The following is a 269,153-nucleotide window of genomic DNA, read 5'->3' as shown; positions in this document are numbered from 1 at the left end:
GTCCATCACAGGGCAGCTTTCCACTTATAGAGACTGATTTTTTTCTTTCTTCACAAAACAGCTGAAGGTCAGTCGTATCAAATTGATTGGAAACATAAATTTTAAAGCCAAATTAAACTTTGGCTAGACCATTCTAACACATGAGCATGTTTTTACGTAAACTATTTCATTGGATCTCTACCTGTATTTTTAGGGCCATTGCCTTTTTGAAAGGTGAACCTCCATTCCTGTATACAATCTTTTGCACCATCTAAGGTCGTCTTCTAGAATTGTCCTGTGTTTGTCTTCTCCCAAATTCCCATAAATTCTGACCAGCTTCCCTGTTTCTGCTGAAGAAGAACATTCCCACAGCTTGATTCTGCCACCACATTCTTTCACAAGTGAATGGAAGGCTCAGGCTTCCTTGATCTTCATGATGCTGATTATTAACTGTTTACTAGCAAACCTCAGAGGGCTTCACAGAACAATGGTAATGATAGGTTAAGTTAGACACATAGTAACTTCATCAAATAATTAATTGACTTAAAAATTTTATTTAATGTATCAGAGGAATAGGGGCTCAACAAAAAGCATGTCATCCCTTTTAGATTTGAGTTAGTATTTTTTTTATATATATATATATATATATATATATAAAACTATGCATATTTTTTCTTCCACTTCCCAGCTTTGTTCTACTTTGTGTTAATTTATTACATAAATCAGAACCACAGTTGTGGCTGTAACAAGCCAAAAACAGTTAACGTTGTGTGTAATTTTGGAAGGCGTTCTAAAAGTTTCTTTAAGTTTTAAAGTTTCTACTTCCGACAGCACACTGTGTGAAAAATAAAGGTTTATAGAAAAGCATTCACTTTAAAAGACTCTAGCTATAAAATCATCCAATGATTAAACTGATAATACATTTTGACTATTGTCAAATCTTGATAGGAACACATAATGGAAATGTTAGTTGACATATAAAAGATCGTTTTAAAATTGTAAGTGCTTCAATCACAATTATCCTTCGTTCTTGTACCTCAAGTTGTCTGACTTGGGGGATATTTCACACCAAATTAAAACAGTCTTAACAGTGAGCTATTCTGCTTCACACAAAATTGAAGAATAGAGGGATAGAGTGAAGAGGGAGAAAAAGATGCAGACAGAGGGGAGAAGAGGAGGAAGACACAGAGGGGGCTGCTGGCTAAATTAAGCCATTGTGACTCAAAATCCTCCTTTAATAAGGTTCATGCTGTCTACAACTTCATCATTTTCTCCTGAATGATAATTACTTTATTCAATCATGTTCAAGGTTTTAGTGAAAGCTAGCATTGATTGATTAACTTCAATTACCATGCTTGCATTTGCATAGATAAAAACTGCTTTTCAATTTGTGAGTGGCACACGGATGGAAACCCTGCCTTGATATTTGCATTTCAATGTGAACGGTGAAGGATAAAGGTGGGAGCAGGGTCTGATCACTGCTAAGCCCTTTCTGGTCGGCTGCGCCAGCATCTATTTTTCCATAAACACCCTTTGTTGTGATGTTGGTTTGCTCATTCCATGCAGAGAGAGCCAGCAGTGAGCTCTGTTTGCAGGCTGGCTTGATGGCTCTGTTGGGGGATTACGCGGCGTTGGGCTACAACTCAGCGGAGAGCTTAGGTGAGCTCGGGCTGTGGCAGTGCACAGCTATCGAAACAGCCGTGCGTCAAACAGATGAATAGAAGAATGTTGATAAATTTCACAGTTCAGGGGGCTGCATGCAGCTAATGAAGATGCACACATTTACTTAAAGAATGGCATGCGCCAGTAGGTGATTGCTCTCATCAAATGTCTGGATCAGTCATAACTACCCCTTACAATTTAGATTGACAATTTAGATTGAGAAACTGTAGCTTTTGTATGAAGTATGAAAATTATCTGAAACTTTTAGTCAAGCTTTCCTAATTCAGCTGAAAACTATACTTGCTCATTTTCATATAACAAGCTATCTTCCCTCATGACAAGCTGAAGTCTTTTTGCTTCTTGCCAACTTTAAGTGATAATGGAAAAACCAACAGATACTTGTAATTGCATTATTGTAACTAGAAGACCTGAACACCTACGTGTGAAAAAAGGGAGTTCATGGACATTTGATCACTGCGAGCTAAAATAAAAAATAATGAGAGTAGGTTCTTCTGTAACATATAGAATTTCCATTTGAACTGCAGTCCATGCAAGGAACTCCACAACTATACAATGAGCGAAATCACAGCTGTGCCACTTATGCACGAGTATTGGGATTACTGTCACCTTTGTCTGCATATTTTTCTTTGATTAATGTCACCCAAATGCTGTGTCTTCCAATTGAGAACCCAGTTCATTTGCATGATTTTTTGTACATGGTGCAAATTTGAGGATAAATTAGTCAGTCTCTTATCTTTGTTGAAATGGAGTGGGGTTTTTTTCTACCAAAGGAGTTCCAATGCAATATTCCCAGAGAATTACACCTGTGAGATATGCTAATCATTAGCACAGCTATAACGACCTTATTTACCTTCAAATAAAAGAGGGAAATTAGCATTAGGTGCCCTAAATGAACAGGAAGTTGATAATCAAGACATTTGCTTTTATTCCCCAGTTTTTTAGCTGGAAAGGAGAAACAGCAGCTTTTACGTTTTTACAATGTGTATCAACATACAACATGTTAATGCTGCTTTGGGAGGAAAATCCCAGATGTTGCAGGTTCTAGGTTGTTATGCTGCAAGGTAACCTCATAACCAAGTCTCTGACGAACTCTAACAGGTTTTCCTTAAGGATTGCCTTTATCTAGATCCATCTATCTTCCCTTCAAGTCTTGCAAGTGCCCCTTTTTGTGATGAAATATCAACACAGCATGCTGCTGCCAACACCATGCTTCAATGTAAGGATTCTGTGTTCAGTTTGATCTGCAGTATATCTTTTTTTTTTAAATCAAAGAAGCTTTTTGCAGATTGACAAAAATATATGCGTTTTGGTTTTACCCAAGGAGAATAAATTTCTCCGCATGCTGTGTAGCCTCCCGTTAAACAGGGATTGCAATTGCTCTCCTTTGTGCATAATACAGTCAAAACAACCTTTTCTACTTTCATATGAAAGAGAGAAATTAAAAGAAGGTGCAGAAAAAAGAACAGGGAGTTTATAATCAAAGCACTCACTTTTATCCCCCACTTATTTGCTGGAGGGAGTAAATAGCCGCCACAGTGTGTTTAGCAGCAGACAGTGATCAGTTGATGCCTTTTTAAGGTATATGGCAGCGCTATCTCCTATTGCTGCCTTGGAGGGGAATTCCCAGATGGCACATGATGATTAGGTAGTTCACTTAGCTGTTTTGAAATGAGCATCTGGAATCACAGGTTGAATTAACACCACTGGGTCCCTCATTTTCTCTAAATGAGTGTCATTCAATTAATCTAATTATTAGGCATGCAAAAACTGAAGGACTAATAGATTTGTATTATATCATCATTATCATCTCACAAGTGCTTGCATTTTCTTAAAAGGCACTTATGTGTATAGAACAAAGAGAAACACCCTACAGCCTTGGTTAATAGTAACAGTTTACAAGTTCAAAAAAATTAAAAAGTGTGGCTATTTTTTTTTTAGGCATCATTTGCATTTTTGCTTTCTGCTGTGCAGCAACTTGCAGTTATTCTCATATCTGGTCCTATCCAACATAGAGCCCTGCTGGGTTTCACTTTTGTCGTGTAATCAGCGTCTGATTTAGACACAGAACACCAGCTGAATGAAATTAAGATTCCAGTTTAACAGAAAGTAGTCAGCCCTGTGAAGGACACTTAATTACAGCAGTGGATCTGCCACAAAATAAAATACACCTTGGAGGAATTAGTTTGCAGCAAATACACAGATGTACAATTCAGACAATTCACTAATGTAAATTGCATGGCATAAAATAAGCTTGAAAGAAAGTAGAACTGAAGAAAACTGCTAATTTCTTCACATGAAACTGATTTTAGCCAACAACAAAAAAATATATCTTTTGGAGCTCCTATGGTCTATTTCAGCTACATTTACTGAGAACAAAAGGTTGAGTTGGTGATTTTTGTCTCTCTTTTTCACTATCTGACACAATGGACAGGCAGAGCTCATGATCAGTGTCAACTCCCCATCAACTGCCTCCTTTCACATCCATCGTCTGATGCATGCTTAAAGTGACCCCTCTCATGCCTGTCTCTCAGTACCCCCATCGCCTCCCTTCGCTCATCTCTGGAACTCCTGCTGTCCGGAAGGACCCTCTCCCTAGGATGGAGTGGCTTCCTGCTGGGACTGTTGAGCCCAGGAGAGAGGGAGGCGATGCTGGGGAGGGAGCGTTGCATAAACCCAGAGAACATTATCAGCAGCCCACAACCTCATCCAGCACCCTCCAGTCACTGATCTTCCTTCCCTGTTACCCCTCCCCCACACACAGACAGACACCCCTTCCTGCTGTTTGTGTGTGTATATGCATCTGTGCACTTGTCTCCATATGGGCTTCACTGGTTGATGGAGAAAAATAGCACATCAGTACATCTTGTGCATCTCTGTATAAATGGCTTTTAGTGGGTATTATACATATGTGTGGTCATTAAGTAAAAATGCCTCAATACAGGCAAAAATATAATTTCTGAGGAAGAAAAACTGAATTAAAGCAAATAAATGGGAAAAAAAAACTCCTGTGTTGTTTCTTCAGGAGAGCTAAGAAGAGATTAGAAGGAGCTTGAAACCTCCATTTTGACTGATGGATAAATGGATGGCAGCCATAATGTTAGACTTCAAAGCATGCTGGGGTTGAAAACCTAAATCGGTTATATGTGCTGGACCCCTAACTGTCCACTGATGAATGACCATTATTGGCCATGATCAATGATCGTCTAGTCAAAACCTCAAAAATTAAGATTTTACTCAACTGGTGAATGCACCATGTGCAAGACATTGAGCAGAGAGGATCTAAATTCAGATATTTCTATTAATGAGATGTTTGAAATTTGATTAAATGGACCCACAGACAATGTAAAATATATATTTTAAAGTAAACTGGGTATGATGAGACAAGTGTGTACTTTATTCAGAGGGCAAGTGAGCACAATCTTCAGAAGATAACAGGAAGAATGTAAATAGCACAACAAAGATAATTTGTTTTATTCTTTTTAGCATCATTATTACTCAACATCTTGGATAAGGGGATCTTGACAACAGTTTAGAAATGCTGCCATTTTAATTGCTAATATTCAATACATTTTAAAAGAGTAAAAGAAATAAATAATGCAGTCTGTTTCTGAGTGACATTTCCGTTTCTGCCTATTGGCCTAATCATACTCCAACAGTTCTTGAACAGCCCTCCATAAGCTACACTTCAGGCTGGTCTATAATGCAAACACCGTGGCACCTTAATTCACAAAGAAGAGATACCAATTTTGTCTCAGCAAGAGATATATCAAGGATGTCAAACAAAGCAAACAACTGCATCGAATTCTGATAGCACAAAGCTAAGCCTTCAATTTGAGCTCTCCATCGGAAGAAAGCAGAAGTTAGCTTTAAATATATTCCTAGTAGAAGAGAGAGCATATTGTGTTATCATAAGAGTCTGTTTACCTAGTGAATCTACATATGGCTATCTAATATCTTTGTGCCATAGAGCAGGTTGGAAGCTGGAGTCCCAGGGGTTTCAAGGCAAGGATTATGCATGGCCAGGGGTTGAACTATTGCCCCTGAGTGATTGAAAGACCTCTACCAGCTTAGGCCCTGTTTATTGTACATTTGCATTGCTCAGTTCCACAAGGCTGTCGGGAACTATCAGCGGTCAAGCAGCTCATATCTGAACCACTACTATTCTGTTTCCTCTCCACTCTCATGCCTTCCAGCGAGCGGCAGAAGCTTGAGGCTTATGGGCAATGATTTAGTCTGATTGACCAGGATATTGTCTGATCAATATCTTGCACCAAGCCCCATACGGTGAGAGAAAACAAATCAAGTGTTTGTGTATTTAAAGCCAGTATTTACACTGGCATTTGAGATTCAATACCGAAGCTCTTCTTTCTTAATTTGGATTAACGAGAAGCTAGCTGATTTGGGTCTGCATCATGCTCTTCTTTACTTTTCCCATGAAGTTTCAGGTAAGTGACTTCATGACACAATTATGAAATGTGTTTTGTGTCAATCAGTTGCTTCCTGAACCATCTCCTACAACTGAGGACCACATCTATTAATAAAGATAATTGCATTTGGATCCATGCCCTGAAGTGGTCAACTACGCAATTTCACTAATTCATCCTGGTGAAAGGTTGACCTTAAGAAATGTAATTACACACACACACCTCAGTTACACAAGAGCCCATAAGGTCCCCAAAACGTTTACTGGTGAAGAAGGTATAATTACCAGAAAACAATTAGGCTATTCTTGTCACAGTTGTCAAGAGAGTTTTTCAAGTGCTACTTCTGGCTTTTGAACAAACAACTGATTATGAAACTCTTTTACTCAAGCACATGCTGGCAAAATAAATAAAGCTTGCCCAATTTCTTAGTTCGTTTTTATTTAGACAGGCCTTTTTGAAAGCTTGAGAAGAGAAAATCAAGTTATTAAATTTTGTTCGGAAACATGGAACACCTGTGACTTTTTTAAGGCATATAGCCATGATCTGCTCTGGTTCTACATGGCCAAGTGGAATTAAGTGGTTTCTCAGTATAAACACAAACCATTTATGAATTTTAATAGGTCCTCCCCATGCCTCATAACTATGCATGACTTCATACTTTCATAATTGACAGGAAATATGAACTAGGCCAAGGGTCGCCCATTAGAATGACTTTTCATTTAATTTTTTGACAGCCCAATACACAAATGTGTTGCGGATTTCTTGAGTATATTCATGTAGCACACAAGAGCCTTTCTGGTGAAGTCTAGCAGTAATCCCCCGAAGGCCAGGATCACCTCTCATATAATTACACAGTACTACATATAGCTGCAGTAAAGTAGATCAGAAATCTGTTTTTTCATAGCTCATGACACTATTGTTCTGCTTCATTGTAATGGCAAATACTGAAGCACACAAAGAAACAAAGAGTTCCTATGATATCTGGAAAAGTATGGACATTATTTAGGCCATTTTAGGACTGAATGTATGTGGAAAAATGTACAGTATGGAAACACGTTTGCATTGCCTGATTTTATTCATTCTAAAATTGTCTGGATTTAGTATCCATACATCCATCCATCCAAACATCCATCCATCCTTTTTAAAATCTTTTTTGTTGTCTAATAATTTATAGGTTTCATATTTAAAGTCTGATCACTGTATAAACATAATCACAAATTTGTGTAAAACATTTGATTTTTAAACCTGAGTATGTAAAAGGGTGGAACTTTGAAAACTGAAGTCACCTTTTTTATAGAGATGCATTAGTCATTATAAAGCTTTCAAGTGAGGTCACCCATGCAAATGTAAAATAAACAAACAGACAGTGTTGCCTTTTCCTCAAGTTCAGCTGTAGGGCAGGATGACCCCCCACCTCTCCCACTTTTCTACACCTACCCTGTCCGACTGGGGCTGCCCGGTAGCACAGAGGTGCTCAGCACAATAGAACAATAAAATGTGGGAGGATGGAAAGAATGTGGGCTTTATCACCCTCCTTTTAGCACAAGCTGCGACTCATTGTATCCCTACACCTCTGGGCTATAAAAGTGTGACACAAAGAGGCTTCTTGACTGAGTAAATTAACATTCATCCCACTCGCAATTAAGCAGACAGACTGACATTGTCGCTCCTACGTCGCAGCAACACTGGGGGCTTTGTTGACATGGCGTCTGGACAGAGGGAAAAACTAGAGGAAAATATGTTCAACTGAGTCATTTTCTGGACATTGGTATCTGGAAACGTGTGTATGCGAGCAAAACAAGATGCTTGAATTAGACTTGCATTTTGTTTTGCAACACTTTTCTACCAGATATAAAATTTTCATTGCAGGAATAAAAGCTTATCTATAAACGTCTGTGCATTTTGCCTGGATTTTATGTTATAGAACAACATAACATAATCTGATAACCCTAAATAGAATCTAGTGCAACAAAATAAACCTATTTAGATGGCTGTTGCATGAGACATTATTCTGTAATGCACCAGTTTCAGAAAAGGGAAAGGTATTGATATTATGGATATGAGGTTCCCACAATGATTTAACGTAAAAGTTATTCAGTTACAGCAGCTGTTCGCTGTCAAAAAGATCTTTTTCATCATGGTGAGCCAGAATCAGATCAGGTAGTAAGCTGCTCTACTGAAAGACATTTTATCTATAAAAGGCTTCAATTTGACAGTGTTTGTGCACAAAACTGGTGATTTGTACTAACTTTTCAATAAAATGCACTAAAACACAATACTTGTTCATTAATGAAAAAAATTACATGAAAAAAAATGAAGAGATACCACACTCTCGAGAGAAAAAGCCGCTGTAAACAAATCATCTTATATATAGACACATACAACTCATATCTAGTTAACGCGGGATATAAGAATGCATTACTGAAAGCATGAATACATTACCATCTGCTGCTTTTAATCCCAGACAGTTACAGTAGTGGCATGTTTTGGTAAAAGGATATCATTAATCATGGGTATAATCAGATGACATCAGGTCATGCCCCACTAAGTGTGTTTTCCTCATTATGGTAATATGGAGGAGAGGGCTGTGTTTCCGCTCCTTTTTTCTACTTTGACACCTCTTTTCATGTCACCCTACTCCTCACAGAGGAGGAAGAAAAAGATTAAGAGAGCAGACACAACTATAGCCTCTTAAATTCAATTAAAACCCTGAAATATTTCTAGAATTAAGCAGACAATACAGAAAAGAAACAGTCAGTTTATCTAAAATATGAGAAGAGAGCTTCATATAAATTGGTATAACTTTAACTTATGACCAGAATAAAAGTATTTCTGAAGCAGTACTCTAAGGCTATTTACTGTCTCCTTGATCTATGAAGTTTGTGGTTTTGATTGTGTGTGATTATGTTCAGGAGAATGACCTTTAGTGGCAAAGCGTATTGTAATGTAATGAGGATGTGTCAGTCGGTAGGAGTACAGTGATGAGACAAGGCCAGGCAACTTGTGGTTAGAGCATCGATCTGCCTGCACAGTGAGCATAGGGGAGAATCTGAAATATTTCACTTCCTTCTCCGAATGCACACAGAGATGAGGGATCTGAAGACGCTGGTCTGAGGCAAACTCAAATAACAACACTAAGAATCAAAAGTATAAGAACCCATTATATAAACAGCAACATATCAGAATGTGTATTGTAAACCTTTTGTGCTAATATAAACTTACTATATATGAAGTAAACTTCTTAAGTAAACCTTAAGAAGCCCAATAAGCTTTCTTAAGGATGGAATATGACAGTTTTATACCATATTATTACTTATTAAAGAAGAAAAGATGAAAACAGTTGGAGTGGAGGTGAAAGTAGAGGTGTTGCAGATTGATATGGTGATGGATTCTCTTACCTCCGCCTTCTCATTAACTCTGGCTGAGGTAATATGACCTGGGAGAGATTTTCACCTCCTCCTTCAGCACTAACACCAGGTCTCTAAGCCCTGCTCGGTAAGCCCCTATCTCATAAAGCACAATTAACTGGACCAATCAGACAGGCTTAAAGTCACTCCTCTAGTGCCTTAACTCCTAATTAACCAAAATACATCATCAGCGATGAATCAGCCCCGTGGATTTCAATCATAATCATAGTCGCTTATAATGTAGTAATTTGCTGTGACTTTTCCTCAAGGACTACTTGGTGTAATTTGGGTAATAGGAATTAAAATCTATATTTTTTGTCTGTTTTTTCCTGCAAGTAAGAAAGTACATACGGCAAGGAAAATAAGTATCAAGCATGGCAACCTTTTTGAAGTAAGTATTTCTAATGAGGCATGTGACATAAAATTCATACCAGATGTCAGTAACAACCAAGTAATCTGCTCAAAATTTTATTTTAAAAAAGTCCATAAATTAAGGTAATTGTAATAGAGAGAAATGGCACAGGGAATAAGTACTGAACCCACAGACTGAGCTTCCTTCAGTAGTTTTTACAAGTATTTGTTGATGGTGACAGTTTGAAGATGTATCCTATATGGGGACTCTGACCAAATGGATTGCTTAGCTGTAATTCACACCCAATGGGTTCACTCACTGTCTTCAAATCTTAAAAGTTCTGTGGGTTAATTCTTTTATCATAGTATTTTTGGTTGGCTTCAGATTGAGTTGGTTGAGCCATGCTATCTTTATTTGTTAAGGGGTTTTCTTTGCTGTGTTTTTGTAATTGTTGTCTTGCAAAAAATCATCTATCTAGCCTCTTTTCATCTTTATGTTCTTGTAAAGAATGTCGATCGTACATTTCTCCATTTATCCTTTCCTCATGTGCCAGTACCACGCACTGACAAATACCCCCATGTGTGGTTGGGTGTTTAAGGGGCTGTGATGTCAGTAAAACGTTACAAAGTTACTGATGAACTTTTTTCAGTAACCACTTCTTTCAGTAAGGAGTAATCTAACACATTACTATTTCAAATCCAGTAGTCAGACTACAGTTACTTATTGAAATTACTTACTGTGTTTTACTGTTTTCTTTTCGCCGTTTCTATGCGACAGTATCAGCAGTGACAGAAATGTAAACAATGGAGAGAGATGCGCATTTTGTTGGTATAAAGGAAAAATAGGAACTATTTTGAGTTTCTGTCGCCAAGTCCGATTATTATAAGCGGCTTTGGGCTTGTTTTGTGCACTTTTTTTGGGCTTGTTTTTGAACGTGAAGTTGCTTATTTGGGCTTGGAAATAAGCAGAGACACATAATAAATCCCAGAATTTGTTTGGCATCCTGTTAGTTTTAGTCAGACTCTCCCCGTCCATCATTTCTTGGATGATCCGTCCCGCTGTGTCTTTGCTAATGTGTGAATGACGTCGGGCTACGCGTTGGGCTCCAGAAAACCGCAAACATCGAGACTAATATGCAATAAACGTGAAATGAACGAGTCCGTCAAGTTGTGCAACTAAACGCCATTATTATTAAGATAAGTATCACAAATCTGTGCAGCGGGCCATCTGAGTTGTGGAGCCGCAGGAGGAGCGCTGTGCGCTGCGCTCTGACAACAAACGCAGGGCCTTAAAGCAGAACCTGGAGGCTGGGGGCTTTGAAATCCTTCTTAGAGTTTTCCAGACAATAATGGAGCACACAAAAACACGTAAAATTACAAACTTTTTTTGTACTGTTGTAACCATTAAAAAAATCTCCTCTTCAGTTCAACCTTATAAGTGGAGACACATTGTTGATGTTACCATTATAAAATAGCTTACAATTAAGTATTGGCAAAGATCAATGTAATTTTCACAGGTGGCGGAGCGTTGTTGTTAGCAGTTGCTGAAAGTAACTAAAAAGTTACTTTTAATCTAACTAAGTTACTTTTTCAAGGAGTAATCAGTAATCCGATTAAAGTTACTTTTACAAAGTAACTATGCCATCACTGTTAAGGGGTGATATACAGTGCCAATAAAATCTGCAGGATTTTAACTCCTGTTTCATGTTGTTTTTCAGTGTTTCACTGGCTTGTTCAAATGTGTTGCATCAGACTTTAAGCAAGTTTTACAACTAATTTCTTCAGCAGTCATGTGCAGTGACTGTCAATAAAGGCCACTGTTGTTGAGTGCATTTATTGTTTTCTTGTAAAAACTATTCATTCTAATACCAAGTCATCCTAAAGCACTTTGCTAGTGTTCTTTGGTGCATCTCTAATTCTTCTTTAGACTCCGTCTGTCAGAAATCATGCTAGAAGCATCTGGTCGTGGATGGTTTATGGCGAAATGATGTTTTCACTGGAGCATTTAGAAGTTATGTCTAACAGTATGATTTGCAACACTATGGAAAAAAAATTTTATAAGCCTCCAATTAGAACTAACCCAGCTGATATTAATTTCCCTAGAAGACGATAGGATACATTTTTCAAAATACCAACAAATTCCAGCTATTCTTGGTCTTGTCAACAGAGACTTTTGCAGCTTCTTTCTTTGGGTGTTAAATATTTTTTTCCTTTATATTTCACCTATTTAACCATAATTTATTTATTTTAAATTTGTTGCATTTTAGTTGGTTGCTACAAAGCCCCTCAAAAAATTATGTCATTAGTCCAATTAGAATTGTCTTTCTATTGAGGGGTAACATTGCTGTGTTCAATACTTAATTGACGCTCTGTATAGAATTACAATTTTTGTTGAAAGTGGTTTGTGGTCGTAAGAACTAGTTTATCTCTGAGGTGTATGCCTTAACTATGGAAGCGTAGCAGTGAAACATTAATCACTAAAGTATTATGGCTGATATTCTTGGACAGCACATTAATTCAGGTGGCTATTAGGCTGCCTTGCAGCCAACCTTCAAAAAAGGTCCACATTGAAATTCAGTTGACAGTGCACAGTGTGCAAAAAGCTAACTATGGCGTTACTGCAAAACAAATTGCTGATATGAATATAACCAATGTGAGTATGCATAGTGCAGCCGGGGCTACGAAACACAGTAGACTTTGGCGGACAGTAGGTTTAGTCATTCTGGACTGGCTGGCACCATGTCTTCAGTGTATTCCTTGTCAACAAAGACAGACACTCTACCTGTAGATGGAAATAAAGAAAGGCTGAAGAAACACCAATTAGAATGGCTCGCTCTCCTGCACTCCCTCAGAAAAGCCTGGCACTGCTAAAGGTCAGCCTGAAATTTGAATGACAGGGCCAAAGTCTTTTACTCATAATTTTTGTGTTTGCAATAGATTTCAGAGCAATTCACAGCCTTAAAGGCCTTAAGTGGAACAGCAATTAATTGTAATGAATAATCTGACAAATCTGGTTGACATATGGCCGCTAATACTCCTCCTTTCTAGCGAGAGCAGTGGAGGGATTAGATTACCTCAAATGAAATCTGGGAGCGCGGTGCCATCTGCATGTACAGAGAGAGGCAGCACACGTAGAACAGGACGTGGGTGAAACCAGGGTCTGCTCCCTGTCGCACGAGTTCCCTCAGCCTCACCACCAACTGATTTGGGAATTGAGGCTTTTTTTCCTCCCCCTCTCTCATCTTATTGAGCCAGCTGCTTCTCATGAAATGAAACGCAATAATGCCGCAGCATTGCCAAAATCGAACCCAGTGAGAAAAGCAAACAAACATGACAGAAGTGATAAGTGTTATGTAAACATATAAACAACACCACCACCGTGTCGAGCCATCTGAGCACATGGAATTCTGAACTTTATTAAAAGCATTTAGAAGTGTGATGAATTGTCCAACTCACATGCATGCCTCATTATTATCATACTTAGAGTTTTTGTGGCACAAAAAGTAGATCCATTTTTTTTAAACTATCAAAAAGTTAACTATTGGTTGAATGAATAAACACAGTTAAAACTTTAAGTCACCTGTACAACATAAAGCAGCTTATTAATGTTGAGTGATTAATAGAATATTGTAATGCATGGTTTTTACAGTACTTTAAATAGCACCTATATGATAAAAATAGCCCAGACCTCAGCTCAGTGAAACAATGTATTAGAGGGAGTGTGCTGCTGTGTCAACAGAGCCAATGGGTGCAGTGGCGTCACAATGTAAACTCCTGCTAAAAGCCTGATAAAGAGGTGGCATTCTGCAGCGCGACTATTAGCAGCCAGCTGACATAAGCAAATGCATCAGCACATTCATTTACAGCAAGAAAATTCCATTTTCGCTACACACTTAGGCATTTTCCATTTTTTAGCATCCAACACTTTGTCAGAAAAATTGCATAGGGATTCAGAGCATTATTTGTGTCACACTCTTTCATACTTATTGTACTTACCTTGGAGGACCTAAGTAAGTAATATAGTTTCCTGTATTTCTTTGCAAATTCATTTCTCATAGCAGCTCAGAGGTTTATTCCTATGTGGAAGCATTTTTTTGTCCATGTTGGAAGGACTTTTCCTTCAGAAATACATCCATTTTATACCTAGAATTTGTCAAACAAGGACAATTTCAGATTCCCTCACAGCCCCTGCATCGATTAATGAATACATTTTTTTTTATTATTAAAACTCAACTGAATTAACTTTATATCATAAAAAAGAGATTTATCACAGGAGTGACTTTGCATTAGCATGCTACATCAGCAAACTCCTCTGTATGTAAAGATGTTAAGCCTTACTATTCATGACTTTATGTGCAAAGGCAAATATGAGGTTATTCTACCAAACGGGTTCCAGTAGCAAACTATAGTACTATTTTTGCAGTACTATAGTACTTCTGCTTGTTTTGCATCAGTTCTTTCTCTTTCCTTCACCACATGCTCTGACTCCACAAAGGCCCCATTAAATTGGTATTTTTTGTGAAGTTTTGTTGAATTGAACAGCTATTTTAAAAATTGAATACATTTTGACCATATTTTAGTTTGCATTTCCAAATTTACTGAGTAATCAATATAAATATGATTGTATTATCAACAAGAATATTACAGTTTTTTTTTTCATAATTCAAAATACATTCATTTCTAGATCCAAGAAAAACATGCTAATTTTCTGCCTCTGTACTAATTTCAGACTATGAAACCAAGTTTCTACAAACAGATATAAAAAGTGGAGATAATTCAACCCTTTGTCCCTCTTTCATTGTAGAAACTTCCAGTTAAAATTAACATCCCTGCAACAAACCTCCCCAGACTCATTTTAAATGTGTTTTTTTGTGATCCCAGACACTTTTTAGAGGTGGTAACTTGGACCTGAGAAAAAGAGCCAAATTTTAGGCACGTCACAGAAACATACTGTACACGTGTAGGCATGAGGTGTGAGAATTCACAGAGAGTAGCTGATGAGTGGAGGTGGCACTCGAAGACAGTGCTTCTGCTCACATCTGCTTAACCATCATCAGTGTGACACAAACTCACCTAGAAAACACGCACTAATCACCTAATCCCAAGTCAGCGGGTGTCAGCTTGCATTATCAGTCAACCACTGCTTGCCTTATGATCATCACTTTAGCCTCATTGTAACTCTGATACAGAACACTGGATTGGCTCCATTAAACTCTACCTGACAGAAGGGGGAAAAAACAACAATGTGTAATCACCCTTTTCTTCCCATAAAATACATTCTGAGCGGATAGTTCAGGAGCCAGGTCCCATATTTAATTGCGGGAATAAATAGGAATAAGGAGCCTTTTCCAAGTGGGGCTGCTGTGTGGCTAGCATAATTGCCAGGGAACAGGTCTTAATTTAAACAGGGGGTAATTATCATGCAGAGCATACCCACCCAGAATGTTTGCATAACTATCACAAGCGTTTTCATAAATGATGCTTTAATTAGTCTTAATTAGAATTTGTTTAAGTCAGCAGGGAATGCAGGGCCCGTGAAATGATGTATGTAATAAGCATCAGGGCCTGCTCTGTTTTTTTCCTTACTTGGGGAATAGAGCTGACAAAATCACATCACATTAAATTGATTCAGTCAGAATTAAAATTCTTATGGTATTAATTAAATGTGGGAAGATCTCATTAGCAGGCTGTGTGGTGAGGGAGAGACCCTCTCTGCCAGCAGATGTGACGGTGTCAGAGCTGCTGTACATGCTCGCCATTAGGGCCCCCAGACAAGGAGAAAGTGACGATGGAGAGAGGAAGGAAGGAAGGAGGTGAGGAAGAAGGAGGGGAGAATGACAGTAGACAAATGAATGGAAATGGATGGAGGACAATGGCAGGGAAGGAGAAATGGATGGAGAAGAGGAAAGATAAGGGAGATAAAATGAGAATAAAAGTGAGAGAAAGAGAGAAAGAAAGCAAGAGCAAGTCTGTGCCTCTGAGTGCAGAAGAAGGAACGCAAGAAGGCAGCATATTAATAGGCTGTAGACTCTTGGCCATCTATAGCTTTATTTAGCTTCATTTGGTCTATTTGGTTCGAGGAATTCAATAAGAGGAGAGCTAATGACTTGACCAGATACCCTGTTATCAGCACTGATGAGACACCCTCTCTGCTTGACTCTTTTTACAGCTACAGTAGTCTAATAGGCCTCGGGAAGATTGCTACCCAGAGAGCAAGCCTTCCCTGTGGAAATATAGAACATGATTGTGCCACAGGGAGAGCTGCTTGGCTCTAACAGAGCTCACCTGATCCCCCTGAATCATTATTGACAGTCTTTTTAAAGAGCTGAATAGTAGGCCTCAACTACACAACTCTGGTTATTTTTCAAAGATGATTTTACCTCCATTTGAAAAAATAAATAATGCATAAAAGGGATATAACTAAATAAATTTAAAAAAAAAACTAAGAATTTTTGGCAAAATATACATACCTTTGCTTGGTTAGTCAATTTTAATAAGATTCAAAATTATAAGGAAGGAATCATTTCTAGACATTTCTTCTTGTGAGTTTTCCAAATTGATCTTTGCTTGTTTGCTTGATTGCTGATGATAACCCCTTTGTCATTGTGTTTTCTTGTAGCTTTGGCCATTTCATAGCTCGTATTTTCCTAATGTTTTGTACTGATAATGCATACAATCATACTGTCCAGGAGGATGTTGCAAATCTTTTCAACCATAATAATCAAGGAATTATGTTACCTTCAGTTGTTATGAAAATGCTGTATTTACCAAATAAAATTTTAAAAAGTAATAAACTAAAGAAACTTCTGACACCTTCAAACTGGGCCTCTGTCTCTTTAAGAACCTCTTACCCTTTCCTACACTCCACCTTCAGCAAGTCATGGGAGTAATGTTTCTTCATGATGCCATTTACAACAGTTTGTAGGAGACTTATAGCTGGTATGATCAGCAGATGTGCAGCTCCTTCAGTTGTTTACTAATTTCTGCTGCCGCTAGTCTGGTTGAGCTGTGTGGGGCGAAAACTCGTAAAAGGACCGCACCTCCAAGGCATAACTGTGTGGAAATAGGCAGCACACAGTATGACCAGGAGTTAAGGCATCCCTAAATGGGTGCCACGGAAGATTCAAGGATTTCTCAAACATGCATGTATGAGTCAAAGCAACACTCATTGGGAATGTGTTTGATGAACTATGACATCATAACATAATATAAAGCTCAAAAAAGTAGTTTTGCACGAAACCTTTAATTTGTTCAGATGCTGGCTGAAGTTGGTAAAGGAACTTTATTATTCTTACTTAAACAGACTCTTTACTGCGATGAGCTTAAAGGCCACTCGGACAGGAAGAATCAAATTTCCTGAAAACAAAATGAAGTGACAGATTACAGAAGAGAGCATTTCTATATGTATGTCCAACCCATTCTCACTCCCAACTCGTCATATATTGACGCATGGGACGGTCCGTCCTCGTCACATGTTGACGCGCAGGGTACCCTTTCACATCAATATGTGACGCGAGGTGTTTTACACTATGCCTTACCATAATTTTTGCCTTAAACCTAACCAAATCGTTGGGTTTTGAAGGTTCGGCAGCAGTTACGAGAACCCTTCGCGTCACAAATCCATGTAAAACATGTGACATTCCCAAATCGTCAACATGTGACGCTGAAGGATCCTGCCCAAGTCGGCAACATATTGACGCGAAGGGAGTACCCTTCGCGTCAATATGTGACGCATGGTCAGAAAACGTCCCAACTCGTCAATATATGACGAGTCAGGAGTGAGAATGTGTTGGTATGTCTTGTAGTTTTATGTTACTAAAAGTCAAGTGTTTGGCCATATGGAGCATTATTACATTTGGATGAAGAAAATCTTGCAAGCCTGAGTCCACCATACCAACTGTGAGGTTCAAGGGTGTCAGTGTCATGTATTGGGGTGTTTTGCTGTGGGAGGAATTGGTGCATTTTACAAACTAAATGGCATAGGTAGAAAAAATATCTAGAAATATTGAAAGAGTATCTCAGAACATCAGTCAGGAATTAAAGCTTTGGTACTTTGGGGAGCATTTTAACCAGCTATCCTGCTTGAACCTTGACATAAATTTTATAGTATCATATGGTAAGCAGAAGATGTTAAGCTTTGTGGGAGGCCTGTAGAGTTAGAATTAGAAGTAGAATGAAATAAAAATAAATCATTTTAATGATTATACACATGTAAATTGCAGATATTTTTTATAGTGTTAGTAATTATGGGTCAGAAAACAGCCTTGCTGAAATGTCAAAGAGACTAAATAACACAAACCTGTGCACTTTTTATTGTCAATAAAAATCTACATTCCTGAAAGAAATGTCTTTATATCCAAACTGGCTCTGAAAAAAACACCTAAGGCCTACAGTATATGAGCCAAGCATTGTAAACACCGACAACCCTGCCCCAAATAGAATCCAATGAAAATGATAATGGAGGAAACAATGGCTTCGGGCAATGTAGCAGCAACCCTGCACTCCCAGTGTTACAAGGCATCACTTTCCCTTTATTAGAAGTAAGCATGACTGTTAGTAGGTCCTGCATAAATATTTGGGGTAAATACACAATATATCATTTTTCTTCACACTTGAATTGCATTATGATTTCCATGCAGACTCAGGTGAACAGGGGTCAGGGGACTAAATTAAGTGGGTCGTGGAAGCAGCTGCATTGGTTTCTCTCTTTAACCATGCTTGGCTGGTTAAGCTATCAAAAGCCGCTTGTACGTGCATCATAAAAAACTGTGTGTGTGTTTAAAGTGGTATTAAAATGCTGTTGACCCTTAAAATTAGAAAGGGAAACGCGCAACTCTTTGCATGGCAATTATTTCATGTCCGTCCAAAGCACAGTGGAGTGGGAACGTATGACAGAGGCCTCTTGGAAATTTATTGACAGGCACAGAAGTGAGTTGTTTCGGTTATGACAATGGAGCGTGATGACATCACGCCATAAAAGCCCTCCACAGGGTCAGTCAGTGTGTGCCATGCATGTTTGTTATGCATGAATATATAAAAGATGGAGTGGTTTAGGGCTTGACATTGCTTTCCTGTGATGTATTGGATTCACTGCTATGCAAAGGGTCTTTTTTCTTTCTTTTCCTTGGTGTGTGTCTCACAGTGCTTCTAATGGGTGTTCCAAAATTTAAAGTATTGATTGAGCATGTTCTTAAGGAGAAATAACATATTGTCAATGGTCCTTGTGACAATTAGCCTATTTGACTAAAAGCCCCTCGTCATTGCCGAATTCTGTAAGAAAAATTACTGTAACAATTACTGTTACAGAGCATATTTTTTTTAAGCACGTCGTGATTTCACTATTGTTCAAATCTAGATACATGTCAAAGAACAAAAATAGTTATTCTGCCTTTCACTTATTCGTAGTCAGATTTTATTCAAAACTACTTCTATTTCTTACCCACAAGCAAAGCATTTTGTTCGTATGTACTTAACCATCGCAGTCTACTTATATTCATAGTTAAGTACTTTTGATGTGTTACAGAGATGAATAATCATAAAAATGATAAAGTTTTACTTATATTTTAATAGAATTCTATGTTGTGATGAAAGATTTTACAAATCACCCAATTTCCATTAATTGTGGTTCTACTCTCCATTTGAGCCTGTTAAAGGACATGTAATGTATTCAATATTAATGATTATGATGACTAACCACACTACATGAATTCAAGCAGTTGTCCAGTAGAAGACAACTATTTTTGCAGTAGACTATCAGAAGACAGAAAGTCTTTGGTTGTCGCAGCTATGAATAGTGGAGGTTGCAAATTGACAAAACATTGTTAGAAAAAGTCCCATTGCAGATGGTTCCTTTCTATGCCTGAGAAAGTAATACAAAAAAAATTAGCAAAATGGCAAAGGTACAAAATGATCAGGATGCATTTACTCTTTGCAAAAATCTAATTTCATTTCTCATTGTGTTCTAGTTTCTGACTTAAGTCATAAAAAACTAAGTTGAGTTTTTGTTCCAGTTTACATGACATGAATTCAGAAATGAAAGCAAGCTGTTATATAAGCTACAGATCATAGCTTTTACAATTTGTCTGTGTAGCTATTGCTTCATATTGACCACATTAATGTCTCTTCAACTGAATGATGTGTTAAATTCCACGCGGTCGTTTTAATCAGAATAGAATTAACTAGCTTCTGACATCATCTCTTGTAAAGTATACTGTTGACTAACAAGGAACTTCACAGGAATATTTATGTATTTGTGAGATATGCCATCCTACCTGTCCTCGAGATTGGTCCAGTCTAATGATAACTTGCTTTTTGTTGTTTCAATATCTAGACTTGTTTATAGAACTGATTGGAGCTTTGCAGCTATCGCCCCTAAATTGTGTTGATAACTGCCTCTGCATATTATGCAGTCTCTAACACTTGTTTTCTTTAAATCTACTCTAATTTGGTGTGAAATTTCATAATTAATTTTACTTACTTTAAACCCTATAAAGGTGTATAAAATTCTGATGAGCACAGTTTTGTTTATTCCAGTGTGCTTTAAAATTCATAACACCACACCTGTCATACTTTTCTGTAAATATGTCATTTATTTCATTAGCGGTGTGTGTATCAGTTGCTCTACTCTATATGTCTACAGTCAATCATTAAACTTAGCACAGGCCATTATGATAATTTACCTTGCTTAAAATAATTAGCCGTTGTATATTCATTAGCCTTTTAATTGGTTAACTCTGGGGACTGCAAGTAATTTCAGTCAGTTAAATACACTAATCACACACACACACTCACACCCCAGTTCCCCACACAGAAATCCAAGTAACCTCCCCCCTGTGAACTTTTATAGAGCACTCTTCCACCAATCTTACTGCAGCTTTCAATACAGCTGTCAGTTTTGGCCAGAACAGCCAGCTTTAACTCAGAATTTGTAGCTTTGTCCTTAGCGAGAGGAAGTACCTGTGACATCTGCACTGACATGCTGGAGATAATCCTCCATGTGATTGTCAGACAAATTGGGGGTCAGCAGCGTTTCAGATGGGGGAACGAGGCGAGGGACACGGAGGAAATGTTCAATCATGGGCCAACCCATTCGGGAGCCTCCCTTTTCAGCCACTCCAGCCTTACGGTTCATCTCTCCTTTCACACTCTCGCTCTCTCTTTCCCTGCCCACAGCTGCCGGGCTTCCACAGGGAGGAAGCTGTATTATGGCTAGGTTAATTTACTGATTAATATCCAGCCACTAGATCCAGCTTTCCCCAGATGGCCAATTAAAAACTACAACTGGCAGAACGCAGAAGCCTGGCAGCAGGTTGCCATTGGGCCCAGGGCCGGAGGCTGTGACAGAAGGTGTGGGTCCTGTGTAGGCCGGAAAAAGAGTCATTGACTGTCTTCCTCTTTGACTCTTCACATCATGATACTGAGTTGAAAAAAGTAAAAACTGTAGGGATGTTGAGAAAACACCAGACTCTTCACTAAAACTACATCAAAACTTAATGTTTTGTTTACTGCAATTGTGATTTACAGTAAGTTATATTAAAATGTAAATATTTATATAATATTTATTGGTATCATTACATGTATGACACATTGTCTAAAGAAAGTAGTTACATCTCTAAGCTGTTACCCTCTTACTTCTCCTACGTTTGTACAATAGGCTGGCCTGTTATTAAATTATTCCTTAGAACCAACATCTTCTTCACGGTTTGTTGTTTGAATTTAGTTTTGTTTTAATTTTTGTCCTGGCCAAAGTCAAATATATGTGACTTATCACATGCAGCTAAAGGTGCATAGAGCTACATTTGGCGCTTGCTAATGATGTTCACTGTTGCCATGATCTCAGTAGGAACTGAATTTCCCAAAAGTTGTAAGAATTACTTCCTCATGGTTAGCCATCAGTGCGTAAGTGTAATAGATGATGTTACTGGAAGGAATGGCTTCATGACAATTATGGGCTAACTATGGGTGACATGACATGAATGAGATGCCAGTTGACCAACAGTGGGTTGCCTTAAAGCCGAGATTCCCCCATCAAGCATTTTATAATCCATGAAACCAAAGCTTGGGATCACCTCAAGTTATTTTATGTCAGCTGTTTATTTTCTATATAGTAGCTACTTTAATCGTGTGGTAGTTTGAAGTGTTTTATAAATCAAACTGAATAGAATTGTACAATTAACACTCATCATAGTGTGAGAGATCAAATGCATCTTGAATTGAATTACCTGCCAAAAATGGTTGATTTTAAAATTATGATTAAGGTTTGAGTACTGAATCTACATGTCCTTTTGCAAAATGCTGCCGTGTCTTGGTGTCAATTGTCAATTGTTTTTGACTAGTTTGTTTAATGTTGTTTGATTCAATTTGATGTTTTTAATGTTGCACTTCCATGCTGTTGTCTAAGCCAGGACTCCCCTATAAAAGAGATTCATACATTTTAGGGATTACAGCTGGTAATTCCAAAAATTGCATTGCATTACAGATAAAACCGTATGGGAATAATTCAGAAATTCACAAAAAGCTTGCACTAAAGACATTTTTATCAGTATTACAGGGATAAATTATTGATGATTGATGCTTTATATCCTCTTAATGTACATGAAAAAATTTAATCAAATTGAAACATATTGCTTCTTGACAGTGAATATTATCTGTTACCTAAGGTAATTATAAATAAATTGAAAAATAATATTTTTAATAACCCCATACTTTTCTCTAATAAGAATATACAGAATCAACTCATCTGCTTACCTCATTAACCAAACACATATAATTACCACTTACTGTTATTATCTTTGTTTAATATATAGTTACAGTTGTGTGAATATATGGCGCATATAGGTTGACACATAATATAATTTAGTTTTAATTTACAGAGTTTAATATGCTGTATAAATATGACAAAAGCTGTAACAGTGATATCTAATAAAAGATTTGAAATGTAGTTTTTGCAAATCATCGTTAGTGCAATTCAGACACATATTTAGCTGCTCGAGATTAGAGGTAATATGCAGACCAAAATTAAACAGTGCTAATTTCGCTTTAATATCCTCCACAGTATGAAACAGAGCTGCATGTAGGTGGAGACCATCTGAATACAGGTCTTAGTTTTTCATAGATACAATCCATGGAAACACTGCAAATACAAAAGCCACTGTTCTCCTCTCAGAGGAAGGGTAATTAATAACTGAATTACAGAATGAGATAGACAGAGGCATGCAGCTTGTTAGTGCCTTTGATAAAGGAGACTTTAATACAAACAATTGTACTTCTACTGGGTCAGCTAAACCAGAGGATATCTGGGCCATCTCTGTTCAAAGAGAAAAAGGCCACGAACAGAATTGATGGCCCGTTTCATTATGTAATTGCCTCTTTAACTTCCTTGTTCTGAGCAATCGCTCTTTAAACTCAAGCTCAAGGTAATATATGCAAAGATATGAGGGTAGTCTCGCAGACAGATAATTTAGTAAATAGCTGTAATCTTTGCATCACCTTTAACCACCCCGGAGCCGGCTAATATGTCATCTTAAAACTGTGGAGCGCCAGAAATGAGGTGTGGTAAGTAAAAAAAGCTGATCTGCTACAGAAAAGAGGATGTACATCAGCACAGGATCATCTGCTATTGCACACACCAGAGACAATGGGTTTTTTGATGCTGCTGTGGGTGGCGAAAATGTAGTGAAGAGGTTGTACAGGACTTGAGACAGCCTTTAAGCTGCCACCCTCAGTGTCGGGGTACAAGGAGCATAAAGCTGGATATGATTACCTACAAGGTAGTGATGCTTCCTGCCCTCCAACCCTTGAACTTGAGGTGTACCCTACATAGAATCAAAGTAAACACCAAGCTACTGCTCAGGGTCTCTGAAGTGGGATAGATGTGAGAACACAACACGAGTGACCTGTTTCCTTTCATTTCCCTCTTCATAAAGGATCCCACAAATAAAAAAATGCAAGGCAACACACAAAGCAGTGGTGAAGATGAATGCGCTCTTATTGAAGGGTCAGTAGTAGGATCACTTGGAGAAGGTCACCAAAGAGCCCAAATTCACACCCCATAATTGAGTAACAGGGGTCGCTTACAAGGGAAAGAGCGCAGAGGAGCGTTGGATGCTGGTTGTAGGTGTTTGGCACATACTGAACAGGAAGACAAAACAGGCCGCCGAAAGAGAGCTTGACAAAGACAGGATATTGGGCGATCTTTCCTGGTCCACCACTGCGATAAAGAATGGAGAATTAATTAACTGAACAGCCGGATCTAACAGGAGCCTGTAAATCAGAGAGACAGAGAGTGAGAATTCCTTTATGTAATTAGATCAATTGGGCATGAAGTGAAGAGGCTCCATGTAAGTGCAGTGTGTACTTCTGAAGTGGAGTCCGTGACTGAGGTTTGATTACCTTCTGATTGTTAATGCAAAATTAGATTGAGCCACAATGGTATAAATCCTTTATTTTGTGTTTATGAGTCTGGAGGATGGGTTTGTGCTTATTTTTCAAGGACCAATATGTGGGAGAAGCTTAGTTTAGAAAAACTCCTTTCTTTATGTGCATAATAAATGTTTATATAGCAAAAGTGTGCGTTGTGTTATAATCATGAGAGGTAATTATATGCCTCTCTGATCATTCACCTGAATAATGCCTTTTTGCTTGTTAAGTGTATACATTCCCCTTGAAAAGATTTGCAATTTTTAAAAACACTTTGACAATTCAGTCTAGAAGATGCAACATAATTGCAGCCAGATAAAGATTCTGGTGGTTGCAAATTGTTCATTTTTTTGGGAGAGAGAGTATGGACCATCTCGGTTAGGGACTCAGAAATAGAGGGTTGTCCCAACATGAGTGTCCCTCTGGGAAAAGATAGTGTGGCCCAGTGGAGCAGTTGAGTGCCATTGTCTTTGTCGGTCTTTGTGCACCTCCAGTTTAAGACGGAGGACATTCGTGAGGGATGGGTCTCATCGTTCGGGGGAAACGGCTTGTGTCGGCCGCCCACACCGCGCCTCCTCTGTGTGAAATTGGCTGAGAGGATGTAGACATATTCCATGCACTGATCCATGGCTGAGTATAAACAAGAGAGGATCTCGCGTTCACTCCCAGAAGGTCAGGAAGCTTCCCCGTGAAACAGTAAGTGACACTGCCTCTGCCACGCTGGCTAACAGTCTGACCGGTGGAACTTGACCCTTCCTTCCCCCCTTTTTCTCTGCTGACAATGTCTGGTGTGCCAATTCATTCCCTTTCAGTGAGGTGCACTGATATTTAGTGGCTGTGTATGCCAGCTTAATCAACAAATCCATAGATTCAAAAACTCTCCCCACCTGACATCCACCTTTTCATGAAACATGGTGGCTGCTTACTGCTCTGGGAATATTTTTTCCTCTAGGGATGGGGAAGCTGGTCAGAACAGATCAAAAGATGGCTGGATCTAAATAATACAATTGTTTAAGAAAACTTGCAACAGACTGCAAAACACTAAAGCCTGGTGTAGGGGCTAATGTTCTTGGAGGGTGACACTAAGCATACAGTCCGGACTATAACCCAACAATTCATTTGTGTTAAAATGGCCTCGAGGTATGAAGACTTTTCCCAGCCAGTGTAACTCGGGACACTTGTAACTTCTAATATCTAAATACCAGTCAGACTTATGTGTCATCATTTCTTCAGTTTGGAGGCTAAAAAAAAAGCAAGAAAATTTAAATCTTTTTAGATTCTCATTCCCCCACTAACACTGTTCAGCGGGTTGAGACCGAGGCATAAGAAATCTGATTGCAGCAGAAATAAAATGGACTGAGGATGACATGAATGTAATTAAAGTGGCTGACACTTTTATGCTGGGTAATGGGAGTCCAGGGGCCCTGGCTATTCCCCAACGAGCTTCCCTCCACAGCATGGAGTACATTTTAATTCCATCCAGCACAATGACTTAAATGCAGGGCCTTCGCAGAGACGTAATCCTGATGTGTAAATAGGATAAATGTCAACATCCGGGTCTTTTAAGGTCCACAAGAAATAAATGCTAGAAAAATCGCAAAACCCATAAAACCACTCAAGCATTGTAAAACTGTGTAAAACAAGAGATGAATAATCCAACAGAGGTACAGGGTTCTGTGTGCAGCTTGAGAAGACTTAAACATTAAAGAGATTAAAATCTGGAACACTGTCTTTCATTTCAGTTGCAAAATCCTAATTTTTTGCAACAAAAGCAAGTAAAAGTTTTAGCATAAAAAGATGCTAGAATAGAACATACAGTAGATTTGTATTGAAATTCTGCTCAGTGATTACGCAGTCTGTACTAAGTATGAGCAAAACAGAAAAGCCGTTTTCTTCATGACGACTCTAATCCACGGAGTAGAAAAGCTGTTAGGCATTGTCCAATCTATGTATTTGTTAACACAGGTATGAAAGGGAAGAGCTTTTAGATCACAGCATGGCAGATAATGAAGAAGTTAATAAGAAGAATTGTACTTTGAAATGTTCCTCAACCACCCAGGTCCCACAATTTAATCTGTAATAAATAATCTGGCATCATTGCAAGATGGCATCTCATAATGGCAAATGAAATATGCTGGTATGATAGGTACAATAAATCTGGATTTTCCTATGGTTCCCTCAGGCTAGGACAATATGCAACTATAGTGCTCTCTGTCAGGAAGAGCAGATCTCGGAGCCGTCATAAAATCTAAATGGGCACTAATTAGGCAAGCCTTCCCTCTCACACTTACTATTTCTATTGACATTTTCGGCGCGCCCGTTCCTCCCCTCCTCTCTCCTCTTCCCCCTTGCTCTCCTATAAGTCACTGAGGAAAGAACTCCCAGGATTGCAGAGCACCAGGCTGTTAAAAGGAAGTTCAACTTAGTGGTAATGAATAAATTTGCCCTCCCATGCGGTACTGTTTCTTTTGTGCTGGACCCAAGCATATTCATGCATCTAAATGGTAATTTGCTTTGAACAACCAGTGACACCGCATCTTACATTATAGCTATAAATATACATTATAATTGCCTCTGATTGGTAAGAAACTACTATAAAATAGGATATAGAAAATGTTTAATTACAATGAAATACCTAACCCTTTCTCCTACTTTTATGCAATGCGGCAGTAGAATTGTGGCAACTATAAAAGCCAAAGTGATAGAAATGATAATATTTCTTGCTGCACGCACCTGCAGAGTTCAGTTAACTTCTCTATAGAGAGCCGGTTGGCTGAGAAGTGGCGAGGAGGGGTGGGATCAGGTAAATATATACGTATGCATTCCTGGCTGCCTCAAATTAATAAAAACCTAATGCGCGCTTGGCACAGGACTGCTTGTTGAACATATGCTGCAAGCACGGCTAAGCCATCTGGCTCAGAGTCAAGTATTCCCACCAACTGTAGTCTTATGCTACCTGACAGAGGAAAAGCTTTATTCCCCCGGCATTGAGGGCACAAATGGAGAAATATTATTGAAATGATTATCTGCATCAAGACTCAGATTTGGGCTGACATTTTGCTGGCTCTGTGTAATCCGAGGGGTTGTCTAGGAGAGGGCGGAGAGGGGGTTTGCCGGTAAGCCTTGGCGGGATGATTAATGAAGCAAGGATACTGGGTGGACCCAGCCCACCTCCACTCAGACCCAGGGGCCGAGCCCCGCATATGAAATTGGCCCTCTCCTGCTCATCTCCCTAGGAGAGAGCCACCGATGATCCCCCCCAACACCACTGCACCTCCAGTCAGAAAACAGCACTCCAAAGCCATGCCAGATCCAGGCTTAGGGGATGCTTTCCTTGGTCTCTGTGACTGCATGGGAGGGAGATTCAATGGGCAGCATCATCTATACACCTGCTCTACTGTCAGTCGTTTTTCACTTTAACTCATCAAAAATTCAAACTTATCCCTGGTGCTTTTAATTGGCATCACATTTAAATTTTCTACAAAATCTTTTACATTGGAAAGTTTTTTTTAATGTTGTGAAACAGTATTATCCACGTGTGACTGGAAATAGTTCTGAGTCTTGTAGTTGAACAAAACATTTAGTTATGTCAAGTGAACTTTACTCTCAGCACATTTAATAGAAAGCAAAAAACAAGCATGGATAAGCAAAAACAAGCAAAAACAAGAATTGCAGACATCACAACTGGAATGAAAGAAGTAAATAAAAATTTTGAAAAACACATACAATTACATCCATGAAATTTATCTAGGACTGACTTCAGTGTGATTTTTATGACCGGGATAAAAAGGATAAAGGAGCTTTGTTTATTATTTATCTACTATTTTATATTGAGTCACTATTTGAGTGTACCAGAAAGTTTTACTTTTTGTGATACACTGAAAAAAGTTTCTGTTTTATTCCATTATATTTTATATAAAATCAGGGAGACCATAAAAGGGAGGAAAGTTTGGGAAAACACACATTTTAAGATTGCTTTTAAAGCAAGACAATTTGGTAACTTATGAATGTTCCTGTTTTAGACAGGATCATTAGCACTTTAAGAACCAAGGGCTGATTTTTTTTTCTAGATTCTAGACTATAAGACTTTAACCTGAAAATTTTACAGATCTTCCTGGAATGCATTTATTGAATCATACAGAAACCTCAGAAGGAGCTAGGACATTTAAAGCTTTAAAAACTATGCCTGCATTTTGAAATCAGTATTTTAAAATAATATATATATGTATAGTCAGATGGGATGTAAAATGAGAGTTATGTTCTGAAAGATTTTGGTTTTGGTTAAAAGCCTAATAGAAGCATATTGCATCAGCTGATGTCTCAGTGAGGAAAAAATGTGTTAAAGAAAGATGTTTTAACTTGAATGACACGGTCACAAGGACTTATTTGTGACAACTTAATGTCACAAAAAAGGTGTCACATCTTATTTGCGGCATGGTCGCAAATTAGATGTTTCATATTATGTGAACCTCTGAGGAGAAATTCAGTTTTATTCTTAATATTAACTAAAGCCAGTGGGAGCTTTAGGTTCATTGACTAAAGCTAGTTTTGGTTCCATACACACATAAGTTTTCTAATGTCTTATAATTACAGGAGCAAGTATAGAACACATCAAATTTGAAAATTATTTGTTTAAAAAAACTGCCCTTGCAAGTTTTTACTAAACTCTAAGCTCAGCATAAAAATGGTCAGATAAATTGTACAATATCAGTCACGCTGAAGCATAAAAACCTTAAAAAAAAAAAAAAAAAAGAGGCCTGAGAATTCATCCTTTTGGAACTACGTCAGCATTGAAAACTTTATCCCATTCATACTCACTAATAGAAAAGAAAAACATTTCACCAGTCAGATATGAAAACAGCCAGGTAAAAATCAAATGTTTTAAGCTAAACAATGTTCAAAAAACAACTCAATAAGCATCAGTATCACTGGTGTAAGTTTCTTTATGGAAAATAACTCATGATTATAGTAGTTTCTTCTAAAGCCAGATGGGTAATTATTAAATAAACTGTTTTGAAATAAATAAATATGTAGTTGATGATATAAAACATTTTCAAGTATTTTGTTAAAAAATAACAGATTAGTGACTGGTAAGAACAATGTGTCAACATAAAACAGCACACACTTTTTAATAACCATTTATCCCTCTGTGCTTTACATCACTGCAGCAGCACTGCTGAAGCTCTCCCTCAAGCCTGTAGCCTTGATTGATGGCCTAGTGAAAACCTCTCAGGATGCTGGATAATCGCATAACACCAAAACCAAAATCTTTAACACAAAAGGGGGGAGAAAAGCCTCTAACAGGCAGTTCATGAGCAAACAAACGCAGACCAAGGAGAAGCAAATGAGTCCGAAAACTGAGAACCATCTTTAATCACTCTATGTCGATGATTAGTCATAGACAATGTAGCTTTGTTAGAAGTGCGCTGTAATTAATAACGGAGCCTGGGGCCGAACAATTGAGGGAGCAAGCGTCACAATTCCTACAATACCAGAGAGGTGATTTCTAAATAGTGTAAATTAGGTGTTTACCTATTGTGATCCAGCTTTTGACACTGCAGCCTCTTTGCGCTTTGAGAACCAGACTAAAGGAAAATGATTAATTGCAAGCTCACTGGTTTTACAGCTTCAAGACTAAATCAACTTCTGAGAAGTGCTAACTTGCTAAAACATAAACTAATTTTAGGCCCCAGATATTAAAATATAATCCATCTTCTTCCTCCACAGGGAAAGCTAATTAGAAAATGTGACTGGCATAAGAGAGGAGAGGTGGAGGAATGGTGGGATTAGGCTCGGGGAGCAGGAAAATCACACCCCTTTGCTAAAATCTGAGGATTTCTAAAACTTTTGAATAAACTATTTCATTTAAAAAAAAAAAACAGAAATGGGGATTTTTTTTTTTTGTTAGATAAACTCTATATCTCACTAAAAATCTAATTGAAAAAGAAAATACATAAAATGGCATTTGCACTTTTCCTTTGTTTGAAGCTACAAGTATTTGCTATACCTTCCCTGTAGGTTTTATATGAACGTCTGCCTGGGATACGGTCACTTTAATGTAATAGCCAATAATAAACTACTGCCAGGAGCAAAGACGCTATCTGACAGAGGTTCAACTAGCACTCAGCTCCTGTGTTTTTCATATTTGTTGACCTTATACACCGAAACATCCGCATGCTATTCTGTGCTGCAATTTTTTTGGGTTACAAAACAAACAAACCAGCGATATTTAAAATAAATGCAAATAACTTGATTCTGAACATAACATTTTTAAGCCAATTTGCACAGTTCTGATTTTCTTATTTGCAAGTTGTCATTGCAGGTGTTTCAGGGGATAAAACCAATCAACAAAATAAGCAATATAATATTGCAGCACAAGCTGCATGACACAGTGCAACAGATCCGAATAGCCAAAGCCAGTCGGCCTCTCTCGACTCCCAGAGGACGATCCCCTGAGAGACGAAACACTCTGAGTGGTGACAGCTTAAAGGCAATAAGCCAATAATAAAGAGCAGCAAAGTGGCCATGAGAGACAGAGCTCTCGTCCTACCGCATTCAAAACAACAGAGCAAACAACTGTCGCTAAGTAGGATAAAACAAGGTGTGCAAAGTTTTTTACTTGCTTTATTCTTGTTTGTTTTTTTCACTTTTGAATTAATGGAAGTCTTGTGAAAATTCAGTTTTTAAATCCCTAAATGTATGAGGGAGATGTAATTTCGAGGAGATTGACACACGGATAATTTATTTTCAGCCGACCAGTCGGTTAACCCCTTGAGCATATGACATAATTTCATAACCCATTTGCAGAGGCACATATTTTAGGACTATAATAGCTGTACAATTGCTGTCCTGCTGAGAGTCTATTTGGCTGCAACCAAATGCTTTGAAATGCCTTCCCACTGTCTGTAACTACTGAGAAACACTCAAAAGAAAATCTTCAAGATGCAAATTGCACTTCATCTAGCTAAACTTTATTTCATAATGTATGGACCTGCCACAGGAGGTGATGGTTCCTTTTTTTTCTTTTAAAGCAAGCACCATAAAGGATAAAATAGAGTCTCTAATGGGAGCTATGTAAAAGGATTTATATGTCAGAAAAAAATCTGAAGAAATAATTACAATAGTATATAACGTTTTAGGGAAAACATTTCAAACTATTAAAGTGTTCCTTCTATAAAGAAAAGTTAAAAAAAGGTAAAGTTATTCAAGATATAAAACATATTATAAGAGAAAGGAGTCACTTTGATGTATTATGGTCCTGTTCTCCTTCACCTGTCACACAGAACTTTGTCTTCTGCCTGTCTGCAAACGAAATCAGCTTGTCTTCTAGAACTTTAGCGGTTACTCCTGTACTCTGTTGCAGATGCACCCAGAGCAGCATGTGTGGATGGATTTCTGGGTAAGGTTTGAGAGGAAGAATGCTGCAGAGGAGGGCAGTGACCACTCTGTAATCGGGGGCTAGCTGGAAGAAAAGCTCATTTGGAATTCAGCACTGCAACATTGCCATCTTTTGGCCAGATAGTATAATCTGAAATCTCTAAGCTGCAGCCATCTCCAGACACATGCTGAGGTATTAAAGCAGCTTGATACAAAGGTGGGTAATAAATGAATTCCTTTGTTGCAATGAAAGAGTGCATTTTATTAAAGATAATGAAAAACAGGTTTGTTTCTGGATTGTCAGAAGTAAATGTGATTTTTTTGTATAAATGCGTTTAAGATTCTCGTAGTACGATAGGCTTGAGTTTTATACTCTCTCGGCATTTACATTAAAAAATTAATTAAAATGTAACTTAACAATTATTCCTATTGATACTAAAATGACATAACTCAGCAATTGCTACAGCAAGCATAAGCTTTGGCTTCAGCCTACTCCTTTATTTTGGTAAATTATGGGTTTGTAAAGTAGTATTTTGTTTTTGTATTCTAATGTTGTTAATTTACCAAAAGAAAATTGAAAGTGTAGTGAATGTTAAATCCAACTTTTATCCATCATTTTGATTTTGAGTCATGGATTAGAGCAAAAATATCAAATGAACAACAGCTAAATTTAGCTGAAATCTTTCTTTTGCCATTCTGGCCTTTTCTACAATAGTTTTATAAACATACATAAACTATTTCAGACCACTTTAAACCAGCTGACTCGCAGTGCACAGCAACAGGTTATACTATGTGCATCAAACATCTAAAACAAACACGGTCACTCCAGCATCTTCATTTTTATAGCTGACCTATGCATGTTGCTCTAAAATTAACTTTGTTATTTTAGAAATGACTGGCAGCCTGTTCTGGGTGTATGGCGACTCTCACCCATTGACTGATGCTGATAGGCACCAGATACCTCCAGACCATGCAAGGATAAGTGGGTATAGACAATGGATTCATGAATGGATTTTAGAAATGCCTGTGTAGTCCCCATAATTGAAATGAAATTGTTTTTTGAAGCCAAAGATGATCTTTTAGTAATTTTCGAGAAATGTTTATTGTTTAGCAATTCAAATATATTTTAGGTTCCGTGATAGCTTTCATATTCTCACCCAAACTCTTAGGCTCTTTCTCCATCACCTAGTGTGCTTTATGACAGCAAATTTACAAACACAAGGTGCACAAGAACACTTGAGTGGGCATGCTTATCCCCTACCTGAATAAATATTTGTCTGACGTGGCTGCGCCGTCCCTGTTTTCCCACGGTGGTGTATGGGACATCATGGATAAGAGAGAGGATGGGCTCTGACAGAGAGTGACAATTCATCCCTTCATCCACCCCCCCTCTCTGCTCTAACTGACATGTCACATTCTCTGATGACTTTATTGTGCTCCCTGTCACTGCACTTAATCTGTGTGTCAGTCAAACCGGAGCAGTCCACACCAGCACCTCTAGACGGTGGAGCTAATACCCACCCTTTTTAATGACATTAGATTTGGAGTAATGCCATTCAGCGCAGCACTGATATTATCTTCTATTTGCATCGTTCAGCCAGCGACACAGCCGCAGCCCAGCCGATAGAGAGCTGGTCATTTCCCCATCCATTTCCACTCGGATGACAGATGTCAAGATGGAAACTGACTATTATTTACTCTAGCCATGTTTTTATCACTCGCAGACATGATGTCTCACTTTACTCTGGGCTGTCAGCCAATGCATCAGAGCCTGTCTTTCTGTGATGTTTGGAGCACAGTGGCACAAAGTATATATATGTTGTTTTTTTGTTTTTTGGGGGCGGGAGGAGGTTGCTCAAACTGTTCAATTAGTGAAGACTGCTAAAGGTTGTCACATTACAACCACAAACTTGAAAGTAATTTATTGGAATTTTTTTCTTTGCAAAACAGCTCCAGATTAGTTTGATTGCTGTGAAGAGCATATAAAGTTTTGCCACAGACTCTGTGGGAGATTTTGACAGTAAAATGTGAATCACTTGACTCCATTCCCTGTAGGTCTGCATGTCAGATTACGGTTGTTGTTCTGCTGGAAGGTGAATTCCAAAGTTGCTGTTACAATTGCCCTGTACCTGCTTGAGAAAAGCATCCCCATAGTATGATGCCACCACCACTATGCTTCATGTTGGTATGTTGTGTTTAGGATTATGTGCATTGTTAGTCTTCCACACTAGTGTTTTACAGCTAGATGAGAAAGTTTTGTTTGGGTCTCCTCCAGCCACAGCATGTTCTGGTACATGCTTGCGGTGTCTCCCACATTTCCTATGAACTTTAGAGTTACCATGGGCTGCTTGGTTGCTTCTTTGATAAATGATCTGAGCATAGTTGTGCCATTCTAAATAAAGTCACATTTATATAGACATTAAATTACATAGAGGTGAACTGGCTGCATTGATTTAATTTAGAGGCACAACAATAAAGGGGGCTGAATACAAATGCATTATACACTTTTTAAGTATATATATTTGAGAAGCATTTTTAAAGAAGGTGCAACATTGTTCTTCTACCTCACAATAATGCACCACTTGATGTTAGTATAGCACATGTAATCTTAATAAATTAACCACTGAAGTGTTTTTATGTGACAAAATGTGAAAATATTGAAGCGGTTTGAATACTTTTCAAGGCATTGTATAGAAGAAGTATGTTACTGCAGTGAGTAGAACTAATAGGACTTACTGCATGATGTATAGGTCTAATTTCTTATAATAAACCTTTGGTGCGATGAAAATTGATTGTTAATTTTGCATCTTCCCTGCAGTGTCAGCATCAGTGAATTAATAATACCTGTTTATGCTTGTGAAAACATTCTTCTTTTCTGCAAGCATATGTACCATCCTATTTGAGGTGCTGTGATGGCAGCGTAATGAACATGCCACAAATGATAATTCAAGTTCCCCTCCATGGTGTAGTTATTTCTCCCATCATTGAGACTGAGCATGAAGCTTTAACAGCCTACCACCATTAGAGGTAACAAAATCTTTTTTCTTCTTCTCACTGTCAGTACACTCTCTCTCCCATCAGAACTCGTGGTGCCTAATTAAATGTATTTAGCATCATAAATATTCCAGGGGGACAGGTTGACACAGTGAATTAATGTCTCGCCTCAATGCCACAGCCACTCTGTGGACTGTGGGGGGGGGGGGGGGGGGGGGGGGGGGGTAGTTAGCCTGATGCCAGGTAAATGCTGTGGCTTTCATGTCTTGTTATAAATCTGTGTTGCTTTCAAGTACAGCGCAACAGAAGCTACACTGATACTGATTAAGTCACAGAGCAGGCCAAGAGTTACCTCTGAAGAAATTGCAGGACCTACAAGATAACGTTTAATTTTAGGCAAATATGGAATACTTCAAATCATGTTAAGCTTTCTTTATTACTTTTCCTTTTTTATTGCCATCATCAAAAACTCTAGGTTTACACAAATTCAAACAGCAGATTGATATGCAGCATGAATAAACATAAGAGTGTCTTTTAAAAATTGTTAAATATTATAGTAATGTAAAAATTATACTCAAAGTACAAGTTTTATAATTAGTAGTTCACTAATAAACACATTGCAATCTGGTATTATAAGATGTAAAAAACACCTACAAAGTTTGTATGTTCATCCTTTCACGTCTAATTAAGTTTAATATTTAGTGCCAATTGACAAAAAATGCCACCTGAAGGACCTTTACAAGGCCACTAAACCTAGTTGGAATCAAAATATGTTGAAAGAAATAAATTCCTATACAATCAGGGTATAAGATGCAGTTACTCTCCGATTTATTTCGTTCTCTAAGCCAATGTCATTGAGCCATTGACTTGGCATTAATTTCTCATCCAGAACAAGCATGTGGCAAGAGTGGCCAGGAATAACTCTCGTATGAGAAAGAAACACGGTCATTAGCTGGAGAACTTTCAATGGGCAGAAAAGCACAGACAGTAAATACCATTGGTGGTCATAATAACTGCATCTCTACCGGATAAGAAATACAGCTAAACAGAGACTGTCTGGGTCAAGATAACCTTTTAAGGAAAAAAATACAGAAGAAGCACACAAAAGCTACCTTCACACAGCTGGTCTTGATCCTAAATTCTGAGTTTAAACCAAAATACGTTATTTTTATGTGGTCATTTTGGCTAATTAAATGTAACTGCAATTAGACTTCTGTATGGAAGGATGTAATAATCGATGCTGTCGTCTATGGGTCAATTTTAAAGTTGTCTTTTTATGATCTTATTGTCACAAGGTCATAAAAAGACAGAGCAAGCTAAAGGCGTAAAAAACATAACGAATAGCAAAGCCATTGTTTATGTCTGAATTTACCATTTATCTTCTTCTGGGGCAGAATTATGACACATGTCTCATGTCAATGAAGCAAAAGTCGGATAAAATGTGACATGACTGTTCTGACTGCAGATACTTTGACAACTCCTGGATATGTATCCAATTTTGTACCACATATGAAAGTGGCCCAAATCAGATTTTTCGGGGACAGGGCAATAAAAAGAATGAATAGGACTGTTCAGACTGCAAAGAGAAAGACGGATATGGGCAAAAGAAATGGGATTTGAATAACATTTGCCTGCTGTTTGAACATAGCCAAAGGTAATTGCAATATTGACACTCACAATGGCTTTGTCTATCAAAGTTACACAGTTAAATACAAAACCAGTGGTACACAAAAGTATACAGTTAATTGCAACAAAGGCAAATATGGTAGCTTTGTCTAGGTGAGCACAATGGCAGCAAAAGAGCACTAGGCCACTGTAGAGAGAAAAAAACAAAGAGCAAACAAATGTAATGTCAGCAACTATAGGAGTTGTGTCAATGACAGAGACACAAATATGTAAATGACTTTACAATGAGTACCAGAAAGAAATACAAAGGGTTACACAGAGTAAATGATAATAGTACTAATGACTCCATTAAGGCTTTTTCCAAGAGAGCTATAGCTAAACACTAAACCATTGACCTATGAGTACTTTCTATGAAAAAGAAAAACAGAGAACACAATGTTGACAGCAATAGTTCTGTCTATACTATGTATGACCTCCAATTTTATGTGATAGAAAGTGGTGACCTAAGAGCCTCAGCCATGAATTAATAGGATTTTAAGATGGTGTATCCCCACCTCATATTGCTGGGAATTGTGCCAGTGTCATCTTCTCTACAATACCTTCCACAAATCCCCATAGCAGACAGGAGGGAATTCTGAATGGTTTTGATGAGGCATCCCAAGACTTCACCCTTGCCTTGCAAAATGAAATATTTTATAGTTTATTTGTGGACCTTTTTTAATGTGAGAAACAAGGAAAAGTGTTTGTGTCTGCCAAGCCACAATTTTCCAAACTGAGCTGAGGGGGGCTGGAGAGCACAGCGTTATTTGTTATTATGTTCATTTTTAAATCTAGGTGTTTTTGTCCCATTTTCTCTTGCCTGTGAACATGCACATAGCTCGCTTTTCTCCTCAACACGTGTAATTGCAATATGCAAGAGCTAAACTAATTTTACGACACTGGAACACCTGTATTCATCTCCATATTAATAGAAAACAGGAAGTATAAATCCCAATTTTCCAGCAGCCACTGTCAGTGAAGATGTTCCTTGAGGGAGAAGGCTGTCTCTTCTCCATTAAAATATTGGTGTTCTCCTCTCGTTTTCCCTTTAGAGCGTTCATTTTGAGCCTAAATCAGATATCGTAATTATGAATGGCACCCAGTCTACATCACAGGGCTTGACACTTCTAATATCCGTATGTGCCAATGTGCTTTTAAGTTTCCAATGCTGGGGTGCTCTCTGTGTTGAGTTATAGTGCTTTGTGGCGCTGCTGTAGAATACAGCCCCCTGTGAGTCTCATTTGGCTATGGAAATGGGAGATTTGACAGATAGGCTCATTTGGATTTAACACAAGTGCACTGCCCTGAGACGTCTTGCAGGAAAGTAGGGAAACTTTTGTGGAAATCTAGAAACTGGGAAAATCTGTATTTTACACTCCATCCAAAAAGGATTTTACCCTTCAATGACCATTTAAAGATCACTGAATCCTTAAACGGTCACTGAGATTATTTGAGATCATTACTCAGGATTAATTTTGTAATCATTCCAAATAATTACTAGATAATATTTTGGCATACATATTTAGACATAAATCTAATCCTATCAAATCAATTGTACTTACATGTTTAAAACAGCAGTGTAAAGGAATAAAAATAGCTGAAAAGAACAGATGACCTAAGACCTCTAGCAGTAGATAAACAGCAAAGTCGCTCAGAAACACATTACACTCAGGATTAGAGCACTGTGAGATGTGGTGGAACTCGAAATTAAGATCCTGGACAACTGATTAATTCCACCAATTGGATCAATGTGGATCAAAATCTCGTAAATTTTTCTGACATCTTGGTGAACCTACGTCACAAAGAATTAAGGTGTTTCTGGAGGGAAAGGGGAATCAGCATGTAAATCTATGTGCTATCTGTACAATGATGAAAAGAAATGAAGAATTGACCCATTAAAGTATGTGGCACCAAAATGGATCCTTGAGGAACACCATAACTTAAAGCAGCAGCAGGGAAAAATTTTCCTGGTTGAACTGAACAAATAAATATGAAATTATCCACTGACTACAATAAATTTCAATCTCATTTGTCTGTTTGTAAGAGTATGATCCACCAAATCAATTGTTGCAGTTGAATCCTAAAAGAGTTAAATAAAACGTAACCAATTTAAGTAATACTTACTCTCTTACACAATGTATCCTGAAACCTAACTGGATTTTGTCCATTATTGTTGTTGCTATACAAAAACAGTGGTTGACGTGTAAGTCCCACCTCCCTCAGTAGCAATGTAAGTCATTACACTGTGGACAGAAATGCACATAACACCTATGTCAGGTCAGGCTCTACAAAGGTATGGGGTATGTAGGTGGTCTAACTTGCCTCATTAGTAACAACACAAGCTGTGGTCTAATGAACTTAAGACAATGCTAATTAATGGAAGAGAACAAAGGCTTAACATTTCTAGAAAGTGTGAAGTGCCGAATCTGCTTGTAAGACAGCATTTAAGCCACCTTAATCCGCTCCTGACGCATTGCGTGGCGCCTCGACCACACGTCAGGTGGCAGGTCAGAGGGGGCAGCGCCATACCTCAGCAGATATAGTCACCTGTGACAATCCTTTATGGGCTGATAAAGTAAAGGAAGTCTCTCCAGGAGCACTGCAGTGACTTGGCGGATGGTGTCCCTGGGGAGCAGGTGTCAGGGTTGTCTATCAGGAGCCTGAAAGGAGAAAAGGGACGTGTTACGGGGCTCTATTGTATCCCAGTTGTCATTGACTGATCGGGTCCATTTAGCTGGCTTTCACAGTGAATGAAACCACCTGAATAGATGAAAGCGAGACAGCCTTCCTGACAAACAAGGAGCCCTGGAATATTCATGGAGGATCTGCGAGGAAAAGATTAATGTATTAGAAATTAAAATGGGGCCTGGACGTATGATCTTGCTCTAACACTTGGCCAGACCTGTGTCACCCGCCGCTAGCGCCTGAAGTCGGCACATGCCGCTGCCAAGGTGGAGAGGAATCATTAAGCACCCTGCCATTGTGTGAGCAGAATAATCAAACTTCACCCCCTCCATTGCCACCCCCACACACACACACCTCCACAGCCCCTTCCTCATTCTTTACCACAGCACTGACAATGAATAATTCTGGACCCATTTGCAATGTTAACGGCACCTATCTGGGCCATCCATGCCTTTATGATAAGAGTTCCAAATATGCATTTCAACAGTCTGAACAGAAGCTGCTTCACCGGCATTTCAAAGGACACCTGTCAGTCATCTGAAAGAGCTGTCAGTCTCTGTCACGCAACGGTGCCAGTGAAATGGCCCAAAAGATAATCTTTACTCTCCCTCTTTCTGTCTCTCCACCTCTCTCTTTCAGATCACAGCAGTTACATTTGCAATAGAGTGACAAGTGATTTACACTGGAAAATGGATTGTGTTTAAACTGAAAAAAGAGGGCAGGTGGAAGGGGTTGGGGGGTATTCTTTTAGGCTGTGTTATTCTTCACTAGAGTACAGCTGTATCAAATATGCTATCATAAATGTGATCTGTGCTACACTGAATGTCATTATCCGTGATACTATGAGCAGTAGATGGGCGACTGAGCTCAAAGGTGACTTTGATGAATCCTATCTCACTAAACAGAGCTGTGTGTGTGCGTGAAGAGTTGCGGTAAGAAGCGCTGGATCAAACAGGTTTCCAAAAAGTTTGACCTTCTTTTGCTTTTTTGGTGGGAATTTATCTTCAAAGATAAATTGCTTGTATGTGATTAAGTACCTACATGGCAATAGATTTTTTTTTCTTAGTAATCCCTTTTCTTTGACTTGACATGCTGATGTAATTTCTCAGATTGTCGCTACAGTATATGGGTGCTTTGTTGAAAGGAAAGCAAAAGAAGCCCTTTCCTTCTCCACATGTATGCCAGGAATTTGTTTAAGCATGACCAGCTTGTGTGCCACCAGCTGTTGGTGATATTTACAGCTGAGTGCAGAGGATGTGTTTGGACCGGGGCTCGCAGGGCCGCAGCGGCGCTGGGCTTGGTCCCACTCCCCTCTTGGCCACTCCGAGGGCAAAGGCAGCCTGCATTTGCGGCACAGACTGTGTGGCAACATGAAATCACAACGCAGAGGTGCACAGAATGACACATAACTCGGTTTTGCATACATGACAAGCTGCTGGCTCAGCAGAGTTGGGAGCAAATTATGCACTTTGAACACACTGAATGTGAATCTAAAGAATGACCTTTCTGACAACTCCCTTCCCTATCCAGCTAAGTAAAGAATATGCTTAGCGAGTGTGGTCAAGTTGTTTCACTGTGGAAGATCTTTTTCCCTATTATTGTAAAGAGATCACAGCTAAAAATCAAGAAAAGGGACTTCAGTAGCTCATTTCAGTCATTTAGGTTCTCAAAATTGTCTGAAATAGGCATGAACTATTATAAATGATATGATAATCTTGAAGAAAAACTACTATGTTTTTAAAGTAATGTATTTACACCAAAATTTTAAATAAAGATGTAAAACATATACTATTTGCTTGTATTTAAACAGAATAGCCACAATTAATATCATTCTAATTATTATAAAACTGTTTGAATAAATTGTCAATATATGACATCTATTTGTTATTTTACCCCAGACAACAAACTTTAATGTATTACATAAAAACACAAAGTAGCCCGTGAATGTCAAATGAAAGTTATACATATAAAGTGTGTTTTTTATAGGCAATGAACCCTTTTTGCCCCTAAACCAATAAATCAAACCCAGTGCAACCTGTTGTCTTCAGAAGTTCACTTATTAGTAAGTAGAGTACACCTGTGTAACTAAATCAAGGGTGTGATTTAGTTAACACACTAACATTTTTTCTTGAATGTTAGAAATATTTTTTGAACAAACAGCATCATGAAAACAACATAACACAGCCAGTAAAAAGTTGTGGAGACATATAAAGAAAAGTTACTGTAATGATGATTCTATAAGATGCATCATAGATTACCAAATTACTAGGCTTTGATTGAGAGAAAGTATGACTGAGCTCAGGATGTACAAACAATTTAAGCATCTTAAACATTTAAATTGTTTAAGAAAGTTTCAGCTGCTTTATGTACTAAGCTTGCATTTGTGGTTACTTTGGAGGAGCTACAGAGATCCACAGCTCTGATTAATGCATCTATCAACAGGAAAAGTAGAAGGCATTCACAAATCAGGCCTACAATTAACCCGAATAAATGAACAAATAAATGTAAAGATGAATAAGGCTAAATGCAGATCAATCCTGGAAGAAAAACTGTTGCAAAATGCTGTAAAAATTATATCCAGAAAATCACTTAGGTGTGTTGCTTTAGTTTCCCCACCACTACATGTTTTTTTGTGACTGAAAATATTTCCAAACACCAGAGTCTGTCCTTTCTGCAAACAAGAGGGAAGTGTAGGAGTTTTTTTCAGCCAGCTGGCAGGCAGTTGACTGTAGCAGGATGGAAAGGGGCAGCACTGCACTACTTGATGCTTTGTACAGCTGCATGGAACTGTGATTCCTTTGGCATTGTGGTGGGCATCCCATTGGAAGGGCTTTAATTGCATGATAGATAATTTTAGTAGTTGTGTAACTTTTTTAAACCTTGCCATACCTTGATGTTGGTTACCAACCCACACGGGCTGTGAAACTGTCCTCAGTGTGTTCCTTGGATCTCTGCCCAGAGCCAGAGTCACTTAAGTTCATCCAGAGAGCGCAAAAACAGCACTCTCTGGAAATTCTTGTGCTTATCCATCCAAATTTCTTTGTTTTCCAGCAAAACATCCCCCATTTTCAGGCAGAACAAATAGCAATTTGACAAGCTATTTGAATTTTGGGCACTCCTCTTTGTCACATAGTTTCCACACCATGCCCCACTCCGCCGACAATCTTCTCATTGTGGCTCCGGGAGAATATCGTTCAAGGCGTGAGTCACCCGATGAATGTTCACGTTCATTTCGAGGCACAGTGGGCCGGCATAATCCCTGTTACTGAACCGTGACTCACTAGGTCTTCTTTGGATTGAGTGTTCTGTCCTCCTTTCATTGCAAAAAAAAGAACATACGCTTGCGCTTTTGACTAGATGAAGTGCAATGAGACTCTTGCTGACAATATTATGCATGTCAGAAAGACAACAAGGTCATTGTGAACAAAAACATTACAAGGATTCAAATAATTCATGACTGACAGAAACATTGTTAGTTAATCAAATGAAGTGGATAAAGGAACAAAAGCTGGAGTTATCTTCTCTGCAGTTTCTCCCCCCCAGTTTGAAATTCTCACAAATGATGCTTGTAAAACAGCTTTCTTACAAATTATTCAGCAGCTCTGGTTCCACAGTTGAAAAAGTCACACATAGACAGCCATTTACCTGAGTCACAAATGACTATGTAATTGAGTCCTGAGGGAAAATAACTCAGCTTAACTACTGGAAATAATGTGTAAATTCAATACATTTTCTAATGAGCTCATTTGAGTTTGCTGCAATTATCTTTGCTAGTCTAGGTGCAGATAGGATTCTGCAGCTGAGCTGAAGTGAACAAAAAACACATTTCCCCCTTGCATTCATTAAAATTAGCATATGGACCTGTCAACACTTCCTAGAGACGCGTTGTAACAATGCCATTTAGCCCTGCATCGAGCTATGCCGTTGGAATGAATGCATGCAGTGGGTAAATGCCTCCCCACCCTCAGCGACGGGGCGGAATGGGACTGGCAGTGCTGGCTCTGACGCACAAAAGAGGCTGCGTTTTAACAGCCAGGCCCTGGCCTGTGACCAGGGGCCATCCACATCAACACTGCTCACTCTCCACCATACCTCCCAGCTAGAGGCCCAGCCAACCGGTTCTTTGCGCACAGAGACTGACAGCGAGAGGGATAAAGGAGGAGGAACTGTCTGTGAGGGTGGGTGGGTGTGAGCAAAGAGGAAATGACAGATGTGAAGGCAGGTAGATCTCTCACTGTGGTGGCTGTTAGGAACTTCAAAAGGATCTCTCTCCATAAATCCTTTTAATATTCTTATCAAAATGTACCAGGATTGAAAGGCTGATGAGCAAAAACAGATCCTTTATTGTTGTTTGTCATCGTTACACTGGAGCTGCCAGTGAGGAAAGGTATTGTTGCTCAGTGGAGCGGTCAAGGCTCCTCTTGCATTGTTGTGCCAAGATTTTAAAGCAGGCGCGAGTTATCAATAGACTGCAGACTATTCGACTCACTCAGCTGTGCCACTCGATACACTTCAGAACCTCACACAATTGGCCTGTTTATTGACAAACACTTCTCTAGATGCATCCAGGTTCATGTCTATTTTTTAATATATAAACAAAGCTCTCACTTTCCCTTTTAAGCACAAAGATGACACGTTGGCAATTACAAAAATCTCATTAGCCATTTCACCATGTGAAGAAATAAACCTTGCAATTTGCTTTAGGTGGCAGATCTGGATGTAATGAATTAAAGCTCCATAAAAGTGAACGGAGGAATGAAAGGCAGAGAGGACAAGGCCTCAGCTGTGCACTGCACTGATCTGCACACTGTGATTACCTCGAGCAGGAAAACTGAATGTAAAGGCCTTGGGCTGGCTTTGATATTTCCATCCTCCTTGTGTCTGCCATGACCTGGACTACATCTAACAGACCTAGACTGGAGGTCAGTAGGAATCAGGAGGAGAAGATAGGAGATGAGATCAGAGGATAGGAGAGGAAATAAAAAGGACATAAATTATAAAATTATTGCATCTGGTTGGGTTACAACATATTTTTCTATATCTTTTCACAAAACATCCAAAATGTGTAACATGCATTTTATTCCACTTGTTTTACTTCAATAACCTTAAAAATCTATTACAACCAACTGCCTTTGGAAGTCACCAATTAGAAGTTTTGCACTAAATGGTTTGTTAACATGGATCGTACAGGGACCTAACGACCTGCATCAAGTGTGTAATTAAATGGAGAATATCTGGTCAACTAAGGTGTTGTCTTTAACAAGAATGAGAACATTTAAAAACGTGTCATTGAAAGTTAATGTAGGATTAAGCTGAATCAAATTCTAGATATGTTTAGTTGATCTGTTGAGACAAAGAAATAGTTTTTTATCTCTTTAAAAAAGAGATTCAGCTGAACAAACAACCAACCTTTTATGGTTGTGCTCCATATTAGAAAAAAAGAATATGATTTGACCAAAATAAGTGAGAAAACTTTCCAGTATAGCTCTATGGGAATTAAACTGCCTTTCCTAAATCTTCCACCTAGCTTTCCAGCAACAGCTCACAACCGTTCTCAAAACATGTTTTTGGTGTGTGGGTATGGGGGTGTGTGTGTGCATATGCGGGGGTGTGCATGTGGGGGTGAGTGAGTAGAGTAATACAGCCCAGCTCAAATTTCTCTCATCCCTTCAAGCGCAAAATACAAAAAGGCCCCGGCTGCCAGTACCTGATTCAATCAAGTGTGTTACACTGTATACCCATGGGCAACAAGGCGACTTATATTTTAATTAATAATGTAACACTGTGGTCTCAAAGGCCTGGCCTTTGGCGTTCTGCTGCTTTCCTTTCCCTTTTTCTGGCTGTAGGTAAAAACTAATAAAGTAGCAAGCAAATATTTTGGAAGCATCTTTTAGTCACACAAAATCAGATTAGCTGCTTGAAACACTATTTAAGCCACTGCATGATTCAAAGAAATACAATTTATAACATTAGGTGATAGAGAAAGATTAATCAGAACAAAATACCATCAAAATAAACATGTAGGGAATATTCAATATATTCTGATAAGGCAAAGCTAATAATGTGAATGAAAGCTAATGATAAAGGTTTTAAAGAGAGATGTGGCCTTGGGTGCTATGTTGTGAGGTATAACAAGCACAGTCAAGGATGAAAGCATGCTTCTTTGGAGACTGTGTGCTAGGAAAGAAGCCTGAGGGAGCTCAAGGGCTTTGGGTTACGGGCAGTATTCAACCTTTCTCTGCAGCCATGCACACCATAACAACAGTGGCTTTTTTACAGTAGGCCATGAGAGGAACAAAATCTTTTGTTTATATATAGCTAAGTGTTAATTAAATAAGTTTGAGTAACCCCAAACCATGTAAAATACCAGCTGATGCCTTGTTTTTGTTTGGCCACAATGGTCAAAAAAGCAACTGTTGCAAATGTAATTTAAATTTTTTTAAATAAGATCATAACTACGGTAATAAAAGATCTGGTTTAGACTACTTAATATTTGTAGCAACCCATACAATTTAATTAGTCAACATGAGCACAACCAAAAAGTAAATGTAAAATGATTATTTTTGCCCTTAGAGAAAGACTGTCTCCCTGTGCTTTGTCAAAAGGTCAATTATGGCCTCAAACCGGCATGCAGTGACAGTGACCTGGAAGCGCTACTGATGACCCCACATCCAGGGGCCCTAAAGAGTTGATCATCTAACATGCAGGCTGCCCGGAGCCATGGAAATCTGACATTTGTCCTTATTCAAATGAACACAAACAATATGCATCTCATGCCTCACCCTAAACCTGTGCCAAATCTAAGGCAGAGGGACGGACACTCTCAGCGCATTGTCCTCCAAGTATTTGCTTTTCCCTGCAAATGCAGCCCCACAGTAAACACACATAGAGCCAGCCACTAGTGCAAGTGGGCTGCAAAAGGCAACACTGTCACCAGAAGCTTTGGTCACTGTGGCTGTAATCTGTAGGGCGGAGTTCTCAAATTGTAATGTGTAGTAGGACTGTTGATCCTATGTTGCATTATGTTTCTGTGTTTGATATGATGTAAAGCACTTTGAAATGTCTGGCTGCTAAAATGTGCTATACAAATAAAATTTGATTGATTGATTGATAGTGAGAACAATTCATGTCATGTAATCTGCATGGGAAGTTTAGTATATATATTTGACACATCCTGTGCTGATTGCAATTATTTATTTATTTTCTTGTTTCTTTGGGTACAAATTTGAATCTTCAGATGTCTCCAAAATAATTTCAACAAAATTGTTTGATTGTGTTGTGTATCAGCTAATAGTGTTAAGAAGAAGTGTTCGTCCCCTTTCAGATTTCTTCCATTTTTACTTTTTTTTGACGTACTTAAAGACACAAACAGACATTCTCCTGCATAATTTTTCAGTTAGAGAGCAAAATCTGTGGTTCAACTCAGGTACAACAAGCTATTTTGGTTCTACAACAAAAAAGCAGCACCAGATCATTACACTACCACCACCATATTTGATTGTGAGCTGTATCTTCATTTGGTGAAATCATGTTTTAGTTTTACACCAGATGAAATCTACCAAAAAGGTTTCACATTTAACTGAGGCAAGTGAGGTCAGCAGTGCTTAAATATGCAAAAAATAAAATCAGTGAGGGGGCAAGTACTTCTATACAACACTATAGCAACAGCCTACATGACTTGCATGACTTACAAGTCAAATAATATTTCATAGCAATGTCCATAGGTAATCTTTAGAAGCTGTCCTTAGTGTTTGCTGACTCATCAATCTCCAATTAGAGCTGTTTATTGTAAAAAAAAAAAAAAGAGGAATAAAAATGTGGCATTTTATGCTTATTCAACAGATATTTGAGGAAAACCATTCCACTTAACATTTAAACAACCGTAATTAATTTACATCTCCAATTTGATCTATTTGAACATCAATGTAGTTTTTACTTAACTCAGAGTCACATGTTTGAAATTGTGCTTTTATTTATTTATAAATATGTAAAATTTGACATTTTCATTCTTGACCCATCTTTGCAAGATTTTTTTAGCCCCGTTATAAACCACTTGGGAGTTTAAAACTTCAAAAACACCTAAAGAAGTCTGTTTTAAGATATATAAAAATATAAGCCCTACATAATACTAATTAGCCTTAATACTCAGCAGAAATGGCTGCCACACCATCACTAGTGACCTTTCACGGTATGTTCTTTTTACCTATTTTTGGCATCGTTTATCTGACAAAAAGTATTCCACATAGACCAGTCTACAAACCAAGTATCCTTCTATCCCCACAAGCAAGATGGTAACTACACAACTTATATTAAAAAAAACTGAATTTGCTCAAACACTTACAAAGACACTAAAATCAGTAAAAATGGGGAAAAAAAAGTCTAACATTGACATCTCTTTAATACAAATATTTTTATCCACACTTGATTCACAGAAACAATGGATTTGCTTCAACCAAAATGGATGTCTGACAAGCTGGTCATCACAGGTAATTACAGGACAATTATGGCCATGTTTTCTAATGCAGGATTTGTCACCCTTTGCTGTGGCATGAATCATTTCTGTATGGCTTTTGAACAACAAGGTTTGTTGTTGCCAGTTCACTTTAAAGTCACCTTCCTATAAAAATGCAGCTGTTAACATGTCAATGAGGCTAACTTTTTTTAATGTAATAAGACACATAATGATTAGAAATAAACTCTACAGAAAATGATTGCCTTTATGTACATTGAAAAAATGCAAAACCAATTTTGATATTCTTGCGGTAAGAAACTACAAAAAATATGAGCTCAAACTAGATAGAGAACAATAAAGAAAGCCATGAAAAGGAAAAACGTTGCATTTCCCAGTGAGCTGTGAACCCACTCAGAAGCTTGCTTGTCAATTAACAACAGAAATTATTAGATGATCCATTTACATCAGAGGTTGAAACTTGAATCTGGTAGCTGCAACTTAAAACATTCCCCACATTTTGTTATGTTAAACCCTTATTCTAAATTGAATAAATTAAATCTGTTTCCTAAAATACTGTTTAAAGACACTCCTTAGAGGTCTTAGCAACATGTTTTGGGTCGCTGTTCTGCTGAAACAAGTCTGAGGTCAAGGTTGGTGTGGTGCAAGTTTCCATCCAGGGTGTCTTTGCACACTGCTGCATCCATCTTTTTCTGTATACTGACTGGTCTGCCAGTTACTGCGCCAGCAAACCATCTCTATAGCATGATGCTGCCACTACCATGCTTCGCTGGGGGGATGGTATTGACCTGCTGAGGAGCTGTGCCTGGTTTCCTCCTAGAATTCACATAAAGAGTTCAATATTTGTCACATCAGACCAGAGAATTTTACTTATCTTGGTTTGAGAGTTGAGAGAGCTTATACTGATATTGGTATTCTAATCAAAAGTTTAAAAAAATTCACTTAGAAGATTTTTTTCTACTTAAAAGGTTGAAGTACAGGAATACCAAATTCAAGCACTACATATTGTATATTTCTTGCCACTTCAACAATCTTTCAAAATTATGCATGTCTGAATTATTCTAATGTATTAGTTGGTGAAATAAAGTTAAAATATTTTCTGAGTTAAATTGAAAAAACTACATCCCATCCAGTCAATGACATGTACAACACCGAAACAAATATATTTTTTTCTTTTTACAAATTTTCTAAACAAACTGTTTTAAACTGTGTTTAATATGAACTCATTTACTGTTGTGAAGGAAAAAGGTTTGGGTAAGCACCTCTATAAGAAGGTTATTGCCGTAACACCAGTGTACACACAGTAAATTCCCCCTGAATAGAACTTGCCTGAAGCAACACCTACCGTAGTAAATGGTTATCCATGTGGACTTCCCATCTCATGCTGTTTTGTCTGTGTGTGCAGAAGGTAGCAGCAGGGCCAGGAACCGTATGACACAGAGCAAAGGCTCCATGTCTGCAGGGTGTTCCACGGAGCATGATCATGAAAAGCAGAAACATGAAGAAAACTGCAAAAGGTTGAGCCTCAGAAACGTCTTTCTCCTGCACATCAGTTAATTTCCTCGTTTTCCCTTTGGTTTCACATCACTTTTCTATTATGTTTCGAACATGGTGAAAACGTAATACAAAAAAGAAATCTAATCATTACACCCTCAAATGAAAAAAATGGATAGCTGTGAAAAATGTACGGGAATTGTTATTTTTCACATTCTAATTCCCATCACAAGGAACCGAAAACAAACACATGCTGTATAGCAGATTGGTTTGGTGCTTTTCGCCCCGAGCCATGCAGCACACACTGATATTAGTTTTAAATACAGATTGCAGGCAATAATAGAACAGAAGAGTCCATGCCTGCCACATGGGCCTGGTCTGCAGTGACTCACTCTGCCGGCTCAGCAAGACAACTTCAATCAAAAAGCACAAATAAAACTAGTTCTTTGGGCTCTGTTAACTATAAACTGTTATTGATCCCAGCAAAATGAAATATGTTCATCTTGATCGATCAAAAATATTATCTGTGTTTTCCAGTCTATTACCAGGATGTGGAAACTCAAGAGGTGTCAGTAAATACAGTTGGGTCACCCCGGGTAGATTCCTTTCAGGCTCTAACGGCTGTAAAAAAAAAAAAAAAAAAGCTGACCAAACATAAGCACTTATACTTAAAGGTAATGGACCTGCATCATGGCAAAAACCTAAGAGCCTGGGGTGTGTACTAATGTGAAAAAAACACTTCTGTTGCACCTTCAAGGTCTAGTGGCACTTTCGTTTGTACTGTATATCTCTTCAGCCCTTGCTAATACCCCCCCATTTCCATTCCCCACCCTCGCTCTCGTCTACACGCGAAAGCCTTCCAGCTGGCATGGAGTGCCTGTTCTTGGCAGGTTGGAGGGAACATGAGAATTAAACCTATATCACCCCCGTAACCAGTTCTCAAATATCAGTGGAGTCCAGCACTTCACCAGGGACCGGTGAAAGGAAAGCATGTCAGTGGAACAAAAACCGTCTTCTGGCAGAGCTCCACTCAACTATTCTGCTTGCTGCCACTACAGGAGAGAAGTTTTTCATGAAGAATTACTGAACGTGCAAATGATCGCATGGAGGAGGGATTCATGTGGAAGTTGGATAACAAAGTAAAGGATTGGTGCTTCATCTTAGACCCCACTTTTGAGGGCAAACTGCACTTGAAAAATTATAGGAGCAACAATAAAACTTGCAGACTTTATTATTTGAGGTTATTTTCTGAAATACAGTTAATCCTATCTATGGTCAAAATAAAAAGCAAGGTGCCTGACTAAAGTAAACTGTTTCCTTTAAACAAACCATCTTAGCCCAAAATCTGACCTGTCCAGCATGTACTGGACAGCAGTACCTCTCCTCCAACGACTGCTAGAGAAAGAGACCAGAACCTGGAACCCTTCAAGGATTAATACCTAGTCAGAATACTACAAGTGGGAATTGGTGATTATTGTGGGTTGTTCAATTTCTATTCAAACGTAAGAGCCACGATTAAAAAAAAATTGGCTAGAGTGGAAGATGGACGGATGGATGGATGGATGGATGGATGGATGGATGGATGGATGGATGGATGGATGGATGGATGGATGGATGGATGGATGGATGGATGGATGGATGGATGGATGGATGGATGGATGGATGGATGGATGGATGGATGGATGGATGGATGGATGGACAACAAAAAAATTAAAGGCAGAAAGAGGTTGGTTAAGTTGAATTAGCCATAAAAAATATATCTATTGATGTGGAGTCTCTTAGGCAAGATGCCTCAAATGCATTTCTAAATCAACAACAGAAACAGACAAACATCTGAATAAAATGTCAAATTACTTCATAAATTGGCGGTATTATGTAAAATCAACATTCTTGTGCTTTATATCCTACTTTCATCTTCTCATCAAAACCATACATAAAGTTTTGCTTTGATTATTTCATGCATCCCTTCCCTTCTCCACTCAGTTCCCCCAGACTAGTGGCAGCAGCAATTAGCAAACATCTGGTAGAACTGCACATTTGCTGAGCTTATCACACAAACTACTTCTCAGTCCAACATTCCTAGGAATGATGTTAAACTGCATTGATGAGAATTGTTGTAATGACGTGCTAAAGCCAGAGTGTCAAAAAGATAGAGTCTAATTTCAAGGTATCAAATAGCAAAGTCAAGTTTTGTTTGAGTTATTTTTGATATAAAAAGTATTTTTATAACAACATAGTTATTTAATTGTGCAGAATGACATAGAGAATGTGATACATTTCTTTCCACAGTTTGCTATGTAACAGCCTTATTCCAAAATAGATAAAATACATTTTTCACAGACAATACTACACAACACCCAATAGCAGAAACACTTTTGCAAATTTGGTAAAAATTAAATCCAAAACAAACCACCTACTCATAAATATTCATGGTTTTTGGCTTTGCTATGACATTCTACAACATGATGGGAGTCAACCTTTGCTAAATTCAGTGATATGAAATGATTTGGAATGGAACACATTTGTCCATATGAGGTCTCACATTCAATAATACCAAGCAGAAACCAAGCAATCAATTTTCTTTAAACCTCCAAAACCAAATACTGTCAAAGCACAAACCTGGAGGAGGGATGGAACAAAATATTCACTACCATGAACATTCTAAAGTCAACCATTTCCTCCATTGTTCTGAATGGAAGATGTTTGGAACCTGACTAAATTTGGGTAATTAAGAACCCTACATTCTCTAAGAGAGAGCCACTTTTCCCATGTAGAAATAGGAGAGCCTTCCAGAAGTTTAACTACTGTTATTGCAATAGAACAAATGGGCCGTAGTGGTAAAGGAGTCAGACACACACGGCAGCCTACTTGGATTTTTAGAAAATAAACCCTGGAGATTGTCAGACCAATTTCTGAAAAATCACAAGAATACTGAAAACAATAGAGATGTTCTTCTCCTGAACCTCAATTCTAATTTCTAATGAGAAACAGGCACTGTTCATTACCTGGCTAACACCATTCCTACTGTGAAACAAAATCGTGCAAGAACCATGCTGTAGGTTTTTGTTTTAATGCAGCAGGGATAATAACTGCAACAAATATAGAGATTCTTTAAGAAAACCTTCTCCAGAGAACTCTCAACCTCAGGTTAGAAAAACTGTTCTTCAAACATGAAAAAATGGCATGTCACTTCAGGGAGCAAGCAGTATGTGAACATTTTTGAGTTTCCTAGCCAAAGCCCTCACTTAAATCCAATTGAACATTTCTGGTTATCTATCATTTTTGTCCATCCAACCTGACTAAGTTTAAAAGGTTCCCCAAAGAACAATAGTAGGAAACACTGGAAACAAATTAAGCTGTGATTGCTATCAAAGGCATTTCAAGAATGTGTTGAGTAAAGACTTAATATTTGCATATATGATTTTTTCACTTTCCATTTTTAATACATTTACAAAAAACTCCAAATGTTTTTTGTACATTTGTCATTAGAAATCTGAGTGAAAAATATTTTTAGATAAGGTTAAATGTTACTAAATATGAAGTGATGTTCTACTGTGGTGCACTTTACATGGTGGAAAGAGGAGTTTAACCATAAAGTTAAACTCCATTTTCTATTATTCTGTTGCAGCAATTAAAATAGCAGTATTAACAGCATCAAACACCTAATAGCCTACGTATCTGTGCAGAGTATTTGTGTATAGGAAATAAAGTGTAAAAACTTATCATCTGGAGTAAGTTCTGTCTGGTTATTTATGCTGTGTGAAATTCATACCCTGAACATCACAAAAACAATTTCGGTCTGTCCTTTTACATTTCTGTAGACAAACAGGAGAGTGACAGCTTGTCCACAAACCCACAGCAGCCTCATCAGCAGCAGGAACATCCACCTCCACTGCAGTGATGGAGCAACTCTGATAGCTCCTTTATTATGGAAAATTATTTTAAACAGCAGAAAACGGCTGAGGCTCATTTTTCTCGTGTTTCTGCCACTATCACTCCAGCTATTGATAAGATGTCTAAATTTATTGCAGAATAATTCTGCGGGAAAAGAGATAAAAGGTTGCTGAATAAAATATGAGGCGAAGGCTGTAAATTGTAGCAATGCATATCATTTCATTCAAATGTAGGACGCAATTACCATCTGCTACACTCATCAGTCCCCTCCTTTATGACTTAATTATATGTTTAATGCTATCAGATCAAGGAAAGGGCAAAACAGATGAATGAGAGAGAAAGAGAAAAGATTCCGCAACAAGACAAAAGGCAGATGAAAAGTAACATAAAAGGATGGAATTGATTTCATTCACCGGGAAATAGAAAAAGTTAATTTAGATACAACGTTCCCTCATCTCCTGCGTCTTTGTAAGATAATAAACGCAGTGTGTCGCCAATAGGTCCCAAAGCAGTCAAACAAAAGAAGTCAAGTTCCTCAAAACTGAAAGTCTTCCTGCTTCCATCTAGGAAGATAGGCTCTTGGTGAATAATTCTGAGTGTTTTGTGGTCACTGCAATGTTTCAGCTCATGAAGATCTTAGTCATCCCCTCAGCTTAAGACATGAGGGGGATTTTAATGGTGAATCACAAAAGCATAAAACTACAGTTTATATCTGCATGTATCATCTTTGTAAAGTCTTGCGTTGATCTGTAAATCTGTTCGTAGTATTTCTTTATCCTAGTAATTGTGATGTGTAGTTCAGAATTTTCTGCTTCGCTTTTGTGCAACAATATATTCTTGCGTCTGCATGATTCGATTGACAAAGTGAAAATAAAACTTGACAACACTGAAACTTTTTGTTTGGATGCAAATCATGTACGTCAGTGTGCACAAAGGAAACTGGGGTTGTCCAAATGGCTGTGGGGTAAAAAACCCGCCAGTGGGCATCGCAGGTGCCAGCGGGCGCTGTCCTAACTGTGTACCTTTGGCCAGATCTCATTACAGGGTGACATTTAGGACCGTAGCCGTCCATGCCAAGTCAGCCCTCTGGATTGAGACAAATTATGTAGTTATTTTTTATGTCAGACATTAAGTCATATCCACTGGGAGCCAAATACGTATCACCTTCATGTCACCTGGAAAAAAGAAGATGAAAGGTGCGGATATACAGAGTTACATAGATGCTATGTTCAATCTGATGAAATAACTGGCTTAATGTGCAGAACTTTTTAAAGATTAAAAAACATGAATTAGCTATTTATTTTCATTCAAGATTCTTTTTTAAGACTAGAATTAGAGATGCACTGAGAGAAGTTTTTTCTATTCAATACCAATTTTAATTTGGCCGTCACATCAGAGCTGCTGTTTCCTTTTTTTGTTAGGACAATAACACTGAAAGGAGAAATAGCACTGTGTAAAGACTTTGGACGATAGTAAAAATAAGTAATAACTAAATCCTCCTCAATTATACCCCAAACTATATGTTTACAATACAACTGTTTTTAAATTAAATTAAAAGAAAATAAAAACAGCATTAATGTACATATTGTTGGTTTTTGCATTTATAAACCTGAAATCCTAGGAGTTTATAGGTTTGCTTGAATTTAAGGAATAGGGGAAAAACTATAAAATATCATTTAGTATTTGACCTGATTATCAAGGAGGAAATTAGAGATTTCAATGTCTCATTTTTTTCTTGGTTTTCCTTTCCATCAACAAACGGATTTTATTTTCCTCATAGCTCTGCCTCTAGGCTCTGTCGTGATTTCCTAAATATTGTCTTCAAATTTTAACAAATTTCGAAAGTAAGTATCTTAAATTTCTGTAATCAACAATTTATTAAACATTCAAATGAAAAATCTACAAGACTGTCCCCATATATGCATCAAAGCATACATTCTTAACTTCAGCTTTTATGAAACCCCTGCAAAGTGCATTTAATTATGCAGCATTGGTTCATGTGCTAAAAGACCAAAAATAACAAGAGTTCTTCGTTTTAATGCCTTTAATGAACAGGAGAACATAATTTGATTTTTCAATATTTAACCTGCCAAACCCCTTTCAGAGTCAATCAAGGAAAATTGGAAGATTGTAATTCCTGTATACAATTGTCATTGTTGTCAATATGTGCTTTTAGCCCTTTGTACAGTACATATAAACAGTACCTTGAACAAATTACTGTGCTGTTTCTCTATTTTCTTTCTCTGAGCATTGACAAACACTGTTTTGGTTTTATAATTATATGCCAATAGACACTATAATGATTCCTATAACAGGTCCCTGTGGGTTTAAATAAAAAAACAGAACAGAAATTAGAATGAGTGAAAATAATAATCTTAAATTTGCTAAATCCAGCAGTAAAGAACAATAAGGATTCATAAAACATCCTGGATGTAACCACAGGGGCTTCATGCAATATTATGAAACAATGCACCTGCACCCCTGTTATATAATCACAAATAGTTTGATACAAAACCTGAACCCAGATAGAAATACAACAATATCAGGTAATTGACAAATGTTGTGGAACGATTTAAATTCCACATTTTCATTTTAAATAGCATAAACGCTTTTTCAAAAAAATTGTATGATCTTTTAATCCTTCTTACTTATTCTTTCTTTAACTTAAAGATTTTCCTTTGTGTTAGATGTTATGAACAGAGATAAAGCGCCATCTTGTGGACAAACGCTACCATATCAACGCTTAGTCCAAACAGGTTTTACCTCATTACAAATCAAAGCTAAAGGGATGCATGGGATTTTAAAAAGGGTGTCAAATAAAATAATAATAATAAAAATCTACCAGAAATTAATTAGGTGAATATATCAGTGGGTAAAATAATTAAGTGGAAAAAAAATTGTGAAGCAATCAGTAAAGATTTTATAGGTCTCTTGTTTTCTGAAGAAGAGTAATAATATGAGGATGTAATTATTATATCTAATAGCTACAATTAACCAGCATCACTAAGTGGGGAAACTAGCAGAGACAGCATGCAATGAATCCAATGTGTTTGGATGTTTTCTTTTATTGGTTAAATTGCAATAATTGTTCTTTGTGTGAAGCTTTTAAACGTGCTGCATATTTTCTACCCCAACTTCAGCACATAACCCCAACTTCTCACTCCCATCAGTGAGATCTTTGCACAATGTAATTGTGCAAAGGTCTCACTGATGGGGACCATCTGTCAAAACAAGCTGCACATCCACTAATTCTAATCACAATTAATTAAACGGCTAACAAATTACATACATCACAGTTAATACAGGGTGGGCGACTAACCTCAGGAAGTGTTATGAAACAAATTAGTATTAACAATGAAAGAAAATTACATCACATAACTAAATATTACACTCATTTCCGCGAGCCATATTTCTTAATGAATTTCCTAATTAATTTAATTCGCACAATGTGCATAATTTGGTGCTGAAATGTCAGTGGGTCAGACCAAACCATATTGTTGCAGGCCGTCTGTTTCTACGTGCGCCATATTAGCACAACATGACCTCTATGTAAATTGCACCGACCGAATGATGTAATTTTAATTAGCATGTCCCAAAGATATCATGTTACTACATTCAACTCATTTTACACATCCTACTATCAACAGAATGTGTGCATGGGATTTCATTTTGAGTAATTATTTTTGATTGCAGAGCTCATGATAGTTTTTAATGTACCTTTTATTAACTTTTTTAGCCAAGATGACTCACTGATAATTGAAAGTTGAAGCTGGAAGCAGTTAGTACGGCAGAGCCTATTAGCCAAGCATTTACATGCAAACCACTACAGTATTTTAAATACAAGAAGGGATTTCCTCTGTCTAACAACCTTTTAAACACTCATGCCAAATAGTGGATCTGCTGCTCTGAGATCAACAATCACAATCAAACCTTTCAATACTAACTTAGTTGAACAATAATCACTGTCAGTAAGTTTTTAAACCTCATCTCATTGGTACCCATAGCTTGATTAATGGTGTTCAGCAGATATAAATTTTAGGTTTGTTTGAAGATGATGAAGTGATAAGTATTTTTCCCTGTATCAAAGAACTAGCAGTGGGAGAGATGGCATTTAAATTAAGATCAATGTGTAAGATTTAAGGGTTGGAAAACAAAAATAGTTTGGAAGTTTTGAACTGAGCTTCTGTTAAAAGGTTACAAAAGTTGAACATCTTACCTTAACTAGATAACTTTCCTACCAGCTTTATTCAGTTTGAATACAAGTTAGTTGGTGCCATAGGCTGAAGCTAATGTCTAGTCCAACAGGGACCAATACCAAAGGAGACTACTACTACTATCTTTAAAAATAAAGTAAAATTTCAGTCATTTTAAAAGTAGTGGGTGCCAATATTATGCAATGAGTTATTTGCTGCTTATAACTTCTTAAGAAAAACTGAACTATCTCCTTAAGATATAACAAATACATTAAATGAATTGTAAAACTTTAGCCTATTTGCAAAAACAACAATCAACTGTATGTTTTCAAAAATATAAGGCTTTTTGAAAATTTTGCAAAATGTTAGAAAAAATTTTAAGTAAGACAAGAGTTGGTATTAGAATCGTCCTTATGACTTAAATTACCAAAATAAAATGTTACCAAAAACGTTCCTCACACCCATTATTTACACCTGTTTTGCATGTATTGGTTTGTTTCACTCATTTTTCTTTTAATGCATAATCCCTATGAAAGGAGACTGGTGATCATTCTAATGTCACCTCGATATTAGTCTGTGTTTCTGACACAAACACTCCATTCAGTTTGCTGTATAAAAAAACCCAGCCAAATCTACCATATTATACCTCGAAGAGTGTGAATGCTGAAATCAGTGAATAAATGAATAAATTGACCAGGAAGCCTGTGGGTACGTTACAGGGCTTGGGGGCTATCCTGAGGCCAATCATTTAGCTAACACGCTAATGAAAGTGTGTGTAGTGTGGTTAAGGGCAGGCACCATGGGAGGTACCACTCCCCTCCCTCCTCATGTTGGGGACTATTAATAGGCTGGATGGAGCCACTGGTTCTCCCAAGAGAGGCCTGCTGATGAAGAGGAAAACCTGTCGTTGCCTCCACTAATCACTGCCTAATGGCTGCAGTAACACAGGTTTTACTAATGGGACTCTACATGGGAATCTGCACATTGCAGAACTGGTGTAGTCACAGAATTCTAATCAACCTAAATGCTTATCGAAGGAGTATATGAAGTTGATTGACCTATATTTTGCACTGGAATGTGTTTAACAAAAATGGGAACCAAGAGTTATTATTTTCCCTGACTTGAATTACTTTAAAATCACAGTATTAAAAAAAAAAGATTTACTTTCCTCTTAATTTTACATAACTAAATTGGTAAATGCCTAAAAGAAGCTTAAAAACTTTTTATTATTATTATTTTTGATAAATCTGGTAAAATATCAACTATTTACCACTTTTCTGTTGTTGCAAGCTTTTCAATAGTGTTGATTCAATACACTTTTCAATAGTGTTGTTTGAACTGATGGCAGGTCACACACTTTGTACAGACTACACCTTTAGATTCTCACGGTATTAGCAACACAACCTGAAACTGATTGAAATATCTTTCTGGAGGCACTGGATCCTTCTAGTCCAAGCCCTTTCCAGCCAGATCTGGCGTGTCTCACGGTTCCATCCTGGAGCCAATATTGCTTTTAAACTTCCTCCTTCATTTTCTTAGGTCTTAGATTTTCTGTTATAAAGACCATGCTGTTGTTGTTACACAATATACCATGCCAACATGTAATTTCATTTATTTCTTTTTGTTGAAATTTTTTCTACTTCCTTTTTATTTGATAGTTTATTTTTCTTTAGTAATATTTTTGAAGCCATTGCTTTGCTTTCACTTGGTATATTTGAGAAATCGCTGTGTGTTTAGATGCATAACTGTATTTATTACTCAAGGTCTAAACTATTTATTATTATTAAAAAATGTTTCAGATCACTTGTAAAATAATAATTGAAAATGTTATCAAATAAATGCGTTCTAGGTGTTAAACTATCAGTGAAAAGTCTGCAGTGTTTGAAGATTACATTTATTATTTTATTTATTTGTTCATACTTCACATAGTCTACCATAATATAATCCCAGTGGTTCTTCTAGTTATTCTACATTTTGAGTAGTGTACTTGTTTGAGCAGGTCCAACCTGTTCTATAGAAAAGAATAGAAACTCAACTGTCATTGTCACGTGGACAACAAAATAAAAAATAAAATAAAATCAGCCAGTACATCATGCTCACAATAAACTAAAAAATGTTTTAAACGTATTACGCACATCCACACACATTCATGCCAGGTAACGTCTACAGGCATTGTATTCTGATTAATTTAGTGACGTAGGGGAGACCTTCCCTTTGTTAATACTCCACCTAGACCAGGATGTGTTAAGCTCCATGGCCAACCTACTATAAAAATTTACACCGGTGATTTATGGCTGGTGGGTTGTTCTAAATGTGAAGGTGAGGCAAACGTTTGAAACGTCAAAGTGCTTCCGGTTAAGACTTTCAAATTAAGATAACTTTAAGTTTAAAAAAAAATCCAAATGACCATGAAAAGTGTGGTGTATAGAAAATTACTTTGTTGCAAATCAGTTAACGGTTTCTAGTAAAATAAGGTGCATCTGATTGCATTTTCTTTCTTTTTTTCCTTTTTCGTATTGTTTATATCAGTAAATATTTTTGAAAGACAGAGATGAAAGCAGGTACAAGATATAGTTAACTGGCATAATAAAATATGTTTAAGTTGTAAGTGCAGCAACAGAACATTTCTAAATGTAAAACATGCAAAATTGTATTCAAATAAAGACTTTAAATGCCTTCGATTTTAATAAATAGATTTTCTTTTCTTTTTTTGTACTTATTAGATTTCCTCCTCCATAGTGCTTAAAGGTCAAAAGTTGCAACAGAAAAAAGTATAATGAGTAACAGTAGGAGAGCAGAATAGAGCCTGTAATTGTTCACATGTGGTGTAGGACAATAGCAGATTCATGCCTGCTGTGAACACATTTACTTCCTTCTGATTCTGACAGAAAAAAAATCTATTTCTGACCAAATCAATTTAAATGTATTAAAAAATTAATTCAACATGAGCTATGTACTCTGACTGAACAATCTTACCTGTGCACTTTGACATGAAGGTTTTACAGATGTTGCTTAATTCTGACTCCTCTTCACCAGGAAGTTGTCATATTTATTCATTTTCCTGAAAAGCAGAATTGCTGTATTAGATCATTAAACATGAGCTATGTACAGTGATAGAGTAAACGAGTTAACAAAACACAACAATTTTTACAGGAAGTTCTGTGTAAAAAAAATACCAATTGTTAAAATAACAGTGGTATTAGAGCTTTTAAATTCAGGAGTGAATATGGTTTTGGAAGTGGTGGTTTGCTAAACTGAGCAGCTAAACTCTTACCTGCAGTAATCTCGGCCTCTGTTTAGTTATTTCAAGACGATGTACTTAACTGCTAGTCTATGAGGAACCAAGAAAGCTGCAATCTCAAAAACCTCAAAGTTTATGCAAACATGTTTTTATGAAACCAATGACATTTTGATACAGTTTATTTTGATTTTTACACTGTGATTTTGGTGTAACTGTCATATGAAAAGGAAAAATAATAATAATAAATCGGTTAAAGCATTTACCAGTTAAATGCTTTAACAGTCATTGTCTTTCAAGCATTTCGAAGGCCAGTTATTGGTGTGCAACCTGCATTTCCTATATAAGTAATTTTTCATTTGTTTGTAAGTAACCGCCAAATGCCAACCTGACAGCAGCAAAATAAAAACAGTGCTTTTATTTTGTTTTTGAGATTGAAGCTATTTTTAGACAGCAGAGGTCCACATTAGTCTTGATTAACCCTGGGTTAGCTATTAGCTTCAGCCTCCGGGTCAAACAAATCTGGAAGGCACCATCGACTGTAGCTAATATATTAATGCATTTCATAGAAACTCACCTCAACAATCATGAACTGTTCCTTTAAGCTAAACACGATGAGTTTTATGCTGAAGGAGCAACACCGCGCTTCCTGTATCCTTCCACCTTTCTCCGGATATTTTCCAGGATCGTGGAGGCCAGACTTCCCCGATATCCCGTCCAATCAGAGCCCTGACAAAGTAAAACTCAGTTGCTACGTCCTCATACAAAAAATATGTGTCTGTTAAAGAAGTTGTGAGTGGGCAAGACGTTGCTGCTGAAGAGGTTTTAGGTGAGTTTTTACTAACTTTGACCGATTTGTTGAATCTTTCGTCTTGGATATGACGTTTCCGGGTGGCTGGACGTGACAGGAGCGGGACGGTATGGAGGGATTAAACTCACTTTGTGTCGCCTGACTGTTGTCAGACTGCTGGATGTCTTGGCCGATAGCTATGGCTACTCCTGGTTCTCCGTGAAATACATGCCACGCAGGCACGTAACTTCCTCAAAGTTTGCAGAAGTGTTTCATTTCAAGAATGACACTTTAACACATGTAGTTTTGTTTTCAAATACACCTGAAAATGATGAAGGTTAGAAGATACCTGCGGGGCAGTGGGAGGGTGCTTGCCTTTGTGTTTGTTGCTTCAGTGATTTGGCTGCTGTTTGACATGGCAGCTCTTCGCATGTCCATAAACGACGTGAACAGCCAGTTAGTGAGAGAGAGGGTGATCCGAGAGAAGGAGATCATGATGGTGAAGAACCAGCAGCATCAACAGCAACATGTTGGGGTCACACAGGCAAAGAGGAGGGGATTCAAACACCCAGTGCAGAGGGTGACACGTCCTGGGAATATACAGCAGAGCCCCAACCTCAATCTGGGCCACATCTATAGACATAAACTGAATCCAAAGTTTGAGGTCAAGCAATCTAATCAGAGACAGGAAGGTCACGATTTCAAAGGTGACAACTCTAAATCTGCTTTATCTAACCAGAACAATAGAGAAAACTTTCCTAAGAAGAAGGCAGTGAACTTGGATTTAAACGTAGCAGTGACCAGTGTAACTCAAGTGCAACCAGCTGTTAAGACAAACAAGCCAGTTTTAAAGACAGAACTTAATAAATCTGCTCAATTTGCACACAAACCTTTAAAAGACAAGGAATTAAAGACAGATCAAAAGGTTGAGAAGGATCTTAATAAGAATGGATTAAAAGTGAGTCATCCTACGGCAGAGGAGGCACACCCTGTTAAGACAATATCTCAGCAAGCACCCATCAAGGATGTTAACAGAAAGGAGGACGTGAAGCCAAAGATCAACCTACAAGCAGGAGACAACTCCAGCGCCGTCAGGAAGCCAGGCGTCCACAAAGTGCTTTCTCTGGACGCAACCCATGCCCCCAGAGACCCCAATGCTGTTGGCCAGTTCGGCCAGCCGGTGATCCTTCCTGGTAGTAAAAACGCAGAGGTGATGAAGAGATGGAACGAGGGCCACTTCAACGTCTACCTCAGCGACCAGATCCCAGTGGACCGTGCCGTTCCCGACACCAGGCCGGAAACGTGAGTACTCTGTTCTGTTCGGTGTTTCAACTCAAAAACGGCTCTATTTGAGTCTTTTGTTATGTTTCCAGGTGTGCACAGAATCTGGTCCATAACGATTTGCCCACCACCACTGTGATTTTCTGCTTTGTGGACGAGGTATGGTCCACTCTCCTTCGCTCTGTCCACAGTGTTCTCAACAGATCTCCACCGCACCTCCTCAAGGAGATTATCCTGGTTGATGATGCCAGTACTAAAGGTAAGACCCTCACTGCTAACTATAATCTATCAAATTTACTCTCACAAATATAGGCATTTCAGCACTTCATAAAATACATTTCCTGCATTTAGTGTAATGTTCATCCTTGAATCTTACTTCACACTGACGTTTTTTAGACTATCTGAAGGAGCAGCTGGATGAGTACATGTCACAGTTTCCCAGAGTGCGAATAATTCGTCTAAAGGAGCGTCAGGGCCTGATCCGAGCGAGACTGGCTGGAGCAGCAGTTGCCAAAGGTAAGGATGCTACGTTGTTCATGAGAATATTTTTTCTAACTTTAAGGTTTAATCAAAACAGTTACATGTCATTGTCACAACTAAGGGTAGTATGAGTTTAAATTGTTCATAATCCTAGACTTTTTGTCACATTAAACCACAAACTTCAGCACATTTTACCAGCATTTTATGTGATGAACCAACACAAAATAGTGCAGAACTGTGTATAATCTGAAAAAGTGTGACATGCATCCTCCTGAGTACCGGCTTTGCATATCTAAAGGCTTAAATTTTTGTATGAACTTTGCAAAACAGCTCGGCCTAATTGAGATTGAAAAAATTGCAACATCAGATTAGACTGCATTAAGATTATTGTCCTGCAGGAAGGAGAATCTCACGTCTCAAGTCTTTCAAAGCCTGAAACAGGTTTTCTTTGTGGCTTTTCCTGTTTATTTTCATCCATCTTCCCATCAACTCTGACCAGCATCCTCCTCACCCTGCTTAAATAAAGCATCACCACAGCATCATGGTGCCACTGCTTTGTTTCACAGTCGGGAATGGTGCCTTTAGAAGGTTCTCACCCCAGTTCTCTGCCACACATTATGAATGTAGGTCACAAAGTTCAAATTTGGTCTAATTTTTGATCTCATTTAACCACATGTGGCAGACTTTCTGCCAAATGTAGGCTGTGTTCTCTACATAGCTTAGGTCGAACTGCAAGCAAAACCTCTTTTTAGCTTTCTTTCAACAATGGCTTTTTTTCCCCTTTTTTGTACCATTCTTTCATAAAGACCAGTTCTGCAACATGCACAACAAATAGTTGTCCTGTCAACTGATTCTTTTACCTGAGGTATGCATTGCTGCTGCTCCTCCAGAGTTACTATTGACTCCTTGGCTGCTGATTACTGCTCTCTTCTCATGGCTTGTTGGTTTTAGGTGAACAGTCCTGCATTGTCATGTAAGACATTTTCAAGATGATGTATCATTTTCCTTTAATTATGCACTACTTTGGGTTGATCTGTCACATAAAATCCCAATAAAATACTTTGAGGTTCTAATTGAATTGCTATCTGATCATAAATTACATGCAGTCGCACAACCATATGTTTGCAGGAAGAGAATAGCCACACATCACTCATGTGCTAAAATTGGATAGGAGCATATAAATAAATATCACAAGGTGACATGCCTTATGGCTCAAAGGCATAAGGCATGTCACCTTGTCAAAGTAGACTTGCTTATTTGTCCAAGCTACCTCTGCATAGTTGTAAGATGTGGGCATGAGTGGTAGATTCAGAAAATCGACAAGATCAATACTACAGTAAAATCTTAAAATATATGTATTGCATAGAGGTCAATATTAGCTTTAACTGACAATAAGTGTTTGTTTCCGTCTAATGCAGGTGAGGTTCTTACCTTTCTTGACTCCCATATTGAATGTAATGTGGGCTGGTTGGAGCCACTACTGGAGAGAGTCTACCTGGATCGCAAGAAGGTGCCTTGTCCAGTTATCGAAGTCATCAGCGATAAGGACATGAGGTAACTAAATTATCATAAATTGTATTCGAGATTAGCAATACTCTGCATTTAAATAAGAAATATCTTTAGTATTTGACCCAGTAAAAAGTGTGACTTTGTGTTTATTATTTGCAGTTACTTGCTCGTCGACAACTTCCAAAGAGGGATTTTTAAATGGCCTTTGGTGTTTGGCTGGAGCCCAGTACCAGAGGATGTCATTAAAAAGAACAACATGAAAGTTACAGATCCAATCAGGTATTGTCCTCAACAAACACCTTTCTGTTCTTTATATTTCCCATTTAGTTTTGGCATGTTTACATCCTGCTACCCTGAACTTTTATCAGAGAAACAGAACTCTACATCTCTTCTGCTTTTTATTGTGTGCTTCTTGATTTTCATAGAGAACCATCACCAGTAAAGTATTTCTGCTCTGAAAAGAAAAGTAACAAAATTATGAGGTGCACGACAACAGCTTTCTAGTATGTAAATCTTCAGAATTTGTGTTAGCCATAATATTCGTTGATATTTACAAACACAACCACTGGACAACTTTATTTATGGATACAAAGGAGGAAGGCATCTGAAAACAGTAAACAGCACTGTGAAACAAAATAAAGATCTCTCCGTGCTTAGATATCTATGGAGATGTACTCTGTTTTTATACTTTTATAGAGGTATTTGAAACTGAGGGGGAGTAAAGAAATACTCCCAGAAAATTCCTCTGTTTTCTTGAAAAGATTCCTGCAGGAAAACCATTTGGCCCTATCTCATCTTGCAGGTGTCCGGTTATGGCAGGTGGCCTTTTTTCCATTGACAAAAAGTATTTCTTTGAGCTCGGCGCTTATGATCCTGGTCTGGATGTGTGGGGTGGAGAGAATATGGAGATTTCATTCAAGGTGAAAATCCTTTTTGTTTTTGGCTCTCTGAACTGTGGTCACACTATTTCTGTCCACTTGACTCCAGCTGCTTGAACATGTTGCCATTTTAAACCAGATCTGGATGTGTGGAGGAGAGATCGAGATCATCCCCTGCTCTCGCGTGGGACATATTTTCCGAGGACAGAATCCCTACAAATTCCCGAAGGACAGACAGAAAACAGTGGAGCGTAACCTGGCAAGGGTGGCTGAGGTTTGGCTGGACGAGTACAAAGACCTTTTCTATGGCCACGGGTACCAGCACCTGCTGGATCGAAAGGTCATTGACATTGGCAACCTCACAGAACAGATTGAGCTGAGGAAGAAACTCAAATGCAAGAGCTTCAAGTGGTACCTGGATAACGTGTTTCCAGACATGGATACTCCCGTAGTCAAAGCTGAGGGCCTGGTATGTGGTTGAGTTCAGAGTGTGCTGTTTGTATTTTTTTATCAGATAAAGCTCATTATGCTGCTTTGCTTCATGAAGGTTCTGTTGACCTTTTCATCAAATATAATCAAAATATCTTTCCAGCACTGCAGTTTTATATCTCTAAAAGTTTGATTTTATTTACTAGGTCTTCAATCGGGGCTTGAGAAAATGCCTCGCCCTGCAGAAAGACTCTTTGTCCTTTGAGATCTGTGATCTTAGTAATCAGGTAAGAGTTGTTTTTCTTTGTTCTTTATATTATTGCAGATTTTAGAAAATGTTTTACGGTTTTTACTCATAATCTTTCTGAGGGGAAGATATTTTTGGATTAATTGCAAGTTTGTGGCCGTAGCATAACAAAAAGAGAATCCAGGCTTACACAAATGCATTCAGAGTCTGGGCTGGGACCAAAGCCATGACAAACAAGGGTGGGGTTCAAGACAGAGGCTTTCTAAATCTGATGCTTTTGGATTCAGCACACCCTCATTGAGGCATTTCTTAGTAACTAATTGTTTTCATGGTGTACAGCACTGCAATAATGGCAGTGCCTTGCAAAAGTATTCATACCCACTGAACCTTTTCACTTCATCAGCTCACAACATATGAGATAGAACAACACAAAATAGTTGCACGATTGTGAAAGATAAGAAAATTATACTTTTTTGTTATATTTCTTACACAAAAAGCTTTGTGTCATGCATTTATGTTTAGCCTTCTTCCTTTATGTGCATTAATACACACTGTGGAAACCATGTTAGCACTATCTATCCTTATTTCTGCTCTTGGGGCCACAGCCAATCAGCGCCAAAGAAAATAAATGCTGCTCCTGGATTTTCTGCTTTGCAAAAAACAGCCAATTGCTTGTGAAATAGCACCGCTATTTCAGCTACAGCGACAAGCTACATTTTCTTTCAAACATTATGGATAAGCAGCACAAAAAATAGGCTAGTAGGTGAATTTCTGTGAACAATTTGCAATTGGAAATCCACTAATAGGTGTATATCTCAATACTGAACCACAAATACTGTAATCCTGGACGAAAACTTGTTAGATGGCACAAAAAACTTAAACATGGAGTGAGAGCTGCAGTCTAATGGTTTGGATCAAATCCTTTTCATGTGTTAGAATGGCCTAGTCAAAGCACTGACCTAATCCAATTAAGAATCTGTGGCAAGATTTGAATATTAACGTTCAATGACACTCAGTCCAGTCTGAGTTTCAACCATTTCTGATGAAGAATCTGTAAAAAAGTCTGTGGTTAAAACCCAAGGAACTGTTGATTTAATCATAATAAAAGACAGTTTTACAAAGTGCTGACTCCGAGGAGCTAAATGCAATTAGATTTGTAAATCATTTAAATAATGTCTTCTCATCCAAATTACAATTATTTTTGTGACTTTGTCTTCACTTCTTACATAAAATACACTGAAGTTGTAATGTGACAAAAATTTGAGATGCTATGAAAACTTTTTCAAGGTGTTTTAAGCACTTTGATTACACACTGCAGTAACTCTTCCCTTTTTGTTCCTTGTATTTCAGAATCAGCAATTTAATTACACCTGGATGAAGAGCATTCGACACCAGGACCTCTGTGTTGCCGCCCAAAGCACAGGAAGTGGCTTCGCTTTGGTGCCATGTGACAACACCAAACGTGAATTCCGCTGGTTCTACAAAACTTCCAACTCAGCTCTTGTAAGTTCTCTATGCACACTGCTGATGTAGTGGAATTAAAGACATACTTACTGCTTTGTTTATTAATTGTGCTTCGTCTTTTGTGCTTGCAAAGACGGAACATCTCGTCTCGGAATTTGTTCCCAACCACATGTGCCTAGAAGCAGAACCTCGGGATGACTCTGTCCGTCTACGTCCATGTCAGCCCAGCAGCGTCTTCCAAAAGTGGGAGTTTACACGTTACCACCTACAATGATGACCTTAACAACACTTTATGGAAACATCCAGTGGCTTTACTGCGTAAACTGTGGTAGAGCCGCCACACCTGGACTAACTGGAAGAAGCGGTTCAGTGGAAGAAATTTGCATGACTATCCATCAGCTGGTGTGGGTTGGTTGCTACTGGATAGCAATCTTATTTAACACACTGGAAGTGTTTTTAAAAAACTGGGATTAAAATTGATATCTGTGGAATGGTTTAATAGTGCCTCAGATTTTGCTTCTTCATAGACTGAATAACAAATGAAGAATTTTAAAAAAGTGTGGGTTACAGGATGTGGTGTAATGTATGCTGTTTCTCTGGGTTTAAATGCTTTATCCTTTTGATTTGACTTAAAACTCTCAACGGTATGATTTATTTTCCTAACACTAGGGGGGAGTGTTGGTTCAGATGCCTAAATAAACCTGTGTTGTGATACAAACATTTTAACCAACTGTTGGACTCTTTTTGGCCAAACTAATGGAAAAGGCATCTTATAATGAATATAAAACAGTCATAAAAATCTTGCTAGAATTCTTTATTCTGTTTAGTCTTTAGCCATAATGATGGCTAGAACAGATTTTACTCCTAAAAAGTGTCACAATGCAACTCTTGTGCGTTATTGAAGCTGTACTTTAAAAAACTTCCAATTCATATTTTACTTTCATTCTTTATACTTACAAAATCTAAAAATTAAAACCTTAAGTTACGAGTAAATACGACATATCGGCAGAAATGTTGTACTGACCTGGGGCTTTTAACAAATTATCTGATTTTGTTTTTCTTCTAAGTATTATTATGACATGTTATTCAAGTCTCGGTAAGTCAACTGTAGTGTTGACTTACCGAGTCAACACTACAGTTGACTGTATCCGGATAGAATATCATTCTATCCGGATACTTAACTCAGATATTTGAACTGGTTGTTTGACTGCCTCGGTTGTGGCTTTTAATCACAGCTCATACCTTTCTACAAGGCCATTGCAGAAGCTAAAACTGCTTAAGATTTTTGTTTTTGTGGGATACACATCTACATCCAGATTTTAACTATCTTACCTGAACTGCTTCCTCCAGTGAAAGAAAGTTGGCTTGGACATTCACGAGCCACCATGGCTCAAACTTAAGTGTAATTGTCCAGAGTAAAGCCAGTTTAACAATAGGATGATCTGAGGCGGTGTCGATCCAGAGAGAACCGTCGGCTCCAAAATCAGCACCAAACACCTTCTGGAGAAAAGTTTTATGATCAAAGATTGAGTAATTTTTCCACAAGAGTATGTTTGGAGGAGTCGAGGTGAGTCTTTCACCTGATACTAATCCATTCACTGGCTAGCATGATGTTGGCAATATCATACCATAAGCTCGTTTTTGCACAAAGCTGATGGATAATGAAGAAGCACAGCTTCAATATCCTTAATTCCTGATCAAATCAACATATGGTTGAAACTCAAACACAACTTAATGTCCCAGAAGAACGACAATCCTAACCGCATCTGATCTGATTAAAAGAGGCTAACTCTACCATGTCTGCCAAAATGCCACACTGATGCCAAAAGTTTCTGAATGGCCACAAAAAGCATGTAGCATGTGAACTTTTATGAAATGTATATGCCGTGCATATGCATATTTGAGCATCTGCTTATAAATTTGTCCCCGAAAATCCTCAGTAAATTAAAACTTGTTTGCCCAGTATTTGCTTTTTGTTTGGTTTTTTGTAAATCATTGCAGTTTGTTGTCACATGATCATGTCTTTGGTTCAAACAAATCATTCAAATCCCCAAATTAGTATAACATACATATCCACAATAAATACCTGTAGAGTTATCAGCAAAGTTAGGCATTTCTCAAACATAATAGCATTACAATAGATTTAGGAGTGTCACAGATGTAAGTATATTGTGAATATCATCAGGGGTTTCTGAAACTACTGACATACATTTCAGAGCTGGAACATTTGTAAGCTTGTAGTCATGTGTTTGGCCCTTCATTTTTTTCTTAATAGATTTGAAAAGCAGGTTATTTTTTACTCGTCAGCAGGAACTCAAACTCCTCTATCCTCTGTCGTGTGTTGCCTCTGCGGATCCTGCGGTAGGACACGGTGCTGTATTTGGAGGAGGAGAGGTGGTTGAAGGCGCTGCAGTCAGATTTCGTTGGCCCTGGCAGGTTCAACTGACCTTGGCTGGGGTTTTGCAGGAACTCTGCTTCCACATCTCCCACAGACTGCATGTCACTTGATTTCTGGGTGTCAGCACCAGACAGTCTTTGAGAAAATTCTGCATCCCCATTCAGCTTTATATAACCGTCATCGTTGAGTAAGTCAAACAGGTGTTGATTTGAGGTGTCAGCTTCTGTCATCACTTCCTCTTTCCTAACTTGGTCCACTGAGAAAAGAAGCAAAAGTAGGCATTTGTAAATGTAAATGTTAAAACATTTGTTTTTCATAGACTTTAAGAATATCATACCATTTGTTGCTGCTTTATTTTGCTGCACAAACTCTCCAGAGGTTTTCCCAAACTTTCCAGGAGTGACATAAGACTCTGCAGATGATTCCCCAGGGTCTGAAACATGCATTCTTTTACTAGTAAATGTCTCAAGCTTCTGCTTTTCCTCTTCAGTCCAGATGATGCACTGGTTCAATTCCTTCTTCATCTCCAAGTTTCCTTTCTCTCCTGGATTAGTCTCCATGTGTTGGTTGCCTTCACCATCTGCCACACTGTTAACAGGATTTTTGCATCTTTTGCCACTGAAGCCAGTTAAGTTGGCAGATTCCTTGTCCAACTGAGCGTGCTCCTCATCGCTGTAGAACACCGAGTCATCTCCCATCTCCATTGACCAAACCTCTCTGTCCTCAGGCTCTTCTGTCATTTTTGAGGCATCAACAGTTCTCCCATTAATAATCTCCAGTATCTTTGAAGCTTGCGCATCTTCTTCTTCATCAGCTCTGAGTTTTGATTCGTTTGACAGAGCTGTATTTGTTGCCATCTTCTATGATTCTGTTTGTTGAATCTAAAACTAAACAAAAACAGTCACTTCTTCCTCCAGCATGTTGCAGTCCTTCATTGAAGAGCGAGGAAAGCGTCCAGCCCACAGTTGATTCGGGAGGGGTCTGCATGGTGCTCTCTAGCGTTTGTACCATGGAAATCTGTGTGTTTGTTGACTCACTGAAGAACAGGGGTTTTGTTGTGGCCCAACAAAGGTTCATTGTGGTGAAACCAGCTGCATATGGAGCAATTGTTCTCGTTCTTAAATCTCTGCTTTCTGTAAAACTTAAAAGTCTAACTTAGTATGTTCCCTTATGTTCTGTACATATTATTATACATCCCCAAACATGACTGTTACTTAATGTATACGTTTTTACATTGCAATGTTTCTTCAGCTTTTATTAAGGTTGGGGGCTTAAGTTTTTCAACCGCTCAGATTTTTAACTTGTCGCTCAGTAGACTCACAATCAGAATAAATTAATAATAAATAAATAATAATAATGCAGTAGAACAAGAGAAACAGGCAAAAAAAAAAAAAAAAAATCCCACATGCTATTCTACCAATACTAAAGGATTGGATTAGCTAGCAAGGCTAATTAGCAATAAGGCTAACAGGCCCATAAAACTGCATAGCAAGCTAGTAGGCCAATTAGCTAAGACTAATCGGCTCATTCAACCATACCAACAACACGGAACGGCTAAGCTAGCATGGAAGCCAACAACACGATCAATGACCCACCAATTCGGTTTCGAAGGTAAGTCCTCTCACCTCATACTGTAGGTCTTTGATAATTGCCCCTTACAATCAACATTCGACATATTAAGTTTTAAGCGCTGCCTCATAAAAATAGAGCAATGATCATTTTGTGAGCCACTGTGAGCATCTTCATTATCAAGTACAGTGTGATGTAGTCCAAAACTACTTCAATAACGAGAAACAAGTTTCTTGATTGTGGAGAGGTACAGTACATCTCTCCAGAAAACATTTTTCTACATTTCTTGGCTGATTTGCCTTTGCAAAACTTCTGCTTTTTCCACACATTTCTCTAGAACAGGTCTGAAAACAGGCAAGGTTTCAAGGTGAACTGTAGTTTTATTTATCCACTTCTTTGTTGCTTTGCTGGTATTTCACCCACAAAGCTCCAGGACCGGACAAGGTGTCAGGCCAGACACTGAAAACCTGTGCCGACCAGCTGGCAGGAGTGTTTCTGGACATTTTCAATCTGTCCCTGCAGCTCGCCACGGTTCCTGAGTGTCTCAAGTCTTCCACCATCATCCCTGTACCGAAGAAGAGGTCCATCACCAGCCTGAACGATTACCGGCCTGTCGCTCTGACCCCGGTGATCATGAAGTGCTTTGAGAGGATTCTTCTGAGGTACATCAGAGACTTCATCCCCGCAAACCTGGACAGCCTTCAGTTCGCCTACAGAGCGAACCGGTCAACAGAGGATGCTGTCTCCATCACTCTGCACACAGCCCTTACCCATCTGCAGCATCCCAACACCTACGTCAGGATGCTATTTGTAGACTTCAGCTCAGCATTTAACACCGTCATCCCAGACAAGCTAGTGCTGAAGCTACTCGAGGTGGGGCTGCCCGCTTCACTGTGCCACTGGATCAGAGACTTCCTCACCAACAGGCCTCAGGTGGTGAGAATAAGTGGCTCAACATCGTCCCCACTGGTCCTCAGCACAGGCACGCCGCAGGGCTGTGTGCTCAGCCCAGCTCTCTTCACCCTGTTTACACACGACTGCGTGGCCATCCACCCCACCAACACAGTCGTGAAGTACGCGGACGACACAACAGTAGTGGGTCTCATTTCAGACAACAACGAGACCCACTACAGAGAGGAGATTCTGCAGCTCACTCAGTGGTGTTCAGCCAACAACTTGGTGCTGAACACAGGGAAGACCAAGGAGGTCATTGTGGATTACAGAAGGTCCAGGAGGACGGCTCACACTCCCCTTCTCATAGATGGAGAAGTGGTGGAACGTGTGGACAACATCAAGTTCCTGGGCCTCCACATCACGTCTGACCTCTCCTGGAACACAAACACCTCCCACCTGGTGAAGAAAGCACAACAAAGGCTCTTCTTCCTCAGGAAACTGAGACGGGCTGGACTTTCCTCACGGCTGCTCGTGAACTTTTACAGGGCGATGATCGAGAGCATCCTCTGCCTCAACATGACTGTGTGGTATGGTAGCTGCACAGCACTGGAGAGGAAACAACTGACACGGGTGGTGAGAACAGCACAAGGCATTGTGGGATGCCCCCTCCCAGACCTGGACTCCATTTACACAGACCGGGTCAAGAAGAGAGCTGGATCCATAGCCATGGATTCCAGCCACCCGGGCCACAGACTGTTTGTGCCGCTGCCATCAGGCAAGCGGTACAGGAATATACGGACTACAACAAATAGACTGAGAAACAGTTTCTTCCCCACAGCCGTCAGAGCCATTACTCCCTGCCCCCCCCCCCAACCAAACACACACACACATATCATAACCTCGCAGTCACACATACATATCCCCCACCCCCACACAGCCACACTGTTCTGCACTTTGCACTGTCACATTATCTGTACTTTGCCATGATTGGACCTGCTGCTACTTCTTTGGTGTGGTTGAGTGCCTTTAGTTAATTTAGTTGTATATATTGTTATTATTATTATTGTGTGTTTGCTTATTTATACTGTATATATTTGACCTTTTGCACGGGAGCTGCAATGGAAATTTCGTTGAATTCTGTTCAATGACAATAAATGCTATCTATCTATCTATCTATCTATTTGTTTGATCACGGCCATGCTAGTGTTCACTTATTGTGTCTGAAGGTAGTTCTCGTACGTTTGATGGCCTGGTCTGTTGGCCACATAATGCGGTGAAATCATTGTGCACACTGATCGGAAAGTTATCCCCAAAGCATAATGCTTTCTCCTCTATGATGATTGCTCTTTTGATCAACCTCAGCATTTCTCTTCCTCCAAACATGGTGGGTCAAGTCAACGTTCAAGAGCTCTATTTTGGTTTCATTTAACCACAGAACTTCATTTCTTCCTTTCTCTGAGTGATTTTGCAAGCGCTGGTAAGCAGAAGACAATTGTATTACAGGAGCTTCAAGATTTTGAGTCATTACAGCGTTATGCATGGCCAGTGGAGTTCTTGGTTGCTGTTACTTCAGATCATTAACATCTTGTAAAGTTTCAGGCTAACCATCTTATCTTCAATATTCATCATCCTCACCATGGGAGGCAAGATCTTGCATTGAGATTAAGAATTAGGACAAGTGTAGTCAATACTATACCTTTTTTAACAATCGATTAATAAAAAAATCAATATAGCAGGCTTGTATAGATATAAGTGTTGAACCTGACATCCCTTGTTAGCTCTTTGGTGGAGAAATTTGAAAACCAGAAGATGTAGGCAGACATGCTTGGTGCACAAAAGGTATGTTCAGAAACATCTTTAGTTGACTGAATGATGAATCTGTGTGTTATACGAGCACGTAAACAATGTGTGGAACCAGAATTCTGGTTGGGTAGTGTTGGCGTCAAATGCTTCCATCACTAAATTAAATGCAAATAAATTGTATTTTATGTGTTTGTTTGTTTGTTTGTTTCCAGTATGTTTCTATTCCTTTTTTTCAGCTCTTAAGAATAAAGTGCAATGAAAAATAGGTTTTGTAAGTTTGTTTTTATCTTTGCAAACTTACAAAATCAGCAAGGGATTAGATTCTTATCTCTATTGCTGCATCATCATGAACTGTTTTCAAGAGAAAAATGACTCAGGTTGGGTTATCATGGGTTCTTGGTGCCCAGCAACAGTTAGTCTTTCTTTATCTGTTTGACTGCAGCAGGAAACAGGTAAGAAGTCTGCTCCAAATATTAAAGAACCGTTATTGGCTGCTTCTAAGTAACCAAAATGATTTGCATATTATGCTTGCACAGACGTAGTTTGTCTGCGTCTTTTCTTCCTGTTCAGTGCGTAAGCAGTAAAAATAATTGTGATACATCAAACAGTGCATAACAACACGGTTTATTGATTAAAAGCCTTTTTACATATATACAACCTTGAGTGAACAAAATAAAGCATATATCAAAACCAAAATATTTCCAGTTGCTTTCATATATATACAGTTTTTTCAGATTATGAAGAAATTAGGAAAGCAGATGCACTGTTTCTGTGGACCGAAAGTAAGTTGTATCCTTTTGAGTCTGAGAGTAATTTTGGAAATGGAAAAAAAAGCTAAGTAGTACTCTCATGCCCACATCCTGTTATGAACTTAACAGATATACATGGTTTACAGATTTGGTTTTGGTTTCAAGCACCTGAAAGTCGTGTAAGTGCTTCCTAACTGTTTATCTAATTTGTTCATTCAGGTCAAAACAGTGTCATTTTAAAATCCAAAGTAAGGATTATAACTGGAATTTAAACTGTCATTAATGCTGCTCTGTGTGAGATGCACACAGAAAGAAATATTCAAGTTAGTAGGATATATGTTCATGTATTATACATTGCAGCCTGTTACATTCACTTAACATGCATTCGTTTTTATAATGCTTTTGCACTGGAGTTTTAGTCCAAATGTTGAGCTCAGCTCACATTAAGGCTCAGAAAGCATTGGAGTAAACTTGTATCTTCACTTGAAGTGTGAGGAAACACTTCATCAGAGTGTCTATTGCTACAACCTTCAACCAGCCCTTAATATCAAGGGATCTCATGAGAAACCTTTCAAGCTGTTCCCATCTCCTCCTCTTCAACTGATCGCTGAAGTCCAGGAATTAACTTAAAGATCTGTTTGCGCACACTGGCTCTCCTGCTTTTCCTTGGCAGAGTCCCAAACAGGGATGAGATCCTTGTTTCTTCCCAGGATGGAGACAGAGAGGTGCTGCTGCCGGCCAGACTGGAGCTGCTGGAGCGGCATAAGGCCTGGTGATGAAGGCTGGGTGACGATGTCCTCCTTGGCCCTTCCTGCAGGGGGAAGTCTTTTGAGAAGAAGCAGCCATCATCCGTGGTGCTGGCTGCACTATAGGGACTGGGTGAGCTCACATCCCCAAACACACTGGCCTGGTCGCTGTCGTCTGTCATCCCACTCCTGTAGCTGCTGTCGCTGGAAAAACGCCGACCCCGGCGCCCCATGGGGGAGCTCAGAATACCCGAAGGGTCCATCAACAGGTTGAGGCTGCTGTCATTTAAATTATCTGGAAACACAAGAGTCTTTGTCACTCAAACGCCCAATTGTCAAGAAATAGTGTATGCAACAGGAAGTCTGAAAGCTGTCTGTGCATTTCTCAGGGGAACACCTTAATCTAAATTATCTGAAGTTGACACCCTGCAGTAATTCACAATAAAAAAAACAGGCCTGCTTAGGAGAAATGACAGAGGCAGTGCGAAAGGAAGTGCTGTGGTCTGACAGCTGAGCTCTCACCTCGCATCAGACCTCTTTCCTGTAATGAGAGCGCTTGAAACTCCTTCAACTTCTCACGCAAGGACTGCTGCATGGGCAGAAAAAAAATCACGGTTAATTCTTTTTAAATGTGTCACAACATTTATAAACTCAGAATGACCCATTTAATTTCAAGAGTGGCTCTCATTGAGAAGATTGATGACTACAGGTTGAGCCTCAGCCCAGCATGTAATAGAAAAATAGTGTGGATGGTTTTAGTTTGCAGGTGATTCTGGCTTCTTATAGCTCATACCCTGCATTGACAGCAAAATGGGACAGTTTATATTTTGATGGTGTAGTGCAGAGAACACTTTTGAGTTGATTTCTCACATGCATTTATCTGCTTTTACTAAGCTCCCATAAAATTGTCATTGCAGGACTTTTTAGATTCAGCAAGAAAACACTATCATCTACATAATAGTTTTCAATGTTTTTAAGTTCTCTAAGAGTTATGCTGAGAATACGTTTTATCTAAATGGCTGTCATTACATGTAAATGTTTTGTCATCTTATTTTTGCTAATTTAGAAATTTTGTAACCTTTAAAATAATACATGATTTTTTTATTGATAAGCTAACTTTAAATATTTAATGTGTTAAGTATGTGATTGTCCTTTTGTTCAGGAGTAAGATTACACTTAAAAGCTTGAGTATCAAAACCTCTCCAGTCAGGATACAGTTTAATCTACCAGGATGGATTGTTTATATTCTTGCTTTCTGTCTAGTCTAAGGAATGTAGTTTCAATCAATAAACTACATTCTTGCTGGCTTTTTAATGTGACAAAGCAAGGATCTATGCCAAAGTCAGCTTCTAATTGGCTGATCAACCTCTCATGACAACTTCTAGCCAGGAGGTTCTGGAACTCCAATGGAAACTTTAAGACAATCAGATCAAGTGACAGTTTGTTCAGCTTTGAACCCTGATCAACTTGTTTGGATTCAGTTGTGATAAAGGATTTTTGCACCATGTTTTGTGACTTTCATCAAATTAAAAAAAAAACTTCAGCAAAAAGTTTTCTTTTGTTATTTAGTCATGCTTTGGGCATTCTGAGTGTTGTTGCTATTTTCTTTTGGCTCATTTTTATTTGTGAATCCACTGAAATCATCTGCCTTTAGCGTGGCTTTCTGGCTGGAACCACAGCTGTTACGACAGGATTTCTCTGTCAGCTTTGCTGAAAATAGGTCAGCAGAGCTCGCATGAACTGAATGACAAGTCATGACTGGGCCTAAAGCCTTGCTATGGACAACAATTTCTGTTGTGCAATTCTGGTGTTTGAAGCGGATGAGTCAAAGGGAATTCTTCAACTTTAATTTCCTTCTCTCACTTTTTTCTCTTTACCTTCTGATGTTGGATATTATAACCCATAATTGTAATTGTCCCCAGTAGTGTACTGTAGTGTAGTATAACTTAATGCTACAAGGAACACACCTGGAGCTGATTGAGTTTCTTCTCAAGCTCTATCTTCTTCACAACATTACCACACACAGTCTCCAACCTGGAACCAGATGAAATTCTGTTATAAAACTGCTTCTTTACAGTGATTTATGTTTTGTTCCAGCAAAACCATGAGATCTTTACTTACTTTAGATTATTGGTTGATTGTCTTATAAGGTCAAGAATGTGTTGGTGTGATAATCCTTCTATGCTGACCGCATTGATGGTGACAATGACATCTCCTGTGACAACAACAAAATAAAAACAACTTTGAGAAGATGCATGCCACTCGAGCTTCAGTTGTCAGTGTGCATGGGCGTGCTCACGCAGACATGTGGTGAGCTAGGTTTCCATCATTTTTTAGGTAACAGTCTTGATGTGTGCTTGTGTAGGGTCTATAAGGTAGCAAGGAAGTGGGTGGACTACCTGCGGTCAAGCCAGCACTTTCAGCCACGCTGTCTTCCTTTATGTTGCACACGAAAGTGCACATCTCCACTTCAGACGTGCTCTTTAACTGCAAACCATACGTCTGCAAACGAGATGCAGGATATTGAGACAAAAGCCTGACAGAAAACAGTTTTTAACTTTAACACTTTAAATGCATCATTTATAATGTTAGCAAAAGGTGAAATGGCATACCTGAATTTCAAAACCAAATGTTTCGTTGTCTTGTTTTTCCAGCACCACTGTGGTTCTGCATTAGAACATAAATGCAACAGTGATTATTTTCAGACATGTTGTTGTTTCTTAATGGCATTTTTCAATGATTACCAGGGTTTTACATTTTGAATATTTTTTAAAAATTGCACATAAAGCCTAACTTATTTACCTTTGTGGGTCCATGTAATCAACCAGAGAGTTGGTGGGGGTAAACTTTGCCTGCAGAGGGAGAATGCACAGTTCCTCTTTAATCTGTAACTGCTTTGAACTTCTCAAAATAATTAAAATAATTCATACTGATATAACTTTAATTGCATGTTGTAAACCTCTAAACAGTAATAAAATATTACATTTATTTAGGCAGTTTATGCCACTTTGTTCTAAATACTTTTGTGACATGTCTTTTACATAAAAATCTCAGTACTGCTTCATTCAGCATACAGCATGTCACATTTTCCAGATGTTAAAATAGAAAATATTCAGCTTTTATGCTTGCAAGCTGCTCTTGAGCTGTAGTCTCACCTTGTAACTTCTGGGCAGGGTGCTGGTGTTCTGTCGGTGTCGGTCACTGTTCCCCCTCAGTGAGCGCCGGTACCACAGAGCAGCCTTTTTCTTCAAAGTGTTATCCAGATTGCAGTTCTCTTGGCTGCTTTGTCGCTGAAGTCCATTGATATTCATGGTGGACTGCATGGTGGAGTAGTTCTCAAAGCACCATAGCCTCCTCTTGCAGGAGCAGTTTAATTGTGTGGCACAGCACTGTGCGTCACACAAAAGCATAATGTGTAAAGAGGAAATCCGTGTCATGTGATGGTTGTGGTGGACCTGCATCTGCAGATCTCAGACTCGCATACCTTCTTTCCTGTTAACCCCCATTCACCTTTTTTTTCAGTTTCTTGAGAAGAGCATTGAAAAGAAAAGGAGGTAAAATGCTGAGGCTATTGTATATAATTCCCCTTCAAACAGTCCCCTCTAATTTTTGCAATCCTGGCAATTCGATTTATGGTCTGTCAGAACACAAGAAATCTGCCACCTCACTGCTTCTGCAGCACCTGCTTCTTCCCTTCTTCCTCTCTCAGTTTCTCAATGGGCTAAAGTCTCAGTCCTGTGCTCTGCCAAGCAGGGAGACGTGTCTGATGGGGACAGACAAAAGGCAGATTTTGTTCTCGGTCGATTTAACACTGCTGAGACAGACAGCATGGGTCATTGAGCTGAAGGCATCAGACACAGTTGGATCAAAAGACAAATCACACTTAGGGGCTGCTCAAAAGTCAGGAGGACAAAGACTGACAAGAAGCTGAAGCCTGGTGCATTTTGTCCCACTGCAACACTCATGTTTTCAAACATATGAATCGAACCTTGCAAAAATATTCACCCCTCAATATTTTTGTTACATTACAACAACAAACTACACCAGTGGTCCCCAAACTACGGCCCGCGGGCCAGATGCGGCCCGCCTATACATTTGGTCTTGCTGCTTTGCCTATTTGGTGAGTGCTACTCTAATTGCGTGTGAACTGTTACACAATAGGAGGATGTGTACAAATGACCAAAATGGCAGGACATTCCCCTAAAAAGTGTATAAACCATTATAAGCCATGTGTCAGATATAGTATATGCAATAAAACTGGTCTTTATAAAAGATTATCAAAAAGAAGGCAACAGTGAACCACATTTAAAGTCACTCATGAGCCAGGTAGGGAACACTGCTGTAGAAGAAGGTGGCCAGATCAGAGTGAACAGTTACTGTTTTGGCTTTTATGCGAACAACAACATCATACATATATTGACATGTGGTGGAAAGTTCATGTAGGGATACATAACAATCCTTAAGTATACTTGTTCCAGTAGGTATAATGCTCAGCAATGGGGCTGGGGCTAGTTCTCCAGCAGGTCAATAACCTTTAACAAACAGCTAAAGCTACAGTAGAAAGGTTTGCATCAAATAATATTCATTTGTTAGAACTGAATGGAAATTTGTGACATATTTTTATTTATTTTTTTTTTTTAGTAAAACATTCTTAAAACTACAGTACATATTGTCTTCAAATTCACAGTTATGCACTGCCTTCTGTTAGCTTATCATATAAAATCTAAACAAAATGATATATCAAAGTTTGTGGGTGTAAGGTGGCAAAATGTGAAAAAGTTCACATGCATTAATCTTCATGCTCCACAGTAACCAGCAAACCTTTTCACCTCAGTACAAACAGATTAAAGATTCCTCATCTGGCAGATTGTATCACAGCAATCCACTCTGCCCCACTGATCCTGAACAGCAACACAGGACAGCTACCCACGAGACTGTCTGGAGCACAGATGTCCCATTTCAGATGACACACTAAATCCCCAACCGTGTTCCAGTTACATGATTTCTTTTCTCCTGTGAGACCATGCGTTTTTCTGTTATATCAGAAAGACTTAACAGAAACATGTTTTGAAAACCTTGCAAAAGTCATTTTCAATAAATCAGAATATGCGTTGCAATAAGACTTGTTTGCATAACAACGTTTGAGTATTATTAAACGTACTTTTCGCTAAGTGCACATTTGTGTATTAAAAATCTTTTCCTTTTCTAATGGTGATGTAATATTGTTTAATAACATATAAAACAAGTTAGGTGAAAAAAACTAATTACTGTAAAAGAAATGAAGGCTTCAGTCTATCTGCAATAAATGTATATTATGTGTTGGCTTACTACAATAAATAACATAAACATTTCAGTAATGTAGCTCATGAAATGATTGTTGTAAACCGCTAACTATTTTACCAGATCTGGACAAGAAAGCAAGAGTGGCAGCAGATAAGCATGAAAATCATACCTTTACTTTATCAACTGAAAGTAAACATCACATGTTATAGATATATATTTATAGACTTGGAACCGCTCTTTGGAGAAGTATAGCTTCTTGTATTTGCATATTTATCCACCATGGTTTTCTTACATATACTGCCATTTTCAAATCCCCCAAAGGCAGTTCAGTAGTAAGCTGTTCAGTGAAGCTTTGTTCCTTCTTTCTGAGCATTTAATTGGTGGATTTATTACTGCACATATGAATGTTACCTAAATTGACAGTTGAATTTCCATTCAGCTTTAAAACAGATGGCCTTTGAATGTTTCATTGGTTATTTTTTCTCTCAGTTATTTTATGCTGCACAGTTTCACAAGCAGCAACAAACCACCCACATGTTTCATCATTTGTTGGAGGTTCTCTGTATGTAAAGTTATCTGGTCAAATAATTTGAAACTCATATCTGGTCTTTTTTCTGTATTTTCTGGATGCTTCTGAGGTTTGCTTAGGTTTTCTTTGTAGACTGCAAAGGTTTTTTTTCTTCATGCTTCAAGCTTTGAGTAATCTCTCTCATGTGTAAAAGCAGGTGCAAAGGTAGGCTATAGCTCTTGCAATTAATCTTTTGTCACCCGAACTTTTAATAAATATTTTACTTAGGAAGAATTTGCCGAGGTAGCATGTAAGGGAATGCGATATAATTCAATTCAGATTACTTTTATAGTACTAGTTTACAACAAATGTCACCTCAGTGCACCAAGAGATTCAACTCATAAACAGGGAAATACATAATCACTGTAGCCAATCATATCAAGAGAATATCACCATATCACGTTTGAATCAACATAAATTTTTGTTTTATGCAACTCACCATATGCAGCAAGATGAAAAACAATGTGACTGCAACTTATATGTGCAACATTTTATGAGTAATCAATTTTCTAAAGAAACCATTTTAATTTTGACCTAATTCTGGGTGAAGGACTAGGACAATCTTTGGGTGCAAAGCAGGAACATTTTTCAGTCATACGACAAGACAGAAAAAAAGTAAATATGCCATTCCCATTGTCCAGAAAAGGGAGACATCACTTTAAAAGATTGGAAGAAAGATTAAGTGCATGGATGCAGAATATAAAGAGATTAGGGGGAAACCAAGGATGTTGCATAGTCATGCATTTGATTTTCCTGTAGACTCAGTTTCATTGCAGTTCAATTTTATTCATCATTTGCTTTTCGTTGGATGTGCTTATGTTTCTACTATAAGCTTTCAAAAACAAATCCAACCTCATAGTTTTTAAATATAATACTTAAATGCCTCTTTAAATGTTGCCTTTACTGAATGAATACTATAATGCATCGCTCTTAAAGAGTTGAATGAAAATGACTAAAACTTCTATAATTATATCTATTTTTAGCTAGCAGTTTATAATCGCATCCCCTCAATCTCAGGCAAGTGACACCGTGTAACCTTTTCTATGTGACAACCATCACTGTAAAATCTGTTAAAGCAACACAGCACAATGTTAAAGACGTTGACTCATTTATGTAGTGCTGACAGCTTCAGGCTTACAGCTTTATTTCCTCTGCCTAACGGTCATTAACAGCTAACGCGTGGAGAGCGTCAGAAACGAAAGCAGGGATGAGTCACATGAGTTCAAGTAAAGAGAGTTGTACCAGAGATAAAAGTGACCTGTTTTAGATAAGCTGCTCTGGGAAATTTTTTGCCTCACATGCAGCAGTTTGCAAAGTTTTGCACAATCTGAGTTTTCAGAAACAACATTTGGAATATGAGAGCAACACAGTCAGAACATGAAGAACAGTTTATTTACACACATATACCATTTTATACAGAATAAATAGTGCTGGGAAAAAATTATAAAATAGAGTGTACAATGTTCACATATGAGTAACAGCCGATTAACATGAATGAAGACAGGATTGAAATGAATGAAGCTACTTGTTTGTTTTACACAGTAAACACACTAGTCAGAAATTGCACATGCTGATTAATTCTCTTTGGAATAAAAAAATACATCACATGCTTTACTTTCACCTTTTGTAATCTGATATATATTTTATATGACACAACAGGTAAAATTGGCTTAAAATCAACACAACTGAAATAAAATCAAAGCGCAAGCATATAAAAGTTCAATGTTTAATCAGCAGAGACAGAATGTCAGTGTGTTCACTTTTTATTATTCGCAAGAAAGTAAAATGATTACATGGCTAAATTGAACTATTTTGTGAAAAGTAAGGATGATAAATTCATATTTTCCGAGATTGCGAGATGCTATTGTTTGGATGCTGTTAGAGCACACTTTTCTTCATTCACACCGAGCTGCTACTGTGGGGAAAATAGATGTTTAATGTGTCAATGTTTTGTGTGTGTGTGTGTATGGGAGTGTGGAGGGGGGAGGTTAGTATATGTATTTCTAATAGTGCTATAGATATGGACTATATCAGAAACAGCCTAGTAATTCATGCAAACATGCAATAAAATCTAATCAAATAAGGCTATAAATTATGTGTGATAAGGGGGAATTAATCAGGGAATAAGTATTGAAGTTTTGAAGAAAAAGAAACATAAAAAGCTATTGCAAGTCAAGCATATAATTGAATGTTGTTAGTATTTAGAATGTGGACTTCTAAGAGCAAATTAATATAAACTTTTTGAGTCCCAGATTATGGTCTACTCACTCCAGACCATTACTACATTATTTTAGTAATGGTGGTAATTACTACAATAATTGCTACATTATTGTAGTAATGGTCTGACAACAAACATACTGACAGCATTGGTGAAAGACGAATTTTGAAACTTCTGAATACTCAATCGAGCACCATTGACCTGGTCCTCAGAATATGTACTGTATGACAGATGTGTTAAACTAAATGATGAGAAGAGTTTTTCGAGAGTCAGAACTGCTCAGAGAAAGCATCAGAAAGGTCTGGAAATAGCAGAAACAGTTTTGTTCTCTGTGAAAACACTAAGCAATGCATTCAAGCAGCATGGCCTCACTGCCCAAGCCTTCAATGCTGTATATATCTGTTTAAAATGTGCAGCAGAGCACTAGCACAAGCTAATGAAATGTTAGGAAACATATGCTAGATCAAATGAGAACAACATTTATCTTCTTGGATGTCATTACATACATTTGGTGGAGATATGGCAATAAATGTCCAACCAAAAACAACAACACTGAAGTTTGAAGAAAGGAACATCATGGTGTGGGGCTTTTTGCAGCATGTTGTACTGGCAGACTGTATCTGAAGGAAGGATTTGACTGAACATATTAGAAAGGAATCTGAAACGAGGCCAGATTTTTCAGAAAGATAGTGATCCTAACCACATAGCCAAGGAAACTCCCAGTTGTTGTCAGAGGAAGAAAATCAAGCTGAAAGATGGGCAGAATCACAAAACTTTATCTAACTAAAAATCTGTTGAAAGATCTCAAGATCAGGTGCGTGGCAGAAGATCCAAAAACCTTAAAGTTTTAAGGACATTTTGTGTGTAAGAATGAGTCAATCACGCCTGAACAATAAAAGCTGCTATCTCTCCATACAACACAGCCATTGAACCAAGTATTGAGCAAATTTTAGTAAGCACCTTCAATACTTCTCATCTACGCCACTCTCTAGACTTATATGTTTTTATTTATTTGTATTTATGGATTACATGGGTTGTTGCCAACATTTGATACAAATTTCATGTCAAACAGCCCTAAAAGAAATTTGTTCAGTTTGAAAAAAAATTCTACATGTTCAATACTTTCCCTGCTGTATAAATGTCATCCGAAACTGAGCAGACAAACAAGACCTAGACTAGAGTAAGAAATGAATCAAAAGGAAAGCATATCTTTTTTTCCCCCATAGGTGCAGTTTTATAATTTCATAATTATAGATATATTCATACAATATAAAAATATTAACAACCAGAGACTAAAACAGGCACTCTTGCGCGCACACACACATTGATTCACACAAGCACAATGGTGAACAAATCCTTGTAACTTCTCCCTTTCTGCTGGTTAGGCTTTGTAGGCAACATCAATTATCCTAATTATTCTATTAAGTCTAAGTAACCCCTGCTATGCATAATTTTGATTGGCTGTACCTTGTGTTAGACTTGTATAAAAATCCATTCATCCATCCATCCATCCATCCATTTTCTAACCCCCTTGTCCCTCGTGGGGTCGGGGGTGCTGGTGCCTATGTCCAGCTAACATTCCGGGCGAGAGGCAGGGTACATCCTGGACAGGTCGTCAGTCTATCCAGGGCAACACAGAGACAGACAGGACAAACAACTATGCACACACACTCACACCTAGGGAGAATTTAGAGCAGGGGTGTCAAACTCCAGTCCTCAAGGGCCGGTGTCCTGCAATTTTTAGATGTGCCACAGGTACAAAACACTGGAAAGAAATGGCTTAATTACCTCCTCCTTGTGTAGATCAGTTCTCCAGAGCCTTGCTAATGACCTAATTATTCTGTTCATGTGTGGTGCAGCAGAGGCACATCTAAAAGTTTCAGGACACCAGCTGGAGTTTGACACCTGTGATTTAGAGAGACCATTAACAGTCATGTTTTTGGACTGTGGAAGCAAAGCCAGAGTACCCAGAGAGAATCCACGCATGCACAGGTAAACTCCATGCAGAAAGAGCCCAGGCCAGGAATCAAACCCAGGACCTTCTTGCTGCAAGGCAACAGTGCTACCAACTGCACCACTGTGCAGCCCCATAAAAATATATAAAGTAATATAATGTTCCCCCTTTTCCATAAAACTGAATTCTTAAAACAGTCAACAAATGAATTGCTAAAATACGCATTACATACATATTTTTTGAAAGATTAAGGCCTAATTTTAGAAATTCTAGAGCACTTATTTAACACATTTTGAATAGTAGGCTACAATGACTTAATCAGACTTCACTGAACCTCATACACAGTAAAATGGGACAATTATGCTGTATAATGATTAATATCTGTGGGTTGCGTTAATGAATACAGCTCAGACAAGAGAATAACTTTGTTCACATAGCACATTAGCCTTTTACATGCTAAGTAGTTAGCGAAAATGTTACATATTGACCAAAGAACCATTCATAAAGTCAATACAGACAGGCCATGTTTTATTTATAATGTATTTATATATAGATAGGCTGAATTAAGTGAACCTTGTGAGGTTGTTGTTTTTATTTTCTACTAGTTTACCAATCCAGGTTCTTTTCAACCTGATTTTTGGTAGCCTTCATGATAGTCACTCTAACTCCTTGTTTGGGTTAAAAACATATTCCAGTATGCAGGATCAGAACTCTAATGCTTTATTTGCTCACAAACAAAAAAAAATTCCCAATGAAAAATAAATTTCCATCCTGAGCAGGCTATAATAAATACTCTTATATAGTTGACTGTTTACATTCTGAAAAGGCTTAGATACACTCATGTTATCTCTTCCAGTTGTAAATATACAGTATGACTATGTTCCCTTTCATAGAACCTTCAGCAAAATCTATCCAAGAGAGATGTTCTACCTGTGCAAAAACACTTCATATTTTCAGGGAAAATCTCTATGTGTCAGTAAACACTTAAGATGAGAAGATATTTCCGGAGATTGTCACTAAGCAATCTAACAACCCAGCAGCACTCTGATAGCAAAAAAACAAACAGAAAAAAACAACAGCACAAAAACACAACAATGTGCAACTTCAAGCTTTGGGCACTTCAAATGTTGAGGTAGCAAAAAAAATCACATTTAACATGACTTATGTCGCATGGCTCTTTCTATAAAAAGGAAAGTCAGTCGCCTAGATGTATTTGCAGAAACCTTCCACCGATGCCTCACTTTATACAAACCTTTGGCAACAAACACAAAATGTGCTTTCCTCCTGAAAAGTGAGTTCTGCCTTTTCCAGGATTATCTCATGACACCAGCGCCAGCACCAGTCATGATCTGCAGGGCAGCAAGCCAAACTAGTCTTTGATGTCTTTGATTGCAGACAGTTGAGATACAGTTTTCTTGACTCGCAGCGCAGTCAGTCGCGCAGCAGCATTGGCATACCAGCACTCTCTCATCAGTTTTCCCATCACACGCAGAGCCTGGTAAAATAACAAGACGACATTATTACAAAGGTGATCTGACATCTATCATAAAAACAGAAAGCATTACCTTCATCAACATAGACATGCCTAAATTAACTTAAAACAGTTAGCAAAAATATTCAGTAAATGATGCAACGTTGTCTCTGATTGAATTGTGAAAATTCAGTCTTAACCCATCTTTGAGCCAGCTTGTATTTTTTGACTCCAGCTGGGAATTGCAATTGAGTCCTTTCCACTTGTACCTTATGACAACTTCACCTCGCAGTAATATTAATGGACAATTCCAGAGTAAAATACTCATTCTCTGCTGTGGCAAATTACAGCCAGGCTGGGCCTGACAGAGCTCATTTAATTTTCTGGATTGGGTGCTAGTCTGTTATGTCTCAAAACTTCCTCCTCACTGGACAAATCGGCATATAAACGTTTTGCCTTCTCAGTTGAGTTTTGAGCTTGCAGGCTGTGTTACTTCTACTTTTGTCTTGAGTGACCATTGTGTTATGCACTGATCCCCAAATTTGTTGTTTACACATGATGTCATCAGCTGCACTCTAGCTTTTTTTAGAGCATTTCACATATGTCTTGTTTTTGAACAAGAAAATGATTGTAAACACCCGTATGACTACTGAGAAGAAAATGCTGCAAGAATCTCTTGATTGTCTGTTGAATTGTCGACTAGAGTGTTTTAAACATATTGATGGTCACCACTGCAATACATATTTGGTCTTACCTCACAACTCTGCCACTGATTGGGAATGTTTGGTCTGAGTTTCTGATCACATACAACTTTTTTCATGTCCTCAATGGATGGATCTGAAGGCACCATGTCATAGTAAGGCAGTTGAAAATCTTCATGAAGTCCTATGGTAATAAAAAACAAGAAAATTATGTAAATGGACAGGTACATAATCAGATAATTACATGTAATCTATAATATATTTCTGCTGCTACTCATACAAATGCCTGAGGCAAGGATAATGTGTGTGTGTGTGCGAGGAGAGTTATGTTTCAGATACCTCTTACAGAGCATCTTCTGGCTAATTCCCAGAACACCAGGCCAAGCGAATAGATGTCTGCTCTCTTAAATGACTCAAAGTTGTTCATGTTGATTGACTCATCCAGGATCTCTGGAGCCATGTACCTGCAGAGAACAAAGTCATTAGAGGCTAACAATGTGAAAAAGCAACACAAGCAGCACTAGCCTTGCACAGGTCATTTGCTTTATCACTTTGTGGATGTGGCTCCCTTTATTTAGACTAGATGAAATCAGAGCGTAAAATACTTTGGAGAATTTCTTCATATATATTTTTTAAAGAACTCATAGAAGTCAGCCCTGATTTAAGCCATTAAGCAATGTTAATGGCTTAAACATTGAGTGTGATGTTTAAGCCATTACATCAATGGTTAATGTAATGACTTAAACATATCTCTAGGTGGAGCCACAGTAGTAGTAAAATAGCCTGGGTCTGTTTTCCTACAAGAAATACTGCTGGGGGGTTTTAAAACTGTGGTTCTGCTATTCTTATCATTCTTGCCTGTCAGCTCTTTAACACTAAATACACAGGCTCTCAGAGTCTGTCTATTTAGCATTCACACTGAATAGACCTTTATTTCCACAAAATATAAAAGACTTTTTTTCTTTGATTGTTGTTTTTGTATGATGCCAGCAAACCATGCAAGCACTTTCCGATCACTTCAGTCTGATTTTAGGTCCTTGTTTTGCAGCTGTTAGCTGTTTTGCTCTAACCTCTTAGTTCCCACTCTGTGGTTAGACGGTACGTCTATGGTGTTTGTGCTGGAATCATGTTTAACAGCTAAGCCCAAATCTGCGATGACTGCCATTCCATTCCTCTTCACAAGGACATTTTTAGACTTTAGATCTCTGTGAGCGATCGCGGGTTTTCCTAGAAGCAAGACAGTAAAAATATGAGATTAGGAGAAGCTCAAATGTTTTTTTATGGACCAATGTGACATTAGAAATGATAATGTCTCTTCTTATAATAGCCTGTATTGAGTGGTAGGAGAAGTACTTATTAATGCTTACTAGCACCTTTGGGAAAAGATGTCAGTAATTGTGACCACCAGTAATTTTGCCAAAGAAATATAATAATAAAACTCAATTTTTTTCTCAATATCTGATTTCCTCCCAATGAATACATGTTCTCCAATTAAATTATAATTTTTAGTCATTTACAGAGCAAAATTATTCTACTGCAAGAAAAATGCATTTATTTTACACATCTTCACCGGTTCTGCCAAAAACATGTGGAAGGGGCAGCATGTTTCAAGAAACTAAAGCGTACATCTTCGAAGTAAATAACTGCCTTTTAAAGAAAGACAGAAAAACTCAGGAAATGAAAAAATGACTGCATCTGATGAACATTAAAGTAAATAGTTGGGTTATTTTCTATAAAAATATATTTTCACATTTAAATCAGTGGACAAAGTAGGTTCTATAACCTGCTGTGCCCACTGAGGGCTTCCTTGGACTTTTTTCATTTAATTTCTTTGAGATGAGAAAATAAATTCACATACAGAGAGTTAAGAAAAGCTGTACCTTGTGTGCCAATGATTTCCATATGAAGGTGTGCCAGTCCACTGGCTACAGACAAAGCCAAAACAACCATGCCCTCCACTGAGACTGTGTACCTGTTCAGGTAGTCATACAGGGAGCCATGCTCATGGTACTCTGACACCAACCAGAGCTGGGTCCATGAGCCATTATCTGCAGATAACAGCAAGGTACGCTGTGAAATGTCAACACACTCAGGCCACATGTATGAATTGTTCTTGTCATAAACTTGTTAATCTGATACCTTTGTTATCAGCAGCAATGAAGCCAAGAATATTTTCATGCCTGAGCATGATAGTTTGATAAATTTCTGCTTCCCGGAACCAGGACCTCTCGTCCCGGGAGGAGAAGATCTTGACAGCTACATCCTCCCCCCGCCACTTGCCACGCCAGACCTCACCAAAGCGACCTTTCCCAATGGTCTCCTGCAGAACGATGGTCCGAGCTATAGTCCTCTGGACCAGCAGTGGTAGACCTGAAACAGGAAGCTCATATGATTCAAACTGTAATATTTTGCATACCTTAGAAACCCTGAGTAAGCTTGTTGAACCCAATTACATTTTGACATGTTGCAGCTACAAAACATTTGTATATTTTAGTGGGATTTTATGTGACAGACCAACACAAAGTACTGTGTTGGTCTATGAATGATGAATGGGTAAATGATGAATGGGTTTAAAACCTGAATGTAGGCCATGAAACAGACATGTCAAGCAAAAAGTTATGAAGTTTAGAGAAGGATTCAGTTATAAAACTATATCCTGAGCTATGAACACCTTACAGAGCACTGTTCAATCCATTGCTTGCACCGGAAAGGCTACGCCATAAACACCAACCATCTGAGGTGTGGCCATCCACCTCAAGAACAGCAATTAATGAAAGAAGCAGCCAAGAAAGACACAATATGTCTGGAAGAGCTTCAGCGGTCCACAGCTAATGTGGGAGTATCTTTAAGCACAATAATTACTGGTTGCACACTTCTGGTCTTGATGGAAGAACAGCAAGAAGAAAGCCATTGGTGACAAGATAAGCATAAGAAGTTCCATCGTTGCTTTGTTACAAGTTATGATGGAGATACAAGAAGCTATGGCTACATGGCAGCATCTTGCTGAGGGGACTTTTTTCTTCAGTTAGTACAATATGCTTGACAAAGTTAATGAAAGTCAGATTAAGCTAAATATGAGAAAGAGTTGAATTGATTTTATTTGAATTGGACAGTGCATATTAATAAATGAACAATATTGTTGTAATTACATTGGATTTAGCAATATGCTAATTTCCATCCTTAGTCCCATAAAATATTTTGCTAAAAATCATAGAAGACTTAATACTGGAGTGAAGGCTTGTCTTTCAGCTGGACTGTAACACTAAACATACAGTCAGATCTAAAATGTAATAGTTTAGATCAAAGTATGCATGTCTTCAAACAGACAATATTTTCAAGTTAATGTTAATGGAGGCTCTTTATCCAATCAGACTGAACCTGGGCTTTTTTGGAATAAAAATAGCAAAATGTTTGGTCTCAAAATGGTAGATATATACACAAAAATCTGTAATTCAATATAAAGGCATGTCACATTTATAAAATTCTTTTACAGACATTTAGTTGCAAAATAATTCAAAAACCTTCTCTCCTTTTTCCACATGCTTCACAAATATACAGTAATTTGTGTTGCTCTATCATATAAAATATGCATATAATATGAAACAAAACACACTTAAATTTGTAATTGCAATATGAAAACAACAAGAAATCTCAGGCTGTATGGATACATTTGGCAAGATACTGTAAGAGCCTCATTGAGAACTAATAGGACTCCTCTCACCTGACCCTGAGCCAGATGTGCTCATGTCATAAATCAGATCTTTGAGGCATTTATCAGGAGACATAAGCATCTGATCATCCAGGGGCTCCTCGGGGTCTTGCTTATGGGCTCGGCCGTAGGCACAATGGTGTCCCTGCACGACACACACCCCCAGCAGGATCCCCACACACAGCAAGCAGGAGGGCACCAGGATCACCACTATGAGCTGCAGTCTGCTCCAGCCCGGCTCCTCTGAAGGCCTCTCTGATGGTGCACACATACGTAACAACATTCTCAGCATTATTAGCATTTTACTGCATCCTTAAAGGCTTTAGTTTCGGAAGAAAAACAACAAACAAGCTTTTAAGAGGATTTGCGTCTAAGATTCTTGTCTCTTTGCTCCCCCTGGTGGCGTTTTCTCTAAATGGCAGGCGTGTGGCACTCAACAAAGCAGCATATTATCAGCAGCTGTTGCCAACATTTGCTCCCTGATTGAAATACTAAGAGTTGAAAAGGCACGTGCTTTGCAAATTGAAGACACTGCTGCACAAATACTAACAGATGTCGCAAATTTTAAAGGTGGAAACTCATTTTGCAAATGCACCGCTCCAGATGCCAAATCCCTGTTTTCCCTGAGAACCAGAACATTTAATCAATGCCCATGAATGCTATTAATCAAAAGTAATGAAGAGGCTTTTAGCAAATATAATCTTTGCTCTGCAGAACGTAAAATATATTTTATTTCTTAAAATCAAAATATCTCTCCCAAATTAAAGTTTTTGATGTATACTGATTAAAAGCAGGTGCGCTTGTCATAAAATTGCAGGTTTGGCAGGACAAAGTAATTTGACACCTCAGTCTGTGACCTTCATTGTGTCTGTGGGAGGCTAGAGGAAACCTGGACACCATCAAAAATAGCAGAGCAAGTGGGTGCTGAGATAATATGAGATCTACAGACATGAAAATGAGGTACATGCTGTGCATCACCATGCAAAAGTGTTCAAACCCCTTTAGCATTCTCACATTTTGTCACATTATAACAACAAACTTTAGTGTCTCTGATATAAACCATTTAATTATGTGTTCCAGCTGCATGTTAACGGTTGTCATTTTGGAAGGTAACTTCACCCTCACTTCAAGTCTTTTGCAACCTCTAATACGTTTTCTTCAAGACTTGCCCTGTATTTAGCTACATCTATTAGCAATTTACCTGTACCTGCAGAAAATAACATCCACACAGCATGATGCAGCCACTACCATGTCTATGTGTTCAGTGTAATGTGCTGTGTTACTGTTCCACCCAACATGGTGTTTAGAGAAATATAATCCAAAATATGTTAAATCTCATTTGTATGTATGTTTCCTATATTTTTTACATGGCTGAATACCAATCCATGCCACATTATTCAGTTTTCCATTCAAAAATGCACAATTACACACTGCTTTGTCTTTATATATAATGGCCCCAAATTTATTTAGATTTATTCATAAATCTAAATGTATGTAACCCAAACAACATTTGAAAAAGTCATTTTGCAAGGTGCTGAAATAGTACAACAGAGTAAAAGTCTTTTGAGTTGGGATATTAACACATGCATATGCTATGATTTAAATATAATTAAAATTTATCATAAATCTTAGGAAAGTGTTTTCGTTTTTCCTGAGATGGACTCACCAGCTGATCCTCAAGCATTCATTATGTACAAATCAACAATTTGTGAACTTAACCACAGTTTCCTAAGATCTCTTTAGCCTTTTCCCCATTTCATATCCTGCCAACTGAGGCTCCAAGTGAAGATCATCAGATATGATGCAAAACAAGACCTCACTCTCTTCTGTCCCACTGGCTTTAGACCTTAAGATGAAGTATGTGTCTAAGCTGCTTGAAAATTATGCTCAACGGGCTTGAAAATGAACAAAAGAAGAAATGTATAGCCAGATTTAAAATGTTTTTCATTTCAAGAGAGGCTACACATGATGTTAGCACATACTGCTATTTAACAGGACAATGAAACCCATTGATTTTGTTGTCCTCATTCACAGTCAACACCATCAACCCCTGAGGGTCTTGACCCCCATGACCTTATGCACCCACTGAAATGCAGATGCATCTTGCACAGTAAATCTGCTGCATTTTACTGAGATGGTAGAAAATCTACCCCTCACTTACTTTACTTTAGTTTGAGTCCTTTTTGTCAAAACTAATATTTTTTATTTCTAGAGTGGTCACAAATTAGTATTTTTTAATTAAATATTATTAAATTGACCTAAAAAGGCATCCCAAAGTTAAAGACTTCTTACAAACACTATTTTCACCCAGAGCAACGGGATTCTGTTTCTGTATAGTTTACTTTCATCTAACATGTAAAGATATGTTTTTAGACTTTGTGCATTTGTAGTTAGTGAACTCTGTTCTTTCTCTAAAAAAGTGTTACCTACTAATTACAGAAGGGGCGCGTAGATGTTTTGAATGGAATAAATAGAGCACATGTTGTAGAAGATAACCGTTTTGCTGAATTACAATGCCGTACAAAGGTTTTGTCTTCAGGAATTTAGACTTTCTTGTAATGTTTAAAAGTATTTTGTAATTTTTTTCTAAATCTAATGGATTCTTAATCAACAATTATTTAGCTTTTGTGAAAGTTTTGCTTTGGACTTTAGTTCATTTTTCATTCCTTTGTTCACTAAGCTTCTTATTGCTGATCTTTGAATCATTTAGCCATGAACAAGCTGCTAAACTCAAGGAATGGGCATGTGTTGTGTCTCTACGTACAATAAAGGCAACTTTACAAACAAGTGATAAAATGGATATTTTGGTATTTGACATGATTTGTTCCCATTTTTTTTTGGTTGGCTATGTTAGGAACACAAACAAATACAAATGACAGGCAGAAAATTGTTTTTTTAGTACCTAAAAAGGCTCTAAAAACAGAATTTTTAGAAAAAATGTATACTCCTTGAACATTTCCACATTTTGTCCCAATTTATTCACAAATCTAAATGTATTTTACTGGGAATTTGTGTTACAGGAGAATACAAAGCAATGCATAATTGTGAATTGGAATAATAAAAATCTGTTTTGAGTCAACATTGGTTGAGTCACCTTTCACTGTAAATGCAACTGTAAGTCTTTATGTCTCTATCAGCTTTGCACCTTTAGATAATAACATTTGTGCCCAGTCATTCAAACTGAATTGACAGTTTCTAAACATCAATTTTCAAGTCTTTCCAAATATTGTCAATTGGATTTAGGTTTGACTGAGTGATAAACACATATATAGTATATGCTTTGATGTAAACCATCCTATTGTAGCGCTCTGGCTGTTCAAAGTCATAATCTTGCTCTAATGTGAACCACCAGGCCTGACTCAAATCCTGCAAGCTTTTATTCCCCAGGATTTTTCTGTATTTAGCTCTGTTCGTGTTTCCCAAAACTACAACCAGTTTCCTGGCTCCTGCTGAAGAAAAGTATCCCCAAAGCATGATGCCGCCATGTTTCATGGGGATTGTGTGCTCAGGGTGATGTGCAGAACTTTTCCATTATTAACTTTTCTGTTAAGATCTGATTTATTGTCTATTTTTTGATGCTGTATTTTCTGACAAACCTCAGAGGCTTTCGCAGAGCTGTGTTTATGATGAGAATAAATCACACAGAGGTTGGTCGCAGAGTAAGGGAAGTTTAATATAAAACTCTGTGGTTATAAATGCGAAAAAGTTCAAAGGGGGTGTGAATACTTTTGCAAGCCAGAGTTTATTTGTAAATACATGTGTGCTGACAACGGAACAAATCTGTTTTAAGTTATCTATGACTTGTGGATTTTTGCATGAAGTAGCAGTGAAGTTGAGCTGACTGGTTATACGTAAAGCAAACAGCGAATAGACTGACACAGTATAAAGTGAACCTTCCAGAGTTTTCCATTGAACTCCAGAGGTGTGAAAAAAGCCTCCCTGGTGCTTTGGGCCATTTTCTACCCAGCACAGAGGCTCTCTGAACAACATGCCTGACAAAGTATTTATTTATAAATCAGGGGAGGGCCGTCGCATAACCTCTGCCAGCTTTGTTATGTCACAGGATCTAGGCGGATCAGCATCCACCTCGTCTGGCTGGGACCAGAATGAGTGGGAAATCCCTCACAGATTGGACTGTTGTTTCTGTTGACTGAATAAAATTACTGAGACTAACAGACGGAGGAGATGATGGGTTTTATGCTTTAGTCTATTTGCCAAGAAAATTGTCATCGGACACAGATTAGATGAAAATGACCTAAAAGACAACAGATCCAAAAGTGATAGAGTAGAAAAGCATATTTCTGGTTATACCTCGGTGCAGGTGCAGGGTCTCATTGTTGCAGAAGTCGGTGAAGCAACAGTTCCTCTTGGAGACGTTTTTGGAGCTGTAGCAGAAAAGTTGACCCTTCATCTGGGAGGGGGAGATGCAGGATTTGACCGTCTCCTCCTTCCCGTCAATCAGCATCACAGAGTTCCAGCAGGCTCCGTCTGCGGCCGTCTCACAGGTGTAGTTGGCGCACAGGGGGCACACGCACTTCAGACCTGAAGCACAAAAAATCAGATCATGTTTATGACTTCTTTTTTTTTCCCCCATCCACTGGCTAATTCATCAATGTGTGGAGAAAAAGCACCTAGACAAAACAGTTTTACTCTAGACTCTAGACGCGGCTCCTGCTGTTACATAAGAAAATCTGAGCTCTTAAATGGCAGGAGGTGGAGGAACCAGAGTAATGCCTCTTAGATTAACACCCACATAATCTTGTGTTCTACTTGCAGCTGTCATGCTTTATTTGATAAGCTGCTGAATGACTGATGAGCGAGATGGCCCGCGACAAAAAACCTGGGAAATAAATGGATGAATGTTGCACAGTATCAAACGAAACCAGTCAGAAGGTAGTTCCAATTACACGAATGGGTAAAATACTTGTGTAATTAAATAATTCACACATTTGGATATTTGAAAGTAAAATCACTGAAACACACATTTTGTAAATAAATGCATTTTTGAAAAATGACATTTACAAATTTATATTTTTATTCAAAGAACACTTTAGAAAAGTTAGAATTAAAAACTGACAGTGAACAAATAAAGAAAGGAAATAATCTCTGTGAAAAAGATGGAAAAGGACTCCTGACATCCGTCCTTAACAAGATTCTAAATGCTGTGGCTTGTTTACATTTATGTTAAGCTAAGATCACAGGAGGTGAGGCACCTTTTAAAGGTTCATAAAACCCATTACTTCTCAAACCATTTTTCCAGAATCAGCTGTGTCGAAACTATTTTGTATAATTTTAAAAATGTGAGAAAACCACGTCTTCTTTGATATTCTCTGTCTACTTTTTCTTTTCTTTCATTTTAAGAAGGGCATGGTAAAAGGAATGAAGGTGGCCGGGTTGAAGTTAGCAAGACCATCAAAACTGTAGCAGAAAATTGCTGGCTAGATCGAGAGGAACACCATTTAAATTTACTGTTTGACTGTAACCCTGAGGTGGATTAATCACTCTGAGGTGTTTCTCTGTGTGCAAACCGTTAAGGCAAGAATTACAAGAAGGAAGCCTTTCATGTCTCTATCAGAACAAAATTTGGTTTCTGCTACAAAAGAACATCATAAAAGCCCGGTGCACTTGGAAACAAGTTCACTCAACTAATAATATGAAATAGATCTTAAACAACGGTGTACAACAAAGGAGCTGAATGAGAACACAAGAAAGTACTAAGTGATGAAAAGAGAACACCTACAACAGGCAGTGTGGTTTGCATTGCAGAACAAGTTCCCTTCAAAACTACAACTTTATTTCCTTTTCTAAACCAAATTATTCTCTACTGAAGAGTCATGCAGTTGTCATGCTTCACAGTAAGGAAGTCGAGAATCAAATTCCAGTCAGGGCCTGCAAACATGGAGTTTGCATGTTTTCCTTGAGTATGCCTGAGTTCCCTCCACAACCAAATCCTCACATGCATGTTTGGTATTTTGTCTCTAAATTGCCCTTGGGTGTGAGTTTGTTTCTATGTTGCCCGCGATGGAAAGTAGTTCTGCCCAGAGTGTTCCCCTGCATCTTGACCCCCTGCTACCTTGTAAGGATCCCAGTGACATGTGGAACAACTCGTACCCTTTAAACCTGAATTCCTGAATAGCTTATGAAAAACGCAAACACTACATTTCCCCCGTAAAATACTCCAAACGCTCTTAGTTTTATATAAGTAGTCACAGAAATGTGCACCTTTCAAAACGATTTCACCTTTGCCTCGTTTTTTCAATTTTCAGAGAGGGACGGTCAAGACAAAAGTCTTGAGGATCATCAAGACGCTTTTAGGCAAATGTGAGACTTCAATCATCAGAACTGAAATGACGTGATTCAAAATGAGACACGCAGTGATTTAGATGTTGCTATGGGTTCTTTTCTGATCATCTTTTGTGGTCACCCTCATTCCTGGTTGAATTTCTTCAGATGGCCACAACGTGTTACTTTTTGAGATCATTTAGCCAACTTCACATTGTCAGTCAAGTTTTATTTAAATTACACCAAAAAAAAGTTTGAAGCATTTAAATGTGATAAAAGAAGACAAAAACAAAAAAAAATCCAGAAGGCAGAAAATGCTTTGTCTTTCAGCACTGTAAATACTTCGAGTTGCTTAGTAACAAGCTCCTCAAGAACATTCATTTCTTCAGCTATCTTTCTGTAATTGAAAAACAGTTACTCTTTAAAATCACAGAGACTTTGTATTTTTTGCTCTTGACTTTTGGCAGACGGGTCACATAAATCTAGTGTTTACGACTAGACAAGTCTACTCCTATACCTTGGACTTAAATATACCGTATACCATTCTCTGTGGTTTCTCTGGTTACAGTGTAAAACTTTAGACACTCCAATATCTTTTTAAGAAAACGTTGTGTGTAAAATTTATGTGATGCTTGTGTTTTGAACTATAGCTTTACTTAAACAGTCACCACAGCCTGACTGAACCTCAGACAGTATAATATGATAATAACAAAGTTGAGCTCCAGCACAACTCCCATCTTATTTTCATTCCTAAATTCTTCTCTGGTCTGCATTTCCCACACTTTCCTTCGGAGTGTCTATACGACTCGTCTTTTTTGGATTTTTTTGTTTTATTTTTGAGTCAGAGCAGATTTGTTGTTCCTTTTATCTCCAAAGATAGAGCTAAAACAAGCAAAACAAATTATTGAGGAAGTCAGATTCAGCTAAACAAGACAGAGGTGCCTGAGTCATTTTGGGCCTTGAAAGTGTTAACATGGAGTGTTTGTTGATTGTGGACACAGTCCACACCGTAGAATATCATCACTGATTCTAAATACGCATCCCTGTTCTCTTAAAATAGACATTCTGGTTTTCCAGCGCCTTTGCTGGAATGTGCATGTGCTTCTTTTTTTATGTCCATTTGATCTTTTTTGTTTTCTGTTCCCTCATGTTGAGAGAAAATATTTGCAAAAAACATTGCTGAAAGACTTTTTCTTTTTCTTTTTTTCTTCAGGGAAACTACAGCATTTTCATAAAGAGGAGTCAAAGATTCATTGATTTGCAAGAAACACCTTGTTTGTCTTAGTGACAACCTAAACTATATTTTGACCCAAATGACAAAAAGGAGTGAATACGGCCAGCGGCTGAAGTAGTGAGAACGCGAGAACTACTTTCAAACACAAAGAAAACTGAGAAGCGTGGGAGAAAACAAACCAAAACATTGAAAATCATAGTGTGGAAACAAAAAAAATCTACAAAAAAGTTAAAGAATAAACAAAATCTATTCGATTGTTATATTCTTAAAACTCACACAGCTTTATGAATGCCCATTAAAACAGCCAGGCTCTGCCATATTTGGATGATGACGTAGCGACAGAGTAGTCAGAGAACATCTTGTTTTTAACTAAAAAGGCCTTTTTTAACAGGATCATGTCAAATGAGTGTGCAGCTCTATATTGGCAAAACAGAAATAGGATGGAGTGTGAGCTTCTTCTGGGCAGGACACTCAGATTCGTTTTGTAAACGTATTTCTCCAAAATCACCTACAATAATCTCTTTGCTGGAAACTATTTTTGCCTTAGCATTATGAAACAATTATAATCTTATATTTAAGGTAAGGAACCATCCAAAGCTGATGAAAAGGTACGTAAACGTTGAGAGGTTTTCCAGGTGAAAAACTGTTTTCTTCACAATTCTCTTTTCTTGTGTTCTCACTGCTCAAAATGTATGCCGATGTCCACAGGTCAAGCAAAATAAATAATTCCTCTCTCCAAATGATATTTCTGCATGCTAAGGGATGATAATTAACTTCAACTGGAACAGGATTTGCTCCAAGTATGTGTCGAATTAAGGAGAAGGGGGTTCATGTGCAGCATTAGCTACTCTGGACTTTTAGGTGCCGGGCACTTTGTGGAAAAACAAACTGCAGCAGGCGTATAGAATTTGAGAGGCATAACAGACAGCATAACATTTTGACAACTAGTGAGTAAATCTCAACCTTATGTGGAGAAAAGTGACTTTCACAAACACTGCATGGTACACGAAAAATAAAATAGGCTATTCTGGTCATGTAGTTGCAATGAGGGATGCTCTGACGCGTCTGTCCACATCTGAGTGACAACAATAATTCTACCCGAATGCTGTCAAAATTTAACTATTTCAAATTCCAGTTTTCTTTTTGTTGTTTTTTTTTTAAACAAGCAGTTATTCTCCACTGTGGTTAATTACAGGCAGACTGGGTAAGCCACAGAACAGTTCAAATCTCTCCATAGAGTGCCAGTTTGTTAAGTCTCCTTGTTAGCACAATATTTCTCCTGACTTCTTCCTCCTCAACAATAAATAGCCATATAAATCTTTACCTTGTGAATTTGTAGACCTTGCTGCTATCACTACTTTTTGTGGGTTGGCTTTTGGGTTTTAACTGCAATTTCGGCTGTCTTGAGCTCATTCTGTTTTTCTCTAGTTGTGTCATAGAAACAAATATACCATTAGTGACAAGTAAGGAAAAGTTATAAAAATCCTATCTGTCATTTAAAAGCCTTCTAATGCAGCTTCTATTAGAAGCAACACTACTAGATGCTTGCTCAACAAATATTTTTTCTGACATTAGGAGGCATTTGTATTCTGTTGGAAGTTCATTCTCGCTTGTTTTTCATCAGATCACACTATGACGGTGGTGACATCTGAACTCTGGTGAGACTGAAGCTACAGATTATTCTCATCAATTAATTTGGTGATATTCAAATAAATGCTCCACTGATGCTTTGTTCAAACAGCTGACCAAACCAAAATATAGTGCCAGTCACATGTATTGGCAGACAAGGAAAACGTACTTTCACTGTAGTGGCAAAATCTCACAGCTAACAACCTTTAATTTGAGCACATTTATTAATTTAGGTAACATCCAATGTTAGGGAGTTATTATTTTTAACAAAGCCATCCGTGCCACAGTCATTGCTACCCCTGAGTCAATATGTTGAAGACGATTGTGTGCCTGATAAACCATTTCTGTGTTTGTGGATCATTAGCCTTGTTAATCACCCTATTATAGCCCTTAATATGTGCAGTACAATAACAATTTATAGGAGTTTAAGCAGAGACAGGATAGCTGTCTTGCTTGACACAGTTCAAGCTGCTCAAATTCTCTTGCATTATGTATCTAATTGCAGATAGGTAGCTGTTTTCTTGTTGCTGTTTTCTGTTTTGAAGAGCATGTGGCATGTGAAACGAAGTGAAAAAGAAAAAAAGTAACGAACCTCTTAGAAGATCTTCAAAACTCTGATAAACTTCCAAAATCTTTAATCAAAAAAGATTAATTTACATTTATTTTTGACGGGATTGTTAGGTTTGCCAATAGTCACTGTTTAAAAAAACAAAACTTCACGTTGCCCTGAATAAATGCATTCAAATTACAGGCTGAGTTGACAATTTGTGTTTCAGGTTGTGCAATAAAAACTGCATTTAAGTTTGTTTTTTCACTGTAAGTTATGTTTTTTATCATTATAAATGCATAATCCCACATCAACAAATATAAAAGGACCATAAATAAATGCATTTTTCTTTAATTAGTTTCTTAGTGATGGATGATAAAATCCCTCAGGTCTGATAAAGACATCATACACTATTGCACAATCAGCAGTAATCTGTCACAGAAAACTAGGTAAAAGTTTGCAGGAATACGCTTTAATCAGTCACGCCTTCCACTTGCATTAACAAGGTTGAGGTTTTCCCGAAGACATTGTAATTTATCAAGTACACGATATATGACGCTACTTGTGCCGACAGGGAAAGGATATTAAACAATCAAATGACATACTGGCTTTCCTCACACACGCACAGACAATACAATATTTGCTTTGAGGAGCTACATAAACCTAGTTGTATGTGGGGAAAGGTTGAAGAAAAGCTTAATTATAAAAGTGTAACTAAATGTCTTTGTTTTCTTAGTTTCAAAGCTTTTTCTGACAGGGAGAAAAACAGCTTAGGGTTAGTGGTGTGCACGTATGAAGTGTACTGCACAGACCAATTGATGATGTATAATTGCGTCTGAGATTTACAAAATCATCCCATTTACAGTAACCCAAACTTTATAGAGCCATTTAAAAAAAAACATGAGACGACAAAACTATTTCTGTGTTTGATGCACACGGAGACAAGCAGCCTACCTGCGGTCAGCTGGGCGACGCACAACAAGATCAACGCCACCTGAAAGCTCTGCTCCCCGGCAGCAGTCATGGCAAGAGGCGCATTTGCTCCCCCTCCTGAGCGCACCGTCTCCACAGGCAGCTACTCTACAGAAAACACCAGGATACACATCGTGTTTTTGTTTTGTTTCTTTTAAACGGGAAAGTCCGTGCACTCTCCGCGACCCGCCACGGTGAAACCGATCTGGGAGGAAACTGCAAAGCGCTGCTTGCTCCGCCTCTGCTGACCGGGATTTATAAGGATTAGCGTCGCAGACCTCCGATCCAGACATGTGAATGGAGCAGAGTGAAAGTGTGCAGCGACATCCATTTAACTGCAGCAAGTCCACCTCCACCTCCTGTCACTGCCTGCCTGATGAATATGGAAATTACCTCCAGCCTGCACGCACAGTAAATATAATCAAATGAATCTGCATCAACGCCGAGGGCTTAAAAACAGATGGAAAAAAGTAACATTTGATGATTATTATGTAATCATTAAACGATTTTAATGGCTTAATTGTTTTCTAACTAAGACACATCGAGAGTGATCTGAAAAGGCTTTGTTTTTACATCTGCACAAATAGAGAAGATTATAAATGAGCAATCCCTTAAAATCTGCACCTAATGTGAAAATGACTTGTGTAATATTTTTGTTAAATATGTTTTACTTCAATAACCACCCAAATAATGAATAAATAAAACACAAACAACTCAGTATAAGATGACAGGAGGTCAGTTTTAGTTTAGTTTTGGCCCACCTTTCTTTGCACTGTTCAAGGACTTGCCACAGCATCAGATTTAAATCCAGGCTTTGACTAGGTCACTCCAAAATCTTAGTCCCTATTTTTGCTTCATTCAGAAATGACTTTACTGGCGTGCCTCGGGTTATTGTCTTGAACCCCAACCAAAATGCACTTCAACTTAACATAAAAAAAAACTGAAAGATTTTCCTTCCTGGTTTCCTGGAAGAGACCAGATTTCATTGTTTCATCAACTCTAGCAAGCAATCCAGATCCTGAAGAAACCAGAAACCAGACTCAGACCATCACACCACCACCACCATGTTTGACTGTTAGTATGTTCTTTTTCTCAAATTGTGTGTGAGTTTTAAACCATGCATACCCAATGAAACAGTTCCACTTTTGTGTCCACTCATCGCACATAATATTTTTCCAACGGTCTTGGGGATCAAGATGTTTTCTGGTAAATGTGATCTACACTGTTGTGTCCTCTTTTTTGGTGATGTTTATGAGAAAACTCTGTTCCATTTCTTCCAAGGCCAAGGTCTAAAATACATTGAAACTCTCTCATAGTTGTCATGTTGAGTCATGAATACACACCTTTACTGAGGCAAGCCCGTCTTGCTGTGCTTTAGATCTTTGTTGTCTTCTTGGTTGAGAAGTTGATGGAGGAACTGCTGGAATCATGGCAGGCCATCTGTTCTTGGATTTAGATCTCACCATTGTTGCTTTTTGAGATCTTTTAACCTACTTCATCATGTCAGGCAGGTTCAGGTTCTTCATTCTACAGGTCTGGCATTAGGAGGAAAAGGTCGTGGCTCATAAAATTTAATTAAACTTTCCAAATAAATTATCACCTTTTTGTTTTTTATAGCAATATATAATAAAAATACATTACAAACAATAAAAAATATTTTTTTTCTATTTAATTGAAATAACTTTGGAAAAAGAAATGAAATTTTTTTATGTGGTTCATTTCCACTGGTTCATGTTTCTTTGTTCTCTTTTGTTACAGTAAATTAAGATTTCAGAAAATTTTTCAAATGTTTTCTTGTCTTCTGATCTCTTCATGTTTGGTGATTTTCTCAAATTCATAACTCTTTTTCTTCACGTGTTTTGTGAGGATTTTTTTTTTTTTAATCTCTAAAACGTGTGCTTTTCAGCTGTGTGCTTCTTCCTTTCTGCTTTGTTGTTCTGTTATCTGAACTAATGTTATGTTTTGCTCTGCGAGGCCACTATGGTCGGGTGCTCCAGCCAGCAGACCACGTTACACCACAGGAGATGTTGCAATTTCTGTCCCAGGATGTGAGCAGCCCAAATGGAGGGAAACCTCGCCACCTTTGACAGTGCTGCTTGATTTTGCTGAGCCTATACTCCGTTGCAAAACTTGTCTGCACACAAGAAGTTATTTACTGCGTGTGACTACTGGCCAGAGTCGTGCTTGTGTTGCTCAGACTCCACGGCAACAGCAGATGCCTGTGTCGCCAGGCAGAGAGAGTGAGGTAAAGGAGCTTCTTCATCAGCACGACGGAAAACATGCTTTTGCCATGCTTTCAGAAAGCAGTCATGCACCTTGAACTATTTCCCACTTTGCCACATAGCAACTCTAAAGTTGACTGTCTTTCATTGGAGTTTTATGTGATTAATTAACACAAAGTGGGGAATAAATGCAAACCAGAAGTAAATACAGCAGGTAGGACTGTGGAGAAGCTTAATGCAGGTTGAGGTTATAAAACATCTTAAGATGTTGAAGGAAACTGTGTAAACCATTTCCATGAGTCTGAATGGCCTCATCTGAGTCCAGACTTCCATCCAATTGAAAATCACTTGCAAGATTTGAAAGGTTATGCTTTTCATCCAATCTGAGCTTAGGCTGTTTTGCAAAAAAAAAAAAAGTGGTGAAAAACTTTAGTTTCTAGATGTGGAGAACAGATAAACACATACCCCAAAAGAGCTGCAGATTTAGTTGTTCTATTTGATTGCATACAAATGCAGCAGATTTTCATTTGGGAATAATGATTCAACATTGTTTTTTGGGGGGGGGTTTCCATTTCACAACTACGTGGCACTTTGTGTTTAGCTAACGTGACAAAATGTGAAAAGGTTTTAAGGATGCAATAAGTTTCAAAGGCTTTGTATCATTATGTAAATATAGATGACTATATAGCAGTGGAAACAGATAGATGAGACCAGAGGCTTTGTGCTCACTGGACATGGCACTGATGTAATTGCCACAGTCACTGCACCATTTGGAAAAAGAAAGAACAGATAGTTATCAGTCGCAGGTTAAGGATAATTATACATTTCTGGAGTAAGATTTGTTGTTTACACAAGTCAAACATTAAATTATTTCAACTGAAAATATTGTTAGTATACAACTAACAGCTTTGGATCACTGGTTTTAATGATCAGTTTCAAACCAAAATCAGTTTTTCCAGAAAAGTCATTTCTATCAAGCAACCATGAAGCTCTGATATGAGTGAGCACAGGGCAGATTACATCAGAAAAAATACTATGATCATTTTTGAATGTGAATCTGAAAGCTGTTGGCAGGTCATCACTCAGAAATATAACTTTTATTTGATTTATGTGCTGAGTGGTTTTGGTTGACAATCTGAATAAAAATGTGCTTTTAGGCCTTTTATATGCAAGTATTAAGGGGTTGAATATACTTTTGAATGCTTGAACATGCAGATACTGTACATACCAAACTAGAACATGATAGGAAAGTTAATTTATCTCAGTTATTTTATTCAAAAAGTAAAACTCAATTTCATAAGACTCTGTGATACATCTCAAGTGCTTACCACTTAATTTTGATTATGGGTTACAACTAATGAAAATCCCAATTTCAGATTTCAGTTGCTGAAGGAAAATATTTTTTTTTTACACATAACTGTGATTGGCTACATAATCATGGTAAACCCTGCTGACTGGATCGTTATCCAGAACAACGACACTACCACCCTCTACAACAAGCATAAGCCTAAAAAGGTTATTTCTGAACAAGCTGGTTTTCAAAATGCTGTATTCAAGCATATTAAGGAAAAGTTGAGTGGAAGAAAAAAGTGTGGTAGACAAGGGTACATAAAACACACAAGGTTAACTATAGCCTTGCAGTTTTTATTTTTGTCATGAATAAACAAGGGTTCTCTCCTGTGGAACCAGTTCCCAGTTTTAGTCTGTGAGGCAGACACCCCATTTTAAGGCTTTTAAGAGCCTTAAAACTTTCCAAAATATGTAGTTAGTCACTTAGGTTATCCTGTACTACACTGTGTAGTTATGCTGCCACTGGCGTAGGTTGCTGGAGGCTTTAATGATCACTTCTCCTCCTACAACTTCACATATTCGCATTTCTAAAATTATTGCTACTTTAGATTTTTTTTATTCAGGTATTTTCCTCTTCATAGAAGTTACTGTGTCATCTTTTTGAAAGGATCCACTGATTGAACTACAGCTTGGCAACATATGCCAATTAATAAATGCTGAATGAACTGAATCGCTGTTGTTGATCCACCCAATCCACAAAGCCATCTACCAAGTTCTCTAAGAGCCCATCATGTTTCCCTCAGCTTTAATAATATTCTTTTGCATTTATATGCAACTGAAATTGACTTTAAGAATGTAAAGTGGGCTGACTTAGCTCCAGATTCTGAAATTTATCTGGAGCCAAGACTTTCTGCAACGCTAATGCTGATGCAGAAAGTCAGTTTTCCAGATTTACACTATGAGCAGGTTCATAGTGTACATGAACCTCTATTTAAAAAATAGAAGTGCAATGAAAGTATTACAACAGCTGATTGAAGTTTGTGAAGGTCACCAATTTCTTACTGAATTTCCTCAGCAATAGATTGCAACAAACATTTATCTTTCCCCAAGAAACCACTTCTGGTATATTTTCTAGAAACCCCATCAAGACAAATGAGACAGATATTTTTTTCTATTTAATTAACAGAAATCACTAATTGGTATAAAATTTAAAAGAAATGATTAAAAAAAAAGGCTTAAGTTTGACTTCATTTACTTGACGATGCACGCATTAGGACAACAATGCACGCGTTAAGACAGAATACAGGCTTTACAGGCTTACTTACAGGCCTTTGGAAAATTCAGCAGTAACTGGCAAATCTTTTATTTAAACTTGAAGCGTCTGTGTGTCTAAAGCTGTAAAAAATATGACTGTAAATTTAACATAATACACAAAACTGTTTCCAACAGAGTATCTTTAGATGGATGATACACATCTGCGAAAGCAAAAGAACCACAGGCGCAGCCGTACACCTTAATGTTACATTTCAGATTAAACTTATTCTTACAGCATAGTAAACGTTGGCGCATTAGTACAAGATGACGCCTCCTGATTGGAATTGCGATTGCTGCTGCAGATGTACATTAAGCTACCAAACTGGCCTGTTTTTTTATATATGAATGTACCATAATGTAAATGAATGGAGTACAATTAAAGAGAAGAGTGAGACGGTTATGTCCAGATGTATTTTAAACTGAAAAACATGGCAAACGAAATGTGCATTTCTAAAACACAAAAAGCAAACAAAAAAACAAAAACAAACAATAAGCCTATTCAAATGCCCAGGTAACAGTTTCCTCCTTGAAGAAGGTTTCTAACAGTCCAGCTCCTATGTCGCAGATTGAATTGATGTTTTCCTTTTCTCCAAGACTACATGAGCCATCTTTGGATGCCAAAATGTGTCCCGCCTAGCATTTTTAAAATAAATATAGGTCTGTGCCACTATAAGGGCACTAAATCCATGAAGTCTTTAATCTTCTCAGACTTTCTATAAGATGTTCCATCCGCTGGATGTCTTTGAAGGTCTCTTCTTCTGAAGCAAAGGCTCACATGTCCGTTTTGATTTTATCCAGCGAGTTGTCAATCTTCGTCAGAGTCTTTTTGATGCGCAGTGCGGTTAATCTGGCAGACGGGTTCTGGTACCAGCACTCCTTCATGAGTTTAGCCAAGGAGCTTAAAGTCTGGATGATGAGAAGAAATGATTCAGTGTATTTGTCAATGGCTGCAGCATGAAGTTATATGTTGTAATATCAGTATGTATGAGTGAAAAAACTATTTGATTGTTACTCACCGGGTCTGAGAACCATCTGTTTGGGATATTGGGCCTCTGCTGATCCACACACACCACCTTCTTCATGTCCTCGAAGCTGGGATCACTGGGGACCACGTCATGAAACGGTGGCTTATAGTCCTCAACAATGCCTACATGTAGAGGAGAGAATGCAAGCAAGCGACAGAAAAATAAATATAATAACAATAAGTCACATTATTCTGTTCGATGGTTCACTGATGAATGCAACAAAGATTTAGTCTTCTAAAGTTAGGTTGCTGAGGTTGATGCAAGAACGAGTGTAAATATGGAAAATATAGCTCCTGATCCTTTTTACTTGTCAATGAACGTTTTTAGGGTCAAACAAAACATCACATTAGACTCCATGATTAGCATAAACTGAGTAGGGGTCTGCATACACTTTCTATTATCATGACAAGATGTACGTGATACTGAAATGTTTTTATAACATTTCAGTATCACGTATGTTTTCAGTATGTTTTCTTTATTTTTCTAAATGATTTCTTTGGCAAATAATACATAAATTCATTGTAGCGCAATACAGTGTTGAAGTGCTGAAAACAACAAAAATCTAGACAGTATGTTGCTGGCATGATGTTTGGCTAACCAACATTTCTAAACATCTAAAAGAAAATATGGTGGAATGGAGGCTCAATGAGGCCTTAATGTGATACTTATTTATTGATCATCGCATCACAATTTAAACTAAATCATAGCTTCATATTAACCTGCCATTATGCCAGTGGTGGCCAAAGATGATCTTCTGTAATATTGGAATCTATGGATTACAATAAAATCTCCCCAAAATAGAAAAAAAGAGAAATAAATCAACTGTGTACCTATACACATATTTTGTTTTCAAACTCCACTAAAGTTTATTTCACACTTAAAACCATCTTTACTGTGAAGCATTATGTGTAACTGTTTTTTATTTTTATTTTTTTTATTCATCCATATTGCTTTCCGCACCCCCCTGCAATGGCACTGCGCCCCCACTAGGGGGGGCGCCCCTAGTGGTTCTTTGGGAACCACTGCATTATGCTGTCCTGTTTTCCTGATGACCAGCTTATCACTGTCACTGCTACAGAAGGTAAAAAGTTTTGATGAAGCTACCGACCATTGCTCACTGTCCTCCTGGCAACCTCCCACAGGACAAGGCCCAGGGCCCAGATGTCCACTCTCTTGAAGGACTCGAAGCAGTCCATCTGGATGGAGTCGTCCAGCACCTCCGGGGCCATGTAGCGCTTGGTGCCAACTTTAGGGTTGTTGCCCACATCCAGTTCATTGGTGTCTTGAAAATGCATAACTGCCAGACCTGAAATGAATACCAAGAAAACTCTTTGGCTCTTCCCCCAGAAATTAAGGTTTGCAAATGAAATGGTCTAAAATAAAATGTCCAACATCGTGTCTCTACGGCAACAACCAGCTGCATTGTCAGTGGGAGGTCTCCAGTCCTAAATGACTATATCAAAGATAGAGCACTGGACTCATATAGCTGAATTAAACAAAAAACACAGCTAATTTAGAGCAAACAGCCCTGATCCAGCACACAGGATGTACTTCAACACAACAACAACTCACTGACGAGACAAACAACCTCCACCGTGTTTGTCTGCACAGCACAATACGTCATCAGCAGCCAAATTCATTACATCTAACACAGCCTTTCAGCTGAATTAGATGTGTTTCAAGCATCTGTGAAATGGAACATTGGTGCATCAGATTAAATGTTCCAAGGTCTTGCAAATGAGTTTTTGGTTAAGAGCCATCTGATATATTTAGTACTGCTTGTTTTTCTAATTTAATAACAAATATGGTTTAGCAGACAGACGTGGAGGGATATTTGCGCTGATGTTGAAACTATTGGGCTTTAAAATTCAAACATCTTCTTCTGTAACGATAATGTGCCAAACGGCATGATGCACAAACCCTCTAAATGCCTTTGATGAAGTCCCATTAAGTAAAAACCAACATTCAAACCCTCAGGTCCCACCACAACATCAAAGGCAAAGACTTTTTACACAGTTCTAACATTTGCAATCTGACTTAGATACAAAAATACATTTCTGTGCAGTATTTTCACACAAAATATAATATTCTTACCCAGGTCAGCAATGCAGCACTGTCCATTCTTTTTCACCAATACATTTTTGCTCTTGAGGTCTCGGTGGGCGATGGCTGGCTTGCCTTGAGTACCAAAGATCTCGACGTGCAAGTGTGCCAAGCCACTGGCTATTGAGAGCGCCATGCGGAGGCAGCTGGACGCATCAAGGGTACTGAGCTGAAGATAGTCGTACAAGGAGCCCATTTCGTGGAAGTGAGTGATGAGCCACAGCTGAGTGCTGGAGTTCCTAGAAGTCATGTCTGATGCGATGAAGCCTGAGTTGAGAGAGACATATTTAAGCTGCTGACCGGTTATTTGTGTCTGAGAAAATATGATTGCAGTTGACCAATTTAAAAACAAAAACGCAAGTACTTAAATATATTGTTTTAGTCAAGTTTTATATTTTAGCAGTTCAAGGAAATCTATATTTTGATGCCAGAAATTCACTAGAAAGGAAAATGATGCATGTTTACCAACATGTCTCTAAAGCCTTTTTGAATTTTTTTAATAATATGAAATATATATGAACCGTTCCTGTATTACTAAATTAACATGAATCTCTTCCTACTAAGTAGATATATTAGGGCTTCTAAAACTTTTGTTCATAAATTTTTTAACAGTAAAAGCTTGGGTTGTTTGTATGTAAAAAAAAAAAAAATCCCAATAATATACTTCCATTTTGTGGCAGGATATCTGTGAAATTCAAAATAGGTCTAACCCAATTCACAAGTAAAGATAGATCCCAATCATAGGGTCATTTGCAGAACAGTGATCTGCATCCACTACAAAATGTATACTACATTTCAGAGCCATCATAAAAATATTTTACATTTCTTACATGGTTACTGAACATTTTTAATCTGAAAATTCCTCCCAGATCCAGAACATTCTTTTGTTTTGCCATGGAAATTCCCAGCAGAAAATTATCCAGTAGTCAGATTTTAAATAAAACCTCTGACTGTTATGCAACATGCAGGATTTGTTGCAGCCAGAACCCTGTTCTAAACACAATATTCTTGGTCAGTAAAGATACCACAATTATTTTTTAAGTAGAACTTAACTGAACGCTAAGAAAACAGTAGATAAATATTTTCAGCATTTTTGAAAGCCTTGTTGTTGACAAACATGTTACACACCCAGGATGTTTTCATGCCTCAGCAGCACAGTGTTGTAGATTTCAGTCTCTCTGAACCAGGACTTCTCATCTCTGGAGGAGAAAATTTTCACAGCGACACTCTCACCCTGCCACTGACCCCTCCACACTTCACCATAACGGCCCTTACCTGGACAACGGCAAGAGGAGAAAAATTTAAAATGCACACTAGCCTCTTCAGCAACAATGTGGAAGTAAATATCTGTGTTAAGCTGAAGGATTTGTTGATGAACACTCGACTGCACTCTGGTAGGATATGTGAATACCAGATTCTCTCTGCCCTCTAGTGGCCACAAATGAATTTCTGTGAGGTTTCAATAGAACAAAAATGTAACCAAGATGACCAGGAAGAGCATGTACTGTAAAAGAAAACTATTCTTCTACACTGATAGGTTCATTCAAGAATTTAAATAACACTTTATTTTCTTATTTCTACTAGAACCATAATATAAAAATATTCCCCTTAGAACAGCAAAGTCAAAATAAACAGTTTTGCGGGCTCACCAGGTGCAAGGAAACAATTTATTTGATAAAGGCATCAATGATTTGCTCCTGTCTAAACATCAATAATGTGAGAGGACGAACACAGATTGTTCAGTTTTGCAGGAACTGACCATATTTGGAGAGAGGAAGTTTACAGTGTTTGCAACTTACCCACACACTCATTCAGAGTGATCTGTCTGGCAACAGTCCTCTGTACGAGAAACGGGAGTCCTGAGCCACTTCCTGAAGTGCAGGAATGATCCAGAAGATCCTGGAAAAGCCCAAAAACATACAGGGTTAGGAGGCTGTTTATGTTAGTGTGAGCCTGTGTATAATTTGGTAAGAAAGCCATTTTGATGTAAACAGCCCTAAAGAAAATCCTGAGGCTCAGGACTGCAAATGATGAAATACAGAGCATCTGGGAGTCTGATGGGGATTAACACACGCAAGCGGTCTTTGATGTGGCACCTACAAAAGACTGGGAGGTGTGTGTGGGTGGGGGGTTAAGATATGTGTGTGTGCTGGAGGTGCAGAGTGCCCCCTGCTGAGTAAACAACAGAGGAGGCACCACCTCCTCAGTGACTGGTGTGGGCGCTGGAGATTTTATCTAATCCAAGAGCCAGACTCCAAAACAGGCGCAATGCTGCTAATCCTTTTATTTTTATCTCGTCTACACTGCACAAAGTGTCGAAAGGCTGCCACAGGGGGGCAGTGCAGAGCTACAAAGTGTGCAGCTGCTGAGCAAAAACAAATGACTGAACATAGAGGAGGGGAAGGGGGTTAGACAGATTGAAAACAGAGACAAGTGATGGCTCAGATAAACAGATGCATAATGCAAGAGCTGCCTGAGAGACAATTTGGAATCATAACACAGGAATGCAAGGCTGGGACCATAAAATAAATGATGACTTACTCTGCAGAGAGCTGCAGAAAGTTGAAATGGGTAAAAAAAAGATTTTTCAGGAGGTTATATTAGGGCCAGGCCTGTAAGCAGAAGGCAATCAGAGCAGTGCAACATCGTTATTGTCGGGGAGGATGGCTGGGCTGGTAGTCAAGCATATTTTTATTTTATTTTATTTTTTTTACAATGCTGAAGCAGAAGAACCATGACTCCATATTTAGGCCCTTCATTGCCAAATGGACTGAAAGAAAACACAGTGCTGTGCAGAATTGTATTTTTCCAAATATTTTGTCACATCACGTCAAACGTCAGTCTATTTCTGTGTGATCAATCAACACCAAATAGCACTTAGCTGTGAAGTGGAAAATGATGCGAGGTTTAAGATTTTTCAAAAATAAAAATTTTAAGTGTGCCATTAATTTTTATGCAGCCACACAGACTCATCCCAAATCTTTTGGGGTAACGCTCTAAGAATTTCTGCAGAAACTTCACAGTTGCCGTAGATTTCTTTGACGCTTCTCCATATAACCGATGCTCCAAAGCTCTCCCTGCTGGCCTGCTCAAGAAATTTAAACATCCATATCTTCGTATATTTACCAGCAGACCAAACTTGTCAGATGACCACAACCACTACAAACACTTTAGGGCCCTCTAAAAACACTACTAATTTTAATAATCCAAACACCATATACACCCTAATATGCACAGTTGAAACTGTCTTGGTACCGTCTTCCTCATCTCTGCTCTTGTGGGGTACGACCAATTGGCAACAAGGAAAATGAATGGCGCTCAAGCCAACAGTGTATCAAGCAGTATTTTGATAGGTATTTTTAGTTTCATAAGCAGCATTTTCTTTTGAATTTGAAATATACTCTATGTAAAAAAATCTAACAGGTGGATTTTTTTGCAAATAATTTTTAAAGATCCACAAAAAATGTGTGAAAACTGAAGAAATACACCACTGCATTTTAGATGTATCAGAGTAAAGTTTTTTTTTTTTTTTTTGGAAACTATGGAAATCATTTAACATTTTTCATCCATTTCCAAATACATTAGTCTCTGTTGGTCTACCACATTAAACCACAGTAAAAAAAAAAAAAAAAAAAAAAAAAGAGTTAAAAAAATTCAGCAACTAAATACTTTAGCAAGTTGTTGTACATTGATGGTACAAAAATGTACAAGAACTGAATATATTTCTTACAAAATGACAGTTAATCATGGAAGGTTTTAATTACGCTGCAGTTGGGCACAGACTAAACTTTGACATTTTCCTGCTCATCTCGATTGCCTTGTATGAGTCAGTAAATGCTCCGCAGAGTCGTTTTTCAGACGAAAGGCTAACCACAGGGCTCCACCTAAACTCTGGATCAGTTTAGCAGCCCTCAAACACACAAACCACACTGTCGAAGACGCACAATCCACAGTTGAGTGGAGAGAAAATAAATAGCAAAAACATTCCTCTAGGAGACGGCAGCAAAAAAAAAAAAAATGACTGAGACGATGCAAAACACTCTCCTGCTCCCCCCTACTCTCCCGAGTACAGCGTTCACACAAATATTCATGCAGAACCATTTTTTTCCCCCCTCCGACAGAAAAACAGTTTTGAGATTATGATCAGGAAAGTACACAGCTTTCAGTCGTGGCCTGCACTGTTGAATCATGTTTGAAGACATGTTGTCCTTGCTTCGTGTAAGACCTGAACATTACCGGTACAGATGTTCAGTCTTATAAACTGAGAACTAAACTACATCTGAGAACAACGTGCCTTAATAAAGAGTCACAAACTTGGTGGTGGGATTTAAAATGTTTATGGCTTCATATTTAAAGTATAGTTTAGAGCGAAGTTTTAAACCACACTTCCACAAACAGGCATTTATTATGCATCAAGTACCAATTATGCATTATTATGTCAACAGTGTGTGCAAACAGTAGGCAAAAGTCCCACTTAATCAAAGTAAGTGAACACATAAAATTCTGCTTAATGTTTGTTTATGTAGACTACATATCCAAGTACAGCGGGCAGAAATTGTTTTCTAATCAGAAGAGAAATGAACTAAGAAAACAGCAATTTATATCCTCAATCAGACTCTGAAAACATCCATTACTGAAAAAACAGAGAAGCCATATTTTAGATTCAAAGCCAGATTCCTAAAGAAAAGCTCAGCAATCATTATGATGTTGGGTGTACGATGGACAATGAAAGTTCTCCGAGGTTTTTTCAGAAACTGAAACTTTCCTGAAAAAGCCATATGTTGGGGTCCCCTTTCCCCCCACAAAAAAAAACTTTGACTGAAGACGCGTTAAGTTCTCTTAAGTCAGCTGTTTGCTGATGTCTTGTTAAAGTAACAACTGTCACTTTGCACTCTGACAAAGACTAACACCCAAGAATGCCCTTAACATTCACAAGGACAGTTGGGATTTGAAATACTGTGTAGCTCTATATAGTAATAGACAGTTTTGACTGATGCCAGTTTTGACCTCAATAGAATAAGTAATTCTATTGAGGTAACTATTAACATTTATTGGTTTAATTGTCTAGAATCTCTTTCTTTCAAACACATCAAAGTGGGTTACCTCCATAGTATTATGCCATACATACCGCCAGAGTGCTCTCCCCCACGTTAGACGCAATAAGTCCGTCTATTGTTCCGTATTCGGCGTCTCGTGATGTCAGCCTTTCCATTTGGTTGCGGTGGATGCGTCTAAACACGAGGATGGCGGCGGCGGAAAGGATGATGAGAACAATGATGGGTGCCACAATGGCCATCGTCAGTGTGGTCACATTGTTGCTGGACAGCTCATCGACTGCAAGGAAAAAGAGAAAAGTGAATACAATTACAGTGGATTTTTGTGTGCATGGACACAAGATCCGTTTCTGGTAAAACCAGGTAAGATGGTCCTTTCAGACAGTTTTTATGTGGACATTTAAGTAATATAATAATACTTCAATGTGTAGGGGTATAACTCAAATAGACTAAAAAAGTATTCTGTCATATATTCAGCTCACAGTGTGGATCAAATCAAGTCATCAGCATGATGAACTGACCATCATTCATAATTTCCAAATGGAGAAGAGTGCTCCACTCTTCCTTCAGCACAGACAATGTTCCCCCTTTACCCAACTCACATAATGAACTCCTTCATACACATAACTAACAACTCTGTCTGGGTGCTCAGGCTTTAGCCAAACTTTTAGAGAAGGCAGGGTTGCACTTAGCAGGAAAAACACCTAGAAATCTATTTACTATGATCATTCATATTTCTAGCAACTCATACATAAAGGGCAACACAGAAAAAGTTACTCCCTAAGATTATGTGAATTTATATCGCAAACTAAATGAGTCTGACATACATATTTTTATGTTATTTAATATGTTTTACAATCCTCAAAAGACAATCGATATCTTTTGACATAGAAAAATTAATAAGTACCATACATAAACATGGAAGAAGTAAATACAGCTGATTCTGATCCACAAATCTGCTCTTCATGAAAAAGTATAGAGAATGTTTTATGGAATAAGATGCTCTGGAAAGATCATACACAAACACTATGTGAGAGCAAACTCATACATGGTGGTGGCAGCATCAAGCTGGAGTGATGCTTTAGTTTACCAGGAATAGGTAATCTGGTCAGAGCTGGTGGTAGGATAAGTGAACACCATCCAAAAATCCATCCAAACACTATTGAAGTGTTTGGATGGCCTAGACAAAGTCCAGTCCTTAATCTAATGGAGCATCTGTTGCAAGGTTTGAAAACTCTACAGCCAAATATGACTGAGTTTGAGCTGTTTACCAAGAACTGGCAAACATTTCAGTCTGTAGATGTTCAAAGTTGATACAGGGATATTAAAAAGCAACTCTGAGCACATGATCTATAAACCATTATCTGTGTGTTCACTGGTGTTGTACATTTAATCAAAAATAGTTATTGTCTATTTTTCTGTTTTAATCTGCATTGAACTGGATGGAAATAGTCCCCAGGTGTTTAATATCCAATTTGCAGTTTAGATCACAGAAACCCGTCCTTCAAGACAGGTTAGGTGCAATCAAATGAAAACTTTTAAGAGCTCTGAACTTTGTGGCACATTCCGGACTTTGTCGTACATTTGATTGGAAGCCTCACGGTGCTGTTCATGTTGCACAGATGCCCCTGGCAACACTCGACTATCTGCTCCCTGGATGGCGGCGTCTTGCAGGTCATCGTGCTCTGCTCCACTGCCTTGAAGCAGCCTTTCTGGTGCACATGCAAGCCACCGCTGACTGTCAGAGACGAGAAACACTGGAGGCCTAAGCAGCGACTCGCCGTTACACAGGAGCTGCCCTCGCATACACACTCATGCTCCTCTTCGCTCAGGAGCTTCTTTTCCCCTTCTGAGAAAGATTAAGGAGAAAAAGCAGCTTGTAAGTATTTAATTTCACATACTTTAATACTAAAAAAAAAATTTAAATAAAATTTACACAGTTCCGCCCCCCCCCCCCTTTTTTTTTAACTCCCCAAGAAAATCTTCTGCATGCTACGTGACAAGGCTGGTGGTGAGTAGCAGCCAGCGTGCACAAAGTCACCTTTTCCTGGAATTTGCATCGTGACGTTCATGTTACACAGATGGCCCTGGCAGCACCTGACGACATAGACCGATGAGGGTGCCAAGGCGCAGGTGGTTCTGCCCTCCTCGTCGTCCCTCAGGCAGCCCTTCCGCTGGACGATAGCCTTGTCGGTCACGTTCAGAGAGTAGAAACACTGCTGGCCGGTGCAGTGCCGGCCATGCTCACACGCATCTCCCTCGCACACACACTCCTGGTCTCGGAGGACTGGTCTGCCGGCAGACGGCTCGACATCTGATAAGAGGAAACACAGATAGGAGAAAAACCCATTAGAGCAATACCATTACTAACCCATTCAATTAAATGGCATTCACTCAGATCAGAAAACATGTGGGTGGAAAGTGCTGGCCAGTTGCTTTAGACGCCACTTAGTTTTAAACATGTTTTCCCCATTTGTAATCCTACACTTAAAACACATAAAACTAGAGGGAAAGAAAACACACTTTTTAATGTTTTAGACTTTCAAAATAAATGATATCAGTGTTAATGTTAAAATGATTATTTTAAACAATAACCACTAATCTTTTCTGGTAGCCATAACAATTTCTATAAAATAAAATGTAACCAACATTAAAAATCTTGCTTTAATTCATGAATGTGATTTGAATGTGATCCTGTTTCTAAGGACAGTCAATATGACATGAAAACACAACATGTCTTTAAGAAGAAGCAAACATTTGTTTATCTTGGGAAATCAGAAATACTCACCTAAACTTTTCAAAGCCACAATACATATATGCGCTTTGAACATACTTTTCTATTCCCTTGAACCTTTAAAACTATCAAGCCCTTTTCATTTCTGTTTCCTCACAATGACGCATAGCTGCTTGTGTAGAAAAATAAAACTCTTCCCTCAACATAGCTTTGCTGCAAATTGAGATTGCAGATTTCTGACAATCAGGAAATCAAACGATTCCAACATCAATATCGGATTATTTTTTCCAGTGGTTTAAAAGCCAAGTAAAGTCACTTCAAAAGGGTAAAATATAATTACAAGGGAAGTATGGAGTAATTTTCTGAAGTCGTTTTCAACATTATAATTCATTCATATCAGTTTAAAATAGTCCTAAAGCCCATACTTTGTTAGATTTCAGAGTAACAAATTTGGCCCAACTATGATTTTACAGCTGTTTGTGGTAAAAAAAAAAAAAAAAAAAAAAGAGTAGTAAGTCCTTTATAGCAGGTTTTAAATTGCCATGGTTTTAAATCTTCTGAATAGAAGAGAGCGTAAATGATGATCTGGACTCTGGTCAATGTAAATAGATTGTGCAATGCAAATGGTCACAGATCCCTCTTTCTGTATGATCCAGCACTGTGGAACGTTCCAGGAGAAAACTAGGAGGCTGTCCTAGAGACAAAGCAATACAATTTATTAGCAGCAGAGAATTAGGGAAAAAAACATATTGTGAGATTTTTTTTTTTACCAATTCAGGAAATGAAGTAATGAACCTGGTATTCAAAGTCTTATTTGGAGGACCTGACCGATACTGTAAGAACTGAATGTGATGTATTTCATCATATTTAATCTACTTTCATGTTACTAATGCAAGTATATTTTATTTTAGGGTATATTTGTCTTGATTTTCACACTTGCAGTTGCAGATAAAAAGGGCAGAGGCACCAAGGTCAGAACCAACCACCAGGAAGGCTGTACAGCCCCAAACATGATCCTCTTCAAGAGAGCCTCGACTAAATTTCAGCTTCCTCTGAAGCTAAATAAAACCAAAAATAAAAACTACATTACATTTGCAATATATCGACAACCCATCACTACCAGATGTTATGCATAATCTCTAACCTGAAGGACCGGAGTGAGGGAGTTGTGGGGGAGAGGTGCTATGTAATGCAGAAGCTCTATAGCTTGGAAACTGCAGCTCCGAGGAAGAGTTGTGCCTCGAAAAGAGGAGGAGCTGTGGCTTGAAAAGAGGAGGAGCTGCAATATATCAGCTGTTCAAAATTCTCCAGGCATTTTGCACAGCTGAATAGTTTCCACAGGAGATTAAGAAACTTCTCAAACATGCATGAAAAAGTCAAGGCAACACTCCAGGTATGTTTTTGATGAGGGAATAATATTATAACACGATGGAAAGTCAATTTTACATAGTACTGCCCCTAAAAGAGCTTTTCAGACCTTTTTAATGCAAGCCAAAAAACTACGTAAAAAAAAGCTTGAATAAACTTGTAAAATTAGAAAAATAGGGGATGATTGGGGGATCCTGGTGGCTCAACAGAAGTGACCCAGTTTCAAAAGCGAATGTTATCCAGCCAAGTGGTGATACAACTGAACTATGCTAGCCATGTTAGCTAGCATATGTTTTTAGGAAAATAGTTCATAAATGTCAATGAAGACGAAACAAAATCTGACAGAAAATCATATGGAGCAACGTTCAAAATTTTGGTAAAATAAATATTTCCAGTGCGGAGACTGGATGATACCTCACCTTTCACTGGAAACTGTACCGAGACATTCATGTTGCACAAATGTCCGTGACAGCACTTCACCACCAGCGCCGCAGTTGGTGGCTGTCCGCAGAGCAACGGCCCATCTTCATCACCTTCAACAATGCAGCCTCTCTCAAAGACTGTCGTTCCATTCAGCACTGAGAGAGAAGCAAAGCACTGCCAGCCAAAACATCTCTCCCCACCCCTGCAGGATGATCCTTCACATAAACATTCAGCTCTCACGCCGTCCTCACCTGGAAAAAGAAACATTTACACCACACATCAGATTGCATCTTTTTTAGAGAAAATCCTGCATGGAAAAACCCATCCATTTAAGGCAAACAGCCTGTTTGATTTTGCGGGATGAATGATTTCTGCTTATCCTTCTTCCAGATTTGGTTAAAGTGAATGTGCTGTAAACATGGGCAAAACGAGTGGTTTGCCACTCTGAAAAGCACTTTCCATTGCAATCCACTGCAGCTGTTTAAAATAACAGTGCCAGACAGCAGATGAAAGGGAGACAGACTAAGAGATGGGTGGTGAGAAGGGGGAAGAAAAATGTGTGATTTTTTGGTGTATGCTGCAAGAGAAAGGAGAGCGACAGAGAAAAGACTGTATGTACTCTGGTGACAGTGCAGTAAAACTCTGCATTTAGAGGTAGCACAACCACTAATTTGAACTGGATCCTTTCTTTTTGTGTCTGGGGGGTGAAAAAAAGCTTCAATTGTTTGAGCTCAAGGTCTTTCAGCTCTGATGTGCTTTGAGACAAAATTCTTACCGTTCTCACAGGAACAGGGAAGAACCAGGGCGAGCAGAAACCAAAGAAAGGCCCCTCTTGTCATTGTAGACCTAAAAGAAAGAAGCAGGAAGACACTCAATGAATACCTCATTGTCATTTAATTGAAAAAAATGAGAAAATCTGCATGTAAACCTAGCTAATGTTGGATTAGTTTAGTACTTTGAAATTTAGCTTCGTTCAGTGGGATAGAGCTGATCATTCTGTCAGCCTAGACATATTTAGAAGACACAATTTTATAAATGAAGACCTTTTCTTTCTTTCACAAAAAAAAGTCAACACCAAGTTTCAAATGCTCAAGCAAAGAGGGTCTCATGCCTTCCTGTTGGCCCTGGCAACAAGGCATTGAGTGGCAAGCAATGGGGAAACTGGTGCTCTCTTATTGGCTGCCTCTGTGTGAGAGAGGGGTGTGTGGATGTCTGTGCGTGTTGGAGGGACAAGCTACTTGGCAGTGAGGCAAGAGTGAGGAGAAGGAGGGGGAAAAGTGGGGTTGGGGGGCAGGACAGCAAGGTTTCCTGAATAATATCGTTTACCTGGAGAGTATGAAGGATCAAAAGTGACACAAAACAATAAATACATGGTGAATAGTTGCTTTCACAGCTGAAACCAGATATTTGCCAACGCTGTAGAACTTTTTACCATTTAAGGTAATTTAGAATCGGTAAATTATTTGTATTTGCTAAATGCCAGAATACATACAATTGCTAAGTAATTGGTAGAATTGCCTTTAAAACTGTATGACTTGGGTGAAATGTTTTGGGCATCCTTCTAAAAGCTTCACACAGTAGTTTGCTTGAATTTTGGCCCATTCTTCCAGACCAAACTGGTGTAATGTTTCCAGGCCACCTTGTTTGAACAGAGTTTCAGCTCTGGCTACAAATTTTCTATGGGACTCAGATCAAGGCCTTTAATTCGTCGGGATGATTAGAGTCATTGTTCATTTAGAAGGCTTGATTGTGTGAAAGCTTTAACTTCCTGGGAAATGCCTTAATATGCTGCTTTCTCATTTCAACTGTCACCACTGTACTTCAAAGCAGGAAGAGAGTTCTTACACTCTTAACCTACCTATCCACTCAATTTAATTCAGTTTTATTAAGACAGTGCAAATTTACAAATAAATTAACAAATGCAGTCTACAAACCAAAATGTATAGTTTGGGGCTGGCCAACTCCAATCCTCAAGAGCCAGTGTACTGCATGTTTTATGTGTCCCTGCTCCAACAAATATGTTAAATGGCTGAACATTTTTTGAAGAAACCTGCTAATAAAGTATTCGTTTGCTACAGGCGGGTTGGACCAAAAACGCTCAGGACACCAGATCTGGTGGACATATCTGGAAATGCCCACTCCTGATATATCATTTCAATGCAGTCATTCTAATTCAATAATGTGATTCTATAGTGATTCTAAGTATAAAACAATGGGGTCATGCTTAGATTTTTTTAATGCCGACCCAACTGGTTAAGAACATGTTGAACATCAAAGGAAACCCAGCCGATTGCATCAAATCACTGACGTTGCTCATAAACTCACTTTTGCCATTTTCTGCAAAAGTCCTGCTGAGCTTCAAGTGCTTTTAATGATGCAAGAAGTGTGACTAGGTTTAAGTTTGTGAAGCCTTTAGTATGCCAGTTTCATCAACCGATACAAGATAAGAGAGGGAAGTCAACCCTGAAGCTGCTCATTTTATAAAGATAATATGTACAGTCTGTGGAGACATGGCCTGGAGTGTGCCCTGGTCATGTTATTCCAAGCACTGGGAACGTTATCTTAGCAACATGTGTGCCTGAGTGCATCTGTGCCTCTGATAAACACCCCAACACCACCTACATCCACTCCCACCCCTCCTTCTCCAGGCCTTTGTGCCCATCTCCCAGACATAAATGATTAAGCACGTAATGTTAGCGTCGGCCAACGGCGGCGTCTGCACAGGCCGCTTGCACACAGACCACATGCTGCTCCTTTAATCAGAGCACAAAACAGAGGCTGCCACACAGAGATAATCAGGAGCTCCGTCTGCTCCCCTGGGACCAGGGAGAGGAGGAATGCCAAAGGGGGCAGACAGCGGGCAGGAGTGCAGGAGGAGGTAAGGCCTGTGGGCAGCAAGGGGACAGTAGGTCAGAGAGAGACATGTGGGAGGAGACAGCCTGTGTCAGTGAAGTAAACTAAGAGGAGGGGGAGGTCTAGCTTTAGTGCCAGGGGGGACATGAGCTAGAAGGACACCCTGCTATGGGGAGGGGAGGGGGGTGAGCTTATTGGCTCATCTTATAGCTAACGGAGAAAGGAGATACACTTGGGTGTACTGGTGCCCATTTAAGTTTGCACAGAAACTAAACTTGCCTTGCAGTCAGAACTATGTAGACCTTTTGAAGACATAGTGAGGGGTCATTCATTCAGCCAGTGATGGAAATTGCCTAAAGACTGTCCTCAGCTTTTTTCCTTCCCATATAAGGTACACCAGGTCCAGTCCTACTGCATTTAGCTGCATCTCTTTCTTGGAGGGTGTCATAAAAAAATATTTATGTAATCAACTTTGGAAAGACAAACAAGAAATGCACAGTGGAAAGTTCCCTTGATAAAATGCTTCTATGTTGAGTCATGTAATTGTTCTGGATGAAGCATCAGATATGCGTTCTGTTCATCTTTTTTCTATAGAAAGTACTGATAGCCTTGTTTTTCTGTGTTAAGACGTGTCATCAATAAAACAGAAATTGTGTTCCCCATTACTTATATAGCCTTTTAGCAAATGGCACTATATGATAGACTGACCTTGACTGCATCAATTTATAAACCAGACTTAATTGGGTTGTGTGCAGTTGGAGTTGAATCTAATTAATAGCATGTATGGGACAGGTCTGGATTGCTTTGAACAGATTTGGATTTTATAAGAATTGGATCAGTTTGTCAAGACATTTGCTTTGAATTTCCAGTTTAATTAAATGTTTCCATGTTTGACTCTGATCGATTTGCAAATTAAACCACACACAAAACCAGGAAATGGTATGTGCCAATAACAGCCTGATGGGTGCATCTCTGGTGAAAAAAATAAAAATAACACAAAATAAATACGCCTCAGACAGCAGAACAGCATGATGTCTTGTGTCTCCGCTTGACAGCCTCAGACAGAAAATGGTTCATTCCATTTTTCTTTGTTAGAAACCAAAAGGCTTTTGGATCTAAAGTAACACCCTTGATACTACTTCCTTTCTTCCAATTATACACTTGTTTAAAAAAACTATAACAAATTATCTATTTGTTATAGATAATTTGGGTCCTAAAACTTCATATCTCTTTAAGGAAAATGCGTTCTTGGCGCAACTTCAGTCCAAGTCATCTCCAGCAAAATTGATCCAGTTTCCCAAATAAAATAATTGATGGATAAAAATCTAATCTGGTGAGGTTCTTACAACTCTTATATAAGAGTTCATGCTTACGACTGGAAAATATGACTGTTATTTTTTTGCTTATCAAAAGCACAACAAAAAGTAACACTGAGGCATGACGAAACATGAAACTGGCCAACAGCTTTGACATTGGAAACCTCAGAAAGGATTCTTGAGAAGGAGAGAGGCAGGGCTAGCATCTGCAGAACTGATTGCAATTCAACTACACAATTTTGTGGCGCTCTGTGACTGTCTGTTGCAGGCCTCTTCTTCTGTGTATTGAATTCCTTGGCTGTGTTGTGTAGCAAGTGCTCACAGGGCTGACATTTTGCCAAGGGTGTGCTCTCGCTTTACTGATTAGGTTTTAGCAGTAATAATTGTGTAAACAGAAATACTATTTTGCCAAATGTATTGGATAATTCTTCTAAAACACTTACTTCAGGTGTTTCAATCACTTCCATGGTCACGGGTGTATGAAATTATGCACCTAGGCATGCAGCCTGCTTCTACAAACATTTAGTGAGTTCCAGCGAGGTGCAGTGAGCAGATGCCACAGTCAACTCATTATTAGGAATGACAGCCACTTAGCAAGCCACAGAGCAGGCTCAGCAAATGCTGAGGGTCATTGTGCACAGAAGTCGCCAACTGTCTGCAGAGTAACCAGCTATAGGCCTCCAAACTTCATGTGGTTTTTACATTAGCTTAAGAACAGTGCACAGAGAGGCTAGTGGCTGTATCCAAGCCTTACATCACAAAGTGCTATGCAAAACCGCAGATTGAGTCGCCACTGGAATCCAGATCAGTGGCAACGTGTTCTCTATTGTGACGACTAGTGAATCGACATATGCCAGGAGAATGGAACTGGTCTTACTGGACTGTGTCATGTGTAAAGTCAGGTGTGGAGGGGTTTATATTCTAAAGCTTTTTATTTAGAAGTTGGGCCCAGTAAGATAAACTCTAGCGCTTCAGTGTAACAGGAGAATGTGAGTCAGACTTTCTCCATCAACATCTGTGTCTGAGCTCACAAATGCACTTCTGGAAGAACCCAAAAAACACAGTCCTAAATCTGCATGGAAAGTCTTCCCAGAAGAGTTGAAGCTCTAATTAATTCAACAGTTTGGTTGACATTATATTAGACCCTAAAGATTGGAGAATGGGAAGTTGCTTAATAAAGTGCACTCTAACCAGCTCAAAAATTTTATTTTGACAAGTATCTGTGTGATTATTTACAAACCTTTAAGACTTCTAAGCTTGGAACTGAGTTTAAGAGGAGACAGACCACAATTCAGCACAACACAATCTAATTAATGTTCAAACAGCACCAAGAAATATCTCAATAACACATAAAACTGGGTACAGCTGCAATGCCGCTGAGTGCTACTGGAGAGACTTAAAAGTAATCGTAGCTCATATTTTTTTGACGGCATGTTTCTCATCCCGGTCTCCTTACAGTGATCCCACTCGAGAGAGAGCTGTCTTCATAAGAACTACTCTAAGAAGTTGAGCAGAGCTTAAAGCGATTATGTAGAGATGATTACACATGCCTTTCACATGCTGTTGTTAGCACAACTAAACCTAAAAAAGCAGTCAAGATGAATTAGAAACATGTTAGACATTTCTGAAAATCTTAACACCATCATCCATTACCTACAACAGATGGTTGAAAGAGCTTTTCACAGGAGCTCAAATAGCTCCATGTGGCTGGCTGCTTTGTTATTTTAGTCCATTTACTGGGATCCTACACAAGTTAATGTAAAAATTCCCTAACTTAACTTTTCAAAGGTGGCATACGTTCATCTTAAAAACATAACATAATATGATTCAATAAAAATTTATGCAAAATGCTTAGTCCAGGCAGACTTTAAATATGATATCGTCAAAAACTTGAAAGTAACTGACTAATAGATCAAAGGGATTAAAGAAGAAAAGAAAGAACAAAGGTAAAAAGGATATAAGGAAGAGAGGAAGCAAGGAGCTGTGAAAGGGAAGGATAGATATGTGATAAGCAAAGAAGGGCACATGGGAGAAAGGATGAAACAAAGGGCAGAAGGGAGGAAGGAGAAACACATAGGATAAGGGAAGAAGTAAAGGACAAGAAACCAGGGAAGAAAAAAGGACACACAAGAGAAAGAAGAAACACAAATGAACAAAGGACACAAGAAAATAAGAAAGGAACGAAAAGTTGCAGTGATGAAAGAAATTACTGGTGGAAACAAAAAATACAGAAGGACACTAGGAAGAAAGGAAGAAACAAAAAAGGACAGACATACGGGAGGAAGGTCGCAAGGAAATATCCAAGGAAAAAGAAAGGATACTATGGAGGAAGGACAGACCAATATTAAGACAATGAGATAGTGACTAATGTCTTGGAATTTTCCATACTCTGGAAAAACGCTGACATCAAATTCCATACTTTTCTACACTGCATAGGAACCCTGCATTTAGTATTCAGGTCAGCTACAATGAGAGAATGACAAAACACTACTTTGTCTGATGAGCATGGTGCATCACCGAGGTTGAGGAGGGAGGCTGCTGAACCCCTGCAGGAGTTGCTGAGTCATCACGCTGGCAGAGAGGGAGACGAGAGGTGGAATCTGTGTCTGTGCTGGCAGGCTGGCACGGTTACCATGGCACAAATAGCCCCGGCACCGAGAAGACTGCAGCGAACCGCAGGGCGGCAAGTGAAAGAAACAGGCTGAGTTCAGGGCAATGCAGAGCCTGCTGTCCGTGTCCCTGTCGCTATGCTTCCCCGACCTGCAACCAGAGAGCCAAAGAGCCGACGTGCCATCAGGGACACACAGATGGCCCGCTCCTAGGTGGATGTGGGTGTAATGCAGACCTGAGGGCAAAAGCTGTACTCTTTGCAACAGCCCGCGTTCATATCCACACCACAGCATGGCAGAGCAACATGCTCGCCTTTCTATGCCAAGCGAAAATACAACACTGGGAACAACTAAACTACAAATAAAGAGTAAACAACCTGAGCCTAAACCCTAAAGAAGGTCAGGAGGAAGTTAGCCAAGAGTGAATATTAAAATCTTTTTCAGAATCAGTGTACATAGATATGGATGTGGAGTAATATCTTTAAAAAATTAACTTGTTTAAAATACCATCACATAAACTGATGTGGTTAACAATCAGTAATTAAAATGTCTAAAAAGTTATAACGGTAAGTAGCCGTTTCTTTATATAGTACTGGTCAAGATGTGTTAAATTTAAATATAGAGTGAAATTGGGTGCAATGCATACATTGTTGCCAATCAATCTCATACTATTGCAAAACATTATTTTCTTTTAAACAGTGCCACATTTTAAGGATTTCCTCTATCTCTTAGTGGTCCTGACTGGTTGTACAAGTCACATGTGATCCCTCCAACACTCCCGTGACCCACCAAACCGGCATATATACAAGTCAGCAAGTGACTTGCATCTCTTGACCCTTGCAAATGAAGCAAGGGTCAGATTACGTCACTTATTGAGTCAGGGGCGCAACAGAGGTAGGCTGATTTCAAGCCCCCCACTTGCCACATCAGTCCTTTCACACTTAGAGATGACAAAAATGTGCCTTATTTCAACCTTGAAGTGTTTTGTGGATCTGCCAAGAATATAACCATCGTCTCTTTGCATAAAGATTGCCTCAAATGATGACAAGCATTCTTTATCCATGGAGGGAGATGTCCCACCCGTCATCACCCTGTATCCACCAGTCGTTTTGCTGTGATCAGAGGTCATAATCAAAATCTCCCATCTAAAACACCACAGTGCTTTTGCACTGAGATTAATACATCAGTGTTCTTATGAACAGAAGCATCACAGTGCTGCTCAGAATGTGGAGCTTTTTAACCTCTGGAAGCACATGTTCACAGGACAAGAGTCCCATCAAGTAGTGAATGAAAGAGGGACTTTAGTGTTTTTGGAATTTGCAGTGCCCCATCAGGCCTGGCCAGGCTCCATCTCTCATGGCCCTTCAGTTTCTCAGCAGTAGCCCTCTTTCACAAGCAGAGCAATGAGACCAAATGCAAATGGCCCCCTGCTTATGTGCAATTGTCACTCATGAATTAATTGTAGCAGGCAGAAGCATAGCAGGTTTTTGTTCCTTGGATACACTGCTGCCCTGGGTGTTTGCTCACACACATACAAAGTACTTGCCCTAGATCAAATGTACTTAGAGACAATAGGAGTCTTTTCTCCTCAATGGTGCCCCACCCTGCAAACCACCTACACACCAACAACAACACCGACACACCCCACTGCAAAGCAGATAAGCATGTAGAGTCTTCATCTTTTCTTATGGAATTGCAAAATATCTGATTTGTTTGCTTTCAGAAGTCCAAGACAGGGAGAGTCTGGCATACAGAAGGGTTGTTCAACAGTATTTTAACTCCTGTACTCTCAAATAACACCAGCACATATCATTTTTTTCTTGCACAAATAGTGTTTTTCCTTCTGCAAGTTTCATCACGGCCTTGTTTTGTGTGAAATTCACTGAGAGAAATTATTGAAGGTTTTTCTTCACTTAAAAAGCCTTCGATGCAGTTGTCACCATAGCAATTAAACAACCGTTTTCACACACCCTCCAAAACATCTAAAAACAGCCAATACAGTCTTTATGGCCATCAGCCATGTTTGCCAAAAGAGGAATGCACAGACATTCATGCTGCAAATGGCCATCCCTCAAGATTCACTGGCCTGGGGGCAATGCATCACTGAAAAGGACACTTTGATTTGCATCAAGGTGTACTGCTTAAACATTATGTGCCTTTAGAAACCAGTGAAACAGCAGCAAGAAGTAATAAGCCTTGGTTGTTATGTTCTATCTGGCCACACCATGCTGATAATCATTAGGTAAACAGCTTGCAACTGTACAATAAATGCAACTATGCCACTGTGTACATCAGTGTGGCTGAATCTGGTTCTGACATCCTGCTGCCACTCTAGCCTTTATAGCCGGCAGAGTTTCCTGCCTTTCGAGAGTCAAGACTTCTAAGAGATGAGGGCAGTTGTAAATGTCTTCCACTCCCATTTTCACACATGCTCTGAAATCCTGAACTTTTATGGACATTATCCTTAGTAGCAGGATGTGAAAAAAAGAAAAAAAAAACAGCAGTAGTCTAAACATGCTTTGTACTTTGTTTACCAACCCAACTTCTCAGGCATAAAGTCCAGATAATATCCAAATGACTGCAAGATCAAATCTGACAGGGAAATGATATCCATTAACAATTTTTTGTAGGTATAATAGCTTCCACTTGAGAACCATCAAAAGATCCTCTAGTGACCGGAATTGCTTGGTGTTCAGCTTCATCAGCGCAAAACGGTAACCATGCAGTAAAATACTCTGAAATTCAAACTGAATTTCAGTTTCTACTGAAATTTCAGTTTCAGTAGACTGGGTAAAGGGAGTCCACAGAGGCACAATAAGGCACAGAACAAACACTCTTCAGTGTAGAACCTTCTACCAAGTGAAGACATGAGCCTAATTAATACCTTCTAATTTGCTCTACTTTTCACCTATTCACTGTAGTCAAGTGAGTCTAATGGTCTACTACACACAGCTGTGTGAAACCCAAAATTTGGTGTCCATGGAGGTTGTGTGTACAAGCATGTCATAATAGTCTCAGTCCGAGGGTGGCGCCAAACACAGCAGATAAAGAAAACAATTACTTAGATCACGAGGAGAAGATAGGCCATCTTTTGCTATTACAAAAACTGAACTGGTATTCTGGTGAGAAGTCACAGTATTACTACTTACCAGTACTTTGTTTCTTCCTTTAAGTAGACAATGTTATTAAATTACTGCAATTACTATTATTGTGGATGTAATATTAGTTGAGTGTCTAACAAGTCTTGCAATGTAAAATAATAAATATGACCTGTAGAGATAAATTATTCGGCTACACTTGCAACACAAGGAGCACACTCACATATCATTCCTGAAAATTTGAAACAATTTATAAATTTTCTTATGTCTTTTACAGGTGCTACCAGGTACTCAAGAATAAGGCTGGACATTGATCTGAGCTCTAAAACATTTGAGCAATACTGACTTTATTATGTTTAGAGTTCTAGTCATATGCTGTAAATAAGCCAGATCTAATTAGGCAAACTTAAATACAGATGACTAATAATGAAGCTAAAAGTTGAGGCATTTTGTGTCTGTCCTGAGATCATGTTAGGTTATGAAAGTCCATTAAAAGTTAATTCTGAAAAAAGAAAGCCATTTATTTACCCTCCTAAATTGTGACAAGCCACTGAAAAAGAAAAGCTATTGGAAGTGTAATAATGTAATCTGAGGACATTATTTACAGTTACAACCCGTATACTAACATATTGCCCATGAAACTGGATACACAATTTAATTCCTCTGAAAATGTGCAAACTATAAACCAATGTCTAACAATAACAACTAAAACAACTTCATGTTAAACCACTGAAATGTGTAAGAATTAAGACTACTGTGACTGGTTAACTAGTAACTGACCATACTAAAGTTGGTATTAATAAAACAAAATCCTAATTCTTAATGGATAATCCTGTGCACCTAAATCTATTTCGCAACAACATTTTGACTTCCAACACCTTCGTAAATTGATGTCTGATATTTGTCCAACTAATTTCACCTTTCTACAAAACAGAAATTATATTTAATTTCATCTGACTCAAATATCAATGTGACATCTCGTCCATTTCTTGTGAATCCAACATCATGCATCAAATCGTCTCATAAGAAGAATGCCTTCCAAATACTAATCCAAAAAAATAAACACTGAAAATAAAACCTAGAATTGTATGACATTACAAAAATTATACTGTTTTGTAAAAAAAAAGAAATAAATTAGTTTTTTGGTTCAACCACAACAAACATGTTAGACATACTCTAAAACATGCCCCTAACAGCTGGAGCACACTACCGTCATAACAGATCGACATGAATATATACCGTTATCAGGTACAAGATGGAAGATTATTTGCAAATTGCAGACAAAATGCCCCCACCAAACAAGACAGCCTGTCGAGCCTGGAAATGAGATCAGGGAGATGTAGCAACTAAAACAAAGCCATAACTTTTCCCTCCGACAGCAGAGTGATAAGACAAGAGCATTGTAGTGAGTGCAGGGCTTATAAAATGTGTATTGCAGACTGTCTCCAGAGTAGTCTGGGGTTTGTTGTGGAGAGAAGAGGAGCCACTAGCACTGCAAATCTATGCGGGTGTGCATCTGTGCAGACAGCAGTGTCTCGCCTCAACTCGCCCTGTCTCCACTGCTCTTCATCCACGTTTGAACACAGAATAGGAGGAAATCAATAAGTCTGTGCAAAAGCCACCAGATGAGAAAACGAGGGTGATCTCCTAAACACCAACCAGTGGAACAAGACTAAAAATCTGGCATATATACAAAGGCAACCCCTTTCATCCCATTCTCCTTTTCTCTCCCTTTAACTTCCTGCCACCCGCTGTGAGCACAGAGTCCGCAAGTCCCAGACAGTTTTTTCCTCGTGATCTGTTTGGGCTGCATAAGGCTGATGATTATTAAAAGGCTCGAGGATTTTTTTATTATTTTTTTGACTAAAAATAACGCTCCAGACAGAAGGCCCCTTTAAAAAACTGGACACCAAAAGCAAACAAAACCCACATGCTGTGCTCCTCCGCAGTCTGCTGCCTCATCTGATGCCAGGTCTGTTGCTAGTCAAAGTTTCTCATAAGTCAGCACAAGCACACAAGAAACAGGACAAAAAGTGAAGCAAGGTCGCTATTCTAGACTCCAGGCCAAACCCTGCTCTCCATTTTCCTCCTCAGTCTCCACCTCCCACCTGCATAACCTCACACACACACAGAATTACACACACTTACAGCCCCTCCTCCCTCCCTTATGTTCCCCCCCTTCAGCTTAAGAGCCACCTACATTGAAGAGCAATGATCCACAGACGTGTGCTCAGACTAGAAGCAGTCTGTCTTGGTCTCATAACTGCAGTTGCCTCGTTAATGACAGACTTTGCAACAGGATGCCACACACACACACATATGAACTCACCCCCATCCCCAAAAACTCATCTCCAAGAAGTCTGCAGAGCTTCAGTGCTGCGCTCTGGCCACACTTGCTTATTGTTCCCGTTGCCGATGACGGACAAATGACTGGGTATAGAGAAGTGATTGTGTTCTGAAATCTAGACCCACTCAGCCAAAAAAATAAAAAAGGATGCCAATCTCACTTTGTTTTCTAAACTCTTCAGACCACCATGGGAAAATTATACACTCTGCAACCATCACACAGAAGAGCTCAAGCAATGCAAGAGAGTATGGATTTCTCAGGAGCCAGAAAGATTTGGGAGCCATAACAAGGAAAAGGATGTTGCGAATTCCCAACAAAACAAGAAGCTAGGCTAATGATTCAACAAAATATTAACATTTGAGCTAAAACAAAAAATATCTTTAGGTTGAGCATGAGAATCCATTAGGTTAATCACTGTATTCCATATAAAGATATTTTCATTTCAAATAGAGTGGTGCACTGCAGTTGTATAATAACTAATAAAGTTACTTTAGTAATTTAACATTTCAATTAATTTCAAGCTGCAAAATTTCCACAATTTTGAAACTTGAAAACTTTCAATGGCAATTAATGGGAACTTGATACAATTAATGGAGATAGTCCTGTAGCTTAAATAACAGAGTTGGCACTCTCAGGGGATTTTTTATATATTTTTTAGAATAATCTTGACTAAAACAAAACTTCATGCAAGTACATCTGAGCATATAAATGCTATTCCCATAAACATTTATATTTCTAATGGAAAGAGTCATTTCAATTCATTTTTATGAAGGGATCAGTCATTTATCAATTTATGTTACTGTTGTTCAATAAAAAAAACTCATTCAATAAGACAATTTACATTTGGTACTTTTATTTATCAGTAAAACTTCTCAAATGTAATCATTTCATATTTTAGATTTTGCATTGATGTTTTGTGTGTTTAAATTCCTCCTAATTTCCGGTGAATTCCCCATGAATCACCAGGGGTGCCTCAAGTCACATAGTGATACATTAATGAGGGAGGAAAATCCGGCAGGGTAATACCTGCATGACAGCTGTAATCTCTAGATAAATCTCCAGATAAATATCAGTCAGATTAGTTGGGGGTTAAGTCTGGCAACAACTCAGAATGTCATCCCACTGATGCAAAGCACGCCTATGTATAGTGAACCCACTAAGGTTTTAAAATTCACAATAACTAGGGAAGAATGTTGCATAATGCAAACAATTCACATGGACTTCACATTAACTTGAATGTGTTTTTTAATGTCACAAATCTCTAAACAATTTAAGTGATGGATAGCTTTCTTCATCAAGTAATTAGATATAAAATAACTTTCCTAACAAGGACACATATGACCCATTTTTGCTAACGGCAATACTTGCAAAATGCAGGCTAGTGATCTTGAGGTCCCTCTATTGTCAAATGAACAAATTCAGGAATTTCTTAGATCACATGAGCTCTGGGAACCAAGATACTTAGTCAAAATGATAAATCTCAATTATAAAATGTGTCACTAAAGGCAGAGCAGACAAACAAGATCTCAGGAAAATGAGAACATTGGTTTTTTTTAGTGAAATCCTGTTAAGTGTGTTCACCTTTATCCATACCTGAACAATTTATAACTCAAAGACTACAGATATCTACAGATGAGACGTCACACACCGGTCCATCGTCAACAGTTGCTGAACTGGAATGTAACACTGTATATCTGTGGTGCTCAAAGCTAGCCTTTAAGGGCCACCGTCCCACATGTTTTAGATGTTTCCCTCGTCAAGCACACCTGAATCAGATGAATGCTTTAGTAGCAGGCCCCTGCAAAACTGGATTACTCCTGCAGGGACAAATCCAAAACACGTAGGACACAGGCCCTAAAACACTGGAGTGGGATCAACCAATTGTTGACTCCTAGATCAAACCGAAAAGCGCTGCATTACAAAATAGTTTGACTGTAGATGCATGAAGGTTGGCAACAATCACAATTATTTTGTACTCATTAAGATCAAAAACGTGTTAAAGACATTAAGGCATCAAAAGTCTCAAAAATGCTCATTGTGTAATGTGAATTAATTAATGAACAACAATAATGGTGTGTAGCCTTAGCTTGTGGTCTGATGGTTGTTTATCTAAATTTCCAAATCTTCAAAAAACTATACATCAATTATAATGGTCATATAGTTATTTGACTCAATACTAACCAGCATGAGGTAATTTAGATTGTCTTTTCAAGAGAGACAACATCAAGTTGCAGAAGATAAGAAGTTTGAAGATTCTATTGCAAAGTAAAACTAAGCAAAACGTTTAGTCTTAACTCATCCAAATGGAGATACAAATAAATAAAACTAAAGGTCACCAAGAAGTTGAACCACACTCCAATCTAGGCTATCTGACGTCTTCTGATCTGACCACTGTCTGCCAGAGTCCAAGACAGAAGTGCCTCACTGAAAAGAAGTCTGATCTAAGTGACTGGTCAGCTATGGGGTTACATTCTCCAGACCACACAAACACATGACCGCCAAGTGCCACTTCATACTGGCAGCTGGGACTATGACAAATAACCTGAATGTTTAAACCCTGCCAAAGCTTCTTCGGTTACTTCACTGACTCCTACAAGTTCAGTACTTTTACCTGCTGATGATTTGTGGGGGTGTTTTTAGTCTTCTAATTGATTCTGAATTACATTAAGTTATGGCGATTATATACGTTTTGAAAGCGAAACACTTTGCTATGTGAAATCATTCACAATCTGCTTTCTACGAGACACCTTGTTAGTAATAGTCTGGAACCCTTCGCTTTCAGAACCGACTTAATTCTTCATTGCACTGATTCAACAAGGTGTTGGAAACCTTCCTCTGAGATTTTGATCCATACTGACATAATATCATCATGCAGTTGCTGCATATTTGTCTGCTGCACATCCATAATGTGAATATCTTGTTCCAACACATCCCATGGGTGCTCTATTAGATTAGGATCTTTGACTGTGGTGTTCCCTGGAGCTATATTTATGAGACTAGTTGGAAATGGATTGGGTTTCTTGACTAGATGCATTATCCTGCTCTAAAGACCCATGAGAAGATGAGTACACTGTGAATATACAGTACCTGACAATAGTCAGACTGTTCAAAAATGTGCCAGGTAGCTATCCCCCTAACCATTAAACCATGAGCCTGAATCATTGATCCAATGTAGGATTGATCCAGATTTTCCTCCTGTTTACACCTAATTCTGACTGTACCATCTTATTGCTGCTGTCATAACAAAGACAGAGACCAGGCAACAACATTTCATCCAGTTATTGTCCCATTTTAGACATGTTGTGCAGATTGTAGAATTGTTTTCTTGGATGACAGCCCCAAATGATATTTTGCAGCAGTAGACCATCTGATTCACGGGTCAAAATATTAAGTGTTCAGAGATGGTATGTTGATTTTGTTTAGGTCTTTGCATGGTTGTTTTGGTCAACAATGTAAAGAATGTTACAGTTTTACTGTTGAAAATTATTTTTGACAATATCAATAGTGTCGCCATCATAAGAATGTCGTCAACATTCTTATTGAGCTTTGAGACCTCAGGCAAGAAGATCTATATCAGATGTGGGCAGAAATGGCAGCGCAAGTCCATTCATCTGGCCAAATTCATTATTACAAGCAGAGTTTACATCAAAAATAGCATCCCGCAAAATATTCCACCCAATAATTCAGTCCAGTTGTAACAGGGATTGATTTGAGCTTTTGTTGCCCTTCTATCATAGAGAATCAGTCTGAGATTTTTCTTCTGACATCAATAAGGAATTTGGGACCATTTTCTGTCAACATGAGATATGGTTGTGCATGAAAATTCCAAAAGATCAGTTTTTCCAAATACTATTAACTAGTCCATCTGACTCCCGCAAGCATACCACATTCAAAGTGACTCAAATCCCCTCTTCCCCCTCCATTCAGATGTTTAAACTTCAGCAAAGTGGTCTTCAACTCTAGTTGCTCTGATGCTTCACATTAGTGCCAGGTGATTGGCACATTAGCTCTTTGCATGATCAACCATTAAAAGAGGTTTCCCTAACAAAGAGACTAGTGAGTGAGTGAGTCTGTTAAAGTGTGATCAGTCCAATGCCTTCAGGTGTGTCACCACAAAATTAACTGAGTTGCAGAGGAAAAAAAGGACATTCTGCTCAAACTTAAAGAGAACATAACCCATAAGGGAGGCAGAAACTAGAGGAACACCTAAACGTGATGCATTATCATTCACACATCTTCAGGACAATTATCTGCTGAGTGTTTTCAGACATTTTTAACACCCTTATAATGAAGTTTACACCCTCTCATCAGCAAGCCTACAGGCCTCTGCATGCATCAAAAACCATTTCCTGTTTGACCAGATTGTCCCAAAAGCCCGATAATAAACCTGGTTACTTTATCGTTTTTTGTTTTTGGTTGTTGTTTTTTAAAGGCATACCTGGGGATTTTTACTGGATTTGTGGTTTCAGCCCATACTGTGATTTTAGCTGCGCCCCCCTCCTTGCAGGAGTGAGATTGTGATGTTAATATCGCTCAACATGCAATGATGGGACGCAAACCACAACGACCCTTTGAGAAATACAGTTTGCATGACAAAAAAAAAAACTCAAAGTCTCATCCAGTCTTCAAATGGAAGCGAAAACCTTAAAATCTCTGGCAGCTGCAAAAGCAGACACAATTTTCCATTCTTTGAGCCTGACGCTCATCCTACCCAGTTTATCAGCGAATAACATCAGCCTGAGGCATTCACTTTAACAATAAAAAAAAAGATGTCTGGACGTGTGACATGTGTAATTAAGCTGTGTTCAGGAAGTCTGGAATGATAACAAAAAAAAAACTGAAAGCGTTCATTTTTGTGTGGCTAAAAAAGGGAGGGGGTTTTACGGAGCAAGGCTGAGACACATTGAAACCTCTAAGAGCAAACAGACAAAACTTTTCCACTGTAGTAGTCTTTATTTTCTAAACGATATAGCTAAACTTACCTTCTAGTTATTTTTCCAAAGTGCTCCAAAATGAGGATTCGGTAACGGTTTCAATTACTCTGCCATCTCCCGAGGATCCACCGACAAAACCCGATTTGTTTTCCAAAGTCTGGAAAGCGGAGTCTTCATGACGCCAACATTATCATCCGTCGGTCGCTGGTTGCAATTTACAAAGAAGAGCTGGCGAAGTCACTAGGTGCTGAATCCGAGAACAGAACCCAGTATAAGATACATTTCACAACCCGGTTCTTCTTCACAGTCGGTACAATCCCCGGGGGGGGGGTTCAGGAGTCGTACTCCAGCGGCGGTGTTTTAAGGCAAATAGCCAGGATTGGTGGAGGAAGTTACCTTGCAGGGACTTACTACTGTGTGGGGGAAATATCATTAAGTCAGAGTTGTGGCGCATGTGTTTCCGGTAATGCTCTTCAGAATAAAATTCTAAATTCTCTTCCACCAGTTTTGGAGTTCAAAACTGGTGGAAGTTTTGAACTCCACCAGTTCTAAGCTTAATTGTTTTAAGCTTAGAAAAGCTTAGAACAATTTTCTAAGCTTAAATTGTTCCAATTTAAGCTTAGAAAAATTGGAACAATAAAAATAAGGTACTAACATATATATTTTTTTAGATTCTTTAGAATTGCCATTAATGGTGGCAGCATGTTGTAGTAGCTCTGTTACTTTAGTTCTGATTAGTTTTGTTTGTAGGCTTTTGTTCATAATGTTTCTGATTGAGGCATTGCTTTTTTGGACAATTATTTGCACTGACTTTGGATTGCTGTGCAACCGGAATGATTTTTTTTTCTTTTACTTTTTAAGTTTAGTTTTTTTTTTTTTTTTACCAACAATGTGTAACTGTGACAACAAAGTATTGTTTTTACAACAATGAGCAGCTGATTAGCACCTGGAAAGCTTAAGAAATAACCAGAACTCTGACCTCAAATCCCAGAGAAATTGAAAAGGAGGCTTTATGATGGAAGCAGCGCAAGACCAAAGAGCAGAGAGAGAAGGAGAATGTTCAAACTATCACTTCTTACAAGCATAATAGGCAAAGATCATATCACTGACTTTAACATCTCTGCCAGGCTTTCTAGCTGAACAACAAGAGATTTAAAGAAGACCAGCAGAAGCAAATAAGGTGCGTTTGCCAACAGTCCATAGTTTCATTTATGTTAATGTTAAATATTGTTTCTATTTATTTCCAAGATTTCCTTTTATACAAGAAAATTGCAATTTATACTTGCATACACGTGAATTTTAAAAAGGTATTTTGCATGTGAGAATTGAAGTGTAATTTTGAATCATATTTCCCCTCAGCATTTGAAAACAAAGTTAAGATGTGCAAAATATTGATGCCAGCAGAAAAAGCATCAACCACTACTTTAATAATTATCGAAGTTTGCTTAGAAAAACAACAACAAAAAACATGTTGCCATAAAAATGATTTATTTGAAAAATAAGACCAAGGCTCTCATCAGACGATACACAATTAGAACTAACCCCAATTGCAAATAGGAAGTTGCTTACTAATGTAAGATTTATTTTAAAATATTTTTAAAATTACAACAAAATTTGGATTTTATACTGAAACTAGAGGAAATTCTTGCTGTCCCTGAAATACTTGCTAAGCAACTTGACAGCCAGGCTTTAAAGGGACTTTGGCTGCTCTGCGCATGTTCACAACATTGAAGAAAAAAAAAAAACTCGATGCTTCAACAACTGCCTGGGCCACAAACCTGACACTAGAGGTGATTCGAGTCAAGTAGCTTTTAAAAACATCTCTCTGCTTGAACATTTCCCTGTCTGTCTAAATTGATTGGGAAGTTTTGTAATCAATTTTGTTATGTCTGGAAAAAATAGTTTTAATATATCTTTCTTTCTTTTTTTTTCTTTCTTTCTTTCTTTCTTTCTTTCTTTCTTTCTTTCTTTCTTTCTTTCTTTCTTTCTTTCTTTCTTTCTTTCTTTCTTTCTTTCTTTCTTTCTCTCTTTCTTTCTTTCTTTCTTTCTTTCTTTCTTTTCAGACAATTAACCGATAGAATGTATTCAGCAGCAATGTGAATATCAAAATATCAAAAAAAAAAATTTGGTTTTTACTAAAACCTGATTATATTTTTTAGATAACTTTTGGTGCTTTTATACATTTTTTTAATCTTTGTGATTGTAAACATCTGACAGCTGTAAATTAGTAGATTTTTGTGTTTTATTTTTCTGAATGCTCAGTGCTTTTTTAAAATTCATTGTTCCTATTGTTTCCCTGTTTTTTGTTTGTTTGTTTGTTTGTTTTTGTTATTTATTTATTTACTTACTTACTTACTTACTTACTTACTTACTTACTTACTTACTTACTTACTTACTTACTTACTTACTTACTTACTTACTTACTTACTTATACATTCTATGTTTTTGAGTTTTATATTTTTTTTACCCAGTTTCCTGAATCCTGTGTTTTCCAAGTTGGTAAGACATTCTCCCTCTCTGCCTCAGTCCATATTTCCCTACATCTTTTCTTCAGTTTGATTAAGTCACTTAATCAAACTCCTCTGTTCCTTGTTCCCCTAATCGCTATTCTCAGTTTGGTTTTTGTTGTCTCGCTGAGTGATCTGGTCTTTTCTACCCTGAAACCTCCAGCTGTTTTTCTCTAAGCGAATAACAATAACACGTTTTCGATTTCAAAGAAAGCACGTATTCTTTATCACTTTCGCAGGGGGAAACGACTTGCCGCTTTGAACTGAACTATAACTGCAGTCTAAAAAAAAAAAAAAAAAGATACGGTAGAGTGTGAACAGTTCTCTATCAGCAGCTTCCATTGCCGAGCAGCAGCTGTTAGAGAAACCCGTTTCTATGGAGACGAGTTCACAAACTTCCAAACAGAGTGGGTGCAACAGCTTTTTGACCGCTTGCACAATGAATTCAGAGTAAGTGATACGAAGCTATGCTTGAATGTGGACTTTATCTGACTTTGTCAACAGTTTACGTGTTGTTTTGTGTTCACAACGAGGCTTGGTTAAAACGAACTTTTTCTTGCCAAAGAGAGTTAAACGTTGCACTGTTTATGCTAGGATTGGCTACGATGCTAACATGTCGGGCTTGTTTGTATTTTCTCCAGAAATTCCTTACTTTTCTCTGGTACCTATGATGAACCAGGGAAATCTGGCAAGTACAGCTGTTTATACTTTAAACTTCATTTGAATTCGCGGGATTGAGGTTACGTCGATGAGATGGACTTGTTGTAACTATTTTCTGTGTATGTCTGTTTCTATGTGTGTGCATTCAAACAGGTGTCAGAACAGGGTACAGAACACAAGATGGGCACATCTCCCAGATCCCTGGACTGTCTCCAACCATTAGCACCCCACCCGAGGAGAGGCTCAAAGGGAGAAGAGTTGCAGTGCTGGAGAGCGATTCTGACTACGTAAAACTTGCAAAGCAAGGAGGACATAAGGGTAGAGTCATCCCATTTGTCTTATTACAATCGTGCTTTTTGTTCGCTTTTCATTACCACAAATGAACACCTTATTTTTCCTCTTTTGGGGTTTAACAGGGCTTTTGTGGCATGAGGACATAAATATTTTTACACCAAATGCGTACAAACCTCCAGACTGGTTCTGCACTGAATCGGGAGACCCCACTACAGCAAGGTGTTTAAATAATCTCATATGCTACATCTTGTTTAATTTGTGATTTTAAAAAAAAAACTACAGTGTGAATGAATCATTTTTAAAAACAACTTGATTTGTATCAACTGAAAAATAACATTAAGTTGTGTACGTTTTGTGTCCTATTCTTGTTTGTTCCATGGGGATAATTTACAGCAGCCAGCAAAAAAGCCCTGGAGCCCACCCACCACTAGAGGCTCCCTTTGGGACAGACAACATTTCACCAGAGGAGGAGAAAGATGAGGACGACAGCAGTGGAAAAGAAAAGGTGTGTAGTAATTAATCACATGGGGCAAGTTGTACTAATTGAGCTTGTTTATACCACTTTAAAGCTAAGCACTGTGACTGTTCATGATGCAATGTGACATTATATGCTCACCTTTTGGCCCAGTTTTGTTTCTTATTTATCTTAACTCAGCACCCTGCCATGCTGTCAACATAAATATTCTTTTACTTTATTCTGTTTTTAGGATCCAGATGCTGATTGCAACCAGATGGAGAAGTTGCAGACTTCCAATCAATATGGGAGCAACAAGTATAAGAGAATGTAAGTTACTATGGTCACAAGATGGTGCTGTTGTCCTTTGTTGAAGTCTGTGTAAGGAGTGTCTAACACTCCCATAAACAAACTGAGCTGTTATTTTTGATAAGTTACTGCGCTTCAATACTTATTAGAATAAAAAAGAAGGAAGAAGTTCAGCTATAGCTGTGCAACATTAAGAATCCACACTGAGATTTAATAGGTGCCTACATGTTTCTAATTTATGCTTCAAGATATTGAAATGAAGTTTTATGACTGTTTTGAGCTTGTTAGGCAGCAATAGCTTTATGTTTTGAATAGGAATGCCTCCAGTTTGATTAATCCCGATCATTTCTCATTTATAATTACTGATGCAATACTAACTAGCTGCTGGTACATTTGACACAGCTGTTAAAATAATATTATGATTGGGATTGACTGTGCATTGGCATTTCACTTTCTTTTTTTAAATTTTGTATCCTTTTTGTTTTTATAAGTCTTACACCTTTTCACATTTGTTGCATTGTAACTTACATGTGTAATTCCAGAGTTACACTACTTTGTTCTGATATTTTGCATACAGTCCCAGCACAATAGATTTGTTTGTGGTTGTGATGTGATAAAATGGAGGAAAAGGGGGATCCTTTTGAATACTTCAAACACTGTACAGAAAGATTCTCTGACTGCTGCTTGCAGAAATATTTGCATTAAACTGGCATGTTTAATGTCTTTTTAATATAGTCAACTGACATTTTTGTAAGGATGTCTCGGAGCTACATTTAAATCAAGCAGTATTTAGCATAAGTCGTAAGATTCGTAAATTCTACTAACTCCCATGTTGTGATGACAAAGCAGAAAAGCTCGTGGGCACTTTGCACAGGTCAGGTCAAATACAGCAGGACAAAGTGCAATAGCTTCTAGGACAGTCTGGATGTCCAACTGTTTGTTTTGGCTTACAGCTGATCAGAGCTGTGTATTCCAGTAGCTCTGGGAAAATGTCAATGACATGTCAAAAGTAAAAAGGACGCATTGCTCACCGCTGCAGAAACAAAACGGTTAGGACTATATTCATAACAAAAGGAAAGTTTTAAAGACATTTAAAAAGAAAAATCAAAACAAAACCTATACATTACATCAGTTTCAGCTTCTTTCTGTCTGGTCCTAAAAGAAAACCAAAACAAAAGAGAAAAATGTAAGAATCCTTTACCATTTGTAACTGGGTTTTTCTTTTACCTTTTTCTGGTGAAATCTTTTCAGATGATACGTTATTTATATGACTTTCTCCATCTAGTTACTTGGTGACTAGATAAAGACAAAGATTAGATCATTTTGGAAATGGGAGTTGATGATTGTGTGGGCTTTGTTGAAAGAAAACTTCTTTAATCAGTAGCCAGAGTTTATCTCAGGAGACAGTGTCGGGGTTTACCCACAGTTACATAACTGTGTAATGTTTAACCCATGTTAACTCTACTCTGTTTATCTTAAACAAGTAAACATTTATGCCAGTATATGTAATGAAAATGGACGAAACTCTACACTGCTTTCAAAATCTACTTAAAACAATAATAATTTTCACTGCTATTTCAGAACTTTTGACAAGAAACCAGCTCCTGTTGACATGACTAAGCTGTTGAGGTTTGGCTATGCAGAAGACAGCACACCTCAACAGTGATTCATCCAGTAAGATGTGCAGCAGTAAGGTTACAATCGCTTTATCATTGTTAAACATTTTCATTTTCGTTTCATCATGCTCTCAGAATGCACTTCTAACGCGATAAAACAAAATGAAGGCAAGCTGTTAAGCAGTGCATTGATTTTATGTGACTACTTTATGAATAAGCACCATGAAATGACAAATTTGCTGTTTAAAACTTTAACGTTTGAACCATTAGGAAATTTATGAAGCATCCTGACAGTGTTATGTAGATATGATAGTGACTTATGTGGGAATGATTAATGCAGCGACTCTTGCTCTTTCTCCATTTCCATGTCAACAGACTGGAAGACTGCCAGATATGCAGAAAAAGGATGCATGCACTTCAAGAAGAACAGTTGCCATCTTTTCTTCTGACATTAATTTCTCAACTTTGTCCTGCTGAACGAGATCAAGCATTTTACTAAGTTCAACATCTGTAAAAGTGTGAAAGTGATGAATTATGGCTGTATTGTTGTATTTATTCTTGCCTGTAAGTGGTGCCTCATTAATTTCATCTGTTATGTAACGGAGATGCATTTGTTAAAGTTTCTCTGCTTATGTGAAAATGGGTAAACGATTACTAAAATAAAGTTGAAATTCCAAATTATTCTGATTCTTTTTCTCTGCTTTTAACATGAACCCTTTTGCACCCAGATCTTCCATATTCTTTACCTGACTGCCTTAGTTTTCTATAAACAAGACAAGCTTTGATGAGTCTCCTTTCTGTTTTGTTTACTTCTACAAATTTTAAAACACAAATGGATTAGATTGTAGGTATTTGTATTTGTCCTTGATTGCATTTGGTAAACTATAATTGGTCTTCTGTGCTGAGTGGGTTTTCAGACCATATCGGGACTGTTTCACTGTTAATAGTGACATTCTCTTGCTTCAACCAGTATCTGCGCAAGGTCTTTTATTTTTAAGGTTGAGACAAATTTCATATCAAAACATTTTATCACTACCTCACTAACTTTATTTCCTTCCTAATGATGATATGCTGTATGACGACTGGACATTCCCACGGTGTTTATACTTGTGTATAATTGTTTGAACAAATAAATGTACCTTTATGCATTTAGAAATTGCATATAGATGCACTGAACCTGTAGAGGTCTCGTTTTTCCATAATGTCACACAAAGGAGCGGTGTGTTTGAGGTGGTGCCTTAAATACATCTGCAGGAGTTCTTTATATTAATTTGATATTTGGCAAAAACACAAAATTTTGGCAATTCTATCTAACCTAAAGTATGAAAGGTTTTGTGTTAATGTAGGTTTGAAATAATACAATTCTTAAAAAAGTGCTAAGTGAGTATCTCTGGATACTCAGATATTATATCAGAGATAATAATGAAAACAATTATCTCCTGTGTTTATCATCTGAATGAACCATTTGGTTGCTGGTTATACATTAAATATACTGTATGCTGTTGCTTTGATGTTAAACTGTTGCATGTAAGGGTCAGAAGTTATCTCCACGTTCCCTCTGTGGGTTTTATCCGAATGCGTCAGATATTTTCTGAATTCAGATTGGCTGAATTGTAGACATTACACACGTCAGGGTTCATTCATACCTCACTGTTTATGTCACAGCCTGTTACTTTTACAGTTTTTTTGTTTGTTTAGGTTTTTTTTTTGTTGCTTTAGTTAAGTATTTCAACATCACTGTACTTCCCGTTTGCGTGTAGCTGGTGGATACTTTAAGTAAAAGCGCAAGTGCTGCTACTCCTCTTTTCTGAACCAATCAGTGGCTAGGTCAGAGGTGACGGCTATATCAACGCCACTGTTGGGTTGTCTCTTACTCAAAATAGAGCTGCATCAAGTGCTTCATAGTTTCACAGCAAATTGGAAAGACATTTAAGACTTTATTTCAAAGCATCACCTATAGTAATGGCACCGATTCTTCTCAACTGTATGGAGAATGAACACAATGACTACATCAAGTGAGTGGTTTGTATTCTATTGATTCTATGTGTACAATGGATGTGACCCTGACTGTGTTTTAATATGCAGTAAAATACTTTCAGACAACAGGTTCAAGTTAAAAATCCATATTTGGACACAATGGAGGAGGACATTCTGTACCACTTCAGTTTGAGCACAAAGACTCACAACCTTCCAGAGATGTTTGGAGATATTAAGGTTTGTAAAAGCCTAGTTACAGAAATAAAAGCCTACCAGTCATAAAACAAAACTCACTGTATTAACTGGTTCCTCTCTGTTAGTTTGTGTGTGTTGGTGGCAGTGCGAATCGAATGAAGGCTTTTGCCCAGTTTATGCACCACGAGCTGAAACTGCCGGGAATCCCAGAAGATATCAAAGATATCTGTGAGGGGACGGATCGCTACTGCATGTACAAAGTGGGACCAGTGCTTTCCATAAGTGTAGGTATTAATTTTTACAGAGATCAGTGTAAACTGCGCTCACTATCGCAGACTTCTAAAGCTAGATTTTTTAAAATAGGAAATTTGCAGCTTTTAGAGTTTTTTGTTTTTTTTTTGTAGCATGGTATGGGTGTCCCTTCCATCTCCATCATGCTGCATGAGCTCATTAAGCTGCTTCATCACGCCCAGTGCCGTGATGTGGTCTTGTTTCGATTGGGAACATCTGGTGGAGTTGGTAAGACCTGATTATTTTTTCTCCTGCCGACAGTTTTTTTTTAATATAGATTTTCATCTAGAAAAATCTTATAAAACCATTGTAATGTATCATCTGCAGGTCTGGCTCCAGGCACGGTGGTGATCACTGATAAAGCAGTGGACTACTCTTTCCGTCCCCAGTTTGAACAAGTTGTTCTGGGTAAAGTTATCACTCGGAGCACTGAGCTGGATGAAGGAGTTGCCAACGAGCTTCTGCAATGCTCCTCGTCGCAAAACATTCCAACCGTCATTGGAAACACTATGTGCACCCATGACTTCTATGAAGGTACTAAGCAAAACATCATTCATAATTCACTTCTAAGTCCTCTTGGACTCATCATGTACTGAAATATTCTGTATCTCTACAGGTCAAGGCAGACTCGATGGAGCTCTTTGCTCTTTTTCTCATGAGGAAAAGCTGGAGTATCTGAGAAAAGCTTACGAGGCTGGAGTGAGGAATATCGAGATGGAATCCACCGTCTTTGCTGCCATGTGCAGAGTCTGTGGCCTGAAAGGTGTCTATTTATAACAAATTGTTGAACACTAGAATGACCCAGTACAAGTGCCGTGAACACATCAGGCAATTAGTCTAATTTGATGTCTCAAGACAGGCAGAAATACACTTCCGTTCTGAGCAAGAATCTCCAACATGCAGCATCCTTTACAAAGATAAGCGTTTCTAGCTAAGCGTATAGAGTCAACCTTATGATAAATTAATCTTTAATTGCATTAGAACAATCTCACAGAAATATGTGCTTTTATTCAGTGGGGGGGAAAATGTGCATGTTAAAAAACATTTGGACCTTTCACAATTTTACACTACTATATTTAAACTGCTTGGATTAATCACAGCACAGACACTTCTCATCAAAATGTGAAAGTTAGGGAGATGTGTGTTGATCTAGAGCCGAGAAACAGCTGGGATAATAATTGAAACCTTACAAGAATACTTCTAAGTATTCTATCTTTAACAGAGGCAGCAAGTAACCATAAGGCACTGGAACAGTATTGTACCATCACTTAACACTTTCTTTCTTTCTGCAGCGGCTGTGGTGTGTGTGGCCTTACTGAACCGCTTCGACGGCGACCAGATCACCTCCCCTCATGATGTTCTGGTGGAGTACCAGCAGAGGCCCCAAGTCCTGGTGTCCCACTTTATCAAGAAACATTTGGGACTTGTTGTCTGAACGCTCTGCCCCCCCAAACCCCAGTAAAAAACTATATGTAGCTTTGGCTATCATGTTGATAATGTATATACATACACTGTACCTAATGTTAATAGTTAAATTACAGAAATATTTATGCTTTTTTATGATTTATTTGATGAAGCTGAAATAAATATTTCACATTGCTTTTACAGACATTTAAGTATGTGTTGCATATTTTCATATTAAATGCACTATTTTTGTAAGGTAATACAAATCTTTACAATAATGTGTTGTGTATGCTCATTTTCATGTTAATGTGAACCACTGTATATATGCCACCAAAGCTGACATGCCTAGAGTAGACTCCAAAATCTTATGTTTAGACGATAAACATATTTTGATTTTGTATCTGAATGACTGAAAATTAAATAGCACCTTATTGAAACAAAAGGAAAAAAAAAAAACGTAGGTTTTACTGTAGCTTAGACAGTAGTGATCTATGGTTTGAAATGTATTTCTTTGTATTTTTTTTGTTTTTCTTTCTTGTAATAAAGCAACACAGACAATAAATTACAATATTGCATGTTTTCAAGATATATTTAGTAGTTTATGCTGTACATATGTCATTGTAAAAAATAACTTATGTAAGCAGTCAATAAATAAATACCCATCATCAATTCCTTTGTTAGATGTGAACTGTAGCAATGCAAGATCAATACATGATGTTTATTACTCATAATAGAATTTATGTCTTAAATTAATTGCTACACTTTTCATACTGGAATAATAACTTTGGCAGTACCTCAGCAATGGCTGGACATAGCATCAAGTGTTACTTATTTATGTTTACACCAGGGATTAAGTATCAGATTTGGGATCAGACAGGAGCATTTTTTTTAATGGCTAGCATTAATAACTTCAAATCACTGCTACAATTTTTATATGCATGGCTTGCAAAACTGTATTCTTAGCCATGCACATTATTTTGTTGATCTAATGAATATGTGCTTATAAATTCTAATAAACTAGTGTTTCAGCTGCAAAAAAGCAGCTCAGTTGTAACTCTTAAAGCATGTTGAAGCAGCATTAATAACAAGTCATCAGAACATGTAGCAAACTCCTTGGTATATAAAAAAATCTGCTGTAAGATATTAAGATATGATTAGTTGAAGAGCTTAACTGGCATGAGACAACAAAATATCTGTCATATTCAGCATCTGAAATGTATTGAGTAAGTTACAGCAGATGATACATTTTATGGTATTTAGTCAGACTTTTTATCTACTACAACAGTGACCGTCTTTGTGAACATGTGCTGTGTACGTGTTCACTATTGGTCAATGTTATTCTTAAATGACTCAGATCAGGATGAGGTATGACAAACAATGAAAAGGGAACATTCTGAGTTTACATATATGCTGCGCTGTTTAACTCTATTAAGATCTGAGGCGATTCAGTGCGGTTCAGTGAATTTCAATAGGAAGATTGTGGATTTGATTCCAGCTTCCCCCTGTACCATGTTGTCTACTGATCTGCGTATCAGTGTATGAATGTGTGCAAGTTAACTGGTTAATGTGGTGACAGTGTAAAGAACTTGGAGTGATCAGTGCAACAAGAAAAGTGCTACATGAATTTATTTACTGTTTTAAATGAAAGAGAAAAGGAAAAATGCTTGGAACAAAACAATATGAGCCAAACACAATTCTTGTCAGAATTTCAGTGTGGATTTTGTGTCTCGTCTTGGTGGTTTAGGAGGTTTGATTTGGGACAGGGCCTCCTTGGCATACTGGTTTTGGTGTACTCCAGCTTCTCGGAAAGCCTGCTCAGCTCGGACTCTTGGATCTGACACAATCTGGGAGGCAGACATACAACCAGCATATAGTAAATTAATTACATATTTACAGCTTTTTCCACTAAATTATACAACTATGTTTTTTTTTCTCTTTTTGCTCTGAACTGGGACAAAGAAGCCACAAATCCAGCAGCCTCTGCAGCTTATTGATTGACATGGTGTCCTTGGGATCTTGGTTGTGTGTTGATATGAGGGCAAATATTGTCACTTGCTTTGTGTATTTTGATGGCATGGGTCAGTCTCAACTAAAGTGAAACAAAACCTGAATGACTGGTTGTAGCTGAAGAAATCTGGGGGAAAAAAGTGATTGTCTAAAGTCAATATATAGGGAGCGGAAACAAGCAGATTGAAGCAAATGATAATGCACCCAGTCATTGGCATCTTTTAAACAACAGGTAAAGGTGAGCGGAGGGTAGATATTATCATTCCTCACCTGTTTGTCTGTGTACGTGTTAATACTGTAGAGAGGCCTCTGCAGCTCAAACTCTTTCTCATTCAAGTGTCGGCTCCTCCAAGCTTCTGTATCTGCCATCATCCTCTCTGGGTCGGCCTCTGCCACCACCTCAACCTGAGACGATGATATAAAACAACATTGATGTTGGTAACTCACGACTGTCTTCTCACTTGCAACCAAAAGGTGGCACTGATGTTTCTGCTCAGGTAAGGATGAGTCCAGTTCTTCCCTTGTGAGTAATTTGAACTGACAGAACAAAGCTGAGTGGCTCAAACTGTTAAGGGCGGCAAATAGTTCACCTGCTTTCTGAGAGCTTCCAGACGATCCTGCCTCTCTCGTTCCTCCCTCAGCTGCTCCAGCTCCTGCTTTTCTCTCTCCCTCATTCGTTTCTGCAACACATCAGCGCGAAACAGCACCCTAAAGGGAGCAGAGAGAGGCTGTCGGACATCAGGCCTGGATGACACCTCTGTTCCTTGACCACAGCCAGAGGCAGCATTACCCATCATTTCACACCAAACCTGCAGGTAGCGGTGGGGTTTAATGGTGCTGCCAGAGTGCAGCTCTTCTCAGATTATTTGTTTTTATCTCTTTTTCAGCCCCCCCACTTGTTCTTCCTGACAAAACGCAGCCTAAAAGCTGCGGTTTACTCCATCATGAAGCCGCTTTAACATTATTCCTCATCTTGCGCCGTACGGTGCCACATCAAAAAACTTCAAAACGAAATGCATTTTGTGAAACATCACACCTGTCAAGAATAACTGAGACCAGATAGCAACATACACTTTTAATAACCTAACATTTCCTTTTTGCCTGCCGTTAAATCAAATGTAACCTTTTCTGTTGTAAGATAACACCTGAAACACACTGCTTTCTTGTGTGATTATGGGAAAATCCAAATAATTCAATAATGCAGAAGTCTTGTTCCTCCTTGGATACAATTTCTAGGCTCCAGAAAACTACATGTTCAATTGCAAGTTACAAGAGAGTACAAATACCATGCGAATGTCTGGCCATCATGCAGTTCAAGAAGGAAACTGGTTCTGTGTCCCGACTTGTTTTGTTTGGATTTGTTCAAATCCACACCAGAACAAAAGCTCTGTAAACATGCTGACTGTAAATAGCATGAATAGCTTCAATGAATCAAAAAGCAACATGATCCAAAAGGTTACTGAGAGCTTAAAACCCTCGCATGTCAGAAGAGTTCTTTGATTCAATCTAGAATCCTACAAGTCCAATCGAAATAACCAGCAAAGTAAAGCAATAGCAGCATATCTTACAAGTGGTATGCACAAATGATGTAAATAGTGTGAGCGTGTCTGTAAAATTGGAGCATGTTTGTGGTACAACGACCTCAAAAAGTGCAGTAACTATGTTATTTTATGTTTTCATATATGGCTTTCTTTGCAGGTAAAGAATTTTACAGTTTTGGTTTTTTTTTTACTGCATCAAATAGACAGATGGTGATCATATAGAACTGAAAGAAACACCAGTCTTCTTTAAATCATTCACATTGATATCAGTATTTTCATTAGTTGTGAAAATATTGTGCTTCATGCTCACGTAATCAGTAAATCATTGTTTACATTACCCTTTCATTAGATGGGAACATGACACAGAAGCTTAAAACAAACAGATGAGTGCTGTTCCAACAGACGAGCTATTAGTCTTTAATTATGGTTAAAAGAAATTGTTTCTCAAAAGTCAGAAACACAATTTCTCTGTTTCTGACAGAAATTGTCAGAAACACAATTATTTTGAAGAAACTGGATCTACTGCAGCCATGAGATAAGACAAATAACAGCAGAGCACACCATCAAGCCTTGTCCAATTTTGATAGCCAAAGCAAGGAAATATGTGCATTGGCAGCTTTATTGACGACTTTTACCACCAACAAAAATCAGTTTGTGGGAACCATGAGAATAAGGCAGAATTAAATCAGTAGATATAATCAGTGTGCTTATTGACATCACAACATCATCCATGCATCCATTATGTACATCTGTTTATCTTTTCAAGATAGGAGGGGCTGGCGCCTATTCCTAGCATTCACCAACCGACGAGATCCATCCCCGGTCCATCGCAGGCCAACACATGGACTCAAAGACCAAACAACCTTGCAGACATACTGCACTGACTTGTGTAAACCATTAACCTAACCTAAGAGTACCCAGAGAGAACCCACGCATGTTCAAAAATTATTGGTCATATTCAGTATTTCAATTAAATTGCTCAGGTTGTGAACTATGAACCTTATTTTATTTCCAATGTATTTGAACTGATCTGGAACTTGTTCTTATTACATGCAAATTTTCCTCCTGGAACAATTAGAAATCTCCCTCGTCATAAATCAATCACTCCCTTATTCTATCCCCAGCTGTTTGTGTAAATATACTACTGTGCCAAAGCCAAAACATATATGTAAAATCAACACCACATTGGATGTATTTTCACTTGTTAAAACACTGACATACAAAGAAATGAGGTCCCTCTATCGAGCACTCACCTCTCCCTGTCTCTTCTCGCCTGTTCTTCCATGGCGCTCCTAAGAGCTGCGAGTGCCTTCTGATCCCTCTGTTCCAGCAACTCCCTCCTCCTCTGCTGCTTTAAATAAAACAGTCTCAGCTGGAAGAATTAAAAAAAGAAACGCGACAAACAATACAAAGTTAACAAGAAGAGCAATCACGCAGCAACAAAGTTGACTCTCAGAAAACTCCCAGGATCATCATGTCCTATTGACTGAGGCAGCAGGAATCAGATAAATATAAATCGAGAAAATGAGATGAAATTTCAGGGTCTGTCTGACTATTGTGCTAAATTATACGGAATCCAATGAGGCCTGAATGTTCTCATTAATCAGACAGCATCCCAGGTTGCCAGTTCCCCCCATAGCGGACCCCTGAGGAGGGAGTTAATTAAACAGTCAGAAACAAACACGTTCTGGTGTTATCACACCTGTGTGTTCAATAACTAAAACGGATAATCAAAAACCCCGTGTAATGATAATGTCACATGCTTTCAATTTCATAACATCCAGGGTTTTCTTTTGTGTACATCATTTCCATTTTTGCATTGACTTTTCTTTTGGGTTTTTTCCATTGACCCAGGTTCATCCTTTTTAAAGCAAATCAAATTAGACCGACAAAGCTTATACCAACATCATAAGTAATGTATATCATTAAAGCTCTCCTGACTACTTTTGTTTCTTTTAAAGACTTTTGATACATGTGCCCTACATTACTGATTAAAAAATGCTGCAGCAAGTAAAAAACACCTTTCCTGGACAGAAATATAAATAAAGTCTTTACTTTCTCTTTCTGGTGGAATCTCATGGCAGCATCCTTCTCCTGCTCCCGCTTTAGTCTCTCCTCTTCTTCCTCTTGACGTCTTGCTGCTATAGCTGCCTCCAGCTTCGCCACCTCCTCCTGCTGGGCCCGCCACTGCCGCAGCTATGAATGCACACCGGGAAAAAACAACAACAAAAAAAGCAGATTATCATCAATGCGAAGTGACTTTGAAAAAGCAACGAGCAGACAACTAGCTGACAAAGTGCCAAATGGATGCCAAAGGAGATGGCAGAAGTGATTTTAACACTTTATGTGAGATCACCTCCGGATTTGTCAAAGCACTACATCGTAAAGAGAGTAACTCTGAGGTAAGTGACTTACCCTGCCTTGCAAAAGTGTTCATAAGTATAGAAACTTTTTAAATTTTTCCACATTAAAACATTAAGTTTAATGTTTTATTGAGCTGTAATGTGATAGACCAACACAAAGTCGAGCATGCTAAAGCATATAAAAGATTGTTACTGCTCCATATTTAGATGCATTTTATCTTCCTATCAATTCTGACCAGCTCTTCTCCACAGCTTTAACTCTGATCAGTCAGCTATGTACCTTTGTCTTTATGAACTAATGTTCTCTATCACACCTCTGAGTCGTTTACTGATCCGCTGTATTTATACAGAGATCAAATTACAAACAGGCATTCCATGTACAAATTCTTTTGAAGACAATGGGTTGCACTGGATTTTACTTAGGGGCATCCACAAATGGGGGCTCAATGCAAATGCACACCACAATTTCAGATTTAATTTGTAAAAGGCATCCAAAACCATTCAATCATTTGCCTTCACTCTCACAGTTAATATCTACTTTGTGTTAATGCATCACTTCAAATCCAACCCATAATTTTTATCGGTGATTTAAATGTGACAAACTGTCACATTAAACCTACAGTCTGGCGTTAAGTTTGTGTTCTTCATTGTGGTATAAAAAGACAAACAGAGGCGTCACTGTTTACAGGAGCAAGGCACAGCTTTGCTGTGCAGCAGCCCGTCTGAGGCCTGCTGAGTATTAAGTGTTGCATTTGACAGGGCAGATGGATTCACAGATCTATCAGAAGAAAGCTTAGATATACCCAAAGGGATGAACTTAAAATTAACATGCTCTCACACACATTAGCACCAGCAGTTATCATAAAGTCAATCGTTCCTGACGGACTGGCTGAGATAAAAGCAGCAGCTGTGTGTTTAGGAGGGGGACTTCAAACGATCCGGCCTCTAATCCACTTCTATTTAACAATGTTGAGCCTGTTCCTTTTTAGAAATCATAATATTTTCTCACGTGGACTTTTAGTCCTTAATCTAACTTGATATGTCATTTTAGGCGCAGAAGATAAATCTAGTGAATAAAAAAATATAGGAGATTAATATTGTCTTTAATATAATTCAAATTCAGAAAGCTACTCATACTTTTTTTAGTCAGTGTAATATGTCTATACGGACAGTGAAGTTAATAGTAATCCTGCTTTCTGTATTGCAATCTGGTGATTGTGAAAGGGCATGGTATTGATTTCAATGTCTTCTGGTGCTCAGTGAAGCAAAGCATTAAATGTACTAAACCAATCACAGAGTTAAGTTGCTCGGCAGTGATGAAAGACTTAGTAATTATCTGGTCTTCCAAGTTTGATTTCTTGGAAAATACAGTCAGTAATTAAAAGTAAGCGGGCAAATAACCTATTGTATATAAGTAACTATAAATCAAATAATGTAATTTAAAAAATCTATAACTAGATTGTGACTAAAGAATTTGAGAGTTGATTTTAGTATAAATTACAACAAAGACAGATGGCGTTAGTTACTACTGTATTTTATATCTAAAATTAAGACAGTTTTTGTTGAGAAAGATGAATCATTATTATCATATACAGTATATATATATATATATATATATATATATATATATATATATATATATATATACAGTATATATATATATATATGTGTGTGTGTGTGTGTGTGTGTGTATATGTATGCAAACCTTTATAAGCTAGCAAGTTGTCTTTATATAAGTTTGCAAAAGGCTTATTTGCTACCCCTCCTGCTTTTGTATGCCTCTCCTCTGATGTTTGTGTCCTTGTGGGGAAAAAAGAAAAGTTCTTAAAACATTTTAAATGCATGTCAGACCCCTGACGGCAGAAGGGATGCATCTTTCAGAGATAAAATAGAAATGTGTTGCTTCTGTGTAAAATGCAGTCTAGGCGGTCAGCCAATAAAACGACAATTCAGTCCATTTTCTTTCTATTTGCTCTCGACCCTGGTCAGAATCACAGGGGGACTTGGCACTCAGTGGTCATTAAGAGGAAGGCGAGGTAACCCATGCGCAGGCCACTTTGAAAATATTTAACATAATATGAAAAAAAATAATTCAATGAAATAGGTTACATAACAAAATTACAAGAAACATCAGAGAAAATTGAAAAGTAACAGTGGTGGCAGGAGTTTGCCCTGTAATTGGTGGGTTGCTGGTTTTAATGTAAAATTAAATGGAAGATAATTTGTTTTCTGTTAGATTTTGTATTCCAGAATACAAGCACCCGTAATTTAATCAGCTGGTAATCCCTGATCTGTCTCAGATATGAGAAGTATGTACTCAGATCCAGACTGAAATAACAGGGATATATTTGTATATCATCATGTATTATTTTATACATGATGAATAAATATATCTACATATATTTTCATTTGTATTAGCAGACATTAAAAGTTTGTTCTCAGAAAGTTCATTTCGCAGAATAATTTGTATCTGGAAAATCTCGTAGATGCATCCTGTCAGAATGCATTAGTCTGACTTATTGTTTAGGCAGAGATGAAGTGGCATTTTAAGGAACACAAACGTGGTGGGGGAGAAATACCATTATGTACAGTAATTTGTCACTGGAATCTCGCTTTCTGTGAATTTAAATAGAAATGGGACTCCATCCTTTTTCATGGCAGCACAAGAAAGACTGAAGAGATGTCAAAATGACAAAAGAATGATAGTGTTTTTATCTGAGCTCTGCAGCATGCTGAAAGCCTTTGTTAGCGTAACTGTTTGCTTAAATATTTTCTGTCAGTGGGCGGTGCAAAAGCTGTCAGTTCTTCTGCAGGCCATTTAGTGACAAATCATTAATATATACAGTGCTGTGCAAAAGTCTTGAATCATTTATTTATTTACATTTTGTCTCAAATGATATTTTGCATCATGTTTCAGAAACCTCTTTCAAAGTTTTTCATTGGACTTTGTTTTTTCATCTGTTTTTAGGCCAATAGTTGATCATTTTTAAAGAAATGCTTCTTTTGGCTGTTTATTTATAAGGATATTTATTGCCATAATAATTTATAATTTATAATAGTTGTTTATAATAGTAAACAGGCTTATAATAGTAAACACGTTTTATTGTTTATTTATTTTTATGGTTTACATATGAAGAAAGATGGGGAAATATATTATTAGCCTTTGTTTGCTAGTGATGTTTTAAAGCAAACAATTACCACATCCTACCAGTTTTGGTACTTTTCTCTAGAACAAGCTCATGTCAGGAATAATGTCATTCCAAAATCTGAATTTCAATTTCATCTGTAGAAGAGTTTGAAAACCAACTGGATTAACATATCTTCATCTGACATTAAAACAACACAAGGAGAGACATGTTAATATATGTGTAACTGCTTTAATGTATTGAAAAACAATAGAAGAACATATAAACAGTTTATTAATCTACCTCTTACTGTGTAATACGCACAGCAGACATTTGTACTTGCAGCTGTTCGGTGGAGATTTTAGTTTTGGGTGTCATAATCTAGACTTCTTTTAAACTGAAAAATTCTACTGTCTGAGAAAAAAAAATCAGTTTCAAGATTTGAATCTATAAAAAATAAAAACTGTAGTTAACAATTTGTGGTTCGCACACATTCCCAGATTAAAAGAGAATGAGTTGAAAAAAAATTCAATATGCAAGTTATGTGGACAAAAACAACTGCCTTTCTCTCCCGTTGCATAGCACTTCAAATACATGTTTTATAAATAAACTAAAATCTCTTGAGTAAGTAAATGCAGTTTATTTACATGACTCTTTTGAGTACATAAATAAACTGTATTTAGTGATGTTTTAAAGCATCAGGAGAATGAGAGAGCTAGTTTGAGATGACAGAAAGACAACAAAAGCTCAGACGGCGACTCAGTTCTACTAACTTGTGCAGAATGCCATCTCTGAATACACAGCACATTGGACCTTGAAGTAGACGCGGCCGCAGCAGCCAGCAGAAGAACAAACTGTATCTCATATAAGAACAAGAAACCGAGGCAACGGTTGCTAAAATTGAACAATAGCAAAATATTGCCTTGTCTAATGTGTCTCTATTTCAGCCGAATCAGTTGGATGGTACGGTCAGTCTTTGGGTAAACAACACAGCATTTAAATGTTGTTTCTGGCCATTATCATCTCTACACTATACCCACCTTTTCATAACCACTTCCTGCTAGATACTGCACCATGTCACTAAACTCAGATCATCACAGTTGACTCGAAAAGCACTAATTAATAGTTCAATCATTTTTTTATTGTTACTACAATAGTACCACAAAATATTGTGATAAAATTTTAACTTTATGTCGCCTCTATAAATCATGTTTCTTGAACATGAGAATACATTTACTGTTCTCCAATGTGCTCCATAGTCACCAGGACTTAAACCAACAGAGCACCTTCAGAATGTGAGAAATTCACATCATGGACGTGCTGTCAACAAATCAACTAAGCGATGCTAGCTTTACAATGCAGATCAAAATTTCAGTTACCAACACCTTCTGAGTAAAATTCTAAATTATAAGAAAGTGAAGGATTAAGGAAGTACTGCAGACACAGGAGTTGACCCCAGAGCATATGGGGTATAGCAAACAGGACACAACAGAACACAGTTCACATTTAAGACTACTTTCCTGATCAGTATAAAGAAGATTAGACTGATATTATGCAATTCTTTAGAGTACTTAAAATAATGTCAGTCTCCAAATTGAGAAAAAAGAAAGCTTTTTGCTGTAACATGCAATAAGAGTTTCACAGCTGGCCCTATCAGAAATTTTTTCTAATGTCCATAACAGAGAAAATTATACACATATGCGCAATTAACTCCTCAGAGAGTTGTCAGCTGAAGCACTGTGGCCCACGCGCTGTCTCCGCGACTGAGACTTTTCCAACAATGTACTTAATAGTCACTGACAGGGGAACTGCTGACATTTTTGCCTAAAGAATACCCCGATTAACTGGGGAAGGGCACAATAATAGATAATCTGGCCATAATTTAATCCACGACAACATTGTTTGTTTTGTAAAGTACTCTGAAGGCAAATGAGATCTTGTTATAAAAACTCTTGTTTGATGAAAAATGTCCCCCCCATCCGATAGTTGAGTCTTTTGTCCTGCTGGCCCACTCATCTCTTCTCCCACCTGAGCCTGTTGCAGCAATCTGTCATCCCTCCAGGCTTAATCCACTCGTGTGGAAAAACACAATCACACAATCAAAGACGCCTGGGGGCGAAATATAAGCGGGAGGTAAAATGAAAGCAAGGACATAATAAAAGGCTGGAATGAGGAGTAACACCAAGAACAATACCAGCTAATTACAGCAGCCAGAATGGCCCAGAACAAACGCCTGATGAGATGAAAAGACGAGTCTGGAATTCGTTGATAAAAAAGAAATGAAATGAGCTGCGTCTCAGGCGTGAATTTTTACTCATTATAGTATTTATCCATTTCACCTTACCTCTGCCAATGTATGATTTATAGGTGAGGACAAAGGTTATATTACCGCTCCTCGCAGATGAGGTTTATAATATCATTTACGAGTCCAGCAGGTCATATTTCTTTGATTCTCAAGAGAATCATTTTTGATTTTGTGTGACAAGGAGTAAAGAAATCAATTACCCCGAATTTTCTCCCTGGACATTTTTTACCTGTCCTTTGTTAAGATAAGACAGGTTTGCTCCCTAAAATAAGGGAGCAAACCCTCCCTTACCTAAAATAAGGTCAGAACCAGTCTATCAATGCCACAAAAAAAATGTTTTTATGAGCTTAGGATGGAAGAAAAATAGTTCATATCTCTTTATGTCTTTCTGAATAAGACATAGTGAGATATTAATCACTAGGTATCAACAAAATGTGGATTTTAGAAGATTTGCTAAAAAAGAGCACTTTTCACATAAAGTATTGAAGTCAAGAGAGAGAAACACTACACAGTTTATCCAGATCATCCACACTCTGTGGTCCTATCTCCCATTCTCTTCTCCTTAGATCACTGAAATATATTTTCATGAAGAAAATCCCTCCTCAGGTTTTCAAGGTCTGGCAACAGATGATTAGAGAAAGCTGGTTTTGTGTCTGGTGAGCAGATAATGTGTTGATTTGGCCGTATGTGTTGGATCATTATTCTGCTTAAAGAACTAATGAAGACCCATTTCCAGTTTATTGAGCAATTCCAACAGGGATTTTAGGTTAAATATCATGATCTTTCACATAATTCATAATGTCTTCCAGAGCAACATTGATTCCCACAGTCTTTTGAAAAACAAGCCCAGAGCATCACAGGTCCTCTACCATTCTCAATACAGGGCATCAGTGATGGTTTTCCTCATTCTCCTTGGTCTCATAAACCAACCGAACGTGTTTGCTGAAAAAAAATACTAAATTATAAAAAAGCTACTTTCTGAAACCCACTTATTAATACTGCATAGACCAGCCAACCATGGTTTGGACAGTGCTGCATCCACCTTGGCAGGAGTACAGCTCAGTGATGACATTTATTGAACTTTGACTACAGTGTGTTGTGATGCACATTCAGTACTGCAAACAGCTTTACTACATCAGCTGACCGACTGTCTGCCACTCAAAGGGATAACCAGACACTCCCACTGCCCCCGCAGCCACAAACCGCTTTTCAATGCAAAATTATGTCTCTAAGCTTGTCTGAACTGTAGTGAAAGGAGACAAAAACTGTACATTTCATCATTTACATTCTCACATTGGGAAAAGTCAACAGAAGTATTATCCAGACAATGATGGCATGGTTGTTATAAAATCTATGGCAGGTTCTAATATTGCATCTCTGTCTGCTTACATTATAAAAGAGACACTTAAGAAAACTTAAACTGCTTGAAAATGTTGACTCAGCCAAGGCCATGGTCTAGACATTAAATGTTAATTTAATTATTTTATTTCTGTGTTGATCTTGCATTTATGCTTGTTGCAGATCAGTTGTATGTTTTCAAATGAAAAATTTATGGCACATAGCATTTTCCAATAGTTAAATAAAAAAGGGAAAAGTTTTACTTCGCTGGGAATAATAGCTGCTAGGAGCTGAGATGCCCATTTGAAAAGTTTTAGGCCACTACAAACTTTCTTTTCCGACTAGTCTCCGTTTTGTCGTGTGATTCACTGACCACACGTAGATCTCCACAACAACATTTCAAATTGTACGACATGTTGACTCATGATTCTAACTACAATTGGTCTCTGGCATATGGTATGGGTTGAGTTTATCAAATGAATTTCAATTTTCATTTTGAAATTTCCTATATTACCGTATTCGGCGTTTTAAATACTCGCTTGTTTGGATTTTCCTGGATGTATTGCTACGGTTGTGTTTGCTGTTTGTCTTCCGAGATGACTGGTGAGTACTTTTTGTGACGTCATTGCAAACACCCTATAAATACAGGATATCTACAAAATTCCTCAAGACCCAGAAGAAGAAGCCAGTGATTGTGGAAAAAGAGCTGCTTCATCAGATTGGCACTGCTCTCTGGATCATAGCGTCTCATCATAAATTTCTTTTGCTTGCCGTTTCTCTTCCTCTCTGTCTCACTGGCACAGTAGCAATACAAACAAATACATCCTAGTCGGTCACATCACAGCTTTACACAGGGAAACAGAAAATTATGGATTGCGAATTAAATGTTCACAGAAACTGATCAACTTAAGAAAAGTGCTTAAATTATTATATTTTATTTAAGGAATGGTTAGGGGTACCTGTAATTGTGTTCATGTGATCTTGTTGAAAATAGTTATTTTTTATAAGATCTTTGACATGCTGCATAGATGTACTAAACATTTTAACTTTAGATCATACCATTATACCATAATATAATGTCTTTTCACTCTTATGTCTCTTATTGTTAAAAACTGTTTTGTCACCAAGTTCTTTAGTACTGCATTTTAATTTTCTGCTAAATCCTGACCTATGTTTGCTGTTCATGTTCCTTATACTCCACTTTGTTTCTCTCTGCCACACCTTCTTCTCTGCTCTGAACTTTGAGCTACAAGCTTGTTTCTCTCTTTATTAACAGTTTAATTTGTTTGTTTATCTGCTCCCAGCTGCCTGCTTAGACCTGCACTTGAGTCCTTTTTAACAACGGTAATAGACCCGCCGGAGGGTGGTGGAAACCAAGGCGTTAAAGATGCAGTTGCAGTAAAAAGGCGAATCCATCTTGTCTCTCTGCTGTGTCACTGTGCTGTGGTGATAACAGCAAGGAAAAATAATGACTGGATGCAAACGTGCATCAATCTGAGCCTCAGTGTAAGATGACGTCTGTGCATAACAAAATCATTTTCCTGAGTCAGAGATCACGGTCAACAAAAGTTGATAAAAAGAATTTTTTACATGAGTGACCTGCATCAAATCTATTTGAATATTTGCTTTTATTAAAATTACTGGAATTTCTAGTCTGTTATTGTTGTCAGGGACACAGTTTGAAGTTACCAAGAGGAAGCATTGTTGTGTTGCTACTCAGCACAACTTTATTATGCTACAGTCAGATGTTTCCGATGTTCAAGTCAGAACATCAGAAACAGAAAAGAGAAAAATGTCCTTGATAAGGACACTATGTGAAAACAGTATACAAAAGCCCAGTTCTTCTGTATCAATAATTCTATAAAAGCTATAAATCCCATCTACTTTATTTCAAACTCTTAGTCAAACTAAATCTACAAGATTCAGAAGATAAGAAATAACTTAAGCTTCGAGGAATTTAAAAGTACACCAATATTTAAGATTTTTACAGATCAGTAAAAGAATCTTCTAACTTAATGTTTTAAATCACTAGCTGCACTATCTTCTCTGATTTTGGAACCCAGCAAGAAGCAGCAAATATTTTTTCTTTAAATAACTAAAGGTTTTAGGCTCTTTATTGTGACCGACTGTGGTAACTTCAGGTAATAGATGTGTGCTTGGGTTCCTGCCCCTGTTAGCAGTTTGGTTTTTTTTCTTATCTCAGTGTTGGGCTTTCTCCCTTTTGATTTGTAGATCCTTTTCTGTCTAGTTCAGCTCTCTGTTTGCTTTCAATGTTAAGCAGTACACACTCTTAGCAGTACACACTCTGTGTGATTTGTGGCCTATTTTCCAGTCTATCTGTCTATAATATGTTTTTAACCTACGCTGATTAAAGTACTTTGATAATTATTATGGGTTACAATTGAATTTAACACTACCTGTTTATATTGATTTTGCTAAATTCATGATCTTATGTTTATTTTGTACCATTGTACCATGCATATGTCTAAAGATGAGTTTCTTACCAGACACCACCTTAAATTACTTTCAGGAATACCAACAAGGACTTATTAACATGCATGACATGATTATTACTAGTTCTGTTCACACATAATATATCTTGGTTCTTTTTCACAATTAAAAAGAAAATGAATGAATGCCAAAACTTCTAAGTATTTCAGATATATACACTTTTAACAATAATGATGCTGATTTATGAAAAACTTAAATCCTTCAGTTTTAAAAAGGCTTTTCATCATGAAGGTTAAGTTTTCATTTGAAAAGCAATCACTTTTCTGTCAGAATGGTTTAAAACTTTATTCTTTTCCTTTCTGTGGTCATTTAGGGGTTTTTTTGTAAACCGAAATGCAGAAGAGAAGAAGCTGGAAATCTGAAAACTGACTATCTAGATGGGCTTTAGTTTAAAAACAACTAATTACAATGATATACAGTGTCTTGCTAAAATATCTATATGCCCCTTAAACTTGATCAAATTTGTCACTTAATGCAAACTTCAGTGTGATTTTATCTGATAGCACAACAAAAAACAGTCAGTTAATCAGTAAGTAAAGTTTATCTTTGTATGATTTAGACTCAATATGAATACAACTGTTCTATGACATACAGTGGCAGCATCATGGGCATAGTGAATTACATATTAAGGTTTGTGGTTGTTGCAACATTTATGTTAAAGATGCTGATTAAAATGTTTTATGAGAAGAAAACTAAATATGGTGTTAAACCCCTCCAACATACAGCCATGTATGTTGGAGGAAGCGTAAACCCTGCAGATATCAAAAAAACAAATTTGTTGTTTGTGTGGAACACAAACAACAAATCTGATGATATTTGACTAAATGAGCCTCAGTCATGCTGGCTCAACCCAGCTCATGTCAGAGTGTCCTATCCAAACAGTTACCAGACAAAAGCACCATCTGAAAAAAAAAAAACATGGGGAAAGTAAATTGAATTTATACAGTACAACATCTGCAGCATATGGATTTGTTGTGTCAATGTGTAACTAGCACCCCTCGGAGACAGCAGCATCATGTTCGGCAGACCATCCTTATTAGCTTGTTTGCATTCACAGCCGATCCCAAGTGGCAGCTAAAGCAAGAGATGCTGTCAGGCAGCCCTGCATTATATACAGCCTCATCAGCAGATATACAATGCACAAGCAGGCAGTCGAACAAGGCTCCCTTTTACGATCTCTTTCACGCCTCACCATCACATCGACACTTACAAAGGACATGTCATGTGCATAATCCTTTGAGCGCTGTGATAAATAATCTTCATTGTCTCCATACTAACAGATGTGTAGTGACCAGAGGTAAAAGTAAAAGAGACACCAACTTTCTCTCTGAGATGCAGGCAGATGTCCTGCTGATGCTGGCGATCTCTGTGGTGCTCCAGCTCCTCCTGGTGGGAGTGTTTCGCCTCCTGCAGTGTGTCCAGGGCCCTGTCCAGGAGCTCCTGTGTGTCTCGCTGCCACTGCTGGGTCATGACTCTTATTTGTTTCTGGATGAATCGATGCATGTCACAGATACGTCCATGTTGCAACTGAAATCGAAAGAAGGAACACTGATATAAAACCTTTTCTAAATGTGGTCATTTTTAAACTCTATCTGTGCCATGGATATGTATATTTTTGTCACATGTAAATGTTTTCACCTAAATAAATGCAAAAAACAATTTTCAAACTCATTTATTTATTGAGATAGCCTATTCATAACAGATTATGTAAAAAAAAAAGTATTCACCCTCTGGTTCTGCCCCCACCTGTTTGGAATAACAATACTCAACTGTTTGTGGTACTTTCACATCACTATGAAGGAATTTTGGACTTTACTTAGGCCACCCCAAAACCTTCACTTCACGTTTTTCAGGTATTAAGATGTGATTTTTCTTGTGTACTTTAGATAATGTCTCGCTGCACTTGAGCACAATTTGGCTGACAAACTGGATGGATGTTCTGTGCCAGATGTTTCAGCTATAAAGCAGAATTTAAAGTTCCGTCAATCAAGTGATCCAGATCCTTAAACAGCAATGCCGTCCTACACAATTGATATTTTAAAGTATTGAGCACAGAGTCACTTTTAATTGTGTCGTAATTATATTTATTATGGGCTTTTTGGAAAGAAAACTGACCTTCTTCGCTGTAACTACAGCCACCTAATGGTATAAAGTCGATTGGTTTGACTGAATGACCCCAATGTTTGATTGTCTGTAGGATGGGGGATTTTTTAACATAAACACTGTCGAGTTTTACACCGGATGCATCACTATTCCAGAGAATGCTTTATTAAAAATATTAGGGATTATCAGGAAGATTTTTTAGGAATCATGACAAGGGCCTCGTGTTCTTTTTTATTTTTAACAGGGAGCTCTCCCAATTTTGCCCATTGTCCTATCGTTGAATGATGAATGCTGACTTTATACTGCAGTAAATGAGGCCTGCAGTATTTTAGACGTTGTTCCAGGCCTAACTCTGTTTTCGAATTTCTTTAGATTTTGGCGTGACGTGTGTCTTTCTGTGATCTTTTAGCCTACCTCGTTGCCAGACATGTTCTATCTAAACAGCAGGTGAAACTTAAGAAAGTTTAGTAAATCTATTCATTTAAGGGGGAAAGTTATATTTCCACGCGAATCCAAGTTTGGTTTAGATCATTTTACACAGGTTATCTTTGTCTGATATCAAAAATGTCTCAATAATCTAAAGCAAATGTTTCCAAAAAATTAGGAAACAAGAAGAGAGCAAATAATATGGGAGGACACAAGGAGTATTCCTATATGATTTTTTTAAAGATAATGCTGAACAAGACAATAAAAACTGAGTCACTGCAGCCAAATTCTACTTGTTCTGCATTATGCACCAAATTTATGATGCGTTGCAAAAATTTCCCAAACATTCTTGCATGACACACTGTCTACACTAAAGGCAGCATTACCACAGGGAAACCTTTGTGCCTGATCTAGCTCTGCAGGGATAGAAGATCATCCCTCTCTCCTGGCTGTGAAATGTTCTGAAGGAAAAGAGTTCTTTTCGGTGTGAGGACTGCCCATAGCTATTCATCATTGTGTCAGCACACTCAGAGGCTGCACCACTTGGCTGCCTCATTGGAACAGAGGGAATGATATTCATCTATGGACTAATAGCAGCTAACTGACAGTGTGAAGGCATTAGACGGCTGACTGGTTTTATTGAAAATGAGTGAGCTGACAGACCCGCCGTCGCAACAGAAGTGGCAGGATTGGTCATGCGAATCTTGTTTATTAATGTGCAACTTTCAAAGATTCACCTTTTTATTCTTCAGTCTTGCCCTCTCCTTCACCATACCTGTTTTAACCTGTGTTTCCAGATGCAATGAGCATGAAGACATAAATTAACACAAAGACACAAATTAGAATAAAGACACATGGTTTATGTACAGCCTCTCTGTGTCCATGCATACAGGTTGTCTATTGAGGTCAGTTATGGCATAAGGATGCATCGAGCTGTACAGAGCCTTCTCTACACACTTGAAGTGTGGCAACACTTTGCTTCAGTGATCCACATTTCATCTGTGAAATTCTGCTGCATCCGCGATGTCTTAGTTGTCCAGAAAAGAGAAAGAATGAGGGAACAGAATCAAATATATATATAGAAGCACAAAGTGCCTCGTAAATGTTTTTCACAATCTTTCTCTTTCAGCTGATAAATTCAATATAATTTATTGGAATTTTACGTAATACAAAGAATTGATTTATGTGACACAAAGAAGCGCATAATTGTGAGGAGTAAGGAGAATTGGACATGGTTTTCACCTTTTTTTTTTTTTTACAAATAAACAAAAAGACTTGCATTTATGATTACCCCTTTTACACTGATACCTTAAATCTTCTGTCAGAAGATACCTAAGCATTATATTTAAAAAACTCACCTGTGAAGGTCTTAGATGTTTAATAAAGTAATCAGAGAACACACAGCATATAAAACAATATCCGAAGTTTGAATAGTCCACCAAGCGCTGTTAAATCTATCATATGAAGATGATGGATTCATAGGATATATACTGTATTTCCATAAACCAATGGGAATATATGGATTGTGTATTCCTAAATTGACAGGCTGGGCAAGAGTTAACCAGAAAAGCAACCCAGAGACCTGTGTTAACTCTGGAGGAGCTACAGAGAGCTACAGCTGAGATGGGAGAATCTCAACAGTAATGTGCCATGTACCCTAAAAATATGCACTTTATGGGAAATTAGAAAAGAACAAAGCCATTAATAATCCAGTTAGCTGCTGTGGGAAACAGCAAAAATGAGAAGGACTTCAACTGGGCCTCTCAGAACATCCACCTTGTTTTCTGCAAAGCCTTTTTGTGTAGATTTAGCTGGATGTTTTACATTGTTTCACTGGGGGGGGAAAGGCTCTCTGAAGCCATAGTTCTTGTGCCGACAGAAACAAATTGTCTCCCAGGATTCTGTTTCAGTAGTAAGCTGTGGTGGAAACACATTTATTACCTTCTACCTAACTTGGTCGCTCACACAAAATCTGATAACATTTTGCATATGACACCTTATGACATGAAAGACAATAAAATACCCCATCCAGAAGAGGGAGTTCTTGACAAAGTGAGCATAAGTCAAATCACCTGACAATAAAACCTCAGAGGTTGGTTCAACTTCATGTCAGCAAGACACTCGCAAAATGCAAATCTTCATCATATGCTATGTATTATACATAAACTGCGGGTATTTCTTTGCACATCTAAAGAATGACATTTTTTCAAATTTTTACTTATTAAAGCCTGCTTCAATGTTCTACGCAACTTCGTCTCTAAACTGTCTTCTGTGTTCCTTGGTCTTCATGATGATGTTTGTTTACCAATGTTCCCAGTAGAAGTTCGAGGGGTGTGAATAGTTTTGCAAGCCGTTGTTTATTGAACATAACCAAACACACTCACAGAAGTTCAGTGGAACTAAACAATCACCTGTAGAGGTTTATAGATACTGATCTATTCATATTTACCCAGACATCAGAAAAAAGTCTCTCTAAATTACATAAATCAAAAGCTATTAAAAAAACCTGATCTATACATCTAATCAGAGGGGTTTCACAAAATCAATCTATGCCCACACTGATTAGCAAGTCAGTTAAATTATGACTAATAGCTGAGTTAGGTGGAGTCAGAGCTGGAAAGTGCAGAGCACAGTGAAAGACATGTCTCCTCCCTCTCGCAACACCCCCGAGGCTGAATGATCACAGCTCTAAATGCGGTACCCAGCTGGAACTGATATGACGACAGGTCCCTGGGTGCGGGCAAGGGGAGGAGAGAGGGCCTGGCGGTTGTCATGGCGATACGAGGCAGTGGCTAGAGCCAGCCGTCCACAGTGTGTGACATGGCACATCCTGCAGCGTGCTGAGCGGATCATTGTCTAGGCTTATCTCAGTTCAGGGTACTGAGCTACATTGATCAGGGAGACTAGGACTCACACTGGAGAGCTGCTTCTGACAGAGCGGGTCAGGATAGGGGTGAGAGAGTGGCATCTGCAAATGACTGCATCAATATATAAAGATTATAAATGCAGGTTATGTGACTTTTTTTATTTGCAACAGAATACATTAGACACAAGCCGTGGCAATCCCTCTGTCAGTCGGAGGTGAAAGTTAAAGGTTTACTTAAAAATAAGGAAAAACCCAAAGTCCAGGTGCGAATCCACATTAATGCACCACACAGGAATTGCATAGAAATAGACAGGTTGCAGGAGGATATGAAAAATAGCTCTCTGAAATGCAGGAGAGTTGATTGCTGAACAAGGAGCAGGTGATTGATTAGAAACTGAGTGCAGATGTGAGGGAAGTCAAGTATCTGAAGTTTAATTGATGCTGTATTCCAGTTACCTCAGAAGTCAGAACATGGTTTGACATCACAGTTGAGTTAACGTAACTGCTAACATAGCTGGTGAAGTCGGGCTTTCAACATAACTAGGCTCAAGTCGACCTATTACCAACATTGTTCGATGTTATACTTTCTATAAGCAAACATCATTGTTCATTTGTTCATCTTAGAGTTGCAGGTGCTACGTGATACAATCTTACATAAACATGTTTCCATCACAGTTTACTACTGAAACTACCACTTTCCCAACAGGAGGGTTTTCCAGTTGATTTTTCTGACTGAGAGATGGGGAATTTCCCACTTCTGACAACAAACAGAAAACAAATGGGGAAAAATGGCTCTTGGAATATACTGGAAACATGGGAAACAAGGAAGCAGAAATGTAACAATCCCGAGACACAAACCAACAGGAGAAATGATCAAGATTCACAACAACAAATTTGAAGAGACAAAATAGATAAGAACTGAAATATTATTCTTTATTAACACCACGAGTGGGAAATTTGAAGTTTAAAATATTCAAAGAACCACACCTAGAGACTGTCACAAAGAACTAAATAAAAATACATCTCAAGAATTGAACTAAATATGAAAAGCAAATACTGACACATCCTAATATAAGCACAAAACCAATGTCCCGTAGTTTATAAAATCCTCACACTTTCTCGGTTGAATCTATATTTTTAGACCAAAACCCGTTATTTGAAATGGTAATAAAAGCTACAACGCAGGGACAAAGTTTACATCCTTAAGATATTGTGTTCATTGAGATAATTCTGAGTAATATTTTACATTTTGAGAATATGTTGAAGAATTGGCAGTTGGTCAAAATGCAAATAATCCAAACTTTGGCTGAACTGAGATAAAAATCTCAATTTTATTTAAAATTGAGATTTAAATAAAATTTCAATTTTATTTAAATACAGATAATGGGATCGAATCGGAAGCCAAATAAACTTGGCAATATTCTTTAAGTAGATCCAAAAAAAACTAACCAGTTCGAGTCGTGTCCTGTCAGGGAACTGTCTCTGCAGCATGTCAATACGAAGTGCTCTGTAGTTTGGTACATCATGAGTGTACATAGACATTGTGAACTGGAAACGTTGATGGTCATTTGGACTCCAGTCACAGCACCTGAAACAAGTTTAACACAGAAATACCACTGCTACTTCAAACAGCACTAACACATAAATTGCAACACTGCACCAGTACAAAAAAGCTATTGTACCAGATGGTATAAAGTATTAAGCAGATTTGTACAATCAACCACCTGGGGAGGAAACCTCGTCTTAATCAGCAGCATAACATGGAGAAAAGTCACAATGTCAGTACAGACGTGCTTCACTTTATTCTGTGGAGTTCAACAAATTCTGCATTTCCACATATTTACCAAATAAGAAGTTAACAGGATCAGAACAGTTGGATTTTTAAACCTATTTCATATCAGAAAAAAAATACAACTGTACTTACATGTCATTTTCTTGCAGCTGCTTTGTCAGCCTCTGGAGTTTGTCCTGGAACCTCTCTGAGAGGGACTGGAAGGCCTGGATCAGAGAGTCCTTCAGCTCTGGATAAGGGCAGTCTGCATTCAAAACCTCCTCAGGAATGGTTTCTGATCTCACCACAATATATGGAGTACCAATATAGTATTTCTGAGAAGAAAAAAAATAATCAACCTAATGTTGTTCTAATCAATCACATATTTTTATGATGTCCAAGTATGTTAATGTTTGTATAGTTAGATACATTTAGCTGTATTCTTTGTTTAGGTAAAAAAAAAAAAGGAAAATAAGAAATTCAATATGTGCTTTGGAAAATAACAATTTTAGCCCATTTGACTACTGTAACAGGAAGAATGGGTTTTTCAGACACAAACATTCCTTTAATTAACGGTGGAAATATTCTCCAACAAAAAAATTATAAAAGAAAGAACAGTGCCTTTAGTTAGCAAAATCTCTTTGATGCAGAGTAAAACTGTCATGAATGTGAAACTAAAACAATGTGTCCTGAATCTCAGAACAAAGCAGAGCACTTATTCTCAAATCTCATTTCAAGATTAGCCCAAAGAATTAGAATAACTGTTAATTAGTAAATCCAGTTTTAATAAATTTGCCCCATCATTTAGGTCTTAAAACATGACTTACCTCCTTTCATCCACAAATAAACAAAATAACTAAATTGAACCTAAAATTCAACAAGCGGAGAAAAACATAAAAACTGAAGTAAGACACAGTTTTAGTAATATATTGTGAAAAATGCCAATGCCTGCCTTCAGTGGCCTACCTAAATATAGAGTTCAATTACTTTAGTTTTTTACAATGTTTTCCCAGATTTAATGTTCAGAGTTACATGTTTTGCATAGTAATTACATTACTAAACTTTGAAAGGAGAATAATCATGTGGTTATAATTTATTGTTGGTCTAAGGGAGTGATCAGCCCGAGCTGACGGGTCACAATCACAACAAGCTCTCCTTCACTGTAAATGTGAGTGTGTCAACTGATGGAAAACCTTAATGCTCTTTTCATACTGTTTTTATGTCCAATACTGTCCACATTTTCAAAACTCTAAAATTAGTCAAATTTCACTTGCTGTCCAGCAGATGTAAAGTATACACGGTACAGAAAATGGTCATCAACTGAGAAACAGCCTAAAAGGCAGTAATAAACATACCTCAAAGCCAATGTCCTTGATCTGCTGCTCTATGTCCTGGTACTCTGCATTAAGCTTTGCAATTACATCTATTTGTTGGTCTTTCACAAAATTGATCTGGCAATTCAAGAGTGACACATAGAAAATGTTGGTGATTTATTTTTATTCATGCAGTCAATAAAAACATTGATTAGGTGTGTAACTAAATCTAATCATTAATTTAGTAACAACAGTGTTTAAAAGATTTCTCAGCTTAAATCATTCTACATTTAGAATTGGAAAAACTGATGGAACGATTCACTGATGGGACCTAATCAGTAACTGCTTGTTTTCTAAAATGATTCATATGTTCTTCAAATGGAAACAGACACTTAGAACAGGGTGCATGAATGGGTCGTATTTTTCTGTCATAAAGGAGAAATTACAAGAAGATAATATTCATAAATTGCATTGATTTGCTCAGTTGTTTGGCTGCGGGAGGGAATACCCAAATGGTGTCAACATCTCCGACTGTATAAATACTGAACAAATTCAAATTAAGTGAGCTCCATGGAAGTCATCTGGCAGCCGGAAGATTCTGAGTTCAATTCCAGCTGCTTCCACATGTCAGAGTACCTTAAGGCAAAACACTGAACCCCTAGTTTCCTACAGGTATATGGATAATAGAGCTATGCAAAAGAACTGGTTAACTAAAAAACAATATTTACATGTAGTCAATTTACCATTTAGGTTAAATGCACCCATTTCTATCTGTGCCTCGCAAAAGTACTACTGCCCGATAAACAACATTTTTTCAAAATGTAAAATTTTTAACTCAGAATTGTACTGATTTTCTTTTTAAATAATAGACTTAAAATAGTGCATTGTAATGGTATATTAATAATATGTGGTTTTCCAAATATTTTCCAAATAAAAATTATATGTATATCTGTTCAGTAAGGCTTTGTAAAGCCACTTTCCTCAGTAATTACAGCCACAAGTCTTTTGGGTTATGTCTCTTCCTGCTTTGGTTACCTAGACACTGAAATATCTACTCACCATTATTTGCAAAAAAGTGGAAACTCCATCAGATTGAAACAACAGCAGATGGATACAACTGACATTTATTCTCATAAATCCTTAATCTTATTCATTGCATGGTATCTCTGGCTTTATGGTTTGCGCTGTTGCTCTAAAAGAAGGGGTTAACCATAGTTTTAAGTTTTTAGCAGTCTCTAACGGGTTATATTTTATTTAAATTTAACTCTATCTTGTCATTTACTCATACCAGTTGGTATGTTCCTCCATTCTCACCGCATGGTGGTGCAACTGCCATGCTTCACTATGGAAATTATATTTAAGCTAATTGGTGGTGTTTTCCATGTAGCCCAAAATGTTTAATGCTAGTTTCACTTGTATGTTAATGTGTCCCCTAGATGGCTTATGACAAAACTGAAAGCAATAATTATTTCAGCTTGTTTTCCAAGGACAGCCTTCATTTTGTCACCCTTCCACTAAGTGTAGCTGTGGAGCTCATAAGCCGCTCCAGAGTAGCCATGGGTGTCTTGGCAGCTTCTCTGATTACGGTTGTTTTTGTCCAGCCTGTCATTTGCCCAGTTCAGTCTTCTGTAGTTTGTCTTACTTGTTCCATTTTCAGAGGATAAGCAAAACAGTCCTCAATGAAATACCCAAATATTTGAAGTATTATATAAGCTTACTCCACTGTGTTCTTTCATCCCCATGATGTTGTTTGTTCACTACTGCTCCCAAACGGTCCTCCAAGGCCTTCACAGAATAGCTGGATTTATACAGATAGGAAATTACATATGGCTGGACTTCATTGATTTGATGACTTCTGATTGCAATGGTTTGGATTTTATTAAGACATATCAGAGTAAAGACAGATCAAATATTGCTTTTTTTATTCTGAACTACTTTATGTTAGTCCATAACATAAAATCCATAAAATATACTGACATTTGTAGATGCAACAAGACATCTGCAAAGACTTTTGTAAGACATAGTCCTGATGCAGGACTATGTAAATAGTCCTGGACTATTTAGGTGCATGGCCACCACCTTTTACTTATGATAACTACATTTTTAGAATTTAATCACAGGGTACATCACTGATTAAATTTTTGTCAACTTTAATTTCACACACAGTGCCTGCAAATTGCATTCTGCCATGTTGCACAACATTACATTTAACCTCGCAAATTTCATTCATCATAAAGTCATGAATGGCAATATGAGATAGATGTACATGATTTAAAGAAACTGAACAAAGAATGATGTACTTATTCATACAATGGTATTTGGTGTGCAAGTAGGAGAAGGGCTGGAGAAACAAAAAGAAAATATAAAAGAAAACAATTCTTTTGTGTTTAATGAATGCATAAAGCATGAAGATGTATTATGAAATAAGTAAAATGTTCAATTTCATCACCAAGCATACCATCTGTATGCAGAGAAATACAAATCCCATAAAAATAGTGGGGTCTAACCATTCTAAGAACTAAGGTTTCACTGGACATCCTACAGAATGAATAGATGTTGTAATTAGTAACACGCTCTTCATATCAAAAACTGATTTTGTCCATTAAAACCAACTACACCATGCATGTCATACACTTTCGGTCTTAAATGTATTAACCAACCAGTAAAGTCAAAGTGTACTGATTATATGCTGTAAAGTGTATCACTCAATTCTAATAACATCTGAGAATTTCTAGACTTTTGAATTTTCATTCTAAAAGAATCAGAAGGAGATGCTTACTTGCATAGCAACTTTTCTTCCTTGTTTAAAAACAGGAGTCAAACTGGCAGTGTGTTAATGTGAGCAGTCAACTAACAAGAGAACAGGACCCCATGGGAACGAAACAAGTAGAAGTGAGCAACACAAAGTAGATAATATGTCTGGTAAACAGTTGAGTCAAAGTGGTCTGTCTTTAAAAACCATTCCTTATGCCTTAAGCCTACCATTCATCTCTAGAGCCAACCACAAGCTCTTGGGACTCAAACAAAGAAATTATGACTTTAGGACCGTAAATAGCTAAAAACAACAAGGGTTTCATGAATGGTTTCATGAATAGTTACTTCTGTGCACAAGTTGAGTTCAGTTTGTGAAAAAGAGAGAGTCTGAACTTTGCTGGATGTATAGGACGGACAGTTGTCTACCAGCAGAGTCAATATGTCTCTAAAATGCAGTGTACAAACTAAGTAAATAAATACAGCTACATAAAACCAAAAGTTACTAAATTCAATTTTATTTAATTTAACTGATGGACAAAAATCTTTTTTCAATCTCTTAAGAAATTTTGCCAGTCTGTGATAAATACAGATCTTGTAAAGCCAGCCTTTTTAAAGGTTGCTATGACTAAACTGCAGACATCCAGTTGTATCTTCATGTCACATCTGAGACATACCTGTTGCTTTACTTGTTCCCAGTTTGACATGCGTTCAATGGGCTGCTGATCCTCCATTTTGCCCAGCCTGAAGCACAGGTCATCTTTGAGCTGATACAGAGGCACAACAGTAGCTACTCTGAATTCTTTCCGTTCCCTTTCAAGAGATTGCCCTGAACAGCAAAAATATATACCCATGAAATACTATATATATATATATATTTACATACAGAGAAGGACAGTTAATGTGACTTACCGTATTTCTGAAGTAAGAAGATGGCAGTGTCTGTTATATCATTTGGCTTGATCTCATTAAAGAAGGCACGGATATCATCCTCTGCCTGCTCCCTGTTTTGCAGAAGAAAGAGAAAAGTCAGTTCATATCCACTAAAGATGTAGGACAAGAAAAAACCTCATGACTTCTATAAATATATACCATGAGGTTTCACAAAGACACTGTGATAAAAACGGGTAAAACACCTGAAATGAACATTCATTTTTTTCCTCTCAAATAAATGATAGAACAACCTCAAAAATGTCAAGTGAATCCAGTACAGAATGATTTACGAGCTACATAGCAGTCCCACACCCTTGTGTGTTTAGCCAAGTAAAGGTCAGCTAGCAACTGGCAGAGGGCAGTACCGTTAGGCTGCCATGGATGGATCCATCGATGGGCACCTTTTATAAAGCATGTATCACTGTCTATATGACACCATGATTTCAATTCAGCATAGGGCAAGATTAAAAATTGGTTTCACTTTTTTAATTTATTGCCTTTTTGTTCATTGTAAACATTCATCCTGGAATATATTACACAGATAGGGCAAGTAGGAAAAAAAATCCTTACATAGATGCCAGAAAGAGTGCAAGAATTTTTATACAGATTTCATTTGTAGTTTGGTAATTGTTTCTGATAGCATAATACAAAACTCTCAAAAAAGAATGTGTTGAACTTTCCAAAATGTTCTGCGCTCCTGCTTATGACAGGGTTTGTGGAGAGATGAGAAGTTAGAAACATCCATCACACAAGAATAATGGACTTTCACTGAAGGTTTTTCAGATAGGGTGTCTTGTAGCTCTGGTACGAATTGAACTTAAATGGCCTGTGGTGGAAATTACCCACAAATGCTGGCTTTTTAGCAGCTGGCCTTAGGGTTGTTATGACTGTGTGAGAAAGGACATGGTAACCATGGCAATTTATTTACCAGTGTTCAATGTGACAATGTAGCTTTCACAAGGTATTCTGTGTATGTGTGGAGGGATGAAAAGTGGCATATCTAGATGGCTCATTACTGAGGCTCATAGTTGTGTATATCATTAACCTTGGTTGGCTCAGACACAGTCATCACACAGCCAAACAAGCTGCACCCCAGAGCTAACACTGCCCTTCTCACTTCACAAGGCAGGACACTTCTAGGTCCTGATCACCCACTGCTGCTTCAACACAGAGAAGGGCAGACAAAGTTTCCCATGAGATGACACAACTATTACCTCCTACTTCTCCTGGTCACTCCACTACCTCAATTCAACCCTTAAACTCCATCAGGAAATCAACTTAAGACTCTCTACCTCTTTCCCCCATGGGCCTATTTTTCTTCTTCTTCGATCTGACTTGGTTCCCTCTTTTTTAAACACCCCCATCTTTGTCATGCAGATTTCTATGCGGGTGCAATAGGAGCTTAAGCGGAATGGTTTCTTTGTGCGAGAAGCTGATTCAGAAAACTGCAGCAGATAATGACAAGCAGTTATAGTGGGTACTTACTCAGCTTTTTGCAGCCTGGGGCATTCTCTGCTCCACACCTGCCGGTGCTGTCGTAATAAGGAGCTCTCCTTGGTTGCCTTGGCTGCATTGCACGTCTTCTGAACCTATAAGACAAGGTTTATTCCACAAGAAGAAAAGAGAGTCCTTAAAGGGGATTCTTGCTTTTAAATGTCTATAACTCATAACCTGGAGGGGGGGGGGGGGGGGGGGGAAACACTTATTTGACCCTTGAATTCATAAAGTTTTTGAAATCGAGTTCAAAAATTTACATTTAGAATTAATAGCATTACACACAGAGCTGTGAGACGGGTGACATTTTAATAAGAAAATGTAAGCCTTTTACATCAAAGTACAATGACAACTTTTTCTGGAGACATTTTACTGTTGTCTTGATTAGCATAATTGTATGTGTGAGTCTCATAAGCTGAGGTAATTCAGCTGAAACCCCCAAATAAATAGAGGAAAATTCAAATAATCAAAGAGACACATGCATGATACGCATGAAGCATATTATTAGGAGAGGAAGAAGGACGCAACACTCTTAATCTGGCAACATTTCTTTTGCTTTTTCATCGCAGCCCGTCCTTTAGAGAACTGTTAGGGCAGACATTCTTTATTTTATTTTTGTTTTGTTTTGCACAGACCAGTGATTCAGGTTAATTGTACTAAACAAAATCTCACAAACAGCGTCACATACATTGGCACAGTGTGTTTATCACAAACAGGACGTCTAAAGGATTTTGGTGCTAATTTATGGCCCTTTTATGTGTTGGAAGGCGGCTGCTGTTTATCCATAAGAAATGTGCACATGTTCAGCTGAACATCTATCCTTAGTCTAACATCCATGTTAGAATAAAGCAAAATGGTTCACACACACTTTTCCAAGCATAGACACATTTCTAATATAGCCTAATTCTAACTACATTTTCAAAATGTCTGACCGCAAACAAGTTCACTCTGAAAGCAGACTGCAAGATGCTAAAAAGTTTTCAAAAATCCCAATTGGTACCGGGCCGCGCAAGAAATAATGAACTACTTCCGGATCTTTTATTTTGAAAATCACAAACCGGATTTTACCGGTTACGTCTTGCGCGTCAAAATTGAGCCAACTTGCAGCAGAATGACTAACAAACCAACATCGGAGTACTGCGGCGCACCACTCCCCCCCCCGAACAACGGCATCGGACTCGATTTTTCACAAGGTCCTGCGTCTTTAATAAATCCTCTATTAAAGACGCAGCCCTGCGTTTCCAACGCCGAACCATGGATTCGTTCACGCTGAGCTTACGTGCTGCGGCTATCGATCTGGACTGCCAAATCTTTAGACTTCAAACTTAAAAGCGGCATCATATGAACTTCTTTCCATGATGATTGGGTATGAGTTTGAAAATATTTCTCCGACGTGGCTGCTGCTAGCATGTGCTTGTTCTAAATGAAAATCAGCACTTTCTTCTTTGATTTCTAATTTTGACTTCCAATGATTCACTTTCTGCTAAAGAGCCCCCTGGTGGTTCAAAGCGTGGGGAAAAAAGTAGCGGCCTATAGTCCGAAAAATACAGTACACAAGTTTAGCTTTCATGAGAGGTGGGCATTGTGGAAAGCTTTGCTCTCTGAGAAAAACATGAAGGCAGGAGAGAATGCAGACAAAGAGCAGAACTTCTGAAAGGCATATCAAGAAAATATTCGGAAACCTAAATAAAAGTATCATGGTTGGGATTGTTTTTGCTGCAGCAGGACCTGACCATCATAAAGTCTACCATAAATTCTAATATATATCAGTGGGTACTTGAAGAATTGGACTGTGCAACATGAAATTTTTGTCTTTTAATAGAATTACTTTATTCATCCCAGCAGGGAAATTATTTTACGGGAGCTGCGTCTGCAGGCAGCCAGCTAAGCTGGCGCCATTTTGAAAAAGATACTGTTAAAGATACTGTTGGATGATTTGAAATACCCTGTACATGTAAGAAACACCAAACACATAGCTGAAAGTGGTAAGTGGGGAAATCTCTCCTATGAAGGATGTCAGATATTGACAGATGGCCACTAGAGAATCAGCTAAAGAGGATAACATCAGCTATTCATTTTAGGTAGTAAGATATTCTAATCTTTTCTTCAGCTAGAAAACACATTCTATTTTTGTTAATACAGTTTTCAGGAGTAAAAATGTTTTTGTTCATATTTAAATGTGTTTAAATCACTTTCGTTCACTAATACAAAATACAAAATCTGATTAGACATCAATATGTGAACATTTCTTAATGAAGAAGAGAATATTTAATGGCATGTCAACCTAAGAATCTCATCTCACCAAAATAAAAATAATCCATCAAAATGGGCCTTAATTTAGTGTGTAAAATTATCTGGTAATTTTATTTTTCTGTCCTGAGTTGAGTAAAATAAGAGCAGCTACAGCAACAAAATATGCCGGTCCACAGCTTGTCACAGATTCATAGTACTACTGAAATTCCTCTTAATACTGAGCCGTGGAATTATTGAGTATATCCAAAGCTATCTATCCTCAGTATCAGACTGTACTGTTTAAATCCATGTTCTTCCCAACAGAGGACCTTTTCACAAGGAACACTTAATCTTTGAGGAAAAGGAAAAACGTGTTACCAATAAAACAAAAGATAGTTCTGTTCTGAAACAAAATATTCACAGTTTGGTAGATATAAAGCAATTGCCATGTAATAATAAGTCACAAAAGAACACACATTGCTTTCCATTGCTACATTTGAAAAATATACCAGTGTTTGATGCTCAAATTCTGCTGAATCTTAAATACAACAAGAAACTAGATTGTGAGAGCCAGATTGACTGTCTTTCCCAGTTAGTTCATCCATCCAACTATTTTCTATGCCCACTTTGGGACAACTGCATATCTGCAGCAAGTAATGTTGGATCCCACTGAGGGCAGGACCAGAACCTGCTGGAGGGGTTATTTACAATAGATATCCTTTATGGCCTGAAAACACCTTGGAATTCCCCAAAATAAGATGGAGAGTCTGGGATTCCCTACTGATCCTTTCCATAATTAATGGATCTTGGATAAGCAGAACATCATGGATGCTCCACTCTTTCCACCCAGTGAATTGTTGTAGTTTTTCCTATGTTTTGTTCAAATAATCAGGTATTAGTGTATGGAGATGCCCTTCTGGGCACCTTGGCCACTTGTCAACCATTCAGTTTACATCTTAGTGCTGAGAGATTATTAGTTTGCTTTACTGTATAGGAAATCTTGAGAGGATTAGATAACCTTCCCTGAATATCACTGTCTTTTTTTTTTTTAACTCTATCATAAGTAAACAGATAAATACATTTTGTCTTTTAGTCACTGTTTTAAAAAATGCTTTTGTTCTATTTCTCTTAACCTAACCTCAAGATACAACAGACATAACCCCAAAGGCTTACAGTGTATTTTACAGAAAAAATAGTGTTTTTAAACACAGCTTGAATTACCCACAATGTAAAACATATTTCAAACTTGTAGCAACCCAGAATCATTTACTTACCTTCTATGTTGTCACCGAGAGAGATGTTGAAAAGGGCTTCCCTTCAGCTGTGTGACTGAATGTGAATACATAGACTGTCTTATCTTTAATGTGCAGAAAGCTGCATTGGAACAAGCCAAAGGCATGATGCAAAAAGACTTCTGACAGCTCACCAATTAAAACAACATAGGCCTAACACCTTAATCACCACTGGCGTCAGAATAACTGCTCTGCTTAGTCATACAGCTAAGAACTTAAAATGGTTTTGCTTTAAAACAACACAGAATTAAATTAAAATTTGCACAGCTGTTATTCTCCACTACAGTATTATTAATACACCCATTCATATTTCTGGACCGAGTAAAAGTGAAAAACAGTACTTTGTAAGTGTTTGATTCGTGTAGTCAAAATATGCTATTTGATATTTATATCAAATAGCATATCAAGTTTGATGAGTGTTATAAACACTCATCAAACTCAGGTTTTTGTCAGCTTGTGCTCTGGTAAGGGTACAGAGTGTCTTTACAGCAATTTCCTCCTCATTTGCTGCTAAGTCACAGCGTTAACAAATGTACCAAGAATTAATTTCATACTGCATTGTTTTAGGGCATGGATGATCCTGATTACCAAAATCTACCTTTTGTCCAATGAGATTGTACTCCTGACGTCTGGCATCAACAAAGGCTTGCAGCGTTTCATATTCAGCCAGTTTGTACATGGGGCTGCCAACACCGTTTTTCAGTCGTAGAGTCAGTTTTTCTGCATGGATGAAAGCAAATGATATGGCTGAATTGGAATCCTTGAAACTCTTGAAAATCCCATCAGTTATTGTCTGAAGTGAAACCAACTAAGAAAATAATACAGAGGCAGACAGAGGGACTACATCGATTGTAAACTATATGGATATTTCAGAAATTACCGCACAGAGTGGAGTTAGCAGACAGTAAACTCAAGCTGTCAGACATATTTTTGTAAGTGCTTCACCTGCTACTCTGGGAGGAAGGTGAAGGAACACAAAGCAACGTAGCCTCTGACAAAAACATCAAAAACATGACAGCACCTGGGGCTTTTAACGGGTTTAGTGAGCCAAAGATATACAAAAGTTCAGTAGGCGACTTTGTCACTAGTCAGCAACATCTCGAGCCAATTCTCATTTACTCACCTGCATCTTGTGCCCTGTAGCTTGTTATGAATTTGGGTAGATTCCCTGCACTTGTTTGGTCCATATTTGATTAATTAGATTCCTTTACAAATAAAAAACAATTATCATTGCATTTTAAAAATTATAAAGACAAAAACTGGCGCATTGCTCTACTGATACACAGGCAAAAGTAAAGAAATCAGGCTATATCTTGTTTTACAAAATCTCTGAGGAAAGTGCTTATATATATGGAGAATCAGAAACAGAACGTCAACTTCTAAAATCAAACAAATTAGACCTCAATAAATTGTAATAGGTTACCTTTACATGGGTCTTATAAGTATTAGTTGTCATGCCAGAAAAATCAACATCTATTTACTTACTAAACCATCTAACTTACCTAGTTTTCCTCTCTTTAGTGTATAGGTTGACAAACCACAGTAACCACGGTAACTGTCATCTCTATTCTAACTGGCCATTTCAAGCGTACGTACCACCTCGGAAACGCCTACTTATCGTGCCACAACCAATCAGGAGTGCACTTTGGTTTCCCACATTTCCAGTTACGTCATGTCAGTTCGCTCTGCCTGGGACTGCTGCTGGAAGCAGGGAAGGGGTTGTCTCTTCTTCCCCTCCAGAATGGACACGAGTTTCGTCCTTCCACATGCATGGGAGTAAACTGGACTTTACAGATGAAGTTACGCATTTCCACGTAGGTCCGAGCCGCAGCTCAGCCCAGCGCAGCAACTGTCCTCTAAGGTATGTGAATTGTTCTTTCCTTGTTTGTTTTTTCATAGCATTTCCAACTGCAGAGTAATTTAGGAGGGTAGAGCATCTCTCCTTCTCGGAGAAGAAGCAGGAGGGAACGGGCAGCTGGTTCAACTCTGAAAGTCAAATTTTTCGGAGAAAACCAAGAGGGAGCGCTTTATGTGCGAGTGAAAGAGTAGATAAGCTGTTTTACAGCTTCTTCTCTGCGGGAAACAATCCAATTCCCGGCTAATCTTCTTCTTTGGACCGTTTCCTCGCAGACCGCGCTCACCTTTCAGGGAGAGTCCTCGCGCTGTTTCTTCATGTCGTCCCTAACCGTTGCTGGGAAAACTTGGCCGGATAGCGCAAAGAAACTGTTTCTGCACCAGTTTTTTTTTTCTTAAAAAGAGCTCACTGTATTTAGTGAACATGCCACTGTAACCTTGCTTTGTAACCGGTAAAGTAAAAGGCAGGTGAGTTTTGGGAGTGTGGGAATCTCTGGAATGCGAGTTTGCAGAGAGGCGGGGATCCTAATTTCTCCTGCCCCCACTAGATTGACTTTACCTTTTTTTTTTCTTTTTTTTTAACTCCCACGTTTTACTCGTTACGTTCAAACAACGCCATATTTAATTACCCTAATCTGCATTTTTTTTTAAACCCAGGGGCGTTTCTTCAAGCTCCCATTGCTGTGTATTGTGCAGAAAACCGACCTTTAAATAATGCACTTCGTTGCCACCGTGACTGCTTGAGAAAAACTCTAATTATCTAAGCTAGTGTTTTTACATGCAGCATGCTTATAACGGTACTAATAGGGTAATTGTCTCAAATATCATGTCACTCACCCAAGGATTATATTATTAGTAAAGGATGTCATATTCATGGGAATTTTCTGTTGCTGCTTAATTAATTCAGTGGTCTAGACGTTATCCTAATTGTAACACTGCACACATAGGAATAACAGGTAAATAAAGTGATTATTGGTTTCAGTTTACAATGACAGCACATAGTTTTAAAGGCAAAGAGGGGAAGATTTTCACAAAATTGGCATATTTTTGACCCTTTTTTGTTTTAAGGTTATGTTTCTTTTGATACAATGAAATTTTCAGCAAATGTTGCTGTGTGCAAAATATGTCCAATGACATTTGTGATCCCAACAGCAATATGTCAAATGACTACTTGGATACAGTGTTTGGTAGACTAAATTAATTCAAATCAATGCATGAAAACTTTTCTTTACAGTATTGCCACTTGCATCTTCTTCATTGCCCATGACTGATATAGAGCTTAGTGAGCAAGATCAGGAAGGTCAGAGAGAGAGAGAGAGGTTGAGGCCTTGGGATAACACATTCTTTGTATTTTTCATAAACAGAAATATATATTTTTTAAATGTAATATCATAGTAGAAAATATATGGTGTGATACATTACACTAATGAAAGGAAAAAAAAAATCACAGAACTAACAAAGAAGTCCCCCCCCCAAAGGTATTGTGTTTTAAAGAATGAGTATTATTAACTATTAACAGAAATATTTAATTTTATTTTTGTAAGTGGAGGAAAAGTGAGGCTTTCAATCAACCAACTGAACAGCAGCAACAGGTGAGAGAGGGGTGGTAAGTGTGATATTTTTATGCATGCAACGGTTCTATAACTACTTTATTTATTTGTGCAAATAAATAAGGGACTTGACAAACACATGTCAAGTCCCTTGTTCCACCCAAATTCAAAATGGAAGTGATTTGATTTAGTTTGTAATATAGGTCACCGTCTAATGCAGCACGAACTACACTATTGAGTCTCTACTTCATTCTGTAGCTTACATAAACTGTACATAAATCCTGGTTTGTAGGATGGTTTGTCTGAAGTTCTTGGGGTTTTCTACTAATGTAAAACAACCCTTAAAACAATTAATTTATTTCCAGAATTGACATTCACTTATTTAATGACAACTTCCCACAAAAATATGGTACCATTATTTCAGCTGAGTGCAGTAACTTTGCATAGTCATTAGTGATGCTTAATTTGCATAAAAGCAATCAAAAGGGAAAATAACAATGTCATTTTCTAATCGCCATAAATATTCCCACACAATTTTTCCCTTGTTTTGAGCTTCAACTGGTTTTCCCTGTTTTTTGTGTTTCTCCTTTTTTTTTGTCAATCACATATTTTGACTTCAGAGCTTTTAACAACTGCTTTTCTATTGACATATATTTTTTTAAATTAAAAAGAAGGTATTACAGCTGTGGGCATCTCTTCCTTCTAAAGCCAAATTGGAAATGTAAGCTCATTAAAAGAGGCGGTTTCTTGCTTGTTTTTTCTTACAACAAATGGTGAAAGTCAGCCTAATAAATGAAGATTGAACAGTTTATTGAAACATCTGGAATAGCATTGCAGCCCCAGTTCTAAGGCTTTAAATGGTTTGAAAAACATTATCATCTAATTGTTTGGGGGTAATGAAGGCTACACATTTTGGTAATGATAATAGACCTTGTCTCCTCCTGCCTCTGAAAAGGAGCATTCTTTCAGCTTTCATCATGCAGAAGTGGACAGGTTATCTGCATGCCATAGAGTTTTATACTGGAATACTAGAAGTTCAGATGCTTCGCTGTCTCTTGCAGTCATCCTCTCTTTTTCTCACACCGTCAGACCTAAGCACAGATACTCAGTGAAACCCTCCCCTCGTGATTCACATTACTGCACTGCTTACACACAGCCTCACAGCTGACAACCATCAGGGGTGGTTTTCTTTGGAATCGAGAGAGCAAGACGGAGCCAGACTTTTCCACTATCTTTTATTGTTGCTTTGCAGTTTTTAGCTTATACCTAAAGTACGAGACTTTGTTTGGCCCATTGGATGTTCATTTTTAATTTTCAGAGGACGTCTTGTACAACTTGATCTAATTATTTCATCATGGTACTGCTTGTTCATTGTTCTTCTTTGAGAAAAGTGTGATTTGTTTAAAGAGCAATGTGGATTCCCTCACATGTGTGCTAACACTATTATGTTTTTGGGGAAGGCATTCTTTATATAGAAGAAACAACCCCATCCTGGAGCAGACAAAACCGCAGCCATAGCAAAGGTCGCTGGTGTGATTATTTGACCCAGACTTCATGGTGAGTTCTTTTTAATGGAAACTGACAAGAGCTGAATAGCTTGGTAGTCTTTGGCAGGTCTGTTCTCCTTATGCTTTTTCACCCCCTAAATTCTGGCTAACATCAAGGCTTAATCCTTTACCCCCACGTTGCGTGTCAGATTTCTTTTTTTTAAGCTACAGTCAAAAAGAAGCCCCCTCCCACACTATTCCCCACCAATTTTTTGGAAAGAGAAAGTATTTTTCCCTTACTTCATAGGCTGTAAGCTTGGAAACAAAGTGGTGAGCTTTCTTTGTGTCTGTGCTAAAGAGCCCCCCAAGCACCCTCTGCACCCTACCAGCTTGTCAAGACAAATTCAGTGACCATTGTGTGCAACTCAGTCAGTTCTACTCCCTGAAAATTCAAGTTTTTACTGCGTCTTTTGTTCAATTAGTGTTTCACCAAATATATGGACACACCATGCAGACATAATGTACAAGCACACTTAAGTAAATAAAAATATAATCTTTTGGTTGAAGAGAGAAAAATCTTAATACCCATCAAGTGATGTATTTAATTTATTTCATTTCATTTTGCTGATAGTGGCTCTTGAAAACCCAAACTTCAATTTATCAGTTTAAAATAGTAATGTTTATTCATTTTAAAGTAATAAAAGGAATTAAAAAAATTATTTGAATGTAGAAATGTCAGCCTTCATGAATTATTGCATCAATGTTATGATCGGGCTGTGTGACTGTTGGAGCTCAAGGGAAACCCAGGTTGCTTTAATAGCAGCCATTAGCTTGTGTTTATTGTTGGGTTTGTTGACCCACATGTTCCCCTTGCAATACAGAATAAACTTGTGTTTAGGTCAGACAAGTTTTCTGACTAACCAAACACAGTAGCATCATGGTCATTGAAATGGCTTTTGGTACCTTTGGCAGGGTGGACAGGTGACAAGTCCTACTGGAAAATAAAATCAGCATCTCCATCAAGCTCGTCAGTAGAAGGAGGCAGGAAGTGGTCTAAAATTTCCTGCCTCCTTCTACTGGTCCAAAGGCCACGCTGCCTTTGGACCTCATAAAATACATTGGATTAACACTCATCATATGATTTTGCTCTCCAAATTATGAATAACTCTTGACACTTCATACTGGACCTCAAGCAACTTGGATTATGTGCTTTTTCACTCTTCGTCTGAACTGCACTATCTTGATTTCTAAATGAAATGCAAAATTTGCATTAATCTGAAAAGGACTTTGGAGAACTAAGCAACAGTCCAGTCCTTTTTTCTACTTGGCTTAACACAAGGAATGAGAAAATGTTCTGGATAGATCTCTGTGTGTGTGTGTGTGTGTGTGTTGTCATTTGAAACACTGACTACAGCTGTAGTCCTCATTAATCCCCCCTGACTCTTGAATGGGATTTTCTTCCCATCATGGCTGTGGTTATATTTGTTACTTTTGAACCTTTTTCTATTACAGTTTTTCCTTCCACTCAACCTTCAGATAATGAGCTTGGATCCAACACATTGTGAACATCTAGCTCCTATCACAATGACCTTTTTAGGTTTACCTTTCTGGTGGATGGTGTTAGTCACCGTCCTTATGATTGTGTTGGCCATAACAAAAACTAGGTTTTAGGTTTTCAATAGCTGTAACATTTACAGATATAGATCCTTAAAATACATCTCTGTATGAAATGAATCTCTATACTAAATTAATTAAAATGTTAAAATTGATGCAATTCTCTTATTGAGTTGCATCTGTATATTGATAAACAAAAAGCATGAAAAACTCTGCACAGCAACTACGGCAAGAGGACATTTGCTTTATAGTTTGCAGAATAATGAAGACATGTCTGAGTGATGTTTATGTGCATCTGTCTTGTCTAAGAAGTTGCCTGAGCAACTTTGGTATATAGCTTTTGTGGGATGAAGATGACTGATCACAGAACAGTAGCAGAAGCAATCAACCCAGTGAACACGTACGTTCATCATAAGTGATATAAATCACTTTCTCATGAAAGCCAACAAACATAGGTTCTTTCCATTCCACATTATGGCTTGGTTTGAAAGCATTCATCTTGTCTCCACTGAGCAAAAACCACATGTAGTAAAGTGGGGAATTTCCATAGTTCCCCACTTTGTTCACATGATGGCAGATATAGATCATATGCACACATTCTTTCTTAAGTATTAAAAAGCTGAACTTTAGATTTGGCAATGTGATATTAATTAAAACAGTTCCAAGCAATTATCATCTGTTTTTAGAACCTTTTCTGATTGTATCTGGAAAAAAAAAAAAAACTAATTTACTTGAATAAATTAAACAGCCATTAATCATCAGTATGTCACAGTTAGACCTGCTTGTGTGTGTGAATAAGCCTTAACATGCGTGGCTGGTGGCTAAATGTTGATCTAACTGGATATGTAGACGGGAAGAGTCCCAGATTTCATGCTGTGGTTGGGTTCCTGATAGCTGAAGATAATACGGAGCACAGAGCATGTCAGCATTTTTAGAGATTAGAGGCACAATAGAATTTTGTCCAGTAAAACAGCCACCCATTGATCTGACTTGCTGAGTCTGTAACATGGACATTTGTCTCTGTTGATGTGGACAGTAGAAGGACAGAGTTTCTTCCTTCCTTAGCAAAGAGCTAACTGTTTAAACAATTCAGTCAGAGTTACCTCAGCAGCTAACAGTCTACCTTGCTGAATGTAAAGTTCTCCTCACATTATCACCCCAGGAAAAATTAATCTTTTTACTAGAGGTTAAGGGAAGGGTGGGATGAAACACTTTTCAAGGAGGAAAGACAAAGCTAAAAGAGATTTTTTTTTATCTTGTCGTCCTTTAGAATCAGTTGGCCTCATGTACAGATACAACAAAAAATCATATTACTTAAGTAGTGAATATTCACTTACTTTGAGTGATAAAGTTTGAAAATGCCAAGTTGATTTTAGGGTTCTAAGAAACAGCTTCCTGAATTATCTGACTAAACAACCATTTTAATCTTATTTACAATTCTGCATTAATAAAACTGGCAATATGAACGGGACCAGCACTGTATTTGTCTTTTCAGTATTGAAGATAATCAAAGGAAATTTATAGTCAATTTCTTTTTAGACATTTGACTTAAAGTACTTGACTGTTTCTTTTTAGCGCTACGCTTGGTTTTGTCTGTCCTTCTAGATTTCTTTGTTCAAGTTCGGTGGTGTTGGTGTTTGAGTCAGAGACAGGGCTATCACAATGCAAAAATTTCGCACTCCCTACCGAATCTAAGAAAATTACTCAGTACCAGATATCACCTTCCACAACCTTTTTCAAAGAAAGAGTTGTTTCTAGCAGTAAATATTACTATTTGCAGTCAAAATTTTTATTTTTTTATTTTTTGCTTTAGTTATCATACGTAGTAGGCAATGTAGTCAGTCTGAGGGTAGGTTACGGGGCCTGACTACGTAGTTTCCGGTACAAATGTCATATTCAGCCCGGATTCAGTGTAATTAGTGTTTTCTCAACTTATTATGAGCTACATTAGTGGCTAATTCCTTTATAGCTAACTATAAGGATTGAGCTGCATGCTGAGGAATATTCTATGTTAATTCGTACCCACAGTGGAATAGAGTGACCCAATAGCATAGGTCACTTTCTACTTTAGCATTATAAATACAAGAACGTCATTGATCTTTTTAAAGTGCTGTTAAACATAATAGTGTTGGTTATAACATTAGCTCCATAGCGTCTGAAAATCTTTAGCTTTATCTTCATCCTACTGCCTCTTAAACAAAACACCTTCGAACCACACTTGTATCTTTACCTTTTTGACCAAAGGTGAATTGTAAAGGGTTTTCTTTGGATGTTCTTTCCATTTTAGTTTCAAACTTCCAGCTACAGCTCGAAGTTTCATGATTAACCTTCATGATAGATTTTTTTCTCAATCATGAAAGTTCAGGTGAATCGCTGCAGAAAAGCATGAGGCTGAGTCACTGTTACTTCTCTCTGAAGAAGGAAAATTGGTCAGTTTGCATTGATTTTCTTGCCACTGAGTATCATTTGAATAAATATTATCTAAATATTGATGATTATGGCAATCCTAGTCAGAACATGATGGCATCTCCCCATGTCATTCCAGTGACCACACACCTTGCGCTAATTATCTAGTCTGTAGCTGAAAACTAAACAATGTGCAGGATTTACATGCCTCACCTGTTTGCATAGCAGATTCCCTTTTTAAATGTCAAGGCATTTAGATGAGTGCAACAAAGTCAAATTACCTCAGAAAGTGGATTTCTTGACTTTGAAAATGAGCAAATGAATGCAGTTCAAACCCATGGCATTTAAAGTGACATTTTATAGACTTCTAAGCTTTACATTTTGCATGAAAGTTAAGATGTGAATGTGGGCTGTATTATATCAAGATTTATACTGTATCTAAAGCTGTGTGAAATCATGGTCAGAGAACTAGTTTTCTGGCACCATTTAGTTTAGTCCATGTAGAAAAGAAATCTGTTAAATTAACCTGCACAAGTATAATAGTACAATACTATGTCCTGCAAAGATCCAATTGACCAAAAGACTTTATTTTTGCCATTGTGGTATGTGCGACCAGATTCCCTAAAACATTTTTCACCACCTCATAGTGTTCATTCACATCACTGCAAAATCCTCAATATACAGTAAAGCTCACATCCCCTATGTGCTTTTCTAGCCTTGAGTAATCAGTATCATGATCAGTTTCACAATCTATCAAAGATCAGTCTGGAGATCTTTTAATGATCTCTCGCAAATTTAAAGAAGAATCTAGAGATTTTTGAATTTCTTCGCATTAGCACTTTAAGATTAATCAATAATAATCAGACTTTGCGTGAGAATTATAATGAAAATCAACGGGAACTAGGTCAACATAATCAAGAATTATATTTGTTATTAATAAGGCTGTGTATTTAGTTGATGCTACTATTTACTTTGTTTGAACCAACTTGTATTTCTGCTCAGGTTCCGACACCTTAGTTCCTTTCTATTAATGCTAAATTTAACATTAGCATGTTAAATTTTACAAATGTAGAATTAGTAGAATTCTACTAATATAAAATTCATTTAACTCCTATAACCCTTTAAGGGAGGGTTAAATGCATATTCAATAATTAAATGTATATTTAATGAGTCAATGAGTCAGGTAATGGAGTTAATGTTTTTTTCTCTGTCTCTGTTCAGAATGGGTTTTCTAAATCTTCAGAGCTATTTGTGGCTGACTTTCCGATTGCAAATTATTATTAAATTGTTTTGGCAACACATAGGTCTTTCAAAGGTTTATTCCTCATCCAACTGCTGAATATTTCTGATAAATAAACATTTCACAAAAAATTAAGGGGGGCTATTAGTAGGCCTGTCACGATAGCAAATTTTGCTGAACGATTAATTGTCTCAAAAAATTATTGCGATAAACGATAATATTGCCTGAAGACCTTTTTACACTGATTTAATGGAAATGATGTAATAATGCATGTGATTTCCTGCCGAAGATAGATGCACTTTATTTTCAAAAGAATATTTAACACTGGAGCTGATAAACAAAATAAACAAAACAACCAAAAACAAAATGGATTCTCAGTCTCCATTAACAAAAAATGTACTTGATAAAAACTAAACAACATAAAGCCAAAGTGGAAATAAATACTGCATTCAACCAAAAGAGTGCAGATTATGAAGTCTGTATATTATGTTGCCCTTCAGTAATAATTAGATTTAAATAGAGAAGATGGGCACATCGACTTCCTGATGCAATAGTTCACACTACATGATTTTTTGCTCCTATTTTTCCCCTTATGACAATCTTAAAACGTTGGCCTTTCTAAGATTGTGTGGTGTGTTACGGTAGATCGTCATGGCCGCTCCGATCTAAATCAGGGGTGTCATCAACAGAAAGAGAAAAAGGCCGGAAGAGACGATAATGCCGATAATTGAAATGACGTCGATAGTTTTAATTTATCGTACGATTTATCGTTTATCGCGACAGGCCTAGCTATTAGGCATTTATCTAGATCAGGGGTGCCCAAAGTCGGTCCTCGAGGGCCGGCATCCTGCATGTTTTAGTTCTCTCCCTGGTTTAGCGCACCTGAATCCAACAATGGCTCGTTAGAAGGCCTAAGAAGAACACTGACATGCTGAAAAGGTTATTACTTCCACCAGAGAGAGAACTAAAACATTCAGGATGCCGGCCCTCGAGGACCGACTTTGGGCACCCCGATCTAGATTGTGTAATAATAGATCAACATTTTCCTTTGCACAGAAAAGGTTGTTCTTGAACTCTAATATTCAGTGATTTGAGGTCAGTATTTTTACTTAGAAAGTTTCAAGGACTTGGATGATGAAAATACAAAACTCAACAGGCAGCAGAATACAGAGGAAGATTTAGTCTTTTTTTCTCTTAGCTTAAGTAGCTGTAATTTCATACATCTTTATAAAAGCACCACTAATTAAAAAATATGTGAGATTTCTGCATCACATTTAGTTAATTTGTAAAACACTTTAATTAAGTGTGATAAAGTATAGGCAAACTTGATCTTATGTTGTAAAATTATAATTATAACACTATGGAAATATAATTACCGTACTCTTCCTATACATGCTCATTTAAACATCACCACACAGTTGGTGATTCAGATGTGTCAGAAAGATAATTGCACACCACTGGTTGTCTTTTTTTCTAATTGTTTTCATGGTGTATTTATGAGCTGCTGCCACAAATGAACAGCAGCACAGCTAGAACCCCAGCTTGTCTACCCTGAAGATCTGGGCATCGAGGAGGCAGTGCCAAGGAAAATTAGTTTTCAGACAGAACATCTTGAGCCCTCCATTTTCTTGCTTGTTTTGTTTTCTGTATCAGATACATTGTACATCAATGCAGAACACCACCTAGAATGTGCAAGTTGTTTGTCAAATGTCAAATATCCAACTGTCACTGTGCCATATATAATTAAGTATTAGAATCATAAAGTCACATTTAGGGCTTGCAGTGAATATCTGCTAATTTGTGCTTTTCAATTATCAAGAGATGCCACAAGAACAAGGAGTTCTCTTTCTCTTGTTTTCCAAGTTCAGAGGTTCAGAAGGACATGTCTCTTCACAAAAGAATTCAGTCTCGCAATCTTGATCATTTTTCACTATTGGCTTAAATAGCTATCTCAGTGCACCAACAACTCTGTAACAGGACTTAGTGTCACAAGACTGGAATTGCAAAGACATTCTGTCTAGTGATTGTCGTGGATGAAAAGGCATCTCTTTTTCAAGAAATATTGTTTTAGCACCCTAATATAAAATAACTATCATGACTTCCCCAAAATGTCCCTGAGCTGTGTTACATTCCCAGCCTTTATCCCACATATGCATAAATCAGCATTTTACACATGGGTGTGCCCCACTGGTGAAATAATAACAGACCTATTCAAAACTTTGTTTTGGATTGTTTTCATTACTTTTCAGTAAATCCAGCTCTTATGTAGAGCTTTAGTTTCTGGATTGAGAGGAGTTTTTTGTTTACCTCCTAAACACCACTGCCTCTGTTTAAAGGCAGAAACATAAATGTAAAAGTTTCCTAGGCTTTTGTGGTTTTATAGTAAAATCAGTATTTTCAAAATAAACATACATTGAAACAAATAGTTTATATATTAAGCTCTTGTCTTTAACTATGGACAGATAGAGGGAGCCATTTTTTTTTTTTTTTTTACCAGTTTGTTGACTTAAAGAACAAGCAACAATGAGTGTTAGTCACAAGGAGGAAATTAAGGCATTCATTTAGTTATTAAGTACAAGAACAAAATTATTATTTACCCTCTTATAACTGCCGCAATTATAATTAGTTTCTGTGGGAAACACTAATTATTTAGGGTGGCCATATCTCTGAATTTCTCTAATTGTCATTTAATTTCCATGGTCTCATAATCTAATAATTCTACATTTAGATGTTTGTTTTTTTTAACTCATGCAAGTAAAGTAGGAAAGAGGGGTTACAGCTTTTGTGTTTAGTGCACTGTGGTGCATCTGTTTGAAATATTGGAGTGAACAAGTGTCACCAGTAGGAGTGTGAAAACAGTAGAAGATATTATATCTATTGAGAGTACGTCTATACATGGCTTAGACTGCATTGAGTCACTCAAGGTAATGTAACCCTGTGAAGCTATGCCACAGTTTCAAGGTATTAACACAGACCTAATTACTTTTACTTGAAAATGAAAAACAACTTTATACATACTGTTGCAAAATAAATAATAATCATTTAATCAACATTTATTACAGCTAATATAAGGTTAATTCGAACACTTATTCATTATTTTTAAGACTTAAACATAACTATTTAATGAACACACTATATGTGGCAGTGGTTTTTCAACTGCTAATTAAACAAGATATTGCATATTTATGTTGTTTCTGCTTCTTATACAGTAATACTGGGAGTACACAAGGTCGATAGTTGATAAATGATTTGGGCTTTATAGCTTTTATAGCGTTCCAACTATAGTTTTAACAGTGTTGTACTAGGTGGTACTTGTTTGGTTTATAGACCATATAAAATAATTTCAAACAACCAAATTAGTTTTTCTTTAGGGCAAGGGAAATGCTGATGTGGCCTTCTGTTAGGCAGCTGGTTGTCAGTATTCAGCAGTGAGATGGGGAGGGGCTCTAGTCATAGTTTGTATCTAAAACTGTGAGATACCTTTGCTACAAATTAAATGGCAAGCTTACTGCGTGAATGGATAGAGATGTATCCATTTATTTCATGTTGTGCTCTTATTTTTATGATTTTGATGTTTCTGTCCATTGGGACATAAAAATGTAACTTAACATTTGTCATCATCAGTAACTTATTATGGTATGTCAAATAATTCGGTCTGGACAGAAAATGGTTGTCACAGCAAATGGAGTGCACAGGTTTAGTAAAATGTGCTCCACTGATCTAACCAGACACTTGCTGAGCTTTTAAAAGAGGTTAAATGATGATCAACTCAAACCATGATCAAATCATGTTTAGCAACAATCTTCTAGCACAAGTGCTACAAAATGAATTAGTTTATTTTAATGACTTCTGTGAAATCACACAACCCAATCTAATACTATAATTCCCTATTAGGCAGCCTTACTCCAGTAGTCGCTGTATTTGCATTGTAACAGTATGCAGAAATGCATCAGGGTATTAAATGTATTTAACTAACAATGTGTGACAGGATGAAGCATGTCTGCCTAGCTCAATCTGTGATTCTATTTAAGGGATTTGCATGCAATTAGAATAATTCATGTCCTGCTCTGCCACAACATATTGCTGCGGGTGCCATGTTGGAAACAGCTGATGAGACTTAAGTTGAGCCTCTCTGCTCCCCATTAGGTGACCTAGTATAGTGAGAAAATTATTTCAGAGGTGACTCACCTCTGTTGGGATTTGTTTGTTGAAAGATCTATTGCTGCACACTGTAAACATAGATTGCTTGGGAGGGCTGTCATCTTTTAAACACATCTTCCTTTGAGTAAACATTTCTCGTGAGATTTAGGGCAAAAGAGGACACATTAATAATGTGTACATTAGTGCATTCTGATGTAGGTGCTGTGAAAAAGTATGTGTATGTGCCTCTACAGATTTCTTCATTATAATTATTATTATTATTATTATTTTTTGTTGTTGTTGCTTTTTTGTCTCCTGTAGATGAATTTTAAGATTAGACAAAGATAACCTGAGTAAAAAGAAAAAAAAATCACTTATTAAATGTTGGCCCCATTTATTAGGGGGAAAAGCTACATTAACTAACATGATGTAAAAATGTAACATAATAATTCACAATTTAATATGCCACAATATTAAATCACGAATCAACCACTATTTATATTTTGAGAAGGCTTTGAAGAAATATGGTAATCTTTAATTTAGAAAATGATGTTTATTGCTGAGTTTTGTTTTGAGTTTTTGTTTCTTTTTTGTGTTTCCTGGTTGAATTTGTTTTTTTGTTTTTAATTTACATTTGTTTATTTTGGGGACTACATTGCTTAATGTGAATCCTATGGTAACTATACCAATATTGTTTGTTTGGTTAGTTATATAAAAATTCAATAACTATATTGCTAATAAAAATACTTCAAATAGTTGTACCTGTCATGAGTGACAAGTTATTAGATTTAGGGTAGCAATTACTTTTTTAAACAGGAGAAAGCCAGAATGCTTCTGATAGCTGTTTTCTGTAATAAAATCAAATCATTATTTAAAAAAAAAACTGCATTTCACATTTACTCAGGTTATCTGACAATAATTAAACACAGAAACAGTAAAAGTCTGTAAGGATGTAAATACTTGTTTAGAGCACTCTAATACTGTATGAGTGACTGTGTTTCCTGCTAGTCAGGGGCAGGCCCTACCCTGTGGACACATGCTCAAATAGACCTCAGGTTATTGCAACACTTGTGGGCGTGAGGCTCAATGTGTAGGGTAGGCTTTGGTGCAGCATCTTGTGGAATCATTTTGCCTCCTCTCTTTATTGAGTAAGAGGTGAAGATGTTGGAACGTTGTCGCTCGTCCACACAGGCTCATGTGTCTCGCCATTGGTAGACCAACAGAATGACAGGTATGTTTCTGTTTAAAGGAGACTTTATCATCCTCATTGGCTTATGGGGCTTTCACTGGGTAATCATTGATGGAGTGATTGTGTGTACAGCTGAAACTGTTTCAAGTCTCAGCATTCCTTTTGTTTTTGGGTGTGTCAGGCATAGGTTGTTTTTTGCTTGTTTGCTTGTATTTTTTGCTAGCGATTTCACCATGTGCTTTGAAAAATTATCATCCTCCTGAGAGGAATTGTGTGTAGGTTTGTTGCTCACAAAAAGCTACAGTAATCTGTGGCTTGCTGCTTTTTTCAGGGCTTCCTTGCTTTCTATTTGGAAGTGCTCAGCATAGGATTGCCAAAATTGTTTCAGTTTTTTAGTGTTTTGCCTGAAAACTATACTCCTTGGAATGTTCCTTTTGTGAATTTGTTTGGTTTACTGGTTAAAACGGGCTAAAGTTCAACCTGGTGAACTTGTTTGGGACTAAAGTTGTTCGTTTTATCGGGGAAATCAATACACTGTTTTGCAAGGAGTGATTATGTGCTGTAGGTCTTTAGGGAGGCTGTTGTAGCTGTTGATAGTAAGTACTATATTTCTCCCAACTATTCTTTTGATTGCACATAAGGCTGATTAGTCAGTCTTAAAAGCATCTGTCTTACTTAAAGACAAAGTCAAATTCTTGTTTTTATACAGCCTATTTTCTTTTTTTCTCAATTTAACTACATTCCTTAATACACCCCTATAGTTTAGGGTGTTTAAGGTTTGAGGCTTAGTATACTCTAAGATCATTTCATCTTCTCATTTAAGGTTATAGTAAACTCAACAGTCAGCCAAAGAGACTGGTACAACTAAATATACCACAACTAAATGCCAAAAATCTTTCTCAAAATTTCAAAAGTGGGATATATCACACATGATATCATCATCCAGATATTTGCCATATTATCCCTATTACAAGATTTTTTTTTTATGTTGTGCAGCCTTAGTACAGTTGCCTTTTTGGAAAACTAATCAGAGTTGAAGTTTCTAACCAACCCGTTCAGAAGTGACAGAGCTAAAAATCATTCACTTCTGATCCACAGCCAATTTCTCAGTGTGCCTTTACTTAAATGCAGTAATATTTTGGTTTTTATGTTTAAAATGCTGTGTATTTTTCCTTTGTAGTAATCAGTAACATATTTACCAGTTAGACCTCGCTGGATAAAGATTAGTTGTGGAAGGAACCGCTTAAACATTTGGAAATTTAGTTTAAGACATTACAGATTTTTTATTTCTGGGATTACTTGAAAATGTCACATTTCCAACAATAATAAAAAAAATCCACTTGACTCACTGAATGTTAACTGCCAAGATATTTTGCCACCTCCACTACAGATACATCACAACTAATTTGTTGTAGAATCTAAAATTTTGTTGTAGAGAAGCTATTTTTTAGCATCACTGGTAGAAATATGAACTTTTTTATATTTGAAAATTATATAATGTAAGAATAACTTTAACAACAATTTTTAAATAAAAAATATATTTAGGGAGTTTCCCTCTTCAAGTTGCAATTTTAAAATTGATTCCTAGCATAGATTTCCCAATTAACTTTTCAGCTGTACGTGTGCAATTTGTTTTGAACAAGCATGTTTTTATCTGTGCTGAAAGTCAGTTTTTCAGTGTCAGTCATGTTCTTTAAGACAAATCTTCCACGTTGAAAGATAATAGGAGTAATTGATTTAACTTGGGGAACTGTACGTCTTCAGCTGACAGAGCCTCATTTCTTTGACAGAGACATAGAGAAGACACAAAGTGAGAGTTTATAAATGGATAGTTTAAAAATCCATTTAGTTTTCCTTTTCGGACTTTTAAAAGTAACGTCTTAGAATTGGGAGTATTTCTGCCATTAACTTCATTGTCCAACCACTGTATATGTTTGTAAACTTCTGTACTTGCAGCAGTCTTCAGTCTGTAAATCAGTATGAGCTACTTTGCTTTTGCAGTAAAAATCCTGAACTAAATGTTTCTCCTCACAGAAGTGACCCATATTTCTGTGCTATCTAGAAACCCCTGTAATAGATACGGCTTTGAGCCCTCTTGGTACCTCTCCACAGGCTTTGCACACCTGAGTGTGAGCAGTTTATCCCATACTTTGCAGACCTCAGGATTACTCAGTCTGAATTACAAGTGTCAGTGGGCCGCCATCTTCACTTCTCCCACATATACTCTTTGATGTAAAAGTGTGGATTTTGGTTAAACCATTTAAAGGAAACTGGTATAGCCTAATCTCACTGTGGTTTCTGCTTCTTGCTATCGGAAAGGTTATAATTGATAGGACCATATTTGACAAAAACTGCATACAAATTGTCTTGTTGCTCTTAGTTTGCAGACCTATCAAATAGTATTTCATATATATAAAACCTAAATTCCATAGGGATATAATTATGTATGCAGCTGTTTCTTACAGGCTCTTACTTTTATTGTTTTGGGATAAGGAGTCTTATTGCAATCTTTGTGTTCAACAGGTACACAGAGCGCACAAAATGTGTTGTTCTTGTCTTAAGTTGTGAAAGTATTTCTTTTAAAACCAGATGTGTTTGAAGGTAAATTCTGATGTAAAAAAATTATTAAGTAGTACTTAACTTTGTGCATAATGTTTAAGGATGCTGCATCTCTGGTCTAATACTAAAGCTCATTTATGTCTACATAAAAAAGTGATTTCAAGTTTATGCAGTTGTAATGTAGAGTACGATCACTTTCCTTGTTTCCTTGTTTGATGTTATCCCAAATCTGCTTTCTGTTTTCTGATTTTTTTCTCCTCTTCTGTTTATCTTCTGTCTTTCTGCGTTACACTTAATATAAACATGACCATGTAATATAACTCCTCCTGTAAAGCATAGTGCCTGCTGGACAGGATGCAGGCATGTGAATTAAATACAGCATCAAGTTAAGGCTTCTTGCCTTGAGTCATTATTTTTTTAGCTTTATGTAGAACCATAATGTCTTACAGTAACTGAGTCAACCTTGAACTCTTCTGTATAATTGTTTTCCAGCAACAGATGTAGAACCATTCAGTAACTGAGACTTGGCATGAAAATGGTCATGGATGTAAGTTTGAAAATCTGAGCCAAAATCTAAACTAGAATGACTAAAATATCCTGCAATGCAAATGATCTATTCCCCAAACTGCACACCTCCACCTGATTAATATGGCGTGTAAAGATTTTTAAAGCGTTCTGCTTATAAAAAAGACTCACAGACCTCAATGAAATTAAGCAACATTGAGAAAAGAAGAGTCGGCCAGACTTCCTCAATACCACTATAGAGGCCTGATTAGGTAATTCAGAGGGTTTCTCCTCTTATTGCTGACAATGAGGGTTTTTCGTGCTGTCACAGGATAAGGTATTCAGATTTTTCTCTACTGCTTATGCAGTTAGGCTATAATTTTATAAATGACACTGTTATAGTAGTTTAGATGCTTCTGATGATATAACTTCAACATCTTTAGAGCCAAAATGTTTTGGATTCTAACATGCAACGCAGTGTACTTTCAGTTTACCTTGACTGTACTTTCACCTTGAAAGAGAGCAGTTTTTCACGCTTTGGAACAATAAATCTGTCATTCACCTAAGTGTTCAGCGCTGGCCGAGATTTGCCTGGGGTGAAATATGCACACTGACCTGCTTCATGTTGCAATAGCTCTGTTTTGGTATTGCATCTAAACTCGTTCCCTCCTTTTCTCCTTAAAGGTAATGTTTCATGTTTGCATGTGTGCATGCAAACATGACCTGTAGTACAATTTATGTTGTATGTCAAAGTGCTCTGTGAATATATTGATGCAAGACACAATTGGAACATAATGATTGTCAGATTTGTTGTTAAATGTGAGTGTCTGTTGGAGAATTTAGACTTTCAAAGCTCCATCTTTTACACTGATTATAGCAAGATTTGACATGTTCAAGAAACGGTTTTGTACTGCTATACTTCTTTTTCTCTTGCTAACATCTGCTACATTTCTTCTAGATTGGAAGACAGTTTTGTAGAAAAAGTGGTTGTATAAGGAGCTCAGGGGAGTGGCTAAGTCTGAGGTCAGCACATCAGATCATGTGATTCAGCTAGTTAGGGTGGGGTCAGACTAAGACTTTTCTTAGGAGACTTGAGAGACAGAGGATTATTTTACTATAAAAGGGGAGATTTAAATCTGACTACAAATAGTATCTGTAAACTCGATGCTTTTTATACCTCATTGACTAAAGTTACAAATATGTCACTGAATAAAAATTAGCTTATCATTTTCAGTTGTCTTCGCCTTTAGTGTTAGTTTGTTGCTTTGTTAGAAGAAGTAGCTGTGATGTTTTGACCAGAATGAGGTGACGTTTACTCTGAGAAATGCACACGGTGATCCAGAGACATTAATCTAATGACATCCTTGAAACCTGAACAGACTGGACTCACTTCCGCAACTCCTTACCTACTTCTATCTTGTGTTTACTGTGTGAACTGTGGAAGTGTTTTCAGTAAGATTTTGTCCCCTCTGTGTTAGGGGTGAACTGCGAAGAAAAATGTTGCAGAACAAGTGTGCTGGGTCTGTCAGACTCTGGTAGTCTGGCAGTCACATTTTTGTTTTCATTTCCATTTTGAAGAAACCAAGAGGCTGAAACTAAGGGGCCACTATTATTGAAATTCTGATAAAATCGGAAATATTAGAGGTAGGCTTAGTCACACTTTCTTTTTCTTTGCTTAATAGTGCCTTCTGGATATATCCACTCTTCATTCTTTTTGTTTTGTTCTATTTGTATTTAGGCTTCATGTATTTACAGAACGGCTGGTAATAGTTATTTTTTCTGGTGATATAAATAGCCTTAGCCATGACTGTGCTCATCCACCATTAACCATGGGCACTTAGGATATGTTAACAGTATTATTATGAAGATTTAAAACAAGAACACACAACATAATCCAAGTGATTCCATGTAAAGCTACAATTTCACAAAGCTGCTAAGATAACATAGTATCTATGCTTTCTATTTATTGTTATTCTGGCTTTGAGCTGACAGCTAAAACAGTACAGGTACAACTCAGTCAATTAGAATGACATCTAAAAGTTTATTTATTTCAGTAATTACATTAAAAAATATTTTTTTTAAATTTGAGATATTTAAATTATATATCTAACAGGGGTGCACCAATTTATGCACCTTAATTTTGGGAGATCGGTGATAGGCCGATTTTTTACATGTGAAGCCGATCTTATCCACCGATGTTATCAACCTTGGCAAGGGTCTAAAATTCAACCACTCTGCTTTTCTTTTCTCACTTGAGAAAGATTTGACTGACAAACCGGCCGACCAGGTCATGTCTGCACATTTACAGTTAACAATAGTTACCCCATTGTTGCCAATTAAGCAACCTTCTTGATATATTGGGCAACATTTCAGACAAAAAGCTGGTATTGGTCGGAATCGGCAAGTTAGGCTTTTTAAAAGATCTGCAATCGGCCAGAAAACTGCAAAAGGTGCACCCCTAATATCTAATCTTCTTGTTGGAAACGGTTTTTGTGTATTGTTGATGCTTTTAAATCTTGTGGCTGACCGGTTGATTAAACCATACTTTATCACTGCATAACTCCATTGGTTGCGTGGTTGGACCTCTGCCCCCTTACGGGATCAGACCTTTCACAAAACACACGGAGCCATCTAAAAGGAGACTTTATCCTTTCTTGAAGTGTTTGGTGAAGTGTTTTGTCCTTCTGTTTGACTCAAGAAAAAAAATTGTCCACCTTAACTAAGCTGACTTTATTCTTGGTCAGCCCTATCTGTTGTTTCCCCTTGCTTAGTTTTCTGGAAATGAATTACTATGTCTGTTGAGTCAAAAGCTGCAGTGGAAATGGGAGGGTTCTGGGTGCCGCAAAACTATGAATGAACAAAGCGATCTCGGATACTAGGTCTGTTGTAAACTAATATTTTAGCAATCAAGTAATCTATCGATTATTCTTATGATTGATCGAGTAATCGGATAAAACAATGTATCAAATAAAATATTGATAAATTTGGCATAATACCGGTGTTACTGGATATCAGTATCAGTCCAATTTTTCATTTTTGAGCATCCCAAACAGTTACTTTTCTGTAATTTAGAAAACTAACCTGTAACAATAATAGCTCACTTTCTAAGTTAACCTGAAGAAAAGTTATACAAACTTCTGAAATTATATTCAATTTAATAATAAAGAGGCAAGCTCACAAATACACTTATAAAAAATGTCTATGTTCCAGATTTTAGTTTATGTATTCATCTTCAGTCAGTTTAATAGATGAATTCTCACCTTGCCCCGAAGCCGGTGAGGCTGCAGCAAGCTTAAGCAACCTCTTGTTTAAGCTGCACTGGCTGCCATTCTATGAGAGCATGCTCCTCCTATCTGTATGTCCCAATAAAAAGGCTAAAATACATTTAATGTATGAACTGATTTTCCATCATTTAGCATATGTATATAATGTACAGTATTTTTTGTCACCATCTGTGTGCGTAACGTGTTTCATGTACTGAAGAGCGATCATAAACGGCAGAGAACAGATTTGAGGTGAGGCAAGCAGTTCTCTTGCCTCATGGCAGGGGGCGCTCATGATCCCAGACATTGTGACTCCACAACTGCAGAGTAAGGGACAGTAACAGCGAGCTAGCCATACAGTAAAGTCAAGTGCAGCGCTATATATTTATAGTTTTCTCCACTTGCACAGTGGTCACTTATTAATAATCACAAAATAAACATCAAGCCTAAAACCATACTACTGCAACAGACTGAATGCTCTGCTCTTTGTGTAGGAAATATTTGAGTGTTTTTTTTTTGGTTTTTTTGTGGCGTCATTGTCAGTTGCTATGGCAACGAGTCTGCACATAGCTGTGCTGATATAGAGGGCAAGAAAGAAGTGGTTTCGAGTTGTACTTTAACGGTTTTTCCCTTTGCTGTAGCACAGCATGAAATTAATAATATTTACATGTCCAAGTTTGATTGAGTTAACAGAGTTATTCTGCCGCGGCAGCGCGGCTATGGATGACATGTAAAGGAATAGTCTTTTTGCCCTCCAGCGTTGTCCGCATGCGCGAAATTTCCTTATGTAAACAATAACATGCAGGGGGTCTATATTTGCAAATATGATTATGATTAAGTCAGTGCCTCACAAGCTATGAACCTCGTCACTGGAAGAACTTGTGGGGGCGGGGGCCAGGCGAGCGAACGAACGTAAGATGTGGGTGGAGGGGAGGAAATAGACCAGGGGACAGACGAACGTAAGTTCGGGGACCAGGGGACGAAAGTAAGAACGGGGGGAGCAATATGGGATATTTACAGCACCTTCTCTACCAGCCATGTACCGCCAATATGATTTCCGCCACCATTTGTCGAGACCAGGATGATATGAAATTTATTGTGCGGTTCGTCCGCTTATACTGTAAGCATCAACTACTCAGCCGCCTGCCGTGTTCAGTCTATGTGCTTATCTGTATAAATACTCCTGCAGCGCTCTTCCCGCTGTTCGCTTTGAACCAGCAGCTCCTGGAGGAGAAAGGCTGCCATACTCCAGGCATCACGCCAGTAATTTTAAGGATGCCTATTAGTCCCCTACAAATGATGAAAACCCGGGCATTATGATCAATCAATAAAATCCCAACGGGCCGAACTTGAAAATTGGACATTATGCCGCTAACACTTAGCTTTTGTCTCAGAGGCGAAAGTGAGAGCTCCGCGCAATGCAAAAAATGTTCCGGCTGGAACACGGTGCGCTAAATAATAAAACAAAAATCAACGGAGCTTTGACACAGGTAAATTTTTCTCGAGGAATTTTAATAATCGAGGTACTCGAATCATTCGAGGAATCGTTTCAGCCCTATGGGATACAGACATATTCTCCATGGACTAAACCAATCAGCAGTAGCACAACACCAATCTGTCACTCTAGAGCCGGGCTGGCACCTGACCCCGGACACCCCACACACCTTGAATAACCCGGGCTGTTTTAGATGACAGGCTCCCAGAATACCTAAGGAGTCACATTTCCTCTGAGTGTCTGGAGATCTTTTATGTGCTACATTGCTTGTCAATAACAGTAATTGGACATGCTACAGTAGCTTCTGTGTTGGTAGATTCATCTCATTTGATTTTTGTCTGTCTTGGTGCTTCTAATAAATCTGGATTTACCTGAAGCAGGGATTCCTGGACTGTCTCTGTCAGCAGTTGATGGTGGACTAATGAGACCATCACTATTCATTCTGCTTCCCTCGACTGGAAGATAGAGAGCCAAGAAAGGAACACCTGATCTCCTTGCTTTTGCTGTTTTTACTCTTGCTCAAGTTCTGCAACCTCTCCACTGCATCAATGTGCAAACATGCACATCATTACCTCTACCATACACATGCTAGAATAGCCTCAGCTAAGCTAATTTTTCATCATTTGTGTTGCATTTGTTGTGTGATTCTTATTCCCTATCAATCAGTGTTTAAGTTGTATGCTGTTTGATAGCCATATGGCACTGATTTGCAATGTCAGAGACATAAAACACTGACAGTCCTCCTCTCGTCAGGCCATATGGCATGCGTGGGTGTATGTTTGTGTATGCATTGGTATGGTGTGTGACCACTAATGGTCAACTCTCAGCATCACTTGCCAGTGTATAACAGGGATGGGTTGGTTTTAAGTCAAATTTATGAGGGAAGTGTGTTTGCACAGGCTTGGACACATTCTGTTCTGTGTAGAAGCTTCGGAGCGGAGTGCCTGCGTTGACCACAGCGTTGTGTGTTTATGTATGTCTGTTCAGGAGGAATGCCAGCTCCTGAGCAGAGCCCAGTGACGGAGGAGGGGCTTCTGCTGACCATCCGTGACAGTTCAGCTGGCCGCAAAATGGAGACCGACAACACGGCCAATAACATCCTGGCCTCTGTCAAAGAACAGGTGTGGGTTTTTTTTCTTTAAGCTATCCTTACAGTCTGTTTGAGTCATGTTTGATCTCTTATGAGAAAGTATCTCACACTATGAATCATTAGTGTACGGTGGCATTTATTGGATGTTATACTGTCTAGTGACTCACATTTTATAATGTGCATTTTCCTCTGCTAATTTATAGGTAATGTTTCACTATGACTTACAGCAACTACATGATGTTTATAGGAAAACTTGCTTACACACCCATTTTCAGTTTTTATGGGAGTGAGATTGGGACTGTTTGATGGACATTCCAAACACTGACTTGACTGTCCTTTAGCTTTCTAGCTAAATTTGTGATAATGTCCATTTGTGCCCAAACTTTAACTTGAATGATTTATTGAAATGCTACTTTAATATTTCCACATAATGTAATGCCATTTATTTTTTTAACTGCTGCAGTCCCCCCTGCACATGATTCTGCCACCCTACACACACGCTACACACTACACAGATTATTTAAATTCCTGCAATAGCACTCATCTAAGATTAATTTGTTTCTCCTAAAAATCTGAAGTGGACCCAGCTTGACTCAGGATATTGTTTGTTTACGCCCTGCGGCTGAGGTCTGGCTTGTATCAGTGGATGACCAGGAAGCTCAGCTGTAGCAGCATTTCAGAGCTTGAGGAGGGACGTGACCTCTGATTTGCTCCATTTCTGTCTCACTCTTTGTGATTCATGTACACTCCCCTTGGTCTTGCACACACATGCACACATGACACACACACTTTCCTTTCCTTTCTGGAATTAAGGCAGTCTTTTATGTTCCTGAAATTTCCTCTCTGGATATTGTCCAGAAAAAAACTTTTGTTCATTGTTTTACATTTTAATTCTATTGTTTGGTGCTTATTTAAATGAATTTTTTGAAAGTCACCTAAACTGTACTGTATAATAAGTTTTACTTAATCAATAATCTATTTTCAGCCTTAAGACCCATGTAGACTTACTGCTGGAAAGTTGGTATTGTTTCCACAAGCAAGGAAGGGGAAGGGGGGAGCACCTGTCCATGTCACGTCCTTCCTTAGAGTATTTGAGTATTTCTCAGTTGCTCGTCCGGTTCGAGCAGATATCCATCCAGGCAAGCAGGAAGAGCAAGTAGTCCGCCTGAACTGTTGCTTTTCTGAATGACTGTCTGACTCACTGGTTGGAGCTATGCTTTAAAGAGAATTGCTATCGGAACAGTTGAGACAGTAAGATGATCGTTCTCCGCTCTCCGGACAGAGCGGAGTTGGACAGGAAAATAAAAGGGTGAGTAGAAAGGAAAGCTTGTGAGAGGTCACTCTTGGCAAATGTGAGAATGTTTTTCCTCTCTGCCTTAATGGTTTTCCTGTGATTGTTGAGGAGACCTTCCAGGGATTGCTCTGTTGATGTAAACATGTAGGACTGCTCTGCTTAAAATGACTAGCTTTTTAGTTCAGTTGTTCCTTTTTCTTCTCTTTCTTTTTGCCTGTTAAATTCCTTCCCTGCAGTTTCCTTACCAATCCCTTTTTTTGGTCTGCTTTTCTTTCTTTTTGTTTCCAAGTCCTGTTTCAATAACTGTTGTAGTAACAGTTGCTCAAGGTTTGCCAAGATGCCCAAACAAGGATAGATTCACCAGCATACTATGATTTCCTTCTCACAGAGTGCTCCTTTGCTTGGACATGTCTTCACTGTCTCCTTTCCTTCCTATGGGAGACACATTCACAATGATTTCAAGCAAGCCTATTTTAAATGTTTAATATTCAGGGCATTTCTTGCTGAACACTGCACTTTTTTTCCTTTCAGTACCTCATATTTTTCCATCATAATCATTAATGGGTTGCATTATGTTTCAGAATTAACTTTGAAAACTCTTTCTTTAGTACTTAGTGTCCTAATGAAACTTAATTCAGCTGTAAGGGGTCTCTTATGGATAATCAAGGAGCTGGTAGTTTCTATCTCTTTGGTCTTAAGTGTAATTAAAGCTGTGAAGTGAAAGTTGTGGCTGTAAAGACACTAATTTTGAACGACTATTTCATGTGGATTCAGTCTTTATGACTCTCATCTTTCTTGTCTAAGCATTTAATTTGTTGTCATTCAAATTATCTTTATCTTTATCCTTGTTGGTTTGTGTTTTTTAACATATGATATACACATGTGCATTTAACAGATGGTAATATAATAACTACTGAAATAAACCTGTTATTTCAGTAGTTCAATTCAAATATATTGTATTTGTATTGTATTATCATACAATGTGTACAAATGTACATTATTTTTCAAAGACGTCAAATCATATTAAAGTTGTGCTTTAGGTCAGTTTGGTTTACTAGAATTATTTGTGTTAGCTACGGTACATTTTAGAATTGTGAGAGTGAGATTCTTTTTTGTGACCTGTTGAAAATTCTTTAAATTGAAACGTTTACAAAAAATCTTTTAATTTGGTCAAATTGTCTTTGTTTTTCTACATTTAATGACCTGGGTCAAATATTTTTGGTCTTCTTTACAGTTTTGTAACAAATATTTGCTGGTAATTTGGGCCCATTCCTTCTGGCATAACTGATGTAATTAAGTCAGGTTTGTTGGCTTCTAGAGTTTTCTGGTTGCCAGTCCAAAACATTGTCTTCATTGTCCTTGGAAGACCCATATGTGCATCTTTTGGATCACAAATGTTTCTACAAAGATATTTTTTAATTGTGTTTGATTTACAGTATTATAGATGCCAGATGCTTCCTTAACACAGGTCCTCAGCAACTCCGTTGTAACGTTATATGTAACAGACTTTTGTTATCTACCCATTAGAAAATGTTATTGCTACAGTAATTTAAGAGAAAATATCATTACACCTACAGAGCCGGTTCTTCTTCTTTTCAACTAGCGATAACACAATGTTATTGAATTTTCTAAAAAGACTACATTCTTGTAACATAATAAACTTTGGACATTTATCTTCTCCAACCAAAGGACATTAGTTAAATTTAAGAGTAATGGTTCTACTAAATGTTTATTATAATTAGTCAGTGCATGTTAAAGCTACACAATGTATTGAACTGCAGTCATCATTGCTGTTTGAAGCACAAAGGACTTTTTGCATGCAATATCTGAGAAAATAGACTGCAGGGAAATATTATTAGTACGTGGTTTGTAACTTTTTTTAATTGGCTGTTTGATTTAGGACAGTAACAATTAATTATTAAAATTCATTAAGGCAAATTATCTGCCTCGAAGCTTTGTTGAATTTTGTTTTACTGTTTAGTGCACCATGTTCCATCCGGGTGATTATTTGTATTGCACAACGCTCTCACTTCCGCCTATGAGTTGTTAACGAATGCTGAGGGCTAGCAACATAACGTCTAATTTTCAAATTTGGTCATTGATTGATCCAGGGTTTTATCATTTTTCGAGGGACCAATAGGTATCCTTAAAATGACTGGCGGGGTGCATGAGATACGACAGCCTTTCTCCTCCCCGAACTGCTGCGTGGTGGACTGGTTTAGAGCAAACAGGGTCGAAGTGCTTGGGTGTATTTATGCAGGTGGCGCAGATAGACGGTGTTCTGTCAGATCAGTACGTCATCAGATCGCCATACGCGTAACACACACTGACGACTATATCTGTCCGACAAATATAAACTGTCATTGCTATATGCTTTTATTTAATCAGAAACATAACATCATCACGTAGAAGTTAGATCGTCGTAAACTTTGTTATTAACAGCTGTATGGCAGCATGACTTAGCGGTTAACCAGTCAGACTATCATCAAGGAACAGGGAGGCAAGTTTTATACAGAGCGTGTTATACGGGCCGTGTTTTGTAGTTGACTGTGGCTACTGCTAGGTCCTGCTTTAAATACATATAGTGCATGTACTGTATATCCATCTAGTTATTGAAAACTATTTATTGACTTATTTTTGTCGTATCTTGTTGCATATGCTGAACTGACAGCTTCTCTAAATGTTGCAAATATCTTTATGCGCATGTGCATGCATGCATACTTACTGGATGTAGGCTATTCTGACAACATGCTGATCCAACAGAACAACGGAACACAGCTGGCTGCTGTTGTGACTGATCCGTAGCATAAGTGTAACCATATGAACGAACCAGAAAATAAATTTTATACCATCGCGGTCTATGTACTGCCACCTGGTACATAGTTGGCATATATGTTTTCTGTGTGTGAAGAAGGTGCCAAATCTAGTCACTCAAAAATGGGAAACGTGGATAAAAAAGCTATAAATGGCTGTGCAAAGTGAGCCTTCATTTATTAAATTGACTGAATATGAATACATAAACAAAAATCTGAAGTATAGACATTTTTTTATTATAAATTTCTTTGATAACCTGCTGCTTCATTATGAAATAGAATGTAATTTTGGATTTTTGTATAATTATTGCCCAGCTTAACTTAAAAAGTGAGCTATTGTCACGGGTTAACTTTATAAATTACAGAGAAGAAATTGTTAGAGATGCACAAATATGAAAATTTGGACCGATGTTGAAATCCAATATTAATACACTAAAAGTATTATCTGAATATTATGAAACTATGTAGACATAGGGAAAGTTGGTAGAGCTATCAACCTGTGAAGTATCACCATTCCTGTCCAAGCGCATCTCTGCATAAAAGTGACATGTCGTCACTTCGTACACAGCGCTGTATTGAGGGGCATGGTGTACGCTGGCTCCGCTGCAGCTTGGTTTTGTTCATCTGCAGTGTTGCCAATTTGCTTAATATTCATTTGGTAAACCTTGTACACGTCACGGTAATGCTCATGATATTGCACAGTTTAAAGTAAAAACCTTTGCTATTTAACTTGTCTGGAATTTGATGGTCCTAATCTTTCTCAAAAAGCACCTTTCTCTGACAGCCAAAAGTCTGGAAACTCAATGGACGGGTTGCCGGACGTTGTGGTAGAAATGTTTTTCCTTCTTATCTGAAATAAAATTCTACCCAGTCAGACTCCAAGAGTTGTCTTCATCATGTTTTGCTGTAGAAGTTATTTTCAGACTGCAGTCAGACCCTTTTGCACTCTTATTCCTCTACTGCAAAGCCATACTACTATAATATATGCAGCCACTGTTTTCTTGACCTTCCTCAAAAAATGAAACAAAAAAGTCATATGGATTTTTTGGGGTCTAAAACCCAGTGATGCGCTTTAGCTTTCATGGTATCTTTCTGTAAGTTTCACGTTCCTTTGAGAGTCAAGTACCCTGCATAATCAGTGGTGCAAGCTTTTGTACTGAGAGCTCACAGCCAGCTATATAGTCCATTTTCTTTTCAGCTTGCAGGACATGGTGTCCACAAAAACAAAATATTTCCAATCATTTGAACAGCTTTGTTCTGTCTTAAATCAATATAATCCCAGAAAAGATGCTAATGATCAGCATGTTAGCATGTGGATTCTTTCTTGTGTGATATGGTTTTAAAAAGTATCTTGCTGATAGAAGAATAAACTGCATGCACTGAGAGTGATTGAGTGATATGAGAGCTTTAGGATTAAGGGTTTTTAGCATTGATTTTCTGCTATGTTAGGTTCCCAACCTGACTTTCTCCAAGTGCCCTGAACCACAAATATCGGATTTTGGGCAAATCATTTGCTCTGTTTATTACATTGTACACAACAATCCAACTGTTTTGGGATTGAGACTGTCCATACTTGTTTTGTTCTTTAGTTCATGTAATTATGTATTGGATCATGTAGTTGTATATACAATGCAGTTACTATTTCTATTTACCATTCATAAATGAGGCACCTTTAGTGCCACAGTCTATCAGCAGCTGCCTATTAACACTCACATTAGTTTAGGAAATAGATGGTTCAACGTTGGACCTCAAAGGGATTTTTAATCTATTCAGTAGTTTTGGCTCTTGAGCGAATCCTTTTAAATCCACCATGCAGGCATCAGTGCCTAGGAGGTCATTTCATTTAAGAGCATTCCAGTGATGAATTTGACCTATTAACTGCTTTCAAATGCATCTTGCACAAGAAAATTAGCTTCAGGAATCAAAGACCCTTCAGTTTTTCCAGCTTTTATATTGTCCACAAAAAGCCTTACTTAATGTGCACTTAGTGTCTATAGTAGCCCTCCAGGGTTTCTTTTTTACATAGGTTAATATGCACGTCCTTATTATGCTGGGAAACCTTAGAGGAATAGGAGCTGGTGAAGAAGCTTTTGTCTTTTTGAAAATCAACATACCAATTGAGCGTTAACTACTATGTCCTTCAAAATTTTCTTATTTTCATGTTAAAATCACAAGGTTGATATATTTTTATTGGGCTTATATGTGGTAGTGTATGGCTTTTGCATTTTTTACAAGTACATAAATTTGTATTCAAGCCTCTATACTTTCATATTTCTAAATAAAATCCAATTTTAATAAATTACTGAGTATAAATACTAGGGATGCTCCAATCAGATGTTTTGCTGCCGAATCCGATACCAATCATTCATGAGGCCGATCTCTGTCGATCACCGATCTTTGCCAATTGCCTGGAATGACTGTTAATTTTTTTGTTTTAGGTATATATGATACTACAGTGTATGTTATCTGGCAAAATGAAAAAATTATCTGCCAATAAATTCACCTAATTTAGACATAATAGACATATTTTAATACATATCTAAAATCTTTTTTTTTTTTTTTTTTAAGTTACATGCTGCAGCTTTAAGCAGACGTTCGGTGTGAGAGTTCACTGTCTGGTGGAGGTTGAGCGGCGCTACATCTGTGAAGTATTACTGCCAGTAGAGCGTAGTGGCGGCTCAAGAGCGAGAGCAGAACCAGTGTCTTATACCGCCAGACTTGAATTATTTTTCGGGTTGTTTGTTTAGCTTTCTGATTGTGATGCTAATCCGGGTGAATGTTGGTAGTTGTGCACTGCTTTACCTGCTACCTGGATGCTCCGGATGCCCTTTTTTTCTGCAGGGTGTCTCGATGTAGCAAAACTCCGTCGGTATGATCGGTGGCCGATCGTTCGGCACACCTCTAATAAATACAGCTTTTCTGTGGAGGCCTCCGACATTTGTAGATTGACCAACAAACAGCATCATGAAGACCAAAGAACAAGCTAGACCGAGGAGAGGCTAAAGCTGTGGAGAATGTTAAACTAGTTCTAGGTTCTAAAATAATATCTAATAGTATGAAGTTCTCAGAGGGATTTTAAGAGCATGACAGGGAGTGAAACTCTCCCTACTAAGAAAATAACAGGCCTTTAAATAAGAGAGTTAATCAGAAAAGCAGCAAAGAGACTCATAGTAACTCTGGAGGAGCTGCAAATATCCAAAGCTCAGATGGGAGGATCTGTGAACAGGACGACTTTTAATCGCAACACAAACAGGCATAAGAAGGTGTTCTTGCCAGATGAGACCAAAAAATGAGTCATTGAGCTTTCACCTAAAATTACATACGTATTGTGGCTTGACAAAATATGAAAAAACTGAATGGGAGTGAGCATCTTTGGGGGGCTTTGTAAGGCTGCCTGCTACACACACAAAAGCAGTTTGCTGTTTCTTTTTTGTTTGTGCCAGTGCCACATTATCTGTTATCTACAGTTTTTTGTCAATGTTTTCTGAGCTCAGTCTTCCTATATTTTTAAAGTATATACTTGCAAAAATTAATTGCTTTATTCTCAAAAATGGTATCACCTTGCCTGCTAAATTAAACAATTGTTTGAAAAAAAATAACCCACCTAATATTTTATGCAAACCTTTTGGGCCATTAACTTCAGAAACACGTGTTTTGTCTGTTTCTATCTGCCGAGAGAGCTGTGGTTGTAGACACATCTACACATCTGGCCAAGCTGGCAAAAAGGCCTCTCACTAAGGACTCACTCTGGTGTCTCAGCGTACCGCCTCACAACAAAACACACCACACTGGAAATTTCCTCTTTTGTTTGAGTCAATTGCACATGAACAGTTTGTGTACCTCCTGCCATTCCCTGACAAACTGGAGCCAGACTTTTTTCTCCTAGGTTAGGCATAGATAGATGAAGAATGTTTTGTATACACTCAGGAACTGCTGGAACTGTTGCTTTCATTGTTGCATCTTCAAGTTCTTTTTAAAGCTCTGTTGTGCTGGCTGAAATATGACACATTTGAGATAATCATGCAGGCCTTCATCTTGTTTTAATGAAGCCAAGTACACCTTTGTCTGAATGACCTAGGTAAAGGAGTTATTAGTTTGGGTCAAGGTAAAGGCTCGAGGCAGTTATGTTGCTACTTTGCATTTCCATGCCATAAGAGCGGCAGACAGGGTGAGTTCTCTCTACAGGCGATGGTGCCTGTTCCACTTCCATAGGCGAAATAAGAACTCTAATTACAATCGACTAGTGATTTTCTCCAGTCCTGAGGGTTTTATCTCCCTTCCTCTGCGTGCTGCTGCCGCTGTGACACAGGCAAGGAGAAATCTAGAGGCATACAAATTCTGGCCTCGATTATAGTCATAAAAATGGAAGCCTGGCTCCGAGCAATTACCCCATGGGGGGAGGAGAGTATTTAAGGGAAGGGGTGAGGCATATTCATAGGTGAGAGATGCAGGTGAAGGAGAGTGCTCAGATACACAAAGCAAAGACAAAAACGCTCAGATATGTGAAAAAGACATACTTAGACTAGCTATGATGGAGAGAGTCACAGAGACTGTCACCTGTGAATAGTTTGAGAAGAGGCTTTCAGTGCAGCTGAAAACAGAAAATAGAAGAAGAGAGCAGAGGAGGATCTCCTTTCAATGTGACATAAAGTCAAAGGAGCGGCGCTCTAGCCTGACATGATGCGCTGTCGATTTAAACACAGCCATGGGAGCACTCCCCTCAACTAGCCTGCTAATACTCATCAGCGTCACTGTCATCATCATCATCATCATTATAACTGTGATCATTGGCACTGTCAATACCAGGCACAGAGGATGCAGTCTTTGGGGAGCAAGAGTTGTCTTCTTCATTCAGATGTGTGGAGTTTAGTTAAACCTCCTGTTTTGAATCACTACCAAGGTTTTTGTCACCTTTTATCCACTGTAAATGTCTTTCAGGTGATTTTCTCTAAATGATTGATCTTTAGGTAATCACACAAGTCAGTGCAATTTCTGTTCACTGCATTGGTCTCTTGATTGACAGTCCCTACATTGTTCACTCTTCTCATTATTGCCCAGAGAAACTTTCTTTTTGTCTGACACAACACTATTGATCTTTCAGTGAAATTGTATGTTCACTGATGTACAAGATTTGCTCTGGCTGTGTAGATTCACTGCTGCACCTTATAAGGCCTTTACCTCCTGTCGAGGAGTTATGGATTCAGTCGGTCCTATTAACTGGATTAATGTCTCAGAATTTTGATTAGTAGTATAATTTTTTTTATTATTATAACAGCAACATAAAAGGAAGGATAAGTCTAGCTCAAAAATATAATAATACAAATATTCCAATTTTAAAAGGCAGCAAAATGCTTTTGTACTAAACTGCTTTGACAATTTGATCTGTGTTTTCTTCCATAAATCACCAATTATTTGGGCTCTGCTTTTATATTAGCAGCAGAGCTCTAGGGAGAAAGATCCAGCTTATTGTATACAGATGAGGTATATCATTATTGTCACTGAGAGGTGGAATGAATAACACTGATTTTCTCTTCATCATGGCACCTGTTGGTGGTGGGTGGGTAAAGCAACTTACCAATGAGGATATAACAGTTCACTTTATATTAAAGCTAACAATAAGCTACATACAAGGGAGTTCGTGTTGGTCGTCTCCAGACAACACTATCTGTCAACGATGGTGCACCTTTACGGGTCTAGTAGTACCTGTAAAGGTGTACTACCTTTACGGGTACTCTGTTTTTGCAGCATATACAGGAAGGACACATTATTTTGCCTGATCTTCAACAAATTTGTGAGGCCTTCACAGATTATCTAAATTCATCAACATCATAATTTGTAAACTACTCTCTGAGAAAGTTGATTGTTAATGAGGCATAAGTGCAGCTAAAATTATGTTGAAATTTGGAAAGTGGCCTGAAATGTCCTATTGTTTTGTCATTTTGCCTAACCCAATCAGATCTCATTTACATCACTATCTTGTAAGTGAGTGAAGAATATCATCCTGGAGGAGAGAAGGTAAAAAAAAAAGTACACAGCATTAATGTCTTTACAAAAATTTGAAGTTTTTGTTGAATGTGTTCATAAAAACATGTTTTTTCTTCACCCTCCCACTCAGGCAGTTTTTGTTATTGACAGTCTTTCACAGTGTTGTCATTCTCTTTTGTGCTATGAACTACACTGGAGATGACAGCTCCTTTAATAGCATCCACCACATATGTCATTCTCGAATGACATTTTAATTAATCTAAAATTAAATTGGAAACCTCCTTTTTACACTTCATTTTAGTGGGTCATTTTTGAAGATCCATGTTGAGTTGTCTCAGTAAGAGCAATAACAGGTCTGAAATGTTTTTAAATACCCAACATCAGAGGAAAATGAAGCAAATACATTTTTGGGTAAAGTGGTTCTCTTTTAAAGCAACAGAAGACTTGTTAAAAAGGTAGAGAAATTAGGTGATTTGGACTATTGCTTGTTAATAAGGCTGTTTAGAGCCTATTGATCATAAATTTCATTACAGTTTCAAAAATTTTAAGTATTGATCTAATGAACAGATTTTTGTTAAAAAAGATGCTAGCATGTATCACACTCAATTACCTTTCACAAATAGATTGATAATGGGCCACCCTCCTTTTACTTACTGAGAGTCTACTACATTTGTTGGAGAAGGCTTGTGAAACCTCCCATCATAAAAAAAAAGGTGAATGAAACTCTGCACTGAAAAATAGGTGTGACTGTATGCAGCTTTCCTAAATAATTACAATGCCTGGTTCCTCCCAACACCCTGCTCCAAGGCTTGTTGTCTTCTTTCACCCCTAAGGCTGGCTTTTCTGTGTCTCTACTGCTGCAGACATCCTTTAACCTCTTCTGTTATTCTCCTACTGTGCAGCAGTTTCCGTCTCTGGCTGGAATTTCCTTGCATCACTGCAGTGAGGGTGCAGAGCTGTCAGGCCTCATTGCCACTTAATGAACAAACAAATATCAGTTAGATTCTTCAGTTAAGTGGGAAAGCCATCTGCACCATCTATGCTAAATGGATTCGTATATCACAAATGAGCTCCCATCTTGAGTTTATTCCAGTTGATGATCAGGTCAGTTTTAGACATTGTTTATACTGCAAGTCTGTCATTTTGTCATGTTGTTGACCATGCTACTCTCAAAATCCATTTCTACACACCTTACAATATTATTGACAAACTTAACAGTAATAATTCTGTATTAAAGTAAGAACCTGCCACTTTCAGGAGAAGAAAGCTGAGCAAACCTAGAGAAATTAGGCAATTTATCTACCTAATGCTTTAAAGTGGGTGTCTAAGCAGTAGTTCTTCTTATATTGTAGTTCAGTTCCTAGAGTGAGCAGCAAAGATCTCAGGGGATGCAAGAGGCTTCTCCAGCAGGCTAGAACTATAACTAAACTAAAACAGAATTGAGAAAAGAGAATTAAAAAGCAAATAGGTGACACAATAATGTGGTTTTGTTTACAATTAAGTTAGAATTACCTGAAGACAAAATCATTCTCTACAGTGAAACCAACAAGTAAATGCAAAGCCACAAGTTAGCTTCTGCTTTTATATATGCAACACAGAGCTATTTAACAGTTTTTATGGAGGTTGAACTTCTTTTGATCACCCTCTAAAGCAAAATTTTAATTTAAAATTTTGTCTCTAATTGTGAAAACTTCAAAATAAGCATTTTAATACCTTCTTAGCATAACATCACATTTGCAAATAAGTTTTAAGAACAACATCATATTCACTTGATAAACCTGCACTGTAATATTCTAAATTATTGTTTTAGCGAAAAATATTGTTAAATAATTAATACATAGTATTGAATATTGGGGGGAGGGCTGAATGCATTCAGCTTAGTAAGGACACCTAAGTTGTTATATAGGCCAGAACCTTTTTTTAACTTCTGTTCATGGTTTCAAATAAAAAATCATGCCATCTTATTTAAAATGGCAGTAAGTGTTATGTCAAATATGTATTAAAATATCTACAACTATAAATTGGAAAAGTCCACTCTTGATGAAAAGAAATGGTGTACACACATTTTTAATTAATTATGCTTTTAGGTTGTATTTAGATCTATGAGTAGTTTTCTGCATATCAGTAATTCTCAATGTTTATTTTGAGTGTGCATTTCAACTGCTTTATGTTCTGAAACAATATTTCCAATTTGCATCTATTTTGGTGTTTGACAATCTTGTTGCATAATGGAAATATATTGCCTGTATTTATGTATATAGGAGGACATTGGTCTTCCTGAATTAATGTAAAGTATATGTACATCATTTTGGACGAGTGTGTGTTGAGCTTCTCTCGTAAATGCTGAAGCAGCAGTGAGCAGGAACCACTTCAGGCACTGCAGATGGGTCATGTGTTGTCAGCAGCGCCCATAGAAAAGACAGGGGCAGTGTACGTGTTTCTAGTTTGATCTACTGCCATGTGTCATCTTTCTTTAGGGCCTGTCAAAGGACACAAGAGGACAGAATCTGATTCAGCTCTGGAACTGCTGGCAAATCATGCCTAACAGACTCATTGTAATGGCAAATAAAGGTATTTGGGGCCTAGTTGCTGCAGGAAAGCCTCTAACCTATTGCCACTGTTCTCTTTCTCTCTGCCGATGCTATGACTGGTTTGAACCAAGACTGGACTTACAATGGTTGGATCAGCATTTTGCTGATTACTCCTAGGCTTAGCCTGAAGTGGTGGTGAGTTATGCTTAAAACCTTTAGTCTTTTGTGTGTTGAAGTTTGGAAAGTCCATGAGTTAATGAAAAAATTATGAAAATGTATATATTTGTCACTTTCGTCTTATTTATTTTTCAATATGCATATTAGTCTTAATGTTTGGGTCAGGGAGAGGCTAAGAGTGTGAGGCATGAATATAATCCTTTTTGGTGTAGATGTTACAAACACACATACTATACTCAGCATGAAAGAAAACATGTACTCTTGTTCGGTGTTGATTGAGTCTTGTTCCTTTTTCGTCCTAACGTCAGCAGTCCTCCTATATACTGCAACTGTAGAGAAAATGCTTACATCGGTCAAGTACGTCTACAGTTTAGCGCTGTAGCTCGAAGAACAGTAGCCAATACATCAAGCAAGACAAAAGGTATGGAAAATCCAACTCAGTGCAGGAAATTCTGGAACATTCTCCTTTTCTCTTGTTACTACAGAGAATAAGCAGCTTTGGGTTTAAGAAGTTTGCTTTAGGCTACAAGGAAATCTAAATATCAAAAGTTAAACTTCCAACACTTACTTGCTAATCTGAAAGCCAGTAAGTATCCCATGATGTACATATATTTTTTTGCTATAGCGACTGAGAAGATGCAACAGTTGCAATTTCTTTTACTTGCACACACCACAAGCCTGTGTTGAAGTTGCTGGATGTGAGCGGGTGATGTTTTGCCAAACCGCCAATTGGATTATAAGCTTAGAAGAAAGAAGGCATAGAGGTGGCAGGCCTAAGAATAGTGACATTTGCAGGGAACAGCCAATCTCTGAGATCTCACTGTTCAGCTAGGCAGTGTGTCTTTCATTTTGGTGTCTTTTTCCACCATACATTTGATCTGTTCTCTGTAGAATCTAGTACACATGATTGTTGTTATCTTGTGCAGTTAATACCATGCTTCAAAACAAACTTGCTCTCATTGCTTGCCCTTTTGCATGGTATATGCATTATTTGTGCTGGTCTGTCATATAAAATTCAACTAATAGAAGCTTGCAGTTGTAGCGTGATGAAATGTGGAAATATCCAAGTGGCATGAACACTTTGGTAAGACACCTAATCCTAGCAACAGTAGCAGTTCCTTTACGTTAAGGAAACAGGGTGTAGCAGTTTTTCTTCCTGTAAGTTCCGTCTCACTGCAGTCAAGGTTCACATATCTTCAGCTGAAGCAGAGCAAAGGAGAGGTGAGCAGTGGAGAGTATAATGTGGTATTTTGGGGGAGGGGGGAGGAGTCTGCGATGTGGAGAGGAAGTTTCGGTGCACCCCCAGGGGAACACAGCAGAGGTGTGAAATGTAGGATGGTCTTAGTGAGGTAGGGTGACTAAATGTCTTCAGACAGGTCACAAAAGCTGCAGATAGCTGCAGAGTGTGGATGTCTGTTTGTGTATGCTGTCGGCTGTGAATGTAATTGACCGCGGTAATGGTCATTACATGGGACAGCTAAGGATAGCGAGCAGAGGAGCGTTCCATCTGTTCAGTGAGTGAGGTCTTTTTCACTAGAATATTGGACAAAAAATTTTTTTTATTCTGCCAAATTAGATCCGAGGTGGAATAAAAATGTTCTTCAGATATATGCAAATAAGAATGTGTGTGTGGCACAATTTTTATGTGAACAGAGGACCTTGTGGGTCTTATGAGTGTCATGATGCAGTGCTTGAAGCTAGAGAGCTATGCAAGTAATGGCCTTGCTCATGGTAGGTAATTAGTCAAATGCTGATTCCTCCCCAACTCCCGTAGGAACAGCACCACGAAGGCTAAATATCACCCACTAAAGTGGTGCTTATCCCTCTGTGTGGGCTGCAAAAATGACATTATCATATAGGCCACATGAAAGTCTGCTTAAGTTTCTAAACATTAGATTCTGTATGGATACCTGCATACTTTTTTACGTTTTTGGTGAAGAAACTGTTTTATTTGATGCTGGGTTACCTGAGTCTTTCACTTAAGGCTCATTGCATCATGTACTTATAGACTACTAGAACACTGTGGGAACAAGCTGTTACCTGCCAATCTGCTGCCTTTACTTTCATTCCCCATTTGTTGTATTTGTCGATGCAACTGTAGAAAGCCCTCTCTTCACATTAATTCAGCCTTGAGTCACATGTTTCTATTTGTCGTGTTCATGTGCAGGAGCTTCAATTTGAGCGCCTAACCAGGGAGCTGGAAGTGGAGAGGCAGATTGTGGCCAATCAGCTGGAAAGATGCAGACTTGGGGCCGAGTCACCAGGCGCTGGTAGCAGCAGGTAATGAGAAGCTGTGCACACACGACACATGGCTTTTTCTTCCTTCACAGCAGACACCACACTCTATAGTGTGTGAAGCCTTCTGGTATTATAGAATCGTAATCAGATGATCTCAATTCTATATTTTTTCTTTTAATTTAATACACGTGTATGAATTGGTATTCAGTTGAAGTAAATGTAAATTTGTTTATTTGCCTATTGCATCCTAACTGATAGTAAACGTAATCATCATACCTACTCTGCCTTGCAAAGACATTCATATTGCTTAAACCTTTTCACATTTTGTTACATCATAATAAACTTAAATGTATTTTATTAAAAATGTATGCGACATGTATTGCATCATTTTAATGTGGAAGAAAAGATTATGCATGATTTTGAAAGATGTAGACAATTAGTTGCACACCATTTAATTTGGGGGTATAGAATTATGGGGGCTAAATAAGTATTTAGGCTAAACATCTTGAAAACCCTGTCTGTCTCTCTTGACTAATTATTGCCGCCCTTGTGTTGTTCTGTCAGAATTATAATGAAATACATTGACGTTTGTGGTTGTAATGTGATGAAATTTACAAAAACCTCTTGTGATGTGAATATCTTTGCAAGGCACTTTATGTGGCAGTCCATTTCTTTAGCTCAAGTATGTGAGGTTCATTAGTTAAACTCAGTGTCATATGTGATATCCTATAAGGCAAAAACAATCTCTGCGTTTTCTATGATTTACTCTAAGTTTGCTTCTAATCAGAAGTAAGCTACTGATTAGAAGTGTAATTTCTAATCAGTGTAATTTTTTACTGAATTTATTTCAACAAAGATTAAAAAAATCACTCAATGAACATTTTTTTTATTGCACTTTTATACATCTTGTCACTTTTAAATTCATACTTCTAATACATGTAAGCAAAAGCTTGACTTTTTAAAATAAAACAGCCATGAGATAAACCTATATTCAATGTCTACTGACAAATTAATGGCTTAGTATTTACAGACAGTAAATGAAGCATTTTCTGAGTCATCACAAAGGATTTCAAGTACATATTTTCTGTCTTTAAATAGGTTTAATAAATTAGCTCCCATTTCCATCAGTCAAAACTGTATTCCAAATGTATTAAGTTATTTAGATTCAACTTTAACTGTGTATTGCTAACCATGCTGCAGAACATATTTCATTTTATTGGATTTTGAGTAGCGGCCCAATATTGGCGGCCTATTTCTTAACAGTTGTTTGGTGCTTTTTCCGAATATTTACTGCTTGGATCTGTTGTTTTAAATCAAATTATAGCTGAATTGTTTGGTTCTACCATAATGCCATCTAGTCTGTTTACACTTTACTGAAGTGAACATTTAGATTTGGCATGTTGTTTGCATGATATTCTCATGTTTTGAATAAACGTGTTCTTTATAGAGTAACACTATTATAATAAGCTAATATTAGCTGATAATTAGTAAGGTTCTCTGATCCAGTAGCCAGTCTGCAGTCTGTTGCTTAAGAGGTGTTCTGCTTGTAACTAGCAAAACTGTAGTTTAAAAACAATGTTACCTTTATAAGTTTGATGGTTGATGCTTCTTTAGTTTCCCCAATTTGGCTTTTTGTGTTTGTCTTACTGCTAAATATTTCCAAACAACAAAATCTGTCTCTTTTGTTAGCGAGAAAAACTTTCTTACCTGTTACAGTGGAATGCTGTGGAAAGATTTTATACTCTATATTTTACATTTTGAGAAAACTTAACCATACTTTTTTCAGGCTTCTCAATAAAAGGCGTTTAAAATGTAGGAACAATATGACAGACATTTTTTTGTGTTTTTGAAAGTAAAATTTTTTAATTGTGTGAAGAGACACCAAGCCAGTTAAAGGCCTTTTGATGTCCTTACAGACCTGTGCATTCGATAAAGTGTCTGAGCTGAATTCATTGTATAATGGACTGTGATACTGTAGGGCTAAAACTAGATATGTGGCATAATGGCTTTGTGTGATATTTTCTATCTTTGTGATAATAACCCCAATGCCCTGAGGCAGTCCATACTCTCCAGCCTGCATACCTGCAGTCTGCACCACTGAGTGTCCATTTCCCCTTTTTTCTTGTTTGAAGTGGGACTGCTTTATAGGTGTGTGCTTAAATTCTTTGAAAACAGCTTTTAAACCTTTTATTTGGACTTTGTGTTGTAACAACTGTCCTTTTAGGGGTGAAGTCTAGAACATTGATCCACATCACTGTTGATAGTTCTTTTTAATGTCCATTTTGGGCATCATTTTGGAGTTATGAGGATTTGAAAGGGAAAGCTACAATATTCGATTTGGATGCATGCTGTCTTGTTTGTTTGCATGTGTTTTATTTTTTCAGCTCAACAGCTTTAATTAAAAATCGCATGCCTGTCAAAGAGACAGAACCACAAGGTGCATGTGATATTTGCTGGTCGTCTGAAGTTAGACAGTTAATTAAGAGCCAAATGACTAAAGTCCATGTCATCACAGTTTTCTCATAACATCATCACAAGCTTGCTACCGTTGCTTTGAAACACCCTAATTGTGGAGGTAAGCAGCTTAAAATGTCCTCATCAGCAGAACATTAACTTTTAATAAGTTGTTTTTAAACAATGTAAGCAAAACAGTGCCTGAAATGTTTTTGTATATTTGCAAGATTTGAGTCTCTTTCTTTCTAAATAAGCACAAATTATCCTTTTTTTTTCTTCAGACAAGTACCAAAGTAAATAGCTGTTTGATAATAATAAGTTTACCTAGGAAAAAAGATTTTCTATTTCTATCTAGTATTCTATCTATATTATTATATTACGCTTTAGAGTTTAGCTTTTGAAATCAGTTAAGCTACCTACATGTAAATGCTCTTACTTATTCACCAGGGCAAAAAGACCACCTGTAAATCCTATAAAAATACATTTCACACCTGTTACCCATCTTTTGTTGAAGCTAGAGAAGGGCAAATGAAATGTTCTTCACAGGATATTTGTGTTTGAATAGAGGTCAGCTTTAAAGCTAGAAATCACATTGACTGGCTTAAAAAGCACAGCAGGACTGCGGCTGAGGTGAGAGAACACTTAAAGGTACTGATGAGAGTCACTTCATAAAACCTGTAGTTCTGATAACTAACTTAATTTCTGCAAGAATAAACCCGATGGTCATCAAATATGTCCTCTGTCCAAAAGCTTGAAAATGTTGAAATTCCACTTGGCTAGTTGCTCACTGGCAGAGATGCTTCATAGGAAATTAAGTGTTTATAAGACAGAGGCTTATTGTGTATCTTGATGGTTTTACTTTTAACAGCAGCACCTTTTCCAAGTCTGTGGTCAGCTTTCAGCATATAGACACATTGCTATCATGATGATGATGATCATCAGCGATTCTTTTACTCCATCTGCTACGGTTCAGTGGACCACAACTCTCCCAACTTCCTTTCTTTAATTGGCAACATCCTTATTAAAATTCTGAGAGCTTCTCTTACTAAAGCTCATTTAGTGTCACCTTGCAGAAAGTATACCAGTACTAGCAACAACTAATGCTTGATATTAATGATCAGCAAACAGGCTATCGTTGTTACACTGCTTCGAGGCCTTCTGCTTGTCATAATGAGTGGCAGGTGACACTCGTCTTGATCAGAAAGGGTTTCATTGATGTTTAGCGCCATTAGGTGTTTTTATACAGTAACACAGCTAACTAGCATCGTGGCATTTTCAAGTTTTTATTTCCAGACCAGAAAAGGAAAATGTGTGGTGTTACCTTGCACTCATACAGTGCTTTGCATTAGTATTATTAATACCTCAATAACTTTAGCACATGTTGCTACAGTGCAACATGTAGCACTGTAGTATAGAAAACATGTTCTTCCACTCCATAGTCATGCATTAAAACCTGTTGGTCTTTTTTTTACTTTTAAAACGTAAAAAGTTTAAAAGTGTTTCTTGCTTTTATCTTTAGCCCATTTTACTTTTATACCCCTAAATAAAAACCTAGTACAATCAGTTGTATTTTATAGTCACTTAGTTGGTAAATAATCCAGCTGTTCTTTTGAGGCCTCAGGGGGTTTTTAATAAAACATTTAAAGAATAAAATTATCTTTATGAAGATCAAGAAACACAGTTGACAGGTCAGTGATAATGTTGTGGAGGTGCTTAAAGCAGAATTAGGTTATGAAACAACATTCTTGTCCATGTACTGTTTAATAAACAGCAGTTGGAAAAAAATATTCAAAAAAGGAAGAAGAAAACAATCATTGAAAGTAGGATGTAAAAAAGTCCCATTTGCAATTTGTCACAAGTCAAGAAGGGGACCAAGCAGATATGTGGAAGAACATGCTGTGATTGTATAACACCAAATTTGAACTCTTGTCGCACACTGCACATCTTCTAAAATGCGCTATTTCAAATGTAAGGGTGGTGGCAGAATCATGCTGTGAATACACTTTTCTTCAGCACAATCAGGACTGTTAGCCACAGTTGATGGGAAGGTAGATTGAGCTCAATACAAGCGAAATATGCAGAAAAACTTGTTGGAGGCTGTGACAAAACTTGAGACTGTAAAGGAGGTTCACCTTCCAGCAGTACAACGGCCCTCAACATAAAGCCAGAGCTGCAAGGGAATGATTTAGATCAAATCAAATATGTAGCAGAATGGTTCAGTCAATGTCCAAACCTAAATTCAATTAGGACTCTGTGGCAAGACTTGAAAATGATTTTCATGAACGCTCTCCATCCTGTCTGGACTGAACTGAATATTAATTGTCAAATTTTGTTGATGTTCAAAGCTGGTAGAGACAAAAAATACTTGCAGCTGTAATTGCAGATGAAGGCAGTTCTACAAAGTACTGAATCGGAAGAGCAGACAAATGTAAATGCTAAATGTATAAGAACGTTTCCAGATGTTTTATTTCCTGTGTTTTGAAGTAATGAAGTCAAACTTTCAGCACTTCTGGCTAAGTCATTATTCTCATGCATTACTTCATTGTGAATGGCTACCCTGATAAATGATCTCTGCATTGGAGTAAGTTTGTACCTGCCTATCAGGTTTGTGTCAGTATGTTTAACTTCCAGACTAGATGCCTGCATGTGCTGTACAGTATGCTTGCTTCTAATTTGTTCTGAAATATGTTGTAATAAAATTGTGATTACTTTCTGTTCTCCTTGATTCCCTTGGTTTTAAAATGAGTAGTGAAATAGGTGTCTCTTTTCTGTCTGTTTTATTTGGAGCAATGTATTGATTCACTTTTGTAATTTCTGTTTCCCCTTGAAGCTCATCTGAGAAATCCCTGCCATGGCGAACTGCAGGTATGTTGGCTAGACCTACAAAATTAACTTCTATTGTGTGAGGAAGTGTTTAAATTGTGACCGCAGTTTTAACTCAAATGGTTGAAAAGTACAATTGCCACGGCACAATTTGTGAAATAGCAATAATAAGACTGGGGGAAAGTAAATTCTGTCTGTCAGTGTTTTTAATGTACTGGTATTATTACACATCTGTGCTTTCAGAGTAACTAATATAAATATTAACTACACACCAGGCATTGTTTATATTGTCAATGTTATATGTGGATTGCATTTCTGCCATGTTTTACATTTCCTCTGCAATCTTTACTTAAGCTAATTTTTTTCAAAAGGAATTTCCTCTGGACCCTGTAGTATCTTTTTGTTTAGCCCCCATCTTTATCAGATATTTAGAGAAATACTGATATTGAAAAAAACATTTAATAATATCTTTAATTGTTTATTAATTAGACAGAGCAAAACAGAATCTTTGCTCTGGTCATTAATCTTTTATTGTTGATTCTGTCAGAGGAGCCTATGGGGGGTTAGAGTTGAACATATGCATTGGGAATATTAATATTACTCCCCTTTTCATTTGCTGTCTGCTCCTCAGTTCCTTGCTAAAAGCGTTTCATTAGTGGCATACCAGCATGTGGGATTAATCACAATTACTTAGTTTTTAGCAATGAGTTGATTGACAATCATAATGGAGATAATAAATCACAGTCACATTTGATCGTGTACATTTTAGATTTTAGATCAGTTTAACTCTGGGTTACGGGTTTAGAGCTTATTTCTCTCATTTTTTGTGAATTCGTGAGCCTTCTATTCTCCTCCTGCGACAGACGAGATACTGCAGAAAGTCTTCTTGCCTCTGGAAATGTCAATGCAGTCACACCTAATGTCCACTGAGAGCAGAGCACAACAAGCACAGAGTCCAGCTTTGTCAGTCTCAGCACTGGTCATTGCACTGACATCTGAATAAATTATAAGGGACTCATTTGTGTTGCCAAAAAACAACACTACCCAATTGTGATATCTACAATTTGATAAAGTACTCGATATTATGAAACAAATATATCAGTATAAAGTTTTAATAAAAATAACCCTCTCACAATATTAGGGGTTTAATTTATATTTTTTGAGGAATTTGTCTTCCAACAGCAAATGGTTTGAAGTCTGAATTTACGTGTAGGAATCCATACTTTCACTCCCACATTTCACACTGCACTTTCTCAAAACGTTCCTTTCACGCTCAAAAAACATTCTTCCTTGCTTAAACATATTTTCTCAAATCCCCAAAGTCCAAATAGGTGAAGGAATCAAACAGGAGCAGAAGATATTTGTGCAAGAGATGTTAAATCTAACATGACTAACACAGCTTTAAGGAGACAGTATATTGTAAGCAAGCAAGGGTTTTTGAGGAGAGAAGGTAGATTTAAGAGTAAACAAAGTAATCTTATCCTCAAATTGAAAACGCATGCCCTTAGATTTTAGAAAGAAAAATGTACCCCTAAAAACATTGAGTTTATATAATTTATTCTACAATAAGTGTTTAAATAATGAAATAGTTGTTGTTTTTTGTTTGTTTTGGTGTATCTGTTTTTTTCTTATGATTAATTTTCACTTTTTCAATTTAAATGCATGTCTTGCAGTAAGCATGCTCTTATTTTAAAATTGCATATTTTATTATTTCTTAAAAATGAAATAAAAAAAGCACAATTAAAATCATTGCTATTATTTTGAGCTTATGCAACACGTTTAGGGATGACATCTAGTCAGTAAATTCAATTAAATGACACTAGATGCCACATATGCTTTTTTTCAACCTGGAAAAAGTTTGTTTGCTGATGCTATTTGTATATGCAACTGGACCTTAGAATAATTATAATTCAAATAAAACTTCTACATTATTTTAAAATTTTGTTTGAATATGACTATTTTGCATTTCACTGGCAAACTCTTACCTGCGTTCAGGAATGCAATCTGTAACCAGAAAGCTGCTACATTTGGCAGTCCTGAATTGGAAACATAAATCTGATGCCATACATTAACATGAGATCCTGACGATGCTTTAAAGCTCCCTCTGTGCATACCGTCTGTCTCTCTTCCTGTTTCTCTTCTGCTCTGTTTGGCTTCTACTTTAATGAATAAGATCAAGACACAGTATGAACACATTGTTGGCTATATAGATATTAGTAACCCTGGTAAGGACATGTAAGAAGCCTTAAAAATGTTTTTTTTTTCCCTTTTAACTGTAGTAGCCTATTCTTTCATTTTCTTAACGCAACCTTTAATCAAGTATATTTATTTGGTGGGTGCACAATCCTGTGCCACTTACCATTAGGCTTGACAAAAATCCATATTTACCTTGCCAGCATGCACAGTGAGGAACATGGGAAGTGACACATTTCTGCAGCTCACTTTTATTGCAAGGAGTGGTCTCTTGTGGACACAAAGTCTTTGTAGAAACCTAGAAACCACTATGTGGTATCTTGGCATGACAAAATAAAACTTTGTGTTCTGCTTTCACAAACACAGACATATGAACTTGGGTTAGGGCTAGGTCAGTGTTGCACCTCTTTTAGAGCAGCTGGATATCTATTTATCTCTATTCTTATCTATGACTATATTTATGCATTAATTGTACAGTGGATGTGAGGAATGCTATGTTGTCTAGAAAGGTCTTAAATTTGGTTATACAGCTTTCTCTCTCCCCTGCTTTGATTCCTTTCTACTTCCTTCCTTCTGTCATTTCTTCATTTTATTTAGACAATACTGCCATATTTTTTTATTAACCTTTATTAATTTAGATTTGAAATTAATGGAAATTTAAGCTTGAGAAAGTCAAAATGTTCACTTTTAGGAGCCCTGTTACAAAATTGGAACTATAACTTGTTCTGAATTGGGTTGAAAATGAATTGACCTTCTATCACAGGAACATCCAATGTGTATTCTGACATTTTACCTGAAGAGCTTCCATAGCCTGATTTGAATTATTCCCTTCTGTCAATAGGCTGGCTCTCTTAGATGTCTGGATTTGGAAGTGCAAAGTTTCAAGTTGTCAACCAGTCTTTGTCTGGTGTTAACAGCTTTATTCAACAGGTCAGCTTTAGCAACAGTGACAACTTGTTCATAGGATTCAGATTTCATTCACACACAGTGCAAGATTTAACACAACCAGACACACAGTGTTTGTTTGACTGATTGTTCTCTTCTTTTTTCCTGAGAATTTGATTCTTTTCCTGCTTACATGGATTATGGGAAAACATTGTGCACGTGGACACTGGTTTCCAGTTTTTGACTTAAAGTAGTTGATTTAATAAACATACAGAGATGGAGACAACTTTAGAGGGGTCTGACTGTTTCTACCTAATCTAAAATTTCTAAATGAATAAGGCTGTAAAGTTTAATGAGTGTAGCTGTACACAATGATGAAACTAATGTTGCAGAAATCACTGTTTGCATTGTTTCCTCTCAGCTGAAAAATACTAGCTTTAATGACTGTAATAAATTATCAGACTCCTTCTGTGGGATGTATCTGTCTCTGTCTGACTGTCCGCTCTGCTGTGTTCTCTCAGATACCTCTGCGTCGGGGGATACCAAGTCTCGAGTGACTGACAGCTCTCAGTCGCCCAGCTACCGAATCAGGGCAGAGTCAGAGCAGGTGTCTCTGTACTCCCCGGAGCAGTCCTCCCTTCATGAAAGTGAGGGTCTGTTATTATATTCTGTCTATTCTTTTGCAGCTTTCTATTACATGGTTAGTTCTTTTTTTGTGCTCAGCATTGGCCTAATGTCTAACTATCTGTAATAGCTATTTACTTCTCTCTTTACACTTATGAAGTGTAAAAAGAGATGTTTCAATATTTAAATCATATTGAAACATGGTGTCTTTGAAACACGACAGTTATGCCCCTGTTTCCTTTTGTACTTTTCTTCTGAATGCCGCAGATTCAGAAAGATGGGAAATTTATTTGTTACACAGCTAGTTAGCATAGAGGCACACACCCCACCAGATGCAGAGTGTTCTCCACATAATCTTATTGTAGCACATAATCATCCATCCCACTTACTAGGGATGAGCAATATAGACTTAACAGTCTATCATAAAAACACAATAAAAGTGATGATAAAAGGATATTCATTGCAGTCTTTAGGCATAGATTGGATAGCTGGGATAGCACATCAATTCTGCTCCTGATAAAAAAAACAAATACAAAAATTAATATAAAACAACTTACCAGTTATTGAACAGGGTGATTTGAGATGCCAGTTACATAAGGTTGTGCAGTTTTATTGATGTATGTGGACACCATGTAGAGATTATTTTCATGATATACAGTATGATATAGTAAAATTCCTATGTCAAAGAAAAGATTTAGAGATCACAATAAACTGTAGTAATTGCACATCACTAGCACTCACTTTATCCTCGAAGCAAGCTGCAAGCTTTCATGGCTTCTCTTATGAATCATTGCACCTATAAATTACTATTTTCACACATGCTTTGCTTTTGGTAGAGGGGTGAAAATGTTCCCAAGAGGCAGAAATTTCAGTCCCATTTTTTGTATTTATTGGGATCCTATTTCATACTTTTGCAGAAAGTATGCATTTTAAAGTGAAAAAAAGGTTTATAAAGTGTTTTGGAATTAAAAATCTGAAAATAGTGGAATGCATTTGTATCATGCACCGTTTATTGTACCCAGCGAGAGTCCAACTGTTGCCCAGAGTACTGTGGACCATACTACTGGTGGAAATCCACATCAGAAGTAGAAAAATTTATCAACAGGAATATGGAAAGTAGCAAGAAGGGTAAAACATACGTTTTTTACAGTTTGTCACAAGCCATGTAAGGGGCATTGCATGGGGCTCTGATTAGATAAAGCCAAAACTGAACTCTGTGGCCTACATGCAAAATCCTCTTTGTAGTTGGAAAATTACCATTGCACATCACCCTGAATACACCATCCCTATGGTGAAACATGGTGATGGCAGTAAGATGGCAGCTGTTCAAAGTTGATTGGAATCTGGACAGAGTCGAATACGGAGCAATCCAGGAAGAAAACCTGTGAAATGCTCCAACGTGAGATGCAGAGGAGTTATACATTCCAACAGGACAGCAATCACAAATATTCAGCAAAGGCTAAAATATAATGGTTTAAATCTAAGCATATTTATGCATGAAATGGCCCAGTCAAAGCCCTGATCTAAATTCAATTGAAAATTTGGAGAAAGACTGAAAATGACTATTCACATGTACTTCATCCGTTCTGAATGAGATATTATGTAAGAGACAATGGGCATAAACTTGTTTCTAGATGTGCAAATACAGTAGAGACAAACTCCCAAATAACCTGCAGCTATAATGGCAGCAAAATGTGGTTCTACCAGTATTGCCTGTAGGGAACTGAAAGCAACTGGATGCAACATGTTCAGATTCTAAATTTTATTGTATCTTCCTCTTTCCACTTCTTTCTAACACACTGGTTGGTCTTAAATTAAACCCTAATAAATTAGATAACATTTTTTTGGTTGTTGCAAGACAAAATCTAGAAAGGTTCAAGAGTTATGAATACAGTAGATACACAAATATCCTCAACAATACTAGAGTTTTTTTCTCCAGGATTGGGAAAAAAACTACAATTTCTACAGAATATCAAGCTGGACCATTAGTGTGATATTGGTTTCATTAATGAAGAAATCATTCCATAAACTCAGTTCATCTCTTGTAGAGCATCTACTGCACAAGGTTATTCTAGTGTTATTACTTCAAACTACCGGTATTTGTTCAATGGTATTGTACACGAGTCATAATGAATTTATATTTTTGAATCAGTCATCAAGAAACTTGGTTTGCCATCAACCATGATGAGAAGTACATGTTAATTTCCTCTGCGTGTTTTGTGCCTAATGAACAGTGATATTTGATTTCTACTGAAGTTACTTCCAGAGTCTGTTCTAAACACATTTTATATCATTAAATGACTTAAAATATCTCTACACTAAATATTTGATCCTCCCTGTTATATTTTGATTTTCTTTGGAGATTTTAACGACACAAGTCACAATATTTATCTCCCCAAACAGATGGCATAATATTCCCGTTTTAATTTATTAATGTTGCTTTAACAACAATCTGTTTATGAACGCTCCACAGTCCTGACCAGCTGCTCTCTGATCTGCTAAAGAAAAACACAGCTTTTCAATTAGGATTAGTTTAAAAGACCTGATAATATTAAAATACTGACACTATTTTTGTGAATGAATTTGGATGCAATAGTTGCCATTTCAGCTGGATTCATAGAATTAACCCACATAAACACCTGTGACACACCTGAAAGATGAGACTATGAAGTTATATTTATTTTATTTATTGAAATTAGTGTATATAATCCCATATTACAAAAAATATGTCAGCTCAATCTAAATTTCAAACCTGTCCAATTCAAGTGGAGTTCTATTGGAAAGGGCTTTCCATTGCCAAACATACCTCATCACGCAATGATCACCAGGGTTCTGACGCACTATGGAAAAGGTGGAAATTTGGGAATTTGAGTCAGATATTTTCCCAGGTTGAATAAGAATGGAAAGACTGCAGAAAAATAATTATATTTCCAGACTATGTCAGTATTATTTTCCAGAAATTTAGAGTAAACCTTGGTACATATATTGATACTGAAAAATATGTGCCAACTGTATTGTCAATCTATTTTATTTATATGGACTTTATAACAAGGGCTGCACCGAAGTGCTTTACAGCAAGCATACAAGATATAATAGTAGATAGTTTAAAATCTTAAAAACCAGACTCAGATTAACATTTATATCAAGAGCCAGTGAGTTGAATGAGATAATTAAGCTCAGTTGTTTGTTAAAATAGACAAAAGTTTTTATTGTGAGTGCTTGTTGATCTTTAGCAAGCGAGCTACCGGTTCCTGAGGCATTTTTTCATCTAGCCAAATAGTACTTAGTGTTGACATTGCACCAGTTTTTCTGTTGTAGAGTTTGTGCTTGCTCTATTTCAAAAAGAGACACTAGCAATAGTCTTCTAGCCCTGGAGATGGTTTGGTGGAAAAACCTCCTCACAACCACATGTGAGCAGAGACTACAGATAAAGAAAGGTCTTTTCTTTGCACATTCTCCTCCTAATCTAAAGTATTGATGTTATTGTAATGTTTTCTTTAAAGTGAGAGATGATAACACTTGTTCATTTATCAAACTTTAGATGTGTTAAATAATGGCAAATTAACTCATGGGTTGTTAAAGGTGTTTTCTTCCTGGCGTTTCATTAGAAAGGCGATGCTGGTAAAGGTCATAGCTGTTATGAAACCTCTTATGATATCTATCCGTGAGTTTCTCACCCTTATGTAGCTCCTTCCTCTACATTTCATTTATGTCTGTTTCTGTCACCCTCTCTCTCAGGGTCTGCAGGGAATTCATGTGGCTCAGCTCAGATGAACTCCTACTCTGACAGCGGCTATCAGGATGCCAGCAGTGGCTACCTCAGCAGGCAGAACCAGTGCAAGGCTGAACTCAAGATGCAGCACTCCTTCCCTGGAGCTGGCACCGGCACATTATTGAGGAACGCCAGGGCTGAGGGGCAAGCTTCGGCCCAGGTAATGACAGCCGGTGTATTTAAAGCATCCATTCATCACTTTTATTAAGTTAACTCTGTTACTGGCTATTGGACTAGATAGCTCAACCATTTACCCAGATATTATCAGCTAGGCAAGGCACACTTGTGTTACTCCATAAGGAGAAGAACAGCTAAAAGATGTAATATTCTAAGCAGAAAACCTATTGCAAACCAGTCTCATACCAGTTCATGTCTGCTACCAAAACTATTGTTTTTTTCTTAGTGGCTGTAGAAATGCAAAGGTTTTACAGCACTGAAGGTGCATATTGTACTGAGCAGCTCAATATATATATATTCCTTTATTTAATCAGGTAAACCCCGTTGAGATCTACATCTCATTTTCAAGAGGCACCTGAGCAAAAAATTTGCAATACATAGCAAGGATCAAATCATGATTCACACAATTTAGTACACAAAGGCGGCTGAGAAACCAAATGGTGCCGTCACACTCTGGAGGGGGGAGATAAAGTAAACATGGCCTTCAGTAAAGTCATGACCTGTGATGAAACGGCTTATATAATCCCCTGTTATTTAAAATGTCATTTTCATTGTAGAAGTTACTGTGTGTCAGAGAGTTCAACCCAGTGTGTTAATATTCTTTATACCATCTTTTAGGCTGAGGAGACATGTTGCCAATTATGTTTGTTATTATTGCAGGTTCCCGGAGTGACAGCAGCTCTGCCTGGCCGTGCAATGCGAAGGGTTAGCTCAGTGCCTTCTCGCTCTCACTCTCCAGCCTATGCCAGCAGTATCTCCCCTTCCCGTGGCTCCCTGCGTACCTCAGTTGGCAGTGCCTACGGCTCCCCTGTCGTAACAGAACCTAAGCCTCTCTCCAACATCCACTTTACAACCTTGCCCTCTGTGCAGCGCACTGGTAGCATTGGCAGCGGCTCGCCATACTCCCCCCAGAAAACCTCCCCCGCAGGTCTGAGGCGCATCAGCTCCACAAACTCACGGCCTGGCTCCACTAGCCGCACCACCTCACCCTATCAGACCTCGGCAGGGTCAGCGTCGGGTCGCATGGGATCCCCCCTGACACTGGTGGACCCTCCGCTGATTAAGCAACCGACTCACTCTTCTTCTCCAGTCAGGGCTAGCATGACCGCCGTGCCCCAGCACTACAGCTCCACTCTGCCTCGCTCCATGCTCCACAACACTGACCCCTACGGACCTCAGAGTTACGACATTTATGAGAGGATGACTCGACCTGACAGCCTCGCAGGTGTGCTGCTAATAACACACACATTCACACACTGCTTTCTTATGTGCATCTGTGGTTTTCTACATTTTAGGGAAATGTTATGAGTTTAGGAGTAAGTAGCATGAAACTAACTGATTGGGGTAAGAAAGATGAGACTTTATGACTAACTCTGTGTGTGTGGTTGTGGATTATTAACTTATTTGGACCTTATTAGGAGAAAATCACTTCCCTTGTTGGCACCAATGCAGCCTATGGGGTCTAGTAGCCTGGTCCTAACGAGAGTAAAATAAATATTATTTTGTTTAGAGTTAGTTTTTGAGATATTAGTTGACGTCAATTTAAGGCTAACATTATGGTGCCCGTGTATACTATAAACTACAAATCAATTTTGTGACACAAACAGAATGAATGTTCTTGTTTTTGAGCGTTTGCGTAATTTATTCTCAGGAACGGATCAGGATATTTTTGGAAAAACATGCCTGCCCAAACTGGTTTGTACATGTCATCCTTGTAAGAGATTAGAGCAAAAATGAGAGCTGGCAGATGAACCTTGATTCATATCTGGTCCTTATCTGGAGTCAAACCAACAGGAAAATACCTGCCTGTGTTCATGCTCTGCTTTTACACTCAAATTAATTTAATGCTCACAAAGCATGCTGAACAACTATTTTTTTTAAAAATGTGTTGCATAACATTTTCTGATAATCAAAACTTTGTTTTCATTACAATTACTAGTGTAGGTGCTTGCAGTGAAAAGAGCAATAAACTATGTTTCTCATACAGATAATTGCCACCCTCAGATATACTGATTCTGATTTAATTACAATTTTCTCTTGGGAGGATAAGCCCAGCTCCTTCTCAGGAAATATTCTGTTTAGCAAATAATTCATTTTTTTCCTTCTCAACCTCATGCTGCCTGGGATTTCCTAAGATGCCCTAATTGATGGTGATATTAAAGGTGAAACTTTGATTGTAATGTCTGTTTCTCATCTTCATGTGTCTTTTGTGTAGATGTTAGTGCCGCTCCACTGGTGTCTTTCATTCATGATCGGTCTATATGCCGTCTTTAACAGGTTTACAGGATATCAGTAAATGTGTGAGTGTCACTCGTATCATTATTAGCCTGAGATGTACTTCATATGCATTCAGTGTCTAATCTGTACTGCAAGGCTGTGCAGAACTATCATAGGTGATATTAAATCAATTCTACGTGAGCTTTTATTTTATTTTAGTTGACTAAGTCTTGTTGACAACGCAGTAAATACCGGAGAGGGTGTTGAAATCAATTTAAACAAAACTGTCATTTATTTGAGGACAAACAGTGAAGGTCAGATTCATTTCTCACAGAGTGATATGTTTCAGGTGTTTATTTCTCTTAATTTCAGTTTTTCTTAGAAAGACTATTATATCAATCAGCTAATCTTAATGAATGGCTCAGGAAACCAGCCTTGCCTCTGTTTGAGTTTACATGGACTATTGTTTTCAAGTAGGACTTTGAGCCTGTGAATAAATATTTCTTTTATAGGGTTTTAATTTTATTAACTTGTTGTCTCCTTTCATTTTTATGTTAACTTTAAAATAAGCTTTTTGGCCTTTTTGAGGTCTTGAAGGAGTATTCTAAGCTTTTGTTTCTCCTACCACTTTTACTTTTACTAGTAAAAGTAAAAGCCTGTATAGGCAAAAACATAACCCATAGAGAGCGGAGTGAGGTCACAGTCAGAGGAGCAGTAAAATACGCGAGTCACAATTTGTCCCACTGTACTTCATATTGATGATTAAAATGATTATTTTACTGTACTGATTTGTAAGAAAGCGTTATATTTGTTAAAAAATGCTTGGGCCTGAAAACAGGTTTTGTTTTGTTTCAATGTAGAGTATTTAATTATGCTGTATAATAATTAGAAGAAAAAAAGGCGACTACTTCACGGATTTCGCCTACCACGGGTTCTTTTCGGAACGCAACCCCCGCGAAAAACAAGGGTTCACTGTACTCCAAATAAATTAGTTTTAATTTTTTTCTCCAAATGTAGTTGACTTTTTAAAAAAATTAAATGAAATGGCCACAGTGACTGTGCTCAGCAGAGAATTTCATGAAGCTCCTTCCCAGCTTTTTTTTGATCAGACATTTCTTCTGTGCTTTCCTTCTTCTCCTTATCATTTTTCTTCATTTTACTCAACTCTTATCCTATTCCCATCGTCTCTTTTTTTTATTATGTAAATTTCTACAAAAGCACCCTCTGCACTTTGCCTTTATTACAGTAATTTGTCACCTGTGTTTGATGGGCCATATTAATCGGAAGTGGAATGATCACATCATCCAAATTGCAAGTATTTGCAAAAAGCCACCAAATGACCCAAAACTAAATGTTTTTACTCAGAAATTAGTCCTTCAATTTTTAAAAATTTTATCACTCATTTCATAATTTCCTAAATTATATCTGTTAAAAGTTATTTTTTGCTTTATGTTTCTTTTCTACCCCTTCGTGTTCCTTCTCTCCTCTCATTTTCTTTTTCTCCACCACCCACCTGGTCCCACTGCCCGCACAGTAACCTGTAGAATGTCATAGCTTCCCTTTCCTGCTAAAGAATGGAAAATGAAGACAAATTGTCCCTAATAATGTGCTCATTACTTTCTGTCCATCGGAGAGAAGAGTGGGACGGGGGGAAAGAGGAAATAGCATATCTCCTCTCTCGTTCTGACAAGAGAAGCTGCCTTTGAAGTTTTGACCATCCTGCAGCGTATTATTGCTACTTTTTTCTTTCTTGTGTAGTGAGATTTTGGTAATCCTTCCCCTTTTTATTTGCTGAGCATTTGCTGGTCTGGCAGGATTTGTGAATATTATGTTTGAGAAATGGATCCAGCTGTATCTGTTTCTCCAAAGCTAGCATGCGCCAAGCCACCAGCGCCTTTCATCCAGTCTCTGCCAAGTGTAATCTGTTAACGCCACGGTGAGAGGGCTGAGGGGGGAGAATTAAATGACAATAACACAGAAGGAATGTGGGCCATTCATCCTCAACAGACACCAGAAAGTTATTTCTCCCTGAGAATTTGCAGATGCGTTTAGAGGTGACTGCAGCCTTTCCATCAGGGGAATAGAGTAAATAAGGCGTATAGACTAGTTTCATGATGGGCTATTTTAATGTGGCTACTTTATGGAGTTGCTAAAAGAAAGAGATCAAGACTTGAAGGTTCAGATGCTGAAAAATAATGGCTCTAACAAACTTCCTTGCTTCTTTGAAAAGTTCCTTCAGTCCAAACATACCAATGTTGCCCATAGAGTAGGTCAAATTGTGCTTCCTGTTTTTTGTTGTGGCTTAATTCTCACTATGATATGGTAATGATATCAGTTATTAGTAAGTTGAATAATTTTGATAAGCTATTCAATTGTTTATGTTTGAATAAATTAATGTCACAATCATTTCAACAAGAAGGGTAAAAATGCCAACTTTTTGGGCCAGAGTGTATATACAACTTGATCTTTTTTATTATATGGACATGAACAGATTTTATATTCATCTTAGTCGGATTTATTTTGCCTATATTCTAGAAAGATGGGTTATGTAACAGGAGCGATATGAGAGAAGAAAAAAAAGAAGAAAAAAAATAAATTATTTGTGTATACAAAGAGCTGCGTGTTGCCAGAGCTTGAAAGACGCACGCTAAAGCCTTTCTTTATTCTCATGTTGCATCAGTTCACCATCAGCTGTTTTCAACACAACTTCCTTGTCTACACAAATATTTTGTCACACCAATCAAGACAACACAGTTAGTGCTGTGTTGAAGATACTAATTTGCAGTATAGCAGTACCAGTTTGTCCAGCTACTAGTTAGATAACGTGTAAAAATTCTGATTATGTCTATTACCATAACTTAAAAACATCCTGTCAACACCTTGGTTTCATTTTACCCTGGCTCAAATGGTTTAAAATGTTGAGTTTATTGTACAGAAAGAGTGATGACATTTCAGTGCTGAGATGCCCTATTTGACGCCCTAATTGCCCCTGCTTCTTTTATGGTAGGCCAGTATATGGTATTTTATTGATGCCTAGAACAGATTTCCAGATCTTATCACAGCTATCCTGAAATGTGTTAAATCACCTTAATGGCCTGACGGGTTGTCCAGATCTGCATTTGAACACATCTTCAGTCCATCCTATTCATTCTTCTTTAGATCACCCAGGATGTATATTGCCACCAGGTCTGAACAGCCATCCTTTTAAACAGGCTTTTACAATGAATGAGAACGTTTTGGTGGTCCAAAACGGCCTCATTAACACTCCTTTTATTTTTGTGTCCTCCTCACACCCCCGGCTTTCCACCACCTTTTATATTCTTCTCTGCTTTGCTTTTTGATTCATCTGCTTTTTCTTATGTCTTTCATTACCCCCACCCACTGCTCCCCTAAAAAACCTTTGAACAACAGAGCTGCTGATTTCCTGCCAACCTGCAACTACTCCGCATTGTGAGCAGTACCACATAGTGAAAGACTTCTCTGACTATTTAGTTTACACAGCACTGCGCAGAGAAAAAATATAAATTACTCCATAAAGCAGTTCCTAACTGTCCCAAACAGTAAAAGTGAAGAAAGTTTTTTCCTGGGAATCCATTAACCCTCTAAACTTAAAATTTTGATTGCATTCAAACATATTTTTAATTTAATTTAAGACAGCATCTATTTAAACATGAAATGGACAGCAAAAAAGCAGTTCGGTGAGCTGCAATGTGTAGTTCATTATCATAATAACAGGAATCCAAATACTATTGCAGTAAGTTTTGTTCCTACTGTGAGTTAAGCAATACAATGTTATCCAACATTTCTAAGATCTAATTGCAATATATGTGAAATTGATGCTGTTGTGGAAGATAGAAATGTAACAGTAGTTCAAGTAGCCACTCATTTCAAGCAAGGAATGTGGAAAGATACCTCTGAGCCCAGAACCTGTCAGACGTTGCCTGGTCTGATGCGTCTCGTTTTACGGAACATTAGGTCAGTAGGGTCAGAATCTGATCATAGTGACATAGAAGCATGGATTCATTCTGCCTTGTATCAGTGATTATGTTGGTGGTAGTGGCATAATGATGTGTGTGGGATGTTTACTTGGCATGCTGTGGGGCCCCTAGAAACAACCAAACATAATTTGAACCCCATTTCCTACTTCAGAATTATTGCAGACCATGTACATCTCCTTTTGTCCGCACTGTACTCATCTTCCACGTGCTGCATTTCAAGTCTTTTTTTGTCTAAGCTGAATTACTTGCGTTAGACTATTTAAATATAAGCACAAGGGGTGCCGTTGTGGCGCAGGGGCAAAGCACGACCCACGTATTGAGGCCTTAGTCCTCATGGTGGTGGTCGCAGGTTCAATTCCCAGCCTGACGACATTTGCTGCATGTCTTTCCGTCTCTCATTTCCTGTCGAACTACTTTCAAATAAAGGCCATTAGAGCCAACAGGACCTTTAAAAAAATATATTATGTAAGCACAAAACTTTCAACCCACAGCTGGTAGTTCATGGCCAGCTCAATATTTAGACCACAGTTATCATTTTAATCATTATTAGCAAATTCAAGTTATTCTTTGTTCTTTTATTGCTTAGACAGGAATTATCTTTGGAGTCAATAGCTCCCTGTAGAGCTATTGTTTTTTAGAAGACCTCAGAGGTCACCAACAAAACGGTCCACTACTTTCATCTAAAAGCTTTGCTCTCCTTCCCCCAAGAGTTCCCAGTCCACAAGGAGACAAACATCCGTATTTATTAATTCTTTAGTTTCATGTTGTGACAGGACTCCCTCATTTAGCTGGTTCTGCATGGTAGCCTTGGTGTTTAGTTACAGTCTGCAGTTCATGCTGCTGGAGAGGACCCAAGTGATGTCTGCGGCTCTCGATATGTGCAATGAGCAGTAAGTTGCCAACTGTATAGTGATCCAGGGGGGTTCACAGTTTTATGAGCTCCATTGATGTGAGGCTTAACACAAACATAGGCGCTGAGATCCCTTGCATTGGGTGGGCTTACTTGGATTTAAATGAAGAAAGAAGAAAAGAAACCATCTTTATAGCCACTTTTTTATTTCACATCAGGCATGTGGTTTTCATTTTTCCTCTCCTCAAATTAGCAGCCCTAAAGCTTTAAACATGTATTGCCTCTTCATTAACAGTATGAATTTACATTGTATTTCTAAAGGAAAACAAAGTTTTGTGTAAACTGCATTTTAGTAAATTTCAGTGTAATATAATCAAGCATCACTGATTGCTCCACAGTAACTTTGATACCAAATAATCACATCCACGTACCAATGCATTAGTGTTTTTATGTTGTGACAGTAAGATCTGAACAAAATCTCCTTTTGAACTGGTTTATTATAGTTTATTCAAAACGGAAGTAAAAACATTCTAGGTTCAATACCGTATTATTGATATGAAGAGCCAGACAAGTTGGCAGTAAAACCTATAAATAATTCATTGATTGCCCATCTTGGACTTTCTCATTTAATTTCTCTGAAGATCACCTCCACATTTGAAAAGGACACTAATGTCTCAACAAAATCCTGTGAAACCTTTGGCTTGTTGGACTTTGATCTGTCTGTTGTAGCTGTTGTGCTCTTCTCAGATACAGGTTAACATGTTTTCTACATCTGTTTCTTTTCTAGCCCTAATTTACATTGCATTCATTTGGTTATCCTATCATCACGTCAAATTCTTATGAATCGTATTTTTAACAAAGTAAATGTTCACTTCACAACTGTCTATATAAAGTTGTCAAGTATATTAAAAGTTAAAAAGAAACAATTTCTTACTTTTTAAATAATTTTAAAAGAAACATTTCTGGTTTTTGATACTCTTGTAGAGCATTAGTCCTTTGATATTTTCCCCAAGATTGCATTATTGCTTTGTGGTGATCAATGTCAACTTTGTCATTCAGTAAATAGCGCAGCTTTTTAGCAATGGCATAACCTGTAAAGACAGGAAAAGGAGGCAGGTTGTGTACTGCAAATTATTCAGTATTTATCTTGTAACACACAAAAGGGCAGGGCAGTAAGTGGCAGGAATTAATTTATAGTATTTTTATTACGTTAAGTGCTTTTATTCTTTTTTTGTTTCTTCCCTTTTACCTGCTTTATAAACAGATTGATGAGATTAAAGTAATTTATAGTGATTAATTGTTGCTCATTAACACACAGGAGGAATATTTTGTCACTTCACACTGCCTCTTTAAGAACTGTGCTACTTACAAACTGATCATGCCAGCTATCTACCTGCTAACGATTCTCCTCCTTCTGCAGGAATACGGAGTTCCTATGCCAGTCAGCACAGCCACCATGGACAGGACATGAGGTCAACCATATCCCCAGACCGCCACATCGCACCCATATATGAGGACAGGACTTTCCGGGGTCCGTTGTACCGCAGCCCCAGCCACACCCAGCAGGGGACCCTTTACAGGAGCGGCTCAGGTTGGTCAAGCTGTCTTCTTCAGAGAATCTCTAAAGGATAGTAGCTGACAATCCGTGAAGTGTAAACACCTTAAGCCTACTAAATCGGTAAATAATCTTGTTAAATGGGAAGAATGACTTGCTTACAATTTGTCGAGCCCCTGCACAATACTCTGAATGAGACTGGAAAAGATGAGTTTGTGTTTTTAGAAAGCTAAGAATATGATTTTGTTTTGTTTTTGTTTGTTTTTTTGTTTTGTTTTTTTTAACAAAGATCCCAAAGTCACAAACAGTGGCGAAGAACTAGAATCAGTGTAAAATTAATTAGTCAGGATTTTTTTTCTACTTTTCTCTGCATTGCCAAATGTGACATTAAAACTTTTAATTTTTTGTGTTTTTACAAATTGAGAAAATGATTCATTATTCTCCAACAAATATAACAAATCCATTTTCATTATAGAATGATCCGCTTGTGGTCTGATTAGTTAATCTATTTTACTTCTTGAACCGAAATTGACTAATCCCTAAAAACAGTGACATGGATCTTTAGTTTTAATCCACAATAGAAGGAATGAATCATAGGCTAACTTTGGTGTCACCATTTACAGCTGTATTCTTGTACAGTGCCTACACTGTGTGTTCACAAAATAATACTGTATAATAGGAATGCACAATATTTATGATACGCAGTAGAAATGATACACCTTTGGCCTACAATAGAAATCTGTATACAACCAGCTATCCGCAGTAATGCTTGTTGGTGATTACATTACCAACAAGCATTACTATTTCTATTTTGCAGTATTGCACCCACTGGTGTTGTGGTTACAACTGCAATTTCATATATCATGCTGCTCTGCAATAAAACACCTATGTCCAATAAATTAAACTTGCAGATTGGGGTAAGTTATCTCTTTCTATTGAGTTATAAATAAACATGGGGAGGAATTTTAAACTTTTTCGAATTATGCTTATGTGGTAAAACCAAAACAAAGTGATACATGATTTCGGTCTATAGGTGTACCACATCGTGGTTATTTTCAGATCTACTGGAAGCTCCATTTGTTCTTTAAGTGTTTTTTTGCTCCTCTGTTTTCTCTCTCTTGTTTACTGTCTTGAGATTTATCATGCAGGTCATGGGAAGTCTTGATTTCTTTTGACTTGTAGCATTTTGTTTAAACCAAACACATATTTTTCTTATCAGGCGTTGATGCTCTCTTTGACTTCCAATATCTTGCCAGTATTAGCCATTTAATGAGAGTGGCCTTGACTGTTCTGTTTTGTCTCCCTTTTGGGAAAACAGTCTGTCTGCTGTTTATCTCTGTACGTTGAGTTGTTTCTTTGCTTTTCTGTTTTGGATTCCCTTCTTTATATTTTTTCCTAATTACTCTTCCCCTGCCTCACGTTTCCTTTCTCCCTTCACTGTCTGACAGAAAAGGGTGAGGCAGAAGTTAATAGGCAGGTTCTGATGTGTCATCCTGCGTGAAAGGAATCCATTACCCACATGTCACACTGAGCTCTTGAAAAGGGACAGAGTGTGGGGACTTCTAGTTTACCCACAGCTGCCACCTTTATTCTCCCAGTTATCTTTTTCTTGGCTAAAATACAAATGTAAACACATTTCACACATTCAGACTTACCCAGGGCACTCTGAAGATGTGTTGAGAAATAGGTTCCCAAATAAATGCTATTGATGTTGTGTAGAAGCTAAAAAAGAAAAACAATCCACTAAATGTTTTTCCAAAGATGATGAGAAAAATTGAGTGAGGCTGAGCTGAAGGGGATGTTCGATACAGTCTTTCCATGAGCTGCTTCATTTGAAAAATCCAATATGATCTGGGTTTTTCTGTTATATTTCAATGAATCATTTTCTCTGAATTTCTTTTTCCATGCCTGTTTGGCCGTTGCCAGACGCATTTGCTGTACTTTGTGTAATTTGGAGCAAAACGGCAACGATTATGTGAAACTTAGAAAAATTAGGAGCAGGGTCAAAATACAGCCGAGTCTCAATGAAATTAGAATATTGCCTAAAAGTTATTTGTTTTGTTATTTAAATTCACTAAATATAGAAGTGTTGGGCAACTGCATTTAATAATGCCTGAACTGCAGTCTAGTTTGGTTTAACCTAAATACAAATAAGAACTTTGTACAGAATGGTGCATGAAGTGTTTTGAGTGTTTGCTTTGCTGCAGCTGGACATGGACAGATCAATATTACAGAATCCAAAAAGAATACTATTGTATGTCAGAGTGAAAATGCAATAACATCTGTACCAAAGCGTCATAATAAAAAGCAAGGACTGGATCCTGCAACATGTCAATTATGGTACACAAAGCATACTTGTAGAAGCATCCTACTGAAGTCATTTCAACCAAGTTGTTTTTTTTTTTTTGTTTTTTTTTTTCTGAAGTCTGAAACAATTAGCAAAAAATGTTTCAGCATTATAGAACTTTCTTTTTAAACTGGATGACTTTGCTCAAAAGTTTTGGGTATTCTTGACAAGCTTTTCAGAATGGAAAGCTTAGAAGTCCCATGCTCCCTATTGCATATGATTATTTGAACAGATGAACATGGCACCTTCAGGTGCCCGGAAATTGTACCCAATGAAAAACCAGGCTTGTGGAGGTCCGTCAGTTCTCTTCATGACTTCTTTAGATTTTCTCAAGCTGTCATACAAGTATGTTTGAGGTGTTGCCTTAAAGTACATCAACATGTGTACTAGATTTAACCCAGAACAACTTACATAGCCATTGTCATCTGATTTTTCTCAAATCGTTTAAAGACATGATAATTTTTAAATATGAAAATGTCTGATTTTGAAGAAAGTAATAAAAGGTTATCTCATTATTCTGATATTTAGCAAGTAGAACGATTTAGGTAATTCCAAAACAGCAAATGTTTAATTTAATTTGACTTGCTTGTGCCTTTTCATACAGGCCATTTAAACATTGTATTCCAACTACTCGGTGTCTAATAAATCTGATCATATTATGTATATAATATGCATTTTTAATTTAGTTTCTGAAATAATTTTCAGTCTACTTTATTGAGATACATTTGCTGTACTGACAAAAATATAAAAAAGCTTCACTGTGTTGCATTGAATTCCTCTCCCTGCATTGCTGTGGGGTTTTTAGTTTGGGAGGTGGACACTTTGCAGGCTTGAGTCACTGCCGAACATAGAAGTGCACCGATGCGAGAAATTGTGTTTTTGGAGTAAAACCACAAGTTGACGTCTTGGTTCCTGGTAGGGGGGCGTTTGGGCGCTTGTGCCCAGTTCTTTCGGGTTTGCTGATACAGATCTAACCAGCGCAGCAGGCATGCTGTCACAAATCACGTGGCTTCAGTTAGAAGGAGGGCTAAGTATTACCAGCCTGTTTATGCAGTTTAAAAAATGGGTCATAAAGCTATAATATCACATCAAGCAAATGAATAGAAGACAGATGACTAAAGAAGATACAACTTCTCTTTTTAGTCTTGATGGTTCATTTTTTGTCATTTTAGTCGAGATTTTTTTGTGGAGCTGGTCAGGTTTTTCAGGTGTCTTTTTAGCTGGATTAGTACAAGTATGCAAGAACGGGACGGATCAAGAAGGCTGGGAAGAAAGAATTTGTGGATTATCAAGCAGGTTGGGTCCTTAAGTGCTCTCTGAACACAGGCAGGACCCCTCAAGCTAAGTACAATCTAGTAAATGTAAAAAAAAGCCTTTGAAGGACAATGGATCTACTTTCTGCAACCACAGGAGCTGTATTTTATCCTCACCATTAATTGGGTCCACATTTGAGAATTTGCAGAGTCTGTAAGAGCAGCAACATGTTTGTATTTTCAGCTTTGTGTAAAAATCTGTAAGATAACAGGAGTACTAAGCTCTCAGTTTAGCTGAAAAGGTCAGAACTCCAGTCTTGCATTTCTTTATCTTGTGTGTTGTGTGTGTGTGTGTTTAATTTCCCTTTATGTTTTTGCGGTTCAGGTGTGGGAAGCCTGCAGAGGACATCCAGCCAGCGCAGTGCCATGACTTACCAAAGAAACAACTATGCTCTTAACACCGCAGCTAACTATGCTGATCCATACCGCTCTGCACAGTACCGGCCCTCCGATTCGAACTATGCCCGGCAGACTATCGTCATGGACGACGGCGCCCCCCGCTCTCCCTCTATAGACAGCATTCAGAAAGATCCCAGGTAAGCATGGTCACATTCCCAGTGTCAAGTCATGTTTTCATTTTCACTGGATTTACTTTGTGGTTAGTACTTTACCACATAAAAGTCATCCAAAGGGGCTAGTTGTGCTTACAAGGCATCCCTGTTCTGCTGGGTCAACACCGGTGTCCTCTTACTATTCAAACACAGAGCTCTCCCCCTGGATAGCCACACATGGCTTTAGCCATTAAGCTGGCTCAACTGTGCCTGGTCGCTTCACAATAGATTCTCACAGGCGCTGAAGTGCTGCGTCTGCTCTTGTTGTACAGATGTGTGGATGTGTAGAGCTTGGATTGACAACTTGTGGTAAAACCCTGACCCTGCACATCAGAGGCTTTGTTTACATTTACAGAGTGCTGTAACTATTTAAAGGTAGAGCAACCCAGGAGTGGCTGCTCAGGAAGTTCACCAGACTGGAATTTGGTCTAGAATTTCTGCCCTTGACTATATTTTCAGATTCAGCTTTAAAAAAGACAAGTTCATGTTTACTATCCAGACATCTACTGTGTACCCCATCACTTATCTTTTATCATGATAAATTTATTATTATAACAATTTTGATTTATTGTTGTTACAATAAATTCCACTTAGTGATGTTTAAAATCCTCCAAAACTGTCCTTACTATTGAGATAGTTACTTTTACTGTTTTCTCCCCTGTTTGTTCAATAAAAGCATCAATAAATACCAATACATTTGAAAATATAGTTACAGTGTGCTGCTTCATGAAACATATCACACTTCTTTACGTGACTGGTGTCCTAATGAAGTGCCTTGCAAATGGAAATGTTTTTCAAGAGCGTTATTTGCGGGGCTCTGATTGTCGTGACACACGGTCAGTCATATAGTTACCTGAAATAACCTTTTGATGATATCTTAGAATATTGAGCTTTTCTTACATTTTGATATATTTTAAGTCTAATTGAAGGAAAACATTAATAAATTTATATAAACCTTACATAGTCTTTAAAACTTTGCTTAGTGTGATTATCCAAGCACAATAGTTTATACAAAATTGGACTCTCATAAAGGTAAACAATCTGCTTTCCTTAGCACTCTTGAAACGAGAGAAGACACCTAGTTGTGTTGATGTTTCTCCTCGTTTCCTTTGCACCTGTTGTCATGCTGATATGTTTCTACCCCACCTGCACTTTCAGAGAGTTTGCTTGGCGTGACCCAGAGCTAACGGAGGTAATCCACATGCTGCAGCACCACTTCCCCTCAGTGCAGGCCAATGCAGCCGCCTACCTGCAGCACCTGTGCTTTGGTGATAATAGAGTCAAGAGTGAGGTGGGTGGCGTTCGACTGATGTTGTACGTTGTCTTATTTAAGGTTAATTCATCCTAACCTGTCATAATTGTTAAAACTATTTATATCATGTTAATTTATGTTAATTTAGTCATTGCAAATTGTATATTTAAAAGTACTGCCCTATGTATGTTAACAAGGTTAATTTTTTAAGCCTCAGGATTTTGATTAGCTTCGACTTTGAAATTATATAAGACTCTTTTAGGACAAGTTGAACATTTGGTAATTCTTATACAAAGAAAAGACTAAGAAAAAATGAGCTTTAAATATTTAAGTTTTTAGTTGTTCTTAATTGATAAATTAAATTGATAAAATAAAAAAATATATTGAGTATAATTAGTATTTTGTTTCCTGAAATGTTAGTTTTTCTGCTAACATTTAAACCGGCAATCTTCAAACTAAACTTTATACTGTAAAAACTGTGAAAATAACACCAATTTCAGTCATAAACTTTTTAGACTTATATTTTATTACTATTTAATTCATGGTCTGGGTTTATTAACTCAACCATTTCCAAACAATTTGGCAGGAATTGAGTTTTTCCAACAATTTTCTCTGTTTCCACAGAAACATAACAAACTCACAAGTATTCTTAATTTTTAGACTATTTTTATGGGCATTTAAAGCTCTTTCTGTTTTGTTTCTTTGGTATGATGAATTTTATGAAAAACTTGCTTTTTTATAGAATGCATGTAATGTATTCAGTATAAGTAGTATATTTTGTGTACTGAAATGTCAAATCTCTCTATATTACTGAATAATTCATGCAATTGAATTTAAAGCTGTAGTTTTGTTTTTGTACATTTTGTTGTATTCACATCACTCTGTGCACAGAAGAAATGGCTGTTTTTTCCACCTGTAATTTCCTGTGGTTAAAGCTTTAATTCCAACCAGCATTACTTTTCCAGGTAATTTGAGTTTGGTATGAATAAAATCCTTGCTGCTGAATCTCTTGTTGCATGAATAAATTCATGCTTTTTGTTCTCCCCTAAAAAAACAACTGAACAAGAAAAAAACAGTTAAATCCCTTTCTGAGTGAAATTCACACATGACCTTATTTACCCTACTGCCAGGTGTGTCGACTGGGAGGAATTAAACACCTGGTGGACCTGCTTGACCATAAAACCGTCGAGGTCCAAAGAAACTCGTGTGGGGCTTTGAGGAACCTTGTTTATGGGAAAGCTATGGATGAAAACAAGATTGCTGTTAGGAACGCAGGAGGGATCCCCGCTCTGCTCCGCCTGCTGAGGAAGACGGTCGATGCCGAAGTGCGGGAGCTCGTCACAGGTTGGTCAGCATGACTGGAGAAGCTGCTTTTCACAGTCACATTGACAGTAAATCTGCTCATAAAAATACAAAATATATATTTTTTAAAATTAAACCACCAATTGCTCTGCACATATACAAACATATTTAAAATGTCTGTTTATATACAGTGTTTGAGATTTCTTTATATATTTTATTATTTCATTGTGCAGCAAGTTTTTGCTTCCACTTCGATCCCATAGTAATATGGATTTCCCTACATCTCTAAACTCATCATAGCTTAATAAGTTTAAACACCACTGACCAAAGTCAGTTTCTTACTTATAAAATACTTATTTTCATGGGCGTGCTGTGGTGGCGTAGCGGTTGGCGCGACCCATATTTGGAGGCCTTGAGTCCTCGACCCGGCCGTCGCGGGTTCGACTCCCGGACCCGACGACATTTGCCGCATGTCTTCCCCCCTCTCCTTCCCCGTTTCCTGTCAGCCTACTATCATATAAGGGACACTAGAGCCCACAAAAAGACCCCCTGGAGGGGTAAAAAAAAACAACAACTTATTTTCGAAGCAAAAAGCAAGTATTAATGTCTAAGATATTAAGTTTCTCACATTTAATAAGTTTTTGTTTCTTGTTGGTTTGATTGATGAGAGATTAGATGACTTTGCTAATAAAACCGCTCTTTAACTTTATCTAATAATTTTTTAGCAACATTACTGATATCAGATCACAGACGTTTCTTTTTGTATCATTATTGAAAATGCGGTTGGACTGTGACGAGACAGACATGTCCTGTAACTCTTTCATCTCTACATCTCCCATCTAATACGTTGTTTGGAGTGACAAATACGGATTACCTCAGTGTGTTGTTAGGGAGACACATGTAATTAAGATTCCTTGAATATACAGTCAAACAGACCTGGCAGTATTGCCCTCTCTGGGAATTTTAGTATAGTTTTCCCTGCCTCTCTTAGCTGATGGTCTTTACCATTCTGCTATGTAAAATAGTCTTCATATGTCCCTTTCTCCTCCCCTGGGCTTCATGCTACTCTAGTTGTTTGTGTTGTTTAAGCCCTGTAAACATGTTAAAATCCATGTTGTTTTGAATCAGGGTGGAGCACTACTGGAATGAGCAAACCGAAGACATTTGGCTTCCAGGTGGCTGAGTCAGCTGTTTGTGCAGGGACTCCAGCCTTCTTTATTGCCCGGTTTCAGGTTACAGTCTAGTAGTCCCCAGGGGCAAAACAATTCAGCTGGAGTATGAGCACAATAATTTCGTATTAACTGGGAGGAGATTGTTCTTACCTACCTCTATCAATCAAGTGTGTATTTACTTTGCCTAACACAAATAGAGGGGGAAAATATTCAGCATTTTTAAAAGGGCACAAGAGGATAATTTGTCTCTGCTCCCACTTGCTTTTATGAAACGAGTATAAAAAGAAAATCTAAAACATATGTCCTTGTGCTGTTTATTTAGACCTGGAAAGAGTGTAGAGGGACTCTTTTTTTCCAAATCAGATTGAGCAGGTTTTATGTGAGCTCTGTTCAGGTGTTCTGCTTTCATCCACTGTTCAGAAAGCCTGTGGTGGCTAATTGGTTGTACAGACCCCAAGGTGAGATGTGGGGGGTCTGTTTGAAAAGGTCAGCAGTACAACATCACCTTTGGTTAATTACAGCTAATGAGAACAATCCAGAACTGTTACGTGGTCGACAAGAGAATCCCACACGGTAGCTTAAAGAGGAGCAGTCAGAGATCATTCACTTGTCTATAATTTATTTCTACTTACAAAGCAGCCTCTGAGTAGTAGGTATCATATGAATAATTAACATTCTTGAGCATTTTAGTTGAAAGATAGTTTAAAAGCTAAACAGTGGTGTTTGAAAGGCTTTTTCTTGCCTACTGCAAAATGTTCAGGCTCGCTGAGGGAGAACTCCCTCCTTGCTGCCAATCTTTTGTCATCTTGTGGTTTGGTCTCATGTCTTGTGCTGCAAGCTGTGCTGCTCCATGCACAAACAACTCTCCATCTGATCAAAAGGTCATGCTCACCATTCGGCCTTTAGCTCGCACACTTGGGCTCTGTTTATTATTCCAAATCAGCTTTTACCTTGGATTTTATTTCACTTTCAACGCTTAATCATTCTTTTGTGCAATCAAACACCTTAACTCAGAGTTGGCAACTTACAGCAGACCAGCCATTTTATTGAGATTTTTTTTCTTTTTTTTTGTGACAGACCAACACAAAACAGTTGTGATGAAAAATTAAGTGTCTTCAGGGTTGATGTTCAGTATGAGTTTTTTGTGTTTTACATGTGGAACAAAGATACATAAGGTTGCTCACTTTCGATGAGAGCACCTTCTTCCACGTTTGCTGTTTGCTCTCATGGCTTGTGGCAGTCTTCAAACACGACATCTGATGGTTGTCTGTAAAGTGTGGCTCTCTTATTGATTCTCTCCCGCTTCTCCAGAGCTACCATCGGACTGTTAATTTGCTTCTCTGGTTAATTCTCTCCTTTTCCAGCTTGTCAGTTTAAATAGGCAGCCATGTGTTGATAGATTAGTCTTATAAAATAATCCTGCTTTAAGAATCTCTACATTTGAATCATTTGAATCCCTAAGATATGTTATGTGCTGCTTGGTCTGAGAACTTTAACAAAAAGCTAGATTCTGAACTTACAGACAAATTTACAAATAGTGATTTGCTAATAAAGTGACACTATTCATAAATTTTTTACACTTTTTTTTATACACCATGTACCATTTTGATTTCATTTGACAATTTTGCCTTTCTTAGTGTTGATCTGTCACATGCAATTCCAGTAAAATATATCAGTCTGTGAAAAGGTTTAAAAGGGTGTCAGTAATTTTGCGCAGCACTAGATGCTGTAAGTTCAGCTAAAAAGCACCCTCTACTTTTTAAAGTACATACCAAGATGACTCTGATTCAGTCAATAGAGCATTGACATTTTTCAAGCTTAGCTCCCTGAATTCAAAAGGTTAATAAACTGGGCAGCTTTTAGGTTATCTGCCCCATTACAGGCTTGACCTAAATAGTGGCCCTGTTAAAGCTTCACCAAGCAATGTATTTGACCTGCTGATATTTAATTCAGAGACAGAGATTGTCTTAAAGGAGCAGTTTCAAGTTTCCTGAATCGGTCAAGGTCAATTTGATTTTGTATAAAGGGAATTGTTGTAACCAAGATGCAATTTATCTTTCACAGAAGCTTGGACTCTTGGGAATTTATGTAATCAAAAGTGAAATATGTAGCTGCTCTTTATTGCAAGCATGTGGATTTGCAATCCTGCCTGTTGCAGGACAGAAAAAAAATGTGGAGACAAGTTAAAAAACTAGCAGAGATGCATTTCCTGCAAATCTGTAGCTTCCGATAAGTAAAGTAGATTCAGGGTGCATTCACACCAGACCTGTTTAGTCCACTTTAATTAAACTTTGGTTTGTTTAACTACAAAGTCTGGTTCATTTGGGGAAGTGTGACTGTGCACTCAAACTATGATTCAGTTCGAATCCATATGTAGACCAGAGATGGTGCCAAAAGCATTAAGCGGACTCTGGCACAGGGCATTCTGGGTAAATACAACCAAAACAAACATGCAAGTCTACCGGTAGAGGGAGAAATAGCTCCTGGTGTTTTACCAAAAACAGCAGAAAAATCAAGACAACTGTAAAAATCTGACGCTACTAATTTTATTGACATTTCGTGAAGAAGGAAGTTGTGCTCTGTGTCTTCTTTGGGGAATTTAATGTTGTTTCCTTCAGTGTTTTTGGTACAGTGCCATCACAGGCAAGGGGGTGAAGAGGTTTTCAAAGGGTTTGGCTAGTTTGACTCAATGCAGCGTGAAAGTGAACTACACTAGCTGAAGATCTAACAAATGTTACAATTTTGGTTCCCAATCAAATTGAGTGTACTGGACTATCGGGTGTGAAAACACCCTCAAACACTTTCAGCCCAGTGGGCAATAGTTAGTTAGAAACTCATGATGATGCCCATTCACTCAATCAATAACTACTTTCACACATTGGTTATGCCTCATTGGTATAAAAAAAGGTGTCCTTGTAAAGCTGTCACTGTTTCTCCTTGATGATTCAGATTACACAAAGAAAAGCTCAGCTTAGCACTGAAACAGTGCTTTTCTTCTACAAGTAGTGACTGCAGAACCTGCTGGGTCATAGCGGTGGTTTTGTGCTGTCATTGTGTAGATAGCAAGAGGCGGTAGCTTTGTGCCAAAGATTGCATGACCGTTTTTGTGAAGAAAATAAAGTCAGCTTTGAGTAAATTTTTAATCTGACCTAAAAGGGTAAATAAATGAAATTCATGATATTTAAAGGAGCATTCATTATGTAACTCTGCACTTTATTTCAGTACCCTTGGTGAGTAGGTAACATCACTCGGTTCAGATTGAGACGCCCAGAGAAGCTCAAGAAAGTGGTTGATTTTGACTGTCCAACCTGACTTGTTGGAAACTTAAAAATCTCAAATGTTTTTCAGTCGGTGGGCGATCTGATACAGAGAGTACATGAGCCCTACCAGGTTGTTCTAACAATGGTCTGACAGTTTAAACGGTGGTCTCCACTGTCCACTGTCTGGAAGTTGTTATTGAGAGAGAAGAACTCAAAGGTAGCCATTTTAGAATCAGTGAGGTATTTAAAAATTACAAAAGAGGAAGCACAATCACTTGAAGAAACTATTATGAAGGGAACAACTCTCCACAAAGATATGGCTTAGTATTATGTGTTGTGCATTTGCCCTTAGTCTCTTACTTCTACTTTTGTTTTTATATTTTTTGTTTTAGTTTAAATAGACCTTTTTCTACCTGCAACTTGCTGCATTTACACCTGAAGTTTCCCACTTAGAGACAATAAAAATATTTTCATTCTTTCCTGTTGATTTTTTTATTAATATTAACAGAATATTACACTAATGCAGTGGTTATAATTAACAGTCTGCAATTGTTTTATTTCTAATATATTATGGCCAGGTAAGCAGGCTGATGGTAATGGCAGGAAGCAAAACAGACTAATCTGAGCAAGAACAGGGAACACCAAAGCATGGAGTAGCCTCAAGTCTCAAGATGTTAGATAATCCTAAAATCTTGACACTCATATCACAAACTCAGACCTTAATGTTTTCTTTTAGCAGTTCCTACCATAAAACGTTGGTGCAAATTCACCTAACAATACATTTTAGAGTTAGTTTTTTATCTAGAGTTGTTTTCTTTTATCCTCACTAATTCAGTGCCTGAATAAGTGAAAAATATCCACAGATTGACAATATTATTTCTTTCACAATATTGTCTTGCTGACTATTGTAGTGTTGTGCTAAAGCACCTGATTATTTTCTTATGCATGACATGTTAGCCGGGGTCGAAAAAAGGACGCCGACAAGCATTTGAAGCTAAAGATCTTAATATGTTTGACAATGAAATTTAGCAGCACATTAGTTAGAATCGGTTGTCTTTTGGACAAACTTGTTTTGCTTAGATACCAGCCAAACAAATTCAGTCCATTGTGACCAGTTGTTTAAATTTGATTTGTTTTGTTTTTTTTAATCTGTCCATATCACAGTAAAACCTCACAACCTGTTACACATTACCCATTTAATCTTAAAAGAAATCTTCTTTCAATTTAACTCCCATCTTATTAGCAGCTTCCTGATATATTCCTTCATTTCCCCATGAAAGCTCTCTGTGCTTGTTTTATAAATTAATGACCCTGCTGCTATTACATTGTTTTTGGGTCACTGTTTAAAAACTCAAGTAAAGCCACAAGAATGCAGCAACAAAACAGGACAACAAGTATCAGGCTGATATAAATGTGTGTGCACACACGGAAACAAATAGACACAGGTTTGGTCCATCTGACTGTCAAATATGACTTATGAGTATTGCTCCTGGTGTTGCTCCACTGACAGCACTGTCAGTCACACCTCAGTAATTCCTGCGGTTGATTTCTCCAGCATGTAGCCTCCGCAGGACTAGTCTGATATCCTGCAGAGACTGTTCGTTTCTGCAAATTGCCGGTGGAGGAGGTGTGGACCTGAGGAACGTGTTTGAGGGAAGCTGTGGATTGAGTGGATTGTGAAGATAAAGCAAAGACATTGGTCAGCAGGAATCTGACTATTTTTTCCTGTATTAATCTGGAAGCTCTTTCAAGACCCTCCTTTTCTGAGTGGTTTGGAAATCAGAAATATAAAGCTGAATGTGCTTGAATAAGTGCATAAATTTAATAATACTGTGTCAAGCTTTCTCAAGCAGAGATTGCTTCCCACCTTTGCTCTGCTTTTGATATGCAGAATCATTCACACCGCTGGCAGACTCCTGTAGGGTGCCCATGCCTCATATTTAAAAGTCAAATAGACATTATCTTCGGTTTTATTATGATGATTTGTCAAAATACGGACACTTATGTGTGGACTTTATCATATTTTCAATTATTGAAAGACACTGATAATTAAAATAGCTGAGTCCATGACTTTCATTAGTAGGCCACAGAACATTTCAAGTGTTTTCGCTGCCATTATCCAAGGAGGGTTCTGTTCCACCGGACCCCCCGCCTTGAATATCATGACAGGTAATTGTACATGTTCACAGTTAATGGTGTTAATTTTATTAATCTATCTAAATAATGCCAGATCACATTGTGAGTTTTTTTCTATCTCCGTGTGGTCGCTCCTCTACAATCAGCTCCTTTTAATGAAACACCAAACTTGATAAAAACTGGATAATAACACACACTTCACGTTCTGTCACCAATGCTGACACAGTCACACACGGGTGATCACACGCTTTTGCCAGCAGACAAAGATCGCACTGGGAATACATTGAGACCTTTCAATGATATCTGTATTTTCTAAATGTGCCAAATTTCATTTTGATTTCAGTATGTAGTCTCCTGTGAGTAGAAGCAGGAGTAACTCTTTCACTCCTGGTATATATGGCAAGTAAAAGTGTATAAAATAGCCCAAGTGCTTCCTGCCCTACCCCTGACATGCAGCAAAAATCAAGTCATCACCAAATAAAAGGTTTTGACCTGGCTTGACTGTCAGAGGAGAAATACTCCCCCTGGCTGTATAAAATCGAGCTTGGTAAGGAAATGCATACATGACAGAGAGAGAAAAAAGATAAAGCGGATAAAGATTGAAAGGTGGAGAGAGACGGAAACAGATGAAAGATAAGATAAACAGAGAGACAGAAAGATGGGGGAGAAAGATAAAACAGATAGATTTAGAAATGAAAAAAAATATATATACAGTATATATATATATATATATATATATATATATATATATATATATATATATATATATATATATATATATATCTCAAATATGACTGATATATATGTCAAATCTATATATATATAGTATATACAGTGCATTAAAGATGAAACATACCTTTTTTTCCTTAGCAATGTTTTCTCAAATATGTAAATATATTTAAGACATGTTCTTCAAAAACTGCTAAATATATTGTGTTTGTGTTAATGTGGTTACCTTGATTATAGCCATACAGAATCTCTAAGGTGAAACACTACCTTCTAACACATAGGAGCTGCTTTTCTCCAAGGAGCTTGAAAATATCTTTTATAGACATTTTAGATTGATCCACAGCAACTTGTTATTCCATGTCCTGGAATTTCCCAAATATCGGTGATTCGTGGCCTCAAGTTTTAGGGTCAAAAACAGTGGTGTCTTCATTTTTTCTAAATATAGACCCAATATGAAAGATCTTATTTTGCTAATTTTAAAAGTCTTTCAAAATTGTACTTGGCTAACATTTATGTAAAGATTAATGCACTGGACTCTTAGTCTGCACAGTTTATTTTTGCAATAGAATAATTAAAACTGAAAACTGTAGTTATCAGATTAAAGCACTATCTCCTGTACAGAGATAGTGCTTTATCGACTATGACAGATTGTTTATGTTCATCTATTTCAAATTTGAAGAGTGTCCTCTTTAAAATAGTAAAACCTATGTTTATAAAGGGTTGTTTAGCTTTGAATGGGTCACATGTTTCCCAAAGCCTGCCTCTGATTGGTTGATCAGAACCTGGTTACAACTCCTTCCCTGAAATTGGTTTTGGGAAAGCAAACAGCTTGGTTCTCATGTGAGAAGCTCACAGATAAACATTGAATTTCTGTTCCTCCTTTTTGTCACCCCTCCACTCATTGTTTAACATTAGATATTACAATTAAACTGTAAACTCATTTTCTTTAAACTCCTGAGAGAGCAATGACCATTCAACGGCATAGCTGTAATAGATGTTTGCTACTGGCTCATCTTAATAGTAATTGCTGTTGTACATTTTAGTGAATAAACTTTAGGTACATTAATTTTAAATACATTGTTTTCTGAATAAGTAATTGAAGCTGCAGTAGTTAGTTTTTAGATATACAAATAAGATTTCAATCTGTGTGACATAAATATTAAAACACAAAAAAATTTGGGATTTGTCTGTGGGTTGGTTCTGATCAGCTTATTTATATTCCGCCAAATTGGAACAAATGTCCTCTCATTCCACTTTGTAAGATAAATAGATTCAATTTATATACAATATAAATATATCTAAATATGTAAAATAGACTCTGATTAATCCAATAATATGTACAAATTCACACTCAGTTACATACCTTAAAAGTGGATTCTAGTCATTATATATTGCAGTCAAATGCAGTTCATTATGCCAGCCGTTGAAAAGTTTTCTATCCACGAAAGCAGAGGTGATTCCATGGATTCATGAAGTTTTATGTATTTGCAAACTGAGCAAATTGTTATGTACAGTTGCACCAAATTTGACTTTATCTGGTTGCACACATGCATGTTTTACGTGTCCCTTTTAGTTTTGTCATGGCAGCATTTGTGAGATGTAGCTCTGTGTTTACTCTCGAGACTTTCAGTGCACTAGAGCTTGTGCTGCATTAGCCTCCTGCAAGGTTACAGATACCCTGCAGAAGGCGGCTGCTCCTTAGAATAAGCCTTGCAGCAAGAGCTATCTAATTAGGAGAACATGCTACATGCTGGCTAATCCTTGACAGATGCAGCATCAAAGGCTGTCAGGACTGCGCATTATTATCAGCAGTTACCATAAGTATATTTGAATAGAGTAAAATGATAGAAGACTTTCTGTTATTTATATTTCAGTTGAAATGCCTGAGCCATAGGGATTCTTGCCTCATCCTTTCTTTTTTTCAATCCAAGTAATAACCTCCACTTTGAGGATATCCTCTGTAGATGAAATGTGATGCATTGATGCTAAAGCTGTGTTTTACCTGAGGCTCTCTGTCTGAATGCCTGCTTGTTTTTTAGCATTTGTTCTTCAATCCATGTTGAGCCCATTGGAAGTTTTTTTTTTATTATTTCTCTTATGAGTTCCTCTAAATGCAGGTGACAACTGATTAAAGAGGAGCCCTGCATTCCTTTTTTTTCTTTACTTCCCCAGGGGTTCTGTGGAACCTTTCTTCGTGCGATGCTGTGAAGATGACAATCATCCGGGACGCCTTATCCACTCTGACCAACACTGTGATCATCCCTCACTCTGGATGGAGCAGCTCTACATTTGACGATGACCACAAGCTGAAGTTCCACTCCTCCCTAGTGCTGAGGAACACTACAGGCTGCCTTAGGTAAACCACCTGATGATCATGCTGGACATTAGCACCTCACTGTGGGCATTCGCCGCTATTACATCTGATATGTATTGTCAATAAATATGAAATTTTATTATTAATAATAATAATAATAATAATAATAATAATAATTAATTAATACATGTAATTAAATTTTTTAAATAAAAATTTTACATCTCTATTTCACAAAAATCTTATCAAGTCTTAAAAATTTTTTTTTAATGTTGTCCAGATTTGAGTAATATGCAAAAAGATAGTAATATGTAGAAAAATATTTGCATTTCTAATCTTTATTTCTGGTATCCATCCATTCCATCCATGGAAAAGAAAAGAATGAAGGAATTGTGTCCCTTCATTCCTTTTTATAAGTACTTTTCTGTTCTTTGTTCATCCCTCAATCTATTCCTCCCTCTCCTATTTCCTTCCTTCTTTCATTCCTGACTTTCTTCCTTGTGTCCTTCCTTGTCTTATTTTCTTCTGTCCTTGTAATCTCATCTTCTTCTTTTTGTCTTTCTTAGTGTTCTTTTTATCATCCATTTTTATTTTTTGTGTTCTTTTTTTCTTTCTCCCTTCTTTCTTCTGTTCTATCCTTCTTCCATCCTCTTTGAAACCTTATTTTTTGTCTGTGTTTAATATATGTGTTTATGGTTAACTTTGTTCAGGAAAAGTCTGGATTTTTTACATAAAAACTGTAGGAACCCCAAAAGACTTGTACTAGTAAGATTCATAAAATGTTTTTCTCTATCCTGCGGTATGTTGCTTTGCAGGTTTAATTAGTGGTAGTCACTTCATCTTGTACATGTTTGTGTATCATGTGAACATGCATAGGTATGGCTTAAAGACCTTTATTTACTGAGCAAAGAACAATACTTACTTGAGTCAGGCCACACAAATTCTCCTCATACATTAAAGATGGTGTCTGGGAACGACAAAGCCCACATTACCATTTCAAGTAGGAGTCACACAGCTATCATTTTGGGCGTTTGTTTACTAAGCAAAGCCCCAACTTGAATGACTAATGAGTACGTGAGCGTGGGTGTGTGTGTGTGTTCTCATGTGTTCATGTTTTTTTAAAAGGAACCTGAGTTCAGCCGGTGAGGAGGCCAGAAAGCAGATGCGTACTTGTGACGGCCTGGTTGACTCACTGCTCTATGTCATCAAAGCCTGTGTAAACACGTCCGACTTTGACAGCAAGGTACCTCATAAAGCCTGCTGCCCACCATTGCACACGCCCACCCATCTACACACACACACACACACACACACTCCTAGGCCCGGAGGAGAATATGCAGCCAGTTGATAAGAAGCTCTGGAGAAAATACCCTACTTATCCTCTTTGAATCATTTTATTGCCTGCGTCTAAATGACCCTCAGAGCAGTTAACAGAAACTGTTTGATCTGCTTTGTCACCCAAAGCACAGCCAGAATGTGCGTAACAGTGAACCTTAAGCATCAGATGTTAATCATACAGTAAATTAACATTTATTCAATGGCTGCGGCTTAGAAAGTACATCTCCTATGCATGAATCCTTGGATTATGAAAGTTAAGTGAATCATCTGAAATATGACGATGGTTTTTCCCTTTGGCAAAGACCCTAGTCAAGCAGATAATGTTCTATGTTTTCTGATGTTCTGTATAGCTAAGGAATGCAAACCTCAGTAAAAATGGATTTATAATCAATGCATTCTGGATAGTTTTTCAAACAAAGACTCTAAGAAGAATATTACAAGTGTAACATTATTTACCAGAGGTCTAATTAGTAAACTTTTTTAATTACAACTTGTAAAAACCATATTGACAAACTTAAAGCCAGATTTGTGATGCCCAGCAGATTGTTGGTAGGCACCTAGATGCTTTTTTTCTTTTAATATCCTCAGGTTGAAACTGTGGCTTTATAACACATGACAACAATATTGCTGTTGCAATATCAGTGAGGGTAATATTAATATCTCAAAAATCTGTTTGGAATGCAATATTTGTTGGCTATTCATTTCAAGTGTCAGGAATTCATGTTTTGCATAAAAGTAATAACTTCAACCTATTGGATGTAGTCCCACTAGAGCAGATATTCACACCTCATAACAATAAAAGGGGAGAGGAAGAAGAAAAAGAAAAATGATCACAGGAGATTTAAAAGCAATGTAATGGCAGATGAGAGGAGTCAGGAGGATGTGAGCTATTATCGTTATCACAAAGATCTCTATGTTTGTTGTCTGGATCAGTATTATTTGAATTATCATCATCGTATGAAATTTTGATACAGTTGTCCAAATTAACTAACAGAAAATTAAATTAAATAACAGAAAATTACCCTAAAATATATACAGACTTAACTTCACGTTTTGAATTGAATTACTGAAACAAACAAATTTATCAACAATATTCTAATTTATTCAAAGGCAGTAGTAATAATACAGTAATCTTTATAATGCTAGAGAACTGAATGTATCTAGTCTCAATCTTAGCTGCAATAACCTTAACTTGTAATATTCAGTTAACAAAACAATAAAAATATTGATGACCATTTCAAGTCAACAATAGTTTTCACAATTGCTGATTATAAAAGTGTTTATGATATTTATATGTTTTCATGATGCAAAGCACTTTGAACTGGTTTATTACTGATATGTGCTTTACACATATACTTAAATGATTGATAAGGAATTTGCAAAAATTATGATACAAAATGTTCATACTACTACTGTATATCCTAAGCAAAAGTGCATCTCACCTGTGTATTTTAGTTGTCACTTATTTTTACGCTACAACTATTTTGTTTTATATTCCGTTTTGAATTAGATAAAACGGTTTCATATTTTGTACATTAAGTCAGTTGTACTGCTCCTAAATATTCTTTGTGTTAATTTCTCTAATATATTTTTTTGTTGTTTAACCCCCTTGTTTTTATATAAATATATAATATTGAAATCATAATAATTTTATTAGAAAAAGTTGAAAAAAATGTAGCCTCATTTTGCTGTATCACCTTACCATAATTGTAACAATGAACAGAAGAATTGCTGCCTTTATACTGCTTAAACACTGTTAACCTATTCTCATATACTTGTTTGGATTGATGCATGAAGTTCAAGGTTTTATTTTCTGTGCCTGGCAGATTGTGGAGAACTGTATTTGCACTCTAAGGAACCTGTCTTATCGTCTGGAGCTGGAGATGATGCCATCATCATTTCCAGTAAACCAGGAAATGGATGGCTTACTGGGCCGAGAGTCACCAAGTAAAGAGGTGGACTCCAGCTGCTGGGGCAGGAAGAGAAAGAAGAAGAAAAACAGCTTGCAGGAGGACTCAGTGAGTGTTATGTTTTAACTGGACAATTGTGCTTGTTTATGCTTCATAAGTTATAAATGCACAGAACTTTGGCTTTTCTTGGCCAATAGCTTTCCTTTTTTATGTCTGATTTCGTTTCACACAGGAAATATGTTTCTAGTGTATATAAGTGAAAAATGTGCTGCAGGTGCCATGATAGAGATGTTAGAAAATAAGAAATTTGAGGATTATTCTTATTTATGCATTAAAGTAAACGTCAACAGCTACGATAAGACTTTTTTATTTTAAAATATAGTGGAATGGCTACTTTTTGGTGCGTTTAATGAGCTTCTGATCAGACCTGATCAAGGAAAAATTAACACATTCTGATCTCTAGAAGATTGTCTGATAAAATAAAAAAATATTGTTATTAAATGATTCCTAAAGCATCACCCTTTCACATTCTGACTTGTAAGTTGTTGTGTGTTCAGTGGGACGGTGTGGGGCCCATCCCTGGCTTCTCCAAGTCTCCTAAGGGGGCCGAGATGCTGTGGCACCCCTCTGTGGTCAAGCCTTACTTGACGCTGCTAGCTGAGAGCTCCAATCCTGCCACTCTTGAAGGTTCAGCAGGATCTCTTCAGAACCTCTCAGCTGGCAACTGGAAGGTACAGTGCAAATGTGCATTCATTCAAAACACAAATGCAGATTTTCTCATGCTTCTCTGCCGTGGCTGTGAAACAATGCATATAAATGGGCTTAGCTGTTCACCTCTTCTGCATCAGTCAAACAAATGTCAGTTTAACGCTTGAAATCACAAATGCACATCTCAAGCTCATCAGTATTCCCTAGTCATGCAGAGACCTTAATTAAATTTTCATCTGTTTTCTGTATTCAGTTTGCAGCGTACATTCGTGCAGCAGTTCGTAAAGAGAAAGGGCTTCCCATCCTCGTGGAACTGCTGCGGATGGACAACGACAGGGTGGTGTGTTCAGTTGCCACGGCTCTGAGAAACATGGCCCTGGACATCAGGAACAAGGAGCTTATAGGTCAGGGAGCCACTTTGTTGTGTTTGAAACGTCTTGGACTGAAAAAAAATATGCTATACTAAACTATTTATGAGAAGTTTTTATGCTTTTTTTATGTCATGTAATGTAGCTCATGCTGTACCAATAACCCAGATACCATGCTGCGAATTTGTTTGGCTCAAGTTAATGCACAATCTCACATGATGTGTTGATCTTATAAATACAGTCTGAAGTTTACATGTTTTCACTCTGGACATAATCCAGAAATGCTCTTGTAGCTTGCCAAGGCCCGTTTATTTCTTGTAAAGTAATTGTGATTGACTACAGATGGCAGCTTCACTGAAAGAAACAAACAAACACATGATATGACTGGAAAATCAAAGAAACTTTGTGCAGATTTATACAAAGCAAGAACGTTGTCAACGCCAGTTTTGAACCAGTAATGAACCAAAGATTGTCATTTACTGGCATTTCAAAACTGTTAGGAGTGAAAGTTATTTTGCCAGAGTTTCTAACGAGATTTTATCTTGGGGATTAATCATAAAGTAAATAGATGCTGCAGATATAATGAACAAATAAAACAACTTTTTTGGAAAGCAGATTTAAATTAGAGATGGTTGAGTTGCTTTCGTCCCAAGAACTGGAAATCTATTGCCGGAGGAATAATGAGGCATTGAAGCCAACACACACTGAACCTTCTGTCCTTCATGATGGTGCTATGAACCGTTATTAATTATTTATATTAGGAAAAGTGACAATATCTGTAAGAGAGGGCTCAGATCTAGTACGACCAGCAAAGCTAATGCAGAGATCTCTGTGTGTTTTCCATAATCAGGGTCAATTCTTGGTTCAATTAATTTCCAAATCCTGTATGTTTCATAACAGACAGAGGTTGATGGATCAAACAGAGCAACTCTCTGTTATCTAACGAGTCTCTCTCTCTCTGCCTTAATGAAGTGCAGAAATGTCTTTTGACGTTAAAAAAAAATACTGCTGACATTTAAATAGCTACATCTCTATGCGTCCTCTAAATTCATATTTTAACACCTCACTGATATTGAAATGAGTTAAATTTCTACTGCCATTGAATACGTGACCTGGTGCCGCTAGGCATGGTGTGCTGTCCTCGCCCTGAGATTTCGAGCTTTCAGCAGCTAGACAGCAGACAACGATGCTCCCCAAACTTGTTTCTTTCCTACTTGTTTATTGAAGAGTGGCCTCTGACCTGCCATCACTTTGGCCATCGTAAACTGAAACATACAAGACTGAGTATTAGCCAACGAACATTGCAAATTAGCCATTCTTGCTGCTAGCTAAAAATAAAAAAAACATTTTTCTAAATGACTCCAGCGTACAATTATTTACACCACAGTTACATAAAACAAAGAGACAATTATTGCTGTCACAATTAACCAATACTTACGAACAAACCTTGTCTGAAACACAACGTATAAGGATAATAATCAGCTTAATCCATGAACTATTCGGTGTTGCGTTCCACCATCTTGGATCTATAATCTTTTTTAGCGTCACCAAAACATAACAAAATATCCACCAGGGGGCGTTCTAGTGCAGATGATTTCTCAAGGCATCTCTTTTGGAAACTAAATGGTGCGTCTACGAGGACACTTCCAAACTCATCATAGAACCACCAGATAATTTGTTGATAAATCTGTCATTAAATCAGTCCAACATTTAAATGAATATTCAGCCAGAAACTTGCATGACTGGGACTTTTCTGTGATCGTTCTGTCCCAGGGAATAAAAAGCTCACAGCCTAATATAAATATGACATTCATGTGCATGATGAGCATATGTCCCAGCTAAAGCTGTGTGGTAATCCTCCTGTACAATCCTGTGCTTCATAAAACCGTCTTTCACTCTGTGAAATGAATGTTTATTCAGTAGCAGGAATGATGTCTGACGGCGTGGGTTAATAAGGTTTTAGTGATGGTTAAATATGCTTTTTGAGGTCTTTGTTTGACTTGGTGCAGCAAGTATTCAGCATCTTTAGCTGGGCTGCTGCACTGAAGGACAGATAAGGAAGGCAATCCTCCTTCACACTGAAACACACATACAGTGTCATTTAAGAAAAGTGCCTACCATGCTGCAGACCCCAGCACATTGAATGTTACTCCTTTATTTAGATGACATTACATACTGTTGAGGTCAGCACAGAATTTATTTGCAAGTGCATTGCACAACATGTTAAAAAATGCATCAAAATCGTGTACACATGTGATGCACCGCCCCCTCATTCTGTCCTTGCCTGAGCTTCTGCAGCAAACCTGCAGCACATTGTGTCATTACGCATAAGCTGCAAGTCCCGCCTCCCTCCCCTGCAGGGAAGTACGCGATGAGGGACCTGGTAAACCGCCTCCCTGGGGGAAACACCACCCTGCTGTCGGATGAGACCGTGGCTGCCATCTGTTGCACACTGCATGAGGTCACCAGCAAAAACATGGAAAACGCCAAGGCTTTGGCCGACACAGGTGGCATTAAGAAGCTCGTCGACATCACCAAGGGCAGAGGAGACAGGTGGGGTTGCCGACGCACACATTTGTTAAAATGCTTTCCTCAACACTGGACACTGGTCCACACAACAAGAGCAGCTGCAGCCATTGGGGAGGTGGCAGTGTGTTCCTTGAAGTTTAACATCCCGATGGAACAATGCTGCAGCAGCTATTTTTAGTTTGCTGTATACTCAGTACGATTCTAGGTTAAAACGTATTAAGGACAGCCTCCTACATCAATCATGCTGTCTTGTATTAACCACAATGAATTCTTGCTCAGAAATGCATAACAAAGTTTGACTGTTTTCCAGATATTCAGTGAAGGTGGTGAAGGCAGCAGCTCAGGTGCTGAACACGCTGTGGCTGTACAGGGATCTACGGCCCATCTACAAAAAGGTTCATTCAGTTTGTTTAATGCTACATGTTTCGATAATTTTATGATTATATTTTAAATAGAAATATCAGAAACTGTCTTACAATAACATGATGTGCTGGATTTATATGTTTTTTTAAAAGAATGTTTTGGAGAAGTATTCATTTCCTTGAACTTTGTCACATTTTGTCACGTAACACCTACATGTGTATTTTAGTTGGATTTCATGTCATAGCCCAACAGAAACAAAGAAAAATTATGCATGTTTTTTTTTTTTTTTTTTCAAAATTTTATTCATTACTTTTCAGCCCACTTTGGTCTGATGCCCCTAGATAAAATCCAGGCTAGTTAGTTGCCACATAATTAGTAAATAGAGTCCAATTGTGTGATAATTATTCTCTGTATAAATACAGCTATTTTTTTGAAGATCTCAGAGGGATTTTAGAGAACATTGGCTTTAATTAATCATTTGTAAATAGATAGTGTAGGCACTATGACACAACTGCAAACCTACCAACAGGTAATAACAGCATTTTAGATTGAAGGATATTCATGTATTTGAATGGCATGGATACAATGCAAATGTTGGAAAACAATTTAGCAATACTTTGTGTTGGTTTATTACATAAAATCCCAATAAAAAGGTTTTGATTTTGTGTTTGCTCCTCTGACTGCCACTTTCTCCCCTCACAGGACGGCTGGAACCAAAACCATTTCATCACCCCAGTGTCAACACTGGAACGGGACAGGTTCAAGTCCCAGCCCACCCTCGCCACCAGCACCATCCAGATGTCTCCAGTCAACCACCCTGGTACGTTCTGGTAGCTTCGAACCCTGCACCCAGGCAGCAGCAGTGAAACAGGAGCTGTGAAAATAAATATGCAATTTTTTTCTCTCTCCACAGCCGCCAGTGCCACGTCATCTCCGGCAATGCTGGGCATCAAAGAGCACAGAAGCTCAGTCAGAGATTATCAGAGAACTCAGTCAACTATGCAGTTTTATAATTACCAAGGAGACGGCAGTATTCACAGAAAACAGTATACAGGTACTTATCTAAAAGATGGTGAACTTTAAAAAGAAATCTAATTTAAGTCATGAATTATCTGCTCTATACTTGAGATCACTTTTTGCTAATTTCCACACGGCCATTTCGTTATCTCCTTTATTCTCTCTACTGCTCCCAGCAGATCCACTTTTATCTCCCCACTATCAGCCCTATGACAATTGGTCACTTTAACTTCAGAGCTGTTTGTCCCCATAGCGCTAAAGTCAATCTACTATCTAGAAGCGAGCACTTCACTATTGTGCTTTTAACACATTAAGTCCTGGTCGCAGTGAGTTGTGTGTCTGGGCAATCCAGACATACAACATCCAGACGACAGCCCTCACCAGCCTCCACTGGTTGGTGGGATCAGGAAGTGGGCAGAGTAAGCGAGCAAAATTGCAGCTTTGTCAATTCATGTTCTGGGTAGGGAAGTGGAAATTGAGTTTCTGGATTCCACCAGTTTGATAAAGTGCCAATGAAAATGCCCATCCCTAATGGTTATGTAAACTACAGTGCAGCACAGGCCAACCCCATTATTTGGTGGTATTACTCTCCAGCGAAGCACGGCCCATTTGATCCTACTCCATCTAAATACAGACATTTGCCCTTTGGGGATGTGTAGACTCTTTCTATGATATGAAATGAGGTGTTTTTGTATTAAATTCCTCCAATTTATTCAAAGCAACAATAACTTTATTGTTATTTTTTTTCCAGGGTCTGGCAAACCATCTCCATATTACTACTCATCACCCACAAGAGAGGAGCCCAGAAGATCACAGGTGAATACAATATTTCTTCATAGAAGTCTGGTCAGACCTCACAACCTCTCCATTCTTAGCAACAATACAAGCGCATATGAAGGAATAAACTTGTTTTATGTTTTGTTTAGATCATCTATTTTTTAATTTACTTTTTAACTTGGTTCAAAAACCAAGCATGATGCATAAAATATATTTAATTTTACTTCACAGTCCTTTGTTGTAGCCAAAATAACTAACTCATAGCCGAGGCTTTTTCACTCTCAAACATTTTATTTTGTTCAGTCAGACATCTCCACATTCAAAGTTTGACACATTCACAATCAGTATGGGAGAAAACGCTAAATGAGATCAACTTAACTGAAATATTTTCACCTAGTAACTAACTTTGGGTTAGTTACAGGGTGAAAACCAACTAACATTGGTATTATTCTACGTGGACCGTTTGAAGGGATATAAAGACAAACAAATAGTTAAAGTAAATTAAAGGCAACCCTCACTGCAAAAAAAAACAAAAAAGTGAAGCTTCCCAGCTCATCTACACCACTTTATAAATACAAAGACCCTGCTACACATTCTGCTGCCGTTGCTGGGAATAACTCAGCACATCAGCCATTGTGTGAGCGAGAGTGAATGTGACTGCTGGGATTGGGATGTCCTCTCTATGTCTCGGGGAGCTGTCCCTGCAGGACACGTCCATGTGTGCCCATTCAGATAACAGACAAGGAGAGAAAGGCACCAAGCCGGTAGTTGTAAACATTCCTTGTGGTAGAATTAAATGTAAACCATCAAGTTTTCTTTGGGATTAATAACGTATTTTTGAATTGAATTGAATTTAAAAATAGTCAAACTAAAGTTACCAAATCTAAATGACAATACCTACATTGGTAGATCACATCAAACTGAATATCAGAGTATATGTACTTATCAGATTATGTGTGTACTAAGTTGGAATGTCCATTACGATTCCTTCTACTTTATGAATAAATATAAAGCAAAACCTAAAGCAGCCAGTAATAGTTACGTCTATGCAGTAAATGGTCACACTTCCTTAAGGATTCTGGCTTCCATAATGCTTTATTCTATTTAAAAATGAAAAAAGAACTTACTTGCATTTTAGAATGCTTAAGTAAGATAATATTTGCATTTTCATAATCTGTAGGCTGCTGACTCCGGCACAATGTCACATTCACATTAGACCCAGCCCACAGCATGATATTAACAAAGTAAACAGGGTTCCTGTGGGTTCTTCAGAAAGTACATCAGAAACACAGTGTACTCATCATGATGTGTTTGTGTGACGGTATCGTTGTGGCTAGCTTATCAATGAAGTGTGTGTTGTGTGATGACAGGCTATTCTGGCCTCACGCCAAAGCATCCAAACCAAGTCTATTTTGGGCTGGCAACTCTGCAAGTATTTTATCTCAGCATTTTTGCCAGTGGGCTGCTGGTATCTATATCAATCTCCATAATATTAACAGCAACATCAACAATTTATGACTCTGAGACCTCACTAATGAACAGAACAGTTGGATATCATCAGTATAGAAATGATAACAGTCATTATGATGGACACCTTGGAGTCTATCCAAGCATATGTACATTAAGTAAAAGAAAACCCACTAGGGCCAAGAATACAGCCTTGAGCAACTCCTCTGGAAAGATTAGGCATTTATGACATGACCTGATTCACACAATACCAAAAGATCTCTAAGAATGGTAAAGATAAAAGTAAATGCAAGAGGTAAAGTCTCCCCTGTCTGCTGCCAGCAGAATCTCCTTGGAGATGTTCTTGGAGTTCTTGGAAACCATAACGTGGTCTTAGATTTGGTGATGGGTTTCTAACTGTGAAAACTACATTAAATCAAGGAATTTAGAAAAACTTCAGTAACACATTGACTTAATACAAATCCTTAGAATGAATTAACACAAGGCCTTCCTGCCTCTTTTCTTGCAGCCTGTGTATTATACAGAAGAGCCAAGTCGAAGGAATTACGACACATACAGGATGTACCTGCAGCATCCTCACGGCTATGACGATGCGTATTTAGAAGAAGTAATCACCTACCCTCCTACAGCAGACTACAGCTCCCAGCCTCATGGACTGAAATCCACCTCTAACTATGTGGACTACTATGCTAGCACACGGAGGCCTTCCTACAGGGCAGAACAGTACCCAGGTTCTCCTGACTCCTGGGTATAAGTCTGGAGATGGATCTGCTGTACAATCCGAGAACATTTTTCCAGACTGATTTCTTCTTTCGCCCTGCAGCAGAGGCAAGGAGCAACACAGGAAACTTCTTTCATGAACTTGGGTTTATGAGTGTGTTTGTTTTAAAGTGGATGGTGCTTGTATGGAGAGGCGAGTTCCGCAGATGGAAAGACGGGATGTGTGCCAAAGAGGGAAATCATGGAATGTTTTTAAAGATTATTTTTCATTTCAAGAATAAGATGGAATCATGGCAGGGGGGGGACATCGAGGGAGAGTCCAGGACACTATCGTGAGAAGACGTGTGTCATGTCGTGTGTAGATATTAGCTTTAATTTCTTCAAGGAACTCATAAGTGTGAGAGCATGGTTGAAGGTGTGAGTCATGTTAGCGAGGGTCCGCGGTACGAGTCAAGATGTGGGGGGAAAATGTATGTGCTGAAGCCAAAACGGATCATGAACTCATTTGTAAAGAAATAAAATTTTAAAAACGACTAATTAACTAATGATGTTAGATTGTACAGAGGGATCAAAGTTTATCTGTACTTAATGTCGAAACTGTGTAATGCAATGGAGTCTTGTACATTTCTTTGATTTTATTGTAAATACAGACAAAAATCAACATTACTTTGGTTTACACATTAGCACTGGTTAAAAGACTAAACAACTTGTGCCATGTTCTAAAGATATATAAATATACAGATATGTGGAAAAAGATGGCATCGTAACAACTATGTTAACAAAATAAAAGGTCATTTTTGTTTTTTAAACTAGTTGTGTGATTCTCTTTATTCTAACAAATAGCATGGATGTGTTCAGAGAGACCTGAGGGCCGTGCTCTCCTACAGTCTGAGAGTTTCAGTTCATGTTTGCACAGGAGTGGGTGAATGAATGAGGCTTTGAACCATCTGTCAAGCTCCTGATGCTTTATGTACTCTAAACCCAACCCAACATTGAGCCTACACCTGTACAAAGGCATTATTAAAAAAATTATATACTTAAATCATTGCTTTTTAAACCACAAGGCTGGATTATGCTCATGAGTGGTGGCTTCTTAGACTTAGACTTAGACTTAGACTTAGACTGACTTTATTGTCATTTTGCATGCACAGGGTGTATACAGAACGAAATTTCGTTGCATACGGCTCAGGACAATGTTTTGAGGTTCCAATGTTGTGAGGTTACTCCAGAATAAAATACAGTATAAAATATGAATATAAATATGAATATAAAATATAAAGTGCAGGACTGACAGTAAAATGGAAGTTACTTAGCTCTGTACATGTGCAAGGTATAAAGTGGAGACCAGATTTTGAGTGCAGTCCAGTTAAGAGTTCAGCAGTCTGATGGCAAGTGGGAAAAAGCTGTTTTGGAACCTGGTGGACCTGCACCGGATGCTGCGGAACCTCTTTCCAGAGGGCAGCAGGGAGAACAGTCCATGGTGGGGGTGTGAGGGGTCACTGATGATGTTTCGGCCTCGGGACACACAGCACTGGGATGAAATGTCCTGAATGGAGGGAAGGGGGGCCCCGATGATCCTCTCTGCTGACCGCACCACTCTCCTCACGTTCTTCCAGTCGGAGGCGCTGCAGCCTCCACACCACACAGAGAGGCAGCTGGTCAGAATAATTATTATTTAATTATTGGTGAAAATGTCTGTAAGTTTTAAGTTTAAAATATACCTTCATGATGTCAATATTAACATCATGGGCACAGTGTAGG

At 37.8% G+C, this 269,153-nt stretch overlaps 9 protein-coding genes across 17 annotated transcripts; 4 read left to right on the top strand and 5 right to left on the bottom strand.

The window, feature by feature from the left end:
- Positions 1 to 60,932: 60,932 nt before the first annotated feature.
- Positions 60,933 to 68,068, top strand: galnt5 (polypeptide N-acetylgalactosaminyltransferase 5). Its single transcript, XM_005805331.3, has 10 exons — positions 60,933 to 62,364; positions 62,436 to 62,602; positions 62,740 to 62,859; positions 64,242 to 64,377; positions 64,492 to 64,611; positions 65,135 to 65,252; positions 65,350 to 65,679; positions 65,846 to 65,926; positions 67,237 to 67,389; positions 67,484 to 68,068. The coding sequence occupies exons 1-10, from the start codon at positions 61,391 to 61,393 to the stop codon at positions 67,622 to 67,624; spliced, it is 2,340 nt and encodes a 779-aa protein (XP_005805388.1). The 5' UTR covers positions 60,933 to 61,390; the 3' UTR covers positions 67,625 to 68,068.
- Positions 68,069 to 68,149: 81 nt separating this feature from the next.
- On the bottom strand, positions 68,150 to 70,717 carry ermn (ermin). The gene is made up of 2 exons (XM_023337373.1): positions 70,086 to 70,717; positions 68,150 to 70,004 (listed from the first exon to the last, which is right to left on the bottom strand). The coding sequence occupies exons 1-2, from the start codon at positions 70,603 to 70,605 to the stop codon at positions 69,640 to 69,642; spliced, it is 885 nt and encodes a 294-aa protein (XP_023193141.1). The 5' UTR covers positions 70,606 to 70,717; the 3' UTR covers positions 68,150 to 69,639.
- Positions 70,718 to 74,617: 3,900 nt separating this feature from the next.
- Positions 74,618 to 78,901, bottom strand: cytip (cytohesin 1 interacting protein). Its single transcript, XM_005805332.2, has 8 exons — positions 78,665 to 78,901; positions 78,312 to 78,361; positions 78,122 to 78,176; positions 77,909 to 78,011; positions 77,631 to 77,724; positions 77,477 to 77,543; positions 76,032 to 76,098; positions 74,618 to 75,804 (listed from the first exon to the last, which is right to left on the bottom strand). Exons 1-8 carry the CDS (start codon positions 78,830 to 78,832, stop codon positions 75,335 to 75,337), a joined length of 1,074 nt encoding a protein of 357 aa, XP_005805389.1. The 5' UTR covers positions 78,833 to 78,901; the 3' UTR covers positions 74,618 to 75,334.
- A 6,731-nt stretch (positions 78,902 to 85,632) lies between these two features.
- Positions 85,633 to 102,492, bottom strand: acvr1c (activin A receptor type 1C). Its single transcript, XM_014471121.2, has 9 exons — positions 102,060 to 102,492; positions 95,725 to 95,955; positions 91,426 to 91,668; positions 89,844 to 90,074; positions 89,585 to 89,752; positions 88,775 to 88,931; positions 88,044 to 88,168; positions 87,758 to 87,888; positions 85,633 to 87,027 (listed from the first exon to the last, which is right to left on the bottom strand). The coding sequence occupies exons 1-9, from the start codon at positions 102,127 to 102,129 to the stop codon at positions 86,902 to 86,904; spliced, it is 1,482 nt and encodes a 493-aa protein (XP_014326607.1). The 5' UTR covers positions 102,130 to 102,492; the 3' UTR covers positions 85,633 to 86,901.
- A 4,332-nt stretch (positions 102,493 to 106,824) lies between these two features.
- acvr1 (activin A receptor type 1) lies at positions 106,825 to 137,185 on the bottom strand. Its single transcript, XM_005805334.3, has 12 exons — positions 136,816 to 137,185; positions 120,386 to 120,456; positions 119,607 to 119,861; positions 117,127 to 117,399; positions 116,668 to 116,934; positions 115,160 to 115,365; positions 111,831 to 111,930; positions 111,160 to 111,306; positions 110,023 to 110,298; positions 109,037 to 109,234; positions 107,920 to 108,050; positions 106,825 to 107,809 (listed from the first exon to the last, which is right to left on the bottom strand). The coding sequence occupies exons 2-12, from the start codon at positions 120,447 to 120,449 to the stop codon at positions 107,675 to 107,677; spliced, it is 2,052 nt and encodes a 683-aa protein (XP_005805391.1). The 5' UTR covers positions 120,450 to 120,456; positions 136,816 to 137,185; the 3' UTR covers positions 106,825 to 107,674.
- Positions 137,186 to 139,616: 2,431 nt separating this feature from the next.
- LOC102235828 (uncharacterized protein C7orf57 homolog) lies at positions 139,617 to 143,288 on the top strand. Of its 4 annotated transcripts, none has more exons than XM_023336544.1 (8): positions 139,617 to 139,724; positions 139,916 to 139,962; positions 140,088 to 140,252; positions 140,351 to 140,447; positions 140,625 to 140,733; positions 140,936 to 141,012; positions 142,573 to 142,665; positions 142,983 to 143,288. In XM_023336544.1, exons 1-7 carry the CDS (start codon positions 139,651 to 139,653, stop codon positions 142,655 to 142,657), a joined length of 654 nt encoding a protein of 217 aa, XP_023192312.1. In that variant the 5' UTR covers positions 139,617 to 139,650; the 3' UTR covers positions 142,658 to 142,665; positions 142,983 to 143,288. The 4 variants fall into 4 exon arrangements, with proteins under 4 accessions (XP_023192312.1, XP_023192309.1, XP_023192310.1 ...); XM_023336541.1 differs by having other exon boundaries at positions 140,622 to 140,733; XM_023336542.1 differs by having other exon boundaries at positions 140,622 to 140,733; positions 142,573 to 142,680.
- A 1,172-nt stretch (positions 143,289 to 144,460) lies between these two features.
- On the top strand, positions 144,461 to 147,039 carry upp2 (uridine phosphorylase 2). Of its 2 annotated transcripts, none has more exons than XM_005805317.2 (7): positions 144,461 to 144,622; positions 144,707 to 144,821; positions 144,905 to 145,063; positions 145,184 to 145,298; positions 145,398 to 145,604; positions 145,687 to 145,833; positions 146,363 to 147,039. In XM_005805317.2, the coding sequence occupies exons 1-7, from the start codon at positions 144,570 to 144,572 to the stop codon at positions 146,503 to 146,505; spliced, it is 939 nt and encodes a 312-aa protein (XP_005805374.1). In that variant the 5' UTR covers positions 144,461 to 144,569; the 3' UTR covers positions 146,506 to 147,039. The 2 variants fall into 2 exon arrangements, with proteins under 2 accessions (XP_005805374.1, XP_023192189.1); XM_023336421.1 differs by having other exon boundaries at positions 144,467 to 144,622; positions 144,693 to 144,821.
- Positions 147,040 to 148,084: 1,045 nt separating this feature from the next.
- Positions 148,085 to 180,481, bottom strand: ccdc148 (coiled-coil domain containing 148). Its single transcript, XM_005805336.3, has 15 exons — positions 180,442 to 180,481; positions 179,969 to 180,050; positions 179,444 to 179,565; positions 175,313 to 175,416; positions 173,807 to 173,898; positions 173,572 to 173,723; positions 170,186 to 170,281; positions 168,984 to 169,165; positions 168,509 to 168,647; positions 162,985 to 163,191; positions 152,078 to 152,218; positions 151,276 to 151,394; positions 149,072 to 149,189; positions 148,752 to 148,886; positions 148,085 to 148,318 (listed from the first exon to the last, which is right to left on the bottom strand). Exons 2-15 carry the CDS (start codon positions 180,030 to 180,032, stop codon positions 148,175 to 148,177), a joined length of 1,815 nt encoding a protein of 604 aa, XP_005805393.2. The 5' UTR covers positions 180,033 to 180,050; positions 180,442 to 180,481; the 3' UTR covers positions 148,085 to 148,174.
- A 90-nt stretch (positions 180,482 to 180,571) lies between these two features.
- On the top strand, positions 180,572 to 268,201 carry pkp4 (plakophilin 4). Of its 5 annotated transcripts, none has more exons than XM_023336772.1 (23): positions 180,572 to 180,706; positions 203,134 to 203,267; positions 218,204 to 218,316; positions 223,559 to 223,593; positions 227,151 to 227,282; positions 230,992 to 231,185; positions 231,863 to 232,427; positions 233,338 to 233,364; positions 239,688 to 239,858; positions 243,808 to 244,018; positions 245,192 to 245,324; positions 246,416 to 246,629; positions 256,057 to 256,240; positions 257,321 to 257,438; positions 259,360 to 259,551; positions 260,001 to 260,174; positions 260,405 to 260,555; positions 262,880 to 263,072; positions 263,359 to 263,443; positions 264,114 to 264,231; positions 264,325 to 264,465; positions 265,180 to 265,244; positions 267,181 to 268,201. In XM_023336772.1, the coding sequence occupies exons 2-23, from the start codon at positions 203,139 to 203,141 to the stop codon at positions 267,424 to 267,426; spliced, it is 3,591 nt and encodes a 1,196-aa protein (XP_023192540.1). In that variant the 5' UTR covers positions 180,572 to 180,706; positions 203,134 to 203,138; the 3' UTR covers positions 267,427 to 268,201. The 5 variants fall into 5 exon arrangements, with proteins under 5 accessions (XP_023192540.1, XP_023192538.1, XP_023192539.1 ...); XM_023336770.1 differs by lacking the exon at positions 180,572 to 180,706 and adding an exon at positions 194,263 to 194,367; XM_023336771.1 differs by lacking the exon at positions 180,572 to 180,706 and adding an exon at positions 194,264 to 194,367 and having other exon boundaries at positions 227,151 to 227,276.
- The last annotated feature ends 952 nt before the right edge of the window (positions 268,202 to 269,153 follow it).

The sequence above is a fragment of the Xiphophorus maculatus genome, chromosome 7, assembly GCF_002775205.1.
Source record: "Xiphophorus maculatus strain JP 163 A chromosome 7, X_maculatus-5.0-male, whole genome shotgun sequence".
NCBI lineage: Eukaryota > Metazoa > Chordata > Actinopteri > Cyprinodontiformes > Poeciliidae > Xiphophorus > Xiphophorus maculatus.
The sequence above is the reverse complement of the archived record's forward strand: the minus strand, read 5'-3'. Positions and strand labels throughout refer to the sequence as shown.

Bases quoted from the DNA above. Each gene is read 5' to 3' on its own strand.
- galnt5 (XM_005805331.3), top strand. From the start codon at position 61,391: ATGATGAAGGTTAGAAGATACCTGCGGGGCAGTGGGAGGGTGCTTGCC. The intron at 62,365-62,435 runs GTGAGTACTCTG...TTATGTTTCCAG, and splicing joins CCCGACACCAGGCCGGAAAC to GTGTGCACAGAATCTGGTCC. The intron at 62,603-62,739 runs GTAAGACCCTCA...GACGTTTTTTAG, and splicing joins TGATGATGCCAGTACTAAAG to ACTATCTGAAGGAGCAGCTG.
- ermn (XM_023337373.1), bottom strand. From the start codon at position 70,605: ATGGCAACAAATACAGCTCTGTCAAACGAATCAAAACTCAGAGCTGAT. The intron at 70,005-70,085 runs GTATGATATTCT...TTCTTTTCTCAG, and splicing joins AAATAAAGCAGCAACAAATG to TGGACCAAGTTAGGAAAGAG.
- cytip (XM_005805332.2), bottom strand. From the start codon at position 78,832: ATGCAGTCCACCATGAATATCAATGGACTTCAGCGACAAAGCAGCCAA. The intron at 78,012-78,121 runs GTATGCCATTTC...TCTCGTTTGCAG, and splicing joins CATTTGGTTTTGAAATTCAG to ACGTATGGTTTGCAGTTAAA. The intron at 75,805-76,031 runs GTGAGAGCTCAG...TTGTGTTTCCAG, and splicing joins GGAAAGAGGTCTGATGCGAG to ATAATTTAAATGACAGCAGC.
- acvr1c (XM_014471121.2), bottom strand. From the start codon at position 102,129: ATGACTGCTGCCGGGGAGCAGAGCTTTCAGGTGGCGTTGATCTTGTTG. The intron at 90,075-91,425 runs GTGAGAGGAGTC...TTCCTGTTTCAG, and splicing joins CACATCTGGCTCAGGGTCAG to GTCTACCACTGCTGGTCCAG. The intron at 88,169-88,774 runs GTTAGAGCAAAA...TGTTCTCTGCAG, and splicing joins CACAGAGTGGGAACTAAGAG to GTACATGGCTCCAGAGATCC.
- acvr1 (XM_005805334.3), bottom strand. From the start codon at position 120,449: ATGACAAGAGGGGCCTTTCTTTGGTTTCTGCTCGCCCTGGTTCTTCCC. The intron at 115,366-116,667 runs GTACGACAAAGT...TTTTCCTTGCAG, and splicing joins CGTGAGGCTTCCAATCAAAT to TCGATGAGCTGTCCAGCAAC. The intron at 108,051-109,036 runs GTCGGTAGCTTC...CTCTACATGTAG, and splicing joins CAGGAGGACAGTGAGCAATG to GCATTGTTGAGGACTATAAG.
- LOC102235828 (XM_023336541.1), top strand. From the start codon at position 139,651: ATGGAGACGAGTTCACAAACTTCCAAACAGAGTGGGTGCAACAGCTTT. The intron at 139,725-139,915 runs GTAAGTGATACG...TATTTTCTCCAG, and splicing joins GCTTGCACAATGAATTCAGA to AAATTCCTTACTTTTCTCTG. The intron at 140,448-140,621 runs GTGTTTAAATAA...GATAATTTACAG, and splicing joins GGAGACCCCACTACAGCAAG to CAGCCAGCAAAAAAGCCCTG.
- upp2 (XM_005805317.2), top strand. From the start codon at position 144,570: ATGGCACCGATTCTTCTCAACTGTATGGAGAATGAACACAATGACTAC. The intron at 144,623-144,706 runs GTGAGTGGTTTG...AAATACTTTCAG, and splicing joins GAACACAATGACTACATCAA to ACAACAGGTTCAAGTTAAAA. The intron at 144,822-144,904 runs GTTTGTAAAAGC...CCTCTCTGTTAG, and splicing joins AGATGTTTGGAGATATTAAG to TTTGTGTGTGTTGGTGGCAG.
- ccdc148 (XM_005805336.3), bottom strand. From the start codon at position 180,032: ATGGACCAAACAAGTGCAGGGAATCTACCCAAATTCATAACAAGCTAC. The intron at 170,282-173,571 runs GTATGTCTCAGA...TTGAATTGCCAG, and splicing joins GGGAACAAGTAAAGCAACAG to ATCAATTTTGTGAAAGACCA. The intron at 148,319-148,751 runs GTGAGGAATGAT...TCTGCCTCCCAG, and splicing joins ACACGTACACAGACAAACAG to ATTGTGTCAGATCCAAGAGT.
- pkp4 (XM_023336770.1), top strand. The intron at 227,283-230,991 runs GTCTGTTATTAT...CCTCTCTCTCAG, and splicing joins CTCCCTTCATGAAAGTGAGG to GGTCTGCAGGGAATTCATGT. The intron at 256,241-257,320 runs GTAAACCACCTG...TTTTTTTAAAAG, and splicing joins AACACTACAGGCTGCCTTAG to GAACCTGAGTTCAGCCGGTG.